The sequence below is a fragment of the Felis catus genome, chromosome A3, assembly GCF_018350175.1.
Source record: "Felis catus isolate Fca126 chromosome A3, F.catus_Fca126_mat1.0, whole genome shotgun sequence".
NCBI classification, from domain to species: Eukaryota; Metazoa; Chordata; class Mammalia; order Carnivora; family Felidae; genus Felis; species Felis catus.
This window is the reverse complement of record NC_058370.1, coordinates 87,071,961-87,287,223: the sequence shown is the minus strand read 5'-3', so window position 1 is coordinate 87,287,223 and position 215,263 is coordinate 87,071,961. Positions and strand designations below refer to the sequence as shown.

General features: G+C 41.1%; 5 protein-coding genes, 2 long non-coding RNA genes and 1 other non-coding gene across 31 annotated transcripts in view; 6 read left to right on the top strand and 2 right to left on the bottom strand.

Annotated features, from left to right (window-relative positions):
- Positions 1–24,459: 24,459 nt before the first annotated feature.
- LOC109498211 lies at positions 24,460–75,727 on the top strand. Of its 3 annotated transcripts, XR_006595657.1 has the most exons (5): positions 24,460–24,622; positions 28,820–28,893; positions 30,469–30,556; positions 74,822–74,974; positions 75,071–75,727. It is a non-coding gene; the product is annotated as an uncharacterized LOC109498211 (long non-coding RNA). The 3 variants fall into 3 exon arrangements; XR_002740838.2 differs by lacking the exons at positions 74,822–74,974; positions 75,071–75,727 and adding an exon at positions 45,251–46,511; XR_006595658.1 differs by lacking the exons at positions 74,822–74,974; positions 75,071–75,727 and adding an exon at positions 34,231–34,889.
- An 11,817-nt stretch (positions 75,728–87,544) lies between these two features.
- Positions 87,545–92,239, top strand: FAM136A (family with sequence similarity 136 member A). The gene is made up of 3 exons (XM_006930169.5): positions 87,545–87,683; positions 88,590–88,730; positions 90,739–92,239. The coding sequence occupies exons 1-3, from the start codon at positions 87,597–87,599 to the stop codon at positions 90,925–90,927; spliced, it is 417 nt and encodes a 138-aa protein (XP_006930231.1). The 5' UTR covers positions 87,545–87,596; the 3' UTR covers positions 90,928–92,239.
- A 1,381-nt stretch (positions 92,240–93,620) lies between these two features.
- SNRPG (small nuclear ribonucleoprotein polypeptide G) lies at positions 93,621–104,170 on the top strand. The gene is made up of 4 exons (XM_003984098.4): positions 93,621–93,766; positions 97,095–97,117; positions 98,392–98,516; positions 103,825–104,170. The coding sequence occupies exons 1-4, from the start codon at positions 93,735–93,737 to the stop codon at positions 103,873–103,875; spliced, it is 231 nt and encodes a 76-aa protein (XP_003984147.1). The 5' UTR covers positions 93,621–93,734; the 3' UTR covers positions 103,876–104,170.
- Positions 104,171–104,342: 172 nt separating this feature from the next.
- PCYOX1 (prenylcysteine oxidase 1) lies at positions 104,343–116,173 on the bottom strand. Its single transcript, XM_003984096.5, has 6 exons — positions 115,990–116,173; positions 114,690–114,896; positions 113,464–113,638; positions 108,330–108,541; positions 107,848–108,000; positions 104,343–107,431 (listed from the first exon to the last, which is right to left on the bottom strand). Exons 1-6 carry the CDS (start codon positions 116,099–116,101, stop codon positions 106,773–106,775), a joined length of 1,518 nt encoding a protein of 505 aa, XP_003984145.2. The 5' UTR covers positions 116,102–116,173; the 3' UTR covers positions 104,343–106,772.
- A 5,224-nt stretch (positions 116,174–121,397) lies between these two features.
- On the top strand, positions 121,398–121,468 carry TRNAG-CCC. Its single transcript has one exon. It is a non-coding gene; the product is annotated as a tRNA-Gly (tRNA).
- Positions 121,469–121,682: 214 nt separating this feature from the next.
- On the top strand, positions 121,683–154,699 carry TIA1 (TIA1 cytotoxic granule associated RNA binding protein). Of its 20 annotated transcripts, none has more exons than XM_011281109.4 (14): positions 121,742–122,017; positions 123,486–123,590; positions 130,701–130,803; positions 134,411–134,509; positions 135,348–135,402; positions 135,575–135,607; positions 136,835–136,922; positions 140,114–140,189; positions 148,128–148,236; positions 148,633–148,728; positions 148,845–148,929; positions 149,299–149,422; positions 150,584–150,729; positions 152,016–154,699. In XM_011281109.4, the coding sequence occupies exons 3-14, from the start codon at positions 130,786–130,788 to the stop codon at positions 152,140–152,142; spliced, it is 1,056 nt and encodes a 351-aa protein (XP_011279411.1). In that variant the 5' UTR covers positions 121,742–122,017; positions 123,486–123,590; positions 130,701–130,785; the 3' UTR covers positions 152,143–154,699. The 20 variants fall into 20 exon arrangements, 16 of the variants coding, with proteins under 16 accessions (XP_023107508.1, XP_023107507.1, XP_011279410.1 ...); XM_019827349.3 differs by having other exon boundaries at positions 121,744–122,017; positions 130,701–130,797; XM_011281108.4 differs by lacking the exon at positions 123,486–123,590 and having other exon boundaries at positions 121,739–122,017; positions 150,587–150,729.
- Positions 154,700–165,785: 11,086 nt separating this feature from the next.
- Positions 165,786–199,372, top strand: CA3H2orf42 (chromosome A3 C2orf42 homolog). 3 transcript variants are annotated; one of them, XM_045054338.1, is made up of 11 exons: positions 165,850–165,899; positions 172,204–172,269; positions 181,310–181,589; positions 181,967–182,801; positions 183,756–183,866; positions 185,413–185,517; positions 187,404–187,508; positions 192,303–192,410; positions 193,691–193,791; positions 195,169–195,331; positions 198,239–199,372. In XM_045054338.1, exons 4-11 carry the CDS (start codon positions 181,979–181,981, stop codon positions 198,445–198,447), a joined length of 1,725 nt encoding a protein of 574 aa, XP_044910273.1. In that variant the 5' UTR covers positions 165,850–165,899; positions 172,204–172,269; positions 181,310–181,589; positions 181,967–181,978; the 3' UTR covers positions 198,448–199,372. The 3 variants fall into 3 exon arrangements, with proteins under 3 accessions (XP_003984142.3, XP_044910273.1, XP_044910274.1); XM_003984093.5 differs by lacking the exon at positions 172,204–172,269 and having other exon boundaries at positions 165,786–165,899; XM_045054339.1 differs by lacking the exons at positions 165,850–165,899; positions 172,204–172,269 and adding an exon at positions 165,971–166,058.
- An 8,014-nt stretch (positions 199,373–207,386) lies between these two features.
- The window catches only part of LOC109498210, a 10,666-nt gene continuing 2,789 nt past the window's right edge, over positions 207,387–215,263 (bottom strand). The window contains exon 2 of the long non-coding RNA XR_002154900.3: positions 207,387–208,601. This is a non-coding gene — a long non-coding RNA (uncharacterized LOC109498210). The remainder of the gene's footprint in view (positions 208,602–215,263) is intronic.

The window sequence follows — 215,263 nt, the reverse complement described above, 5'->3', positions numbered from 1 at the left end:
AAAATTAGAGATTTTTCTGCAGTTCATTCCTAGGTATTTTATTGGTTTTGGTGAAATCGTAAATGGGATTGTTTTCTTAATTTCACTTTCCTAATTTCTGCATAGCAGGACTGTGATTTTCATTTTCTTCTTTGTGCGTCTCTACATTTTCTTTGGTGTGCTTTTTTATCTCATGTTCCTGTTTCGCACTTAGACCAGGATTCAGCTTCTGTCCTTCAGAAGCCCATGCTCCTGGTTCCATCTCCCTGCATCTCCACTCCCTGCTCTGCACTCCTAACCCCAAATGCCTCTAGCTCTAGGCTTTGCTTCCAGATGTGTGTCCCTATAATGCACACACTCAGGAAGCAAAGGGATGTATATTTTTTAAACATCTTTAGCCCAGGTTTTTATTTTTTATTTTTTAATATGAAATTTATTGTCAAATTGGTTTCCATACAACACCCAGTGCTCATCCCAACAGGTGCCCTCCTCGATGCCCATCACCCACCCTCCCCTCCCTCCCACCCCCCATCAACCCTCAGTTTGTTCTCAGTTTTTAAGAGTCTCTTATGGTTTGCCTCCTTCCCTCTCTGTAAATTCACCACCCCCCCCCTTCTCCTCCCTCCTGGTCTTCTGTTGAGTTTCTCAGGATCCACATAAGAGTGAAAACATATGGTATCTGTCTTTCTTTCTCTGTATGGCTTATTTCACTTAGCATAACACTCTCCAGTTCCATCCACGTCGCTACAAAAGGCCAGATTTCATTCTTTCTCATTGCCAAGTAGTATTCCATTGTATATATAAACCACAACTTCTTTATCCATTCGTCAGTTGATGGACATTTAGGCTCTTTCCATAATTTGGCTATTGTTGAGAGTGCTGCTATAAACACTGGGGTACAAGTGCCCCTGTGCATCAGTACTCCTGTATCCCTTGGGTAAATTGCTATCAGTGCTATTGCTGGGTCATAGGGTAGATCTATTTTTAATTTTTTGAGGAACCTCCACACTGGTTTCCAGAGCGGCTGCACCAGTTTGCATTCCCACCAACAGTGCAAGAGGGTTCCCGTTTCTCCACATCCTCTCCAGCATCTATAGTCTCCTGATTTGTTCATTTTAGCCACTCTGACCAGCATGAGGTGATATCTCAGTGTGGTTTTAATTTGTATTAAGGGGTATATTTTTAAAATATTTTTAACCAGGGGCACCTGGGTGGCTCAATCGGTTAAGCATCTGACTTCGACTCAGGTCATGATCTCACAATTTGTGAGTTCAAGCGCCGTATCAGGCTCTGTGCTAACAGCTCGGAACCTGGAGCCTGCTTCAGATTTTGTGTCTCCAGCTCTCTCTCTGCCCCTCCCCTACTCATGATATGTCTATCTCTCTCCTTCAAAAAATAAATAAACATTAAAAAATTTTTTCAGGACACATGGGTGGCTCAGTCAGTTAAGCAGTTAAGCGTTCGACTTCAGCCCAGGTTATGATCTCGTGGTTCATGGGTTCAAGCCCTGAGGTCAAAGTCAGTGCTGACAGCTCAGAGCCTGGAGTCTGCTTCAGATTCTGTGTCTCCCTTCCTCTCTGCCCCTCCCCTACTTAGGCTCGCTCACTCGCTCTCTCTCTCAAAAATAAATAAACATTAAAATATATATATACATACATATATTTTTAAAAATCATATTTCAGGCTTCTCTTGAGAAGTCAGAAGACCTATCATCCTGCTCCAAGATTCCCATTTGGCAACAACCACTTGGTGCCACCTATAGTCATCCCCTTTCCAGGTCACAACATTCCTAGTACAGCCTATTGTCCTCACAGCCTGAGGCTGTATTAGGTGGTTTATTTTTCAATAGAGAACTGTTTCTTTTTTTCTTTTTCCATTCCCATAAGAAAATGAACGGTCAACCAAGAGGTCCATCCGCATCAGGAAAAATTATAGAGAGCAACTTTCTTCATGAAATAAAGACTATCCTACATGTTTCATATGCAAACACAGGTTGGTTTCATTCATTTACATCACCTGCCTGACCTCTAACCTAACTAATGGCCAAGATGCCCTCCCAGCTTGGGTGCTCATGATTTCTGGATGTGCTGGACACTCTCTTGCCTAAGATGAAAATGAAAGGGAGGCTTCCTGACCCCTGTGCCAGCTCCTGATCTTCGTCTTCTCCCTCAGGACAGGCCACTTCAGTATTCAACAATACACGCTGGAGTCTACAGGCTTGACCTTGGGGAAATCAGAGAAACAAATGACACCTACTGTGACCCCATTACTACAAGCCAGGAAATAGCCATGCCACCTGCACTGGGCTACATCCCACCTGCAGAACACTTTGAGTTCCTAGTAACTGAAGATCCAACTAAAAGTAACCTAAATGAAGTCAGAAGCAGCCTCCCTGAGCATAAAGGTGAACAAATAACACCAGTGCAGCAAGAAAGAATGGGGAGTAACTGGTAGGTGGATGACTCATGGAATTTTCCACATTACCTACACACACTTCAAGACCCAGCTCAAGTTCATCTGCCTCTGGGACCCCACCCCGGAAAGTCCCCCAACTCCTTTGAACCAAGAGGGCGGATTGCCTGGATGTCTTCTTTGTAATTAATAACTCACAGCCTTGTGGCATTTATTGAATGTGTTTGGCACAGAGACAAGTCAATTCTCATGGAATATCGAATGAATGAATGAATGAATGAATGAATGAATGAATGAATGAATATATAATTAAATTGATGGGAAGGGGATGTGACTGAAGAAAACCAGGAGACCAATGCATTCATTCAGGAAAGGAAGAAGGATGTAGACTAAACCAGGGATAATAAAGATGGACGTGGGTCAGAGATCTTAGAGATTTGGTAAGATCTAGTCACGAGGGGAAAATGGGGGTGAGGAGTTGGAAGGAGTTGACAAAGCCTTGGCTTTCTACCTTGGGCTCTAATTCTTTTTTGTTTGTTTGTTTGTTTGTTTTTTATTTTTTGAGGGAGAGACACAGAGCAATGGGGAGGGGCAGAGAGAGAGAGAGACATAGAATCTGAAGCAGGCTCCAGGCTCTGAGCTATCAGCACAGACCCCGACATGGGGCTCAAACTCATGAACCGTGAGATCATGACCTGAGCGGAAGTCAGAGGCTCAACCGACTGAGCCACCCAAGTGCCCCTACCTTGGACTCTAATTCTGTTCATAGGAGAGGAAAGTCAAAGGCTCCTGGGGCCTTAACAGTACCTTTCTCTTACTGCATTGTTCACTCATGCTTTGGGTACAAGAGGATGCTTTCTGAGAAACAGGATAAAGAGCCCAGTTATGAGATCGGAGTCAAGACTGTTGCAATGAAGCAGGGAGAGGACACATAGAAGGAGGGTCGATATTCGGGTTATATGCCATCAGTGAATGCAGAACACTCACTGAATGCAGAACACTTACTTCCTCAGGTCCTGTGGAGAGAGGGGACCTCTCAGCTGCTGGGCTGGACTGCTGTCATATTAACTCTGGTGCCAGAGTCAACATCCAGGCAGAGGACATAGCTCCATAATGAGCCCTAAAAAGTACTGAGGCCACATGCTGCTGAAGAGGACTTCCTACCACTACAGTAGAAAGAGCCCCCGAGCTTTTAATTGAATGAAACCAGATTGACCTGACCACTGTGTTTTAAATTTTTCTAGCTTTAGGGGCGCCTGGGTGGCGCAGTCGGTTAAGCGTCCGGCTTCAGCCAGGTCACGATCTCGTGGTCCGTGAGTTCGAGCCCCGCGTCAGGCTCTGGGCTGATGGCTCAGAGCCTGCAGCCTGTTTCCGATTCTGTGTCTCCCTCTCTCTCTGCCCCTCCCCCGTTCATGCTCTGTCTCTCTCTGTCCCAAAAATAAATTTTTCTAGCTTTAAAAAAAAAAAAAAAGGAACACAGAGGTACCTGGAAGATCATGCTCCATGATTTGAGGTATAGGAGAACAACATCAAAGTTGTCTCCAATTGAGTTGAAATGTCTCGAAGAATAGAAATGTAGACTAGAACTGGTACTTATAATGAGAAAGAACTTCCTTAAACTGAATAAAGCCCACCTATGGCAATTCAAGTTGGTCTACGCTCTGGAAGAAAGTACTCATCAGCCACCCTTCTTGAAAGACTCACCACTCAGAAAGTTAAGGCTTTTCTCCTTTCCACTGCCCCTTTCAGGCTTCTGTTCTCTAGCGTAAACAAGCTTTATTCATTTTGCTTTTCCAGACTGTGTGTGTGTGTGTGTGTGTGTGTGTGTGTGTGTGTGTGTGTGTATGTACCACATCTTCTTTATCCATTCATCTACATATGGACGTGGGTTGCTTCCATACCTAGGGGTGCATGTATCTTTTCGAATTAGTATTTTTGTCTTCTTTAAGTAAATATCCAGTAGTATAATTACTGGATCATATAATATTTCTATTTTTAATTTTTTGAGGAACCTCCATACTGTTTGCCACAGTGACTATACCTATTTGCATTCCCACCAGCAATGAAGAAGAGTTCTTTCTTCTCCACAGCCTCGCCAGTGCTTATTTCTTATCTTTTTGATTCTAGCTATTTTGTTCTGACAGGTGTAAGATGATATCTCACCGTGGTTTTGATGTGCATTTCCCTAATGATGAGTTATGTTGAGCATCTTTTCATGTGTCCATTTGCCATCTGTATGTCTTCTTTGGCAAAACGTCTATTCAGGTCCTCTATATTTTTCCGTCAGATTATTTGAGGGGTTTTTTGGTGTTGAGTTGTTTCCTGTTTCTCTTCTGTGGCACCTCCAAATGTTTCTGCAAGGTGTCAGGAGCCCAAGCTATGCCCAGCAGAGTGAAGAAATTGCATACATTTTTTCTTCCATTCTGAATTCCTTTTCCCTAAAAAACAGGCAAAGGATATAAGTAGGCATGCTACAGAAAAAGAAATACAACTGGCCGATAACATATGCCTAACTTTACTCGTACAGACATGCAAATTAAAACAATCTAGCATTTTTCACCTATCAATAAGCAAAGGTAAAAATTATTCTTAACATTTGATGTGGATGAAAGATTCTTCAAATTCTATTGGCAGGAATATAATGTGGAACAAACTTTATGGGAGGAGGGAATAACCTGACAGCTGTATATCATCTGAAGACATGTAATCTCTGTCAACCATCTATTCCACTTTTGTGAACTTACCCTTCATAATTGTTAGCACAAAAGTGTAAATATGTATGAAAAGATCTGTAGTGTTGTTTATAGTAGGGGAAAAATGGAAACAATCTGAACATTCAGTAATAGAGACTAGTTAAATAAATAATGGTACAGACATACAATCGAATTCTATGCAGCCATTAAAAAGAATGATGTAGATCCTAACCTACAGACTTGGAATGACGTCTGGGATATTTTGTTAAATGAAAACAAACACATTTCAAAATTCTAAGTAAAGCATGGGTCCATTTTTAAAAATCTGTGTCTGTAAACATGCAGAGCTATAGTGAGATACAGAGGGAAAATAATAACACTATCAAACAGTGATTCTTAAAGCGAGGTCCCTGTACCAGCAGCATCAGCATCATTAGGAAGTTTACGAGGAACACACATTCTCAGGCCCTGCCCCAGACCAGCTGAGTCAGAACCTCTACAGCTAAGGCCCAGCAGTCTGCTTCACAAGCCTTCCAGGTGATGGTGCTCACTAAAATTTAAGAATCGCTGTTCTAGAAAGAGCATTTATCTGGAGGTAGAGAAAGAAAAGACGTAGGTACAGGGGAATTTCTACTTGTTTATTCATTTCTGTGCTGTCGAAATTTGAATTATGTTAAAAGGAATGCTTCTCAGAGTCACGTACACATCTTAGTAGACTGTGCTAACTTAGTGGAGTCGACTTCATGCTCTCTCTTTTTTTTTAATTTTAATTTTTATTCATTTACTTATTTAAACTTCATCCTCTCTTAAGGAAAATCCAATGTGTAAAAATTCAAATTTGTGAAGCGAACAACGTAGGGAAATACTTAAATTACTGAACAGTTTCTGACATCACTGAAGTCACGTAAAACACACACATCAGGAACTGAACTTGACTTTGCTATGTGAGCTGAAGAAAGGGAATTCAGGCTCTCGGAGCCTCGGTTGCCTCCTCTGTAACTGAGGATGACAACAGCCACCTTGTCCCCTCTCAGGTCACAGGGAAGAGATGACACATGGAAAGCACACTACTAATTGTCATATCATTAGCCCCGAGGTTTCTTAATACACTGAAGTGCCCTCAACAACTTTATCAACTCCATTTCTCAGAAGCATCGTCATTGCATAAAGCTGTCCCAGAATGACCCTCCTCGTAGCAAGGCTCTGCCAAAGAACCTTGACACAGGTGTGCCCAGGTCACTTTTACTAGTGAAACGTGTGAAACCCTGATGAGCCAGTGAATAGGTGCAAATGATTTCTTCCCACCCATTCCCAAGCCCTCCGCCCATGCGCCTCAAGCCTGTTTTGTGTGGTATGTCTCTTTTACGGCCTGTGAAAGGCCTCCCCGTCTCTCTCACCTCCCTGTCCTCAGACAACAAAGCAGGCTTTTCTCTTCGCACAGAGTGCTTGTTGCTTTCTTGATCCATGAGAAAACGTGGAGCAGAAGAACAATAATGTGCTACTTCTTTTTGCTCCAATAAAAAAGAGTTATGACACAGAAGCCTGGGGCCAAACCAGGCTCACTGTTGTGTGTTTTGACAAAGAAATCTTTTCTGTAAGCACAGTACAAGGGCAGATGGCAGTAAATGAGCCCTGGCAGCATAGATCATGTCACTGGGAGGCTCCTCCCCTGGCCATGGGACCTTGGTCTCCGAACCCAGCTAGGTGCTCAGAGTAGCAGGCAGGGCCCTGGCCTTCCATTCAGAAGGCCCCAAACCCAGCCCCATGGAAGAGGATTGCAGAGGGCAGCCTGCACCTACATGGAATTGGAGGCCCCTGGGCCTGGGCCCAGCACCTAGCCCTGCCCCCCAATAGCATTTCCAGGATCTCTATGTGGCTACAGAAACCTGGTGGGACAAACATAGGTAGATTCTGTTCTCCCCACTGAGACACTGACTTGACAGGTCTGGGGAGGAGTCCAGGAACCAGCTTTTTTTTTTTTTTCTTTTAACCTCTCTGGATGATTCTGATGGGCAGCCAAATTTAAGAGCTAAGAACATGTTTTAGAGCCATCTGAAACGTTTCCTCTTCTGTGAAAACCTGACCATCTCAGGCAAAAGTGGTCTCACCACCCACCTTGGTCTTCTCTCCATCCTTCTCGTCGGCCCTTTAAAGGAGACTGTACCAATGTGAAACTGATCACTCCCTTTACACACCTCTCTTACCCCCTAAAGATGAGTAGGGGTTAGGTCAACATGGTTCACCTCCAAGTGTGCCACTTGTGAGGATTATTTTTAAATCCCAAAATACATTCGTGTGCATTGCAGTTTGTCTCAGTATGCTAAAAATGAACAAATGAAAACCTGAGGAATGCCACTGTCTGCCTTCTGAGTGGCCGTAAACCCCCTTCTACCCTCAAGATGTCTCATGTGCCAGGCACAAAGGTGCTAGTTGCCATTAAATACAAGTGTTCTTAATTTCTTTCTTATTTTTTAGATTAGAAAATCAATATAAATAGTTCTAGTATGTTCTAGAATGTTCTTCCTGCTTCCCAATGGGTCATCCTTGGGTATCTCACACCTCACTTTGGAGAGTGTGAGTATAAATCGCATAAGGGGTGCCTCACATATAGTGGGTGCTTAGTTAATGCAAATCCTCTTCCCTGGGGAAACATGTTTGGAAGAGACATAGGGTGTCATCCAGTCCTCACCTCTCTGGTGAATCTTAGGAGTTTATCTCTACAGGCAAGGGACTCAGGAAAGAACAAAGAAGTGGCCCAGGTGAGAAGGGCACCTGAGGACTCTTGAGCCTGGCTTGTCTGAGGCTGACAGCAAGGGATGAGAGTCACTGAGTCACTCCACTGGGGTCCTCACCAAGGCCATAAGTGTGGGGACAGCCATCAGCAGAGACAGCTCACCCAGATGTTCTTAAAAACAGACTCTCCAAGGGGCGCCTGGGTGGCTCAGTCAGATGAGCGTCCAACTTCAGCTCAGGTCATGATCTCACAGTCCATGAGTTCGAGCCCGGCGTCGGGTTCTGTGTTGACAGCTCAGAGCCTGGAGCCTGCTTCAGATTCTGTGTCTCCCTCTCTCTCTGACCCTCTCCTGCTCATGCTCTGTCTCTGTCTCAAATATAAATAAAAACATTAAAAAAAAAAAAAAAAAAAAAAGAACCAGACTCTCCAGTAGAGGAGGGAAGACTGATAAGAGAACCCAGGTCCCCAACCAGGCAATCTGGCCCACTGAACGGCTGCCTTTATCTAGCTGACAAGAGTCGTGTGGGTCCCCGTGGACCAGAGCCTCCCTCAGATTTCCAGCAACATCCAATGACCCTGACTCAAAAATGCAACTCTCCTCTTTTCTAAGTGTTGTCTTAAATACAAAGTAGATGGAGACACTGCAGCCAAAGCCACCAGCTTCCACATCCTTAGGTGTGACCATGAATATCGCTTGTCTTGCCTGCTGCTGTTGGGACCTGGACAAATGCCACGGGCCCCTTTCTCTTCCTTCATCTTCCTCTCTACAGAGGGGATGGAAAGCAGCCCTGTGGCTCCTCTGAGGGGCAGCCTGACAAGGAGTCTCTGTGCCCACACAGGAACAGCTCTGTGTGTCTAGCTGCTGGCCTGTGGCCTTTGATAAAGCCACACAGGGAAAAGCTCTTTCAGGCAACAGGCCTGTAGCAGTCCTGCGATGGCAAGTCACAGCCCCTCCCTCCAGCCCACTTCAGAAGCACAACTTAAATAGCGGCTTTCATGTTAAGTTTGAAGTGAGCCAAGGTTTGGGAAGCTCTGGGCTTTTAACATGTGGCTTTCCTCCTGCTTTGAATGGTCTCCTTTGACCAACCCTAAACTAAGCTATCAATCAACAAAAATTTACTGAGCACTTACTATATTTCATGTCACTGCAACAAACTTTTTTTTAAACATGCTCACTTGTTCCCCGTTACAAGCGACTAAGACAAGGTCGAAAACAGAGGCACGGTCCTAGGGATGTCATGTACCACACGGTGACTATAGTTAACAATCTGTAGTGTGTATTTGAAAGTTGCTAAGAGAGTAGATCCTAAAAGCTCTCCTCACAAGAAAGAAAAATTTGCAACTATGTGTGGTGATAGACGTTAACTGAACTTATTATGATAATCATCTCACAAGATACATATGTCAACATATGTCAAATCATTATATTGCATACCTAAGACTACTCCAAGTATATATCAATTTGATCTCAATTTTTAAAATCGAAAATTTTAATTCAAACATTTTATTTATTTTTTTTACATTTTATTTATTTTTGATAGAGACAGAGCACAAGTGGGGGAGGGGCAAAGAGAGAGGGAGACACAGAATCCAAAGCAGGCTCCAGGCTCTGAGCTGTCAGCACAGAGCCCGACACGGGGCTCGAACTCACAAACCGTGAGATCATGACCTGAGCCGAAGTCGAACGCTTAACCGACTGAGCCACCCAGGTGCCACCTAATTAAAACATTTTAAAGAGAAAAAAAAGGCATGGGGCTCCAGAGCTAGGAGACGCTGTAGCTTAACTTCTGTTTTAAAGATGATGAAACAGAGGCCCAAAAGGTAGCTAAAATGCCCAAGGGCTTCCAGCGAGTCCCAGTTAATAAACAGCATTAGAAGTTGAACCATGGACTCTTAGAGTGGGGAAGGACACCACACTGATTCCTAGATCCTTCCCCAAGATACGCTGATGCAAGAGGTCTGGGAAAGGCCCAGAGATCTGCATTTCTTTTTTTTTTTTTTTAATGTTTATTTTTGAGAGAGAAAGAGAGCATGTACAGGGGAGGGGGAGAGAGAGAGGGAGACACAGAATCTAAAGCAGGCTCCAGGCTCTGAGCCGTCAGCACAGAGCCCGACATGGTGCTCAAACCCACAGACCGTGAGATCATGACCTGAGCCGAAGTCAGATGCTTAACTGACTGAGCCGCCCAGGTGCCCTGAGATCTGCAGTTCTAACAACCCCTCCCCAAATGCACCCTCACACTCACAGCTGATTCTGACGCAGATGGCACTTCTTGAGAAACATTGGTCTAGTCCAAATTTCCAGGAAATGCCAAATTTCCAGGAAGCTATGCCACCTGCGCGGAAGCAAGCTCAGTGATTAGACAATACGTGCGTCCTGAGAAGACAGCATACTCCACCTCTGGGTGGCTCTTAGCATTAGGAAGTGTTTCTTTATCTAATGGTGTTTCAAGGAGTGCCTTCAGGTCCCGGGAAGACATGCACTCAGGTGACCCTAGGTGATAAGGCAAAAAGAAGAAAGGAGGACTTCCAAGACAGGACTTGTGGCCAGGATTTAAGGGGTCCCTCATGGGGAACTGAAACAAGGGCCAATTGTCATCAGGTGCGATAAGCATTCCCAGGGACCCTGTGGGTTGTCTACCCTCAGAAGTGGGCACTCGTTCTTCCCAAGAGAGAAAATTTGGGTTGATTTGTCATCATCCATGATCACATGCACATAATTTATAAATAAGTATGCATGTACTAAAAAGATGCTGAAAATATTTTACTGATTCAGATGAACAACTTTGAAAATTTGGAGAGTAGAGCTTTAGAGCAATAATGAATGAAACTAATCTCTCTTTCACATGATACTGCATAATATTTAAAGGCAGTAGTCTGTCCTTCCTAAGTCAGCTTTTCTTCAAAAATGCACCTTCAGGTGCCTCAGTCAGATCAGGCTACGGGACCCCTCAGCAGCCCTGGCTGTGCTTGTTAGTTGCCATGAGATGGTATTTGGCTAAGATCCAGGGCCATTCGCCTCCTTTTTAGGTTTATTTATTTATTTTGAGAGAAAGAGGGAGCGCGAGTAGGGGAGGGACAAAGAGAAGAAGAGAGAGAACTCCAAGCAGGCTCCGCACTGTCTGCTCAGAGCCCAGTGTGGGGCTTGAACTTGAACCCATGAGATAATGACCTGAACTGAAATCAAGAGTTGGACGCTCAACTGACTGAGCCACCCAGGTGCCCCTCCATCACAAGTTCTCAAAGAAACTATGCAGAGAAACATGCCAGGAACAATCATTCCGTTTAATTCCAGTGTTCATTCAAAATATGTTTATTGAGTACCTTCTATGGGCAGTCACTGCCTAAGCACTGAAGATACAATGATAAAGAAGACAGAGGGGCACTTGGGTGGCTAGTCAGTCGAGCGTCTGACTCTTGATTTCAGCTCAGATCATGATCCCAGGGTCATGGGATCGAGCCCTGCATCAGGGATTTGTGCTTTCTCTCTCTCTCTCTCCAAAAAAAAAAAAAAAAGGAAGAAGAAGACAGAAAAAGTCCCTGCTCTCACAAGCTTACATTCCAGTAGAGAAAACAGACAATAAACAATAAATATATAATGTTGTATACAATGTAAGCGCTATGATTTAAAAAAATAAATAAAGCAGGATCAGAGGCTAAAAAGCCATGGGATTGGGTTGTCTATCTTAGAGAGGATGGTCAAAGAAGGTCTCACTTGTAAGTGAATTCTTAATATCTGAATGAAGCGAGAGAGAGACATGAGACTGTGTGAGGCAAGTATATTAAAAAACAGCCCATGCACTCAGGTCATGATCCCACAGCTCATGAGTTTGAACCCTGCACCGGGCTCTGTGCTAACAGCTCAGAGCCTGGAGCCTGCTTCGGATTCTGTGTCTCCCTCTCTCTCTGCCTCTCCCCCCGCTCACACTCTGTCTCTCAAAAATGAATAAATGTTAAGAAAAAAGAAAAAGAAAAACAGCCCATGCAAAGACCCTTAGAAGGAACTAGGTTGGTTTTGAAGAGAACAATTAGTTCAGTTGGTTAGAGGGCTGAGAGGGGAAGGAGATGAGGTCAGAAGGACTGGTTAAAGTCACCAAGAAGGCTTAATGGGAGCAGTAGTGGAGAGAAAAACAGTGAGCTATGCACTGAAATCCCAGTGAAGAAGGGGGAATGAGTGAAGGTGGGTGAGTGACTTCAAGAAAGAGGGATAGCCTGTGAGTAGAGTCTGATGCTTCATGGAGACAGGGGGTGGGGGGGCAGTTCTGAGGAAGAAAGAGGGAGAAACTGCCTGCACATGGCTATGAGGAACAAGGAGGACTCCTACCCAACCTGTGCACCCCAGTTGCCTTAAGAAAGATGCAGAAAGAACCTGGAGATAGCCAGGCTTTCCTTGAGCAAAGTCAAGTTCCATCCAATGCAAGCGTTGAAGTCACAAGCAGTTTTTCTGGTGGCAGGCCAAGAGTTCCAGAAGGCACAGTAAGAGGACTGGGGGCAGAGAGAGGTAGGAGATTGGTCAGATTAGGAATACACAGAGCTACCTTGCAGAGATAGGTTTTCTGGGTGGTGATGGCCTGAGAGTCTCAGATTTTTGGTGGGACTTGCCATAAACAGGAGTGCAGGCTGATAGAACTGGTCTCTGCCTGTGTGTGAGGGAAGTGAGTCTCCATCTTGGGACTGGTCTCTCACAGACTTTATAGTAGTGAAACAGACTTCTTAGGCCATGGGGATGACGGTCTTCCCACTTACCAAGATCACACCACTCTGTCGGCCTCCTTCAAATCACCTGATTCAATAACACTTTTGCCCCAAGCTCCAGTTGGTCTCCGGGTGAGCCGGACTGAAGTGTGTGCAGCTCTGAGCCTCCAGCTATGAGCCTAAGGCTGTGTTTTAAAACCAAATGGAGCTGCCTTCTGGGCCCTTTTTCCCAAGGCCCACATTTAAACTCAGTCCTTTCCAGAGAGAAAAAGAAGGCTCAGAGTAAAGGTCAGAGTAAAACTGACCCTCCTCAGGTTTTCCCAGCTTCCCAGGCCAGCAGAAGCTGCTGGAGCATCTTCTCACACAGACCCCACAAGAGGAGAACAAGCCTCATCCAAAAAGAGACCAAGCCCCAGCAAGAAGACCCTGTGAGTTCTGTGTCCTTGAGCCCCTCCCAGGGGGTTGACTGAGGCGGCAGAGGGCATCTGGAGCATGCCCTAGAGAATGAAAGAACTGCCTTTTGCTTGTGTACTTAAAACCCTGGAATGAAATGCAGTGTCCCAGTGCATAGGTCTGTGGGTTATGTCATAGCTGCACTGCCACGGTGAGTTCAGCCCAAGATTATGAGCTGTAGGTATCTTGTGGCCAAGCACAAGTGTGCAAGAAATCTCCCTTCTTTATTTTTTATAACTTGGTTCCTGATTCCATGCCCCCTTCCCAACAGGATGGCATAAAATTTAACTCGATTTTCTTTGATGTGTTCTTCTTCAGAGTTAGGTCAGAGTTCCAGGATTCTATGCAGTCAGTGCCAGAAAATCACTGGGGTAGGAGAGGAGGAAAGCCCTTGGTCATCAGCCATGTGTCCCCACAGGTTTCCCCTGAAAGGCTCATTGCCCCCCGTTCCCATGGCCCTCCGAATCCAAGGACTCCATGCTGACCATGCTGGTACTTTGCCACACAAGGGTAAAGGATCCTTTATTTTGAGGCCACCAAAAGGCCCATGTGCATGGAATCCAGGCCACTCTCTGGGGTCCAACTGCTCTCTACCCCCTGTCATCTGGAGAAATCTCTAGCTTGGGGGAAGATACCTGTCTTCCCTGGCTCTGCCCTGAATTACCCTTCTCCCTTCAAGCTCCTTAGATTGAGTTCTCCTAAAAGATTAGGCTTTCTGAAAACTATTTGCCTCATTATAGAGATGGGAAAGGGGAATACACAGGGTGAAAATAATTAATATCTGAATATTATCCAGCTACTATCCACTACATTATATAGCTCACATTGAATTTGATGTCATGAAAATCCTTCAGATTTTTTTCAAGTGTACTGTTGTTAAGAGTTATTCCCCACATCATACCAATTATTTAATTTTTTTTAACGTTTATTTATTTTTGAGACAGGGAGAGACAGAGCATGAACGGGGGAGGGTCAGAGAGAGGGAGACACAGAATCGGAAACAGGCTCCAGGCTCTGAGCTGTCAGCACAGAGCCCGATGCGGGGCTCGAACTCACGGACCGCGAGATCATGACCTGAGCCGAAGTTGGACGCTCAACCGACTCAGCCACCCAGGTGCCCCAATTATTTTTTTAAAAGTGTGTGGCTTAGGGGCGCCTGGGTGGCGCAGTCGGTTAAGCGTCCGACTTCAGCCAGGTCACGATCTCGCGGTCCGTGAGTTCGAGCCCCGCGTCGGGCTCTGGGCTGATGGCTCGGAGCCTGGAGCCTGTTTCCGATTCTGTGTCTCCCTCTCTCTCTGCCCCTCCCCCGTTCAGGCTCTGTCTCTCTCTGTCCCAAAAATAAAATAAACGTTGAAAAAAAAAATTTAAAAGTGTGTGGCTTAACATCTCACCCTATTAAATTACCTCCTTTTAGTGTCAGTCAATTAATCAGGATGGATTTTAAGACTGATTCTGTGACCCGACATAGCATATAAACCACTATTCTATTTTTCTGCCTCCATTCCAAGATACAGGATTTTTCACATTTTAGTGTTGTGGAAATCAAGATACTATCTTCCTATCAATGTCAAAAGAAACCTAACCAGCCACCAGGCAGAGAAATAAATTAAAATGCTGTTGTTATTTGCCATGCATATGGAGAATTGCCCATGCATAAAAGTATTTGTTCATCAGACTCTTACTTCAGTTGAATATTTGCATTTTTAGCACCATTCACTCTTTTAAGTCTATATCCCTAATTACCAATTAAAATACCTTTGAAAAACAACGACATCATGATGAAGCACTGACACAGAAAGCTGTGCAATGTAGAACTTTTCCTGCCACATATAAAGCAACTCAGTTAACTAGTCCCCTCAGAATAGACTAAAATTTCCAAAGCTAAGAGACATTGGGGCGATCAAGTCATGCCAGTTGTAAAGAATTATCCACGAGACGCTGAATATCCATCTCTCAAAAGCTCCCAGCTGACTTCCAAAAGACATTTTTTTAATTTCCAATAATATTAACTCAATAAAGCTGAGAGTTTAACCAGATTAGGCAATTTAATAAGCAGGTATTTTGTGCTTCCCCTCCTGCTTGTCTTCTTAGACTTCAAAACCCAAGATCTCCAATTATGAACAACCACCACCACCTCCATGGTAATTCTGTTTGGCCTTAAACAATTATGGTGGCCTCCATCCCCCAAGAGAGATTAGCTTCGGAGTGGCCTGGTGACCCCATTCTTGCAATGAAAAAGAAAAAGAAAAGCCATGAAGCTTCTCGGAAAATTCCTCCTTCCTATGAAAAAAACTGAGAGACAGCCCCTAACTATCTGGATGTTGCTGTGTCCGGATGCAATGCTGGGACTGCTCCAGCCACCTGCCAGCAGCCTGAAGGGGAAGCCAGCAGAGTCGGGGTGGCAGAGAAGAAAGACAGACACAAGCTGGGACCTTGATGACATTGTTGGTTGGCTGAATCAACCAGCCCCGGGTCAAGCGTGTTTGACCTCAGAACCTCCATGCATGTAAGATAATCAATTTCCTGATTGCTTAAGCCGGGGACTGGGGAGACTGGGGGAGCCTGCCGCTATGACTGCACCTTTATCCATGGATAAAAGTGACTTAGAAGGATCATTAAATTCTGAATGTAACATAATATTTTGTTTTCAAAAATCTGTTGTCAGATTAATGATGTGGCTCTTACTTGGTGGTGTCTTAGAATCAAGGAAATAGAGCATAGGAGAAGTACTGCTCAAAATTAGAAGATGTGTTTTGGAAGGACATCAATTCCTTCAAAATAATGTGTGAGTTTGTTTTAATACCAACTGAAAAGCACAAGGAATTTTCTTGCAACTTGACGTCGTGATTTGGAAGTTCTGCTAGAAAATAAGAGATAAAATAGCAAAGAAATATTTGAAAATGCAGTTCATTTAGTTCTCACCCTATCACATATTAAAATAGGCCACAAAACTAAAAGATTGAAAACAATGTGGTATGGTAGAGGAACAGACCAACAAATCGGCAAAACAGGATAGACAGTCCAGAAACATACCCAAGTACCTACAAATGTTAGATAGATATGTCATCATAAATCACCTCAAGCAAATGGTAGGAGGCACCTGAATAAAACTTTCGGGCAGAGGGAAGAACTGTATCCATACCTTATACCATATATCAGCATAAATCTTAGACAAAGATGTAAATGTATAAAATGAATTTATGAAATAAAAAGTAAACACACCTTATCTTGGTGAAAAGAAAAGCTTTATTAGCATGATGCCAAAGGCAAAAACCATAAAAGGAAGAAGACTGATCAAATATGACTAACATCTAAAGTATTTTTAAAATCTCTTCATAGGGAGAAAACAAACCTTAACCCAAGTTAAAAGATAACATAAAAACTGGGTAAAATATTTCCAACATATATGGCAGTCCATCTATAAAATGTTTATACCAGGGGCACCTGGGTGGCTCAGTCGGTTAAGCGTCCGACTTCAGCTCAGGTCACGATCTCGCGGTCCATGAGCTTGAGCCCCGTGTCGGGCTCTGGGCTGATGGCTCAGAGCCTGGAGCCTGCTTCCGGTTCTGTGTCTCCCTCTCTCTCTGCCCCTCCCTCGTTCATGCTCTGTCTCTCTCTGTCTCAAAAATAAATGAAACGTTAAAAAATAAAAAATAAATAAAATAAAATGTTTATACCAGTCATTAAAAAAAACAGAAAGGGAGCATAAACATGTAACTGACAAAAGAAAACCATGCCAATGGCCAATAAATGGCATTCAACTTCATAAATAATGAAAGAGATGTGCTTTAGAGCCGTGACCAGGACTGATATGCAACAGGTGTTGCTGGTAAAGCCATACTCTCTATCCACATGGCATAATCCCTCCGGACTGCTTAATAAAGAGCTGCTGTCCAGAGCCCTGTGTTCCCCCACCACACTGGCTGCCCTGGCACCCTGTGTCACACCCCCATGATCCAGCAACTAAAGAGTTAAATGTGTGACCAACAGGAGACTCCACGACACTGCACCCTGCCACGGCTGACCTGACGTCTGCTCCTGATATCCCACCTCTAATTCTGACATATTGCATAACTGAATTTGTAAATACACAATAGTGATGATAGCAATAATAATACCAGATGTTGGTTAGAGTTTGGGGAAGTGAGTATTCCCCTACTGTACTGAGGAAATGTAATTTGGCACCATAATAAAAGCCATAAAAATAGGTGTTTCCTTTGACTCAGAAATTTCACATCTAAGAATCGTCCTGAGGAAATAACGTAGGGCGTCTATGAAAATATAACTGCAAAATGAGGTGTGCCTGGGTGGCTCGGTTAAGCATCTGACTTCAGCTCCGATCATGACCTCACGGTTCATGGGTTCAAGTCCCGCATCAGGCTCTGTTGCTGACAGCTCAGGGCCTGGAGCCTGCTTTGGATTCTGTGTCTCCCTCTCTCTCTCTGCCCCTCCCCCACTTGCACTCGGTCTCTCTCTCTCAAAAACAAATAAACATTAAAAAAAAAATTTTAGGGGTGCCTGGGTGGCTGGCTCAGTCAGTTAAGCGTCCGACTTCAGCTCAGGTCACAATCTCACAGTCCATGAGTTCGAGCCCCATGTCGGGCTCTATGCTGACAGCTCAGAGCCTGGAGCCTGCTTCATATTCTGTGCCTCCCTCTCTCTCTGCCTCTCCCCTGCTCATGCTCTGTCTCAAAAATAAATAAAAACATTTAAAAAAAATTTTTTTAATTTTTTAAGAAAAAGAAAAGAAAATATAACTGCAAAATGAAAACCAACCCAGGTGAAGATCAATCTCCAAAAACTGAAGAAATGTATGTTAATATGACAGGGAGACACTGATTTTCCACTATCAAACTGTCAATTTTAGGCAGCAGGCCACCCATGGTGAGTGAGTGGGGAGCACAGAGCCTCTTACCTGAGCTGCTAGTAGAAATACGGATGGACACAAGTTGCCTAAAGAGCATAGGACATTGTTTTAAATGCATATTCGGCTATTCCTCTTCTAGACAATTACACTGAGGAAATCATGATGGATGTAGGAGAAATTTCACCTCGGAGGTTGTTCATCAAAGTGTTTCTAATAGATAAAAGCTAGAAACTACATCCAAAGGGAATTGGTTGAATAAATTATAATACATGAATATTATGGCTTTCTATGAAGTCACTGAAATTGTGAGAGAGAAGAATACTTAATGACACAGACAAAATGTCCCAGTTATTTTGTTAAATGAAAAAGCAACTTACAAAGTAATATGTACTATGCAAATTTACCTTCATAAAATATTTATTTACACATTCCTGTATACAGCTTTTTTTTTTTTTAATGTTTATTTATTTATTTTGAGAGAGAAAGAGAGTGGGGGAGGAGCAGAGAGAGAGGGAGATAGAGAGAATCCCAGGCAGGATCCTCATGATCAGTGCAGAGCTCAACTTGGGACTCGAACTCGAGAACCGTGAGATCATAACCTGAGCCAAAATCGAGAATCTGACTCTCAACCGACTGAGCCACCCAGGCACCCCATGTATTCAGATTTTTTAAATGAGATCATTACGTTAAAAAAAAATTCTTAAGGGGCACCTGGGTGGCTCAGTCAGTTAAGTGTCCAACTTTGGCTCAGGTCATGACCTCACAGTTCATGAGTTCGAGCCCCGCATTGGGCTCTGGCTGACAGCTCAGAGCCTGGAACCTTTTTGGGATTCTGTGTCTCCCTCTCTCTCTGCCCCTCCCCCACTCACACTCTGTCTCTCTCAAAAATAAGCATTAAAAAAAATTTTTTAGTAAAATAAAATGAGGTCATCATGTAAAGGAGTTAGAATAACAACTGGCATGTGGTAAGAATTCAATAAATTCAATAAATGGTAGCCATTATGTTTTAATCCTCACATCCACCCTATAAGAGAGATGCTATTACTACCCCCATTTTACAGATGTGGAAACAGAGGCCCAGGTTGATGAAGTCCTTGCTCAGCATCACACAACTTGTAAGGGTGGAGAAATAACACATGTGATGCACCGAGAAGAATGACCATAACATACGAAGTACCCCATTACTTTATAAATATTGCTGGAATCCTGTAAAAAAAAAAAAAATACACATGTAACTGGGTATTACATTTTTGTGAGAATTTATGAAAATATTTTTTAAAAAAGAGCATTCCTAGGGGCGCCTGGGTGGCTCGGTCGGTTAAGCGTCCGACTTTGGCTCGGGTCATGATCTCACGGTCCGTGGGTTCGAGCCCCGCGTCAGGCTCTGTGCTGACAGCTCAGAGCCTGGAGCCTGTTTCAGATTCTGTGTCTCCCTCTCTCTCTGCCCCTCCCCTGTTCATGCTCTGTCTCTCTCTGTCTCAAAAATAAATAAACTTTAAAAAAAAAATTTTAAATAAATAAAAAATAAATAAAAAATAAAAAAGAGCATTCCTACGCTTGACCACGGAGAAACCTACCTTTAATTCTTTGTTTATTCCTGAGCCCTATATTCCTTTCTCTAAACTCTCCCCAGGACTAAGGTGACCCTTATTTGTCACAGAACAGAACCTCGTAAGAGTTATCTTTGAGAGCCCAGAGCCAGGGACTGGCTGACTCCAGTGAATGGTTATCTTCTCCTCCACTACCTATTGCTTGGCTCAGAGCCCAGTGTTGCTTTCTAGGGACAGTTAACTTTTCCCATAGGGTCCAAGCTAAATGAAAACCTGCCCACTGGTGTTTCTTTACACTCACTGATGCCTCTTTAAGGAACATTTTATGGGAATAGGATCTTAGAAGTTTCTCAGCCATCAAAAGTCTCCTTCATATTTAAAAAGCAAATATAGATGGTTTAAATAGGAAGGCAGTTAGGAACATTCACATGAAATAAACCAAATTAGAATATTTAAGAGAGAAGGCTTATTCAACATGAACCAGTGTTTAAGTTTTACAAGTAGGTCTTAAAGGTTGAAGATTGGGGAGAGACACTTGGAAACTTTGGATTTCTCACATTAATGCTAAGTTCTTTCAGGCCAGACCTGAAAGACCAAAACCCTGCAATCTTCTAATGGGATGTGCAGGATGATAAGCCAGGTTGCACAAGACCCCTCGCCACCTTCTCTCTCCCTACAGCTAAAGCACAGGATGTTGCTAGCACGCTGTCGCCCAGGGCTTTCCCTGCACTCAGAAAGAAAAGACACAGAATTATGTATATCAGCTATATGCATTTATACAAGTCAACAAATACTATATACATATAATGTAACATAGTCCATGGATCTCAGGCCATCCTAGCTTGAGATCACAGTAATGGAGACAACCCACCCCTACCTAGACAATCACTTAACCCTCCTCAATTTCCTTTCTGGTTTGAGACGAGCCTTTCCTCGTACACTGCTCTCAGTGGTCACCTATCCCCCAGTGTCTCGCACTGTCCCTAAGGGGGCATCACTCCTGTTCTTTTGAGTTCCTTGGTATCAGCCATCTTGACTGAAAGGGATTGTTGTCCCATTTTGATGATACCCAAGTGTGTGAGGGCCTGCATTCCAACCTATCAGAGCATTCATAGTGCCAAAATCCAGCAAAACCCCCTCCTGTCCTCTGGGTCAGACTCTGGGTGACCTTGGACTCCAGTCTATGGCAGCTCTAACTTGATCTTCCTGTTTCAGGCCTTTATTCCCAGGGCTCTAGCCTTTGACTCTTCCATTAGGTGAGATTTATCAGGCCTTCACAGTGACCAGCTCTGCCAGTCTTCAAATTATACATACTTTCAAATTCAGCTTAGGCCCTAGTTTAGGGATACTTGCTATTCAACACATCCTAAACAATTCCCATTACTTCTGGGCCAGATATTGGCTTCCAGGACCTCCTAGACATGACTTACTCTTCCATTTAGCTGAACCCAAGCATCAATATTTCTTGAGACTAATTAGGTCTTCCACATCAAGTTGCTCTATTCAGCATTTTTACCTTTAGGAATTCACTCTCCATCTATTCTGTTCGGGTTTTTTTTTTCCTTTTTTTAACTTGAATTTTAGTTAATATATAGTGCAATACTGGTTTTATGAGTAGAATTCATCGATTCATCACTTACATACAACACCCAGTGCTCATCATAACAAGTGCCCTCCTTAGTACCCACAACTCCCACCCACCTCTTTCCATCAACCCATAGTTTGTTCTCTATCATTAAGAGTCTCTTGTGGTTTGTTTCCCTCTATTCTCTTTCCCACCCCCCCTTCCCAAATGTTCATCTGTTTTGTTTCTTAAATTCCACATATGAGTGAAATCATATGGTATTTGTCTTTCTCTGATTTACTTATTTCACTTAGCAAAATACATTCTAGCTCCATCTACATCATTGCAAATGGCAAGATGTCATTCTTTTTGATGACTAATATTCCATCATATATATATGTATATGCATATATACACACACATACATATATGTACATATATACATATTAATGTACATGTGTATATATATATATACATATACATATATTATATATATATATCACATCTTCTTTATCCATTCATCAGTGGATGGACATTTAGGCTCTCTCCATAGTTGGGTTATTGTTGATAACGCTACTATATACATTGGAGTGCATGTACCCCTGTGAATCTGTGTTTTTATATCCTTCAGGTAAATACCTAACAGTGCAATTGCTGGATCATAGGGTAGTTCTATTTTTAGTTTCTTGAGGAACCTCCATACTGTTCTCCAGAGTGGCTGCACCAGTTTGCATTCCCACCAACAGTGCAAGACAGTTCCCCTTTCTCCACATCCTCACCAACACCTGTTGTTTTTTTGTGTTGTTCATTTTAGCCATTCTGACAGGTGTGAGGTGGTATCTCAATGTGGTTTTGATTTATATTTCCCTGATAATGAGTGATGCTGAGCATCTTTTCATGTGTCTGTTAGCCATCTGGATGTCTTCTTTGAAAAAGTATTCATGTCTTCCGCCCATTTCTTACCTGGGTTATTTGTTTTTTGGGTGTTTAGTCTGATAGGTTCTTTATAGATTTTGGGTACTAACCTTTTTCAGATATGTCATTTGCAAATATTTTCTCCCATTCCATAGGCTGCCTTTTAGTTTTGTTGATTGTTTCCTTTGCTGTGCAGAAGCCTTTATCTTGATGGGGTCCCAGTAGTTCGTGTTTGCTTTTGTTTCCCTTACCTCTGGAGACATGTCAAGTAAGAAGTTGCTGTGGCCAAGGTCAAAGAGGTTTCTGCCTGTGTTTTCCTGTAGGGGTTTGATGGTTTCCTATCTCACATTTAGGTCTTTCATCCATTCTGAATTTATTTTTGTAAGGTGTAAGAAAGTGGTCCGGTTTCATTCTTCTACATGTCACCTTCCGGTTTTCCCAACACCATTTGTTGAAGAGACATTTTTTCCGTTGGATATCCTTTCCTGCTTCGTTGAAGATTAGTTGACCATATAGTTGTGGGTCTATTTCTGGGTTTTCTTTCCTGTTCCATTGATCTATGTGTCTGTTTTTGTGCCAGTACCATACTGTCTTGAGGATTACAGTGACCACAGCTTGAAATCTGGAATCGTGACGCCTCCAGTTCTGTGTTTCTTTTTCAGGATTGCTTTGGCTATTCAGGTTCTCTTGTGGTTCCGTACAAATTTTAGGATTGTTTGTTCTAGCTCTGCAAAAAAAAATGCTGGTGGTATTTTGATAGGGATTGCGTTAAATGTGTAAATTGCTTTGGGTAGCATAGACATTTTAACAATATTCTTCCAATGGATGAGCATGGGATGTTTTTTTTTTTATTTCTTTGTGTCCTCTTCGATTTCTTTCACAAGTGTTCTATAGTTTTCAGAGTATAGATCTTTTATCTCTGTAGTTAGGCTTGTTCCTAGGTATCTTACTGTTTTGGTACAATTGCAAATGGGATCATTTCCTTGATTTGTTTTTCTGCTTCATTATTGGTGTATACAAATGCAACAGATTTCTGCACATTGATTTTATATCCTGCAACTTTGCTGAATTCATGTATTAATTCTAGCAATTTTTTGGCGGAGTCTTTTGGGTTTTTTAATACAGTATCATGTCGTCTGCAAATAGTGAAAGTTTGACTTCCTCCTTGCTGATTTGCCTTTTCTTTTTGTTGTCTGATTGCAGAGGCTAAGACTTCCAGTACTATGTTAAATAGTATCTTATTTTCAATACTGTTACCTAGGTGACATGAAAAAGTTTCTTGTCACCAGTATGGTGATGTTAGTTTCACTGCAGCAATGCTTAAGTTATAGGAAATGATTTGGGTTCATTGTGTTTAAAGGGATGCTGATGAAAGGGACATTCCTTTTCCTCCTCATTCAAGACACAGAGATTTTTCTCTCTAGCATCATTGTTTTGAGTTGGGTGTAATCTGTTTGCATTTCTGCTCTCCGCTCCCCAGGGGAAGCAGAGTCAGGCTCTGCACCCGCCTCCTAAAAGTGCACTGGGACATCTCCCTGCCTCCTCCACCAGCCTCACCCCTCCCCCACACCAGCCCCACCCTCACCCCTCTGGCCCACCCCCACTCAGCTCTCTCTACCTGGCAGTTTCCTCTTCCTTTCATCTCTGTGTTTCCAGTAACTGATTGTTTGCTTACTGGGCTGAAATGAACTTCAAATGCTTGTTTAAAATGATCTGTCAATAAAACATGTAGCTTGAAGCGCTTCATAAACTCTAAAAATTCATGCACAGGCAGCATCAGCCTTTTGATTCGTTTTTTTGGCCTCTTAACAACCACTCAAATCTGTGGCAACAGCTGAAAGAAGATTCCAGTTACCAAGCACCAGGGCTTCCTCTGGATTTGACTTCAGCCTGAGCTCTCTTGAAACGCAGATCTGGGGGCGCCTGGGTGGCGCAGTCGGTTAAGCGTCCGACTTCAGCCAGGTCACGATCTCGCGGTCTGTGAGTTCGAGCCCAGCGTCGGGCTCTGGGCTGAAGGCTCGGAGCCTGGAGCCTGTTTCTGATTCTGTGTCTCCCTCTCTCTCTGCCCCTCCCCTGTTCATGCTCTGTCTCTCTCTGTCCCAAAAATAAATAAACGTTGAAAAAAAAAATTAAAAAAAAAAAAAAAACGCAGATCTGCATCCCTTTTTCTGAGACAGGAAGGAACCTGAAGGAACTCTCTCAGTAAATTATTAATAACTCATCCAAGCTCCACTGGGAACAAACCACTCTGAGAGCAGGCACTATCGTTATATGGGTGCACACCAGCAGAGGTGTCAGCCACAGGGCGTTCCTACCTCATATTTCTTTGCCTCCACATCCTGGAATCCCCACAGGCCCTGGAGAAATGCTGAATGTCCAGGATGGAGCATGAACCAGTTCATATCCCATCCCATATAGCCTTCTTACAATGTAATATAACGTTGACACTCCTCCATCAAGAAATGGAGTCTATGTTCCCTCCCCTTGAACTTAAGCAGAACTTTGTACTCCTTGAGCAATAGAATGGAGTGGATTGATGCTACACAACTTTTGAGACAAGGTCATAGAAGTTACCATGGTTTCCATCTTGCTCTCTTTCTCCAGACCTGCACTTTGGAGTCTGAGCTGACATGTAAGAAGTCCAACTACCCTGAAACTGCCCTACTGGAGAGACCAGATAGAGAGACACATGGAGAGAGAGGTTAGAGGAGCCCTCAGATCTTGAATCTTCCCAGCATCGACAAGCAAGCCTGTGAGTGGGTGAGCACGTGATGTTTCTTTCTTTTTTTTTAATGTTTATTTATTTTTGAGAGACGGAGAGTGAGCAGGGGAGGGGCAGAGAGAGAGGGAGACACAGAATCCGAAGCAGGCTTCAGGCTCCAAGCTGTCAGCTCAGAGCCTGACACAGGGCCTGAACTCATGAAGTATGAGATCATGACCTGAGCCAAAGTCGTACACTTAACCAACTGAGCCACCAAGGCACCCCGAGTGATATTTCAAATGATTCTAGCACCGGGCTTCAAGCTGCCCCACCAAGGTGAGTCTCCCCACTGTGCCCTGTCTGAATTCCTGACTCACAAAATCTGTGATCATTATAAATGGTAGTTTATATCACTAAATTTTGGAATAATTTGTTAAGCAGCCAAAGCAATTAGAATTCAGTTTGATCTCAAACTATAAAGTAGAACCTACTGTTACCAAGGTGACTGCAAATATCCAATTGATTCATTATGAGCTGATTTTATGAATCCTTTCAGAGTTACGGGATTCTCAAAAGATGCTGAATTCACCAACAAAGCCTTGGTTACCACCTTGGGTCAGTTCATGATCTATATGCTCTTCACCTGAAAGGGGCTTCAGGCCTCCTAATTATTGTTACATATCACTAAGACTTCAAGCAAAATAAATAGGAGATGGCTATCCTGCCAGACATTCTGGAAGAAGGCAACTCTTTTACTGAGGGACTTCCTTATAAAAAATTGTTTTGCTAGGTAATAATTGCATGCATGCATTTTAAATTGTTCCCTTAATCAATCAACTAGGAACCCATCATGTGCCCGGTATTGGGTGCTGTGAAGAACCTATCATTCCAGACCTCTGTATGAGGCTTAATGTTTTCAGTTATAAGAAATAGAAAACCCTATTACAAATGACTTTAAGCAAGAGGAAAATTTAACTTACACGACAAGAAGTCCAGAGTAGGGCAGCTCCAGAGTAGATTCATTCAGTGGCACAATGATGTCATCAAAGACCAATGTTACTTCCACCTTTCTGCTCTACTATCCTCGGTGGGTCCTGCTCAGACTAACTTGCCTCATGGTCCCAATATAGCTGCCACAGTTCCAGGCATCAACAGGCATACAAGACAATGACCAGAAGGAGAAAAGGGACTATTTCTTTGGTATCTATTTCTTGACTTAAACTACTTATGGTTTACCCTGTGGAGCTGGACATGGGACCCCTCTGAAGACATGGAAGGTGGACAGCAGGAAGTAGAACATAGGCCTCATCCAACAGTGTCTGCTCCAAACTCAATCTGGTTAGGGAAGATAGGACTAACAAATGAGACACCTAGACTCTAGTTACACTCTCTCACAGTACTTGAAGTTTCTCTCTGGCTGCTTCCTCCTTCCTGAGGATACCATAAGAGTGTCCATTCATAGTTCTTGCTACAATGTCCTCAGCTCCTTAGAGAAAATCCATGACTCAAAGAGCTCAAAATCTAAGTATCTTTCCTAACAATCACCTGCTGGAGTACATGAGCACCTTTTTGTTCAGGACAAAATGCCTGGGGAAATAAAGTAGGATTCCTATCTTGATTGACACTCCTTGTGGGAAGAGCTGGTTTGCAGACCATTGCCTGTGGAGAAATGGGAAAGGCCAGGAAGAGGAAGTTGGGAAGGCAGCTGCCATTTCTCAAGCTGTGGAGAGAGGCTGCCACTCGTCTCTTGGAGGAGGGAACTGGAAGGCCAAATCCAGGCCACCACACTCTTGCATATGATGCACAAACGAAGAATGGTTTTTACATTTTTTTATCGCTGGAAAAAACCAAAAGAAGACTATTTCATGACAAGTGAAAATTGTGTAGAATTCCAATTTCAGTGGCCATAAATGAAGTTTTTTGGAACACAGCTGTGCCTGTGTATTTACATATTTCATACGGCTATGTTCCCACTACAACAGCAAAATTAAGTAGCTATGACTCAGACCAAATGGCCCCTGGAACATTAACATATTTACTGTCCGGCCCTTTGCATTAAAAGTGTGCTGTCCCCTAGGGCACCTGGGTGGCTCAATCAGTTAAGCACCAACTTCAACTCAGGTGGTGATCTTGCAGTTCGTGGGTTCAAGCTCTGCATGGAGCTCTCTGTGGTCAGTGTGGAGCCCACTTTGGATCCTCGGTCTCCTTCTCTATCTGCCCCTCCCCTGCCTGCTCTCTCTCTCTCTCTCTCAAAAATAAATAAACATTTTTTAAAAAGTGTGCTGACCCCTGACTTGGAGTAAAAGTCCTGATGAGGCCCCCAGATATGGGGGGGTGGGGGCAGGGGAGAGGGGTATGCCTAGAGCCTCCAGAGCTACCAGCCCTCTGCCCCTTTGCAGGCAAGGCTCTTTCTTCCCATTTGAGCAAGAAAGGAACATTCCATCTAATCCATTTAGAACAAGGTTCTAAGACTGGCTGCACATTAGAATCACCGAGGAGCTTTTTTTTTTAATGTTTATTTATTTATTTTGTTTTTTTAAAAAAATTTTTAAATATTTGTTTATTTTTGAGAGAGAGAGAGAGAGTGAGAGCAGGAGAGGGGTGGAGAGAGGGAGACACAGAATCTGAAGCAGGCTCCAGGCTCTGAGTTGTCAGCACAGAGCCCGACATGGGGCTTGAACTCACGAGCTGTGAGATCATGACCTGAGACAAAGTCAGACGTTTAACCGACTGAGCCACCCAGGCACCCCTATTTATTTTGAAGGAGAGAGAGAGCACGGAGGAGGGGCAGAGAGAGAGGAGAGACAGAATCCCAAGCATGCTCTATGCTGTCAGTGCAGAGCCTGATGCAGGGCTCGGTCTCATGAACTGCGAGGTCATGACCTGAACTGAAATCAAGTCGGATGCTTAACCGAGTGAGCCACCCAGATGCTCCTCACCAAGAAGCCTTTTAAAAATACCAATCATGGTCCCCCCACCCTCCAAAACCAATTAAAGCAAAATCTCTGGGGATGGGCCCAGGCATCCATGTCTTTCAAAAAACTCCCACATGATTGCAGAGTGCAGTCAAGTTCGAGAACCACTGCTAGAGGCTTGTTTGCCAAAATCAGGCCTAGTCTCTGGAGCTTTGTCCAAGCGCACCCATCACCCACCCTTAGGCAGATGTTTTGGAAACAGCCCAGGCCGCCATGCAAGGCAATAAGACAAGGCAAAGCAAGCCGTGGTTAACCCCGTTTTTACAGGTGCACTGTCAAATGACCTCACCTGTGCACAGGTGAGTTCCACAGGTTTCCTGGGAGGAGGAGCCCTTGCCACCAGAGATCCCCACATATGACAGAAGACATACAGTGTGTTACCCTAACTGCCACTCACTGGTTTACTTTCCTTCACCTAAGAGGGGGCAAACAAGAGCCTGGTATCTGCCTCACCCAGGGACAGTGTGGATGCAGGTCTTTCTCCATGACACCAGAGACCTCCCTTCTCCTTGGCATGTAGCTGAAGATGAACCACATGCCTTCTTTCCTTCATTCCCTCACTCAACAGCTATTTACAGGCACCAACACTTACTACACCCTGAGGATTTTTCAAATACGGTGACGAATAAGCACCCCAAAAGAGCTCATAGACCAGGGGAAGAGAATCAGCCAAATTAACCCAAAGTAGGAAACGCTGGAAAAGAATCAGTTTGGGGAGGAGTCCTTAGTTCTGTTCTGGAAAGTGAACGTTTGAGATGGCTTATGGATATCCTGGTGAAGATGTCTCGTTTGTTTGTGTGTTTGAATCTGGAGTTCAACGAAAAAGTCAAAGCTGAAGATATTAATTAGGGAGTCATCAGCATATTGGTGGCACAACATCTCATATGCAGATGAGACCCAGGGGACAGGGAAGGGGCTGCCAGAAGGTTTAAAAGCAAACCAGAAGAGGGCATATCAGGGAAGCTAAAAGGGGTGGTTATTTCCAGCAGGAGGAGGGAGGTAACCCTGTTGGATGCTGATAAACAGTCCAGTAAGAGGGCAAACAGAAGAGTGACCACTGTGTTGGCAGCATGGACATTATTGCCAACCCAGACACAGCTGCTTCAGTGAAACAGTAGAGGCAGAATCCAGACAGAGGTGGGCTGAAGAGCAAATGTGAGGTGACCGAGCGAAGGCAGGGAGTGTGGACAACTCCCTAGAAGGTTTTCACCAAGAGGGAGCAAAGAACTGGATGGCAGGAGGACGCATGGTCAAAATGAATATATTTTGTTTTGTTTTAAGGTGAGCTATATTAGTGGACATTTATACTTTGGGAAACGGATCCAGGAGAAAGAAGACTGATGTGTTGAAAGAAGGTGAGTCAAGCACAGGAGTGAAGTTGCTGAGAAAGGGAGGAATCCAGGCAAAAATGGGCAGACTCCCCTCTGTGGTGAGGGGAGTGTGGTGAGAGGGAAGATGGATAATGTGAGTACGGGCCCGAAGAGGCTGGTAGATCGGATGGCAGAAAGATGTAGGAGTTTCTGTCCAAGTCCTTCAATTCTCTTTGAATTAAGAGGTAAGGTTCATCAGCAGAGGCAGGCAGGGGAAGACACAGAGGAGTTTTAAGAAAAGAGAAGAGACTATTCACCACCTTGGTGAATTTAAAAGCCACCATACTAGGGCAACTAGGGGTAGCTAGACTGCGGTGAATGCTCATTTAAGGTAGGGGGTCATGACATTGAAATGGGGGGGGGGGAAATAACCCCATTGTGTGATTCACCCCAGCTACATTCAGCTGCAACGAGGTGAATAGTTGGGTTCAACTACAGCGGTGACTGTGCAAGGAAAATGTAAGAGAAGAGAAGGAGTGGTTATGATCAACTGCTGATTCTAGAGTAGACAAGAAAGGAAGTGAGGCCAAAGGGAGAGAGGAATAATGACAGAACCATAGGGGCAATGGACGGGTGGTCCTGAGGGGATCAGGGAATTCTTCAGTGTGGGTGCCAGAGAGCCAGAGGAAGACTAGATCATTCTCAGAGAAGAGAATCCTTGAAACCAAATTTTAGACTAAGAGCAGTTGCTGGTGACGGTGTGATCTAGGTAACCAAGACAGTGGAAGGCCAAGCTGGGTTGCAGAAAGATTTTTGGAGGTGAGGTCAAGGAATGAAGAAGCCAGGGTGTTGGATGGATCATGCAAATAGATGCATTACCTTATTTTACCCCCACAACAACTCTCGAATTGTCCCAGTTGACAGATGAGGAAACAGCCCCAGAGATATGTAGCAATTTGCCCAATGTAACATGACTAATAACTTCCAGAGAACCTGGGCTCCCTTGACCTCTAGTTCAGGGCCCGCTCAGCTTCCTGTGTCACAGATCCAAAGCTCAGCAGAGCCAGCCCCCTAATTTTCACTTTGGATGAAAATCCAACTTTAAAGCTTTGGCAGGTATCGCTTTTCCTGACTCCTGGGCATTTGGCATTGGTTAGTGTATGTTTCCAGAGATACTTTTCTGCGTGGAGGCTAAAAATGGGGAATATATTTCTGTTTGACTAAGAAACATGTAATCCCAAGGCCTCTACGCATTTTTTTAAGCTTCCAAATAACAGCGATCTATGCAAGTGGGAGAGACAGGAAAGCACTGAGTTGTTTGAAAACATGATCCCAAGAGGAGGGAAAAAGGATTTTCCAAGGCTCTCCCACACTGAGCGGAGCTCTGTATTTCAGAGGGCCTGGGGGCCCTTATGTCTCACAAGTCAGAAGCTTTGCCCTGGAGTCCTGTGTGTGCACAGATAGGCACAGTGGAATCAGCCCTGGTGGCCTTGAAAGCCACATTCACCATCAGCAGGAGTCTTTGCTGTGGCAAAGCCTTCAACACATGACTCTGGAGGAAAAGATGTTCCATAGCCCTCATCACTATCAGAAATGACCTTGTTAATTGCTTACATGTAGGTACTTCTATGTATGTTCCATGGAGTCAAGGACATTGGTTACTGCTGGATCCCCAACTCTTACAACAGTGTCTGGCACACAGCAGGAGGTCAGTAAATATTCTTTGAGTGGATATAGTACAGTTTCCAAGTCGGACCATTTTTGTTAGCTACCAGCAAGACAAAGGGTACTGTCCTCTCGTTGGTCATGGGGTAAGGAAAGCCAGGTAGCCAGCTTTAGTCAGCTACCCAGTGGCCAAAGGTTATTGCCATGTGGTCATAGAGGAGGTCAAGGGCATCTGCCCTATTCATATCTCTCCCCAGGGTTTTTGACATTTATTTGTTTGTTGTTAGTAATGAGTACTATTAAGAACTTCTTTGACAAATGGCCCATTTCATTAAAGTCACCAAATATCTTTTCTATCCAAATCTTATATAAGCAATAATTATTAGTAACGGCTATTATTTACTGATTGACCACAATGTGCCACACATATATTATCTCATCAAGTTCTTAAAACAACTTTTAGATCTGTACTATTATCCCTGTTTTACTGGTGAAGAAACTGAGGCTTGGAGAAGGTAAGAAACTTGGCCTAGGGCATATAGCTCTTAAGCAACGGACACAAGATGTGAGTCAAGTGAGCCCAAAGCCCATGCTCTTAACCACCATGCTGTACTGTCTCTCACAAGGTAACAAAATCAGTAAATTTTTTTCCTTCTTATATCAACATTCCACAAGGAGGGACATCTAGCTCAAATCCTGTCATACCTGGATTACTCAGTTATTTGCTGGTAGGCAGCAAAACTGCCTTTCTGGGTTGACTGGGCCACAAAGGTCATCTCTTCCTGGTGTGCTAGTACGTCAGACCAGAACTAAAGTGGTGACCAGGCATGGGAACACTTACCTGCCCAAGAATAACGCAGATGGAAGCAGCAGGGTGAAAGGAAAGTGTGTTTTCTATCCATTTGTGGTCTTCCCTCTATGGGTCTGCCTCCCCTTCTCGCACTTGTCTTGGAAGGAGATGGGCATAGGTGAATTAATTCACAGGAACGTTCCAGTGCTCTAGGAAGGTACTTTTCCAAGGCCTCTAAAGCAATCATCTAAATCATCTTTTTTTTAAAAAAAAAAAAAAACGTTTTTATTTATTTTTGAGACAGAGAGAGACAGAGCATGAACGGGGGAGGGTCAGAGAGAGAGGGAGACACAGAATCTGAAACAGGCTCCAGGCTCTGAGCGGTCAGCACAGAGCCCAACGCAGGGCTCGAACTCACGGACCGTGAGATCATGACCTGAGCCGAAGTCGGACACTCAACCGACCAAGCCACCCAGGCGCCCCATCATCTAAATCATCTTAATGACACCCTCATTAGGTCATGTGTCCATTCCACCACCTAAGAAAGACCAAAGCCCACCCAAATTCTTCTTGATGATATTTTCAGTAACAAAGTTACCTGTTACCGATGGCTCCTGGCATTCTCTAAGGAAGTGATTCTCCTGTCAGGGTAAAGAAGAAAAATCTGTTCTCTCCTGTTAAATTGCTGGTTTCCTATGACAGCTTGGTAGCTGTTGCCACATCCGGCATCCCTCTCTTCCCTTGAGCCCTCAGACCTTACCAGGTAAACCAGCACATTAACTCCTACCAGTGCCATCCCTGTCCCACTGGAGGGCAATGAACTCTGGAACTCCCATCGGAAGGGGGTCAGAGTTCAGACTGATTTAGAAAGGATGAGGGTCTTTCCGCGTCCATTTTTTAGAAAAGGCTTTTGCAAATTCCACCCTCTCAGAAGACCCATCCCACACCGCTTTTTTAGTGGCCTTCCTCAGAGGAAGCCATAGAGTGGCCCTCCGCTTTCTGTCAGGGTTGACAGTCCAAAATCAATCTCTCATCTGCTCCACTGGCAGCGCACACAATTTTGGGTGCCAGCAAAGTGGTAGTTTAGCTGAAGGGGTTCGAGCGGAAAGGAAAAGATACATAACTGCAGCTGTGCTGAGTCATGACATCAGGGTCTGGAAAGTGAAAAAGGTATGGAATGGAGAAAGGGGAAGGGTGTTTATTTGGAAACCGTCTCACACAGTCCAAATTAAACAGGCTGCTTTTTCAAGTCCACTTTCCATCTCTGGCCCTTCTCTCTGCTAGTTCTTACCTCTCCTAAGATCCCTCTCTCTTAATTCAACATCTCACTTCCATGAGTCCAGGGGGTTCTTCGGATCCTCCGAGGCCTGAGATGTCCGCATAAACTCCTATCACTCGTCTCCTAAAATGCCAAGAACAGATCAAGGCTCACATTTGCTCTTTGAAGTCTTTCCTAAAATTGCCGGCATCTCTAATTTCTCCCCTTTCTCCCCAGTCCTGAAACTTACTGACTCAATTATCAATTTGAGCACTCGAGCCTCTATTCAGCCTAACAGAGACTATTGCTCTTTTCGTCTTCACCATTCTCAGATTGTTTCACGTATGTATCTTATCTTCCTGGGAAAACTGTAAGCTCTCTGGGGTCTAGGACTGCGTCACGTAGTCCTTTTGTATGTGACACTGTGTATCCTTGTGGTTCTGAATACATAGGAAGAACTTAAATTCATGAAGCTGCATCGAGCTAAACAGAATTAAAGAGGGGCACATTAGCAAAACAAGAAGCCACTGGACATTCATCAGGAAAATGGTTAGTGGCCTCCAATTTCAGGTGAATAAATCCTAGAATGAGCTCAAAGTGTGCGCCACAATGACACATGGGCCAGTACCTGTTATAACAGGTACAGTAGGTAAGCTGATAAAGAGTTCCAAGGCTGGATTCAGTGGCTGCACACGGAATGGGGGAGAGGAGGAAGATCCATGCTTCATTTGGACCAAGGCTCAACACCAAACCGTAGGCCGAGCCGTACTGCCACAATGGCAGAGCTTCCCTGGAGTAGGTGCTAGGTTCACAGGACTTGCTGCTCACAAATTGATTTTTGCACTATTTGAGATCTCCGTGATCATCCAGTTTTCAAGGAACATTTAACCTCAACCATTGCCTATGTTGAAGAAAAAGTAATTCATCAATTTGTCTAATTGGGAATTTAACTGACAGCTCTAAGATTTGGGGTCTCCCCCCAGGAATTGGAACTATGACTCCTGGTTCTCTCACTAGCATATATGAGCTCTGAAAGGACCTTCTTTCTCCTGGCCTCCCTTACAGATATTAGCAAGAAGGAATTTTCTAGCTACTTTATGATGGGGAGAAATCAGCAACCTGAGAAAAGGCAGAGCTCTCTAGAGTATCCAGTGAGGTTAATGGAAGACTTGGGAGTATCTTTCAGAGCTAGGGAGGGACTTTAGCAAGCACCAGCTCCACCACTGGTTTATAGGCCAGGAGTCTGAGGCCCTGGCACTTCTGTGACCTCCCCAAGGTCACAGCTTGACAACAATGTTCTTGGCTTCAGTCTTTTAACCTCCGGTCCCAGGTTTTCCCAGCACATCAGGAGGAAAAGCATGCAAAGAATAAAAAAGTGAGGTAAAACTCTGTGGCAAAATTTGATTGGCGAGATATGATTTCACTTAGACGTGGAGTCTAAAAAGACAAAACAAACAAACAAAAAACAACAACAACGATGGACATGTAAACAAAGAGCAAACAGATGGTTGCCAGAGGGGAAGGGTGGGCAGAGGAGGGGATGAGGGAAATAGATAAAGGGGATTAAGAGGTACAAACTTCCAGTTATGAAATAAATAAGTCATAGAGATGAAAAGAGCAGCATAGGGAATATAGTTAATAATATTGTAATAATGTTGTTTGGTGACAGATGGTGACTATACGTAGCATGGTGGCATTGAGTGATATACAGAATTGTCGAATCAATATGTTGTACATCTGAAACTAATATAACATTGTACATCAATTATACTTCTATAATTAAAGAAGATAAAAACCGATGGGCGAGAAGAGCAATGTCCTTTGAGAGCCCACGAAGAACTGCAAAAGGAAACTTCCACAGAGCACCTAGAATTGGCTGAGAAGCTCACAGTTGCCAGAAAAAGAAGGAGCACTGGACCCAGTAGGTTCGTTTTCTAGGGCTGTGCCATCAGCAATACCACAGGCTAGGTGTCTTAAACGGGAGAAATGTTACTTCCTCGCAGTTCTCAAGGCCAGAAGTCTGAGCCTGAGGTGTCAGCAAAGTTGGTTTCTTCTGAGGCCTCTCTCCTCAGCTTGTGGATGGCCACCTGCTCCCTGGGCCTTCACAAAGTCTTCCCCCTTGTGGGCAGCTGTGTCCTAATCTCCTCTTCATATAAGGACACCAGTCACATCGGATTAGGACTCACTAAATCTCCTCATTTAAACTAAACTACTTCTGGGGTGCCTGGGTGGCTCAGTCGGTTAAGCACCCAACTTCAGCTCAGGTCATGATCTCGCGGTTCATGGGTTCAAGCCCCGCGTTGGGCTCTGTGCTGACAGCTTGAAGCCTGGAGCCTGCTTTGGATTCTGTGTCTCCCTCTCTCTCTCTCTGCCCTTCTGCTTGTGCTCTATCTCTCTCTCTCTCTCAAAAACAAATTAAAAAAAAAAAAAAAACATTTAAAAAACTAAATAAACTGAACTACTTCTTTAAAGGTCCTGTCTCCAAATATAGTCACATTCTGAGGTACTAGGGGTTAGGACTTCAACAAAAGAATGGGGGGTGGGGAGGACACAATTCGGCCCATAACACCCAGTACGTTTTTTTCTGAATATACTAGTGGGGAGTTGTCTAAATTCTACAAAGGGAATTTGGGTTAGTCTGGTGGACATTGGCCTAGAAGCCATAGTGGGGCTGGAGTCCCTTGAGTCCAGCAACCAGAGCAGGACTCCCCGAAGAGTCACAGGTCACCCTGCTCTGAACCATGCCACACAATCTTGTCAGATTCTCTTCACCAATCTCCACGATCTCCACGATCTCCACGTGCAAGTACAGAAGAAACAGAAGACTTTCTGAGGTTCTCCCTCTAGTCCATCTACGTGGAACACAACTTCTGGGTTAAAGAGTAAGAGGCAGATACTAACAAGATGAAGGTTCTGCTGCAGCCCTGGCCTGGGCCCAAATGAGCAGTGTGCCCTCAGGCCTTGAGGCTGTCAGGCCGCTGCCAACCCAGCCAGCCTCTACCGAGCAGGCGAGGGGTGGGGGGGCCTCACTCCTCCTCCGGCTTCACACTTTCTTCATATTCTTCCCACATCTGCAGCAGCTTCCTGCAGACAACTCTGTCAGTGCCTGCCTGGGTTTGGAAAACCACAAAAGCAAAAAGCAAAACAGTATTCTAATTAGTAAGAAATACTGTTTTAAGCCTTGAAAACAGTCAATCTTGGGATGCCAGTCGGTTGAGCATCTGACCTCCGCTCAGGTCATGATCTCTTGGTTTGTGAGTTCGAGCCCCGTGTCCAGCTCTGTGCTGACCACTCGGAGCCTGGAGCCTGCTTCGGATTCTGTGTTTCCTTCTCTGCCCCTCCCCCACTTGTGCACGCGTTTTCTCTCTCTCTCTCTCTCTCTCTCTCAAAAATAAATAAATAAACATTAAAAAATGTTTACAAAAAAAGAAAACAGTGAATCTTAAATTCTATAAGAAACCAGTCATAAAGATAGCACAGAAATTGTATCACACAGGGAAAAGTGCATGTTGATTTAAAAAAAAAAAAAAAACATGCAGGCAGTAGGAACTATGTGATGAATTACGCCCCATATTTGGGGCACTGGGACAACAAAGTTCAAAGAAACACCAAAAATGCTTCTCTAACCTTGCCTGGACTCACCTGACCATTCACAAGTGAGCCTGTCCACCTACAAATGTGCAGGTCACTATTAGATGAAACTTTGGTTACTTGTTTACCTAAAATCACACAGCCCTCTGGCCCACACTTGTCAGAAGGAATACATAATATTGGACACAAAGCAAAATGCCAAAAGCCACCCAAAACTTTTGTATTCACACTCCCTTACAGTTACAGTGCTTTTCTTAACAAAGTCAGTGGGGCAGGCCAGTCACATGAGATATCTCCAAATTAGTTAAGGTGACTTCCCACTCACAGCTTCATGGCCCCTTTGCTTCCCGTTGATAATTCAGCATTAGCCAGTCCCAGGGGGTTTTTATGGGCCTGGCACAAAGCACTGCCTTCATGGAAAACATGACATGTCCAAGGAATAGCAAACGGTTCCTCGTGCCTAGCAGCACCTCAGATGTGTTTTGCTTTGTAGAAAGTGAATTTTTCCTCTCAATGTCCAACTACACATGAATCCTAAGGAAGACTGGTTAACCAGGTGTGTGCTATATAGGAATTTAAAAATGAGAAAATCCAAAGTCCAGGGCGCCCTGGGTGGCTCTGCCAGTCAAGCGTCTGACTCTTGATTTCGGCTCAGGTCATGATCTCACTGTCAGGATCAAGCTCCATGTCAGGCTCCATGCTGGCATGGAACCTGCTTAAGATTCTCTCTCTCCCCCTCTCTCTGCCCCTCCCTCATTTGCTCTCTCAAAAAATAGTAATAATAAAATATGTATGTGTGTATATACATATGTATATATGCATATGTATATGTATGTATATGTGTATATATATATATGTGTGTATATATATGTATATATAAAAGATATACTATACATATATATATATATGTATATATAAAAGATATATCATACTATATATATATATATGTAAGAAAATCCAAACTCCATGTGTGGAAAACAAATCATACCGATGGAAAATGTTGTCTTCTCATTTGTTAGTACTTAGCAGATGCACAAGAAAAAGTGAATGAATGAAGGATCCTGACCATTTGGTCCCACACTGGTTCCCATCCTCAATGAGAAAGAGAAATGTCCATGGGGCCTTCATTCCTTTGCAGCTGGGTTCCCAGAGGCCACTCCATAAGCTGCCCAGGAGAGTGTAGGAAGTGAACACCCTATTTCTTAAATGTGTATTTTTTCTGCTGGAACATCAATGATAATAATTAATATCCACATTGGTTTAATAAAAAGTGTTCATTTCCCCCCCATATAATCAAAATAAAAGTTGACACCAAAATAAAGAGCATCAAAAAGGGCTCCAGTATGTAAATGTAATTAGACATCCCCATGACATTCATGGCTTTCATAGCAACAGAATGTTAATTATTCTGCAAAAAGAGAACAAGGCAGGTAAGCATTCATTTGTGGTGATAATACAGTTTGGTTTTTTTATTCACTAGGGAAAGTCTGCCACTAGCCAAACTCTGACGTTATCCTAATCAGGGAAAAGGTCCAGCCCTGACATACTACAGCCTTAAGGAGAGCACAGGGCAGGATGAATCAACCCACCTATTAGGATAACAAATCGAAAAAGAGATCGGACATAGGATAGGTTTAAAGGTAGCCTCCAGAGCCTGGATGAGATGGGAAGTCCCAGCTCTGTACAGGAACTGGCTGTGGGCAGATGAGGAGAACATTCTACCAGGACCCCACCTCCTACTGTGCCTGGTGCCAGCCCAAACCCCCAGGGCATGCAGATGAGGTAGACAGCACAGCCCTGCCCTACCCTTGTGGAAGTGACAGTCCTTCTGGGAAGAGGAGACCAATGCCCATGGAATTATCAGGAAACAATCCAGTCCAGGTGCAAGGTGCTGGGTAGAGGCTCCAACCACGCAGAAAAGGGAGGGACGGATGGCCTGTGTTAGCCAGAGTAGGTTCTCAAAGGAGAAGGACTTAAACTGGGTGCCTAGGGAGACGAATGAGGGAAAGCATCTGGAATGGAGGGGGAAAAAAAAAAGGTAGAAAGAGATTTCTTAATAAAATGGAGTCACATCTAAAGAGTTGTTGGGAGTTTTCTACATAATGGGTTATTAATTATGGAAAACTCATGAGAGCCTGGTTCTCTCTTTCTCTCTCTCTCTCTGTTTCTCTCTGTGTGTCTCTCTCCCTGTCTCTGTGTCTATCTGTTAATGTGCATTTTCTCCAGTTATGAAACTAGAAGACAGCATTCTGTAATCTGTACTTTCAAGAAAGTAGAGGCAGACCTCTGAGGTGGCTCAGAGTCATTTAAAAATTATCATTAACTACTAAGGGTGACTCTCCACAATGCCCTGTAAGCGGGTAGATCAGGTAGGAGTGGGTCATGATTCATTCTTCCTCACACCAGAAACCAGGCACCCTGGTGGGGTAGGACGTGGCCCCTGACTTCTCTAGAGCCACTGACAGAGACTTTCTGGAGGGTTGGATGAGCTTGCTCAGCCCGCCTCTCCTGAAGGCTGCTGGGACTTACTGGAAAGGGTGCAGCTCAGGAAGGGAACACCACATCAAATCTGGGGAATTCAAGAATGAGGCATCAAAGCCTGAATCCACTGCACCCTTCACCCACAGAACTTCTTTCCCTAAGCATCTCATAGGTTCAAAACATAGGTCCCAGAAGTTTGGCCACAAGGATGGGCCTTATACATCATCTGCTTGCTTCACAAGCAAGGACATTAATCCTGAAGAGTTGAGAGATCTACCAGAAGTCACAGAGCTCATGCCTATCAGACTGGAGCCCAGGCTTCCTGGCTCTGAGTCAGGACTCCCTTGACAGTACTTGGTAATATTAACAACCAGAAACCAGCAAACTATTTCTATAAAGGACTAGAAAATACTTTAGGCTTTGCAGCTATCACAGCTACTCAACTCTGCCTTTATAACTTGAAAGAACTCATATAAAATGTGTGAACACATGGATGTGGCTGTGTTCCAATAAAACTTTATTTATAACAACAGGAGGCTGACTGGATTTGGCCCACTATCCGCAATTTGCTGACATCTGAACAAGAGTATTGATCATTTATTGATTCCTTACAATGTTCCAGAGCCTGTGCCAAACATTTTGCAGGCATTCTCTCAATTCTCAACAGTCCTGTGAAATTGTTATTCCTACAGTTCCACAGATGTGAAAAGCAAGGCTCAGAATGATAGATAACTGGCCCAAAGTCTGGAAACTGTAACTAACAGAGCCAAAAGTCTCCCTAGGCCAAAAGTCTCCCTAGGTCTTAAACTCCAGGGTCTTAATTAATCATCAATAGACCATAGTACCTCCCAGATGCATTAAAACCTTTGGCTTCAGATATTTAATGAAACTCCTTTGAAGATTGCTCCTATCTAGACATACTGAGAGAGTAAGCAACCCATTCCAGTTTGCCTGGGGCTAAGGGGCTTCCCAGGATGCAGGATTTTCCATGTAAAACTGGGATACTCTCAGGCAAACCAGCATGGTTGGCCACCTGACAGGCATTTTGAGGGTACATTTGTGGCCTGCTCAACAGAACAAAGTAGACATTTGTGGCTACCTGAGGCAGGATTTGAACTGAGGCCCATTGCCCTGGGTAGAGCAGAATGCCATAGAATAAAGTCACATGACAGACCAAGGGAAGAGGGTTTCTGGGAAGAGAAGGATGACAAGGATGAGTAATTTCTCTCAAGAAGCCATGAGGAAGTCATATTTATGCTTCCTGGTTGGACTGAACCATTCTTTCTATTTCTCCTTAGACTTACTCAGTCCTCCAGGACCCTTGAAGGACTCCTGCTAGAGGTCTACACACTCCTATTTGCACAATAATCAAATAGGGAAGGAGAAATCACTGGAGCACTGGTCCTAGTAGAGGGCCAGTTGGGGCTTTGTATGTATCTGAAACACACTTGGGTCCCCTACCTACTTTCCAAGATGTCACAATCCAATCTGCCTCCTTTGAGAATCCTTTCCCCCTTTTGCTCTCCCAGTTTCCTCTCTGCTGTGTTCCTATATCACTCTGTACATCCCTCCCATAAACTGTGTTGCTGTCATGAGTGTATAATTATCAGTTTGGCTTGTCTATCTCCCTGATTAGACCTTGAGCACAGTGCTGGCCACTCCTATTCAGCACCATGTACCAGGTGCCTAGAAAAGAATATGTCAGAAAGAAGTTCTCAATAAGTGTCCACTGAAAAAGAAATGTATTAGTCCAAGGGAAGAACATTCCCATTAGACTTTTAGGATACCATAAATGCTCCACATTTGTTTTGTTTTTGATAAATGGATACATGTATGGTCACCAACTAGGATGCTGAGCACACAGTGCGTATCCTTTCAAGCTTCTCTCCAGAGGTTGGTCCAGTAAATTTTAGTCTTTCCAATCTCTTAAGACACCATTTCTCAGAACAAAGGATAAGAAAAAGAAATTAAAAGTATCCGGATTGAAAGGAAGAAGTAAAACTATCTCTAGTCACAGATGATCTGATCTTGTATGTAAAAAATCCTAAGAAATCCACTAAAAATACTATTAGACCTGATAAACTAGATCAGCAAGATTGCAGGATACAAGATCCAAATACAAAAAATCAATTATATTTCTATGCATTTGCAATGAATAATCTGAAAATGAAATTAAGAAAACAAATCAAATAAGAAAGAAAAGAAAACAAATCCATTCACAATAGTATCAAAAAGTAAAATATTTAGGAATAAATTTAACAAAAGAAGTGCAAAATTTTATACTCTATTCTAAAGACTACAAAATGGTCTTGAAAGAAATTAAAGAATTTAAATGAATGGAAAACCATCCCATGTTCATGGATCAGTAGACTTAAAATTGGTAAGATGGCAAAACTCCCCAAACTTACCTACAGATTCAACCAAAATACCTATCAGAATTCAGCTAACTTCTGTATAGAAATTGATCAGATAATTGTAAAATTCATATGCAATTTCAAGGGACCAGAATAATCAAACAGTCCTGTAAAAGAACAAAGTAGGATTCACACATCCCAACTTTAAAATTTACTACAAACAACAGTAATCAAGACAGTGTGATACTTGCATAAGGATATACATATAAACCAATGGAATAAAAATAAGAGTCCAGAGGGGCGCCTGGATGGCTCAGGTGGTTAAGTGTCCGACTTCGGCTCAGGTCATGATCTCACAGTTCGTGGGTCCAAGCCCTCCGTCAGGCTCTGTGCTGACAGCTCAGAGCCTGGAGCCTGCTTCAGATTCTGTGTCTCCCTCTCTCTCTGCCCCTCTCCCATTCATGCTGTATCTCTCTCTCTCAAAAATAAAATAAAAACATTTAAAAAAATTAAAAATATTAATAAGAGTCCAGAAATAAACCCATACATATAGGGTCAATTGTTTTTCAACAAAGGGTGCCCAAACCATTAGATGGAGAACACTCTTTTCAACAAACGATGCTGGATAACCACATGCAAAAGAATAAAGTGGGAACCTTACCCCATACCATATTCAAAAATTAACTCAACGAGTCATTAAGGAAATGCAAATCAAAATTACAATGAGATACCACTTAATAACCACAAGGATGGCTACTACAATATTAAAAAAAAATAATAACAAGTTTTTATGAGGATGTGGAGAAGTTGGAACTCTTCTGCATTGCTGGTAAGGATGTAAAATGATACAGCTGCTGTGGAAAATTGTTCCTCAAAGAGATAAACATAGAATTACCATATGACCCAGCAATTCCACTCCTGGATATTTACTCGAGAACTGAAAACATATGCCCACATAGAAACTTTTACATGGTTGTTTATAGCAGCATTATTTATAATCACCAAAAGGTAGAAACAACCTAAATGTCCATAAACTGATGAATGTATAAACAAAAGCACCATATCCATACAACGGGATATTATTTAACCATAAAAAGGAATGAAATATTGATACGTGCTACAACATGGATGAACCTTGAAAACATTATGCTAAGTGAAAGAAGCCAATTACTAAGGACCACATATTATATGATTCCATCTATATGAAAGTCCAGAATAGGGAAATCTATAGAGGCAGAAAGTACATGGTTGTTTAGGCCTAGAGTGGGGTGGGAAGTTGGAGGTGGGAGGGTTGCTAAAAGGCACAGTGCTTCTTTTTCAAGTGATAAATGTTCTAAAATTAATTTTGGTGATGGTTGCACAATTCTGTGTGTATACTAAAGAGCAGGGAATTGTACACTTTAAATGGGTAAATTGTATGGTATGTGAATTATATCTCAATAAAGCTGTTCTTAAAAAAATGAAACTCTATTCCTCCCCCACACTTCCATACACCCACACAAAGCCATGCTGTCTCCAGATCTGTTCCTGGAACTTTTTAAAATTGGGTCAGCTCATTCCCTGACTTTAGGAAACTGATCCTTACTTGAGACTTCTGGGCCCTTTTGACAGTTTGAGATAATTGGCCATTTACGCACAAGGGCAAAGTAGTACCTGGATAATTACTAAAGCCACAGTCCTGAATCACAGGAGTTTGGAGTTTGGAAAAACACATCAACCAACTCAACAGCCAGGTTTCCATGAAAGGAGGCCTCAGCTTCTGATAACTCTCAAGTACATTCCTAACACACTCCACCCTTCTCTAGCTCCTCCTTTACCATTTTGGCAAATTTCCCTCTCCCTTCCCCCTTTCCCCACCCCAACAAACTCTTGACTGAGGAAAAGCAAGAACATTCCTGCCATCCCCTTTCCAACCGAACTCAACCGCCTCCAGCCCCCGGCTCACAGGCTCACACGTAAAGGCCAACTGAACTCTCTGATCTGAGTTAAAAGCTTTGTGTTGTGTGTGCTAACAAGCTGTGTGTGTGTTGATGGGGGGGGGGGGGGGCCTTTTTCCTCTAGCTTGGATTACCTAGTTTCCAAGTGGGCCAACTCTGGGAGAAACCCTCCCAATCAATGCCTTCAGTTGAGGTCTAAATGTCCATGCCTCTTACTCCAGAGGAATAAGAAACAGACCAGAGGAAAAACATGTTGCAACACAATTATTGCATTATTTCTTTATAACCAAGGTCTCCAGGTGGGGGGTGGGTGGGGGATGAAAGATTTTCATACTTAATGAATAAATGCCTTGTAGTTCTCTTGGCTTTTCTTTAAAGAACTCCAAACACATCGCAAATGTTCTCTCAGTCTTCTGTATACCACCCCCTCATCAAGGAGAGAGCTGGAGAAATAAAGCCCATTTCACAGATCTAGAAATGAAGGCAGCAAATAACCTGATAACTTTACTGATCGCCAAACAAGTTCTCAGGCTACAACTCTCATCCTCAAATTAATTTCCCACATTCCTTCGAATGTTCCTCCTAGAGTCCCACTAGGCCAAACTCCCTTCTTCCATGATGTCACCACCAAAACCCAGTCCATGCTGATCCTTGCTTTTCTAGAGCACACAGTCACTAGTTATACTGTATCATATTCGCTAGTCTTTTTCATGTGGATGGGGTATCCTAGCAGAGTGGTGCCCTGCAAGAGATTAAATTTGTGGGTTTTTTTGTTTGTTTCTTCATTTTCTTTTTTGTAAAAGGAGAATTCCCTGCTTCTTCGAGGCATTGGCCATGATAGGAGATAAACTGGCCTAGAAAATTTTTATCTGAAAGAAACAAATATATAAGATTTTTAAGACATGACAAAGGAAGAACATCTGTTGAACTAAAAAATAAACTGAACTGAAACCCAATTCAATGGAAATGGAAAGGAATAACCAATATAGAGTGTTGGGATGGTTGGTTGGTTATTTATAAACCAACCAATATAGAGTGTTGGGATGGTTGGTTATTTATAAAATAATTTAGGGGTGCCTGGGTGGCTCAGTTGGTTAAGCGTCCAACTTCAGCTCAGGTCATGATCTCACTGTCTGTGGGTTCTAGCCCTGCGTTGGGCTCTGTACCGTCATAACAGCTCAGAGCCTGGAGCCTATTTGGGATTCTGTGTCTCCCTCTCTCTCTGCCCCTCCCCAGCTCACGCTCTGTCTCTCTCAAAAATAAGCGTTAAAAAAATATTTTTAAAAATAAAATAAATTAATTTAGATTTTGACCTTACACTGTATATCAAAATCAATTCCAGGATAATTGAAAAGCTAAATGGAAAAAAAAAAAAACAGATCATAGCTGCTGTGATGGTTAGTTTTAGGTGTCAACTTGCCTGGGCCACAGGATGCCCAGATATTTGGTCAAATATCACTCTGGTTGTTTCCGTGAGAATGTTTTTAGATAGATTCTCATTTAAATTCATAGACTGAGTAAAACAGATTGCCCTTCATAATGTATCTGGGCCACACCTAATCAGTCAAAGACATGACTAGAAGAAAAGATTGACCCTTTCTTGAGCAAAAAGGAATTCTCCTGCCTGATGGATCTTTGAATTGGAACATTGTCTTTTCCGGGTTCTACAGTAGCCTGCACCCTTCAGACTCAAACTGGAACACCAGGTCTGAAGATTTAGGGCTTACCAGACTCCATAATCATGAGTCAATTCCTTATAATAAACCTCTTTATACACACACTCACGCACACAGACACACACACACACACACACACACACACACACACACACATACCCTGTTGGTTCTGTTTCTCTGGAGAACCCTGACTCATACACTGAGGGGGAAAAAAAAGTAGATTATAAACCTCGGATTTAGACAGGAATTTCTACTCTTAAAAATGATGATAGGAAGATTCTACTCCTGAAATCATTACCGCACTGTATGCTAACTAACTTGGATATAAATTTAAAACGTAAGTAATAATAAAAGTTTTTAAAATGATAGGAAGGACCATATGGCAGAAATCCTCAAACCTCACCTCAATCTGTGCCTCAGAATTATCAAGGGTCCTGAGCCACTCCCAGGAGTCTACTGGAATTCGTCTGGGACAACACTATGGCACTGGTATTTTGTTAATGCCTCTCAGTGATTCTAATACACAACCAGGCTGACAACCACTGCCTTAAGAAAAAAGACTAACATGTTTGACTGCATAAAATGTAATGCCTAGCAGGCTTCCAGATTTAAAGTCATGCACTAAAGGTATGCCTTCCTCCTTCTCGCAGAAATCATTTTAAAACAGTAAGAACGAGAACCAGAAATATAAACTCCACTTTTGATGAAATTAAGAGCCATCTATAACCCATATCATAATCATGCAAGTAGAAGAAGAGAAATGATGAGGCAGAGGAGAAACATGAGTACCTAAAGAAAGAGTACCAATGAGAAGCAAGATATTGCTAAGCAGAACTCCTAAGCCACTCAGAAACTGGAGGCACCCAGAAACACAGAAGAGAGAATAAGGTGTGGGGCTAAAACAGAAAGATTGGTTGAAAGCCAATGGAAACCTTTAAACCTACGGTGATCCCTTCCTCAGGCAAGCGAACAGGTGACAGCACTTTCCCCATCTCCAAGAAGTTTAGTCTCTGGAGAAAGTGAACCAGAGAGACTCCAAATCCCAGGCACCACCAGGAAGGAGTGGATGAAATGCAGACCCCAAACCAGGAGCTAAAACAAAGTCTGCACGTTGAACCATAGTGAGAACCTTGGCCCCTTTTGCTTGAATGGCTACCAGAATGCTTACTACCTGATTTATAACCCCAGGCAGGGGGGTGATGGCTTGACCAAGTGTCTAACTTGGGATATTAAAGGTAAGGGTGGGGAGCACGAGCTCTTCAATAGAAATGTCATTTGCGAGAAAGACAAGAGTCTGTACAACTTCCCCCATGAAGCTTCAGGTGCAGCAGGAGGAGCCGCTTTCCTTGCATGATGAGAAGTTACTAGAAGTGAGAGCCTCCACTGACTGGTGGCTTCAGAGCTATCTCAACTCCATTGAGCAAACTTCTAGAGGAGTGGGTTTATCCTCTGGGACAACTGTCAACACAGACAAAACTGGCCTTTACAGGAAAAAATGACTTCTTAAAAGTTCCTGTATCAATAAAGGAAAATGAGGCTCACTTTGATCATAGGATAAAGTACTGAAAGCCTCAAAGCCCCTCCATGGTTTGACCCTGCAGCCCACCTCATTCCAGGGACCCTCACAGACTCCAACACTAGCCAGGTGGAGATCCTCTTAGCAACCCCCACATGCCAAGCTCTCCCCTGCCTCCCAGCTTTCATCAGCTCTTCTCTGTCCCTGCAACCCTCTCTCTACCCCCAGCTCCTACTTGCTCCAAATGGTCCAGAAGCAAAGATGCACTGCTTCCTCCATGATAAGATGTAGAGAAAGTTTAGGCAATGGTTCTTAGAAAACAGAACTTTGCGCGTCTAACTTCTGCACATCTTTCAGGTCTCACCCACTGAGAAGCTTTCACTGTCCTCTCTCCCTTACCCCTCAGAGCTTCTTTTTTTTTTTAATATATTTTTTTAACGTTTATTTATTTTTGAGACAGAGAGAGACAGGGCATGAACAGGGGAGGGGCAGAGAGAGAGGGAGACACAGAATCTGAAACAGGCTCCAGGCGGTCAGCACAGAGCCCGACACTGGGCTCGAACTCACCAACCGTGAGATCACCAACCTGAGCCGAAGTCAGACGCTTAGCCAACCGAGCCACCCAGGTGCCCCTACCCCTCAGAGCTTCTTTGAGGTACCACCAAGCAACTTCTCCTTGTGTTAGAAAAGGAGCTCCTCCTACTGCCCCTGAAGCTTCATGGGGGAAGTTCCATAGGCTCTTGTCTTCCTCTCAGTTATGAATACCTATGCCCTCTAATGTACATGTAAGGAGATGTCCTGTAAGATGATGGGGAAAGGTTGGGGCAGATGGCACGAGCCACTTCACAGCCTTCTGGACACTGCAGAAACATTGGTGGATCACCTGGGTGGCTCAGTTAAGCATCTGACTTTGACTCAGGTCATGATGTCATAGTTGGTGAGTTAGAGCCCCACTTCGGGCTCTCAGTGCAGAACCCACTTTGGATCCTCTGTCTCCCTCTCTCTTTTCCCCTCCCCCACTTGTTCGCAAGCCCGCCCTGTCTCTCTCTCTCAAAAATAAATAAACATTTAAAAAGAAACATTGGTAAAGGACCTGAGAGACCAATTGTCCATCCCATTGGTTCCCATGGATGCAGAGAAATAGTTCCAAGGATGGAAGTGGCCCTGTAAAGGAAGGAGGAAGGACCTTTGGGTGTCCAATTGTCTATCAGCCCCACTATTAAGCCCTTGGGTTCAGTAAGACAAAAAACAACAGAAAGTAAGTGGCAAGCTCTGATCACTAAGGAACTCAAGACTCCATCACTAATATTGCCTCACTTCCTCTTTTTTTTACAATTCAGAGTTTTCTAAAATTTTCAACAAATATTAGTTTGGGGGAGGCTATTTATGTATTTTTATTGTGGTAAAATACATGTAATGTATAATTTACCATTTTACCCATTTCACATCATACATCTCAATGGCATTTCATACATTCCAAAACATTTTCATCACCCCAAAAGGAAACCTCATACTTACTACACAGTCACTTCTCATTCGCCCCTCCTACTAGCCCCTGGCAATCATTCATCTACTTTCTATCTCAGTGAATTTGCCTATTCTGCATTTAAACTTTGTAAAAATGGAATCACCCAATATTTGTCCTTCTGTATCTGGCTTCTTTCACTTGGCATGTTTTCTAGGTTCATGGTGCAGCATTTTTCAGTACTTCATTCCTTTTTATAGTTCAGTAATATTCCATTTTATGGATATACCTCATTTTATTTATCCATCCATCAGCTGAGTTTCCTCTAACAAGTATTACTTTTGCAATCAGGAAAAAAAATAATACAGTTTTGGATTGTTGTTTGTTTTGTTTTACTTGGGTTACCAAATCCCTTCTGTTCATGAGGCAGGAGGAGATTCATGTTCTAGTTTTTCTCCAGCCACTGAACAAAGGCAAATACCATATTTTTCTCAATTCTAAGGCTCATGGTGTGTGTTTTTGTTTCTTTTTGTTTGTTTGTTTGTTTTGAGAAAGACAGCGAGTGTAAGCAGAAGAGAAGCAGAAAGAGAGGGTGAGAGAGAATCCCAAGCACACTCAGCATGGAGCCTGATGCAGGGCTCAATCTCATGACCATGAGATCATGACCCAAGCCGAAATCAAGAGTCGGATGCTTAACCAACTGAGCCACCCAGGCGCCCCCTAAGACTCATGGTTTTTGTTTGTTTCTCGGTTTTGATTTTTTTTTAATGTTTCTGAAATGTGAGTGCATCTTGTAATCTATTTACTTTTACTGGGGTGTCTCTTTCTCCTTTCTGTAAGGGTACTATGTTTAGACAATTTTAAAACACCATCAATAGTAAGAAGCTCCATTTTTTTATGTACCAAAAAAGCAAAAACAATGGCAATCTATTACACAATGCTTTGCTACTCTTATAATGTATCTGAACTTATTAAAAGAGGAGTTCTTTTTATTGAACATAGATTTTTATCTTATTCCATCCTTGGGCTTACATTCAAAAGGAAAATTAACAATCAATTAAGATTTTCCTAGGGGTGCCTGGGTGGCTCAGTCAATTAAGCATGCAACTTCGACTCAGTTCCTGATCTTGCGGTTCACAAGTTCGAGCCCCGTATCAGGCTGTGTGCTGATGGCTCAGAGCCTGGAACCTGCTTTGGATTCTGTATCTCCCTCTATCTTTCCCCCTCCCCCACTCATGCCTCTCTGTCTCTCTCAAAAATAAATAAAAACATTAAAAAATTAATTTAAAAAAAGATTTTCCTAAACTTTCTACACATTCAGAGTCCAATCCTTCAGAATCACTTTTCAACTCAGAGTCCTCGATGTTCTCCTATTGGTTATGTACATACTCTCTTCTGTGGTCCCAAAGCTGTTGGTGACACAAACCTTCTAAAAGGAGAGTTTCATCATCTTCCAAGCCACTGCCACCCATTCTTCATGGATTAAAACTGACATTTCCAGAAGTTAATAGAAAGTTTTCAGATAATAACCAAAGAGTCTTATTCCTTCCTTAAATGATTTGCTGACTAAAAGGTCAAAGAGTGGAAACTGCCCATTCAAGCCAACAGGAATAACAATCAAATGAACATGTGTGCGTGCATGCACCATGAACACTACATCATGATTACCACCTGCTCTAAAGCCCTCCTAAGGCATCATCTTTTGCAAGAAAACCCCCAATTAAAGAGTTGTTTAATTTTAGGGGCACCTGGGTGGCTCAGCTGGTTAAGCGGCCAACTCTTGATCTCAGCTCAGGTCTTGATCTCAGGGTCATGAGTTCGAGCCCCACTCTGGGCTCTGCAATAGGTGTGAAACCTACTTAAAAAAAATTTTTTTAATTGTTTTAATTTTAGAATCCATGGAATGTGATGTTAAATCTATGAGGCTCTAGAATCAAATTCATTCCAGCCTGTATGATCTTGCTGAAAAGACTAAGAATAGAAATACACAAAGAAATAGCTATGCATCCCATGTGGACCTTTACCTTGAAGTAATTGGGGGAGCTGTGGACATCAGAGCTTCAGAAAAGACTTTCAGAAACCATCCAAGCTATCCTCTCGCTATAGATGAAAACCCTGAGGGCCCCAAGAGGCTCAACGGCTCGCTGCATCTGTCTCAGATGGAAGAAAGCCAGTCCTCCTGTCATACATGCCAACATGTAGGCGCACCACACACAGTCCTAACGGCTAAGTAAACTCATATTACATCTTGCCGGGAAAAATTGTAAGAGACTTTCAGAGGGCCAAAAAAGATTATGAGCGCCATTCATTGTCTGTGAATAAGGTGTAGAAACAGATAAAAATGGGAATTCCTTGTATCCTTAGAAATGCAAATGAATTATATCTAGTGGAATGTGTATCACCCTCCGGATAGTCCAGTTTAGCGTCTACTTGTAAATTCATTCCAGCATCCCCTATTGTCTGTATCTCTGTAGTTCTTTCAATTCCCCTTTGAACGATTGCAGCATTTTCTGGGTCCCTTATTCATTAATGATTTAAATAAAATCTCTGGTGTGCTCATTTTACATTTGTATGAGAGTCGTACTTTTACCTTTGACAAATTATCCAATAACCGTCTCTAAGACAGAATGTCAGTCAGCCACTAAAAATTATGTTTACAGAGTTTTTAGCTTGAATGACAACAAAACTGTGTAAGAAATAATGTCAGGTGAAGAAAACAAGCTATAATATTGAAAAATACAATGTGATTCAACTATGTCAAAAATATAAAGAAAATCAAATGGAAAGAAATAAGACAAACTATAAATAGGAATTGCCAATACTTAGTACTTAGGTACTAGGGGCATGAGTGGGGTTTTTGTTCCTACTTCATTTTTTTAAGTTTATTTATTTATTTTGAGACAGAGAGAAAGAGAGAGCGAAAGAGCAGGAGAGGGGCAGAAAGAGAGAAAGAGTCCTAAGCAGGCTCTGAGTTGCCAGTGTAGAGCCCAACAGGGGGCTCAATCTCACAAACCACAAGATTTTGACCTGAGCCAAAATCAAGAGTCAGATGCCTAACCGACTGAGCTATCCAGATGCCCCTGTTCCTGCTTCTTTTTTTTTTTTTTAATTTTTTAAGTTTATTTGTTTATTTTGAGAGAGAGAGAGAGTAAGAAAGCACAAGTGGGGTAGGGGCAGAGAGGAGAGAGAGAGAAAATTCCAAGCAGGCTCAGCACCATCAGCACAGAGTCCAATGTGGGGCTCAAACTCTCAAACCATACATCATGACCCAAGTGGAGATCAAGAGTTGGATACTTAACTGACTGAGCCACTCAGGCACCCCTGTTCCCACTTCTTTATATCATTCTGCACTTGGCACATTTTTGCAGTGAACATGAATTCATGAATTGCTTTTACAGTCTCTCTGTCTCTGTCTCTGTCTCTGTCTCTCTCTCTCTCACACACACACGCACATACACACACACACACACACACACACACACACACACACACATCTTTGAAGAGGAAAAAATAAAACATATTCTATACTCAAAGCAATACCTAAGACACTGAGAAACAGGTAGAGCAGGGATTAGGAAACAAACGGCACCTGCAAGACAACAAATGACCAAGTGCCTCCACAAGGGAGATGGAACTGGCCCTTTGCCAAGAACTGGAAGGGCCTCTTGCATTTCATGGATATTTTATTTTTCCTTTTAACAATGGAAATATGCATGGTTCAGTGTTTGCTCCTAAGAAAACAACTTCTAGACTAATCAGTGTAAAATAAATAAAGATTTAAATTTAAATTATATGTATAGCCTGGAAAAACACCTCCTCAGCCTTTAATCTCCACCAAGATGCTCATTAGGCAGTTTAGTGAATGCTTATTACCTGTCCCTGTCAGAGATAGTACCAGGGCCTTTTCTTTTCATCAGGAGACCTACCAGAACCACATTCTGGACCCTTCCAGAATTACATAAACCAGAAAAACACTCCAAAACTTTGTGCTTAACGGAGTTCAGTTACTGGTGCAAAAAGACACATGCCACATAAGGATGAAGTTTAATGCTCAAATACGGTAATGAGTTTGTTTATAACCATTTTTATATCTTCCTTTATAACAGCAGTGTATTTGTATGTTCGTCAGATGCCTTTCTTAGGCCAAAGCTCAGCTCCGTCCCACTCCCCCACTTTCCCTGGTCTGATTCTCTCACAGTTGCTACCACATTAAGAAAGGAGAAAAGGCATGGTGACCCTGTGTAGTTAACTGGTAGCTCAAGCCCTCCATTAACCCCCCAAGTTCTCCTCCCTCTGGAAAGGGAGAGGAGGGTTAGCCATGGAATCCATCATGATCCATTTGTGGACAATGAAAGTGACTCCTTCCTCACTCTTGCCTGAGTAAAAATAAATTCACAGAGAGATGGAGAGGACCCGAAGTGGGGTGTGCAGTAAGAAGGCTTAGAGAAGAAGAGATTTGCAAGAATCGGCACTTCTGAGCAAAGCCCCCAGCTGCTGAGAGAAAGGGCTCGTCCTGACCATTTCTCATCTGGGGCTACACTTGGGATATTCATGTTTATTATTTGCACCACCTGCTAGGGACTAAATTGTGTCCCCCAAAATTCATATGTCGAAGCCCTAACCCCCAATGTGACTGTGGAGATGGGGCCTTTAGGAGGTAATTAAGGTTGAATGAGGTCATAAGGATGGGGCCCTGATTCTACAGGATTAGTGTTCTTATAAGAAAAGACACTGGAGAAGTCACTTTCTTTCTCCTTGTAAATACTCAGAGGGAAGGCCTTGTGAGGACAAAACAGCCATCTACCACCGGTAAGAGAGGCCTCATCAGAAACCCACCATCCTAGACCTTGATCTTGAAATTCTCAACCCACAGAGCAGTGAGAAAATTAACTTCTGTCATATTTTGTGATGGTGGCCTGAGTAGACTAAGATATCACCCCTTATGTTCTTAAAGAACCTGTGACTTTTTCTTAAAAAATTGTACATCTATCCTTATTTCATTTAAAAACATTATGTGGGTTGGGGCAGCTGGGTGGCTGAGTTGGTTAAGTGTCTGACTCTTGGTTTCAGCTCAGGTCATGATCTCACGGTTTGTGAGTTCAAGCCCCACATCAGGCTCTGTGCTGACAGTGCGGAGCCTGCTTGGGATTCTCTCTCTCCCTCTCCCTCTCTGCCCCTCCCTGACTCACTCTCTCTGTCTCTCTCCCAAAAATGAATAAATTTTAAAACATTTTTTAAATAAAAATAAAAACTTTATATGGGTCCTTTCAAGAGCAACAGTTTTTAATTATTTGATTTTATAAAATCAAATAAACTAAGACATTTTTTAAGCACTTACTATGTGCCAGACACATTATGTGAAGCTCTGGAGGCATAAAGATAAATAAGACACAGCCTCTGGCTCAGAGAGCTTATCATCTGGTGCTGGGAGGACCAGTGTTCTCAAATAGGGGCTAATGCCTGAGCTAGGTCCTAGGCTGACCCAGCCAAAGTCTGGGGAGCTGAGGCTCGGCAAAATGAGCCTTGATTTAGAACAGTCTGGAAATTCAATTTCTGATAATTCTGCTCCTAGAAATGTCAGGGCTGCCCTGTGAGCTTCTATTGGCAGGCTTGGGAGATGTGGAGCCCAGGAAGAGAGGAGAGGACAGTCAGTGTCCATCAAAGATTTAGAAAACCTTTCTGCTTCTCACACATCCATTCACCCTGTGCCCCAGCAGGTGAGTAGGACCACCCACACCAAACCCACACCCTCTCGGCCACCCAGCGCCTTCCTCTGGCTCCCTCTGTTCTGCCCACCTCCAGAAACCATCTGTGCCCAGAAGCACGTTCCCCTGGATTTTTAAACCTAGTTTGCATTTCAAGAGGAAGTTAAGTTGCATTCCTCGATTGACTTTATATTTACCTCTTCCACTGGCTGGCGCCAAGCTGCTGGAGCCCTCTGGACAATAAGCCTCTTCTCTTTGAAACAGGAAGTGTCATTTGACCCAGCCTAAAAGAGTGGTCCTTCTTGGAGCCTCCTGGAGGAGTGCCACCCAGGATTGGCTCTGGTGCCTCCGTCTGCCTCCTCCACCCCCTCCTTGGGCTGAGGGGGCCGTAGGGTGGGATCAGGTAGTCTCTGAGGAAGCAGGGGATGGGGACCCAGGAGTAATCCTTACTTAAAACTTTCCTATAGCTAGAAATGGAAAAACTGGGTCATGTTTGCTAGAGAAAGACCAGTGTTTTGGTCTCTACCACTTTTAATCTAAAATAAAGTAAATGATAATGGGGCACCTCTGTGGCTCAGTTGGTGAAGTGTCCAACTTTTAAATTCGGTTCAGGTCATGATCTCACAGTTTGTAAGTTCAAGCCTCACATCCGGGCTCTGCGCTGATGGCATGGAGCCTGTTTGGGTCTCTCTCTCTCTCTCTCTCTCTCTCTCTCTCTCTCTCTCTCACTCTCTCCCTCCCCCTCTCTCCCTCTCTCTCTGCCCCTCCTCCACTCACACTCTCTCTTGCTCTCTCTCTTAAAATAAATAATAATTTTTTAACTTAAAAAAATAAAACAAATGATAAAATTATTGTAATGTAATTATAGATTGTCTGTTCCCCAAGCTGTGAGTTTTTCCAGGACAGCAACCAGGTCGTACTCATTTCGAATCTCCAAGGACAGAATTCTGAGTGGCCTGGAGAATGAACATATTAAGGCAGGAAGGAAAGATGGAAGGAAGGGAGGAAGGGAGGGAGGAAAGATTCAGTGGGGCAACTTCTCTCCATTTCTCTAAATAATTTTAAGTTATGATAGACTGAGAATTTAGATGTTCTTCTATCCAGTCCAGGTTACACAATGCCCTGGGACATACATGCAAAGTTTCTTGGCTAAAGTACAGAATATTTGTATTATTTCCCCAGGGGTGCCCAAGGCAAGGTTGCAGGACTGAGATAAGAAAATTCAGAAAGACACCTCAAAGCTGTCTGTTCTCACCACTGTTAGTTTGCTCTTGAAATCAGATTGACAGGAAAAGATCAGTGAAGTTGGCTTTGTTTCACTGAACAGGTTGCTCAGTACAAACAGACTATTTCACATAAAATGGTCTAATTACATTTCAATGAACCTTCTATGACATATTTAAGCAGCCCAATTTGCCTTCTCTCTTGGGAAGGTATTATATATGAAAACAGTTTTGTCAGATTGTAATGCTCTATAAAAATGTCAGCTAATTAATTTTTCTTTTTAGTGTATTTTTTTTTTACATTGTATACAAGGCTAGAGTCCATGTGCAATGTAGAACAGTAGGTAGTTTCAAGTATCTTTGAAGTCACACAGATCTTAGGTTCAAATCCAGACTCTACCTTAATCGTCATGTGACCCTAAGCTAGTTAATTTCTATGAGCTTTAATTTCTTCTTCTGTAAAATGACGTCACAAGAGGTAGTGGGCAGCAGACATAACACATGTAAGTTCCCAACAGAGCACCTGGCCCAAAGTAACTGCTCAAAAACATCAGCTAATTAACAATAAATAATAACAATTAATAATAAAAACATAATAAGTATTAGCTATTACTAATCAGTTTATTACATGTAGGGAAGTTAAACTCTTTTGAGGAAGATAAGATGTCTGATCCTTTCACCCAGACAAGCTGGGGCCTGGGATATTGAACAAAGTTGTAGCTTTGTGTCCACCACTCCCCCATCCATCCCCCAACCCAGAAAATCTACTGCCAGGCAGCCTCTCCAGGAGATTCAGCAACCCAAAGACATTGTACAGAGAGGAGGAGACTCTGAGTTTGAGAAGGCTGAAGGGATACCATCAGAACCAGATGAACTCAAAAGCTTCCAAGTAGAAAGTAGAAGAAGAAGAAGAAGAAGAAGAAGAAGAAGAAGAAGAAGAAGAAGAAGAAGATGATTAAGGAAATTTGAGACCCCAGAAGAAAGGTTGCAACTTCCTCTTACTTCCTTTTACTGCTAGAGTCTTCATTTACCTGTGGCTAGGAATTCATAAAAGCACCACCAGGGCCCAGATCTCTTCCCCATCTTTCTCCGACCCAGTGTTGTACTAGTAAGTGTTTAACAACCAGCTTGGGTGGGATGGCCTTTGGCATATAAATTTTACTGATATAAAGGGTGTCTAGTACATAATTTACAAATAATAGTAAAATATACAATACTCTTTATTGTGAATACCATAGAGCCAAAGGCTTTCACGGATTTTTAACAACCTCTTGTACGGATAGACAACCTAAGATCACAGTTGGCAAATGAGTATAGATCTGAATGATTGTGGGTTCATATTTCATTTATAGTAACAAGTGAGTTGTTCATTATAATACTAGAAGAATATTTCCTCATTTGTGTGCCATTCCCAATATAACAGCTACAGATATGATACACTTGTAAATTCAATCTTTATCATTAGTATTTTCTCCATCACCTCAAGTTCCAGAATCATTGTATTTGTATCTTCACTGAGAATATTCTTTCCTCAGATATCCACATGGCCAGCCCCCTCACTTCCTTTACACCTTTACTGAAAAGTAACTTTTTTAATATAGCCTTCACTGTCAACCTTACTAAGATTGCAATATCCCATATTCAAGCATACATAGATATGTTCAATCCTCCTTCTAGGCTTTATTGTTCTTCTTAGCATGTACCACTTCCTAACATTCTCTATATTTCACTTGCATATGTTAGTTATTCTGTCTCCCTTACTATACTATACTATAAGCTCCACAAGGATAAGGATTTTTGTCTGTTTTGTTCACTGTTGAGTCCCCAGTGCCTTGAACAGTGCCTGGTACATAATAGGTCTCAGTAAATATTTGCCGAGCAAATGAAAGAATGTAAGAACTCACACATCTAATCAATCTAATGAATCATCTGGCCTCACTGGTTCTACCTTCTAATAACATTCTTATTCATCCTCTGGTCTCTATCTCACTGCCTCCACACCACTGCAGCGGGCTAGACATGGAGATGCACCACGTAGACCCCTCTTCAAGAAAGGACTTGCCCTGCCAACAGCTCCATATCAGCGGAAGAGAGCCACCATCCTAAGGCAGCCCAAACCCAAAGACTGACCAAGACAGGGGTGTAAATTCCCGGCCTTTCCATGCTAATGAAGGACATCTGTCGAGCCAAATACACTCCAGAGCTTCCAGTGGGGTTGGCCATGGCTTTGTCATGCCTGTAGAGGGGAGGAAAACTTCTCCCTTCTTCCCTTCTAGAGTCTTTAGCTGATCTAATAATTAAATTGACATAAGACAGGTTAAGAAGAAAAAAATTTGGGGACACCTGGGTGGCTCAGTCGGTTGGGCATCCAACTTCAGCTCAGGTCATGGTCTGACAGTTTGTGGGTTCAAGCCCCACATCAGGCTCTGTGCTGACAGCTCAGAGCCTGGAGCCTGCTTCAGATTCTGTCTCCCTCTCTCTCTGCCCCTCCCCTGCTCGTGCTCTGTCTCTCTCTGTCCCAAAAATAAACATACATTAAAAAAAAAAACTTAAAAAAAAAAGAAGAAAAAAAATTTAATTTCATATGTACAGGAACCCCAAACATATGAGGCTAAAGACAGTCAGACACTTGAGACTCATATGCTATCCTGAGCTAAAGAGAAGGGGGTGGGATTTGTGACTTCAGGTGAGACAGATCAGAAGCATTCGGGGTGTTATGGCCATAGTCAGGGAGGGTCTGGGACTTCAAAGGGGAGGAAGGCAATTCACAGGAAAATGGGAAGGGCAAAAGTTTGGTAAACAAATGTTTGCCATACCATGCAGATAAGTCTTTTTGATATAAAAGTTATCTCTGGTATTAGCCCTTTTCCTGGTACAGGCTCTCTATTTAAATTCCTTTAGGTGGTTAAGGGAGAAGTGAAAAAAAAAATAACAAACTCTCCCTGAGTCAACTGGGCCTTGATAACCTTCAGCTTACAACATCCACGTGCCACCGTGGCATGTTTTGGGTCACATATTTTGCTCCCCCTCACCTGCATTGCAGTTTGTCTTCTCTCTCTGCCCACTCCTCCTTTCTCTCCTCTCCTCCTTGTGAAAGAATAAATGCCCTGCCCACCAAACTCATCCTAGAGTTTTCTTCTGGGAACCCAAAAGGCAGCAAACAACTCCTGTCTCTCACCAGCGTAGTCCATTAACTGCCTCTCTGGTCTCCCCAGTAAGTCTTCCCTTCCAACCAATCCCCCACCCCCACTGCAGCCAAAGAGATCTTTTCTAAACCCAACTCGACCCCATGCTTAAAACCTTCAGTAGTTTCCCGTTGCTCTTAGCACACAGAAGCAAAACATAACCCAGAAGGCCAGGCATGGTCGGGTTCCTGCCCACCTCACCTGCCTCAGGCCCTGCCACTGTCCTGGCACTTGGTGCCCCATCCAGATAAGCCACTTTCTGATGTATCATAACCCTTCCCACTTCTGGATTTTACTCATGTGATTTCCCCTGCCTAGGCCAAGGGTTCTCAACTCTGGCTTCACGTTAAATCCCCTGCATGCTAAATCTGCCTTTCTTTAAATCTCAGTGCTCAGGCCACATCTAAGACCAAGCAGATCAGAATCTCTGAAGAAGCACCCAGGCTTCAGTATTTTTCAAACCTCCCAGATGATTTCACAAAGCAGCCAAGATTAAGAACCACTGGCATAGAACCCTGCTACTCAAAATGAGGTTCCCAGGCCGATAGCTTTGTCATGTGGGAGCTTTTTAGAAATGCAGAAATGTAGGCCCCATTCCAAAACCAAGATGTCTAAAAGACTGGGTGCACAGTAAAGTCGAGTGCTGGCCTAGAGCACAACCTCCCACCCTCACCTCACTTCACCTACTGACTCACACTCACCCTCTCAGTCTTACTTTCCCAGTGAAGCCTTCTCTCGCTTCCCCATCCTGACACAGTCGAGTCCCTGGGTGCTTTCCTGGCGCCCTGTGCTGCTTCATGGCTTTTATCACCACTGAGCTGCAGTCATTATGTAATGATTCTATGGATGTCTGGGTCCCCTGGTAGAAGGTGAGTTCCATTAAAGCAGGAATCAGTTCCACTTTGTCCATTATTATGCCGCCAGCACCAAGAAAGGTGCCCAACACATAGTAAGTCTTCAGTAAACATTTGTTAAATCTTTAAGTAGCTTCCAAGTCAGCTAGAGATCTCCCAAGTATTGCCCACTGCTAGAGGAGGAGGTGAAGAAGTGGCAGGGGTGAAAGCTTATTTGCTATGAAGAGAGGTGTTCTGAGGCTATGTGAGAAACTGCTTGGCAGCCCCTGGAGGCTGCGATTCTCACTGATAAATAGGTTGGTGCCAGACCTGAAGGACACAGGAGCTGTGAGGGATATAACGTATCATCTGGATGAGACAGAATAGAAGTGAGTAAAGGAGGAAAGAGATGAAATCTAGAATGGTAGAGGATCAAGAGTGTTCAGTGACCAAGAGAAGATGAAGCACAGACAAGTACTAGTAGATGTTAGACACACTGGACACTCCATCTTAGTATATTCATTGATCTCAGAATTTTATTCTCTCTCTCTCTCTCTCTCTCTCTCTCTCTCTCTCTCTCTCTCTCACACACACACACACACACACACACACACACACACACACACACACACCCTTTTGCATTGATAGAGTTTAGCATCCTCATCGCTCTCAGAATAGAAAGCCTTGTTTTAGCAAAACCTGAGTCGAGCTGCAGAAATGTACCATCCTGAACCAGTGAAGACCCTGTGTTATAGTGGAGAAGTAGAACATGACGTGCCACTGGTCTCAGGCATAGATGGAAAACAGAGCTCCTGAGCATAGAGTTCCCAGCTACTTGGATGTCAGCAAAGTGGTGGGTACAGGGAATGAGCCAAAGGGGTCTCTCAAGCCTCTGGTAAGAGTAGGTTATCAGTGGTGGCCTCGAGATGGTGGTAATGGGCCTCCAAATGAGCTTCCCTTCTCTAATAAGGATTATTAGTTTGGAAAAACTGAAGGGTTGGAAGCAGTCAGCTATATCAAGCAGGGCTTCTGAAAACCATGTCCACTGATCAGTTCATCCCACGCAAACTTCTAGACAAGAGGCTGGAATCCCACAGCATAGTAGCCAATAACCTCATCTTTCCCCTCCCAATCACCCTCAGCTTAAAGATTCACTCATGATTTATTCACTTATTTAGCAAATATTTGCTCAGTGTCTGTTATGCACACTGTGCTAACTCTGGGGACACAGTAGTGAAATTAAAGATCCTCCCCACTGTCTCAGAACTCAGAGACAAGGGAGATGGTTTTCAGACATTACTGAGAAGAGCCATCAACGATATCATCATATATAGACATATAATTTTGGTTTGTTTTTATTTACATAGCTGTGATCATACCATATGTACGAATATATTATTATACTTACTATTATTATATCTTATAATATGCATGTCCTTTGTTATTTTGAATTTTTATGAACATCACTTTTACGACACATAATTTACCACACAGTGGACATTTTATTTGGTCATCCTCTGAGTACAAGACATTCTGTCAATTTCAACTTATAATATTATATGTAATATTTATAAAATATCTTTTGGGGCACCTGGGTGGCTCAGTCAGTTAAGCGACTGATTCCTGATTTCAGCTCAAGTCATTATCTCACCATGGTGAGATCGAGCCCCACGTGGGGCTCTGTGCTGGGTATGGAGCCTGCTCAAGATTCTCTCTGTCCCTCCACCCTTCTCCCCTGTTTGCACTCTCTCTCTCTCTCTGTCTCTCTCTCTCTGATAAATAAATAAATAAATAAACAAACAAACAAATAAATAAATATCTTTGTGCATAAAACTTCACTTAGATTTCCAGATTCGGGTTTGGGGTCAAAGGAGGAGAAAGAAAAAAAGTAACATTTGGGGGAAGCTCATAATAGTCTTTTTTTTAAACATTTTTTAAATTTAAATTCTAGTTAATTAACATACAGGGCAATATTGGTTTCAGAAGTAGAATTCAGTGATTCATCACAATTACATATAACACCCAGTGCTCATCATAACAAGTGCCCTCCTTAATACCTATCACCCATCTAGCCCATCCCCCACCTCCCTCCTATGAAAGTTCACGGTATTCTTAAATCTGCTGACATACTTTAGGACACAGCACAATTCCTCAAATTTTAGAAGACCACACCTTTGTAGGAGGCACATTTCATTCCCCAGCCTGCCCCTGGAGTTTCTGGAGGAATTGCCACACCCACAGACAGTGGAAGGGGCAGATCCGTCCTCTGCCTCAAGCAGACAAGTTGATTGGATCAGGTTTGAACACATGACTCAAAATCAGCCAGTCCATTGGCTGGCTAGAAACCAAACATATTTTTTTCCTCATAAATACTAAACTAGGAGACCCAAACATCATAGAAAATCAATGGTAGGTATTTATGGAAAAAAGACATTAAATTAAAGATGGCCAGTCTAGACCAGATACAAGATATATGAGCAGAAGCACTTGGTCGGAACGAAAAGGGAGAAAAGAGGGAGATGAGCCTAGAAAAGCAGAGAGGATGAAGGAGAGAGAGTGACCTTTGTTTCTGCCAGCATTCCAGTTCTTATCCCAGCCCGGCTCTATTTTCCACCTTATGTTCTGGGAGATACCCCCTGATCTCCCCCTCCACCCCCAAATAAATCCCACTTATCACTTGATCTAGCTTGAGTAGGTTTCTGTTCTTTTCAACCAAAAGATCATTGATTAAACAAACAACGTCAGAATTTCTTGCAGTCGGAGAGTATCAGAACTGGAAAGAGTCATACACAATAAACAAAGCCCTCCTCTACTCAGCAGTAGTCATGAGGACTGTGGGACTGACCCAGTCCCCAGATCCAAGAGCGGTCTGTAAGCCAGTCAGGCGAATCCCACTTATCTTCCCTGCAGTGGTAGATTCTCATATCTCCTAACAGTGATAGGCTCAGAAATGGGCATTTCACTTAAGATGGTCCAATCAGAGCAAATAGTCCTCCTCTATTTGCGTGGGCCTGCTTTAACAACAACAAGAAGAGGGAGGAAGAGTAAGAGAAGAAGAGAACACCCTTCAATATTATGAAAGTAGCACATGTTTCCTGAGGAAAAAATTAAGTTCAGGAAAGGATGAAGAAATAAATAAAAATAGCCTCACTGGTAATCGGGAAAAGGCCAAAGAAAACCAATGAGACATCACTTTTCATTCATCAGACCCGCAATTTTTTCCTTATGATCAAGTGTTAATAAAGTAGTGGAAAGCGGATACTTTAATACTGTAATGGGAATATCAATTATTACAGCCTGAATGGAGGGCAAGTTTCAAGTACCTAATGAAATTTAAGATCTTAGGACCCAGTGTTCTATATATCTGCCTAGAAGAGACTATTGTTCCTGTGCCCAAGGAGTTGTGTTTAAGGATGTTGACTAAAGCATTGTTTGCAATAGTGGAAAATTAGAAAAAAACCTACATATCCATGAAGAAGGGACTAGCTACATCAATATAATAAAGCCATACTATTGACTAGCATGCTGTAATTAAGAGTGAAGCAGATCAATGTGTTATAATAACCAAGACATGTTGAGTGAAAAATACAAGTTGAGGAAAGAAATGTGCAGTCCAATGTCATTCATGTTTTTACATAAGCCACCAAGACAAAACAACCTGATTCTCATCTGTGTGTTCCTATATGTGTATGAATGCACAAAAAAAAAAGCCCTAAAAGGAGCATTGGCCAAAGGGGACTTTGTTACTCTTACCATAAAGTAGTAATTTTGTTCAAGAATGCAATAACATGTTAACTGTGTGATTTTACATGAATAAAATTAAGGTTTTAAAAATCTGTGTGCATATACATATACACAAAAGAAAACCTGGAAAATACACAATGAACAAAGAAGCAAATAAAATAATCTCTAATCCCACTTTAACTGCTAACCATCTTTTGGAAAGCGTCAGGGATTTGCTCAGTCCACTCAAAGCATGCCCAGCAGGCCATCAGCTGCCCTTCTGCCCACAAGGGAGCCTGGCACCATTCAATCCAGACTTCCTAATCCAAATAGCACCCTAGACTCTGCAAAGGTCATGGTGCCCACCCACCATTTGTAATTCAAATACACAGCACAAAATAAAATTCTGAATTTTCTCATGACTACTTCAGTGCTTTTTTTTTTAAGCAGTGAATATCAAAATGTCTCCAAACCAATGCTCTCCCCTCCCTTTCTTTGTTTGGGTATGTGTTTTGTGTCCCTGCTTCTTGGTGCCCTGAACCCACTCACAGTGGGCCTGTTGACTAATCCCACACTGCTCCTCTCCCCACCCCCAAGAAGGCTGTGTTTGCAAAGACACACCCAGGTTGCCTACCCCCACCCCACCCCACATCTATCCCTCCTGTTTCAGTCTTGCCATTGTGTCCCAGGCAAGTTGCAGAACAATGAATTCTTAGCAGATGATGATGTTGCCCTGTCTCCACGTTCTGAGCCAACCCCAGTTATGCCTGGCATCTGGGAGTCAGCATTTTGTAGGCTTCTGTGACATTTGAGAGTTCACATCCCACTTCTTCCAGCATTTGGAGAAGAGAAGGAAGGACAGAGGGCTGCTCTTGTCACCACCAATGAGCTCATCCTTCTCGGAGAAGCAATTAGAAAGCTGAATTTCACCCTATGAATCAGGAAGCTTGAACTCAGGAAAAAGCACACATTCCCCAGCTGCCTGACCCACCCGGCTGACCTTTCTATAAAAAGGAGAACTAGACTGAGGCCTCCTCCCTAGAATGAGATAAGTGACTAAACAAGGAAAGACAGTTTTGACAGAAACAAACCCTTCATGCCATCCACCTGAATCCTTTGATTTCTGTGTTCCTTCCAACCTCATTCTTTGGGTTGTGGCTCAAGTCACATATCTCTAGGAATGTTCCAAACTTCAATGCTGGGGGCAATCTAACACGCAGGGTTTCAGTTTCTCAACCTGCAAACTCTGTGATCCTAGGGCAAAATGTCCCTAAGCATTACCATCTCAAAAGCATGGCTATACAACTACTGCTAGATAAATGGCCCAAGGGGTCTGACTTGACCCCTCATCCATATTCACTCCAGACTGAAGCCATTGAGTTGCCATCCATAGTCTTACAGGATAGTGGCCTGGTTGTCCTACCACAGGCTCCTCAGAACGGAGAAGTCTCCATGTTGTTAGCCATCTGGTCTTTCAAACTCAGCTAACCATGACAAGCCTTCAGGGCAACTATCCTCCCATCCTTTAACAGGGCGAGACTGCTCCTGTTCTCTTACTAAATTATTGCTTTACATTTACTCAAGCATATCTCTGACTTTGCTTTTACTTTCCTCGGTGGGAATTTTGAAGATTTTGGCACCAGGTTTACAGGTTCTTCTCTCCCGGTTGGCCAGCAGCCATGGCCCTCCCCCTCTCTGCAAGGTGTCTGATTCATCCTTTGAGGCCTCATGAGACAGTTGTGAAGATTTTGCACTGATTCAGGTTCTGAGTTTGATTCAGTCTTCGAGTTTGCACCCCTGAGTGCAATAGCCTCTTTGCAGCTTTATAATAAATGGTCTGTGTTATTGTAAAGCACGGCATTGGCACACATTAATTCTAAATGATCCTCTGGCTCTTCTGTGGACTGGTGGTTGTTGTTCCAGATCTCCTCTTTTATGGTACTAAAATCACTAATGTTTGATAATATTAGAATATTCAAAAACCACAAGGAAAGAAAAGAAAGTTCTTGGGTTCTTGCTCTGTAATTGACTCTATTGATTTAAAGCTTGTGGAATGAAAGGCAACACTATGAAGACAATAAAAAGGTCAGTGGTTGCCAGGGATGAAGGAGGGGGGAAGAGATGAATAAGCAACACACAGAGAATTTTAAGGGCATTGAAAATACTCTGGATGATAATATAATGATAGGTATATATCATTATACATGTGTCCAAACCCATAGAATGTACAACACCATGAGTGAACCTTAATTCACTTGGGTGATTATGATGTGTCAAGGTAGACTTACCCTTGGTAAAAAATGTACTACTCAGATTAGTGATGTTGATAACGGGCAAGACTATCCCTGAGTAAAGACAGGAACATATGGGAAATCTCTACATTCCTCTCAATCCTATTGTAAACTTAAAAACCACTCTAGAAATACTTGGGTGGCTCAGTCGGTTAAGCCACCAACTTCAGCTCCGATCATGATCTCACAGCTTGTGAGTTTGAGCCCCACATCGGTCTCTGTGCTGATAGCTCAGAGCCTGGAACCTGCTTCGGATTCTGTGTCTCCTTCTCTCTCTGCCGCTCCCCCATTCACACTCTGTCTCTCTCTCAAAAATAAATAAACATCAAAAAAAATTTTTTTAACTCTAAAAAAATTAAGGCTTAAAAAGAAAAAAGAAAAAAAAAAAACTCTGGAAGAGATGTCTGCTGTCCATCTTGGCCTAGCTAAAGAGCTTCCAGGAGGCTGCTCAGAGGTATAAATTCCAAACTTCTAGGAACCTGACCTCAGAGGCATTCTCCTTCATTCTCCATAAGGCCTTCATTTTGCTTCTTTTAATCTCCCTTTACTCTTCTTTGATTACCTCCACCCCTTTTTCTTCACTGGGACCCACTTTTCTCCTTTCTTTCTCTTTTCATTTTTCTGCCCTTATTTGTCATGAACATTTTTGTCCTCAAAGAGGCTTAAATTATGTCCCAGCCTATATACTAGATTAGGATGGACCCTAAATCCAATGACTAATGTCCTTATGAGAAGAGGAGAGAACACACAGAGACACAGAAGAGAAGGGCATGTGAAGATGGAGGCACACCCAATGAAGACTGGAGTGATGCAGCCATGAGCCAAGGATACCAAGGATGGTCAGCAGCTACCAGAAGTAGGAGAGAGATATAGAACAGATTTTTCCTCAGGGTTTCCAGAAGGAACCAACCCTGTCATCACCTTGATTTCTGACTTCTGGCTTCTCTAGAAAAGAATAAATTTCTGGGGCACCTGGGTGGTTCAGTTGGTTGAGTGCCCAACTCTTGATTTCAGCTCAAGTCATGATCGCACAGTGGTGAGATAAAGCCCTGTGTGGGGGTCAGGCACTGGGTGAGGAACCTGCTTAAGATTCTCCCTCTCTCTCTGCCGCTCCTCAACTCGTGTGCATGCACACATGCACGCTCACTCTCTCTCAAAAAAAAAAGAAAAAGAAAAAGAGAAGGAATAAATTTCCATTGTTTTAAGCCAAAAAAAAATCAAATAAAGTCAACAGTGATTGATTAGGGTAATGGTTGCTCAACTTCGTGAATATACTAAAAAACATTGAAATGTATACTTCAAATGGATGAGTTATATAGTATGTGAACTATATCTCAATAAAGCTGCTATTGTTTTAGCTACTATTTTTTTTAGTTTATTTATTTATTTTGAGAGAGACAGAAACAGTGCAAGTGGGGGAGGGGGGGAGAGAGAGAGAGAGACAAAGAATCCCAAGCAGACTCCTCATTATCAGCATGGAGCCTGACATGAGGCTCAAACTCACAAAATCATGAGATCATGACCTAAGCCTAAACCAAGAGATGCTTAATGGATTGAGACATCCTGGTGCCCCATAGCTATTTTTTTAATGTGTCCTGACCCACCAGTAGCCTCCTTTTCTCCCACTTTCAGGACCAGTTTCAGAGGCTTCTGTATACATTCCTCATAGAGGTGTTTGCTCCACTCATGCTACTTGGGCTTCTACATCAATCCCAGCCCTAGGGCCTTCCCGCCACATCCACTACCCCACCTTCCCCAGCCAGGCAGAAAGAGAGAGAGAGAGAAGCAGAGACAGAGGAGGAGGAAGAGGAGGAGGAGGAAGAGGAGGAGGAGGCAGTGGATGGAGAAGAAACAGTTCAAAGAGAAAATACAGAAAATAATATAGCACATACCTACTGAGGAACATTTAGGTTGTTCCCACTTTTCCCCTCTACAAAGAAACACAATGGCCACTCTTGTGCACTAATGTGAGAGTGTCTCTAGGGCATAGACTAGAGTGAAAATGTTGGGTTATAAGGTATACATTCAACTCCCCTAGACACTGATTAAGTTATTCTTCAAAACAGTTGAAATAACTTACATTCCTACCAGCAATATGTAAGAATTCCCATTTACCCATATCCTCACCAGCCCTTAGTAGATCAGACTTTTTTTTTCTCAGCATGACGATTATAAAATATTATTTTAGGGGGCCTGGCTGCCTCAGGTAGAGAATGTGACTCTTGAGCTCAGGTTTGTGAGTTCAAGCTCCATGTTGGGCATGGAGCCTACTTAAAAAAAAATTTTTTTTTAGGGGCAGCTCAGTAGGTTAAGCATCCAACTTTGGCCCAGGTCGTGATCTCATGGTCCATGGGTTCAAGACCCACATCAGGCTCTGTGCTGATAGCTCAGAGCCTGGAGCCTGCTTCAGATTCTGTATCTCCCTCTCTCTCAGCCTCTCCCCTGCTTCCCCACTTGTTCTCTCTCTCTTTCTCTCTCTCTCAAAAATAAATAAATGTTTAAAAAAATTTTCAAGGGTATAAAAATTTTTTTAATAAAATAAAATGTTATCTTATTCTAGTGGCTATTTCTATGATTACCGGTGGAGTTAAGCATCTGTCAAAAAGATTATGGATATTCAGGTTCTTTCTGAACCTGAATCACCCATTTATATCCACTGCCAATTTTCTGCTGCATTATCTGTCTTTTACTTACTCATTTACAAATCTCTATATATCCTGGGTACTTATTATGTGTCATTATATGCATTGCTGACATCTTCACTCAGTCTATAGCTTGTCTTTTAACTTTGGTTATGTTTCAGTATTTGCCAGGTTTTAATTTTAATATTATCAAATTGGTTCATGGGAATTTTGGCATTTATTTGAGAAATCTATCTCTATTCTACAAAAGTATTCTTCTGTGTTTCTTTTTAAAGTTTTACACATTTCGTTTACATTGGTCTTTATATGGGATTTACCTTATATGTGCTATGAGGAAGGGATTTAATTTTATTTTTCTCAATGGAGAACCATTATAGAGAGAATCTGAGCATATTTATTGAATAGTCCATTATTCCCTATAATTCATAATACTTCACCATTAAATTCAAGTTCCCATATATAGATGGAGACCTCAGAAACTCATCCTTCTCCAAAACTTGCAATTTTAATTTCTATAGATTTATGATAAGTCTTAGTAACTTAGAGCCAATATTCCCACCATATTTTTCTTCAGAATTCTTAGTTTGTCTTGATTCTTTAACTCTTTAATATTAATTTTGTTGAATTTCATGAAAATCCTACTCAAAGATCAACTTGAATTACATTAAATTTGTAATTTATTATTTGGAAGAAAATTCTTCTCATTCATGAATGTAGTGTATCTCTCTGTGTTGGTCTAGTTTCTCTCAAAAAACAGAAAAACAGGGTGTGTGTGTGTGTGTGTGTGTGTGTGTGTGTGTGTGTGTGTGTACAGAGATTACTTTTAAGGAATTAGCTCATACAATTGTAGGGTCTGGCAAGCCCAAAATCTGCAGGGCAGGCCAGCTGGAAATGCCAGCAGGAGTTGATGTCTTAAGTCCTAAGGCAGCCTGACGACAGAATTCCTTCCTCCACTGGGACCTCAATATGTCCTCTTTTTTTGTTTTTTTGTTTTTTTGTTTTTTATTTGAGAGAGAGAGAGAGAGAGCATGAGAGAACAGGGGAGAGGGGCAGAGGAGAGAGAGAGAGAGAAAGAATCTTAAGCAGGCTCCATGCTCAGCATGGAGCCCAACGCAGAGCTTGATCCCATGGCCCTGGGATCATAACCTGAGCCAAAATCAAGTCAGATGCTCAACTGACTGAGCCACCCAGGTGCCCCTCTTTTTTTTTTTTCCCAAGTAAGCTCTACTCCCAATATAGTGCTTGAACTCATGATCCTGAAATCAAGAGTCGCATGCTTTACCAACTGAACCAGCCAGGCACCCCCTCAGTCCCTTCTCTTAAGGTCTTCAACAGATTAGGTGAGGCCCACCCATATTATGGAAAGTAATGTGCTTTACTCAAAGTCTACTGACTTAAATGTTAATCTCATCTAAAAAACCCCTTCACAGTAACATCTAGACTGCTGTTTGACCAGTTAGGTACCATAGTCTAACTAAATTGACACAGAAAATTAACCTTTATACTTTCTGTATTTTTAGGTCTTCTTTTATGCTCTCCATAAAGGTTTTGCATATCTGTTTGTTAGATCTATTCCTGGACTTAAAGTTTCTGTTACTGTTGGAAATAGCATAAATATTTTTGAACATTGAATTGAAGCATAGCGTTCATATGATAAAGAGCACAAACCATAAATGTACAACTTGTTGAATTTTCACAAACTTAATACATATATAAAACTAGCAAACAGAAAACACAGAACTTTATCAGCATCCTAGAAGCCTACTCTCTCCCAGGAGCTATCCACCCCCTTCCCAAGAGGGACCACTGTTCTGACTTCTTTCTTTTTATTCAAGTATAATTAACATAGTATTCGTTTCAGATGTACTATATGATTCAACATTTCTACACATTAGTGAGTGCTCATCACAACAAATGTACTTTAATCCCCATCACCTATTTCACTCATCCCCCTACCCTCCTCCCCTCTGGCAACCACCAGTTTGTCTCTATATTTAAGAGCCTGTTTTCTTGTTTGTCCCTTTTTCATTTTCTTCTTCTTCTTCTTTTTAATGTAGTAAGCTCTATGCCCACCATGGGGCTTGAACTCATCACCCTGAGATCAAGAGTTGCATGCTCTACCAATTGAACAAGCCAGGTGCCCCTGTTTTTTTTTTTAATGTTTATTTATTTTTGAGAGAGAGAGAGAGAGAGAGAGTGCAAGCAGGAGAGGGGCAGAGAGAGAGGGAGACACAGAATCTGAAGCAGGCTCCAAGCTCTGAGCTGTCAGCACAGAACCCAACATGGTACTCAAACTCACAAACCATGAGATCATGAGCTGAGCTGAAGTCAGATGCTTAACCAACTGAGCCACCCAGAGGCTCCCCTGTTTTGTTTTTTAAATTCCACACATGAGTAAAATCATATGGTATTTGTCTTTCTTTGACTTATTTCACTTAACATTATACCTTCTAGATCTTTCCATGTTGTTGCAAATGGCAAAATTTATTTTCCGATGGCCGAGTTTTATATATATAAATATCACATCTTCTTTATCCATTCATCTATCAAGAGTCCACTGTCCTGACTTCTTTTTTTTATTATTTTTTTTTAATGTTCACTTATATATTTTGGGGAGACAGAGAGAGAGCACAAGTGGGGGGAGGGGCAGAGAGAGAGCGGGACACTGAATCTGAAGCAGACTCCAGGCTCTGAGCTGTCAGCACAGAACCCGACACAGGGCTCGAACCCATGAACTGTGAGATCATGACCTCAGCCGGAGTTGGACACTTAAACCAACCGAGCCACCCAGGCACCCCCCACTCTCCTGACTTCTAACACCATAATTAGTTTTACCTGGGTTGGGGCTTTGTCTGAATCATATAAAGTATGCTATTTTTAATAACTGATATCTTTATCTTAACATTATATCCTATTGTGATTCTTGTTATAAAGGGGTTTGGACCCTCAGAACAGACTGGAACACCTATTCATCACCTTTTGATTCCAGAACATATGCCTGGGCTTTTTGAGGAAGACCCTCCAATGACAGGATTTTAGGACTTTTGGGTGGGAGGAATACAGGGCAACGTGAGTAATAAGGGGGAGCGCTGCATAATTGCTTACAAAAACCTCATTCTCCCACTCTCATGTTTCTAGGGCCCCCAGGAAAGGTCAGGGAAGGAATTCTTGGAGAACTCAGCAACATCTGAGGGACCCTCTAGGACTCCTAAAGCTGAGCAAGACATTTATAAAACTAGGACTAAGGCACAAAGGACTCAAAGGAAGAGTCTGAACTTAAAAGTGGGGGCATACCCAGCAGTATAATTGAGGAGAGTGTAATAAAGAGATGAGTTCCAATGATGTGAACAGAGGTAGGAGTACTGACAACACTGACTCCATCTTTGAGCTTCCACTGTTCATGTCCGCATAATGACCTCCCTCAGGGCGCTGTGTTCTAGGTCCCCTGGAGGTTAAGTATGCCCTGCCCAGAACGTGAATGTCTTGTTTCGATCTTCCCTAAAGTGACGCACAGAAGGCTTCACTTTAGATAACCAGTAGAGATGGGGCGTCTGGGTTGCTCAGTCAGTTAAGCATCTGACACTTGGTTTTGGCTCAGGTCACAATCTCACAGTGAGTTCGAGCCCCACATTGGGCTCTGTGCTGACAGCACAGAGCATGCTTGGGATTCTCTCTCTCTCTCTCTCTCTCTCTCTCTACCTCTCTCTCTATCTCTCTCTCTCTCTCTGCCCCTCCCCTGCTCACTCTCTCTCAAAAATAAATAGACATTAAGAAAAATACTTTGCATAGCCAGTAGAGATGACTGGTACACAGAAGGTCCCATTTTAGATAACTACCCTGTGACCTCACTACCATGCCCCTTGCTCTATAAAAGCTGAGGATTAAGATCTGGACTTGGTGGAGAATAGCCGTGTACCATCTGGATTGCCCATCCAATTCCCCTGTCAATAAGCTACCCTGAATAAAATTCTGTAAATCGTATAGGGGGGCTTGCTTGTTTTGCTTTTCAGTCTTAAAGTGCCTTCTCAGTCTGGATGATACTTGATACGGACCTTCCTGCACCTTCGGACAAGATTAAAGGAAAGCAACAATCTTGTGCTTCACCCTGTAACTAGCAATTATGGGGAGCTGTTGTTGTCTCTAGACCTAGAGGAGAACAGGAGGGATGGTTGCTAGAATCAGAGAGATCCACAGCTATGGGAGAGAACTATCCAATGGGATCCCCAGCCTTCAGTAGAGAGAAGCAGCCATTGCCAACCCATGGCCCAGCCAGTCCCATTAAGCATTTAGCACCCTGCTCCTTTTTTTTTTCTTTTTTTTTTTTATTTGGGGCACAGCACAAGTGGGGGAGGGGCATAAAGAGGGGGTCATAGGATCTGAAGCACACTCCGTGCTATCTCACAAACCTCGAGATCATGACCTGGCCAAAGTCAGACACTCAACTGACTGAGCCACCCAGGTGCCCCTAACACCCTGCTTCTTAAAGCAGAGGCCCATTGATTGCAATAAACAAAGTTTTTAAAAATCGCTAAGGGCCCTCTACGTCTTTTTTTTTTAAGTTTATTTATTTATTTTTGAGAGAGACAGATTGACCATGAGCAGGGAAGGGGCAGAGAGAAAGGGAGAGAGAGAGAATCCCAAGCAGGCTCTGCACTATTAGCATGGAGCCCAACTCAGGGCTCAAACCCATGAAACTGTGGGATCGTGACCTGAGCTAAAACCAAGAGTCAGATGCTTAACTCACTGAGCTACCCAGGTGCCCCAAGGGCCCTCTACTTCTTGACCCCATCCCTTGGTCCTAAGATTGGTTGAGTTCTTCTTACAGCCAAGGCAATCTGCAGGCTTATGTTCATTGGCCCACAGAGCTGTTTCAGTCATTTGTCCTGAGCAAGGCAAGGAAGAGCTAGGTTGGGTCTGACCTTGGTGTTCCCGGATCAGCTGAAAGAGGCCATCAAAATCTCCCCACCTGTCCTAACTCAAGCAGTTCTTGACTGATGAGCAATGCAAGTAAGGTGAGCACAGAGGGGTACATACGGTGATCAGGGTAAACGCAGGAGCAACAAGGAAACACAGAACCAAACCATCTGGACGGCCATCCAGCCTCTAGGCAGTGCAGGTGACACACTGGTGGGAAGTGTTAAGGAAGCCCTCCCTTTGGATATGACATACTGTGGGCTGCCTCGCCTGGGTCTCCTCCTGGGCCTGCCTTTCAGCTGGGCGCTAAGACCCCTCCTGGACACTGGCAGTCCCCTTTTCACCCAGAAGCAAGCCCTCTCCTTACAGCTGCAGCCACATTGGCCTCTGGTTCTCCTCCCAGCTCTCCCGAATTGAAGTGATGGAGTAAGACACCATCTCCCTGACTCCCTTTTTGTATCACTCCCCAGAGATGAAATGCCCAGGAATCTTGATTTTAAGAATTTAACTACTAATCATTATAGGATAAGAGGGAATACAAAAAATGAATAAAATGGGTATATGTTAAAAATATTCCAGAGTTAAACCACGTTCTTAAAGTCCTGGGGTTGAGACAGGAATTCTGACGATCTCTGAGATGGAAATAATAATAACAATATAGCAGATATGGGTGTTTAGGATCAGCAGGTACTTTGCATTCCATAAGTGCACAGAGTCAGTAGAATTAATCCTTTTTGGCAGATGAGAAAACAGAGGTTCAGTGTTATGTTCCTTGTTTAAGAGTACAAAGCTAGTTGGGGCACCTGGCTGGCTCAGACAGAGGAACATGCAACTCTTGATCTCGGGGTTGTAAGTTTGAGCCCCACATGGGATATAGAGATTACTTGAATAGATAAAACTTTAAAGGAAAGGGCGTACAAAGCTAGTAAGAACCGAGCACAAGGGCCACACTGTTTGCACTGCACTGCCCTGCCTTGGTGGACTTCATCTTCCACATTTACACATTTACTCCTGAAAAGGCAGATTTCACTATTTGCTCCTCTTCCCTTTAACTAGACCCAGAGCAAATGTCATCAGAACCCTTTCCTTCACACTGGTTCCTCTTCCTGGACTCAAAACAGAAACATGGTTGCTCTGTCTTGTCTCAAATAGGCAATTTGCCTTGCCAAGGGTCCCTGAGCTAAGTGATACCCCTTCTGTGAGCTCCTGGATGGACCCGGAATAAGCACATCCCTCTTTTCCTCACAGCCATAGTCCTTCCATGTATAGGTGAAGCAAGGAGCTCACCAAAGAAGAGGATAAAGCCTGCAAAAGGAATGATTTCTATTTCACATATTATTGGAAGGATAGAGTAATTTCTGTGAAAACTCTTAACGCAGAATAGGTCCTAATTATGTGTGAGTTGAAACCAAACAGGCTTTTTGCTCATCTCTGGCTGAAAACTCCCCCAAGCCACCATCTACCCCTTCCTCACTGCTCACTCTGGAAACAGAGGCTGTTTGAACCAGCTCAGCTAACCACCCCTTATCCCTCAACCTTGACCTCTTTCCTGTTTTATCAGTTTCTCCTTGTCTCTCTTGCTCTTTCTCTCAGAAGCAAGGGCCACCTTACTCTTCCAAGGCTAACCCTCCATCTGGACCTTGACCCCATCCCGTCTGGGCCAGATGTATCAATTACTCCTTTTTAGGCTGATTTCTCCTCACCTGTTTCCTTTCCCCACCTATGTACAAACTTAGTCTTGCCCAAGATTAGAAAGAAAGGAAGAAAGGAAGAAAGGAAGAAAGGAAGAAAGAAAGAAAGAAAAAGAGAGGAGAGAAGGACAGAAAGGGAGGAAGGAAGGAAGGAAGGAAGGAAGGAAGGAAGGAAGGAAGGAAGGAAGGAAGGAAGGAAGGAAGAACATCTTGACTCTGTCTCCCTCTCAAGTTTCTCCCCTTTACTCCTCCCTCCCATTACCACTGAATTCCTTATAATATTCCTGCTCACTCCATTTCCTGCCAAGGTCATCAGAAAAGTCACCGACAATTGCCATGTTGCCAAATCTGATGGCCTTTTGATTTTGCTGCCACACTAGACCCATAGTGCCACTCCTTCTTCCTGGCAAGTCTGTTCCAGCCCCTGTCACCATTCATTCCATTCTCCTCCTGCCCCTCTGACCGTCTCTCATCTCCTGAGTCTCCTTTGCTGCTTCCTCTTCTCTTTAAATGCTAAATTTGCTTAGTTTCCTCTCCTTGGGCCCTTTCTCTTCTCACTTTATACGCTGTCCTGGGACAAGCTTACAATATTCTTCATTATTCCTCCAAATCATCATGTCTAGTCCCTGAGTACTAGAGGCATGGAGCCAGCCATGCTTTATTGAGAATAGTGGGTTCCATGAGGGTTCTAGGGGTGGCACTATCATACCCATAGCTTGGGCTTATGCCTCGTGACGTGCAAGCACTTTATACTTAGCCGGCAAAGCAGACCATGCGCAAGGCCTTCTACTAGGCACTGGGGTAAATGCGCACAGACCTGAAACCTTGCACGCAGGTCACCAGCTCTCCTCCTCCTTCTTTGCTGGGTTCCTTTACCCTGGGGTATCCACAAGGCCATACACACCCATCCTGGCCATCACATGTTCTATGCAACAGAAAGAATGATCAGTTCAAAAAGGATAAGCTGCTCCACTTTTGCCAACAACTCAAATTCCTTTTTCTCTTTTCCCAACATCCCACCCATCCTCCAAAGTGAAACAGATCGAACGTCACATGACAACAGTGCCCTCTAGAGGAATGCTTTTCAAATTGCAGTGGTGCCCTCTTTGTGGTATTGGCAGCACCAGTACCTTCCATCACACTGGCTCTTCTTCCAACGTGACTTCGTCACTGCACCCATCAACAGGTGGAGTTCATGTTCTTTCATCAGCAGTTGGGGTGGGCTTGTGATTATGGAGGAAGTGACGTTATGTGACTAAGCTATCTTCTCCCTGGCTCTCAGCCTTGGAGCCCTGAGCTACCTGTAATGTAATCAGTTCAACTGCCCTGAAGCTGCCACGCTGGGAAGAAGCCCACACTAGACCATGGGGAGACTACATGAGAAAGAGTCCAGCCCTACCCTCTCCCCGTCCAGTCACTAACGGACTACAACCACTTAGAGACCTAAGTCAGAACAGCCCTGCCAAGCCCTTCTCAAACTCCTGTACCACAGAAAACATGAGAGGTAATAAAACCATTGGTGCTGTTTTAAAACACTAACTTTTGGGGTAACTTGTTATGCAGCAATAGATCTAGAATAGTGGGTCATGAATTCAATTTGGTGTGTCATGACTGGTATGTCTAAAAACTAAGTAGAAGAGAACAGAACAGAACAGAAAATATAATAATAAAGGTCTAAGTATTGAGAAATTTTTTTCAATAACTGTGTGTGTTTGTATATGTTATACTGGATCAAGAAATAAAATGTATTTGTTCCCATGAGTCATATAAAATGCTTCAAGTCTTGAAAATCCAGACTATTAGTGCAATCCCAGAGGTTACAAAGACCAAAGCCCACTGAAGCTGATGTGATTGCAAGTGAGTCAAGAGCATGAGAGGGGCGCCTGGGTGGCGCAGTCGGTTAAGCGTCCGACTTCAGCTCAGGTCACGATCTCGCGGTCTGTGAGTTCGAGCCCCGCATCGGGCTCTGGGCTGATGGCTCAGAGCCTGGAGCCTGTTTCCGATTCTGTGTCTCCCTCTCTCTGCCCCTCCCCCGTTCATGCTCTGTCTCTCTCTGTCTCAAAAATAAATAAAAAAAAAAAAAACGTTAAAAAAAAAAAAGAGCATGAGAGTTCTACGATCTTATGAGCACGTTACAGGTGGGCCCATTTAGCTTTACCACCCAGACTGGAAAGAGGTGATTCCCAAGAAAAGGGTGTTTTAGGTGGTTCTCACATGTTTTTTCTAGAATACTTAGTACCTTGATTCTCTCAGTGAATATTCTATTACATCAATAGGATATCTGAAACAGTATGATGACAGTTTCTCCACGAAACTCCTGTATCAGATTCACTTGAGGGCTTGTAAAAATTCAGGTCCCTAGGCCTCTGTTGCAACAGACAGGATCAGAGGCTTGAGGCCCAAGACTGCACCTCAACCCAGCTCCGCAGAGAATCATCTGCATACTAAAGTTTGAGATGTACTAAGTCACAGGGAGGATTGTCAGCCATGTATTTGAAATTCAAACTCCCTAGCAAATGAATTCCCGTATCACGCAAAGTCCTTTAAGCTAGTCAGAGTACTGAGAGGTCTCACCGTACCATGGAAGTAACTGGAAATGGCCCTGATTGTCAAGAAACCTCATCTAAAATTCCTTTCAAGGGAGGACCAAGCCTGGAACATCTTCATCTTTTAAAGAAGAGATTGTATGGGGAAGGGAGGGCGGGAGGAAGTGGAATAAAATACTATTTTTACTGCCCCTAAAAATTCTAAAAAGAGTGTCTCTGTGTGTCTGTCTAGGTGTGTTCTGTAACATATATTACAATATATATACAACATATATTACAACATAATATACAAAACATATTACAATATATATTACATATATTGCTATTACATATGTTGTGTATATTACAAAACACACTCAAACACACCCAGATATATTATAATAAATACTCTTTTCTGTACATTATGATGTTTTGACATCTTTAAAAAATCTTCCCTGCTGAGGAGAGACTGCCTTTCCCTGTGGCCCAGCCAGGAGCATACACTTGATATGGAAACTGAGCAATCAGAGCCAGGCCTTACCTCCTCGGTCTGGCTGGAAGCAATCATTCCTTAATCATTCCAGAACCAGGTACAAAAAAATTGTCCTCCCACCCCAAGTAAGAGCAGATTTGGATTGATAAACGTTGCAAGGGTCTCTGTGCTTCAGCTTGAGAAGAGTAGGTCTTACAAGTTTTATCAGACTGTCCAGCGTGCACCAGCATCTAGGGACCACCCTCTATAGCTTAGAGCGACTGAAACTATTCAAAGTAGCCAAAACTGTTCACCCTGCTCTGCCTTACCTTTCCCAAGGAAACCCCAATAAAGGCCCTGGGCTAAGTGCTTCCCTTGCTCCGGTCTCCTGACCACATCAATGTCTTTCCCATGAGACCCGGTAGGGTGTACCGTGCTTCCTGTCTCTAGGACCTGTGAGTATAATCAGCTGTTTTCCCGAGACTTTCCTGTGTCCTCTTATGGCTGCACCTGATGGACTGTAGTCTCATAAAAGAATACAGTTCTGAGGCACCTGGGTGGCTCAGTCGATTAAGCATCCGACTTCAGCTCAGATCATTATCTCACTGCTTGTGAGTTCGAGCTGAGCCCTACGTCAGGCTCTGTGATGACAGCTGGGAGCCTGAAGCCTACTTCAGATTCTGTCTCCGTCTCTCTTCCCCTCCCCTGTTCTCTAGCTCTCTCTCTCTCTCAAATATAAAAAGTCAAAAAACAAAAACCAAAAAAAAAATTTAAAAAAGGAATACAAAACAGTGTTTGCATGTGTCTCTGTGCCTATGCCTGAGTGTGTCCACACACACACATGCTTTACTTCAACTGATCTCAAGGTTCCCACTGGAGGGGAACCTATACCTTTTTTTCTTCTTTCATTCCCAGAGTTCCATCCCTACTAATATAGATTCACTGGCCTGAAAGAAAATTTAGAGATCCTCCAACCCCGTGCTTCCTTAAGAACTTTAACAATAAAATGTTTTTTTTTTTTTTAAATCATCATCCATTGACAGGGGCTCCTGAGTGGCTCAGTTGGCTGAGCGCCTGACTTCAGCTCAGGTCATGATCTCACAGTTCATGGGTTCGAGCCCCGCATCGGGTTCTGTGCCGACAGCTCAGAGCCTGGAGCCTTCAGGCTTCGTATTCCGTATCTCCCTCTCTCTCTGCCCCTTCCCTGCTCACACTCTATCTCTCTCTCTTAAAAAAATAAATAAACATTAAAAAAATTTTTTTAAAGAACATGATGAAAGCTCGTTTTTAAAAAATTAAAAATAAATAAATAAATAAATCCTCATCCATTGACAGAATGTGAGCAGGGTCACTTGACTTCAACTAAGCAGCCAAAATGGTCTCACAGGGAAGTTAAATGCTATACAAAACGATTCAAAGTGTATATGCTGTTTTATCTTACAATAGAGTGAAAATAGTAAATCATTTTTATTGCATGAAGAACAAAAAGCACAAACTCTGACCAAATTGTGTAATAATTACAAGAGGCCTGACAGGGCAGCGATCATTCGGGAGATGGCAGACCTCCACCCCCACCAGTGGTGGTCATCACTGCCTGTCCCTGCAGCATACCCCCCACCTCTGGGTCCCAGGCCTGGGTCACCACCCTTCAAAGATAGCTTATTACAGAATCATACCCACCATGTGTGTGTGTGTTTCTATCCTATTGCATGTTTTTAAATACATTTTTTAATGTTTGTTTATTTATTTGTTTATTTTAATTTTTTTTAACGTTTATTCATTTTTGAGAGACAGAGCATAAGCAGGGGAGGGGCAGAGAGAGAAGGAGACACAGAATCCAAAGCAGGCTCCAGGCTGCTTCAGTCAGCACAGAGCCTGATGCTGGGCTCGAACTCACCAACTGTGAAATCATGACCTGAGCTGAAGTCGGACGCTTAACCGACTGAGCCACCCAGGCGCCCCTGTTTTTAAATACATTTTTCAGGGGCGCCTGGGTGGCGCAGTCCGTTAAGCGTCCGACTTCAGCCAGGTCATGATCTCGCGGTCTGTGAGTTCGAGCCCCGCGTCAGGCTCTGGGCTGATGGCTCGGAGCCTGGAGCCTGTTTCCGATTCTGTGTCTCCCTCTCTCTCTGCCCCTCCCCCGTTCATGCTCTGTCTCTCTCTGTCCCAAAAATAAATTTAAAAAAAAAAAAAAAAAAAAAAAAAACGTTGAAGAAAAATACCTGCATTGTTTTGACAGTTTGGTTTTCATTGATTTTAGGAATTGGGGAATCACCTCACAGAAGAGAAATTTATTAACACTGATTTAACCCTATTTTTGGTTGGGAAAACTGAGTCCAAGAAGAGGAAATGATCTGCTCAAGGTGGTAGATTATTCTTGGTTTCAGACTCTTAAGAGGAAAAAAGATTTAGAGAAGATTCGCAGGCATGCTAAGGACATCTCCTGATCTCCATCCTGAGGGGAGTCTGGGGCCCCCGAAGGACTGGTGGGCTGCTGGCAGTCAGGGGGAGAATCAGAACTGGAGCTATTGCTGGAATTTTCTTTTTTTTTTTAATTTTTTTTTTTGACATTTACTTATTTTTGAGATAGAAAGAGACAGAGCATGAACGGGGGAGGGCAGAGAGAGAGAGAGAAGGAGACACAGAATCCGAAACAGGCTCCAGGCTCTGAGCTGTCAGCACAGAGCCCGACGCGGGGCTCGAACTCACGGGCTGTGACATCATGACCTGAGCCGAAGTCGGCCGCTTACCCGACTGAGCCACCCAGGCGCCCTATTGCTGGAATTTTCAAGATGTTGAGTAGTTAAAACAGAGATTTGGTCCTTGGGCCTTATTTGGATATTTTATTATTTTCTTAGTATGTATAACCATCTAGAGAGTTTATAAATAAGTCTAAAATGGACGAGTCTAATTTGCCTGTGTGTCCTTAGTCCCAGCAAGACTCTACTCCCACACTCTGTTGACAATGCTGGCAGAAGCCACGATGACATTAGATCCACTCAGCTCCGCTGTGACAGTGGCATCGTTATACAGACCTCACAGGATAAACAACTGGCTCTAAGCTGCCCTGATTTCCCTTGAGTTCACAGGAGAAAACTGACGGGAAAAAAAAAAAAATCTGCCACCTGGTTACAACTTTTCGTGTAGTGACACCTGCTGCCAGGACCTGGAGACGCAACGTGAAAACCTTGGTGCCTATTTTGGGAGAGGCTCTGGACCTTCTGTTCTTGCTCCCAAAGGTCTTGCCCAAGCCCTCACTCACCCACAGGAAAGCCCATGGATTGGAAGCAGGTGTTTATGCAGATTCCAGTTGTGGATGAGGAGGTGACACTACAGAAGAGCCTATGAAGCAAGGGATGGCTGGAGAGGCTTCAAAGTGGGCACAAGCACTCAAAGGAACCTCCTGGCACAGGAAGTGGTCCCAGAGCAATCTCGAACAGTTATGTTGAAACTTGAAGAATGTGTAGCCTTCTTTTGAGGAGGAAACTTCCAGGCATGAGATTGTTTTTGCAGACTTGTCCACTGACCTACCCAAGGTTATAGTTAGAGGAAATACTTCAATATTTAAGTTAAAAAAAAAAACATTTTGGAGTACAATTTAGTGCCAATGTGATGGTAAACAGATACAAATATCGGTCCTGAAATCATATGGGAGAATATATACAAGATTTGGTCATCCAGATAGTCTAAGACATGCTTGTACTTTTTTTAAAGATTATCAGCAAAATATAAATCAATATTAAAATTTTGCACAGAATGAACAAACTCTAAGAATACTCTGAGGCCCCCAGTGGTTCATGGAGAAATATTGGGTAGACCGAGTTTGGACTTGGATGGATGGTTGTGATCAAGAGAATCAAGGTGGGCGTGCAAGGCTCAGAGGGCAGTTGGACTCTGGTTAAAAAAATTGTCCCTCCACCCCAAGTAAGAGCAGATTTGGACTGATCAACAATGCAGGCGTCCCTGGGCCTCACCTTTGGATGACTGAACCTTGAAAGTTTTACCAGACCGCCCAACCTGCTCCATCAGTCATAAGGGGGTCGCCTAGAGTCAAGAGGAAGTTTCTGGAAAATGCTGAGGGGGTCAAGAGGCAGAAGAACAGCTGCCCATCTTTAAGTGGACTCAAGACGACTGGGGTCAAGGCTGAGCTTGTTCTAAATAAGGGACAAATGGGATGGGTCCCTGGGGTCAGAGACACAAGCTGAAGCAAGACTCCAAAAAGTCACCATCCAAGTCACAGCACAGAGGCAGAAGGTTGGAGACCTAGTGATAATTGGACTAGCCTTTCCATTGACACAGCAACCACTGATTGACCAAACACTAGTTAGCGCAAATAATCAGAGACTTCCTCCTCCAAACTCATTTAAATGTAGGCTATAGAAAAGGGAAAGATTCCAAAATCTTACATAATGTGGAATCCAACATCAAGAAAAGTACAAGGCAAAAAAAAACTACAGACCATTCTTTCTTTTTTTTCTTTTTTAAAATTTAGATATCATTGACATAATTATATTAGTTTCATTTGTACAACATAATGATTCGATATTTGAGGTTTTTTAATGTTTGCATATTTTACAAAATGATCACCCCACAATAAGTCAAGTTAACATCCATCACCATACATTGTCACAAAATTGTTTTTCTCGTGACCATAACTTTTAAGATCTACCCAGCAACTTTCAAATATGCAATACAGTACTATCAGCTATAGTCATCATGCCATATATTACATCTCCATGAGGCCACTCTCATTTACAAACAATAGTTTTTAATCCTAAATAAAACATCAGCAAATTGAAGCCAGCAGTATTAAAAAGAATTACATACCACAACCAAGAGTGATTTAGCTGAAGAAGGTAAGGACAATTCTACATTATAAATATTAGTAACACAATTTATTACATTAATAGGTTGAGGGGAAAAAAGCCATGTGATCATCTTAATAAATGCAGAAAAATAATTTTGTAAAATTCAGTACCCATTCTTGGGAATGGATCTTGCTTATCCTGTCAAACTAGGCAGAAAGACAAGACAAATTGGCCTGGGTATGGGTGTGGGGCCATGAGCTAGCAGAGGACAGGGAAAGGTTGGTAGTCTGCAACCTCTCAGGCTGTGACCTGCTTGAGGAAATGGTCTGCACAAGGGGTGGAAGCTCCACATCTGACATCTCCAGACCTCAGCCCTCAGCCCAGGGAGTTTTCCAGTCAGGGCTCTCTTTTTTCTTACCACATTAAAATTTTTTTTAATGTTTATTTATTTTTGAGAGAGAGACAGAGCGAGAGCAGGGGAGGATTAGAGAGAGACAGAGACACAGAATCTGAAGCAGGCACTGGGTTCCAAGCTGTCAGCACAGAGCCCGACACAGGGCTGGAACTCACAAACCGTGAGATCGTGACCTGAGCCAAAGTCAAATGCTTAACCGACTGAGCCACCCAGGCGCCCCTTTCTTATCACATTTACAAAAGCAGTACACGATCCTTAAAGAAAATTTGACAAAATACTGAAAAGTAGAAAGATGAACACAATTATAACTATTTCCACCTTCAAAACAACTTTGCAAATGTGTCAATGTATCTTAAACTGTTACAAAATTTGCAAGTTTGTGGAAGTGTCTTTATTAACATAGTTACAGTGATCGGATCAAATATGCTTGGTGGTCCCAAAGTCATACAATGAAGACAGGCACTGTTGCATTTAGAATAAATTCAAAGCTCCTTTACACATCCTGCAGGCTGACGTGGGATGGCCCTGCCTGCCTCTCCCACTCCTTCCTCATCCCCTGACCCTGCTAATAAGATGCAGTCTCTTTCCTGCTTCTCTGCTTCAGCTGCAAGGTAAACAGTCCTCTCTGCTCCCACTCAGCCTGACCCCAAAACAGCCACCTGAACCTGGCCCCAGAAGTGCCTGAAGAGTTCATCCTGCCCCTAGAAGCAGGCGTATCCAGTGACATCAAGCTTAAACTATAAGCCTCTACAGGCACCTCTGGGCTGGGGGAGCAGGCAGCAACCTAATACCGGTGCCTGGACAACAGGGTACGGAGGAGAGAGAGCTCCGCTCTGAGCCTTGTCAACCAAATGCTGGAGGCCAAGGTAGGGCCTGCCCCCAGGGCCCAAGCTGCAGCCTCTTGGAACATTGATGCCTTGCTTGAGATGTTCTCTAGCTGCCTAGCTGAGCACTCAAACCTTCTTAGGCACTTCTGAATCTTCATAAGCAGAAGTCCACTATCATGGGTAAGGCAAAGTATAATCTATTCTCATTATTCACATAGTTGTATAAATTTGCCATGAGCACTGAATTAGCGAATACTGAACTGCTCCAAGGGAAAGTACAGGGAAAACAGGGAGATACAGGGTTCCTGCAAACCTATGGTCACATTTTTATCAACTGATTAACACACAACCTTTTGTGCATAAATGAACTATTTACCACCCAATAGGTGCCAGGGCCAATCACGTGGTTATTTCATTTACTCCTCAGAACAACCCAGAAAGGGCACCGTTTTTGGAGAAATGAAACAAGTAATCCAAGGTCTTTGAACATGCTCTTTGGGACCAAAGTGGTTATTAGGCAAATACCAAGTATTCAGTAAATGTCACTTCTCTCTTCAGAAAGTCAATGGTCACTAAGGAACAAAAAAAAACAATGCAGGACCCACGCTCATTGAGAGGCTTAGGCTCCAGTCACAGATCTCTCCTTAAGAGGAAAAGCAACTTCAGAGGTGCCTGGGTGGCTCAGTTGGTTAAGTGTCCGACTTCAGCTCAGGTCATGATCTCGTGGTTCATGGGTTTGAGCCATGCATCAAGCTCTGCACTGGTGGTGCGGAACCTGCTTGGGATTCTCTCTCTCTCTCTCTCTCTCTCTCTCTCTCTCTCTCGCTCCCTCTTCCCCACTTGTGCTTTCTCTCTCTCTCAAAATAAATAAACTTAAAAAAAGAGGAAAAGTGACTCCAATGTCCATCCTTAAACTTTTCTTTTTTTTTAATGTTTATTGGCTTTTGAGAGAGAGAGACAGAGCTCAAGAGGGGAATGGCCAGACAGAGAGGGAGACACAGAATTCGAAGCAGGCTCCAGGCTCTGAGATGTCAGCACAGAGCCCAACGCGGGGCTCAAACTCATGAACCGTGAGATCATGACCTGAGCCGAAATCGGATGCTTAACCAACTGAGCCACCCAGGTGCCCCAATCCTTAAACTTCTTTTCCACTTCATTGTTGTGCTCAAAAGAATCAAGTGAAAAGTGAATCGAAAGTATCCCTGGTAACAAAGTAACAATTATAGAACACTATACACTCTAGACAGTGCATGTGTGTGTATATTTGCATGTGAGTTTATGTGCATGTGTGCACACATATATATGGAGAGATTAACAGCAGATCCTCATGATTAACTACTATAAACATGTTACCAGGATACTTCTATCAGAAATACTTTGTGTACTCTGGCAATCCCATTAAACCTGCCACGCACCAGTTTACCTGCTTTCCTAAACTTACAGACAGAAAGATAATTGTTAAGCCTTAGAGAGCTTTACATGGGCAGGAGAGCAGAAGTGAGTTAGGAGAGTGTTTTCTTCAAGTTGAAGTTGCTGAGAAGAAAACAAAAAAAGTCCCATGGTCGCAATCAGATTGTTGGTACCAAAGATGAGTGACCCAGGGCGGGTCCCCAGCAAGCAGGTACTAAACTAGGATGGGCCACGCCCTCGAGAATCAGAATAGCATTCTATGATCAGAGGAGGCAGGAATGCATCTGCTCAGGAAGTGGGGCAAGGCAAGGCTGTTATTAAGGCAATCTGGGCACAGCGGTGATTATAGGCGGGCCAACCTGTCAGAATGAGAAGAGAAATGCATAGCACCAGCTCCTGCCATGTAGCGAGCTTTTGCATGCTGACTTGTGTCCAAATAGTATTATCTGGGCAGTTACGTGGCCTTAAGCCTTTGTGGGGAAAGCACCTAATAGTAAAAATAATATTTTTTAAATGTTTATTCATTTTTTGAGAGACAGAGAAAGACACAGCATGAGTGGGGGAGGGGCAGAGAGCGAGGAAGACAGAATCCCAAACAGGCTCCAGGCTCTGAGTTGTCAGCACAGAGCCTGATGCAGGGCTCAAACTCACAAACCCGGACATCATAACCTGAGCCAAAGTCAGACGCTTAACCGACTGACCCAGCCAGGTGCCCCTAAAGTACTTACCATTTGAAAACAAGATATCATAGTACTGGATATATATTGTATTACTCCAGTGTTTAAGAAAAATATATCCACATAGGGAAAAAGACTGGAAAGTAATCAGTCAAGACCATGTGGGTGAGGGTGTGGCCCTTGGAGATGATGGAGCAACTAGAACTGAACCGAAGTCATGGGGCTGCCATATGAGCCCTAGCCTGCTTACCTTCAGCTGATCTATGTTTATCAGGTTTAATCCAAAAACTTTAAGAAAAATGCCAACAATGGCATTTAAAATAGTGAGGTATGGGGCGCCTGGGTGGTGCAGTCGGTTAAGCGTCCGACTTCAGCCAGGTCATGATCTCGCGGTCCATGAGTTCGAGCCCCGCGTCGGGCTCTGGGCTGATGGCTCAGAGCCTGGAGCCTGTTTCCGATTCTGTGTCTCCCTCTCTCTCTGCCCCTCGCCCGTTCATGCTCTGTCTCTCTCTGTCCCAAAAATAAATAAACGTTGAAAAAAAAATAAAAAATAAAATAAAATAGTGAGGTAGTATTTATGGACTTAAAGGTTTTAGTTTATTATTGCTTTTGTCTGGTTTCCAAATATTTTTCATTAATTACTTACATAATGAAATAAATGTATTCATTCATTCATTAGACAAACCTTTACAAAGGGGTTAGTATGCACCAGATACTAAGCAAAGAACTGAGGAAGAACATTGATAAAGATAAACCTGGTCCCTGTCCTCCTAGAGGTCTTAATCTAGCAAAAGAAATGAACACAGGGGGGCGCCTGGGTGGCTCAGTTGGTTAAGCGGCCGACTTCGGCTCAGGTCATGATCTCTTGGCCCGTGAGCTGAAGCCCCGCGTCAGGCTCTGTGCTGACAGCTCAGAGCTTGGAGCCTGTTTCGGATTCTGTGTCTCTCTCTCTCTGACCCTCCCCTGTTCATGCTTTGTCTCTCTCTGTCTCAAAAATAAATAAATGTTTAAAAAAAATTTTAAGAAATGAACACAGGACAAGTGAGCAGTAGTCACAGACAAGTACAGGATGCTAAGAGAATACATGACAGAGGAGCATATGGTGTGGGGAAGGATGCAGTTAGACAAGTCTTTCTGATGCCATAAAGCAAGTTTCAACAAATTTCAAAAGATGGAAAATATACAGAGCATGTTTGCTAACCACAATACAGTCACCTCTCCAAATGATAGGAAAAGTTACCTTAAAAATACCTGGGTGGCTCCATTAGAGGAGCATGTAATTTGATCTCCAGATCATGACTTCAGGCCCCATGTGGGGTGTAGAGATTACTTAAATAAATAAAATTTAAAAATAAATTTTTACCAAAAAATCCATATGCTTGGAAATTAAGAGATACATTTCTAAATAATCCCCAAATCAAAGAAGAATTCAAAGTAGAAATTAGAAAATGTTTGAGCAAAAAAAGTAGGGGTCAGGGGGTGCCTGGGTGGGTCAGTCAGTTGAGCAGCCAGGTCTTGATTTCAGCTCAGGTCATGATCCCAGGATGGTGGGATCCAGTCCTGCTTCAATCTGTGCTGAGCATGGAGCTTGCTTGGGATTCTCACTCTCTCTCTCTCTCTCTCTCTCTCTCTCTCTCTCTCTCTTTCTCTCTCTCCTCTCTCTCTCTCTTTTTCTCTCTCTCTGCCCCTCTTCCCTGTTCACATGCTCTCTCTCTCAAAAAAAAAAAGGGGGGGGGGAGGGTAGGAATATTTTTTAAAATGCTTGAACAAAAATACCATATATCAAACTTGGAGTAGCTAAAGCAGTATAAGAGGTACACATGTACAGCTGACACCTGAACAACATGGGTTTGAACTGCATCAGTCCACTTATAGAGGGATTTTTTCAGTAAATACAGTACTATAAATGTATTTTCACTTCCTTATGATTTTCCTAACAACACTGTCTTTTCTCTAGCTTGCTTTACTATAATATAGCATAGAATGCATTTAATATTCAAAATATGTGTTAATTGACTGTTTATGTTATCAGTAAGGCTTCTGGTCAACAGTAGGCTATTAGTTTTAAAGTCAAAAGTTATATGGGCATGGGGGGAAGGGGGCGGGTGGTCAGGATCCCTAATGCCACATTAATCCCACATTGTCCAAAGGTCAACTGTGTGTGTGTGTGTGTGTGTGTGTGTGTGTGTATGAAATTCCAGAAAGATAAAATTCATCTGTACTAACAGAAACCAGATCAGTGTCTGCCTGGGGTCAGGGTGGTGGTTAGGAGGAGAAAGGGTGGAGACTGACTAGACCGTGCAAGGTTTGTTAAAATTCCTCAAACTGTTCATCTAAAATTTGCGCTTTGATCTGGATGTTAATTATATTAAATATTTTTTAAGACTCCGAAGGAAGACAGGGAAAGAGGGAGGAGCGGGAGGGGAGGGAGACAGGGAGCCCCAGCGTTCCCACGAACCCGCTAGGGATCAGGCTCAGCACCGCACAAGAGGCGCGGGGTCGCAAGCCGCGGTCGGTCGAGGTTGCACTGGGATTGCAGGCGGGTGGCGTGCAGTTCCTCTTCTCCGACGCCAGGCGGCGGCGTGGGCCGGGAAGAGCGACAGTGACCCTGGAAGAGGCGGCGAGGAGGCGGGTCTGAGCGCCGGAGTCCATGTGGGTGTAGCGCGGGGTCGCCATGGCGGAGCTGCAGCAGCTGCGGGTGCAGGAGGCAGTGGACTCCATGGTGAAGAGTCTGGAGAGAGAGAACATCCGGAAGATGCAGGTAGCGGGCGGGGGCCATGGCGGAGAGTCCCAGCGGTTCGCAGTTCCCTTCCCGCAGCCGCGACGCGCTGCTGCCCGCCTTCCCGCAGACCCGAGTCGGGGTGTCCCTGGGGTCGCCGCGGCGTCCTCAGAAGCACCTCTTAGTCTCAGAACTCCTGGAGCTTCCGCCGAGAGGTTGAAATCTGTGATCCCTCACCACGCGCAAGGCCGTCCCCCCCCCCCCCCCGCCCGCCCCAGGCCAGCTCGAGGGAGCTGGTGTTAGACCCTGGACCAGGGTTAGAAAGCTCCCAGGGTGAAGCGTTCTGCCTACCCCGCTTGTCTGTCTTGAACGGCCCCTTCCTCAGGTGACGAGGCCGAGGCCCAGAAAGGGCACGGCCAAGGTGAAACACCGGAAAGGCAGAAGCGCTTGGCCTCCTCCGTGGCCAGGTGATACCTGCTTCTGTGTCGCTCCACACAGCTCTGGTTTATATGCATTTCTGCTTTGATCCCCTAAATGTATGTGGCTGTTAGTCCTGCCTCCCTTACTGAATTGTGGGTTTCTCTTGTAGTGCTCTGGAGTCATTGATTAATGGATCAGTGGCCCCCTGGTGGAATGTAGATTTCTAGGTTACTGACCTCTGAACCCTGTGATATAGGTACCGGGTTTTCAGAACTTGGCTTCCAACTTGACCAACCGCCACCTTCTTCGTCCACCTAGCCATCTGTGCAACAAGTGCCAATGAGCTCACAGCAAGAAGACCACGAAACACTCTGCTAGGCTTTGAGGATAATTTTCCCATTTGTGGGTTTAGGTTGTTGATGTCTGTTAGAAGGAGAGGTGCAAATGTAGGCACTCCTCTGTTGCACTCCATGGTTATCTCTGCTCCAGAGGCTTCCTACCTAACTTCACTCTGCCCACCTTCCCCAGGGCCTCATGTTCCGGTGCAGTGCCAACTGTTGTGAAGACAGCCAGGCGTCCATGCAGCAGGTGCACCAGTGCATTGAACGCTGCCATGCACCTCTGGCCCAAGCCCAGGCCCTGGTGACCACTGAGCTGGAGAAGTTCCAGGTGAGGAAAGCCCAAACAGAGGACTCCGGTCCTTGATATTGCTCTTTTGCAGGAGATGACAAGTGTTTGGCTTTAATGTCTTGGTTCTTTTAATATTTGAACAGTCCTGTGGCCAGCCAGTCTTTACAGGGTTTGAAATTTGTGAAAAACTCCTGGAGGTTGAGTGCTATAAGTATTTCCCATAGAAACAGTGTTGTAAAACGGAGTTCATGATCAAAAGCCTTTTTCCCCCATAGATACAAAATATAATACGTATAGTGTATAGTATAAAGCTTTCTAAAACATGTATTAATTCATTCTTAAAATAGTACAATCCCCAGGAAAGTGAAGTAGGCTAGTCTTAAAGAGGTGCAGATTAGAGCAATATTCTGCCATCATTTTGTGGATTTGCCCACCCAGAACCCCCCCTGTTTGCTATACCCAAAGGGCAGCTCCTGTGTCACTAAAGAGCGGTCATTTATGTGAAGCATTAGTATTGCTGACTCATTGATGCCTTCCTCACAAGCCCTTCTGAGGTCGCTAAGAGCAAAAGGTATCCACTGTATCTGTCTCTGGAGAAAAGGGTAGCCACAACTTCATTTTATTCCCTTCCTATGACTATACTTTCCTGCAGGTTGGAAAAGCAGAGCCCCCTTCTGAACCAGTTTTTCATAGCCTGAGATTCTGTCTGCATGGGAAAAATTGTATCTAGTATACAATTTTTACATTCTGCTATACAGAATTCTTCAAAATGACTGACACTGTGAGGAATAACTTAATCCAAGGTCCCGAACTACAGCTAATTTTGTAGATAGGCTCTTTGAAATTTTGATTCTTGAATTGCTGTGTAACTTTCTCCTTCTGTTAGTCCTCTACAATTAGATTTACTCTTAGATTTACTAATTAGATTAGATTTACTCTTCTGCTCTGCCAGAACTGCTCTGGCCACTCCCCTCTATGGAGCTAAATCCAGTAGTCGTTTCTGATCCCTCATCTTACTCAACCTGTCTGCATCACTGACACAGTGATCACTCCCCTCCTCCTTGAAATATTTTGTTCAGTTGGGCACCAAGACACCTCTCTCTGGTTTTCCACCTGTCTCCCTGCCCATCCTTTCTTGGCCTCCTTTCCTGCCTTTCCCTGCTCCAGCATGTGAGCATGAGAGTGCCTAGGGCTGTCCTTGGACCTTTTCTCTTTTGGATCTAGTTCTCTAGTCTCATAGCTATAAATATCTGCTATAAATATCATATATAGCCTGACAACTCCTACATTCATTCATATCTCTAGACCAACTTCACTTCTGATCTCCAGATTCATATATCCACCCTCCACTTATTTTGTCTATCTTCCCTCACTGGAATATAAGTTCAATGAGGGCAAGAACTTTATCTGTTTACTCATTGCTATAGTCACCAGCATTAGAAGAGTACCTGGCACATAGTAAATACTCAATAAATACTTGTTGAGTGTTTTTTCTGTTACAAGGACAGATATTAAAGAATCAAAATATTTCTAAGTCTTTTCTTTTAATTTTTTATTAATGTCTGTTTATTTTGAGAGAGTTGCACCAAAGCAGGGGAGGGGAGGGGAGAGAGGGAGAGAGAGAATCCCAAGCAGGCTCCAAGCTGTCAGCACAGAACCCACTAGAGGCTCCATCTCACCAACCATGAGATTATGACCTGAGCCAAAATCAAGTCAGGCACTTAACCAACTGAGCCACCCAGGCACCCCAAAATGTTTGTAAGTCTTAACTATAGCTGACTAACCGTAGCTACTGGGTACTTCTCATTTCCTGGGAGGGGCTTCTGTACAATTTATTCTGTCTTGTAATGCTTTGTCTGGACCCTCCCATGCTACCCTCCATTTCAGTCAGGATAACCTTGGTTAATTGCACTATAGTGTCCCTTTAATTGATCAAGATTATATTTGTCAAGCCAAAATATGTAGCAGAGGGCCTAGCACATGGTATGCACTTGGTAAATGAAGGCCAGCCTTTCAACCTTCTCTACCATCTTCCTTCTTGCCACAGGACCGCCTGGCCCGGTGCACCATGCATTGCAATGACAAAGCCAAAGATTCAATAGATGCGGGAAGTAAAGAGCTTCAGGTGAAGCGGCAGCTGGAGAGTTGTGTGACCAAGTGTGTGGATGACCACATGCACCTCATCCCGACCATGACCAAGAAGATGAAGGAGTCTCTCTTGTCCATTGGGAAATAGAAGTCTTTGCAACTGGCCATCTGGGCTGACAGCGGGAATCTATTTAAAAAGAGAAATGGGAGTTTTGGTCTTTAAAATGAAGTTTATGAAGAAATTAAGGATGGCAGCAAGTTTGAGGCATGTGTCACGTGCCTCTGGACACTGGTTCCTTTATGTTTCAACCCTGGAAAGTGAAATGAAAAAAAAGTGGTGCTAAAATTTGGGTCGGAGATAGCACAGGAGAGTTTCTGATAACCTAAATTTCACATGCTTGTCCTGGCACTAGGGATCTCCCTTGTACTAAGCCAGAGCCCTCCAAGGTACCAGATTCTCTTTAGCATACAGGTACCAACAGGCTGGCAGGTTCCTGTAACCTTTCTGTGATCTGGTGGTATGAGCAGAGGTGTTTCTGTTTGTTGCCAACCTCCTGTTCACCAGAAGGGTCACTAAATCGTTTTCCGTAAGCTGTAAAACAAAGTCCGTGAGGTCACTAATTTAGAAGGGAAAAAAAGGTTTCTGAGTCTTTGTTTTGCTTGGTTTTATTTTATATACAAGGGCATGAAATTGACTTAAGATGTGGCATTGGGAGAGGTAGTTTGGATAAGAACTTTGAACAGTTCTTATGGATATCTCTTTCTGCCAATGAAGATGTGGATATGCATTTCTCAAAAGATGCATTACGTCTTTCAGCTGGAAGACCCTGCAAAAACATGAGAGGCGATGTTACGCTGGGTATGGAGAGACCTTCCGTCTCACTGGCTGCCATGGTGGGCCCTGAGACTGCAGCAGAGTGACAGGACAATCTTCCAGTGATACTCTCCCTTGAAGGGAAGTGGGGGGGTTGATTGCACTATATACCGGTATCCAGGAATGAACATTGAAGGAGGAACTGTTGCCTTCTTAATTAAGAGAAATATTAAGTACTGGATATGGAAAAACATGGTTTTTACAGAACAGAATGGAATGAAATCCTAAACTCAGCATTGCTTGTCTCTCCCCCTGAAATAACAGAGCCATATCGAGACAATCTCTTGGCAACAAGAAGGTCAAAGGAGAAAAAGTAATCAACTCAGGGGTGAGCTGTGATTCCTTTAAAGCAAGAGGGGCAAACCCCGCCCCTATTACCAAATACCACTTTTGCCTGGGGCCTTTACAGCAAGCAGTGTTCCTGCCCCAGCTCTAGCACCTTTTCACTTTGATAAGGACCTTATTGTCTTTTTACCATCTTATTACTTAAAATGATAATATAGCCTGTGTTTGGTGTTTCAAGGCTGTGATATATTTTCCTAGTGGTTCAGTTTTAAAAAATAAATAAGGTTTAGTTTTTCCTCCACTACTGTGTTTCTTGACATATATCTGGGCAATGAATATATAACTTTCTTAGGATGCTTCTCCTTGTAATGTGAAACAAGTTTCTTCAAATGTCATGAAGAGTGAAGATTTGTTATGAGTTATGGTTCAAATGCAGGACTGGTTCATTGTAAATGGGAGAAACTTTGAGGACAGGCACTATGACTTAAAGTCCGTTAATGTAAAAAGAAACTGTCTATAAGGCTAAAAAAAAGAAATTCGATATGCATTTCAGATCTCTAGCTTCAACATAACAGTAACAGCAAGAGGTAGAGGGGTAGTTAAGGAACCCTCTTGAGAAAATGCAATGTCTAGGATTTTGAGTACCAAGAATACAAAATATGTGATGAGTTTAACTAAGTCTTTACTATCATTAGTATTAAAATAGATCCATTCCTGAAAATTAAGAATGAATTGAATTTTGGACAATCATCCCCTCCCCTACTTAGAATCACCAAGGCCTTACTATTTTGGCCTAAGTCTTATGTAATCCCAATTTTATTTATCCATAAATGTGTATTCCTCTGTTTTGGATAACCTAACTGGGAGCAAGTCAGAGATCACTTTTTACATTTGAATTGATTTTTAAGTCAAGAGTGTCTCAGAGATTACTCATGTTTTTTTATATAGGAGCAAGGTACATTAAGTGGGGTTCTGGAGACATTGTTACAAGAATTGCAGGACTGTCAGGGAATACACTTCCACGCTATAGATTAAAGTTCTTTGGGGCGCCTGGGTGGCGCAGTCGGTTAAGCGTCCGACTTCAGCCAGGTCAGGATCTCGCGGTCCATGAGTTCGAGCCCCGCGTCGGGCTCTGGGCTGATGGCTCAGAGCCTGGAGCCTGTTTCCGATTCTGTGTCTCCCTCTCTCTCTGCCCCTTCCCCGTTCATGCTCTGTCTCTCTCTGTCCCAAAAATAAATAAACGTTGAAAAAAAAAAATTTAAAAAAAAAAAAAAAGTTCTTAGAAATTGAGGCCAATCACCCAACTTCTCTGGTGTCCGGAGGTCTTTAATTGATGTTACTGAACCCTAGGCTTACCATGACAATATGTAGGAATATACGCCAAAGAAATTAAGGGCCTGCTCCTCCAGAACCTAGATTCACTTAGTATATTGAAGAAGATAACCGAAACAATGCACAAAGAAGGGGATTAAGTGGTTTCGCCTAAAAGCTAGAGACTGAACCATTAAGCCAATCTTACACACGAGGAAACGGAATTGAGACGCGAACTTGAGGCCCCACCCCTCACCCCTTCTTGGCCAATCGCTGGCGACGCAACCGAAAGCTCGAGCGTGATAGGCGAGTTAAGGCCTCCCCCTAAGCCGTAAGTATCGCGAGGTAAAATGTGAAATCCGCCAACAATGGATTGGCTGATGGGATTGGTGACGTCAGACGCAAAACGCCGGGCCTAACGCGGGAGCGTGAAGGACTCCACGAATTCCGTTTGGAGGCATCTTTGAGCTCGCCGAGTAAGCATCATGAGCAAAGCTCACCCTCCCGAGTTGAAAAAGTAAGTATGTGAGAGGCCTGCGTCTAAGTAGTAGCTTCCTTCCGTGCTGCGAGTTACTTAGGTCCTTCTCCATTTCCTCCAGTGTGCCTGGCGTGCGTATTCGGGCCGAGGCCGCGGAGAGCCTGGGAGCGTCTCGCGCCTGTGCCTGAAGCCCGCGCAGACATCTCGTTTAGGCTTGGTCTGCGTGGCTTGGTTATCACTGACAGACAAGGAGCCTCTGTACTGTCTTCTCGCCTCTCTAGCTGGATCTCCCGAGCCCACGTCTCCCAACGCACTCTCACGCTCTTTCTCCTTTGCTTGGAGATCTGGGGTGCCATTCTTTGTTGAACATCTTGAATAGTGTTCTAGATAAGGTGGCTGGAGAGTAATTTATATACAAAGAACTAAGATGGGCAGAATGGACGTGCTTAATAGTGTATGAGGAGTCAAAAGCACTTTTTTTAAGTTTATTTTGAGAGAGTGAGCACGGGGGTGGGGGGGCAGAAAGAGAGGGAGAGAATCCCTCCTAGCAGGCTCTGCACTTTCATAGAGTCAGAGGCGGGCCTCCAGCTCACCAACCCTAGTATCATGACCTGAGCTGAAACCAAGAGTGGGATGCTTAGCTTACTGAGCCACCCAGGCATGCCCTATAAAGCCACTGTAGTTTTTTAGCTTATAGCTGTCTCTGAGGTTTTGTTTTGTTTGAGAGAGTTGTAAGCAGGAGAGGGGCAGAGGGGGAAAGGTTCTCAAGCAGACTCCAGCACCGAGGAGCCTGCTGGGCTTCATCTTAGGAGATTGAGATCATGACCTGAGTAGAAATCAAGAGTCCCACGCATAACCGACTGGGCCACTCAGATGCCTCAACTTTGAGCTTTAATTTGGAAATCCTATTCCTTTCTTTTGCTTTCTTGTGCTTAAGTTAAATGTGAATGTCATTTGATACCTGGCTCCGTTACCAGCTGTGTGAGAACCTTCCTTGTTTGTTTGGGGTTTTTTTCCTGTCAGAGAAGACTAGGGTTTTGGGTTTTTTTCCTGCACCCAGTAAAATCAACTCCAAACAGGATATTCCTATTTAAGATAGATGCAGTTTGAAGTTTTAACCTCTTCAAACACGCCTGACTGAACTTAACATGTTCCATGCCTCCTAAGTATGTCTCTATCCTGTTTAGACCATGTAATGCCAGAATTCTGCAGGTAGTAGTTGGATAACAACAGATACAAAATTGTTTCAGGGATCAATTTGGGAGAAAGCCATCTGGCCTCTGTATAGTTCCAGCTCCATAAAGAAGTCAGGCTTAATTGAAAGGTCATATTTACATTTAAATGCACATTTGTATCAAAGCCATTTTGTGCAAAATTTATAAGCCTAACTTTAAGAAAAATCAAAATTATTGTGAAAACGCTAATCTGAAACTTACTCTTTTATTGATGAGCTGATAAAATCTTACAGGTATCCTGGATTTATCAAGAACTGGTAAAATGGTGATTATTTTTTAACAAAAGAGTCGTTCTCTACGTGTAATGTTAGATTTCCTATTTGAGAATTTCAGAGGATGAAACTAGCTTTAATATTTTTCTCGTCTCTACATTTCATGTGTTGTGAAGTCCTTTGAGACCTACCTGGACAATGACCTTCAATTTTTTTTTTTCCTTTACTGTCTCATAAATATCATCTTTTATTCTTTTATGCCCTCCTCCTGGTTTAGCCTAACTCAGTAGTTCTTAACTAGGGGCTAGGAATTCGGGTTCTGTCAGCAGGCATCTAGTGAGTAGAGGCCAGGGATGTTGTTCAACATTGTACAATGCACTGGACATCCTTCAACAAAGAATTATCTGGCCCCAGATGTTAATGTGGAGGTCAAGATACCGAGGCCTAACCAAATTCTCCCTCCCACCTCTTAAAAATTGCTGCCACAGTAGTCTTGCCAAAGACTGGACTCTGTTTTACTAATTTATCACCGTCTGCATGGTAAAGTCCAGAGTTCTTGACCCGGCATTCAAGCTCCTCCATCTGAAATCCAAGCACCAAATATTACACACACTAATATTTGCCCTATTCTCCAGCCAAAAATGAACCATTTGTATTTGCTTAAACCTTCTCACCTGCTCTGACCTTGGGCAATTTACTTAACCTTTCTGAGACCTAGTTCCTCATCTATACAGTGGTGGTAATAACAATATATAACTTTATATAGTCATCATAAAGATTAAGTAATGTGTGTTATGTTGCATTGTATGTATCATATTAAAATTACCATACTAAATATTTTTATTTGTGTGTCTTCTCACCCCTTTTGTCAGGCCTGTCTTATTTATATTTAAATTCTCCCATGATATGTTCTGCATTAAAATTGCATGAAATTTCATATTTTGTAGCCTGTAACTGGAAGAGGGAAAAACTGGTTTGACTACATAGCTTAGTATTCTCATAATATCCTGCTGAGATGGGATTTCCCTGTTTAATCCAGATTTTTTTTAAAGCTTCAAGATATGTATTTATTTTGCTAAAAAATACTTAAGTGTTGAGGAATATTTTGAACACTTAAGATTGATGCTTAATATTAAAGAACGCTCCTTATTGTCTCAAATATAAAATAGCTATTGACTTGGATATAGTTTTATTACCTTCTAGTTTTCTCACAGCTTTGGTTTTGCTAATAACCAAAATCTAAACACATCTTTGTTTTTGTTATGGCTGTAAAATCCAGTCATCAAGGAGCGCCAGACTGGCTCAGTTGGTAGAGCATGCAACACCTGATCTTGGAGTTGTGAGTTAGAGCCCCATGTTGGGCTCTAAAACTTAAATTTTTTTTTAATGTTTATTTATTTTTGAGTGGGGAGGGGAACAGAGGATCCAAAGCTTAGGCTTCATGCTGACAGCCATGAGCCTGATACAGGGCTTGAACTCACAAACCATGAGATCATGACCTGACCCAAAGTCAGACACGCTCATCCCACTGAGCCACCCAGGCGCCCCAAATATAATTTTGAAATCTTTAAATATCGTAAAGTCCAGTCATCAAAAATTAGGTCAGTATTGAACAACAAGAATGTTTTTGTAATTCGTATCAGGATAAAGACTCATTTGATGTACATTAATATATTCTAAATCCATTCCATTTTTATTATCTTGCCCCTTCCTAAATTCTATTTCTCTGTATAAGTGCTAAATGAGGTACCCCTTTATTCCTGCCTCCTTTATAGCAGTACAAGGTTTTTGCTATTTTAAGTTTCATTATTTTTATTGTCCAATTTTAACAAATTATATTGACTGTACCTACTTTTGTGCTTATTTATGCTTAAATTTTTTTAATCATTTGTATAATTTTACTCCTTTTTGCTTTTTCAGATTTATGGACAAGAAATTATCATGTAAGTTTTTTGGGGGTCTTTTGTTTCGTTTTTAGTTAGTTGCTTTCTGCATGTGTCTTGGCAATATAATGTTTGGAGCAACTTTTATAAAGATTTACAGCACACAGGACCTCTAATTCACATCCATTAATTAAGCAGGTTTATTGAAATCTTACACAAGCAATTCTGTTATCTAGTCTTTTTTAATGTTTGTCTTTTTATTTTGAGAGAGAGAGTGCATAGGGGAGTGGCAAAGAGAAGAAGAGAGAAAATCCCAAGCAGGTTCCGCACTGTCAGTGCAGAGCCCATTGTGGGGCTCAGTCCCATGAACCGTGAGATCATGACCTGAGCCAAAATCGAGTCAGACACTTAACTGTCTGAGCCACCCAAGCACCCCCCTAATTTCTGATAATTAACAGATTGCACAGTACTATTTCCTAGAAGCCCTCCCTCACTTAGACAAAATTAATGGGATTTTCCTATTTTGTGATATTTGAAAATTTATCAACCTTTTTTCCTTTAAAGCAAAGGACTTGGACTATGACTAAAAATCTGACCTGTACAGTACTTGAAGTATATAGGAGTTAAGACCAGGGCTTCAAAGGCAAGCAGCCTTCCCTTTGAATTCCAGTTCTAGCCCACAGTACTTGTAAAACCTTGAACCAGTTTCTTAAGAAGCTCTATACTTCATTTCCCTCATAAAAAGTTATGATAATTCTACTGGATAGGATTTTCATAAGTTTTTTTTTCTTTAAAATTTTATTTTAATTCCAAAATAGTTAACATACAGTGTTATATTGGTTTCAGGTGTACAGTATAGTGATTCAGCACTTCCATGCATTATCCTGTGTTCATCATGGCAAGTGCACTCCTTAATCCCCATCATCTATTTCACCCATTCCCGTACCTGGATTTTTGGGGGGGTTTGTTGTTGTTATTTTTGAGAGAGACCAAGTGTGATTGGTCAGACACAGAATCTGAAGCAAGCTCCAGGCTCTGAGCCGTAAGCACAGAGCCTGACACGGGGCTTAAACTCACGAACTATGAGATCATGATCTGAGCCAAAGTCGGACACAACCGACTGGGCCATCCAGGCGCCCCCCCCCCCCTTTTTTTTTTTTTTTTGGTAAGTTTAAACATGGAATTAAATGTGAAATGTGTAGCACACTGCTTGGTAGATAATAAGGACAATGGATTATATATCTCAGGTACCTGAGTTTTATTCCACTTAATTTTTAATGAACGGTTGATATTTAATGGTCAGTTTTATTAAACTTCTTTTTCCCATTTTATAGTGAAATTAAATGGTGGCAGACATGTCCAAGGAATATTGCGGGGGTTCGATCCCTTTATGAATCTTGTGATAGATGAATGTGTGGAGATGGCAACTAGTGGGCAACAGAACAATATTGGAATGGTGGTAAGTAAAGATAGAAGGTTTCTCTTGGAGATTTTGTTATTTATCTTGGAATAAGGATTAATTTCCCTTCTATTAAAGTCTTGGGGTAAAATGGAATTAGGAAAATAACAGGCAAGATTAAACTTTCCATCTCCCATTTAGTTGGACATATGGCAGTCATTCAGCTGTGATGTAATCTCCGTTCCTGTAGGTTAGATCTGAATCTTACGCAGAACACTCTGAAGTTCTTGGATTTGAAACAATAGTAGGAAGTCATTTTTGACTTTGCTTTAGTAAAGTCTTTATAATAGAGGCCAAAGTCAGTCCTTCGTTATAGTCAATTTTAACATGCTTATGAATTCCCAGAAAATCTTCTTATAAAATGCATGTTCTGTTAGGGTGCCTGGCTGACTCAGCCAGAAGAGCATGTGACTATTGATCTCGGGGTTGTGAGTTTGCGCCCCACGTTGGGTGTAGAGGTTACATAGAATCTACATTTTTGATTTTTAAGATTTTATCTAACAAGTGCCCATGTGATCCAAATCTGCCAGGCCAAATCATACTTTTTGATTTTAATTGTGTGTATAATTAAACCCAGATTTTCTGACTTGTCACACCCAAATTTAAAGGTGGCCTTCAGGGTAGGGGCACCTGGTTGGCTCAGTTGGCTAAGCATCCGAGGTCATGATCTCCTGGTCTGTGAGTTCAGGCCCCATATTGGACTCTGCTGACAGCTCAGAGCCTGAAGCCTGCTTTGGATTCTGTGTCTCCCTCTGGCCCTCCCTCCCTCACACTCATGCCTCTCAAAAATGAATAAATGTTTAAAAAAAAGTTTGTTTTTTTTTTTTTAAAGTGGCCAAGGTAAAAGTTGCAAGGGATGATCACAGTGACAGCCATTCACATGAAAGAAAATAGGAAAAAACCCAGAAACAATTATAGGAGTAAACATTTCTATATTCATTAGGGTATGATGGTATGGGTACTGAGAAAGTTTTTGATGTTTGTCAACAAAACCCAGACTTTGAACTCTACTCTTTGTCTAGCACAGGACAATATACCCAGTAAGTGGTAAGCCCCAGGTTTCTTGGGAAAAGTAAATTAAAAAGGACAACTTCTGCTTTAGCAAATTACTGAACATAAAGATCTCTAAAAGGTGGTAAAAGTTCATAATTGTTAGCCTTGCCTTTTTTTTTTTTTTTAAGTTTATTTATTTATTTATTTTGAGAGAGAGCACATATGGGCACACCAGAGCAGGGAAGAGGCAGAGAGAGAGGGAGAGGGAGGGAGAAGAAAGGGGAGGGAGGGGGAGGGAGAGAGAGAGAAAAGAGAAACCCAAGCAGGCTCTGCACTGCATAAATCAGGGTCAGACACTTACCCAACTGAACCACTCAAGTGCCCATGCCTCACAATTTTTAATCACTCTTTCCAAAGTGTATGTTAGTGCTTCTTGCAAATGCTTTTCCATTTGAAAAACATTGATGGTCAGGGCTGGAAAAACAGCTTAGAGTCAGTCTCTAGATAGGGACAGGGGAGACTCCCCTCCCCCTCCAAGTTTTATGCAAATTGACCTTCCTTTTAAGGTATATTTTCCTTGAACTTCTATTGAAAATGAATAAAACTGTGGACAAGTCATTAGCACCTAGTTTCTTCTAAAAACAGTTCTTAAATAGTCTCAAGATTTTTCTCTAGCCCTTCCTCTTACAAATTCAGAAATATTGATTCTAAGAGGGTAGTTCTGATTTTTAGTTCATATCTCAACAGATTTGTTAAAAAAGATTCAATAATGACTTTGATGTCTAAAAGTCAGTTCTGGGGCACATGGCTGACTCAGTCGATTAACTCTTGATTTCAGCTCAGGTCATGATCTCACGATTCGTTAGTCCAGGCCTCAAGTCAGTCTGCTCTGTCTTCTTGGGACTTTCTCTCCCTCTGTCTCTGCCCCTCTGCCCCCCCCCCCCATCTCTGTCTCAAATAAATAAGTAAATAAAACTTTTTAAAAGTCTGCTCTAATTTGGGAAGACAAGGTTTCAGAGATTTGTGTGACACTTCTTGGAATTTTATCAGAGAAGGAATCGAACCTAGATCATACATCTGTCTCAAAATTTTCCCCCTGAATTTTTAAATTTTTTTTAACGTTTATTTGTTATTGAGAGACGGAACATGAGCATGGGAGGGGCAGAGAGAGGAGGAGACACAGAATCCAAAGCAGGCTCCAGGCTAGCACAGAGCCCGGACGCGGGGCTTGAACTCCTAAACTACAAGATCATGACCTGAGCCAAAGTCGTACACTTAACCGACTGAGCCACCCAGGCACCCCTTCCCCCTAAATTTTCATGGCCTTAATTGTTACACAGAAATTGGTTAAAAGCAGTGCCATCTCGAAGTCATTCAGATAATGAGTACCTACTTACTGTGTTAGGCAATCAGCTCTTCCACCTCTGATGCTTGTTGTGTGACCAAAAAAATGTTTGTGTTAGTAGGCAATACTTGCAGCTGATTAGCACTTAGAAAGTGAAATAATGATAACCTATCAGTTGTCCTTAATAAAAAGACATTCTAAAGAAAATGCAAGGATGGCTTTTCTGAGGTTGAAAGAAGGGAAACAATAGGTTAGATTTGTTTTTACAAGTTGTTTGGCAAAGCCAAACATTGCCTTTGTTATTCCCTTGTTCAAGTCATTGACCCACTGAGGCCATTGAAATGACTTTATACTATTATATTTAGAGTAGTGTGTGTTCAGGGCACTTGGGTGGCTCAGTCAATTAAGTGTCCGACTCTTGATTTCGGCTCAAGTCATGATCTCACAGTTCGTGGGTTTGAGCCCTGCATTGGGCTCTGTGCTGACAAAGCTGAGCCTGCTTGGGATTCTGTCTTTCCTTCTCTCTGCCCCTCCCATACTTGTGCTCTTTCTCTCCCTCTCTCAAAATAAATACATAAACTTAAAAGAAATGTGTGTGTTCTGAAGGGGAGGTAATCTGTATCTGTTAACTGGATAATTACCTAATGATGTCTCAACTAGCCTCTTCTGAGATATCCCCAGAGTTGTCAGTGGCCTCACTTCTGTCTTCAAGATTCTACTCCATCCCTAGAGTTCCCCTAAGAATGTAGTAAAAATTCTATATTAAGATGCTGCATAGTTCAAGAGTTCCTACTAGCTTTGTGGTTCTATAGCTCCATTTTAGGTTTGTATTCTTTATTAGATAGCTCTGCCCTTTCAAGAGACAAAAAGCCTTTGCAACACTTTGCAAAAACTAGCCTTGAAGCACACAAGGAGCACTATGGAATTCTAGACCTGATGGTTCCAGTTTGATTTGGAGAATGAGGCCTAAACACAATGAGAAAAGAGGAGAATTACTATATAACAAAGGTGTCCACTCACTAGCCTTATTTCGTGTATTACGTGAGAGGACAAAGAAGTGTGCAATACCTACCATTTTAGAAAATGTTGATGAGAGTGACACAGTGTTATTTTGTTTTTTAATAATGCCCCCAAAAGCCTCTGATCTGAACGTTTGAGTTATATGAAATAACTTCTCTGCTATCCTCCCCTTCTAGGGAAAGGGGTCAGCAGAAATGGACACATTTAGCAGAGAGCAAAGAAAGCTAGTAGTTTTTCATGCTTTGATCAGTGAGATCTGATATTCACCATCTGTTGCAAATAACCCAGGAATTAAAACTCTGAGAACTAAATAAGCATGTTGTTTAGAGTTTTATCCCTAACTTAGAGTAAAAGTGTATAGGCTCCTTCAGTCCCTATTTTCAGGACATTGTTCTTTTTTCATGCTGCTTTTTACTTCTTTGCCACCTTCTCATCATGCTCATTGCTGTTTGTATCTGCCAGGCTCCAAGACACTCCCACCTCCAAGACATTGTTCCTTTCCGATCTGTCAGCTGCAGTAATCACACGCAAGTTTGTTTATTTAACAGGGACTTACTGAGCCCTCTCTGTGCCTGCTACCGCTTTAGGCACTGGGGATACTGCAGCTGCCCTCATAGAAATGACATTTTCACAGCCCCTGGGTGGCTCAAAGTGTCCGACTTTGGCTCAGGTCATGATCACGCAGTTTGTGGGTTCGAGCTCTGCATCGGGCTCTGTGCTGACAGCTCAGAGCCTGGAGCCTGCTTCAGAGTCTGTCTCCCTCGCTCTCTGCCCCTCCCCCACTCACGCTCGCTCTCTTTTTCTTTCAAAAGTAAACATTAAAAATTTTTTTAAAATAAATGACATTTTCCTGAGGAAGACCATAACAATGTATATGATAAATAAAGCAAATAGAATGAGGGGAGAAAAGAACAAGTTACAGCTATTTTTACTTAAGCTGCCTATAGGCATAGCTCCACTTTTAATCCTAATCAGAATGCTTCCATTTCTAGTATTTCCTCTCATCCCCCTCCTGTCTTTTCACCTCGCCAGCTCTAGTGGACCTGATCTGTGATTGCAGTGTGATCTACAGTCTACCAGGGGCTCCTTATTTTCGAAGTCCCCTTGCCTTCTAGTTTGACGTATTTTTCTGCCCCTTGTATTCTAACTCTCTTGAACTGTTACTGGCCATTTCACCTATGCTCATATCCTTCCTTATCTTCGTTTGCAGAATGATTACTGATTAAGCACTGTGCTCTTTATAACTTCTCTTCCTGCCTCTAAGCTCCAATTCTTTTATTGCCAGAACAGTGGTTATTCCCTCAACTGTGAAACTTCACTGTCTTATATGGTTTTATGATGTCCTCCAAGTATCTTAACATTGGTGTTTGAAGTCTTCTAAGATTTGAGTGCAGACTGTCTTTGTTTCCCATTTCCTGTCATAACCTTTTACTGCATTCAAATTAGAGTCTTTCCTTATCCCCCTATGCTTTTTCATCTTGGTTTTGTCTAGAGTTTCTGGTCTTCCTGTCAAAAATCTACCCCATTTTCAAGACCCAACTAAATGCCATCTTCATAAAGCATATTTTTCACAACTTCCATCCTGGTTTCTTCCCTAAATAATCTTGTACCCCTAAACTGACATATTCTGTACATTTATCCTATTGACTTAACAGATTCCTTGGGACCGAGAGGAACATGTTGAGTACTGCAGTTTAGAAGATGAAATGAGTCATGGGGACTTGACATCTCAAGAGTACTTGTTAGTCTTACTAAATCTAGAAAATGTACATCTTTTTTACAAAGGGCTTAGTGGCTTCTTGTCATAATTAAGATTTATGTAATAATAACCCTGTGTCTTGAAAAAAGGCCTCACGACTGATTTTTAATACTGAAAAACCATTAATTTTGTGAAAATTCTTTCATCAGTATGTCAAATAAACTGTGTTTTTTTGTTGTTTTTTTTTTAAGGTAATTCGAGGAAATAGTATCATCATGTTAGAAGCCTTGGAACGAGTATAAACAATGGGTGTGTTCACCAGAAGAAACCAACTGCTTCCACGTGTCCCCTTCATAGCACCTGTTTTACTACAATATAAAAATCAGGTCATGCATTTTCATATTGAACTTTTTTGTTAAATAAACTTTTTTAATAGTCAAAAAATGCTTTCTCAGACATTCCGAACATGGAAAATTGAATGTTAGCTTTTACTCTAGTTTTTTCTAACACAAACTGTTCCTGGTTGAGACTGATTTATTCCAAAGCTTTTATGCATTAATATTGAAGAATCTGATTAAATGTGAAGCATGGCTAGGATGGCTTTTTTCATCTTTTAATGGAAAGATAAAGAACCTGCAAACCTGAGCAGATTTCTTCTGAAACATTAACTGTAATTTTCTAAACTCTTGTAGTAGTTTTGATGTACTCTTGACTTTTCCAAGTACATCTATATTCCAAGTATACTGCAATTGAAGTAAAACACAGGAAGTAATGATATAGTTGTTTATTTTGAACATAAACAGGGAAGATTTTTTGAATACAAGAATAGAAATAGAACTCTAGAGAAAAACATTCCAGTGTTTTGTGGTTCTTTGTAGAGTATAAAGAATAGAAATAATGCTGCCCATAATATATTCATCTAGGTCATAAATTTTATGGCGCACAAACTCAGATGAAAAGATACATTACAGATGGTAATATCATAAACCTAACTTCAAGAAACCTACCAAGCAGATGCTGTACTTTTTGTGATCTGGTAAAAAAGCCTGCAAATCTTAAATCACTTTAACACGTATAAAATGTATATTCGGGTGAGTATGTAAGATATTTGCAAACCACAACATAATGGATGGCTTATATGTATCTCTAAACATGTTTCTTCTGGTTTATAAAAAAATGTTTACAACAAAATAGCTAGAGCGATCAAACCAACTTAATCCCAATAAGGGGAATTGATGTCAAGTCTAGTACATTTTTACTCTTCTCTGGCAGCTCTTTAAATTTTCACTGATATGGACAGATTTTTTGCAACCACATAGAGCTAAATTATAGAACTGGTTGTACTAAGCATGCTTCCTAGACCAAGAGCATCACGTAGGAACTTAACAGAGATGCATGTTTTCATCTTATGCTTGATATGTTGATAATATGTTTTGCTTTTGGAGGAAGCAATTTCCAGTGCCCTTTTGGAAAACAATCAGATACAACAGCAACGTTTTAAATTGGGGTTCTGGTAAGTAAATACAGATATCACAAAACAAGTCTGTGAGTAATAGAAATTAACTGTTACCAGTTTTTATTCACCAATCTTTAGCATATATATAACACAATATTACATTCTCTACAATATTGTCTTCATTAAAACCACAGGGAAAAAAAATGTGACTGCGTCTTAACAAGTAAAATTTTTAAAAAGCTGACCTTTTGACAGAGCATAGATTTAATCACCGCCTTTACATCAAATATATTTTGGCAGTTTTATCAGCATATTAATATTCACAATTATAGTAGAGACAAAATCATTTTAAGTAAGAATCAATATCATTTTGCTGAATATCTACTGCCATAATCTGGTGATGGACTTTTTTGTCTCAACGATACTTATTAGTTCTGTTATAGTTACTTTTAGGATTCACAAGCTTTTACTTGTTTTGTCCTACTAGTGACTAGAGAGACAGCCATTGGTGATCTTTGTATGATAGATGTAGAACTGGTTCTTAAGTTTGGTTGCATATTAGAATCATTTGAGAAGCTTTAAACTCTTACAGATTATTCCAGTGTGCAGCCAAAGTTGAGAACTGCCTTAAAAACAAGATTTCAGCAACTGGTTTCTCACCCCAAATGCTACAGTAGTTTTAGAAGCATTTAAGTTTGAACATATGCTGGATTTGATTGTGGTGTCATTCTGGATCTCCTAGTGTCAACTGCTCTGGAGAAATCTAAGTTGCCTCTTGTCTGTCAGTGCTTACTATCAAGATTACTACTAGAGTTCTTATTGAGAGAAATGATTCTTCACAAAAATGAACCTGCTTTGATAATGCATTCAGTTTCTTGGGACTTTTAAGGCACTAAAAACCCTTTGGAGACATCTTAAACCCCCACATTAGTGATTCTCAACCCAGGTTGCACCTTAGAAACTTTTTAGCTACAATGCTGAGATCCTATCCTCAATTCATTAGATCAGAATCTCTGGTTGCATGGGGGTCTTTCAATATTTCTTAAAGTTCCATAGGTGAGGATTTGATAATAGACTGCCAATTTCTTAAATCAATAGCCTATATTTGCTTTCATTTTACTTGAGATTTTTGTATGACAAAGTTCTCCTAAGGCTTCTGAATTTCACCCCTAATAAAATCAGGGGGGAAGGAATCCAAAGAATATTCAGAAAGTCAAGGCTTCTAGCATGGGCACATCTACTTTGAAAAAGTATAAATTAAAGCCAAGCATAGGATACCAGCTCAAATAGTTAAGTTTTAACTATCTGACTGAAGGTCACTTCCAGCTGTGAAGCACAAATGAACTAGTCCCCAACTAAAAGTTAACATCTTTAAATTCTTTCTCAAGTGCTCAGCTTGAAATAAATCCAGGGCCCCCACCCACCAGACCTAGTGAATCAGAATCTCCAGAGGAGCTAGAGAAACCACATGCTTAACAAACTTCAGGTGATTCTACACTGTTGGCAGATATTAAAAGAAGAGTTAAGAAATTTTGGAGATGGTATAAAGATAGTAGTTAACCCCTTCATGCTTAATTAGAAACCTGTTATTTTCTCATGACTCACTGGGATTACTTTTGTTAAACAGTACTAATATATGGCAAAATATCAGATTCAAAATCATCTCTGCTCAGATTGTGTTCTTTTTTGCCAGTGATATTCCATTTGGAACCAGGAGGGGGAAAGAAAGTGATCAGTATCATTTCATAGTTCAGTTTTAAGTTTCTCATATAAGTCCTCTTGGTCAATCATGTCTGCGTGCCCATTCCAGCGATGATAAGCAAGGAGAGCGGCATTGTGGGCTGCAATGGCACTCATCTCCATGGCACTTGCTGCACACTCTATGCCATTGAGGTAGTAAAGTCTATCGTGGAGTATGATGGAGGGGCATTTCTCTGGAGGCTTATAGCGAGGATATGCAAGCCATGGCTGCTTCACAGCATAATCATAAGACAAAAAGAGCTTTAATATTTGTTCTTTAGTAAGGATTTCTTGAGAAAAGATCTTCCAAACATGCGCCCTTTCTGTTGATGGTTGAGGATTATCATTTTCTGTTACAGAGGACACAATCCCAATGCTATTAATGAACAAATCTGAATTATCAGTGGTTAAGATTGTACTGAGATCAAATTTGTCTAAGGCTCTAGAGCTAAAAAGAGTTGAATTCAGTTGCCCCTTAATTAAAGTTGTCACTATATGTTGGTAGTACTGATGGAATTCCTCAATTGGAGGATCAAAGTTGAGAAAAGTTATGTTGGACATTTTTCGATTCAATGGAGTGGCCACCAAGACGATATCATAGAAGTCTGAACGTGTCTCAGATCCAATTTGGTAGACCACTTCATACATCTTTGTGGGATTTCCTAGAGGAAAGAAGCATTCATGTTAGTCTTTCTAGCACACTATACTTTATACCTTCCAAAAATAATTATGTTAATAAAGTAGAAAATAGTTAAGGTATAATTCTAAGGAATTAAAAAGACGTTTAGGGGCACAGGGGTGGCTCAGTCAGTTAAGCGTCTGACTCTTGAATACCTTGTCAGTAAGTAAAAAATACAGAATTTTTACTTTTAAGAATGAGATTATTCTTTAATTCCAAGGAGACATGCCACTGTACTTGAGCTCATTTGGGAATATTTCTATGTGGCACAACATACACACAATTTATAATTCCATCATTTGGAAATGAGTGCAAGATGACAGAAGAGTGGTTTTTCTCCCTGAGCAGTTATTTTCTAGAGGGGAAATCAGGAACAATAAAATAGAATTTCAGGCTCACCTGTCCGCTTGGTCCTTGTTTTCTCCTCTATGTACATTACTGAGCCAGTTATAAGGTTGCTTTTGGACGCACGAAGGAGCCCTGAGCAAACAAGTTTATTTCCACCTTCTACTGCCCAAAGGCCAGAATCCGCACAGGACATTGATACTGCCCCTGTCAGTGGTAGGGAAAAAAAAATGTATTTTAATTCTGACTCTGTAAAAGTCCCTCTACCTACTTTCTCTTCCCAATTCAGGTGAGTTCTACTCCAAATGTCTCCAGACATTGCCAAATAGCCCCTGAGGGCAAAATCTCTATGAAAGCTAAGGACTCTCTCCCCCTAAAAATGCACAGATCTACATATACACAATTTTGCCAACAATGTCTGAGGTTTCAGAAAAAGGTAAGTCTTCTCTAATTCATAGCCTAAAGTAAGGAGTCACCATACATCAGGTAAGCCCTTTTGTGAGCTAATATCCATAATATTCCAAGCCTGGGCTTACCCACAAAGCCGTTGATGTTCATGCTTTGGCCATAATTGACCCTCATGACAGGAGCAACAATTTCATTGAGGAATTTCTCAGAGAAGCCTGCTTTCTGCAAGGTTTCAAGAAGTGTTCGGTTAAGCATTCCAAGGAATTCGTCCCCTCCAAGAGAATGTAGTAACTTTTCTACGCTACTGAAGGCATAGTCATGAGACTGGTAGCGGTAGATCCTTTTGAAAAGAAGAGGAATAGCCATTAAACACCAAACAAGATGGGAAGGGAAATTGCATCATAAGATTCAAACTTTTCATATCTCCTTCTACTGAACTTCTACCTATCATGTAAGATGCACCTCAGTCACCATCTTCCCTGGGTATCCCAGAAGTTCTTATCCCCATCCCTACTCCCACCTCCTCTGGAACTACACTGTCCTTGTATACTCTTCTGCATTAATAAGGTCACTGCGAGCACTTTTAAAGAAGTGGGTATGTCATATGTCTCCTTCAACTTTTTATCTTCCAGCAGCAGTTAAACATTTCTAAAATTAAACTTTATCTTTCCACCAGGCTTGATCCTCTCCACCCACCCCCTATCCCAGCCAAAATGTAGGCTGGGATGTTTGTTCACTGCTAACATCCCACAAGTCATCCTCAGTTCATCTAATTCCAAATTTAAATATTTTCACTTCTGCTTCTCCCATCAAAAAAGAAAACCTTACCAGTCTTCATAACATCTCTCTTCATTCTCATTTCCCTGATCTTAACTCAGGATTTATATTCAGACTACCAAGCTGAATAACTGATCTACCTACCTGTTTCCAGTTTTGTTTCTTTGAAACATTTATGAATCTCTCAGAAACCTAAAACACATCTTTTGTCATCAGCTTATGCAAAAAACAACTTGTGGGGTGCCTGGGTGGCTCAGTTGGTTAAGCATTCGTCTTTAGCTCAGGTCACAAACTCACGGTTTGTGGGTCCAAGCCCCACGTCAGCACAGAGCCTGGAGCCTGCTTCAGATTCTGTGTCTCCCTCTCTGGTCCTCCCCTGCTTGTACTCTCTCTCTCATAAATAAAGATTTAAAAAAAAAATTTTAACTTCTTACTGCTGCTTAGTAAATAAACTCCTGACCAAAAAAAAGGAATGTATTTTAGAGCCAAATTCATCAAGTCTAACTGCCTTTGCTCTAACTGCAGACAGAGAAACAAGTAAAAGAACTCTGAAAGTCTCATGACAAGTAGAAGGCTCAAGCACAAGCTGCCCCCTGTGCCCTCAACCACACACTTACCCTCCACTGAACAAACCTGACCCATTCACTGATACCTGAAAATGCTCTGCATGTTGCTCCAACACTACATTAGCTCTTCTCTCCAACCAGAACACACTTCTTTCAGCTTGAACCCCACCTGCTCTGCAAAGTTTTGCCCAACTTCCCAGTTCACAGTACCCATGCCACTCATTCAGCACTGTTACTTAATTTTTAGAAAATCCCACCTGATATTTTCTTGAACTTCACGGACTTAAAAGAATATCCACATAAATTAGTTGATGCTGACTTCAAAATGTTATTTTTCAAGTGAAAAAATGAGAAAAGTTATTTTTCAAGTGATACAAAAATGAGAAAGGATTCCTCTCCCTCAAGGAGCTTACAGTTAGGTATAGGTAATAAGGCATATGCACAGATAAGTAATGAAACAAAGGAAGAAATAGGTGCCAAAGAAAGATCTCTCTCAGTGATCCCAGGAGGAGAATTTTTACAATTTTCTTCTCTCAAAGTTGTAAAGTTTTTGAGCAGGGACAATGTCACATCCATTTCAGTATTACCTCCTATCTACCAGTGAGTATAGTATATAAAACATTGAATACATTTTTGTGGGAAAAATTAATACCAGTGCCCAAACTGAGAAACAAATCACTCCTTCCAACCATATCAATCCCTAGGAACTTAAAAAAAGTAGAGGGTGAAAACACTTGAGTTCTCACTTGAGAAAACAGACTGAGAGAAAAAGGGATTCTCAATAAGATTTAACAGCTGCTTACTCATCAGAAACCATGAAGGCCAGAAAGTAGTGGGTCAAGGTGTTGGTAAGGCTGGTTCCTTCTGGAATTTCTGATGGAAGATTCCATTTCTTGCCTTTTTCAGTTTCTATAAACCACCTGCATTCCTTGGCTTGTGACATCTTCCTAGCATCATTCCAACCTCTTGTTCCCATCATCACATTTCCTACTACTCTGATCCCCCTGCTTCCCTCTTACAAGGACTCTTGTGATTACACTAGGCCCACTTAAATAAGTGAGAATGACCTCCCCATTTCAAGATCCCCAATGAAATCATTTCTGCAAAGTCCCTTTTATCATGAAAGGTAACACATTCACAGATTCCAGGGATTAGGGTATAGACATCTTGCAGGGGCAGGGAGGCATTATTCAGCCTACCACAGGGGGCTACTCCATCGATACAAACAAGAGTTAATAGTGCCTTGCATCAAAGTGTAGCAGTGATGTTAGTGAGAAGTGATGGAATTCTACATACATTTTAAAAACTGATAGGATTGGGGGACCTGGGTGGCTCAGTCAGTTGAATGTCTGACTTCAGCTCAGGTCATGATCTTGGAGTTCACGGGTTCGAGCCCCACACTGGGCTCGCTGCTGTCAGCAGAGCCCACTTTGGATCCTCTGTCCCCCTCTCTTATGCCCCTACCCCACCTGCTCACTCTCTATCAAAAAATAAACATTAAAAAAAATTAATAAAATTTAAAAACTGATAGGATTATAGACAGACTGGATTTGGGAAAGGAGAGAGAGAAAAGAGTAAAACATTCAAAATATTTGTTAGAAGTGAAAGGATCAGTCTCAGATCAAGAAATGTTAAGGGGCACCTGGGTAGCTCAGTCAGTTATGCATCTGACTCTTGATTTCCCCTCAGGTCACGATCTCCCAGTGTCTGAGATTGAGCCCCACGTTGGGCTCTGTGCTCTCCCTCTCTCAAAAAGTAAACATTATGTTCTTGATTTATTGGAAGAAACAAATGTAGGATGCATGGCCCTTTGAACAACATAAGGATCAGTGCTATATATTTGATGTGTAAGCAAATACTAAAGACCAGAGAGAGGCAGTAATTCAAGGAAGTTTGGTAATTGTTTTCTAAATTTGAAAATAGTAGGGGCGCCTGGCTGGCTCAGTCCATAGATGATGTGACTTGATCTCTGGGGTCAGGAGTTAGGGCCCCACGCTGGGTGTAGAGTTTACTTAAACAACAACAAAAAAGTATAATCTATGTATCCCATCACTGGGTCTTTTTCACAGTACTATAATATCCAGAATTCACTTTAAAAGTGATTTCTTAATTTCTCCCAGGGCAATTCTCTACATGCCAAGCAAGCCACTGGTAAGAAAACTAACAGATATAGGCAGGTCTGCATCTGGTGCCATCTGAACTTGATTTTCCTGTAGAGCATGCAGCAACACGCCACCTACCTTCTCTACTTGGCTATTTCCACCCAAGTCCTATATGTTTCCTTAGTTACTGGTTTATTGCTTGTCTACTAGAACGTATATTCTTTGAGGACAGGGATGTGTTCTAGGTTCTACATCCACAGGATCCAGAATAGTGCCTGGCACATAATTAGGCAGTCAATATTTGGTGAATGAATGAAAGATTACTACTTTAAAATAATCTGCACTGTAGCTGACCTTAATGTGCCCACTGGAAAGGTGTTCAAGGAATCATCCCAACAGTGATGTTTAGAAAGAGAAATCCCCAGGGTGCCTGGGTGGCTCAGTCGGTTGAGCTTCCGACTTCGGCTCAGGTCATGATCTCGCAGTCTGTGAGTTCGAGCCCTGCGTCGGGCTCTGTGCTGACAGCTCAGAGCCTGGAGCTGCTTCAGATTCCATATCTCCCTCTCTCTCTGCCCCTCCCCCATTCATGTTCTGTCTCTCTCTGTCTCAAAAAATAAACACTAAAGAAAGAGAAATCCCCAACTACCCTAAGTTAAAAAGCTAGAGTGTATTTATCCTACTCAACCCTTAAATCTGTCCTTGTCAGTACTTAATCATATGACATGTAATTTTACCTTTTTTAACAATTTTACTACATTGAAACATTCATAGTAATGAAATATCATTAGCACTTACAAGCTGAATTTCTCCAGCATCTAAAATTGTGAACAAGCATAAAAATTAGCACCGGCCAATGGCCTTGGGAAAAAGGCTGCGTCTTTCAAAGTTAGACCAGTTATTTTATTTTTCCTAATTACCAAAACAATATACACAGAAAAGTTTGAAAATACAGAAACACTTAAAGAAGAAAAAGTGGAGGGGCACCTGCGTGGCTCAGTGGGTTAAGCGTCCGACTTCGGCTCAGGCCATGATCTCATGGTTCAGGAGTTCGAGCCCCGCGTCGGGTTCTGTGCTGATAGCTCAGAGCCTGGAGCCTGCTTCAGATTCTGTGTCTCCCTCTCTCTCTGCCCCTCCCCTATTTGTGCCGTCTCTCTCTCAAATATAAATAAAAATATTTTTAAAAGAGGGGGGTGGGGAGTGGCACCTGTATTCTCACTACCTGAAACAGTGCTGGAATTTAGTATCAATTTAAATTCTTGGGGCACACAGCTGATACTCTGCCTCAGGCTACTGGCTCACTGAAACATCATGTCACAATTAAAGTTCATTTAAGTTCTGTGGTCCTTTCTACCAGCTCTTACACACATTACCTCATTCATCCATACAATGTCAGCACAGTGCAGAGATTAAGTGTGAGAACTCTGGAGCCAGAATGCCTGGGTAGGAACTCCAGTTCCACCACTCACTAGGTGAGTGTACTTGCACACTTGAAACCTCTGTGCCTCCACCTTCCATATCTGTAAGAAGCTAATAACTATACCTGAGAGAGGTATCATAAGAATTCAAAGCATTAACATTTGTAGAGGATTTAAGAGTGTGTGGCAGAACTAAATAAGTATTTGCAGAATACAGTCGGAAGCAAAAATTACTCTTAATTTTCAAGTGGATAAACGGTCTGCATACTTTATATAAACCATTTGTCTAACAATCTTACAAACAGACCTTAAAATTAGGTAGAGAACTGTTTCAAGAAATTAGAATTTCTAAAGACCATCTAACTAAAAGGTCTTAGGTTAAATGGAAGGGGAAAAAATTACCTCATAAACTTGTCCAATATATCCTCTACCCACATGTGCATTCGGAGGGACTGAAATCCATAGTGCCAAATTAGTTTAATCATGTTAATTATGAACCAGCTGCTCTCCTCAAACACCAGAGTCTCTCCATTATACACCCCCATTAGGCCACCAAAGCCCTGAACAGTAGACAGACCTGCAAAAACAGAAAGGGTTGGCTAAGTCAGTGGTTTCTGTGTTGACCAAATGAAAGAAGGTAATCTGAAGCTATCAGGGATACTCTGAAGTGAGTGAATTCCAGGTTTCCCCCAGTTCTCAGAAAACATATTAAAGGAGCTCTATCTTTAGAACAGCATGTAATACACTGCTCATTCATTATACTGTCCAAAAGCAGATATCTAAACGATGGGTCAGATGCTCATGCAGATATGTCAAAATTAGACTGGCTATTTTTAGTTGCAAAAGACTAAAAAGTAAAAGGAAAATGCCAGAATACCAACTGAATTCAACTTCCAAACAAATGTTAGACAGGAGTATGACCAGCATAAGTTGCTCCTGGCATACATTTGTCCTCAGGAAGGAAAGAGAGACCACAGGAGATGTGGAAGGCAGCAAAGAGAAAGGAGGCATCCCCATTCCTGTGCAAATCCTATTTTGCATAATTGGGTATTTCAAATAACTAAAAGGAAGTATAAATTACACAATATTCCCTGAGCAAAGGGCCTGCAGAGACCTGCTAGCCTTTCCTCACAACCTGTCTAGCTCCTCTGGTGGCAGGGAAGTAGTCATATGTTCCAGGTTCTAGGCACACGTCTGCACCCATGCCTGTGTGAGTGACTTTAAGCCAGACATTTCAAACTTTGGGCCTCATTTCCCCAGCTGTAAAATGAGTACACAAGGTTTCTACGGACTCAAACCATTCTTTGATTCTTCAGCTTGAACCCAGAGGTTTAAGAACTAAGAACAGCAACCATCCCCACCCCACCCCCAACCCCCGCCCCCGCCCAATGGCTGTAATTCCAGATAACTGAAGATACAGATAACTAGTGTCCCATTACGGGGAAAGTGGCTCCTAACGAAGCTTGTACTTGTACTAATTGCTAGCAGCAAAGTGAGGAAAACAGTTTTGCCAACTTCTCTGTAAAAAAAAATTAGCAAAGCAGAAAAACTTCAGATCCCTATCTGATAAAAACATCCATGGATGGTCACACAGAAATCCACTTAGCTCTTAAGACCAAATGACATACCCAGGTCCTTGACAAAACGCTTCATGTGCAGATTTAAAGGATGGATGACAGAACCTCCTGCCTCGTATTCTTGCCCTCGAACAGTCATGGTGGCCAGGCGGCCTCCCACCTCTCCTCTTTCAAACAGGTCAATCTTCACATCTTTCCCAAATTTCTGCCGCAGATAATAGGCTGCTGAAGTGCCACCAATTCCAGCTCCAATAATTGCTATGGGTGGGGGAAAAAAAAAAAGGAACAGTTTCTTTCCCTCTCAGCTATGTGGGTTTTGTTTTTGAATAACAGATGTTACTTAAGGCTATAATCACCAATTTAGGGAAGCTGGGCACGGGAGGCAAGTCACAGTTGCTGTGAAGCTAAAACTCTGTGAATCTAGGCAGACGCTGCCCACCCCACCCCCCCCCCCCCGACAAAAGTGGTATTACATTCACGTGCAAATAGACATTAGAATTTTTTTTTTTTTTTTTTTTTTTTTTTTTGCCAGATCCCCAAGGGTTCTCACAGTTCTTTGTCAAGGCACCACTGGATCTGCACACCCTTCTTTGTGCCCAGCGCATGGGAACAGAGGAGGTGGGCCTTTCCAGCACGTATTTCCAATAAAGTGGCCGCCATTTTTACTAAGATTTGTTCTGTCTCATTAATACGGATAGGTTAATGTTCCCACAAAACAAAGCTTTACCGGGAATAAAAAAAGCAAAACAAACGCAGCAAAAACCATGAATGAAACTTGAGAGTGGATTATTGCCGCTGTGTAGTAGTCCTAGACAGGGAAATTGTGCAAGCTAGGGCCTCTAGGAGCAGGCCCACCTCAGCAAAGCAGGTGATGGAAATGGGGTTCCAGTTCAGCCTATCAAGGGAAGCAAACAGGGTCAGCTTGTTGGCACTGCTCAGTGTGCTACGGCCGCGTGCGCCTGTCATCTGCACAGCGAGGCGGCTCGTAGTTCCAGAACAAACCAGAAGACTGGCCTCCCAAAGGTGAAGCAAGGGAATGAGGAGAGGGGCCTCCCCCTCCCCAGCCCCCAGGCCTCCAGAACAAGGGGCTGCAGGGACGCCTGGCTGCCCTCCGCCCACCCCAAGGCCCCCTCCATGGCCCGTTCCCCAAGTGGGCACATCGACACGCCCGGAAGACGCGGTCCCTGGGGCATCGACAGTGGCGAGCCAAGAAGACTATGACCTCCGAGAAGGATTCGGAGCGCGTGGCCTGGCGGGCTTCGCAGCCTACGGGCCTGGTGCACTGCGCAGCGGCCGCCTGGAGCCGGGCGCGCTCCAGCAACCCTCCCGCGCCGCACCATCCCTCACCTACCGATCTTATCCGGCGGGGCCCGCAGCTCGGCGCTCCCAGGGCACCCCCAGCTGCACATCAGCAGCCACAGCCCCAGAAGCGACGAGCCGAGCTGCCCAGCCGTGCGCCCCATGGCCACCGGAGCGCAGCAGTCAGCTCCGAGCGCCCCACCGTCGGCCAGTTGCTGCGAGTCTGCGCGCTCTGCACGCCCCGCCCCCGGCCGGCCTTGCCCCTCCGAGCCCCGCCCAGGTCCGCTTCCTGCCGACGCGGGCTCCAGCATCCCAGTTCTGCGCGTCGCTCCAGGAGCTCCCAAGCGTGGTCAGCCCGGTGCCCAGGCAGGCCTCGCCCCTCCGAAATGCACCCTGCTTCAGGGACATAACAAAGGCACCAGGGGCGGAGGCTCACCCAAGCTCGCCGCCTTACTCCCCATCTATTCAGGTGAAGCACCTTACTTCTTCACTACTGCCCTCTTCTGTCCCTTCAACCTCTCCCTGTCAAAGAATGCACAAAGCAAATCGCTGTCAAGAACAGAACTGTGGAGCAACAAATGCTTACTGAGTGGTCACTGTGTTTCGGGACTGTTGGGCATAAGCGTAAAATGAATGGTTAAATAGTGGTAGGTGAAAGGGAAAATGAGGGAGACCAGAGATGGGGTCGTCCAAGGTGAAAAGTAGTGACAGACATGTGTGCCCATATCACACGATGGAACATTATGCAAGTATTAAAAAGAATGTAGGATCCGGGCGCCTGGGTGGCTCAGTCTGTTAAGAGCTGGACTTTGGCTCAGCTTATGATCTCCGGGTTCAGTTTGTGGGTTGGAGCCGGTCTGTGCTGACAGCAAGGAGCCTGAAGCCTGCTTCAGATTCTGTGTCTCCCTCTCTCTCTGCACCTCCCCTGCTCACACTGTGTGTGTGTCTCTCTCTCTCTCAAAAATAAATAAACATTTAAAAAAATTTAAATAGGTGAGAAAAACTAGTGACTGAGTGAGTGATGGGTTTATAAGATCCCTTTCTGTAATTAAAATTACACCATCTCCACTCTTCACCTCCCCTCCAAAAAAGAAAACAAAATAAAAACCCAGTATATGAATATGTAGAATAGTATGGATGGAAGGAAAATAAGTTGAATAGAAAGAAAGATTGAACTTGGAAAAAGGGAGTGTAAAATCCAATGCAAAGAGCATTCATTCATTGGACAAATTTTTTTGAGTTCCGAGTGGCAAGCGATGTTCTAGGTGCTTGAGAAAAGTCAGTAAACAAAACAGATTTTTTTTAAAGTTTTATTTTAATGAAGCTGGCATTCTACTGGAGGGAGATATGATCATTAGAATAAATAAGTAAATTATACATTATATAGAGTGGGGTAAGAGGAATGAGGAATGGGTTGCAATTTTAGATAGGATGGTCCTGGTAGGCCTCATTGAGCAGGATAGCATTTGAGCAAAATGTTGCAGGAAGTGATGGAGTAGATCAGGCAAGTATCTGGGGAAAGAGCTTTCTAGGTAAGAAAAACACCTGGTCGGGGCGCCTGGGTGGCGCAGTCGGTTAAGCGTCCGACTTCAGCCAGGTCACGATCTCGCGGTCCGTGAGTTCGAGCCCCGCGTCGGGCTCTGGGCTGATGGCTCAGAGCCTGGAGCCTGTTTCTGATTCTGTGTCTCCCTCTCTCTCTGCCCCTCCCCCGTTCATGCTCTGTCTCTCTCTGTCCCAAAAATAAATAAACGTTGAAAAAAAAAATTAAAAAAAAAAAAAACACCTGGCATGTTTGAGGAACAGCAAGGAGGCGAGTAAAGCAGAAGAAGAAGAGGACAGCAAAGGTGTTAATAGAACAAGATGCAAATCATACAAGAAACAAACACTTCTAGTTAAGAACATAAAAATATGAAGATTAAGCCTCATTTTTCACTACATCTAGAAGTTACAAAGAAAGCACTACACTCTGTGTGTCTTTTAATTTCCTTTTTCCAAACTACATTATCCCCACAACACCTTAGTGTGTTAAGCCTACTAGGCCTTCAATGAATATGTGTTCATTAGAATTGACCATGTTAGTGACCTTGATATGGGTGTCATATTTGGAAACTTTCACTGCTGCTGATGAAACCTTGGGAAACAGTTTACTGAAAGAACTCTCAGTGAAGAGACAGTGTAAAGGACTTGCAAAGTGGAAGGTGGGTCAAAGGCTTTCTCATTCTGCACTCTTACTCTTTCAAAATAACACTGCCACTGAAACCCCAAAAGATTTTTAAAAAGGCCATGGAGGAAAACTGTTACCACATATACGAAGAGTAATAATAAGGTGATATAACAAACATTCATTCAAAGGAGTGCTGTTCAAGAAAGCAGTCTCCCTAGTAGGCTAAACACTGACTAAGGTTTTCTCCTTGACCAAACTCCAGCCAAGCTCCTCTGAGCAATCTTCTCAACTAGACAGGCCTCAACCTTGGCTTATTAAGACTCGAACAAAACACTAACATTTTCTAACAGCTCAAAGCTATGTCCTTAGGACGACCCTAGCTACCTTTAAACTGTCTGCCTGAGAAAACTCAAGGCTGACAAAAGACTTTACTGCTTGTTCCAGCCAACACATGAAGATAGAGCCCCTGTCTCATAGCCTCTCGGGAGGGTAGGGGCCTAACTGAGAAAGTTACCACCCTTTCTCTCAACTTTTGTAATTTTTCGCTTCCTGGACTCTACTGTGCCCCTGCTCATCCCCATCCCTATTCTCCCTTCAAAATGCCAGGTTACATCTGTACAAATCAAAGTTGAGTCCAGTTTACTATGGACTCTTCCCTATTGCAATAGTATATTGCATATATACTGATTAAAAGTAAAACTTTAGTGCTGGCTTTGCTTATTTTTTGACAACACTTAAATCTATAATTCTGCCACTGCTCCATGTTTTTTTAACTTTTTTGAAACTACCTTGAAAAAATTCATTTTCATACCTTCTTCCTTCCTCACATCTAACTTTTTTCTTATTCTACATAACCTAAATAATATTTACTATCTGTTAGGGAAGACAGGAAATTCAGAAGCAATATAAGAAAAGATCAACATATTTGTCAGATGGCAAAAGATAGAATTTGAAACGTTAAAAAAAATAATACATGAGAAAAATAGCTGTCACTAATATGACAGTCAAGATTGTGGTATATATTGCAAACAAAAAGAGCTCTACAAATTGGTAAGAGGTAAACAACTCAATATAAATACAGCCTATATAAATAGGCATTTCACAAAAGACAAAGCAAGTGCCAATGATTAAAAAACAAAACAAAACACGTGTATGCAAATGTGGAGGTGTGGAGTAAGTGGGAAATCTCTATCTTCCTCTCATTTTTTTTTTTTAAATGTCCATTTATATTTGAGAGAGAGAGAGAGACCAGAGCATGAGCAGAGGAGGGGCAGAGAGAGGGAGAGACACAGAATCCGAAGCAGGCTCCAGGCTCTGAGCTGTCAGCACAGAGCTCCACACAGGGTTCAAACCCACAAACCGTGAGATCATAACCGGAGCCACCCAGGCACCCCCCAAAGTTTTTTTTAATAAAGTTCTTCAAAAAATGAAATACATGGAAAGAGATACTCAACTTCAGTAGTAGTTTAAAAATGCAAATTAAAACCAACATGTACAATTTTTCATCTATCATATTAGCAAAAATTAATAAGACTAATACCTCAATGAAAGAGAAAACAGAGTGGAATGGATGAGATCTCCGGAACTGACTTTTAAACATTGTTGATGGGGGTGTCAATAACTAAAACCTGTTAAAAACAGTTATCTGTTTTATAAATATATATATGTTATATGTATAATATATTATATTATACGTATATATATTATATGTATATATATGTATAATACATATATATGTATATATATGTATATATGTATATATATGTATATATATGTATATATATGTATATATATGTATATATATGTATATGTATATATATACATATATATGTATATATGTATATATGTATATATATGTATATATATGTATATATATGTATAATGTATTATATGTATAATATACGTATATATAAATATACCATCTAATTCAAAAATCCCACATTTGGGAAACTATTCTAAAGAAATAAAAGAATCAGTTATAAGGATATAGGTACTAGGATGCTTACTGCAACATTGTAGTAGAAAAATAAGACAAAAGCAGGAGTAACCTATTATATGTATTTTATATATAAATTTATATTTATATAATATATGTTAACAAATAATATATATTTATATGACATATACAAATATATACTCATATAATACATAATATATAATAATTTAAAACTTACAAAACAACATAATAAATTTTTCATAAAGGTTTTAAAGTTTAAAAGATACTTGTGCTATATCCATACAATGGCATATTCTTTGGCCAAAAAACAAATGAAGTATTGATACACGCTACAACTTGTATGAACCGTAAAAAGCATTGTGAAAGAAGCCAGTCACGAAGAACCACATGTTGTATGATTCCATTTATATGATATTCCCAGGATAGGCAAATCTGTAGCAATAGATTAGTGAGTAGGAAGTTGGATGGGGTGGGGGATAGAGAGTGATAGCTAATTTATAAGAATTTTGTTTTTGGAGTAATGAAAGTGTTCTAAAATTGATCATAGTAATGGTTGCACATCTTTGTGAATAAACTAAAACCACTGAACCGTATACTTCAAATGGGTGAATTATATCACAAAAAGCTATTTTAAAAATACTACCCACTATTAACTCTCGTCTTATTCATCTTCAAAAGACTAATATTTAATATCTTTGAGTAAAATGAAGAATGTGCCACAGATTCGAAAGACAATTCCAAAAATGTAAATCTTAGGGTGTAGCCTAAAGAAACTATTCTAAAGAGGATACCACGTTTTTGGATGTGTACATTCTCCTATGTTTAAAAATATTTCACAAAAATAAATATAAAAATATTTCACATAATTTATAAAATGCAACACGAAATGTTTAATGACTACATTGAACCACATCTCAGAGTCCTAATTTTTCCGCCTCCTTCGAGGAGGACTAAAATTTGTATATCTTCAGATTCATTTGGTTTTAGGATTATTTGACCGATTTGCATTAAGTAAATCTTTCTTAAGTATTTTCCAAAGTGCATTGAGTATACCAAGGAAATGAAAATATCTGAAAATATTTTCCTGGTTCTCAAAAATTTGGTTAACATCAAGACAAATTATTTCTAATGCACATTTAATGAACAATAATTTAATGGAAATAGGAATCCCACTCAACTGTATTGGGATGAGAGAAGACAATATCCTTTTTTATAACGATGAAAAATAGCAGACTGTAGACCATTATTATTATTTTTGAATGAACAAACATCCTCATGTAGGAACAAATGCTTGCTTGTAGAAAGTTCTAAAATACTTCAGCAAGGTAGCTGGCCACCAGCGCCGCTGGTGTAGTGGTATCATGCAAGATTCCCATTCTTGCGACCCGGGTTCGATTCCCGGGCGGCGCAAGCAGCTTTTGCTATGAGATGATTTGAATACTGTCACTCTTTTCTTCCTCGGGAAACACTTAGAATTTTTAATTTCCAAGAAGATTTCTCTTTCATTATAACTCACTGTTGAAACATTCGAATTTGGAACCGTATGACAAAAAACTACACAAGTAACGAACTAGTTAATCCTTACGCCTGCGCAGTCTGAGACATCCCTAGTGTCGGCTAGAAGAGCGGCTGCGCAACAAGTGAACCTATGGATTGAGGGAGGTTGAAAGTGCAAGATTATTCTGCGCCTGCGCGGCCCGGGTCACTTCGCTGGCTGCTCCTAAACTCCCGGCTCGCCGCCATCTTGTATCGGGGCTTCATTGTTCGCGTTGCGCCAGGGGGTTTAGTGTAATTGCCGCGGAAGGAGTAGACGGAGTAACCTCCGGTCAGCCGAGAAACCCCGCTATTCCGCAGCCATAGCCGCTCAAAAGATTTGGGAGGTAGTAAAGGGTAGGGAGCTGGACCCGGAGGCGCCGCCGCGACAGCAGCAGCCATGGAGGACGAGATGCCCAAGACTCTGTGAGTCTGGGGCAGCGATGAGGGGGGCGGGATGGTGGTCGTCCCGGAGGGAGGCCTCGGCTCGGCGCGCTCCCCAGCCTATTGTTCTCTGTGAACTCCCAGATATCACGGCTCTTCTCCGTAGCGCACACCTGGATGCTTAGAGACCCAGCCCCGGGCTGTGAAAGGACAAGGTGGAGGGAGAGGGGCTCAGCCCTCTGAATTAATCGCATCGCCTGAGCTACACCATAGCGTGGCCTTTGGCCCCGCCACGGGCCGTCTGTGGTCGTAGGCCTGGAGAAAAGACTTTTTCATTCAAACCTTTTTTCAGAACTCCGTGAACCTTTCTCTTTGTCCCATGCTTTCCTTCTCTGTTTTTCCCGCTCCCCCCACCTTCTTCATTAACCTCTTTTGATCTCTATAGCCGTCTCTCATTTCACTTTGATTTCCTCCAGAAACTCTCCTCTTCCTTTCATTTGCTTCTTGTTGATAGCTTTTCTCTTGAGGCTACCTGTGCTCAATTTTTAGTGAGATAAACTTTATTGTTGCAGTTGCCAGTTGGAAAAAAGCCAAATAGTTTTCTTTAACCTCTCTTTGGCTTTCCTTTTGTAGTGCCCCCTCCCCCGACCATAAAGCCGAAAACCCAACACCGTAAGGATTTGGAAACTGCTTTTTTTGAAATGGAAATCTCACCCGGAGGTGTATATAGCTCTCGACTGAGGGGAAATGGATTTAATGCATTTTTATCATCGCTTGCTACTTTGTGATTGACATGTTGGCTGAACAAGCGGGCAGATTTTTTGAAGCAACAGTTGATAAATACCTTAACAGATTTAGTCACCTCTGAGATTTGTTAGTGTTAAATGATCTCAGCTGGGGATATTTTCTTTGTCACGTTGCTTCCCCCACAGCGTTCTCCTTTGTTTTTCCAAGTATTCTCTGAAGAGGTGATTTTGCCTTTGTTGCTTTTCCCGAAAAGAAGAAAAGGCCCGATGAATTTTTGACCTGGCTTTTTGCTTTTATTTTTAGAATACTGGCGATTTGAGAACTCCATGCGTTAAAAATACAATTTCAGGTTTCTTTCTGAAACTTTGTAGATGTTACAGTTGTGACGAAAGTTGATCGATTATTTTTTCACCGCCAAAAGTGTTTCCGTTTTTAATCTGTGAGAACTATAGTTACACTTGTTTTCTTAAGAGATCAGTACACTTTTTGCTAGTTTATCTGGTAATCTGTTACTTTGAATATCTTCTTAATATGATGCAAGAATTATTGCAAAAAGCAAGGGTGTCCCTTGTTTTTTGAAAGATTGTAGATTAATATTCCTTAAAAAACTATTAGCCTCATAGGCTTTATGGAAACCGTTTTTTCCTCCTGCCTCTTTGCTAGAAGTATGATAGCCAGCAGCATATTGGATTAAGCACTGCTCATCTTTTATAATGTCTTTAAATTTAAGATTCTTACATTATTTTGAAATTTTTAATTTCAGAAACTGCCAGAAATATCTGGGAACTTAACCTTTTTATTACGTTGATTTGGGAATATCAAATAATGAAGACAACTTCAGCTTTCTCAGGCCAGTCTACAAAAGCAGGTAGTTAAATTGTACTAGTATGGGGACAGGGGACCAACCATTGCAGGAGAAATAATGAAGGAAATTTTATTCAAATACTTACTGAATGCATATGATTGCTAGGTTCTTTGTTAAATGCTTTATATGCTTGTTTAATCTTCATCAGAACTCTGCAGTAAAAAGTCCATTTTTGCAGCTGAGGAAGAGCTAAGCTTGAAATTTAAGTAACTCACCCAGGGTCATATACCTTTTTGTTCATCATCCTGCAACTCTACTGTCCTCAACTCTTAACTCTTACTGCTAAATGTGCTTTGTATTATTTACTAGAACACTCCATCCAAGAATCTTTTCCCTAAAGTAGTCCATGCTTTAACATTGCCTGTTATCTCCCTGGTTTCTACCTCCTCAACCAAAACTCCCCATTCTTCCAGTAAGACCAGTCTTGATTAAACATGAGTAAGTTACTTAAACGCACAAGTTTTCCCAGCAGTGTTTTTACTTTTTATATAAAATGTTTGTTTTAATGATCCTGCAAGTCAGGGTCTTTTTAATATGTTCTTAGCACAGTATCTAGTCTGTGGTAAGTGATCACTACGTTTGTTTTAAAAGCTGGTATAATTCCAAGCAATGAATCAAGATTTTCATTCTTGAGGAAAAGGCAGTCTAAATCTCAGTGTCATCTGTGTACCTAAGTGGCTCAGAGGAAATACCTTCATTTGCCACAGATGAGCGTTCATCATTGTTAACTTAGAGATTGCCAGTGTTCAATTTCTTGTCAGCAGTACCTAGGAGACATTGTGAGAAGTGGTTTGATTTGGGTATATTTTGAAAGTAGAGCAACAGGAATTACCAAGAGACTGGAAGTGGGGTGTGAGAATGAAGTCAAAAATTAGTAGGTTTGTTTACAAATGTGTAATATCAGTCATCTAAAAAGTTTGGGGGCAGCTGGGTGGTTCAGTTAAGTGTTGTCTTGATTTTGGCCCAGGTCATGATCTCAACAGTTCGTGGGATTGAGCCCCATGTGGGCTCTGCACTGAGAGTGTGGAACCTGCTTGGGATTCTCTCCCTCTCTCTCCCAAAACAAATGAACTTTTAAAAAGTTAATTAAAAATGTTTGTGACACACCTGGTTGGCTCAGTTGGTAGAGCATGTGGACTCTTGATCTCTGGGTTGTAAATTCCAGCCCCACTGGGGTGTAGGGATTACTTTAAAATCTTTAAAAATGTTAGTTTGTTGCAAAATATAAAAATGAGAACAGTCTTGAGAGCATGGAGTCTTAGGATGTCTTGAGGCACAGCTTTAGATACATTTATTCAGGCTGGTTTAGGGATATGGTCAGAACTCCCAAGTGAAGGAAGTGCCAGCTACTAAGAGGTTCAGGTATCAGAAAAGTGACAATTGTTAAGTAATAGGTTATGAAGCTGATGTATATGTACAAGCGTTTGCTGTTCTACATGATTTCATAATTAGTAAAAGACACATTTCCTTCTGAATCAGCAAAATGGGATAATTATCTAGCAAATTGGAAATGTTCGATAGTAATTCTGAGAGCCTACAGTTATCTCTTTGACAGGTATTTACAGAGTACTTAAAATGTTCCAGGTAGGGCTTTCAACACTAGATATATACTATGAATAAAAATGAGAATCTCTACTCTTAAGGAATTTGCCATTAGATAAAAACTTATTCATGTTTTTAACTCATTTACAGAAGCGTCCTAGCAAATTCTGCACTTCGATACAATGTTTGCATGTCAAACCCAATACAGCATTCTGCTTTGTAAATTTTTACTGTAGGTTAAATTTTCTAGAGCTATACTAATAAAAATGAGTATTTTAAACATTTTGGATTCCAGTTTTATAACTATTTGAACTTTATTATCAGCTTCGAAAATGTATATTAAATTGGTGTGAAATCCTATCCCTGGCAGAACTGTTGAGTGTTAATTGGTAGCATTGATGACTTTTTCCATTGATTCTTCTCGAGTAGTTTTTCATTTTGAAAAACTTAAAACCCACAGAAAAGTAAAAAAAAAATACTACGTTGAGGACGTAGGTACCTTTTTTGTGGATTTACCAGTTGCTAATAGCCAAATTTGCCTTATCCAAGTATATTTTTTGAATGAACCATTTGAGAAGACCTGACATTTCAGGCCTAAATGCTTTGCCATGTATTTCCTAAGAACAAGGGCATTGTCTTACATAGCCACAATACAATTTTCATATTAAAGAAACTATTTTGGTACACTATTGTTAGCTAATATATACAGTTCCTATTCATATCTGTCCAGTTGCCCCAGGAAGATATTTTTTAGTCCATGGAAGTCTGTTTGCCATAACAGTTCTACACAGGATTGGCACATAATCTCAATGTTGGTATAATAAATATCAACATAGGATACTTCAGTCTATGCTGTTAACAAGAAATCCATGGAACAGCTAAAAAGGGATAGTTTAATGTTTAAAAAAAAGCATTTGAAAAATAAAAACTTATATAAATGTAAGAAAATTACATTTTTGTTTAGTGGTCTAATAGACTTGACAGAGAACCTTGGCTTACTGCTGCTCCGGTATCAATTTTTGTATCAGTTGGGATTTTTTTTTTTTAATTTTTTTTTTTCTTCAACGTTTTTATTTATTTTTGGGACAGAGAGAGACAGAGCATGAATGGGGGAGGAGCAGAGAGAGAGGGAGACACAGAATCGGAAACAGGCTCGGGATTTTTTTTTAATGCAAGGAGCAAAAAATTTAAGCAGTAAAAGAATTTATAAAAACAAGCTATTGGATACTCCCACATTTGCAGGAAGGTTATGGAACCTGACCTAGAAAATGTTCAGGAAAGAGAGACTGCTGTCAGGCCACAAACTCTCAGGATGCTACTATCACATCCACTGAGAACCAGATACCACAGCCTCCACTTTCACTGGACATGGGACTCCACTGCTGTTTGCCACCAAAATGGATTTTCTTCAGTCTCTGCGTCTTTGTCTTCTGTTTGTCTATCTTTGTCTTCTGTTCTCAGGACTAGTTACTCTAATCAACCTCGCCTAGATCACATGCAGGGGAGACTACAAAACCATATCAAGACTTTCCGGCTTCTATAGAGAAGTGAGCCTCTGCCATAGAATGAGGATTTCTCTAAAACTAGGAAGCAAGATGCTTGGCAGCGCTCCCCAAAAAATAAGTAACCAACTACACATGTAACTTAAATCTGTGCTGTTAATTGGAAATCCTCTTGGCTTCAGTAACAGAGTAGTATGTGACAAAGTATGGAACAGCTAAAGAAACTAAATGAGAATGAATTTTGTAAAGTATGGCGTGTTCTACAAACTATAAGAAACTTGTTTATTTTTCCATTGAAAGTATGAGTATAAAAAGGGTCTGCAGATTTTAAATTTGGGCTTTCTGTTTCAGATTAATATTTATTTAGCAAATAGATTTGGAAACATTAAGCTGCTAAAAATTTGAAGTAGGTAGGTATTATTTTAACTTATTGTTAAGAAGCAAAACTAATATGGGTTATTTTTATTTGCATGAGGAAGAAAAATATTTTGCTGTTTGATTTGTTTGATATGAAAATGTTATATATGTTACTTGCAGTTTATTTTAATGGTGTTGAAGGTTGAGAGCAAGTTGTTTGTGTAACTTCTCCTAAAAAGCATTTCTCTAAACAGGTGTATGTAAAATTTATATGTAAGAGGCTCCTGGAGCTTACAGTAAGCAGCAGTCCGCATTAAATAAACAATTGTAAAGCAATACAAATCCCAGTGCTTTTTAAAGTAGCTTTTTAAAAAAATTACATATCTTCAAAGTAGGTAATATCACTCAGAAAATTGGACAATTTTGGGAAGAGTAGATGATAGCATTTTGGTTCCCTAAATACTGCCTGCTTGTCACTAGATTATCTAGCTTTAGGAGAGTAGATGGTAGAATTAAATTTTCGGAAGAGCCATTTTTTTTTTCATTTAGACATATGCAATCCTAAGATTTTCTTATAGCTATGAGTCAGGTGAAAATAGGCATAGAAGAGTTGAAAAGATGGTACAGAGTTCTCACATAACCTTCACCCAGCCTCCTTTAATGTAGAAATCTTACAAAACCATGGTATAGTTATCAAAACTAAGAAATTGGCATTGGTACAATACTGTTATTAACTACAAGGTTTATTCCAGTTTCCTCAGTTTTTCTACTAATGTCCTTTTTCTATTCCAGGATCCAATCCAGGATACTACATTGCATATAGTCGTCTCATCTCTTCACTCTCCTTTAATATGTGAGGAGGAGATGTCTTTCATGACTGTGGCATTCTTGAGAGGGTTTCTCCCACTATACAGTGACTACTTTTTTTTTTTTTTAAACACTGTTCGTTAGAATTGAGTCACTAAGACTAGCCTACACTCAAGAAGAGTGAAATTAAGCTTCATTTCATAGAGGGAGATGTGGATATACATTAAGAGAACCGATTCATTGGTTAGAACCAATCATTAAATATTTCAGAGGAGATACTTTGAGGCTCTACACATATTCTATTTCTACTTAAAATTTTCATCAAGTAAAAGATCCATGGGTGGATCTTGCCAATAGCAGTTATTACTGTAGTGGTTTAGTGGCGATTTCCCTCATTCCTTCCACATTTATTGATTAGAATTCTGCAAGAAAAAGCTAACCCTCCTCCCCAAATCTAGGTTACAGTTAAGGATTAGTCATTGTATTTGGTTGTCCATGTCTTTCAAAAAAAAATTTTGTTTTCATTTTATTTATTTGAGAGAGAGAGAGCCAGCATATTCATCAGGGAGAGGGGCAGAGGAAGGAGAGAGAGAATCTTAAGTAGGCTCCATGCTCAGTGTGGAGCCTGACACGGGTTTGATTCCATGACCCTGAGATTATGACCTGAACTGAAATCAAGAGTCCCGACACTCAACTGACTGAGCCATCCAGGTGCCCCTCAAGTTTCTTTTAATCAAGAACAGCCCACTCTTTTTAATTTTTTTAGGACTATTTATTTATATATTTTTTAAGAGTCAGACACTTAACTGAGCCACCCATGCACCCCTAGGACAATTTTTAAATTATTATCATTGTTTATTTTTTGAGAGAGGACACACGTGTGCACGAGTTGGGGAGGGAAAGAGAGACGGGATCTGAAGCAGGCTGTGTGGCGTTAGGGCACAAGCCATGAGATCTTGACCTGAACCAAAGGTCAGATGCTTAACCAACTGAGCCAAGTGGGCACCCCAGGACAACGTTTTTTTTTAAAAGAGATCAAACGGGCACCGGGGGACTCAGTGAGTTTAAGTGTCCGACTCTTGATTTCCACTCAGGTCTCATGTCTGCACAGGTCATGATCCTGGAGTCATGGGATCGAGAGCCCTGCATTGGGCTCAGCACTGAGCATGGATCCTGCTTAAGATTTCTCTCTCTCTCTCCCTTTGCCTCTCCCCCATGCTCATATGCGTGTGGTCTCTCTCTTTCCCTCTCTCTCTCAAATAATAAATAGATCAAACAAGCTGTCTTATATAATACTTCATATCTGAATTTGTATAATTGTTTTATATGTCCAATATTCTATAAACTTAGGTCTGAATTTAACCTTGACTAGATTCAAGTTAGTTTATTTCAATACTTCATAGGTGATACTGTGTAATTTATATTGTACAACACAACACAATTTCTCGTCCATCCATAAAATGATTTAAAGTTTTGATCACTGGCCCTCAGTGGTGAAACAGCCAAAGCTCTCTCTTAGGGTAGAGTTTTCCCTTTACAATGTTAAGTAATCTGTGTTATAACTTTGGGACCCTGCAAATATCCATTTTCACACCATCCTTTCATGTAATGGTTTTGCATCCATTAATGATTCTTGCCTGACTTAATCATTTCAGTAGGGCTTACGCATTGTTTACTAATTTAATTCTCTCTACACTTATTGACCAGCATTTTTCTGTAAATGAGAGTTTCACCCTCATCAACTAGAGCTATTAGATTATACCACACTGGAGTTTCTACTCAGGGCAAGATGAATGCTTAATTCCTTCCCTTTAATTACCAATGTTCAGGAAAAGGACCTGATGTAATAACCTCTGATACTGGAAAAATTGTTGTTGGGTATAGATGTTGCTGTTGATGTTTGAGTATCATTACCTGATCTTTAAATGTTGTTCATTGTTTCTGAGGACTCAGTCCTTCTCCCTTGGCCATTTTAACCTATTCCAGTGCTTTTGTGGTAAGCACTAAATACATGTCTATTGAACGAGTAAATGGAAGGAAGGAATTGAATCTATACTTTCTGGCATGTGTGGATGTTTATTTTTCTGGGGAGAAAAATGAGCAATTACAGTTGTTGGGAGACGCTTTCTGATTTCAGAAGTGATAGACCTCCAACTCTTAACATATCTAGAAGTAATCTCATTTCAAAATCCCATTTTTAAAATTTCTTTAAACCCTTTAAAGATTATCCCAGTCATGTGGTCCTGTAATACACCATTTACATTAATTACATTTGTTAGTCACCAAGGCATATTATCTGTTAAAAGTCTGGAATCCTCCTCCCTCTATACTTCACTGATTAGTAATATTCATTGGAAGATTTCCCATCCCTTCGTGACCATGTGCAACAGGTGCTGATTTACCCATGATTTTTCAAAAATATATTGTGTAAACCAAAGTATTGGTTCGATAGTATAAGGGGAATTGTGTGAATTAAAAATTGAGGAAATTTTAATGTTCTCAGTAATACTGTAGAAGTAGAACTAACTGCAAAGCTTCCCAAAATCAATTTTATAAAATATTCTACACATCTAATAATTCATTTGAGATTTTTTAAAGTGTATCTTCCTAAGGTAAGCCTACAAACTTAGAAACAAAGAACAGGTTTAATTTGCAAAACCTTGACTAAACACACATACATAAGATTCTCCTCTACTAGTGGTGTCAACGTATTTACAAGTAACATGTCATACATCTGCTTTGAAAGAAAATTTGAAGTTCTCACAAACTTAGAATCTCTTCCTAATAGTGTAGTTTAAAGCAGAGATCTACCTATTCCCCAAATTTCTTTTTCAGTAAGCAACTTTAGAAACCGATGCAAAAGAAGCAAATGTAAAATGGTAAGTTGTTTTTCTTTGTGTTTCAGATATGTCGGCAACCTTTCCAGAGATGTGACAGAAGCTCTAATTCTCCAGCTCTTTAGCCAGATTGGACCTTGTAAAAACTGCAAAATGATTATGGATGTAAGGGTATTTTACTTAGTTAACTCTCTTCTTTTTTATTTTTTTATTTTTATTTTATTTTTTTAATGTATGTTTATTTTTGAGAGACAGAGTATGAGCGAGGGCAGAGAGAGAGGGAGACACATAATCTGAAGCAGGCTCCAGGCTCCGAGCTATCAGAACAGAGCCTAACGTGGGGCTCGAACTCAAGAACAGTGAGATCATGATCTGAGCCAAAGTCGGACGCTCAACCAACTGAGCAACCCAGGCACCCCAGCTTTCTTCTTTTTTAATACATAATTTAAACCCATGACTTCCAGGAATTTTTTTTAAAGAATAGTTTTATTTTTATATTTTTAAATATGCTCTATATCCAACATGGGACTCTTGAACTCACAACCCCAAGGTCAAGAGTCACATATTCACCCAACTAAGCCAGCCAGGTGCCCCTCCTCCATGAACTTAGTTTATACAAAGGTGCCTGGTTGGCTGAGAAGAACATGCAACTCTTGATCTCAGGGTTGTGAGTTTGAGCCTCACATTGGGTATAGAGATTACTTAAAAAAAAATAAACTTAAAAAATAAAACCTGCAAGGTCATTAAAAAAAAAAATGGGGCACCTGGCTGGCTCAGAAGAGCACAAAACTCTTGGTCTTGGGGTTGTGAGTTCAAGCCCCACATGTGGTGTCGAGATTACTTAAATAAATGAAACTTGAGGAAAAAAATTAGGTCATATAGTCTAAATTCCTAGTAACTTTAATATTTTTGAATCAGTCTTAGCTAATGAGTTTAATTTGTTTTACTAATAAATAAAGGAAGAAGAGAATGGAACTAATCATTTCCTGAGCAGATGACAACTATAGTAGGTTCTTGTTTTAATGTGCACTGATGCATCAGCATTGTTTTATATGTGGTGTCATTGGCTAATCTGGAAAATCAGTTATTACAATTACATTGAGAAATTAGGTCAAAAATAATAGGTTGTGAAAGTGGGTTTTTTTGTTTTTTTATGAAAGTGTTTTTAACTTTTAAAATGTCACGATTCAAGCTTTTCTTGTGTGGTGGCAGTTCCCATCGATCAGACCATAATGTATAGAAAAAAACATTGAATTCATTCATCTGTGATTGCTGTTAACCCTGAAGCATAGTATACATAAAAAGGCAAGTCTGGGGCACATGGTTGGCTCCATCACTTAAGCATAAAACTTGATTTCGGCTCAGGTCATGATCCCAGGGTCATGGGATTAAGTCCCACTTTGGGCTCCACGCTCAGTATGGAGCCTGCTTATGATTCTCTCTCTCCTGCCCCTCTCCGCTACTCTCGAGTTCTCTCTCTAAAATTAAAAGAAAAGACTGAATTCCAGTCTATTCACACTGTTGGACAGGTGTTCATACTTATGAATGTTATAGTCTTTGGAATATGAAGGCTGATAGTGTGAATGCTTAGGTTCTTTTTATGTAAGAAATACAGTTTTTTCTGGGTACAGATTAAGTAAAATGAAGATACTTTTTCATTTGATTACACTTAAATGTAAGCTGTTTTTTCTGATCACATTCTGATGCCTGACAACACTGACCTTTCTAATAGAATTACCATTAAGTGTAGCATTAGTTTGAATTACGCAATTGTTAAAACATTTTTATATTCTCTGATTTTTTTTTTTAAGTTTTATTTATTTTGAGAGTGAGAGAAATGCGGCGTGGAGGGGCAGAGAGAGGGAGAGAGAGACGGAGAGAGAGAATCCCAAGCAGGCTCAGCCTTGTCAGCACAGAGCCCCACGCAGGGCTCAAACCCACGAACTGTGAGATCATGACCTGAGCCAAAACCAAGAGTCAGACGCTTAACCGGCTGAGCCACCCTGATGTTTTTAAAATAAAATAATGATTGTCTTGTGGTTGCCTCCTTACTCTAACGTTTTTACAAATCCTTGCCAATCACTTGTTTAAAAAATTAATTGTGCTTGAAACAAAATAGTATATTTCTTTAGTGTCATTCTGGTCTTTTGAATTAGTTTCCTATTTTAACAATTATACTTAGATTATGGAAATAATTAAAAAATGGACTCTAAAGTCATTTTATATTTTCCAGATAGGTATAAAATAGGGGTGTTTTTCTGCCGCTTTAATTTACAGTAAAGCATCCAAGCTTCACCTGTTATCAGACCTCAGATACTTGAAACATCAGAAAAGAAGAGAATTTTTAAAAGACTTCTAAGCAGGCAAAAAATTGTCAAAAAGCCCACATTCTTTTTGTTTGTTTGTTTGTTTTTTAAGTTTATTTATTTTGAGAGAGAGTGAGAAAGAGCAGGGGAGAGGCAGAGAGAAGGGGATAGAGTATCCAAAGCAGGTTCCATGCTGGCAGCAGAGAGCTCAATGCAGGGCTCGAACTCCTGAATGGTGAGATCATGACTTGAGCCAAAGTTGGACACTTAACCAACTAAGCCACCCAGACGCCCCCCACCCTTTTTTTTTTTTTTCACGGAGGGAGAGCATGCAAGCTGGGGAGAGGGGCAGAGGGAGAGAGAGAGAATCTCAAATAGGCTCCACACTCAGCACAGAGCCCAACTCAAGGCTTGATCCTGCAACCCTGGGATCATGACCTAAGCCAAAAGCAAGTCAGATACTCAACCGACTGAGCCACCCAGGTGCCCCAGAAAGTCCATCCACATTCTAAGATCTAAAAACTTCCTTTACCAGAAAACCTCTTTAGTTTTCAGAGCCAGAAACAGGTTTAAAAAGGTTGGGTGGGATTTTCTACTTAGCAAATTAGAAGCAGTAAGGATATATGTGTGTTTATAGCAATAAAAGGTAACACATAACAGGGAAGGGAGAGAAAAAATCATTAAAAGCCAGCACTGAGAAACCATGAGTCTGGTCAAACTTAACTAATGTCTGTAGCATAAAAAAATAATTATATGATAAGAAATGTGTGTTTAGCTTATATATCCATCCATCCGTAAGTAGGACACTTAATCATTAATACAAAATTCAGTTATATGTAGTAGTATAGTATAACCTGTTGAAGAAGATAATTTGTTTTGTTTTGTTTTAATGTTTATTTTTGAGGGGGTGCCTGGGTGGCTCAGTTGGTTAAGCATCCGATTGACTCAGGTCATGATCTTGCGGTTCATGAATTCAAGCCCCATATTGGGCTCGTGCTGACGGCTCAGAGCCTGGAGCCTGCTTCCGATTATGTGTCTCCCTCTCTCTCTGCTCATCCGCTGCTTGCGTGCTCCCTCTGTCTTTTTCAAAAATAACACTAAAAAGAGAAGGTTTATTGGGGGAGGTGTGGGCTCACATTGAGGAGGGACAGAGAAAGAGGCAGAGGATCTGAAGTAGGCTCTGCGCTCAGTGCATAGCTGGATGTGGGGCTCGAACTCACAAACTGAGATCATGATGTGAGCCAAAGTCAGAGGCTTAACCAACTGAGCCACCCAGGTGCCCCAAAGAAGATAATGTTCTATAAAATTACTATATTTCATTTTTTAAGTGTTTACTTCCTTATCTGAAGGTTTACTTATAGAATGGACCCTTCATTCTCCTTGGCCTAATTATTGAGATATACAAAACTTGACGTAATTCCAAGGTAATAAGAGTGTACAACTTAAATTTGACTTTTGTGTTTCTTCAACAGACAGCTGGAAATGATCCATATTGTTTTGTGGAGTTTTATGAGCATCGTCATGCAGCTGCAGCGCTAGCTGCTATGAATGGGCGGAAGATAATGGGTAAGGTAAGCTATCATAATTAAAGAAGGTGACTTGAGGGATGTCTTGGTGGCTCAGTTGAGCGTCTGACTCCTGATTTTGGCTCAGGTCATGATCCTAGGGTTGTGGGGTTGAGCCCTGTGTCCGGCTCCTTACTGAGCATAGAGCCTGCTTGGGATTCTCTCTCTCTGTCTCTCTCTGTCTCTCTCTGTCTCTCTCTCTCTCTCTCTCTCTGTCTCTCTCTCTCTCTCTCTCTCTCTCTCTCTCTCTCTCTCTCTGTCTCTCTCTGTCTCTCTCTCTCTCTCTCTCTCTCTTTCTCTTTCTCTGCCCTCTCCCCCACTTGTTTTCCCTCTCTCTCTCAAAGTGAATGAATGAATGTGACTTGAAAATTTTTGTTGCATGCACTTTTGTTTATCTTTTGGAAGTGCTATATTCACATTATGGCAAAAGGTCACATTTAATATTTGAAAGATGGGATTAAGCTTTTAGAGGACATGTTTATGTTGGTATTCTTCATGGTGCCTCACACATGGTAAATACTAAAATATTTGTTGAATTACTCAAGCTTGGATGAAACGTCTAGAACTTTGGATAGTAATAGGGAAGAATAAAAGGAAAGTATTTATTGTTACTTTAGATAAGAAAGGTTAGTTGAATGTTAACAGAAGTACGTAAGATTAGGATTTGCCAACATTTGTGCAAGTGTAGGTTAAAAGATAAGTATTAAAACTGACCAGAACTGGTATCCCCTTGAATGTTTCATCTACAACATATACTTTTCTATGTGTTTATAGATATAAATCTTGTTAATAATTGATTTTGAGCTTTATTTTTATGGAGTATAAATGTTGAAAATTTTTTTAGGAAGTCAAAGTGAATTGGGCAACAACCCCCAGCAGTCAAAAGAAAGATACAAGCAGTAAGTATATTTTATACTCTTTGAACGTTTGTTTTTATTGTACACAGTAGTTTTATTATAAAGCATATAAACATCATACATGTTTGCAGTAATGTTTTGATCGTTATCCTAAGATATGATTGAATGTGTTTGTGTTAATAAATTTAAGAACAAATCTAATCTTTGTCATCAGGTAGTACCGTTGTCAGCACACAGCGTTCACAAGGTAATTGTATCTTCTTAAACATAAAATGAAATCTCTTGAAAGGGTATTCACTAACCACTTGAAGTTTTTTTGTTTGATACCGGGGGGAGGTGGGAGGGAGGAGGTCATATTTCTGTTTGTCTCTCAGGCAATATTTTTCCCCCTTCTTCCCAGTGTTGACCAAGTGTGGCTTGTCCACTACTTTGGTGCTATTTCAAGCTCTCTGACCCCCTTGGTAGCAGCTGATGCCTTAGAAATACTTTCACCAACTAAAGGGCAAGATACCCTGCTTCCTTGAGGTCATGGTCTGTGCTTCATACCCAGATCTTCTGATTGCTTGAGTTGCTCCTGAAACTGTGTTTCCCAAATGGCAATCCAATATGTTGCTTAAGGCCTGCCAAATGGGGGTAACTTTTCTTTCCAAATATACTTTGTCAAAGTTGATGTATGTGTTCCTTTAAAGTGTTGATCCAACTATTTTGTATTTTTAAAATGTTTCCTTTTTTGTGAACATTGTCTTTTTAAAAAAAAAAAAAAACTTCACATATGGGATCGTTATTTCTCTCCAATGCTTTTTTAATGGTTCTGATATAAAGTGAAGGGATTACTGTTTTCATTCTGTTGCCTTCAGTCTTAGTTCACTTGCACATGGATTCACATAAACTGAATGGTGTAATGTCTGGGCAACCAAAACTGTTGGCTTTTGAGAAAACTGTCAAATACTTTAACATCAAACTGTTGCAATGCAAGGTATTTCTTTGATTGTTCTTCACAAAATATGGTTAAACCAAGTATATCATGTAGTTAGCTTCAGCAGATTGTCTTAACTGAGGCAAATCTAGTCTACGTATCTCACAGTACCACTATTTTATTTTAATTTTAAAACTTTAATGTAGTGGTAAACTGGATAAATGTAAATAATTACTATTAGAATGGTAATTAAGTCATTAAATTTTTTTGCGAAACTTATACTAGTTTATTGTCTTAGACCAGTGTAGTCATTGGCTGTAAGTAGAAATAGAATTGTCAGTTTCCAGTTAGATATGTCACAGTCTTTAAGAGAATCTTTCCTATATTATGATCTTGATTCATTATGTGTAAAATTGATAGAATTTGTATAGACATAGGATAGTGTTAAACTTTTCTATAATCCATAAATTAAGATTACTTTATTGAATAAATTTTAATATATTTTAAATTCTAAAATTTTATTTTTCTTTTCACTTCCCCTTCCTTCCCTTTTATAAGATCATTTCCATGTCTTTGTTGGTGATCTCAGTCCTGAAATTACAACTGAAGATATAAAAGCTGCTTTTGCACCATTTGGAAGAATATCGTAAGTAACAGAAGATAAACTTAAACTGATTTTAATTAGAAACAGTCTTATGTAGAAGTAATTTGAAAATCTGTTATGAATTTTGGACATTAATTTTTTAACATTTGAATATAATACATTTCGTTTAGAGACTATTTAAGCAGTTTATAGCCCAAGACTGTTTTCCCATTGATAAATAAATCTTCGGTCTTCAATTATTTTAAAATCCTTTTTCAGTTAGCATGAGCTCTTAAGAGACAAATTTGCTATTGTCCACATTGTTTCTTTTATATAAGTGTCTTGCTAACTTGGTCATAATCTTTAGTAACCTTGTGCTGTGACTAAGGTATTTGGACCGTTGGGGCACTTCTATGATACCATGCATTTTGTGTCGATATATTTTAACAAAAAGAAACCTTAACAGTTGACCCTAAAAAGCAGTTGTTAAATGTTAATCCCCAGGTATCTACTCTTTTGTGGTTGTTGTTACTGTTAATAATAATAATGCCTTTATGTATTTTGTGTAGCACTGTCTTGCTTGCATTTGTTATTAATCATACAGTTTAGGCCCTTTGTAAATAGCTCACTGAAGGTAGTGTTCATCATAAGAGAACTTCAGTATTTTGAAAAGCATGCCATAATACAGTAAGAATAAGTTGATTACAGTATTTACTTATAGGTACTTGTTGAATTTAGAAAACAGATTTTTGGGATTTCTCGTTGCTTTATTATTTTTCTAGCTAGAAAGAGTAGTAAAAAGGGCATGTTAGCTTTGGTTTAGTTTGAGAAACAGACTAACAGCAGAGATGAAAAGATGAGGAGACTGGAAAATAAATGCCAATAGTATTGGTGGTAGATTTGGAGAGTTTTCATTTGAAGAGTTGTAGTTCATTGGTAGGATGAAAATGAACAGTGAACATGGAATGGCCGGAAGATTAGGGTTTATAAATGGACTCTTCTGTTAGGCAACATTTTTCTTTGTGAGAACTGATTAGGAAAATAAGTAAAGTTCTAATTTACTGATTGTTCCTTTTAATCTGTCTTAGGGTTTTCATGATGGTTAGCTTGCTTTCAAATATCTAGACTGGAAGGTCTTAACCTGTGGCCTCTCAAAAGCTCTATAAATCTCTGTATACAAAATTTTGTGTTTGTTTTCATTTTGGTATGGAGTATCTTTGTAAGTTTTATCCTATTTTCAGAGTAGTCACAGGACCATAAAAGGATTAAAGAAGGATTAAAGAACCCTGATCTAGATCTTTGCTGCTTCTTCCTTAGAGAATCCTTTCAGAAATAAGTAAGACTTAAATATATTTCAAGGCTAACATATCCTGAAACTTAACTTTAAGAAGAAAAAAATTTTCTAACATTTTAACAGATTCAAACAGCTATTTTATTAAATGCTTTGATTTTGGTTGAAGTAGCTTCTGTGAAAACATGGGGATTTTAGTTTGGGATTAGATAAAGATTGTTTAACAATCAGTGATTTTCAGTTAAATGACATTCAAATTTTAATAATTTCATGACTTTAATCATGTATCAGTAATTTCTTTTTGTTAAATATGTTGGTATAATAATTATAGTCTAGATTTTCTTATGATTAACCATAATTATTGATGTGTGTGTGTTTGTGTGTGTGTGTGTATATATATTTTTTTTTTCTTTTTTTTTTCTTTTTGGTAAGTCCTTTCTTTATAACTTATAGATGATAATTTTAATTTGAGGTAACATATAATGTTTAAGTTTTAGGCTACCCAAGGAGTTAGCGTTCCTAAATTTAAAAGAACCATTCTCAGTTGGTAGCATCATTTCCTTTTTCTGTTAAAGGAGATAAATATATATTGAAAGGTTCTTGTCGTGATAGTCAGGTATTCTCTGTGGAAATCCTGCAACAGTGCTCAGTTTATAGATGGTGTGCAGTAAGTGGTGGCCTATTAGAATATGTAGTATAAAAGATATAGTACTTTTGTGCCCTAATTTATACAGTTTATGTTCCTTGAGTTTAGAGTAGTTTAACAAATTTTGCTATAGAAGTGAATCAGCTACCAAGTTAAATGCATGTGTACCATACCGATAATTTAATGTAAGTATTTTTTCATATTGAGAAGTGACTTGCATTAGTTTTCCCTTTCACCACCACCTCTTTGTCATTTTGACTCTAAACACTTAATAAATCACTTCTAAATTGATCGAAATGTGCTTATGTATACTTTAATATAAAATTATATTGCATGGCTTTCTGACTTGGGTTTTTGTTGTGAAAGTGCCTGTTTTGTTCATGTGTCCTGAGAGAACAAGCATTGTGACATACCTGGCTAACTTAAAAGCAGATTGCCTGTGAAGCACAATTTGAGTCCAATTTTTTGAGGTATGGAGTTTTAGCTATCATGGCTGGGTTTTTTTACTCAATCTCAAATAATAGGGCTCTGGTTATTTTGCAGAGTATCTCTGAAGAATGGACAGAATTGCCCTGGCTAACTACAAGCTACGGTTCACAGTGGATAAATGTTGGCGTGCTTTTTTACTTTCTGACTTTTTAAAATTTTGCTTTTATATCTTGTAGTTTCCAATCAATCTTATATGATTGCTATTTTAAAATTCAGTATAAAATCTTTTCTTATATAGTTTAAAACTAAAGTGTGTGTCTACTGTTTTTCTTCAATGATTTAGCATTTCTGAAAACATCAAGTTCTCAAAATTTACCCATAGTCCAAAAGGGGGGAGTCAATTGATCTGAGAAAATGAAGTAATTTAATTAATTTAGGAAATATACAGCTTTTCATTCTTTCAGTTTCCAGTTTTATATTTCAATTTTTTAATGATTAGGTAGTATGTGGTATCAAATAGAAAATTATAAATTGCATGGTTAAAGAAAGCCATTCATCTAATGTGCCTGTGAACCCTATAAATGGTTAAGCAATTTCATACGAATAGCTGCTTTTACCATGCTTAAGATTTGAAAGTTTAAAAACTTTTTGAAGTGGGAGGCAGTTTTTGTACAGTATATACATATATGTTTAAGTAGTTATTGATTTGCATGTTTATAAAGCCTCATTTGCTAATACATGATAAATGTTATAGAATAAAAAGGTGAATATGCATTAAAGGTTCATTTTAATGAAGATGAAACATAAAAATGAGTTGTGTATGACATTCTCACTTGATACACAGAGGAGAGTGTGTAAACCTAAACTTCTGATTATTTCTGATTTCAGAGATGCCAGAGTGGTAAAAGACATGGCAACAGGGAAGTCTAAAGGATATGGCTTTGTCTCCTTTTTCAACAAATGGGTGAGCTCAATTAAAAAGTGCATGTGCAGTCCTTTAAGAGTAAAGAATAAAAGTACTCATTTTGTTTTAATGATTTTATTTCATCTGCCATTTGCTCATTTCACTGATAATTAATGCCTTCACAAGAGGGTATCTTTTTTTTCCTGTTTGGTCATTTATTCAGCATTTATTTAGCACCTGATGTATGCCAAGTACTGATAAAATGTTTTCAGAATGTAGAAAGTAGAGATGTTTAAATTATCAAAGGTAGATACTGAAAATCTCATTTACTTAGTTAATTCATTATCTCCCTGTTTTGTATTCTCATGATAATTTAAAAGTAACTAATAACGTTTTCTGTGTTTGCTTCGTATATATGAATATGTATACATTTTGATTATTATAAATTGATTTTTATATATGTTATTTTACTGATTTCTCTTAGTTGTAGTAATTTTCCATTGGTTCTTGTGGGGTTTTTTTGTTTTTTTATGAATTTCTAAAATATAAAATTCTATTATCTGCAAATACATACAATTTTATCTAAAAAAAGTAACTCATTAGGGCACCTGGCTGGCTCAGTCAGAAAAGCATATGACTTTTGATCTCAGGGTCGTGAGTTCGAGCCCCACATTGAGTACAGAAATTACTAAAAAAATAAATAAATAAATAAAATGCTCCAGTTGGTGGGAACTTTTAAAAAATTATATATTAATGTACTTGAAAATGTCTTCTTGGGGCGCCTGGGTGGCGCAGTCGGTTAAGCGTCCAACTTCAGCCAGGTCACGATCTCGCGGTCTGTGAGTTCGAGCCCCGCGTCAGGCTCTGGGCTGATGGCTCAGAGCCTGGAGCCTGTTTCCGATTCTGTGTCTCCCTCTCTCTCTGCCCCTCCCCCGTTCATGCTGTGTCTCTCTCTGTCCCAAAAATAAATAAACGTTGAAAAAAAAAATTAAAAAAAAAAAAAAAAAAAGAAAATGTCTTCTCATTTCTTTCATTTAACAATCATTTACTGAGCACCAATTTGCATGCACTTGAAATTTTCAGGTTTTGTGGAAAAGGAAGGATAGTGCAGTTTGTCAAATGAGAGACAAGGGTAGGGTAAAGGGAAACCCTTTAGTGTGACAGCTGGAAGAAATCTACATACAATGTAATCATGTGCTGTTGTTTTTAAAAATAATACACACACACACACACACACACACCATGGAAATCTTTCCGTAACCAGTAATTATAGAACAATATAAAGAAGCTCTATAATTACTAATTATGGAAAGATTTCCCTGGTAAATTAGATGAAAAGTCTCATTTGTGTTAAAAAAACAAAACAAAACATGCATTTGTTGGGTATCTGTTCTAGCAGGGATAAACAAAAAACTTGCTGCAGAGTTTCCTATTTGGAGGTAGGAAGTAAGAGGCAAGTGGAGGGCAGAGTGGGAAGCTTCTCACATTATACTGTTTGAATATTGAACCTTGTAAATAGATTATAAATTCAAATAAATGATTTATCTATTTTAGTGTAATAAGATTCAAAATAGTTAAATGCCAGAGATATCACACTTCAGAAATACAGGGGTGAATCGTGGGAGAATATATATGCACTGGAATATATGCTAAGATTTCATTAATTTTAGATCTTAGTGTGTTGCTTTTATGTTACAACTGTCATTCCAAAGATAAATAACAGAAACACTACTTTCTGTATAAGAACGCCTTAGGGAGTTAAAAAAAAAAAAAGAATGTCTTAGAAAATGAGCAAGCAGGGGCTCCTGGCTGGCTCAGTCTGGAGCATGTGACTCTTAATCTCATGCAAGATTAAGTGAGTTCGAGCCCAATGTTGGGCATAGAGTTTACTTAGAAAAAGTTTGAAGAAAATGAACCATTAAGAGTTTTTGATAGGGGCGCGTGAGTGGCTCAGTCTGTTAAACGTTCAACTTCAGCTCAGGTCTTGATCTCACGGTTCGTGGGTTCGAGCCCCGCGTTGGGCTCTGTGTTGACAGCTCAGAGCCTGGAGCCTGCTTCGGATTCTGTCTTCCTCTCTCAGTGCCCCTCCCCTGCTTGCACTGTGTCTCTTTCTCTCTCAAAAATAAATAAACATTAAAAAAATAAAAGTTTTTGATAGTATGCAATGTATTTTAGAAATATTTTTCTTTAATAAATGAGTTATATGAAATAGATACTATATCATTTCTTAATGGCTTCCAGTCAGGTTTATGACCATGTTACTGTACCAGTTTCTTCTGGGTTTTAAAAAATACATCTGTTTGCAGTTATGCCAAATATTGTCAAACTTTCTAGTCACTCTGTCTGCTTACAGTGGAACTAATGTCTTGTTATTCCTCACAATGAATTCTTACTATCCAGATATTTTTTATAACAGCTGGCAACCATTTTGCCCAGAATTTATTTTCTAAATCAGAAATCTGCCTTAACAATGTTTACATGGCTTGCAAGTTTGGGTAAGAGAATGTAGAATGTACTGCAATTGTATCTCAGCTATTCATAGTAACATCATATTTTGGGATATGTTCAGATGTGTTATGCAGTGTAGCTGTCATCTTCCTTTCATGAAGTGAAAATGTCTTCTAAGAAAGTAGGTAAACCTGTGAAGAAAGTGAGTGAGCCTGAGAGGTCAGGGAAAACCCATGTATTAGAAGATAACTTGAAAATGGTAAAGCAGGGGCGCCTGGGTGGCTCAGTCGGTTAGGCGTCTAACTTCAGCTCAGGTCACGATCTCAAGGTCCGTGAGTTCGAGCCCCACGTCGGGCTCTGGGCTGATGGCTCAGAGCCTGGAGCCTGCTTCCGATTCTGTGTCTCCCTCTCTCTCTGCCCCTCCCCCATTCATGTTCTCTCTCTGTCTCAAAAATAAATAAACGTTAAAAAAATTAAAAAAAAAAAAGAAAGAAAATGGTAAAGCATATTGAGAGGTAAAAAGATAAAAGTTCTGCCATATGCATGTTACCTACCAAATTTAAGAAGTTTTTTATGTAAGATGAGAAAATAACAACCAAGAGTGTTGTTGGTTTCGAAAGCTTTACTGTTTTTGTTGTTGTTGAATTTTTTTTGTTAACGTTTATTTATTTTTGAGAGACAGGAACAGAGCTTGAGCAGGGGAGGAGCAGAGAGAGGGAGACACAGAATCCGAAGCAGGCTCCAGGCTCTGAGCTGTCTGTACAGAGCCCAACGTGGGGCTCGAACTCATGAACTGCGAGATCATGACCTGGGCTGAAGTCGGATGCTTAACCAACTGAGCCACCCAGGTGCCCCCCTCAAAAGCTTTACTGTTAATCATAGCATCATATTTAGGAAAGGTAGAAAAATACTTGATACCATGGGTTGATAGCCACAATTAGTATGAGTTCCTTGGAGGATTGATATATAGGATTTTAATATTTTGTGCTGTTTTGGGGAAATAGGTTGAGGGCTTTGGTGGACTAGGAACTAATTTTTTCCATTTGAGATTATGGCATATAAACCCCTACTATGTAAAAATCACTAATCATTTAAAATAAAAGAGAGTCAGACTATCTATATATGGCCTCTGGAGTCAGCCAGAGATGGGTTTGTATCCTAATAGCCATTCCTATGGTATGTTAATTTTGAGGAAATAATTTAATTTCCTAAGTTAGTATTTCAGCTTCTGTAAAATTTGTGTTATGTGATTGGCAGTGCTCTGGTGTTGTGAAGTGCCACAGCCCTAATTGCAGTTACCCCCAACTCCTTTGCCTCTCTTATGTTGGACGTTTTAGGGACAATTGCCAATACCGATGGAATGTAGCTTTTCTGCCTACTCCGAAGTAACTAAATACTGCTAAAGAAAAATTGAGTCCACTGGTTTTACTTCTAATTTAACACTTAACACATTTTAAGTGAGTGCGTGGTACTGTCTTTGTAAACCTGTTCTTTAGTTTGACTTCCCATTGTTTGCTGTCTCTTCCTGTCTCCTTAAATATTCCTTCCCCTTCTCCATCATCACCCAAGCTGATGACTTTATGTTTCACTGAAAAAATAGAAACTATCATACAGGAATTCCCTCAGGTTTCAACCACCAAACCTACATAGAATTCATCCACCTTCCTTTTCCTCTATTACAGTAGAAGACATGTCCTTCCTGTAAAAGGCCAAATCCCTCACAGTTGGGATCCTGCCTCTCTTGCCTTTTCAGGGACCTTGTTCCTATGCTTATTCTTTTGTTTTCCTATAGCTTTATTGAGGTATAAGTCACATACCATAAAATCTACTTGTTTAATGTGTATAATTCAGTGGTTTTTAGAATATTCACAAAATTGTGCAACTATCACAATTTTAGAATATTTTCAATACCCCAAAAAGAAACCGTCACTGTCCTTTTCCCTCTATGCTCTCAGTTCCTCAGCCCTGAACAACATTTTTTTTTTTTAAGTTTGTTTATTTTGAGAGCGCTAGCAGGGGAGGGGCAGAGAGAGAGGGAGAGATCCCAAGCAGGCTCTTCACTGCCAGCAGAGTCCAACACAACACTCCCAACTCATGGACCATGAGATCATGACCAAGCCAAAATCCAGAGTCAGATGCTTAACTGACTGAGCTACCCAGGTGCCCCAGCCCTGAGCAACTATTAATCTACTTTCTATGTATATAGATTTCTCTGTTTCGAACGTTTTCTGTAAACAGAATTGTATAATATGTTCTTTGCTATACTCTTGTCCTTTGTCATCAGTCTTTCCCTTTGTTAGATCATTCCCATCGACCAGAAAACATGTTCTAGTATATATTAATCAAAACCACACTTGGGGCACCTGGCTGGTTCAGTTGGTAGAACGTGGGTGTCTTGATCTCGGGGTCATGAGTTCGAGCTCCATGTTGGGTGTGGAGCCTACTTGAAAAAAAAAAACAAAAAAAAACACTTGATTCCATATCCCTTTCCTGCTGTGTCTCCATTTCTCTGCCGTAATTTAGAATCAAACTTCTCAAAAGATTTGTTTCCATACTGCTTTCACTTCATCTCCCATTCACAACTGTCAACACAAACACATGCACATGCCATAAAAAGTTTCTTCCTTCTCTTATGAGTAGTTTTGTTTGTTTTCTAGGGCTGCTGTATCAAAGTACCATAAGCTGAATGACTTAAAGCAACCAAAATTTACTTTCTCAAAAGTTGTGGAGGTAGAAGTCCAAAACCAATGCTGTTGTCATGGCTATGCTCCCTTTTAAGACTCTGTGGAAGAACATTCTCTTCTTAGTTTCTGACAGTTGCCAGCAATCCTTAGTATCCTTGGCTTGTAAATACATAAGTCCAGCCTCTGCCTTTGTCTTCACATGGCCCTTTTAAGTTTATTTTGAGAGAGAGCATCCAAGCGAGAGGCAGAGAGAGAGTGAGAGAATCCCCAAGCGGGACTCAATCCCATGAGATCATGACCTGAGCCAAAATCCAGAGTCAGATGCTTACTGACTGAGCCACCCAGGCACACTAAGCATTTTTTTTTTTTAAGTTTATTTATTTATTTTGAGAAAGAGAATCACAAGCAGGCTCCTGTTATCAGCATGGAGCCTGATGTGGGGCTCAAACTACAAACCATGAGATATTGACCTGAGCCGAAACCAAGAGTCAGATGCTTAACCAACCGATCCACCCAGATGCCCCTGTCTTCTCCTCTTCTGTTTTTAAATTTTTAATGTTTGTTTATTTCAGAGAGAGGGGGAAAAAACAGGAGTGGGGAGGGGCAGAGAGAGAGAGAGGGAGACACGGAATCCAAAGGAGGCCCCAGGCTCTGAACTGTCAGTACAGAGTCCAATGTGGGGCTTGAGCTCACGAGCCATTAGATCATAACCTGAGCTGAAATTGGATGCTTAACCGACTGAGCCACTCAGGCACTCTTCTCTTCTTATAAGGACATCAGTCATACTGTATTTAGGACCCACCCTGATCCAGGATGATCTCACTTAACTAATTCGTCTGCAAAGACCCTATTTCCAATTTTGATCACCTTCACAGTTGGGGGAGCAGATGGTAGTTAGGACTTTATATCAATTAAAGGGACACAGTTCAACCCACAACAGTAAGCATTTCATGAATTGCAAACTGGTAAGTGTGGTAAACAATGTGTGTTTCTTTTTAAGAATATGCGTTTCCTTTTCATGTATCTCAAGAATAGCCTTTAGCCTTGAATCTGTTTCTTCTTTCATGGTAGATTAAGCCTACTTTTGACATAACAGATAAGAATTGCACCCCATTTACTTTTCAGTCCACTGTAAGCTGGCTTTTGTTCTCATTCTGTACCAACAGTACTCTTTTCAGGTTTACTGCTAGATTTCTATGTCTTTGGCTCTGTGACAGTACACTTTTGTGAGTTTCTTCCTTTCATCACTGGGAACTTCTTAGTCACCTTAGCTGGTAATTTTTCCTTTACCTAGTTTTCAGATTTTGTTGTTTCTCAGGGCTCTGTCCCAGGATGCCTTCTTTTTTCTTTCTGGTCTTTCTTCATGACTCTGAATTTCATATCTCCAGTTCAGCAGTTTACTTTTTTGTGCACCATGCTTACTAACAAATAGTTTTAATTTAGATGTCCTACATCTCAAACATAATGTGTCCTTTTTTTTTTTTTTTCTTTTTTTTTTAAGTTTATTTTGAGAGAAACCGTCAGGGGAAGGGCAAAGACAGGAGACAGAGGATCAGAAGCTGGCTCCCTCCACCCTCACAGCAGGGAGCCTGATGCAGGCTCATCATTCACAAACCTGTGAGATCATGACCTGAGCCTGCCTAAGTTGGATGCTTAACTGAGCTACCCTGGTGCCCCATCAAACTTAATGTGTCTTAAATGGAGATCTTTGTTTCTTCCTCAAACTAGGTTTCTTATTTCAGTAAATGCTAGCTAACACTGTCCTCCCTACTGCCCATGCAGGAACATAGGTTATCTTTGATTCCTCCCCTTTTACTTACTGTGCATCACCACAATTCTGTTGAGTCTTCCTGTAGATATATGCACTGCTACTGCACTAATCCTAGTCACCAGCTTTTTTTTTTGCTGTAGGTATTGAGTTAATTTCAGAGTGTCTTTTTTCCTATTACTACCCATATCTGTAAACCATTCTCTTCCTAGTGCTAAGAATGGCCTTGTTAAAACATGAATCAGATCATGACAGTCTCCTACTTAAAATCTTTTAATATTTTCCTCTGGTACCTGTTTTTCCTCACTAGATTCCACTAAAACTAGTTGCCTTTAACATACCTTTTTATTCCAAACATACCAAAATGTTTCCTGCTATAACATACTTTGCAGTGCTTTTCCCTCCACCAGGGCTTTCTTCCCTGACGTTTTGACTTGGCTAGCTCCTGTTCCTCTCAATTTCAGTGTAAATGTTATATTTCAGAGAGACCTTCCCTAATCATGCTGTCTAAAGTAGATCCCAAAGCCCATATTCTCTATCCCATCCTTTTGCCTCTGTCATGGCATTTACCACAATTTGTGATAATTTAATTTGTGGCCCCAAAAGAATGTCTGCTCTGAGGCAGCAAAGACCATGTCTGTCTCATTAACCAGCGAATCCCTAGCACTTAATCTGATGCCTACCTAGAACATGGTAGATGTTCAGTGTTTACTTGTTAGATGAATGAGAAATGAAATACTGTCATTAACAAGCTTGTTGGATTGTGTAAAGTGAGATTTTCATCCACAGTCTGAGTTATTAAATGAACTTTATAAGGGGCTTTGAACTTTTTTAGGGAATTAACATTCCCAGAGTCTGATATCCAAATAAAAGAAAGATAATTTAAAAGCACCATTACATTTTAAGAAACCTATCATATATTGTGTATTTTTAAAATTTACTTATTTAAATGCAAGTTAGTTAACTATTGTGTATTTTATAAATAAAGCATTTTCATTCAGAAAACCATTGTGAAAACAGCTGAATTTTCTCTACTGCTTGTAGTCACTCAACATCAATTAATAGTGGCTTCTTTGTCATTTCTAATGTGCGGAACAGGATGCCGAAAATGCCATTCAGCAGATGGGTGGCCAGTGGCTTGGTGGAAGACAAATCAGAACTAACTGGGCAACCCGAAAGCCTCCAGCTCCAAAGAGTACATATGAGTGTAGGTGTATTGGAGAAGAAAAGGAAATGTGGAATTTTGGAGGAAAATACGCTAGATTTTAAATGTTAGAGCTGTTCCTGGAGACTTATTGCAGAAATAGATGAGAAGCAAATCAAGACTACTGTCCAAAATGTACTTAGTTTTCATTTTTGTGATTTTAAATAATAAATGATATTATTTCTAATGTCAAGTCTCCTATTAAAGAGAGAATATTGAGTAATTTTTTTTTAGATAATCTTGGGCGGGGGGATTAATCCTCAAGCAAATGTAGTATGTATTCTATAAGCATTTTGGTCAGGGTAAAATTTACCACTACAGTAGTGTAGTCAATGTTACTTTTCTCTTTCTGAACATTTCATTTCATGAGTTTAAAATACTAAACTTTTCCCTCCCCAGCAAACACCAAACAGCTGTCGTATGATGAAGTTGTAAATCAGTCTAGTCCAAGCAACTGTACTGTATACTGTGGAGGTGTCACTTCTGGACTGACAGGTATGGGAGGTTTACTTGTGTGGCATCTTGAGGTTAATGTTTTTACTGAAAAGCTTAGTATCTGTATAGGATTTTATATAACTTAGTGTGGTTTGTTTTTGTTTTTTGTCTAATAGAACAACTAATGCGTCAGACTTTTTCACCATTTGGACAAATAATGGAAATTCGAGTCTTTCCAGATAAAGGATATTCATTTGTTCGGTATGGGTGGTTTATTCGAAAAAAAAATTTTCTCCCAAAAAATGTTTGAATATTTAACTTAGTAGTTTTCTTAAAAATTTACCTTGGTTAGAGAAATAGAAATTTCTCTAGCATTTAGCAAGTATTTGCCACTGTTTTTTAATTGGTTCCCTCCCTGTTACCACAAGGCCGATAAAACATTATCTATTAAGAAGTTTCTCCAAAACTATAAGACTTTTGAAAAAAAATATAGCAAAGAAAATAAACAATCGTATTGATTCTTTTGTATGAACTACCTGTTTTATGTCAAGCTCAGTTTGATTTTTAAAAATAGACTTTATTCATAAGTAAACAGTTAATATTGGTGATTCTTAGTATTATTTCCAATAGGTTCAATTCGCATGAAAGTGCAGCACATGCAATCGTTTCTGTTAATGGAACTACCATTGAAGGCCATGTTGTGAAATGCTATTGGGGCAAAGAAACTCTTGACATGATAAATCCTGTGCAACAGGTGAGAGGGTTCTTGACTTTTCACAGTAATTGCTGGGCTAACAATAGGTTATTTTAAAATGAAATTGTTGGAGGGATGCCTGGGGCCGAGTCGGTTAAGCGGCTTACTCTTGATTTTGGCTCAGGTCATGATCTCACAGTTCGTGAGATCAAGCCCGAAGATGGGCTCTGTGCTGCATTCCAGAGCCTCCTTGGGATTTTCTCTCTCCCTCTCTCTGCCCCTCCCCAGCTCATGTACGTGCTCTCACATGCTCGCTCACTCTCTCAAAAAAATTTTTAAAAAATGAAATTGTTGATAGTCCTTGTTTCTAGCTAAAGTGATTACCTGTAAGGGCTCTTGTTACATGTATTATAGTTCTAGAGTGGTAGTTTACCTGGCAGGGTATTCAATTTTTTCTTAACACTTGGTAGATCTATTCACATACTATTTGGAGAACTCACAAGCATGTTTGACTTAGTTGAAACAAAACCTATAAACATATTTAGAGCTTTGGCATTTTCTTCTAGATTTTTGCTGCTTTTGTTTTTCCAGGCAGCTTTAGTGGTTTCAAATGTAATCCCATAAAAATTTCTGTGAGGAAACTGTAAATGGAGCACCAAGACAAGAGTAGGAAAATCCTAAACTATGTACATTTCTTAGGTAAACAATATAGGAATAAGTAATTTTTAAATCTTCCCTATCTAGTTTACAAAACATTTAAACATTATACTGGGTGTTTAATATTTATTACTAGGGCCTTCCCTGCTACCTTACAGAATGTGCCATTCAGAGCATCATGTAGAGTTACAGCACTATAACTTCACTTCTTTTTTCTTTTTTAGCATTCATTTTATAAGCTTTTGTTTATCCTTTATTTTTTTTCTTTTTAAATGTTTTTGAGAGAGCGGGCACGTGCGTTCGAGTTGGGGGAGGGACAGAGAGCGGGAGACAAGATCTTAAGCGGGCTAACCCCTTAGAGCCCAATGTGGGGCTCGAATTCACAAGATCATGATCTGAACCAATGTTGGAAGGTTAACCGATTGAGTCACCCAGGTGCCCATCCTTTCATTTTAATTGTAATGATGGCCCTATGTATAATGGCTATATATTTGTGGTATATTAGGACTGTATGTGTACATACAACTTCAAATAATACTAAATTACCTGTTAAAATTTTAATAGCAGAATCAGATTGGATATCCACAAGCTTATGGCCAGTGGGGCCAGTGGTATGGAAATGCACAACAAATTGGCCAGTATATGCCTAATGGTTGGCAAGTACCTGCATATGGAATGTATGGCCAGGCATGGAATCAACAGGGATTTAAGTAAGCATACCTGCTCTTTTCCTTTATTATTAGCCTTTGAAAAAGTCAAGAACTTAGGAAAAGATTTTAAGTAATGAGTAAGTAATGTGGTCCTCAGTCTAAAGCAAGGACTTAGTTTAGAGTGGTTTTTAATTTATAGTTTTAAGTGTATTTCTTTAAAAATTTGTCTGGAAATGTGCTGCCTTGAGGTATAACCAGTGTTACAAGATTTTTGGTAATGCTTGATAATGAATCAACTAATATTTAAGAAAATGAGAGCTTAATATTTACTAAGCTTTTTATGTGACTAAAGATCATTTAGCCATTCTTGGATACAGTTATTTTGATGCTAGTTGTTTTATTCATTATGCCTTTATTTTTCTGTGCAAAAGGATTTATGCACACATTGTTATATGGATGCCTCTTTATACACCCTGAATTATTAAATTTTATTTAAATTTTTGAAACACTGAAAATTAAAATAGTTCTTAGTTTCTATGGGGTGCCTGGCTGGCTCAGCCATTAGAACATGTGACTCGATCTCAGGGTTGTAAATTCACACCCATGTTGTGTGTAGAGATTACTTAAAAACAAAATCTTCTAAAAAGGAAAAATAAAAAAAGAGTCTTGTGTTTGTAATGTTGAAAAAAATTGAGTTTACATATGCTAATAATTGTTTTAATTTCTTCTTTGAATAATAAAAATGCTAGTCCTTATTGTACCAAATGATTGTTTCTTTCAAGTAGTTGTTTGTTCAGTGTATGTCCAACCCAGGTGGACAGTTTTCCTTTTTGAGATTAGAAATGAATTTTTTCTGAATTCAAAGGGGATAAATGTTTACAGGTAAAGGGTATTTTTTTTTTTGTAGCTGTATTAAACTAACAAAATTAAACTGCATAAATTAAACCTGTGACGATGCTTGGTTTTTTTTGGCTTTTTTCTTTATTTCATTTTGAGGGCGATTGGGAGTGAGCAGGGGAGGGGCAGAGAGACCGGGAAAGACAGAGGATCCAAAGTGGGCTCCGCGCTGATAGCAGAGAGCCCATTTCGGGGCTGGAACTCACAAACTGTGAAATCATAACCTGAGCTAAAGTCAGACACTTAGCTGACTGAGCCACCCAGCACCCCAGGATGCTTGTTTTTAGGAAAAATAGCTTTTGCCTTTGCTTTCTCTGGCATAACCATTACTCTTATATTTGGGCTTAAGGGAAAGTGTATTTTCTTTGTATATGTTACTTCTTCTTGGCATTACATTTTATTTTAATCAGTGGATTTCCCCTCTTTGCTCCTTTCGTGTTTTCTACCAGTCAGACACAGTCTTCGGCACCATGGATGGGACCCAATTACGGAGTGCAGCCACCTCCAGGACAGAATGGCAGCATGTTGCCTAATCAGCCTGCAGGGTATCGAGTGGCAGGGTATGAAACCCAGTAAAAAAGGACTCCATAATCTAAAGCCAGTGGCTTGAGGCTACAGGGAGTGTAGTAAAGCCGTTGTTTACTTAAAAGATTTATCAAATCAGTCAGTGCAAATGTCAGATACAATGTATTTATTTAAAAGATTCATTTTTTTAATCATGAAATTACTTATCATCCACATTGTTTTAAAAAGAAACAAGATGCTGGATGTCTGCCAATTTTTGCCTTCATTACCTTTTTTGATAAAGTTTCTCAGATCCTTGTTTCAAATACAAATGCAGGGATTGCTGCCACTTTTTTAAAATTAAGAGGCAGAAAATTGCACAATGTTGAACTTTTTTCCACTAAAGTAGTGTGCAGTTCTAGTTTGCATTCCTGATATGATTTAAAACATGTAATATAAAGATGTTAAAAAAAAATGAAGAACCAAAACTGTGCAGAGTCTAGAAGTTCTTTGTAATCTTCAGCTTGTGCACAATTCTGTTTTAGGGGTTTTTGTTTTGTTTTTTGTTTTTAAGGCATTGTTTGAACTCTCCCATCTCCACTGTTTTCCCTTGGGGTTTTTTAAATATAAATTATTAGTTTACATCATTTTTGTAACTACATTTTTCACAAATTTGTCTTGCCTTATTAAATTTCTGTAAAATATACTTCAATGGAAAAAATGATCACTTAGTTTGAAAACTTTTCTCAGATGGATTGATAATTGCATTCATTTTGTGTTTTATATGAGAAGGTGCCTCAAGAATTCCCTCTTGGATTTGTTTAAAAGGATTTTTATCTTCTGTGATATACTTTGCTGTGTACCAGGAAATATAAAAACAAAAACTTGCTACTAAAGAAAATCTCTGAAATGTGATAAGTTCTTATGAGCCCGTGTTAATTCCATGTGTCAACTTCTACATTTACATGTACTGTTTCATTCTGTAAAATGTTTTAGCAGTTTAATATTTTGCACAATTAGCAAGCTTTGTAGGTCATTTCCTTCTTAAAGGCATCCTGCAGAGTTGACAGGAGACTTATAAGGTTCTAAGTTGTTTGCATGTGAATATCAAATACACACTTTGGTAGTCTTTGAATACAAAGTCATCTGCTCTTGTTTTTCAAGAATTTTGAGACACAAAGTTGTATGTAAAGGAAGATATTAATTTGCCATTTTCTAGTTATATTTACTCAAAAAGAGTGAATCAACTTAATTTGTACAAATGATAGCTGTGAAACTGTAGAATATCAGGCTTGGGGTTCGTTTTGAACTTCAAAATTAGCCTGAAGGACCAGCCGGGCAAAGTGTTTTTTAAATGTTCAGAGGCCAAAAGATAAACAAACAAACAAAAAAAAACCTTAAAATCCTACCTCCTTAAACAGCCTTCAAAGAGGAGAATCCTCAGTGCAATCATTATTTTGATTCTTTTGGTACCTGTTTTCCTGGAGTTCCCAATTTTATTATTTTGGGGTGGCTCCGAGCATTAAGAGGTTTAATCTTTGATGGCATTATTCTAGTTTTGAAATTTCTAGTACATTTCAGAGTGTCGTCAAAGAGTTGTGGGAGATTTTGTTTTGTTTTCAGTGAAAGTCACAAACTTCATTCTTCCTTGACTCACAAAGGGGAAGAGTCCCCAGTATACATATTTGGATGGTTCCGTTGTTTTTAAGACCTTCAGAGAGCTCCTAGTATTTAGCAACAGATAAAAGCCTGTGAAATCTTGGTTTCCTGAACTGTCTTTTCCAGGTAGGAGCAAATTAAAGGTGGTCTCTAAAGCCAATACTCATGTAAACCAGAGCCCAGGAAAGACAACTCATAAGTGTATAATTCTCTGGAGCTCAATTCTATGCAGTTGTACTGATGTTTCATTAAGTCACTGTGTATTTTTAAGTGTTGATACATTAAAAGTTGCTTTATGGAAGATGAGTAAATTTTTTAAATACTTGGGAATTTTATTTCCTTGTTAAATTTTACAGATCAGGGCATGCAACCAGAAGCAGCTTAAATGAAATACTCAAAAAAATAAAATAAATTATCAGGAAACTATTTTTAGATTCTTCTGGCTTATGTTTCTATTTTAGGACCCTCGTTATTTTTCTTACTCAAAAATACTTTATTTCCTGTACACCTGTGGACTGCAGGGTAAATTATTTGGGCATAAGTAATTTAAACAAAAGTATAATTTTTCTTTCATTTTGACTATCTTAATACTTTTTACTAGTCAGTATATTTTCTTATTGCACAAGTCTTAAAGTGTACATTGACTACTTTTTGAGAAGAAAGTATTTCTCAAAAAGTTACTACTGAACAAATTGACATTTCAAGAACATTGCTAACTTTGGTTTAAATCTTACTCCTAGTGTTAAATCATTTAAAGATTTTTTAGCCTAAAAATCATACTGGTATTAGTATCAGGTAAGGAAATTAACGTTTTAAAAATGGCGTCATTGTCTGCAATATTCATTCAGATTACTATAAAATACATCTGGTACTGTAAAGAACCTGAAGTGATACACATTTAATGGGTCATTAATCCAGTATTCTTTGCCCTGACTGTTTGGATATTAAAGTTCCTTTATGTTTTCTATAACCTGTGGGATCTTCTTGCAGTGATTATTGTGTGTGAAAGATTTTTTTGGTCTAGTGGTATTGTTATATTCACTCAGGTTTTTTTTTTTTTTTAATCTTATTCCAGAAACCATGATTTTCATTGGGTTACTATTTAATACCACAAAGAATTGGCATTACATAGATTTAACTCATTATGAAACCAGGATCTCATTTTCCTTGTTGATGTTATCTCCCTGTTGAAAATGAGTTCTACATTCCAGTTTTATTCTCCTGTTCTGTCCCTGTGCTTGGCTTGTCTTCCTTTTGTATGTGTTAGAGTTCAGTTGACATTTGAGAAGGCAGTTGGCAGGGACTAGATCACATATACAAAGAAAGTTACGTTCGCTATGTGCTGTGGAGTGCTCTTTAGGTTACAGTTACATTGGAAGAGTAAAGGGAGTTTGTAGGAATTAAAAAGCAACCCCTCGCTGGCTCAGTTGGTAGAACATGTGACACTTGATCTCAGGGTCATGAGTTCAAGCCCCATGTTGGGTATGGAAATTACTTAAAAAAAAAAAAAAACAACTCTTTTGAATGGAAGAGCAATGATTTCTAAAAATAAAATCACTTTTTTGTAAGGGTTATTCCATTTTTTCCAATCACTGCATTTTTACTTTTGGGTTTAGAACTGGAAGAACTGATCTCCAAAACAACACATTTTAATTTAATAGCCTTAATAAAATGTATATAAATGTGTCTCAGTTGAATAGGATTTTATATTATGGTCTCCAACGTTGGAAGAAGGAAAAAGTTTTAGACATCTGACTCAGGATTACTAGGCTAGGAATAGGGATTAAATACTATTTTACTAATACTGGGTAAATGAGATTCAAAGCTGCTTATCCTTTTTCAGTTCTAAAGTACCAACAGCCATGGTTATATATACCATGCAGGATTTGGAGGATCTTTATATGGAAAAAATAACTCTTGAAAGAAAAGACAGATGCTAACATTTGAAGGTCCCTACCAAAAAGCCAACTGGCTACCAATCCCTTTACAGTGGAGAATGCCAATCAGTAAGCCCTGCCTATGTACACAAGTCTTCCAAACAGATGTTTAGTGCTTCACTTTTTTTTTTTTTAAGTTTATTAAGCAATCTGTACACCCAACGTGGGGCTTGAACTCATGACCCCAAGATCAAGAGTCACATGCTCTTAGGGGCGACTGGGTGGCGCAGTCGGTTAAGCGTCCGACTTCAGCCAGGTCACGATCTCGCGGTCCGTGAGTTCGAGCCCCGCGTCGGGCTCTGGGCTGATGGCTCAGAGCCTGGAGCCTGTTTCCGATTCTGTGTCTCCCTCTCTCTCTGCCCGTCCCCCGTTCATGCTCTGTCTCTCTCTGTCCCAAAAATAAACGTTGAAAAAAAAAATTTTTTTTTTTAAAAAGTCACATGCTCTTCTAACTGAGCCAGCGCTCATACTTTTTTTTTAATACATTTATTTTGAGGGAGAAGAAGTGAGAGAATCTCAAGAGAATCTCCATGTTCCCAGCGTAGAGCCTGACAAAGGGCCCGAGCCCATGACTGGGAGATCATGACCTGAACTGAAACTGAGAATTGGACACTAAACAAACTAAGCCACCCAGGTGCCCCCCACAATGCTTCACTTTTAAATAAAGACTGCTAAAGATCACCAGAAATTGAGGAAAAACTTTTTGAAAGATCTAAACAAAAAGCAATTGTTAGGAATGTGAAAAACTTCAAAGTGTAATAACCTCAGATAAAAGAGGATACTCTAAGAAATTGGAAGAGATACTTAGTAAAATGTCAGAAATTAAAATAATACATTTAGTGAGAATATTAAAAAACTAGGAAATGTTCTAGAACAGCAATCAAAAGTGGAGGGGGAAAAATAAATAGGGATAAATTCAGGAAGTTTAAATACAACCAATAGGTGTTCTAAGGAAGAGAACTGAGAAAATAAGGCAGTGGTTGAAATTTACTAGAAAATAAAATTTCCTTGATAAAGTGATGAGTCTCAGGATTGAAAAAAGGCTATTATTAAATTAGCACAATAAATATTAAAGACCCGTTAGAAAGCATACCACCATGAAATTTTAGGACATGAGACATAAAGAGAATAAAGTTTACCATAGATCAAAAGAATCGAGAATAGTAACAGCAACATTGGAAACTAGGGATCCGTGGGGTAGTGTCTTCAAAAGTTCTGTATCCAGTGATATTTTATACACACGTGCTGTCATGGGTGACCATAGAATAGACATTTTTGACCTGCAACTTCTCAAAAGATTTTCTTCCTGAATTCACTGGTTCTCAGTTACTAGATAAATTCCATTAAAATGAGAGCAAATAAAAAAATACATGTCTAGGAATGGGATCCAGTATGGGAATCCTGGATAGCAGCTGTGAAGCAACTTGGCAGCCAGTCCAGATTAATGGTGAGAGGGCTCAACTTGATTATCTGATAGATCGGGCAACGTAGATAATCCAGAGTGAGCCATTGGTGGAGGATGTGAGAAGACTTTAATGTTGGAAGAAAATCCTACCAGAAAGGAAATATTCCCTTTCTGGGCCAAATACATGTACCAAGATGTTTTGAAAGTTTTCCTAACTTACATTCATAAATAATTGTACTACTCCACTGCTTAGGATATTGTATATTGGATCTCCTCTGCTTGTCATCTGTTTACATCATTTGTTCTTAATTGTTTTTATCTTTTTGTTTGCTTTTCTCATTTCTAATCTCTGTTCCTTGAACATGCTTCCTGTGCTATCCAGACTCACTTGTGCTCCTTTTAATTTAGTCTTCGTTTCTGAAATGGTTTTGTCATGTTTTGTGTCCTAGGTTAATACCAATTTCTGTTTTACCTCAGGGATGTAACTTCCCTGAATAATTATTCTTTTTTTTTTAATTCCAGTATAGTTAGCATACAGTGATAGTAGTTTCAGATGTACAGTAGTGATTCAACAGTTCTATGCATTACTAGTGCTCATCAAGATAGGTGTACTCTTCTATTTTTTTTTTAATATTGTATTTGAGAGAGAGAGTACGCGAGCAGGGGATCCGAAGCAGGCTCTGTGCTGACTGCAGTGGGCCCATTGTGGAGCTGGAACTCACAAACCAAACTGAAATCGTGACCTGAACTGAAGTCAGACGCTCACCCAAGTGCTCCAAGATGAAGTGTACTCTTAATCCCCTTCACCTATTTAACCCATCATCTCCTCCCACCCCATCCGACTCCCCTCCAGTAGCTCTCAATTTGTTCTCCATAGTTAAGAGTCTGACTTTTTTTGGTTTCACTTTTTCTTTGTTTATTTTTTTCTCAAATTCCACATGTAAGTCAAGTCATTTGTCTTTCATTTCACTTAGCATTATACTCTCTAGATCTGTCCATGTTGTTGCAAGTGGCAATACATTTTTTTTTTATGGCTGAGTTATGTACACACACTACATCTTTATCCATTTGGCTGTCGGTGGGCACTTGGGCTGCTGCCATAATTTGGCTATTAGTGCTGCGATAAACATAGTGTACATATTTCTTTGAATTAATGTTTTTGTATTCTTTGGGTAAATTCCGAATAGTAGAATTACTGGATCATATGGTATTCTATTTTCAGTTTTTTAGGAATTTCCATTCTGTTTTCTACAGTGGCTGTACCAGTTTGCATTCCCACCAACAGTGCACAAGGATTCCTTTTTCTCCACATCCTCACCAACACATTCTGTTTCTTGTGTTTTTTTATCTTAGCCATCCTGAAAGGTGTCAAGTATTCTAGTATTTCTTAGCTGCATTTGCTTTGTTTTTTAAATTCACATTAGAATGTTGTATTGGCAGCTGCTTTGTGGGAACATTTTTCTTGTGTGTTTACTCCAGGGAAACTCTAAGCTTGGCTACTCTTATTTTTAGAGTGTCTGCACAAGGGCTGTGTTTATTCCTTTCTATTTATTTGTATTTGAAACCTTTGGATTTTCATAGACAAAGTACCAGCAGGAGAATAAAAGAGAGGGACCCCATTTAGGTTTCTCACTTCCTCCTTAGGCTACAATAAATTGTCTCTCTTGGGATGTGACCTTGCTCAGGACTTCTGTGCAGGCTCTCAGCTCCCTGAGTTCCTTCATCTGCTACATTAAGGAACCTAATTCCTGCCTTTCAAAGAGCTCCCGTAACTTGCTTTCTAAAAGACCTCTGGAACCCCGGGTACTTCACGTATCTCTCAGCACTCCCACATTTGTCCAGTCCTCACAGCAGACTCCATGCAGGGTGTGGCTCTTCTCAGAGTGAATATTTGCTGGCAATTTCTGAGATGTGCCACCAGCCCACTTCTCACCCCATTCTTCCCGACTGTTCTCTGTTGACCTCCCATCCGGTACCACTCAATGTGGAATTTGTAAGTTTCTCTGCCTCCTTAGTTTCACTTAAGATATTGTTTGTGGGTCTGTGGTCATATGTTTTCCTTGTTGGTCTATGTTCTACAAGGAGTGGAAAGATCTAGATCCAGGCTGCTAACATGTTTCTACAGAATCAGAAGCCCAAAAGAATCTTTTAAACAAGTAAATCTGATTGTGACACACACGTCATTCCCCTTGGAAATTTGCTTCAAAATCTTTAATATGGTTTGCATTGCCATTTGTGTGATTTGTGCTTTCCATCTTGACAGCAGGCTATTCACTGTCCCGTAAGCCCTTCTGTTCCACACTCATCTTTAACACTTTATGTCAGGAGACAGAAACCAACACTAAAAATTTGAAAAGGAAATTGAATAGTAATAGCAAGAGTGGTTAACTACTAAATGGGGTAAAACAAGGACTTTGTTAAAGGGATCCAGGAGTCACAGGTGAAAAAAGCTACTACTGATAAACAGAGTGGACAATGAAAGAACTAGGGTTTTAGGAGAGCCCTGACATTCTGACCTCTTCAGAGAAGACTTGGTTCCCACAGGAATGTGCAGCCTGGTGAAGAAACCTGCCAGAGGCCATGGGCCATAGCTGGTCTATAGAAATCATCTGTTGCCGGAGAGCATGAACCAGCTAGAGCTGGTCTGTAGCAATAGTCCACCAGGTGGGAAAACAGTCAAGGTTGCCAGATGTAGCAAAAAAACCACAATCCCAAATAATGCATGTAGCATACTAAAAACATTTTTGTTTAACTGAAATTCAAATTTAACTGGGCATTCTGTATGTTATCTGTCACTCCTAGAAACATCTGTAAGCTGGTACAGCCAAAACTCCCGTGGAAGGCAGCTGCAGGCAGGGGAGAGAGTGGTCTGAGGGTGGGATCTCAGATCCCAAAGACCACTGAGGAGCATCACTGGGTCTTCCATACACTGACCCACTGGCTCCCACACTGAAAAAGAGAAGAGAATCGGCACCCATAAGGGAAGTGCTTTCCCAACACCATTGCCTCACATTATTCCCCCAGTGCCCTCTACTGACTAACCCTAACATTGAGCCAACTGGCTCAATGATGGAGAGGAGACATGTTGGACAAAACAAAGAAGTGGATTGGGGACTGAGAGACTCCTATTATAGGGTCTTGCCACCTAAATGCCTTTTGCCTGCTGTATCCTCAGGTCTCCACTTAAATGTCACTTCATTTAGGGGCGACTGGGTGGCTCAGTCAGTTAAGGTTCCAACTTTGGCTCAGGTCATGATCTCCTGTTTCGGTTCATGGGTTCAAGCCCTGAGTCAGGCTCTGAGCTCTAAGCTCGGAGCCTGGAGCCTGCTTCAGATTCTGTGTCTCCCTCTCTCTGCCCCTCCCCTGCTCACGATCTCTCTCTCTTTCTCTCCCTGTCAAAAAAAAAAAAAAAAAAAATTTAATGTCACTTCCTTTAAAAGGCATTCCTTTACCCACAATCTAAGTCATAAGTCAATAGCTTCTCATACCATCTTATAAAGCTTTTCCTTTATAGCATTGTCACAATTTTTAGTTGACCCTTGAACAATGCAAAGGTTAGGAACACCCTGCTCAGTCGACAATCTGTGTATAACCTTTGACTTCCCCCAAACCTACTGTTGACTGGAAGACTTGTCAATAATATAGTCAATCAACACATAATTTGTAAGTTATAAGTATATACTGTTTTCTTACAGTAAAGTAAGCTAGAGAAAAGTTATTAAGAAAATAGACAAACTAAGGGTTGCTGGAGGGGAGGTGGGTAGGGAATGAGATAAATGGGTGATGGGTACTAAGGAAGGCCCTTGTTGGGATGAGCACTGGGTGTTAGATGTAAGAGATGAAACACTAAATTCTCCTGAAACCACTATTAATGCTATATGTCTAACTTGGGTTTAAATAAAATTTTTTTTAAATCAAAATATATTTATAGTACTGTACTGTATTGGAAAAAGTCTATAAGAGGACCCACACAGTTTAAACCCATGATCGAGGGCCAACTGGTATATTTATTTGTATGATTATATCTTTAAAACTTACGTTCTTAAAAAAACAAAACAAAACACGTTTTTCACTAAACCCAAAGCTGGTGACTATTTTCTATAATACCATATATGGCCAGTACCTGGCAAATAATACATTTTCAATACATGTTTACTGAACTTAATAAATCAATCAAATTGTTATCTTGTACAATCTGCTTTTGACCAGATGGCTTTTCTGCCATGTGCTGATAGTACTGCCAGCTAGAGTACTAAGTGTGAGGTGATAAGAGCTAAAACTAAAAGACCAAATCAAGGCCAATTCTTTATGCTATGCCAAGTGAGATGGACTTTTTATTGTAAAGGTCCCAGGGAGCCATTGATCTAGTTTGTGTTTAGCTAAGATGTCTCCCAGGCTCCTGGCTTGAGCAATCAGATGGATGGTGGGGCTAGTTACTGGGGTTGTAAAAGGAAAAGGAGAAGTTTGTGAGGGCAGGTAAGGATAGAAGCTACTTAGAGGGCAGGAGAGGAAGGCTAATGAGTTCCAGCCTTCAACATGGGCAGCTTGAATGTGTGTGACAAATCACCAGTAGGTAATGGTACAGAATTTAGAAGGGAGATCCAGACTGAATACTCCAGAGATGGGAGTCCTCAGCATTTAGGTGATAGTTTGATCTATGGGATGGAAATCACCCAGACAGATGCTAGAGTTAGCAAATGATGGAGGATAAGCTCAGGTGCTTCAACGTTGTTTTGTTAACGTTATTTTGAGAGCACAAGAGCAAAGGAGGGGCAGAGAGAGAGAGGGAGAGAGAGAAATCCCAAGCAGATTCCTTTTGCTATCAGCACAGAGCCTGACGTGGGGCTCAATCCCATGAACCAAGAGATCATGAGCTGAGCCAAAATCAATAGTTGGATGCTCAACGGACTGAGCCACCCAGGCAGCCCTTGAATTTAAAAGAAACTGATAAAGCCTCTAGAAATTAAAAATACAATAACTGAGGGACAGCTGGGTGGCTCAGTCCATTCAGTGACCAACTCGATTTCAGTTCAGGTCATGATCTCAAAGTTCTGGAATTGAGCTCCACCTCTGGCTCTGTGCTGAGCGCACTTAAGATTCTCTCCCTCTCTCTCTGCCCCTCCCCAGCTCATGCTCTCTCTGTCTCTCTCAAAATAAATAAAATAAACTTAAAAATACAACAGGCAAAATTAAAAATTCAGTGGACTGACTGAATAAAATGAGAAATCTAAAATACATATTTTAAAGGTTTTTTTTCCCTTTTTGGGGGTGACAGAGTGAGCAGTGCACACAAGCAGAGGAGAGAGAGAGAGAGAGAGAGAGAGAGAATCTTAAGCAGACTCCACACCCAGTGTGGAGCCCAATGCAAGGCCCCATGCAGGGCTCCATCTCATGACCGTGAGGTCATGACCTGAGCTGAAATCAAAAGTTGGACACTTAAGTGACACCCAGGCGCCCCTAAAGGTTTTGTTTTTAAGTAATCTCTACCCCAATGTGAGGCTCAAACCCACAACCTCAAGATCAAGAGTCAAATGTTCTACAGACTGAGCCAGGCAGGCACCCCTACCATACATTTAAACTAGACTTCCATAAAATAAAACAACATGAGATACATAATATTTGAAGAGATAATGATTGAGAATTTTCCACAATTGTAGAAAGCTAGGAATTCTCAGATTCAAGAATCACAATGGAGGTGCCTGGGTGGCTCAAGTTGGTTTAAGGGTCCAATTCTTGGTATCAGCTCAGGTCATGATCAGGTTCATGGAATTGAGCCCCACATTGGGTTTTGTGCTAAAAGTGTGGAGCCTGCTTCGGATTCTCTCTCTTCCTCTCTCTCTGCCTGTCTCTTTCCCTCCTTCTCCCTCCCTCCCTCTCTCTCAAAATAAATAAAATAAACTTTAAGAAAAAATATACCTCGAGGCTGAAAAAAATGATGTTCAGAGAATAGAGAAGGAAGGCCTCATTGTGTCCTCATTTTGTCTCATTGTGTCAAACCATAATGAGAATATTATGCAATCTGAGAATCCTATTTATAAGAAGGCTCAGAAGGGACTTCCAGGATGGTAATGCTTCTTCAAAGGCCCTTCTTTGGTTCTTCTTCTTAGAAGAACCCTGAGTATATGGCTTGGAAGGAAGAAACCTCTTCTAGAATAGGGTTGCTTAGGGGTTCCCTGCTGGCTCAGTTGGTATCTCATGCAATTCTTGATCATGGGGTCATGAGATCAAGCACCACTTTGGGTGTGGAGCCTACTTAAAAAACTACTTAAAAATAGAATGGGGTTGCTTGATAGCTTCCTTCCTGACTGGAACATACAACATATCTAAACTGAAAACCCACAAATCTCTTAGGACACATTTGGGCAATTCCATTGAAAACATTGTAACCACTCTCTCTAAAACAGAGTGTAGGAGGTCTGATGCTACTGACTCCATCTTTGGCCCCACCACCTATCCATGTACCTGTGATGACCTCCCCTGGGGCCGTTTCAGGCCCCTTAGAGGTTGATGTATGCCATGACCAGAATGTGGGGAGGTTTGCTCTTGCTTTCCCTAAATTTGTTTAGATAACTAGTAGAGATAACAGTTTCCCTCCACCTACCTCCTTGATGCACAGATGGCACCATGAGGTCTGTTAAAGGTTAGCTATCAATGAATTGTATGCAGACCCTTTGACCTCACCTCAGTGCCCTCCTGACCATCCCTCCTTTCTATAAAATCTGCAAATTTAGATCTGGACTTTGCAAAGACTAGCTGCACAGCTGCCTGGATCATCACCCTCTGGATCCTCCCTGTCAGTAAGTTACCCTGAATAAAATTCTGTAAACTGTATGGAGTTGCCTGCCTGCTTCATTTTTTGGTTTCAAAGTGCCTTCTCAGTTTGGAGGATACCTTACAGTCCCTTCTCCCTACTTTCTAACACAGGGTCTCTCAACCTTGGCACTAGTGGCTTTTTTTTTTTTTTAACTCTTTTTTTAAAGTCTATTTATTTAGGGCACCTGGGTGGCTCAGTCGGTTAAGCATCTGACTCTGGCTCAGGTCATGATCTCATGGTCTGTGAGTTTGAGCCCCTCGTCAGGCTCTGTGCTGACAGCTCGGAGCCCAGAGCCTGCTTCCCTTTCTGTGTTTCCCTCTCTCTCTGCCCGTCCCCCACTCATGCTCTGTCTCTCCCGGTCTCAAAAACAAACATTTAAAAAAATTTTTTTAATGAAGTCTATTTATTTTGAGAGAGAGAGCAGGGAAGGGGGAAAGGGGGACAGTGGATCCAAAGCAGGCTGTGCACTGACAGCAGAGAGCCCGACGTGGGGCTCAAAGTCATGAACTGTGAGATCATGACATGAACCGAAGTCAGATCCTTAACCGACTGAGCAACCCAGGTGCCCCAGCACTATTGATATCTGGGTCCAGATAATTCTTTGTTGTGAGGGCTCGGCTGTTTTGTGTACCATAAGATTTTTAAAAAGATGTTATTTTCTTTATTATTTCTTTAAATGTTTATTTATTTTGGGGGAGGGGGAGGAGCAGAGAGGGAGAGGATGAGAGAATCCCAAGCAGGCTCCATGCTCATCACAGAGCTTGATTTGGGGCTTGATCCCATGAGCTTGGGATCATGACCTGAGCCAAAATCAAGAGACTTATGTTTAAGTGACTAAGTCACCCAGATGCCCTACAATTTTATTTTTAAGTAATCTCTCTACACCCAACATGGGGCTCAAACCCACAACCCCCAAGATCAAAAGTCATAGGCTCTACTGAGTGAGCTAGTCTGATGCCCCATGGGATCTTAAATAACATCCATGGCATCTATTCACTAGATGCTTGTAGCAATGCTCCCAGAAGAAGAACAACTGCTCTAGAGAATCACTTTGCACGGATACAATCATAAACACAAACTGGGACTGAAACTCTACAGCATTATTAGGTGATCATCCAGATGACCCAGGATATACTGATCATCATTTTAAAAGCTTATAATCAAAACAGAGTCACAAAATTGGAAAAATACTCTGGAAAAGTGTGCCCTAATCCACTTTCCTCCAGTTTGAGAAACAATATAGCAAATTAGAGTCCTGGAAAGAACCATTTATCTTATTAACAGATGAGAAGACTAAGGTTCTTACACAACCTGCCCACCGTGCCACCCCTAGAAGTAACAGAATCAAGGCCCAAAACTTCAGGAAATCTCACACCAGAGTTCTCCAACACACAGGCCTCAGCCTTAACACACTGCACTCAGAAGCTTTCTTCAACAATGAACAAAGATTTACTCTGTGTGATTCCAAGGAACAGAACTAAAACACATAGGAAGCCGATTTCAATTCATTACAAGGGAAAACGTTCTAGTATGTCAGCATGTGAGGAAGGTAGAAAAAGATAACGATATAAACACACAAGTATTAGAAACAGTGAATACTTTGGAACATGACCTCCCTTGACAAAACGATAAATCATAGTAATAATACAGATCATCTTAGGCGATTTTTTAAATCAATTACCAATGAATTCTACCAGAAACAGGGTTCTCTCAGGGTTGAAGCAGTCATGATCAGCCCTAGAACCCTATCGGTGCCTTCTGTCCCAGCAGGGTCGGCCAGAAGCACTCCGGCCCCACTGAGCGCTACAGCCTCCAGGTTAGCTCAGACTCCACCAAGGCAATCCGCCGCAGTTCTTACCCGCCTACAGGAGTCAACTACAACTCCCATCAGACAACGCGAACGGAGTGGGCGGGTATTTACCGCGCGTGGGCGGCCCTGACCAATAACGACTGTCGTTACAGAGAACAGTTTGGACGCGTTTGTAAAAGGCCGCGGCAGGCGAAGAGAGAGGAGGTGAGGGCGGTCATCAGCTTCGGGCCCTGGGGCCGGGGCGGGGGGCGCAGAGCAGGAAAGGGGGCTGTGTTGACAGAAGGCGGGGGCGGCGGTGGGACGAGGGTGTAAAGCCAGGAATACCGGCGGAGAGCGTGTCCAAGGAGCAGGGTGCTTGGCCAGGTGATGCTTATACTTAGGCCCACTTAGGGCCGGAAGTGAGCAGTCGCGCGGGAAGGATGCCGGGAAGCAGGTCCCCGAGTGGTACTTCTTGGGGTGGGCCGGTTCCCGGAAGCGGGGTTCCCAGACTCGTGCCCGCAGGGCTGCTTTGGCCTTCCTCTGCTACTCCGAAGCCGCGCGGGTCTGATGGAAGCTGTCTGGCGCAGGAGTCGGGAGTCCTGGCTACTAGGCATGTCCCTTCCCCTTGTGGTTTGACAAGGAATCCTATCAGTTACAAACTCTCGTTAGATTGTCTGGTTGCTGGCAGTGAGCATTCATCAAATCACTGTCTTTGAGCCAATTTCTTCAACTGTAAGATGGTAAATAGTACCCACTTTACTGGATCGTGGTGAGCAATACCTGAGTAAATGCATGGGAGGGGCTTACGTGTACTCAGTAAAAGTTAGCAAGTTTTTTTATTCATGATAATCATTCGTTCTTTTGAGTTACTGTTGCTTCACAAGCATTAAACAGCATCCCCTAAACTGTACGGCTTTGCAGCTGAACAGTACCTGGATGAAAATGCACCACTTCCAGGAATCGTGGGTGGGTTAGCTCTGCCAGCACCAGTCCCTTTACACCATCTTGCTGAGGAGGCTGTTTTGTGAACTTGACGAAAAGAGACCTCTTTTTTTAGGCAGGATTCAAATACAGGTTCTTTTCTTACCTTTTTTTTTTTTTTTTTTTTTTTATCTTGGGCGGGGGGCGGGGCAGAGGGAGAGGGATAATCCCAAGCAGGCTCTGTAGTTGTCAGTACAGACCCAGGTGCAGGGCTTAAACCCACAAACCATGAGATCATGACCTAAGCCAAAATCAAGAGTCTGTCACTCAACCCACCGGAGCCACCCAGGTGCTTTGTTTGTTTGTTTTTTTGTTTGTTTGTTTTAATTGAGGTAAAATTCATGTGTAACATATGAGTTTCAGATGTACAACATGATTCAAAATTTGTATACACTGTGATGGCCACAATAAGTCTGGTTATCAGTCACCATACAAAGCTACAAAAAAAAATTGTTTTTCCTTGTGATGAGAACTTTTAAGATTTATTCTCTTGGCAGCTTTCAAATATTCAATATAATATTATCTCCTGTAGTCACCATGCAGTACATTCCCATGACTTGCTTATTTTATATCTGGAAGTTTGTACCTTTGACCGCTTTCACCCATTTCTCCTACCCTCTCACCCCCTTCCCCTCTGGCAATCACCAGTCTTTTTTTATATGTATGAGTTTTGTTTTATAGATTCCACATATAAGTGAAGTTACATGGTATTTGTCTTTCTCTGTCTTATTTCAGCATAATACTGTTGAGGTCCACACACATTGTTGCAGATGGCAAGATTTCCCTCTTTTTTATGTCTGAGTAGTATTCCATTTTATACACACACACACACATGCTCACACAAGTCTTTATCCATTCATCCATTGATGGACACTTAGGTTGTTTCCATATCTTGGCTATTATAAATAATACTGCAGTGAACATAGAGCTGCATATATCTTTTCAAATTAGCGTTTTCATTTTCTTTGGCAAATACAGTTTCTTTACAAGTTGTGTTACCTGTTTGTATATGCTTGCAGTATAGAATCTATAATAAGTAATACTAGTTCGTGTTTAAAATTCAAATAGTATAGAACAGTGAAATGTAAGTCTCCCTCCTACTATTTCCCAAGATCTAAGTCACTTCTGGACCATGGACATATTGTGTGTGTGTGTGTGTGTGTGTGTGTGTGTGTGTGTGTGTGTGCATGCACCCTATCTTTTTTTCTCTTTTAAACCAGGAGTATCATATATGAAGTGCCTTTTTTCACTCCACAGTATATCTTGATATTTGTTCCTTACCAGTACATATAGATCTATCTCATTCTTTTTAATCCCTTTATAGTAGCATGTTGTATGCCTGCACAATAATTTTTTAGTCAGCCCTTAAGACTGTTTCCATTCTTGTGCGGTTCTGGATAACTTTGCATGGAGTACCCCTGTACATGCTTTGTGTACATGTGAGAGTAGAATTCATGAAATCTTAAAAGTGGAATTGCTATGTCCAAATATATGTTTTACATTTATTTTATTTACATCCCTTTAAAGAGGATGTTGCAGGGGCGCCTGGGTGGCTCAGTTGGTTAAGCATCCGACTTCGGCTCAGGTCATGATCTCATGGTCCGTGAGTTCGAGCCCCACGTCGGGCTCTGTGCTGACAGCTTAGAGCCTAGAGCCTATTCTGTGTCTCCCTCTCTCTCTGACCCTCCCTCGTTCATGCTCTGTCTCCCCTGTCTCAAAAATAAATAAACGTTATAAAAAAAAAAAAAGACTAGTCTTTAAAAAAATAAAAAATAAAAAAAATAAAGAGGATGTTGCAGTTTATGTCCCTACCAACAATGTGCAATACCTGCTTCTCCACATCCTCATGAACACAGTAATAACAGTTATCCTTTTTGTCATTTTGCCAAAGTATTGTCTTGTTTTAATTTGCCTCTTGCTCATTGTAAGACATAATTTTGGATGTTTAAAATCACTTTTCTTTTTTGGGGGCGCCTGAGTGGCTTAGTCAGCTAGGCATCCAATTCGATTTGGGCTCAGGTCATGATCTCACAGTTCGGGGGTGTGTCTGGCTTTTTTTACTTAGTATATTTCAAGGTTCATAAAACATGTATCAGAATTTCATTCTCTTTTAGGGCCAAATAATATCCCATTGTGTGGATATGCCACATTTTGTTTATCCATTCGTCAGTTGTTGGATATTTGGATTGATTCCACTTTCTAGCTATTATGAATACTCCTACTGTGAACATACATGTACAAATTTTTGTGTGTTTTCAATTGTCTTGGATATATATTCTCTTGGAAGTCATATGGTAACACTGTTTAACATTTTGAGGAACCACCGACAATCAGTTTTCCAAAATGACTGCCATTTTACAATACCATCAACAATGTGTGAGGGCTCCAGTTATTCAATATCCATGACAATACTTGTTATTGTCTGCCTTTTTTAGTCATTAATGGCTGTATAGTGGCGTCACATTGTGGTTTTGATTTGCAGTTTCCTGATTACATGATGTTGAACATCTTTTCATTTGTTTCTTGGCTATTTATTTTCTTTGGAGAAATATCCATTCAGATCCTTTGTGTGTGTGTGTGTGTGTGTGTGTGTGTGTGTGTGTGTGTGTGTATGTATTTTAAGTTTATTTATTTTGAGAGAGAAAGCAGAAACGGGGGAGGGGCAGAGAGAGGGAGAGAGAGAGAATCCCAAGCAGGATCTGCACTGTCAGCCTGGAGCCCCATGTGGGGCCAGAACTCATGAACCCATGAGATCATGACCTGAGCCAAAGTGAGATGTTTAACTGACTGAGCCACCCAGGCACCCCTATAGATTTTTTTAAAGTTTTATTTATTTATTTTGAGAGAGGGAGAGAGAGAGAATCCCAAGGAGGCTCCCTTTGTTAGCAAAGAGCCTGACACAGGACTCAACCCCACAAACTGTGAGATCATGACCTGAACTGAAATCAAGAGTCGGACATTTAACCAACTAAACCACCCACCCAGGCACCCCTCTTTGCCTGGTTTTATCTTATTATTATAATTTTTATTTTTTTATAGTTTATTTTGAGAGAGCGAGCATGAGTGGTGGAGAGGCAGAGAGAGAGGGATAAAGAGAGAATCTCAAGCAGGCTCCACGCTGTCAGCATGGAGCCAGATGTGGGGCTTGAACTCACGAACCATGAGATCATGAGCTGAAGTCAGACACTAAACTGACTGAACCACCCAAGTGCCCTTTCCTGGTTTTAAATTAGATTATCTGTCTTTTTATTGTTGACTTGTAACAAAAGTCTTGTAATCTATTCTGGACACAAGTCCCTCATCATACATATGACTTGCAAATATTTTCTCTCAGGCTGTGGTTGTCTTTTCACTTTCTTGATGGTGCTGGTTGAAGCACAGATGTTTTTAATTTTGATGAAGTTCAATTTTTCTCTTTTTTTCTTTTGTCATCTATGCTTTTGGTGGCATATCTAAGAAACCATTGCTTTATCCAAGGTCACAAAGATTTACCCTTAAGTTTTCTTCTAAGAGTTTTATAGTTTTAGCTCTTAACATTTATGTCTGTGATCCATTTTGAGTTAAATTTTGTATACAGTGTGAGGTATGGGTCCAACTTAATTTTTTTTTTTTTCCAACTTGATTCTTTTAGAGATGGATATCCACTTGTCCTAGCACCTTTTGTTCATCAGACTATTCTTTCCCCATTAAATGATCTTGGCATCCTTGTCAAAAATCAGTGGAGCATAAATGTGAGAGATTATTTCTGACCTCTTAATTATATGCTTGATTAATTAATTATATGCTGTTGCTCTGTATATCTACCCTCGTGCCAGTGCCTTCTTGTCTTTTTGGCCCTCAGCTTTTTTGAGATATAATTGACATAACATGTAAGTTTAAGTTGTTCAGTATGATTTGATACACTTACACAGTGCAAAATGATTACCACCAAGGCATTAGCTAACACCTCCATCGTGTCATATAATTACCATTTTTGTGTATGATGAGAACGTTTAACATCTCTCTTAGCAGCTTTCAGCTATTAGCTGAAGTATATTAGCAATATAATATACTATTATTAACGATAATCACCATGCTGTACGTTAGATCCCGAGAATTTATTCATCTTATAACTGGAAGTTTGCACCGTTTGACTGATATCTCCCCATTTCTCTCACCCCTCAATCCTTGGCAGTCCATTCCATCCTCTGTTTTATGAGTTTGGCTTTTTAAGATTATACATATAAGTAAAATCATACAGTATTTGTCTTCTCTGTCCACATTGCCTTAATTTGCTTTATAGTAAGTTTTGAAATCAGGAAGTGTGAGGGGCGCCTGGGTGGCTCAGTCGGTTAAGCATCTGACTTCGGCTCAGGTCATGGTCTCACAGTTCATGAGTTCGAGCCCCGCATCAGGTTCTGTGCTGGTGGCTCGGAGACTGGAGCCTGCTTCCGATTCTGTGTCTCCCTCTCTCTCTGCCCCTCCCCTGCTCACTCTCTCTCATTCTCTCTCACAGAAACAAATAAACATTAAAAAAAAAAAAAGAAGAAGAAGAAGTGTGAGTCCTTGTACTGTGTTCTTCTTTCTCAAGATTGTTTTGGCTCTACCAGGTGCCTTGCATTTCTATATAAAATTTAGGACCACCTTGTCAGTTTGCAAAAAAACATCTGAGATTTTGATAGGGATTACGTTGTATCTGTAGATCAGTTGGGGGAGTAGTGCCTTCCTAACAATATTAGTTTTCCAGTCTGCAAGCATGAGATGCTTTTCCGTTTTGCTAGGTCTTTAATTTCTTTCGATGACGTTTGAAGTTTTCAGTGTACAAGCCTTGCACTTCTTTTATTCTTCAAGTTTTTTTTCACCTTTGTACTTAGCTTATGATATATTTTTCCATGCAGAAAATTTTCATTTTTATGTAGTCAAATATAATCAGTATGTATGTATGTATGTATGTATGTATGTATTTATTTTAAGTAAGTTCTACAACCCAATGTGGGGCTTGAACTCATGATGCTGAGATCAAGAGTCGCATTCTCTACTGATTTAGCCAGCCAAACCCCCTCAGTCTAATTTTAGAATGGGTGAGGGGTGCTTGGGTGGCTCAGTCAGGGGAGGGTCTGACTCTTGATCTCAGGGTTGTGAGTTCAAGCCTGGTGTTGGGCGTGGAGCCTACTTTAAAAATTAATAATAAAGTAAAGCGAGCAAAATCTTTGATAGTATTTCCCCAAAGAGATCGATGTGGCTAAAGAAGCATGTAATATGTTGCTCAACATCATTATTCATCAGAGAAATGCAAGTTAAAAGCACAGGGAGGTACCACTTTACACCTACTATAACCAAATGGCCATAATAAGACAAGGGGCTCCAGGGTGGCTCAGTGGGTTAAGCATCAGACTCTTGATTTCAGCTCAGTTCATGACCTCGTGGTTCATGTGAGTAAGCCCCATGTAGGGGTCTGTGCTAAAAGCAAGGAGCCTGCTTAGGATTTTCTCTCTTCCTCTCTTTCTGTCCCTCCCTTGCTCTCTCGCTCTCTCTCAAAATAAATCAATAAACATTTTTTTTTTTAAAGAAGAAGATAATAATACATGTTGGCCAGGAAGAGAAGAGGAGAAGCAGGAACCCTCTTATGTTGCTGGTATGAATATAACAATGCTTTTCAGTTTGGAAAGCAGTTTGGTCATTTCTTAAAAAGTTTAAGTTAAACTATGACCCTGTAATTCTACTTCTAGGTATCTAGATACCCAAGAGAAATGAAGATCCTTGTCTACATGGGGACTTGCATGTTAATGTTCTCAGCAGCATGTTGATAATAGCCACAAATTGGAAACAGAACAGTTATCTGTCTGCTGGTGAATGGATAAGCAAAATGATATATCCATACAATGGAATGCTTTTCAGCAATATAAGCAAATGAATTACTAATACATGCTACAATATGGTTCAACCTTGAAAACAGCATGTTGAATGAAAGAATACAAACACATTAAAATACAAAATCTCACATATTGTATGATTCCATCTATATGAAATGTCCAAAAAATCTAAATCTATAGAGACAATAAGACAGATTAGTGATTGCCTAGGGGTAGGAATGGTAATTGACTGCAAATGTCCAGAGGGGTCTTTTTAGGGTGATAGAAGTGTTCTCAAACTGAACTGTAGTGATGGATGCCTACCTCTGTAAGTATAATGACTGTCATTGAATTGTATACTTAAAATGGATAAATTTTGTGGTCTATAAAATATACCTCAATAAAGAGGTTTCTTAAAAAAACACACAAACACACTAATACAGTCAGGCTTCTGGGGTTTGTGTCATTTAGGCCATGATCATTCTGATATCCTTAAAAAATGTTAAATCCCCTCCCTTTGTCCTACTATGTTAACAGTTCCAACTTTTATACTTGAACATTTTAATCTGCCTTGAATTTATTTGAGTATATAAAGTGAGATAGGATATGTTTAATGATAATTTTTGCCCCTAAATTTTGCTTTTATATTGTATAATTGTAGGAGACTTTTTTTAAGTTAAAAAAAAAGAAATTTTAGGAAATTATTTTATTGTATATGTATATTGTGTATATATGTTTCCTTCCTTCTCCTGATATGTTGACAGCATATCATACTTGGCTGTTCTATACCTTGCTTTTCTTTTTTTTTTTTTTTATTAAAAAAATTTTTTTTAATGTTTATTTATTTTTGAGACGGAGAGAGACAGAGCATGAACAGGGGAGGGGCAGAGAGAGGGGGAGACACAGAATCTGAAACAGGCTCCAGGCTCTGAGCTGTCAGCACAGAGCCCAACGTGGGGCTCGAACTCACGGACTGTGAGATCATGACCTAAGCCGAAGTCGGACGCTTAACTGACCAAGCCACCCAGGCACCCCTATACCTTGCCTTTCTACATGTCTTAAAGATCTGAAAAATCAACACATAAGAAACTTCCTCAGTCTTTATTTATTTATTTATTTATTTATTTATTTATTTATTAAAAAAAATTTTTTTTTAATTAATGTTTTTTATTTATTTTTGAGACAGAGAGAGACAGAGTGTGGGCGGGGGGTGGGGGCGGGAGGCCGAGAGAGAGGGAGACACAGAATCCGAAGCAGGCTCCAGGCTCCAAGCTGACAGCCCAGAGCCCGATGCGGGGCTCGACCCATGAACCATGAGATCATGACCTGAGCCGAAGTCGATGCTTAACCGACTGAGCCACCCAGGCGCCCCCCTCAGTCTTTATTTAAATAAATGTAGAATATTTTATATTTTGGAAAGTATTCCAATTATATGGATATACCATAATTCAACCACTTCCTTCTTTTTTTTCTTAAAATTTTTTAATTTTTATTTTTTGAGAGAGAGAGAGAGACAGAGCATGAGTCGGGGAGGGGCAGAGAGAGGGAGACATAGAATATGAAGCAGGCTCCAGGCTCTGAGCTGTCAGCACAGAGCCTGACGCAGGGCTCGAACTCACAAACTGTGAGATCATGACCTGAGCCAAAATCTGACGCTTAACCAACTGAGCCACCCAGGCGCCCCCAACTAGTTCCTTCTTGGTGGGCGTTAGGTTGTTTCTGTTTTGCTGTTACAAAAGTGCTTTAGTGAATAACCTTATATATCCCACATGTCATATGTGGGAGAATATCTGTAAGATAAATTCTAATTAGTGCAATTACTGTGTCAAAAGAAATATGCAGAGGGGCGCCTGGGTGGCTCAGTCAGTTAAACCTCCAACTCTTTTTTTTTTTTAATTTTATTTTATTTTTGAGAGAGAGACAGACAGAGTATGAGTGGTGGAGGGGCAGAGAGAGAGGGAGACACAGAATGCAAAGCAGGCCTCAGGCTCCAAGCCATCAGCACAGAGCCCCACGCCGGGCTCGATCTCACCAACTGTGAGATCATGACCTGAGCTGAAGTTGGACCCTCAACCAACTGAGCCACCCAGGTGCCCCAAGCCTCAAACTCTTGATTTCACTTCAGGTCATGATTTCATAGGTTTGTGAATTGAAGTCCCATGGCAGGCTTTGCACTAATAGTATGGAGCCTGCTTGGGATTCTCTCTCTCACCTCTCTCTGCCCCTCCCCTGCTTGTTCACACACATACTCTCTCTCTCTCTCTCAATAAATAAATAAATTTTTTTAATTAAAAAAAAAAAGTAAGGGCACCTGAATGGCTCAGTTGGTTAAACATCCAACTTTGGCTCAGGTTATGATCTCACAGTTTGTGAGTTCAAGCCCCGTGTTGGGCTCTCTGCTGTCAGCACAGAGCCCATTTCAGATCCCCCATCCTTCTCTCTCTCTGCCCCTCCCCTGCTTGCATATTCTCTTTCTCAAAAATAAACATTAAAAAAAAGTAATAATAAAATAAGATAATTTTTAAATATGCAGAGAAAACATCAGATTACTCCAAATTAAGGGACACTCTATAAAATACCTGACTCTTCAGAATTACCGAGATTATGAACAACCAGGAAAGACAAAACTACAGCTCCAAGAAGACTAAGAAGACATGACAAATGCAGTGTGGTATTTTGGATTGGAACAGAAAAAAGGAGAAAGTCTAGTTTAGTTAATAGTAATGTACTAATGTTGGCTTCTTAGTTTTGACAAATGCCCTGTGGTAATAATATATAATGTTAACATTGGGGGAAACTGAGTGAAAGGTATCTGGGAACTCTCTATTTTATCTTTGCAACTTCTCTGAAAGTGTGAAATTATTCTAAAATAAAAAGTTTATTGTTGGGGTGCCTGGCTGGCTCAGTCAGTAGACCATGCGACTCTTGATCTCAGAGTTCTAAGTTTGAGCCCCATGTTGGGTGTAGAGATCACTTTAAATTAAATTAAAAAAGAATATTTAAAAAAATCTTAAAAAAAAATTATTCTTAAATAAGTGCCATTAGGAGGTTCCTGCATGGCTCAGTCAGTTGAGCATCCAACTCTTGTTTTCAGCTCAGGTCATGACCTCACAGTTTCTGAGTTTGAGCCCTACATGGGGCTGTGCATTGACAGTGCAGAGCCTGCTTGGGACTCTCTCTCTCTCTCCCTCTCTCTCTCTTCCTCTCCTCCTTGTGCTCTCTCTCTCAAATAAACTTAAAAAAAAAAAAGTGCCATTAGTGGAAAAACTGGTGAATCCTAATAAAGTCTGTATGTAGTAGAGTTGATAGTATTGTACCAATGTTAAAACCTTAGTGTTGACAAATCTCTCATGATTCGATAAGATGTTAACACTTGGGGAGGCTGGGTGGGTATACAGGAATCTCTCCGATCTTTTTTATCTTTTCTTTACATCTAAAGTTATTCCCAAATTAAAAGTTATTTTTAAAGAAGTGTGCATTTTTTTATTTTGAAAGATACTAACAAATTGCCCTCTTCAGAGAATAACCCAAAAGTAAAATAAAAAATAAAAGGAGAGTGGAATTCCTATGATGATGCTAAAACTACAGCACCTTAAGGCTTCACCATGTATAATTGGCAAACCAGTTCCTCCCTTAATGAACAAAGTTATTTTTTTCCCATTTAAATGATATGTTAAGTCATCATCATCAATGTAATTGGGAAATTGATTAATTCCGGGGGTGACTGGGTGGCTCATTGGTTGGATGTCCAACTCTTGACTTTGGCTCAGATCATGATCTCACAGTTTGTGAGTTCAAGCCCTGAGTGAGGCCCCAAGCTGACAGCATGAAGCCTACTTGGGATTCTCCCTCTCTCTCTGTCTCTCTCTCTGTCTCTCTCTCTCTCTCTCTCTCCCCCCCCTCCCCTGCTCATGTATGTGCACAGGAATGCCTGCTTCTCTTTCCAAAATAAATAAATTTTAAAAAGTAAAAAGAATTCTTTAAAAATAGAAATAAATTTTTATTAAGCTCTTTCATATATATTTTTATTTATACATATATTTATATATAATATATATTTATTGTTTATATTTATATAAATGTATATAAATATATAGTCGTATATTATATTTTATATATTCTATATTTTAATGTATTTATATATTAATATATGTTAATATGTAAATAATTATATTGATATTAATATATTGTATATATGTTTGTATATATTTATATTTTATATATTATATATTATATTATATATTTATATATTTTTATATGTTTATATTTTATTTATATATACATATATATTTTTTATTTTGCAAATGAAAGCCAACCTGAAACTCAGAAGTTAAACTTGGTCAAAGAAATAACCGGTGGTAAAGAGCAAACTAAATATTCTATCTTTTGACTTTGGAGCAACATTCTCTCTTAAGAACCCACGTGTGGCTGAATGAAAATACCTGCTAAAGAAGTTTATTGGCCTAGAAAGGAAATGCTGTGTAAACAAACTAATGTCTCTGGATTAGGGTTTTGTTTTTTTAAAGCTTAGTTATTTATTTATTTAAACTTTTTTTTTTAAATTTATTGTCAAGTTAGCTAACATACAGTGTAGTATTGGCTTCAGGAGCAGATTCCTGTGATTCATCACTTACATACAACACCCAGTGCTCACCCTAACAAAGTGCCCTCCTCAATGCCCATCACCCATTATCCCCACTCTCCCAGTCGTCCGCCCCCAATTAACCCTCAGTTTGTTCTCTGTATTTAAGAGTCTGTTATGGTTTGCCTCCCTCTCTGTTTGTATCTTATTTTTCCTTCCCTTCCCCTATGGTCATTTGTTAAGTTTCTCAAATTCCACATATGAGTGAAATCATATGGTATCTGTCTTTCTCTGACTGACTTCATTTTGCTTAGTATAACACCCTCCAGTTCCATCCTTGTAGTTGCAAATGGCAAGATTTCATTCTTTTTCATCACCGAGTAGTGTTCCATTGTATATGTATATGTATGTGTGTGTACACACACACACACACACACACACACACACACACACACCACACCACATCTTCTTTATCCATTCATCAGTTGATGGACATTTGGGCTCTTTCCATATGTTAGCTATTGTTGATAGCACTGCTATTAACATTGGGGTGCATATGTTTCTTCATATCAACACTCCTGTATCCTTTGGATAAATTCCTAGTAGTGCTATTGCTGGGTATAGGGTAATTCTGTTTTTACTTTTTTGAGGAACCTCCATGCTGTTGTCCAGAGTGGCTGCACCAGTTTGCATTCCCACCAACAGTGCAAGAGGGTTCCCCTTTTTAAAGTTTATTTATTTATCTTGAGAGAGGCGGGGGGAGAGGCAGAGAGAGGGAGACGGACAGAATCCCAAGCAGGTTCCATACTGGCAGCACAGAGCCCAGTGCAGGCTCACCATGAGATCATGGCCTCAACCAAAACCAAGAGTCAGATGCTTAACTGACTGAGCCACCCAGGTGCCCCACTTATTTATTTTGAGAGAGAAAGAGAGAGCATGTGTGGGGGGAGGGGAACAGACAGAGGGAAAGAGAGAATTCCAAGCAGGCTCATGCTGTCAGCATGGAGCCTGATGCAGGGCTTGATCCCACGAACTGTGAGACCATGACCTGAGCCGATATCGAGAGTCAGACACTTAACAGACTGAGCCACCCTGGCTCTCCTAGATTAGGGGTGTTTAATGGGTGACTTAGCCTCCCAGAGGACATTCAGCAATATCTGGAAACTGTTTGTTTGTTTGTTTGTTTGTTTGTTTGTTTAACACATAGGGAGGAAGAGTTGACTGCTATTGGCATCTAGTGGGTAGAGACCCTGGATACTACCAAACATTCTACAATGTATAGAACTCTTCCCTACAACAAAGAATTTCAGCCCTAAATGTCAGTAGTGCCAAGGTGGAAAACTGCAATAGATTATATTTCACAAAGCTTTATTCACTTAGTGGATACATCACAACACATATTACAGTTGGGCCATTAATTTATAGCACTAATGAAAACGTGGGCATTCTTAGACTTTCCTTATTTGTACTTTACAATTTGTTGATTAGCAAATAGACTATAGAAAATGTGGAAGGAAAATACTTCATCAACATCATCCTTTGGGGTCAGGGGGCAAGAGCAATAGTAACAGCCAGTTTCAACATCACAAGCAGATTGCCTTAAAAATATATATTGAAATTTGGGGCACCGGGCTAGATCAGTCTGTAGAGCACATGACTCTTGATCTCAGGGTTGTGAGTTCAAGCCCCACGTTAGGTGTAGAGATTACTTAAAGGGGTACCTGGGTGGCTGAGTCAGTTAAGTGTCCAACTCTTGATTTCTGCTCAGGTCATGATCTCACCATTCGTGAGTTCGAGCCCTGTATCAGCCTACAAGCTGAATGTGGGGCTTGCTTGGGATTCTCTCTCTCTGCCCCTCCCCTCCCCCTGGGCAAACTTTAAAAAAGATTTTTTAAAATATTTTTCTTAAGTTTATTTTTGAGAGAGAGAGTGTTGAGGGACAGAGAGAAAGAGAATCCCAAGCAGGCTCTGCACTGTCAGCATAGAGTCTGAGGCAGGGCTCAAACCCACAAACCATGAGATCATGACCAGAGCTGAGATCAAGAGTCAGACACTCAACCAACTGAGCCACAGGCACCCCCCAAAAAAACTTTTTTTTTAAAATGTTTATTTATTTTTGAGAGAGAGAGGGAGAGGGAGCACGTGCACAAGTGGGGAAGAGGCAGGGAGAGAGGGAGACAGAATCTGAACTCTAGGCTCTGAGCTGGCAGCACAGAGCCCAATGCGTGGCTCAAACCCACAGACCGTGAGATCATAACCTGAGCCAAAGTCAGACGCTTAACCAACTGAGCCACCCAGGCGCCTGCCACCCCCCCCATCTTAATAAAATATTTTATTATTTTTTTAACGTTTATTTTTGAGAGACAGAATGCGAGCGAGGGACGGGTAGAGAGAGAAAAGAGGAAGACACAATCCAAAGCTAGCTCCAGGCTCTGAGCTGGACCACAGAGCCTGATGAGGGGCTGGAACCCATAAACCGTGAGGTCATGACCCAAGCCAAAGTCGGACGCTTAACCGACTGAGCCACTCAGGCTCCCCATAAAGTTCAACATTAAGAAAAAAAAAAGATTTTATTGGTTCATGAGTTTGAGACCGTTTTGGACTCTGTGCTGACAGCTCAGAGCCTGGAGCCTGCTTCTGATTCTGTGTCTCCCTCTCTCTCTGCCCCTCCCCCGCTCATGCTCTGTCTCTCAAAAATGAATAAACCTTAAAAAAATTTTTTTAATGTTGAACTTTAATAATATGCATGCTGAATTGATGTCTGCAAACTACTTCGAAATACAGTAAAATATAAGAGGGATTGATGGATGGAGAAAGGAATAAATAGATATGTGATAAAGCAAATATAGTAAAATGTTAATTGTAGAATCTAGTGGGTGGGCATATGGAGGTGCACTGTATAATTCTGTTTTTTTTTATATTTGAAAATTTTCATAATATTAGAGGGGAAATTAAAAGCAGAGATTCACACTCTTCCTAACAGACACTGGAAACCACATTGCTGATTTTGCTGGGTGACCTCAGGCAAGTTACTTTTTATATAAATTTAAAAATTTTTTAAGAAGCGCCTGGGTGGCTCGGTTGGTTAGGCATCTGACTCTTGGTTTCGGCTCAGGTCATGATCTTGTGATTCGTGGGTTCAGGCCCAGCATCGGGCTCTGGGCTGATGGTGCAGAGCCTGCTTGGGATTCTGTCTTCCTCTCTCTCTGCCCTTTCCCTACTTGCTCTCTATCTATCTCTCTGTCAAAAATAAATATATAAACATTAAAAAAATTTTTTTAAGTTTTTTTTAGCATTTTGTTTGTTTGTTTGTTTTTTAAGCTTATTTGAGAGAGAGAGAGAGAGAGTAGGGGAGAGGGGCAGAGGGAGAGAGAGAGAACCCTAAGCAGGCTCTGCGCTGTCAGCTTAGAGCCCAGTGTGGGGCTCAATCCCATGAACTGTGAGATCATGACCTGAGCCAAAACCAAGAGTCAGAGGATCAACCAGCTGAGCCATGTTTTGTTTTGTTTTGTTTTGTTTTTTGTTTTGTTTTGTTTTGTTTTGTTTTGCTTAATCTCTATGCCCAGTGTGGGGCACAAACTCATGACCCCAAGATCAACAATCACATTCTCTATTGACTGAGCCAGCCAGGTGCCTCAAGTTACTTAACTTTTTAATTTTTATGTGAAGAGTGGTGGTTGTTTGGCTCAAATGAGATCCTAGTATTGTGAGGTTCTAATGAAATAATGTGAAAGCGCTTTGACTAGCATAAAGCACTCTAAGATGCAATACATTATTATTAAGAAGGATGAGTATTTGGCCGATTATGTATCATGGCTCTGGGTGTTCTTGACAACTCTCTGTGTAATGAATGACATTAAAACTGTTTTACCGGGGCGCCTGGGTGGCGCAGTCGGTTAAGCGTCCGACTTCAGCCAGGTCACGATCTCGCGGTCCGTGAGTTCGAGCCCCGCGTCGGGCTCTGGGCTGATGGCTCAGAGCCTGGAGCCTGTTTCTGATTCTGTGTCTCCCTCTCTCTCTGCCCCTCCCCCGTTCGTGCTCTGTCTCTCTCTGTCCCAAAAATAAATAAACGTTGAAAAAAAAAAAAAAAACTGTTTTACCTGCTTTAAATTAGAAGTACAAGCCAAGCATTTCCATAAGAATTTCTGTCAAATATTTTTCAAATATCTATGGAAGACTTAGATTCCTATTCTAAGAGAAGAGACTTTTGTATAACTTTAACATTTTTTCTTGTTTTGTAGACTGCCAAGATCTCCACTTAGGGCAGTTGGGAATCTTCGACTCTGGAACACTGGGCAGGAGCTTTGCCATTAGCTGGCCAAGAAAGGGAAGGCAGAATGTCTGCATTGTTACACCATAGAGTTCAAACTTCAAAAGACTTTGGGTTAAACAGTATCATTTACTCTGCAAATGATTGTGTCTTTGCCTGTCTTCTATGATCATCCTAAACTAATGAAACACCTTTCAGGTCTTATGGATTCAGGTTACACTGTATTCTGGATGCTGTGGCAGCTGATACAGGTAGGATAGGCTTGTGTTTTGTGGGAAATGTTGGGAAGGAAAGAACTCATCTCTCCAACTCTCCGGTTCTTATTCAAATTAAACATCTGTGCATGTAAAAATTAGGTTAACTAATCTAGGTTGTTGTAGAAAACAGTGCTGAACCTAGAGAAATGCTTTAGTTGTTAGGTTTTTAAAAATATATAATAATGTGAAAGGCAAAGTTTCCTTTTGCTTGATGGCTTAAGTGAATGTTCTGTTATGAGGGTACAATTTGAAAATGGTAGATTATTTCTTTACATTTTATTTTCTGTACTAAATCTTATAAATGATTTTAACTTGGTGTGTGTGTATGTATGAGTGTGTATTCATGTTGATGGGTTTATTGCTCTTTCTAGGGCCTTTGAAAAATGGAGCCAAACTCTCTGAGGACTAAAGTCCCAGCTTTCTTGTCTGATTTGGGGAAGGCCACATTGAGGGGAATCAGAAAGTGTCCCCGATGCGGCACATACAATGGAACCCGGGGACTGAGTTGTAAGAACAAGACATGTGGAACCATATTCCGCTACGGTGCACGGAAGCAGCCTAGTGTTGAAGCTGTCAAAATCATAACAGGCTCTGATCTGCAGGTTTACTCGGTGCGGCAAAGAGACCGGGGCCCCGATCACCGGTGCTTTGTGGAGCTAGGTGTGTCAGAGACAACAATCCAGACGGTGGATGGGACAATCATCACTCAGCTGAGCTCTGGACGATGTTATGTCCCCTCATGCCTGAAAGCTGCCACCCAGAGCGTTGTGGAGAATCAGTGCCAGCACATCAAGCTGGCAGTGAACTGCCAGGCAGAAGCCACCCCTCTGACTCTGAAAAGCTCAGTCCTGAATGCAATGCAGGCCTCCCCAGAAACCAAGCAGACCATCTGGCAGCTGGCCACAGAGCCCACAGGTCCCCTTGTACAGAGGATTACTAAAAACATTTTGGTGGTGAAATGCAAGGCAAGCCAGAAGCATAGTTTGGGGTATTTGCATACATCCTTTGTGCAGAAAATCAGTGCCAAAAGCTTGCCCGAGCGCCGGTTCTTCTGCTCCTGCCAGGCTCTGAAATCGCATAAGTCGAATGCCTCCAAGGATGAGGTGGCCCAGAGGTGCATTCATTTCTTTGCTTGCATCTGTGCCTTTGCCAGTGACGAGACATTGGCTCAGGAATTCTCAGACTTCCTAAATTTTGATTCCAGCGGTAGGTGGTGTGTTGACACAGTTACTCTGTTTTTCTAAAATGGCAATGAAAGAGTTCCCTGATGGCATTTGGAGATTGTCCTAGCAACCTTCAGAAGCAGTTGCTAGATAATTCAAACAAAAAGCATTCCTTCTTTTAATCCCAGTAAGCACACTTGCATAAAGTTGGTTGGTTGGTTGGTTGGTTCGTCGATTGAAATTAATGATCAAGAGACTTGGGCATTTTCACTGAGACAATGAATCTAGCAAAAGTTAACTTTGCTTTGCTTTTTTGTTGTTTTTTTTTAACTCTTTCATAGATGCCCTATATTAATAAAAACAAAGAGCAAACAAACAAACACTTTTGTTTTGGCTTGCTTGCTTGTTTCTCATCTTTGAAGATGAGGAAAACTAACACCTTGCTCAAAAGACATTTAAAGACTACATCATCTTTTGTTGTGGTTTTTAACATAGTTTTATCTTATAGATGCTTTTTATTTTCATTTCTTAATGATCTTTAGTTGGCAGTAACTCCCAACTTTTTAGTATTATTTCTCTGTAGAGTCTTTTATCATGTTAATGGTCCATGAACAAAAACCTATGTGTTGGGGAGTTCTTTAAAGGGAATTATGTTAGGGGTGGGGTGGCTCAGTCAATTGTGCATCCAACGACTCTTGATTTCAGCTCAGGCTGTGATCTCATGGTCATGAGATTGAGATCCAAGTTGGGCTCAATGCTGAGCATGGAGCCTGCTTAAGATTCTCTCCCTCTCCCTATGGCCCTCCCCTGCTCATGCGTGTGCTCTCTAAATAAATAAATAAATAAATAAATAAATAAATAAATAAATAAATAGGAATTTATTTTAAAGCAGGCAATCACTCCATAATTTGTGTTTTATAAATTAATTTTTCTCTAGGTAGGGTCCCATACTTACTCTTGGATGGTATTAATAACTAAGAAATGTGTTATATTTTAGGTCTTAAAGAGGTTATTGTGCCCCAGTTAGGTTGCCATTCAGAATCGACAGTATCAGCTTGTGAGTCTACTGCCTCTAAGCCAAAGAAGAGGAAAAAAGAGGAAGTACCTGGTGAGCAGCTGTTTCATTTGTTTGGTGGTGTTGTCTTTAGAGATTGTTTTACTGTATTTTATGTATTTCACTCAATCTTAGCAAATGCAGAAATAATGTTTGTTATGTTTTTTTCCTGAAAAAAGTTTTATCCCTCATTGATAATTCTTTGTGAAATTGAGCTAAGAGTTGGTTCTTTTGGCTGAGTATAAGATCCAAACAGATTCTCCTTTTATTATTGTATATTTTATTTATCCCTTAAATATTTGGGCCAGTTTTACACCTTAATTTGCCATAGGATAGTGTTATGAAGTTTTCATCCATACAGCATTTTTAAAAATTTGTGACAATGGTTAATTATATCTTCTGCACTAATTTAAGAGTATAGTTTCTTATCTGTATTTTCAACATGTGGCATCATATATATATTTTTCTTTTTTAATGTAAATGTACCAGTGGCAATTAAGGAGTCATATAAATCAATATGAAAATAGTGAAGTGCTTTTGTAAATAAGTGTTGCAAGTCCTAGACTCTAAGCAAAAGAAAAATACTACCAGTCTACACATGTAAGTAGGAACATTTTTGTGGTGAGAGGGAGTATTTTTGGAAGTGGGTCAAATGGTCATGCACAGGAGTTTTGATGCTGGGATGTTGGAGAAAGATGGAGAAAAAAGTGACATGGGCATTTCTGTTTTTGAGAAGTAATTCTGGCAGCAATATAGAGCAGAGACTGTTGTTAAATGTTTATTTATTGGTCTTTCCCAAGAAAACCTGAAAGCAAAAAAAAAAAAAAAGTTCTTATCCTTTGACTCAGTAGTCCTGATTCTGAGGAAATAATCCTTGATACAGGAAAAACATTTTGTCCACAGATGTTAACTTTACAATTATTTATAATATTGAAAAATTAAAAACAAATAAGGGCCAACCGCTAGGGGTAGTTAAATAAACCATAATAAATTAACTTGATAGAATATTAGGCAGCCATTAAAAATTATTATAAAGAAGTATAAAGAAATGTTTAGATAACTCAGGTAAAATACAGAATGCTCAGTAAAATTTGATTTTCATACAAACAATAATTTTTAGTATAAGTATGTCCCATGCAATATTTGGAACATACCTATATTAAAAAGCCATTTATTTGAAATTTAAATTTTTTTTTTTTTTTTTTTTTTTTTTTTGCTAAATTTGGTGATCCTGGGATAATCACAGTTACTTAAAATCACTAAACCAGCAAAATCAGCTACACACACACACACACACAATTTTTCTGGTAGTTCACCAGAAAATTGATAGTGATTGAGAAGTGGGAACAGTGGGTGAATTTTTTTTCTTCTTTTCACTTCTAGGTCCCACACCCACATCCCAATTTCCAGTAAAGAGCATATAAAACTTAAAATGTTATGTATTAATGCTAATGTTAATTCCTTCTAGAAGCTGAAGCTAACTTAGACCTTAGCAAAGACATTTTATGTTTTAGACTCTTGAGAAATTAATATTGAATTGATTTATATTCTGCAGACATATTATTAAATTATTAAATCACTATAATGATGTGTGGTTTAGGTGCACAGACGAACAGTTCACTGCTGCCTCAGGATGCAGTGAGCAGTAATCTAAGGAAAAGTGGCCTGAAAAAACCTGTGGTTGCTTCTTCATTAAAAAGGCAGGGTAAGTTTCCCTTAGCCAGGGTAGGCTAAAGAGGTGGGAAATCATCCTAAAGAAGCCCAAAGCAATATAATCAAAAGAAATGTTGCATGTTATCCCCCAAAGAGTGGTAAGATAAACACTAGCAGGCACTGAGGCTGAGATCTATTCTGTTCCACTGGTTTCAAATCATACCCAGACCCAAATCGTGTCTTTTTAATGACAAACGCAGCAAAGATTCCTTCATGTTTTGGCAGCACATGTTCTATAAGATATTTTCCTTTTGTTGCCTGTCACCCACATGCAGTTGGTGTGGAGCCTCAAACTTGAAGAAATATATTTTATAATTCTGCAGGGATAAATATTCGCTGAGAAAGGCAAATATAATCTGTTTTCCCAAGTTGAAGTTTGGGGCACCTGGCTGGCTCAGCCAGTAGATCATGTGACTCTTGATCTCAGGGTCGTGAGTTCAAGCCTCATGTTGGGCATAGAGATTACTTAATCAATCAATCAATCAATTAAAAGTCAACATGCGTTAAAAAAAAAAAAATGGGGGCGCCTGGGTGGCGCAGTCGGTTAATCGTCCGACTTCAGCCAGGTCACGATCTCGCGGTCCGTGAGTTTGAGCCCCGCGTCAGGCTCTGGGCTGATGGCTCGGAGCCTGGAGCCTGTTTCTGATTCTGTGTCTCCCTCTCTCTCTGCCCCTCCCCCGTTCATGCTCTGTCTCTCTCTGTCCCAAAAATAAATAAAAAACGTTGAAAAAAAAAATTAAAAAAAAAAAATGAAGTTTGAAAACATACCTAAAAGCAGTAGCATGGTTATCTTTCTGAACTAATGAGACAAAATAATTTGAATATAGCCTATATATTTACTTTTCTATTCAGCATAATTAGGCCCATACATTTGGGGATCAACATTTTCTTAACTCTCATATATTATGGCTGAGTGATTAAAAACTAGATATCATCCCTACACTCATACTGTGGTTTTAAAGACAAGATCAGTACATAAATAGCATATAATACAAAACCAAATCTTAATTAACCAATTAACTAAGAACTGACATATTCCAGGAATAAATGTTTTTGGAAGATCAAGAAGTAAACAAATCAAAAATATCAGGTAGAAGATTTTTAATAGATTTTCATCACTTCCTTTGGTACAAAGGAAAAATAAAATAAAATAGATTTTCATCCAAATTATCACTAAATACATTTACCTAATGAGAATTTTAGTTTCAAATGAATAGTAGTTGTGGCATCCTTATCTCCTGATTTATAGATCTCTAAAGCAACCATTATACAAGGCCATTCTTAAGTTTGCAGTTTCTTTTTTTCAAAGATTTTATTTTTAAGTAATCTCTGCACCCAATGTAAAGATAGAACTCATGACCCCAAGGTCAAGAGTCACATGTTCCACTGACTGAGCCAGCGAGGCTCTCCTCCAAATTGCAGTTTAATGTTGAAAGGCTGCAAACCTTCTGTGGTTAATAATCACAACTTTTCAATTTTTTTCTAGATGGATTCTTTTTTTTTTTTTTAAGTTTATTTATCTATTTTGAGAGAGAAAGTGAGCAGGGGGGGGGCAGAGAGAGAATCCAAGCAGGCACTGTACAGTCAGCACAGAGCTCGGTGCTAGGCTTGAACTCACAAACCATGAAATCATGACCTGAGCCCAAACCAAGAGTCAGACGCTCAACCAGCTGAGCAACCCAGCACCCCTCTAGATGGATTCTTAAAAAAAAAAATCCTAGAATTTTCCATTTCATTTAATGTATCTAATTTCTTTAAATTTCAGCTTGTTGCTCTTTTCTGTACAAAATCCGCAGCTTTTTCAGACTTCAGTTAACTGTTGTTTTTGCAAAAAAACCCATAAAAATTACTGAAAAGTTTTTTGTTTGTTTTTCCTAGCCTGTGGTCAGCTGTTAGATGAGGCTCAAGTGACCCTGTCCTTCCAAGACTGGCTGGCCAGTGTCACGGAACGCATCCATCAAACCATGCACTATCAGTTTGATGGTAAGTATTGGTCGCCCAACTTAGCTATCGCTGAAAGTAGAAGAATTAAAGTAATTGTGTTGTAGTTCTATTCTGGTTTTTTTGACTTAAGTTTTTGTTTTAATTCCAATATAGTTAGCATTCAGTGTTATATTAGTTTCAGGTATACGATATAGTGATTCCATAATCCCACACATCATCTGGTGTTCATCACTACAAGTGCATTCCTTAATCCCCATCACATATTTCACCAATCCCCCGACTCTCCTCCCCTCTGGTAACCATCAGTTTGTTCTCTGTAGTTAAGAGTCTGTTTCTTGATTTCTCTCTCTCTCTCTCTCTGTCTCTTCTTTTCCTTTGTTTTGTTTCTTAAATTCCACATTAGAGTGAAATCATATGATATTTGTCTTTCTCTGACTGACTTATTTCACCTATCATTATACTCTCTGGCTCTATCCATGTTGTTGCAAATGGTAGTTCTGTTCTGTTTTGATAGGAAAAGTAATTAGGCTTCAGTCCAGCGTGCATTAGGCCACAAGAAAGTAGAGATTTAAATGAAATAAAGGAATAATCACATCATTAAAACACAGGACTAGCAGAATGAATTTAGAGATGGAGGAGCGCAAATAGTAAATAATAAGTAAAGGTAGATGGCCTTGGTCTTAGGGTATGCCTGTCTGTGCACACATGTATATGGACGTGTGTTAGGTGAGAGAGATGCCAAAGCCTTAGAAGATCATTCTAACTCTCAAACTTAAAATCAGAGCAAGGGAGGAAAACGTTTAGAGAAAAATCTAAATATGTGAGACTAAGATAGTTATATAAAATTACATAGACATATTAAGGAAGATTGGAGAATACAGGCTGAATTTGGGTTGATTGTGATAACTTCATGGGACCTCAACAATTTCAGAGGTGGACCAGCCAACCAGTCCTGGCCCATAGCTAAAAACATCCTTGATGGCTAGTTTTCCAGGCTTTGTCCAGTAGTGAGGAGCTCACCACTTTTTCAGGCAGCTCATAACATTGCTGGACAGTGAGAGCTGTGAGGAAAGTGTTCCTCACACTAAGTAGAAATATTTGCTTCTAGTACTTCCTGTTGGTTCTGGTTCACTCTAGCCACATGGAGTAGGCCTGTTCTAAGTGACAGTCCCTACCACTGCACACATAGCTATCATGCTGCCTGACAGGTCTTCTTTTCTCCAAGTGATACATCTTAGGTCTTCAAACACTCCTCATAGCATATCTGCAGACCTCATATAATTGTAATGTTCTTGGCTGAATATGTTGCAGTTTATGATTATCATTTTAATTTTTTTTTTAAGTTTACTTATTTATTTTGAGAGAGAGAGAAAGAACGTGAGCAGGGAAGGGGCAGAGAGAATGGGAGAGAGAGAATCCCAAGCAGGCTCCACACTGTCAGCACAGAGCCTCACTTGGGGCTCCATCTCACGAACCATGAGATCATGACCTGAGCTGAGATCAAGAATCAGACACTTAACCGACTGAGCCACCCTGGCAGGTGTCCAATGACTGTCATTTGAAAAATGAAACAGGTGCCTGGCTGGCTCAGTCAGTAGAACATGTGATTTTTGATCTCAGGGTTGCAAGTTTGAGCCCCACATTGGGTGTAGAGATTATTTAAAAATAAAATCTTTAGGGGGGCGCCTGGGTGGCTCAGTCGGTTAAGCGTCCAACTCCTGGTTTCTGCTCAGGTCATGATCTCGCAGTTCGTGAGTTCAGGCCCCATATCGGCTCCATGCTGACTGTGGAGCCTACTTGGGATTCTCTCTCCCTCTTCCTCTGGCCCTCCTCCACTTGTACTCTCTCTCTGTCTCTAAAAATAAATAAATAAAATGAAATAAAATCTTTAGGGGCACCTGCGTGGCTCAGTTCATTAAGTGACTGACTTCAGTTCAGGTCATGATCTCGCAGTTCATGAGTTAGAGCTGTACATTGGGCTCTGTGCTTACAGCTCAGAGCCTAGAGCCTGCTTCAGATTCTGTGTCTCCCTCTCTCTCTTCCCCTTCCCCACTCTGTCTCTCTCTGTCTCAAAAATTGACATTAAAAAAAAGTTATAAAAAAATAAAATAAAATCTTTTATAAATAAATAAATACATACATACATACATACATACGTACGTACGTACATACGAGGCACCTGGGTGGCACAGTCGGTTGATCATCCAACTATCGGTTTTGGCTCAGGTCATGAGCTCACGGTCTGTGGGTTCAAGCCCCATGTCAGGCTCTGTGCTGACAGTACGGAACCTGCTTAGGATTCTCTCTCCCTTGCTTTCTGCCCTTCCCCTTCTCCCTCTCTTTGTCTCTCTCTCAAAATAAATAAATAAACTTGACAAAATTATTTATAAATAAATAAATAAATAAATAAGACACTCCAAAGTGAATAGTAGCTCAAAAGGAGACAATCAACAGGAGATGAGTTTTGAAAGATTATAATAGTTACGGCTTCATGGTAAGGGAAGAGACAAGAATGGAGATCTTACAATACATGTTTAATTTTGTTTATATTAATTCAGAATAAATAAAACTTCAGAAGTTACTTTTTAGAAATATGAAATAAATTAAGAGTTTCAAAGAGTCTATGTTTGGGTCTGCCTGGGTGGTTCACTCAGTTTAGTGTCTGACTCTTGATCACACCTCAGGTCCTGATCTCACAGTTCATGAGACTGAGCCCCGCATTGGACTCAGCACTGACAGCATGTGGACTGCTTGGGATTTTCTCTCTCTGCCCCTCCCCTGCTCTCTTTCTCTTAAAAAAATAATAAATAAATAAAATAGTCTGGTTTTTTCCTGTTAAAATTGTATTTATTTACTGTTTGAAGTAATGTAATAAGTACCTATAAACCGACCTCCCCAAATCAAAGATAGAATGCCAACAATAATGTAAGATGCACACGGTGGTCCCTCTCTGTCCCATTCTCCATTACCACTCCTCCTCACCATCTCCATTACCACTACCTTTGTCAAAGTCATCATCATCTCTCCTGGACTGTGAGTCTGTATGTTTTATGTGGGCTTTTCAAGAGTAATTTGTACGTCTAAGCCCTGGCATCACATCACCTGAGTTCTAGTTAGTTAGCACTTCTTTTAGACCAGTCATAATCTCTGCATGTAGCCCACAATCTAAGTTCAAGATGAAAAAGATTCCTTTGTATGGTGACTTTTCCAAACTGTCCATATATCACTGTTTTAGTGACTCAGAAGCGGTGACAGTTTTGTCATTGACATTCTGCATTCAATAAAGTATATAAAAACATTTGAAAGAACGTAAAGTCTTTCTGTGGACTTCTAGAAAACCTTTTATTTTTATTTTTCTTGGTTTGACCTTTGTTTCAAAAAGGCATCTGAGGAGTGCCTGGCTGGCTAAGTTGGTAGAGCATGAGACTCTTGATCTCAGGGTTGTAAGTTCAAGCATCACACTGGGTATGGAGCCTACCTAAAAAACAAAAAACAAAACAACAAAAAAAACTTCTTTAAATAAAAAGGCATCTGAACTGTCTTTAAGAGTCTTCTTTAAGAACCATTCTTGGGATGTCTGGGTGGCTCGGTAGGTTAAGCGTCTGACCCTTAAATTTGGCTCAGGTCATGATCCCAGGGTCGTGGGATCGAGCCCTATGTTGGGCTCTACACTGAATGTGGAACCTGCTTAAGATTCTCTCTCTCTCTCTCTCTCTCTCTCTCTCTCTCTCTCTCAGGGGCACCTGGTGGCTCAGTCAGTTAAGTGTCCAACTCTTGATTCAGCTCAGATCATGATCTTACAGTTCATGAGTTCGAGCCCCACATCAGGCTCTGTGCCAACAGTGCAGAGCCTGCTTGGAATTCTCTGTCTCCCTCTTTCTCTGCCTCTTCCTGCTCATGCTCTCTCTCTCAAAAATAAATAAATATTTTTTTTAAAAAGATACCCACTCTCTCTCTCTCTGCTCCTCCCCCACACCCCACTCCTGTGTCTGCACGCACTCAAATTAAAAAAAAAAAAAAAAGAACCATTCTTAAGTTGTATCTAGCCAGATAGTAGTTTTGGAACAGGTTTTTTTGTTTGTGTTTTGTTTTGTTTGTAAGCTCTATACCTGATGTGGAGCTTGAACTCACAACCCTGAGATCAAGAGTCACTTGCTCTACCACTGAGCCAGCCAGGCACCCTCCTCATGGACAGTTTTTAAAGAAAACTCTGACCTCTTCCAACCCCTCCGCTAACATTGTTTCTGCTGCCTTTTTGTTGACCTTAGTGTCTTGCAAGTTTCTATAAGAGGTTTTTTACGTATTTTCAAAACATTTTGCCTTCTTAGAGATCATATTCAGAGAGAAAGACCGATGCTTGTTGGATAAACAGTGTCCTGACTTTGTGACACTCTTGGCCCAGACCATCTGAGTGACACCTTGCAGTTACTTTGCTTGGACATAAATGCACATAGCAAATGCTTGGAGACAGTGAGCAGGATTGAATCAAATTTACCTTCTCAACTCAGCCTCATTGTACTCACCTCATTTCAGATACTCTTTAAAGGGAAAAGTCTGGGCTATGCTGGTGTTTATGAAACTGAGGAATTGAAAAGTTATCTTTGGCAGATGACAAGGGTCTGTTGTATTTGTCATAATAGAGATCAAGAGTAGGGCTGGTGACAGTGCTTGACTCATAAAGGTCAATCAAAGCCTTCTTTTTGCCTCTGTATAAAGCAGTCTCAGTGGCATTTTTAGTTGTTAGTGCCATCCAATTCCATTTCTTCCACTTCTCCCTACGTGTCAGAAAGCCCACTGAGCTTCTTTAAACGAGTTTCTTCTTATTTGATATAGGCAAACCAGAGCCACTGGTGTTCCACATTCCTCAGTCCTTTTTTGATGCTCTGCAACAAAGAATATCTATAGGAAGTGCAAAGAAACGGCTTCCCAACTCCACCACAGGTATGGGATTTTTTTCCTCAGGAACAACAATAGATATCTTGACCTTAGAGAATTATGCTTAGAGAAACCGTGTGGTATTTTCAGGATTAGGACTTCTAGTCACATGCTCAAAACATGAAGCCTTAGCCAGTCAGCTCTTGGAATAATGATCACTCCCCTCAAAGGTACCATACTTATTCCAGTAAGAGTTAATGGAAAAATTCAGAAAGCACAAACTTGGTAAAAGGACAGTGAAGTGTAATGAGGGTGCCCACTAAGAAGTTTGACATTTTCTAGATATGAACCAATTTCAGTAAAAGCATTGTAAGTTCCAGTTGTTATTTGCACTGGCTTCTTGGAAGCATATTACAATCTGTACCAAAAACAAAAACTTGTTTTTCATGGTTCCCAATTTTGATGAAGGAAGATTTTATTTTTAGAGTAATTCTTAGGCTTGGAACCCTTTATAATTACATTATTCTGGTGCTTATTTCTTGGTTTTCTATTACATCTTCTACTAGAAATTTCATGATACTTATTAGGTAGTGTAAGGAAACGAGGGAGAGAGGAGGAAGAATAGATGGCTCAGTGATAAATAGCCCGAGAGTAACTATAGCTGGACATCAATGCGATTTATTTAGTTAGTAGTTATTTGATGATTATAATAGGGACTGAGGTTTAATTCTATCTTTGAGGTTGAATTCTATCTGTGAATCACTGTTTAGGGCTATAAAAATCTTTGTCTTCACAGCTTATCTATCTGAGGCAGTGTTGATTCTTTCTTTCACCTTAAACTTTAGGCCTCCTAATACATTACTTTTAACCCATCCTTTAGCTATTTTTGCAGGCGTTTTGGTGAAACCCCTTTATAATCCTTCAGGCAAGGCAACAGGTTGGCAACCATGTTAACTGGCCTAAACTCCATGTAATTCTTTTAAGAACTATAATTTGACCTCTGGTATATCTAAAGTTGTGAGAGGTTGTAAGGTGCTGTTTTATAATGGAGTCCTGTGTGTGTAGCTATACCAAACAAAGAAATCAGTTGCTAAGGTAGCAAAAATAAGTAGCATCTCAAAGAAGCATCAGAGACATCTGTTAGCAAAAATCCATATCATTTGATTTACCACATTTCTGCCAAACCTATTAAAGATTTGCCTCTAGAATTTCTTTTTTAAAAGTGCTGAGATTCTAGAAGGAAAGGATAGCACTGCACTGAACTTTCTAAAAACTGGATAACAAATACAATGAAAGAGAATGTTATTTTTTTGGTAGTCTAATCTTGTTCCCTTCTTACATTGAAGCTTTTGTTCGGAAAGACGCCTTGCCACTGGGAACCTTTTCCAAGTATACCTGGCATATCACTAATATCCTGCAAGTTAAACAAATCTTAGATACCCCAGAGGTAAGAGTGTATTTCTACAATAGTAGGAGGGCAAAGAGGGGAAGAAAGAGAAGCAAGTGCAGGAAGTATGTTTGCACCAATTCCTTGAGTTATAGACACTGAAGAGAATTCCTTTTTTTCATACTAAAAGATTATTCAGAAATATTCATGGCTGTATAGTTCTGACTGTGATTTTAATGGGTATTCCCTGTGGTTTGAAAAAGTATCTTAAATTGGAATATCCTTTTTCTTTGCCTTTAGGATCAGAAAACAGAGATCATTTTTCTTATGAATTAGATAATGAACCCCTACTAGCTATGGTGAGCCCTACATTAACCGGCAGGGAGCTAGAAATTATATAAATAATTTGAGATAATATACTATTTGTGAGCTCAATGAACTCAGCACAATTAAATGCTTCTCCACAAACTGCAATTTAGTTCTCATTAGAAAAATGACCCTTATTTATTTGGCATTCTTTTTTGCAAGAGGAATATTAGATATTTTTAAACATTTTCTTTTTCAAGCAGATCCTGAAAATTTGAGGCTTTTCCCTTCCTACAGTAATGGAATATTGTAGAAAATTCAGCATAGTGTGGTTTGATACATTAAGATTAGCTTAATTGCAAGGCATTGTTACTTTCAGAAAAAGAATAAGTTGTTTGGTAGTTATAAAACTTACATGTGAACCCTAGAAAAGCCCTGTGTTAGCACTAAAGGCACTTGAGGAACCTCTTTAATTGTTGGATGTTACAGAGATAGCTTCTCGCCTGGAGCAAGTGTTCAGGGAGGCACTGTCACTGTCAAGTGAAGGAAGAGAACTAATTGATCATCTTGGAGTGTCGGTCTGTTTGGGCATTACTTACCTGCATCGCCTCATTCAAACTCACAACCATGTGTTGGTATTAACTGAATTTTGCCGATGAGAAAGGCTATATGCCCTGCTGTTTAGTGGCAAAGACCAATTCAAGTTCTGTCTGGCTTAGTCCCAAGGATGGTGTGAAGCATACAAGGTGTTAGGCCAGCTGTAGATGCTGTCAGTAGAGCTTTTAGGAGAAGAATCATGCTAGCAGAGCAGGAGGGAAGGGAACAAAACTGATTTGAGAGCAAGTCTATGCCAGCAGCCATTGCATAGCCATGAAGATGTTAGAGGTTCAGTTCATAGATAGTTTGGCTGGGGTTCAAATTAAAGTTATAGAGAAAAAAGGAAAGTCATGAATGATGTAAAGGAGAAAAGGCAGATTTCTTGATAGCATTTACTTGAAAATACAAGAGGAGGTTTCCATTAATTTGAGTGTAACAAAAAAGAATAAGTGAAAGATCTGTTGTCATCCAAATGTTTGTCTACTTTGAAAGTTTTTCCTTTCTCACCTTTCTTGGTATTGACTTCGTGTCCAGATGCCCTTGGAAATCACTCGGAGTTTTATCCAGAACCGGGATGGGACTTATGAGCTGTTTAAATGCCCTAAAGTGGAAGTAGAGAGCATAGCAGAAACCTATGGTCGTATAGAAAAGCAACCTGTGCTGCGACCTTTGGAACTAAAAACTTTTCTCAAAGTTGGTAAGTGAAATTGTGCTTTCAATAGCTCATTTTCCTTTGAAGGTTAGCTGTGTGCATTGAACTGTCCTAGACATTGGATCTTGACCTTAAGCAAAGAAGACACATGCATTCATCTTGTAAAGGCCATCATGGAATAAAGTGTTTTGTTTCTTTTGAAACAATGCTTTTAAAATAAAATTATAAGGGGCACCTGGCTGACTCAGTCAGTGGAGCACATGACTCTTGATCTTGGGGTTGTAAATTTGAGCTCCATGTTGGGTATAGAGATTACTTAAAATCTCTAAAAATAAATAGAACAGAATAGAAGTAATACATATTCATTATAGAGAAGTCATAGATTTCATTATAGACCATAAAGGAGAAAAGTGAACCACCTATAAGCTCATGCACCATAGAAGACATCACCATTAAGATTTTAGGGGTGCCTGGTGGCTCAGTCAGTTAAGCTTCTGACTTCAGCTCAGGTCATGATCTCGCAGTTTGTGAGTTTGAGCCCTGCAACAGGCTCTGTGCTGACAGCTCAGAGCCTGGAGCCTACTTCAGATTTTGTGTCTCCCTCTCTGTCTGCCCCTCCCCCTGCTCGCACTGTGTGTGTGTGTGTGTGTGTGTGTGTGTGTGTGTGTGTCTCAAAAATAAACATTAAAAAAAAAAGAATTTGGCATATCTCCTTTTAGACTCTGTTCTACACATGAAAAGAGTTTGCAAAACATGGGCTCATACCTCGGATACTTTTTTAACTTAAAAATATTATCATGACAGCTTTCCATATCTACCTTAAACATTATTTTTTTTTAATTTTTTTAAAGTTTATTCATTTTTGAGAGAGAGAGAAAGAGAAAGAGCATGAGTGGGGGAGGGGCAGAGAAAGAGGGAGACACAGAATCTGAAGCAGGGTCCAGCACAGAGCCCAACGTGGGGCTCGTACTCACGAACTGTGAGATCATGACCTGAGCCAAAGTTGGACGCTTAACCGACTGAACCACGCAGGTGCCTCTTAAACAATATTTTTTTAACTTTTAAAAAATTTTATAAAACATATATAATATAAAAATTATCATTTTAGGGGTGCCTGGGTGACTCAGTTGGCTAAGTGTCCGACTCTTCCGCTCAGGTCGTGATCTCATAGTTCATGGGTTCGAGTCCCACATCAGGCTCTGCATTGACAGTGCCAAGTCTTCTTGGGATCCTCTCTCTTTTCTCTCTCTCTACCCCTCCCCTGCTTGCTCTCTGTCTCTCAAAATAAATAAATAAACTTAAAAAATTTTTTAAATAAAATAGTTTACCATTGTAACCATTTTTAAGTGTATAGTTCTCAGGCATGAAGCACATTTACATTGTTGTGCAACTATTACCATCATCCATCTCCAGAACTTTTTTGTCTTCCTCCACTGAAACTGTACCATTAATTAGTAACTCCCCACTCTCACCTCACCCCTGGTCCCTGGCAACAACCATTCTATTTTCTGTCTCTATTAATTTGACTACTTTAGGTAGCTTATGTAAGTAGAATCATACAGTATTTTTCCTTTCTCTGACTTATTTTACTTACTATAATGTCTACAAGGTTCATCCATGTTGTAGCAAGTGTCAAAATTTCTTTGCCCTTTTTTTTTTTTTGTTTGTTTGTTTTTTAAGCAAGCAGTGTGCCCAACATGGGATCTCAGGACCCCAAGATCAAGATTCACATGCTTTGGGGCTCCTGGATGGCTCAGTTAAGCGTCTGACTTCAGCTCAGGTCATGATCTCACAGTTTGTGGGTTTGAGCTCTGTTGTCGGCCTCTGTGCTGACAGCTTGGAGCGTGGAGCCTGCTTCAGATTCTCCATGTCTCTCTTTCTCTCTGTCCCTCCCCCACTCACGCTCTGTCTCTCTCTCTCCCCTCCAAAAATAAACATTAAAAAAAAATAATAATAAATAAATAAATATATAAATAAATAAATAAAAAGATTCACATGTTCTATCAACTGAACTAGCCAGATGCCCCATAGTTCTGAAAGGTATACTGTATTATTTTAAATTCTGCTAGTTTTTTTTTTTTTAGTAAAATGTTTATTTATTTTGAGAGAGAAAAGAGTGCATGAATGCAAGTGGGGGAAAGGTCAGAGACAGAGATCTCATGAACCGTGAGCCATGAGATCATGATCTGAGCCAAAATCAAGAGTTGGACCCTGCTAGTGTTTTATATTTTTTTGAAAGCATTCTGTAACCTGAGTTTTTCATGTTTAAATCTTTGATCCTCTGGAATTTATTTTGATGTAAGGTATGAGGTATGATTCTGCCACCTTTATTTTCTTCCAAATAGTTATCTAATTGATGCACACTATTATAAGAAACACTTGTATTTTACTAACTGAAATTACTAATCACTAATTTTACTAATTGAAAATGCAACCTTTATATTATGCTAAATTCCTGTTCTATTTGAGTCCACTTTGGATCTTTCTGTTTTGTTCATTTAATCTGTCTAGACATATGCCAGTACCACACTCCTTTGGTTATTATGGGTTTGTAGTATGTTTTAGAACCATGTAATTTTAATTGTTTCTGGTTTCCTTGAAACTTGACCTTTTCTTGCTAGCCTCCCTTTTAATCTCATCCAGCTATCTTTTCTCCTTAATCTGGGCTCTCCTTAGTATTCTTTTGGCTCTATTTCCATGGAGGCTGGGTCTTATTTCATTTGAGGGTGCCAGACAGTTCCCTGAAATTTTTATTTGGATAGATACACCAGTAATCACTTTTCCCTTCCCTTGATTCTTCTCCACTGTTTCTCTCTCCTATTTTGTTGTTGTTGTTTTAATTTTTTTCTTTTTTTTTTTTTTATTACTGAACAGAGTTACATCTGTCCAGCCTCAAATTTTGGAATGGTACTAATCAATGTTCTTTTTTTTTTTTTTTTTTTTGGTCTTCAGGCAACACTTCCCCAGATCAAAAGGAGCCAACACCGTTCATCATTGAGTGGATTCCAGATATCCTTCCTCAGTCCAAGATTGGTGAGCTTCGGATCAAGTTTGAGTACGGTCACCACCGGAACGGGCATGTGGCGGAATACCAAGACCAGCGGCCACCGCTGGACCAGCCCTTGGAACTGGCGCCTCTGACCACCATCACTTTCCCTTGACAAGGGAAAAAACAAGAGTCTTTTGCTGCTAAATTTGCACATTCCCAACCCTTGACAATTTAAATACTAGTTAGGCACTTAGATGGCCCTGTCGCCTAGTGAACTGCTCTTAGCCAAGATGCAATTTCTTATCGCATTCAAGTGGATACTGTTGAAGAAAAACTCTTCTTGTAAATGGCCTTTTTGGTGCTGCTGTGTATGGTCTTCGTTATAAATTGGATGATATTTCTGGCTAGAATTTTTAAAGGAACAAAAAGGAAACCAGCTCTCTTTCCTTCTTAAAGAACTCACCTTTAGAGTTTGTTTCAAACTTTTTCTAATTCTCTAAGATGTTCGCAGCACTTCTTACACCAACAGTGTTGGAAAGTTAATAATACCCTGTTTAGGGCAGAATATTAAGGACCATCCTGACAGAGTTCCAGTCATGCCCATTTATTTTGTTCTCAAATAAAAGCACAATGTCACTAGTTTTTCCAAAGTATATCTCATGTTGGCCTGATTATAAAATTATAAGCCTTTGGGGAGATTTAAGTAACAGTGAAATAGGAAAAAGAAGTCCAGGTATCAAGGGATTATTGACATTTCAAACTAATGCTTCTAATTACTTGTTCCCTAGATATTTATTTCCTTCTTTATTCTCCAACAAGTTTAAGAGCTGGTAGGTTTAATTCCTGTTTTTGAGCTCATTGATCACAGAATGGTGATACTGAAGGACACAGAAGTGGAAGCCTGTCTTCAGGGAGAAAAGAAGGGAGTGACCATTTCCTATATGCCTCCTGTGTGCCAGACACTTTCATTTATATTCCCATTTTTCTCATTTAGTCCTTACTGTTTGAGTTTAGATATCACCTCTTCTTTTAAGTTAAAGAGACAGCCTGTTTTTCTTGCTGGAAACGGCATTAAAAATGTTTCATTTTAGTGCAAAGGGCATGTTCTTTCTACTTTATTATGTTACTTTGATATAAATTCCTTGTAAACCATTGTCCTTGGGAACATAAGAAAAATCCCACGTAAAGGAGACTCCTGGTTTTCTTTTGACTGCAGGTAACAAAAACCCAACTCTAACCAGCTCAGGCAAAAATGGGAATGAATGGTTCATGGACTTTAACATAGGGCTGGACAGCCATCCTGGGTGGCACTAGGGTGTAACTAGGCCTCAGGAACCCTGGAGCCAAGGTCCATCTGACCCATCACTGTCTCTCCTGGGGCTTCACTCACTCTTAGCACAGAGCAGCACCCTCTAGCCAGAATTCCGACTTTTCAGGCACCTGAAAGTAAGACTTACACTTTTACACTGAAGCGGGATTGGCTGCTCTACTCTCTCTCTCCTCCGAAGGGCAAAGACCCACAAGAAAGACTCTGGCATTTTTGGTAAAAGGGGAGCTGTGTCCCTCCAAGGGGGAAAGGGTAGGCAAATTAAGTGTTGTCTATCCTGTGTGATTGAGGGAATAGCTTGTGTGGAGAGCTCACAAATGCTTTCGACAGTAGGGGAATTCCTTGGGGAGACTCCAGAAAGTTTCACAGAGAACTTAGAACTTGTACTGGGCTTTAAAGGAGAAAGGGTTTGTATAGATATGGAGAAGAGAAAGTAGGTAAAGCAGAGCCTGCTGAAAAGGAAGACCACCCAAGGAAACACAGTGGTTGGTCCATTCAGGAAATCCTGCAACCTGAGTACTTTAAGGACATTGGTTACAGCTTTTTGACCAAGACAGACCTGTGAGTAACAGGCAAATGCCTGGATCTAGTAGTACTTGACTATAGCCACGGATGAGAATACCCACAAAGGCCATAAAACACATGGCTGGGACAAATGATCCACCCAAAGAGGAACAGTACTGAAGTGTTAAGGTCTTTACCCTGGACCACCCCAACCCACCTTCACAGTCCATCAAAATCTGGAATGGGGTTCAGAGTTACATTGACCAATAATTCTAATTTGGCACTCTCTCTAACAGGTCAAGCATGGGCCTACAAGTACCAGTAAGAGTACTGTACCCACTCTCAACATCCAGACCTCTGGGACACCACTAGCATTGACCTCATTTCAGACTCAGCCCACACTACCACCCCAGGGTGATCCCAGATACTCCCAGCAGAAAAAGGCTCTTCAAACTCTGCACACATCTGCCTCCCCACCTCTCCATGCTCCCACCTGCTATCCATTGCATACCTCCATTAGTCCTAGGAATCCCCCATCTCTGGGAGAAAAGCTAATGCCTTTCAACATTGCAGCCACCATTTGTATTCCGGAGTGAACAGCTCAAAAACCTCCATGTCCACGTAGTCACCTGTTTAGTGCATGGACTGACGATCCTTAGACAATATTAATAGGTATGAGAGGGATGCCACCTTAACTCCTCCAGACAAAATGGCTGGGCCCCTAATGTTGTGGGCATAATGAGAACAACTTGCTGCCACTCCACCCAGATCACTTTGGTTCTAACCTATCATGTCCCTGCTTCTACCAGAACCACTGTCATCTCAACAGCTCGCTGGCTTAGAAGAACGATAAGCCACTCAGAGACCTCCTGAAAATCTGACTCTAAGAACCACCCACATAAGTGAGGGTCTGTAGGCCCGCCACCTAGTTCTTTCATGGTACCAGATGTCATCGGTCCCAGTCACATAAGTTCACCCTTTCACTGATTCCTATTATGTCCTTTCTGCCAGTAACCCACCCTTCCTTCCAACCCATGTGTACATGCATATATATGCACACACACCATAACACTCTGGCCTCCTACTCATCTAGCTCTGGCCACCTACAGAATGCAGCCTGTGTACATCATCTAAGAGGCACTATTCTGTCAGTATCTGGTTCTCCCAGGTCAGAGCCCAAAGCCTGCTCTCTATTAGAATAACCAAGGAAAATCCCACTGTATCTGCTAAAGGTGAGAGAATGGGCAGGGGCTGCCCTCCTCCAGCCCTTTGAATGACCTGAACCCTCTCAAGTACTCACATCACATACAACCCAGAAAAGTTAGCCACAGAGAAAAATTCCTGATCTTTTTTTTTTTTTTGGTGAATTTTCCCAAGATGAACCTTCTCAACCCCTTGGCTTATTTCTCTTTTCGTCTCCCAGATTCTGGCTTCCTAGTTTTCTTCCTATTTTGTGATATTTTCTGATACTCCTTATTGAATGCTTTTTTAAAGTTTTTTTTTTTTTTTAAAGTAATCTCTATACCCAGCTTGGTGTTCGAACTTACAACCCTGAGATCAAGAGTCATCTGTTCCACTGACTAAGCAAGCCAGACACCCCTGGATGCTTTTTTAAAAACTGCCTTACAGACCTTGCTCCTTGTCTGCATGCCTTCCCACCATCCAGCTCTGCAAGCTCCCTTCACATCTTTGTACCATCACACCTGCCTCGCCAAGGGAATAGGATACCGTGTTTTACCATAGCGCTCTATGCATAGGCATCACCCAGGGATCTAGTTACAATCTAGCATATTCTGATTCAGAGGTTCTAGGGTGGGGTCCAAGATTCTGCATTTATGTCCTCAAACTGGATGCAGCATGTACTGGACTGCACAAATGCAGCTGGACTCCAGACTGCCCTCTCCATAGCAAGACCTAATGCCTGACTTGGTACTGTGACTCCCACCTCTCACTGCCACTAATGGGAGGGCAGGGCTGGAGGTCGGTGACACAAAGCAATCAGCAGCAGCTGCTAGAGCAATAGCTAGCATGCACCTAAGCGTTTCAAGGCAGTGTGTTAGGTTGAGATGCTTTATGGTATGCTCCCACGAAGTTGCTCCAACCCTTGGAGGCACTGGCCTTCCTCCTACCAACTGGTTCCAACTCCACAATTTCAGAAGTAAAAAGTGTTATCTGTAACCACCACGACATTCCCTGCGGTTTTCCTCCCTTCTCTCCAGCACTTTTTCAACTGTCCTCTTCACACCACCTTAAGGTTCAGATTTTAAACTCTGGGTTCAAACCCTGACTCTGCCACCAGCTTATTAACTGTGCAACCTTGGGCAAGTTATTCAACCCTATGGTCCGGTGACCTCACCTGGATGATGTGTGTACTAAATAAGGTACTGTGTGTGAAATCCTCATTAAATACCATCTATTACCCTTTTGCCTATTGTTTGCTCTCCCTTCCTTTTTAGTCGTGTTTTTCTAACTTGGCCTTGAGACTGGAATGTTTTGTTTAATGTTAACAGAAAAGCTACAAATCAACATGAAAGGGTGTGTGTAGTGCTGGCATTCATTTTCTTCGTTATCTTTTTCCCTTTTTTTTTTTTTTTTCAAAATTTCTCCGATGAGCAATATTACTTCGGTAAGTTCCAAAAAGGAAAAGTCCTACCCTTAAAACAAAGGACATAAAGGTTACTCCACAGAAAGGTGGAAAAGAAAGAGAAAGACGCCTTGGCGCCGCGGGCAGGGGCCGGTCACGTGGCGGCCACCCCCTTTCCCCCTCCTCAGCGAGGTGACGTAAGTCACGTACCCCTCCCGCCCGCGCCGCTCCTTCCGGCCGGTTGGGCAGCTCTTTCTTCCACCAGGCGGCGCCGCAGGACGTTCTGTTGCCGACGCCTTCTGCGCAGCCTCACTGGAGCCCGGGACACGTCACCACTTTCGCGTCTTTTCTGGAGAGCGCGGGAAGGCGAGTGCAGGAGGGTGGTGACGACATTGGGGTTCCCCGCGTGGCTCGCGGGGGCGGGGCCGGGGACGTGGCGCGCCAGGAGAGGGGAGGGCGGGTGGCGCCGCGCGCAGGCTGACTGGGCCACGCCCACCTCGTGACCCACTGTGTGGCCGAACTGCTGGAAAGGTGCTGACGAGGCGGGTTGGATGGGGAGGGGCACTCGTCCCTGCGCGAGGCCCTTTCGAGGTCGTTATTTCGCCCAGGTCGCCCTCAGACGTGCCCCGGGCGCCTCCGGGTCCAACTTTAAGCCGAGCACCGACTTCCTGGCACCCTCCTGGGGGCGGGTCCGAGCCCGCGCAGCGGCCGGCGCGCCCTCAGGGCAGCGGAGTGGACTCGGGGCACGTGGGCCCGGGCCGCACACCAGCCGCAGACCGCGCGGCTCTTCGGGGAAGGAGTCGCCGCGCCCAGGCCCCTCCCCGCCGTGGCTCAGGCTTTCTTCCTCCCCGGCCTCCCAGTATTGGCCCGCCCCCACTCTTGCCGTTCCTGCCTGCGCCGGGAGAGAGGAGGAATGTGGGCTCTGGAAGGAGACTAGGCTTTGAATCCCGACCCGCCGCTTAGTCTTGGCCTTGGGCGAGTCATTCAGTTCTCGGAGTGTCGGTTTCTTCCTTTGTAAAATACGGATTGTACCATCCACTTAAGAGATGTATTAGTCTGTCCCTAACACAGGGTAGGTGGTCAGTCAAAATATGAAACTTAAAATCCACCTTTTGCCATTGGGTCCTTAGAACCAGTTTGCAGGGCCATTAATCCCTCGGTAGCCCTTAGAAGGCTTCGTGTAGTTCTGTGTACTGGTTTTTAAGAGAAGCGCTTCCCTTTTCTTAATGTGAACTCCACAGCCTGCCCAGTGGCTTTGAAAGAAAAGGGGCAAGGGGCTCATCCACGACCTGATGAGTTGAACATGGGGCCTAATGAAAGTTTAGGGACGGGTGGTTACTGGAGTTTTTGTCTGGGCCCCAGCCCTTGTGAAACTACTTAACAGGCACCACAGGATTTCCTGCTGGGAACCCTGTCTAGGGCACACACTGCCAGGTACCCTTCAGTTGTCTCTCTCCTGTTGCTGTGCCTTGTCAGAATCTTTCGTCTCGTATTACGTTGCTGTGGCCAAGTCATTTTTCCTGGGATGGCCTGATCCCTGGGGACAAGCTAGCTTCCAGTAGCTTATGTAGGAGGCTGGTCTGAGTAAACAGTGCAAGACTATCTTGAAGGAGGAAAACTAATGTATCCTGAAGTGCTATTTAGCATGTGTCACAAACTGTATTAGGTTTTTCTTTTTCTTTTTTAAAATTTACATCCAAATTAGTTAGCATATAGTGCAACAATGATTTCAGGAGTAGATTCCTTAGTGGCCCTTACCCATTTAGCCCACCCCTCCTCCCACAACCCATCCAGTAACCCTCAGTTTGTTCTCCGTATTTATGAGTCTCTTCTGTTTTGCCCCCTCCCTGTTTTTCTATTTTTGTTTCCCTTCCCTTATGTTCCTCTGTTTTCTCTCAAAGTCCTCATATGAGTGAAGTCATATGATTTTTGTCTTTCTCTAATTTCACTTAGCATAATACCCTCCAGTTCCATCCACATAGCTGCAAATGGCAAGATTTCCTTCTTTTTGATTGCCGAGTAATACTCCATTGTAAATACATATCACATCTTCTTTATCCATTCATCCATCGATGGACATTTGGGCTCTTTCCATACTTTGGCTATTGTTGATAGTGCTGCTATAAACATGGGGGTGCATCTGTCTCTTCGAAACAGCACACCTGTATCCCGTGGATAAATACCTAGTAGTGCAATTGCTGGGTCGTAGGGTAGTTCTATTTTTAGTTTTTTGAGGAACCTCCATACTGTTTTTCAGAATGGCTGCATCTGCTTGCATTCCCATGTATTAGGTTTTTCACACAAGTTACCATCTCATTTGATTTCCACAACCAGTCCTATGAGCTAGGTGGAATTATCATCCCTTTACATAGAAGAGGAAACTGTGGTTCACCAGCTTAAATGACATAACTCACAGCAAGGATATGGTAAAGTCATGTGTTTGGGAGTCCATACTAAAGTTTGGTTCTGTGGCAGTGGCAAGAAACAGTACCTGGGCAGCCTTTCTCTAGGATGTGTGATGCCCAGGACCATCCTAGAGGGTATGAGTGAAGGCATGTTACAGTGTGGGCTTCGCCTCCATACCCCCACTCTCTTGGCCACTCCTGCCATTTGTATCAAAGCAAAACCAGGTTAAATGACAAAGGGCAGCATTTGTGACTCCAAAAGACAGAGAAGGGGTAACTTCCCCCCATTTTGCCTCAGTCATGGATGTGTTAATGGAAGGACTCCTGTGTATCAGAGTTGAGCCTTTTTTTAGCACCTGGCAGGAGCCACCTCTCCTTGCACCTGCTGCTTCTACAAACCACTGCTCATTTGCCAGTCAGCAAGGCAAAAGGCAGAAATGTGGTGTCTGAGTAAGTTGGATCCAATGTACCTCGGGGACGGCTGTGTTCTCTATATTATGTTGTGAGAGTGGCGGCTCATACTCACTGCTGAGTTGTACGTGGAACTGCAAGAGACAAGAGAAAGGCAACAAAGGCAGAAGTCCCCTCTCCATTTTCATTCTTTTAATTCTTGAACTTGGCTAGCACAATAGTTAAAAAAATTCCCAAGATGAGGCAAGCTAATAAGAACTCAGGTATTTTGGAGTAATTCCTTAAAACCCAGAACTTTGTAAGTAAATACTCCATGGTTTTGAGCAAGGCAGGTAGTTTCCAATCAAGAGAACAGATGAGCCTACTTGATTCAGGGTCACTTTGAATAGGCATTTGTTTTTGTTTTCGTTTTTTTCTTTCTCTTTGCTGGCAAAGCAATCCTTGCTGTCCTGACTCATGGCATATTTATTAAAACCTACAAGGTATGGACCCTTAGGTGCTTATAGTCTAATTGGAGAAATGTCTTTTGTTTTGTCTAATACAGCCTGCACACCTAAGTGACAGGAAATGAGTTTCCCTTCAGACCAGTAAAATTACATGTGATGGGTGATTAACTATCCAGGAAAGTAAACCATGAAATTTCAAGTGTATTGCCTGAAAGTTTGAGGACACCCAGAACATTGATCAGATGACTGAGAGCAATCTCAGGAAGGAAGGGCTGGAAAATGGTCATAATTTTGGTTAAGTCTGATCAATTGTGTTATAAAGTGTTTTGGGGACCTGAACACGAGGGATTTGGCCATCCTTGGAAGCACCAGCACTGCCTAAAGAAGGGTAGGTCTTGACTAAGGGGACTTGAGCTCCATGATTTCCTTGGTCAGACTGCTCTTACAGCAGGGAAGAAGGGCCCTGCCCTAAAGGAGAAATGTGACTTCAGGTTACTTTTTTTTTTTTTAAGTTAATTTTTCCCCCATTTATTTTTGAGAGAGCGCAGAAGCAGGGGAGGGGCAGAGAGAGAGAGGGAGAGAGAGAGAGTATCCCCAGCAGTATTTGCACCGTCAGCACAGAGCCCAGTGTGGGGCTTGAACTCACAAACCGTGAGATGATAACCTGAGTCAAAACCAGGAGTTGGACGCTCAACCGACTGAGCCCCAGTTACTTTTATTCTAAGTTCCATATTTACCAAGCAGTCTTCAGACCATGAGGAAAAGATCAGCCAGTCAAGTCAATTCAACCATTCCAGAGCCTCAGAATGTCTGTTATTCTTCATTTGAACCCATACATTGATTGGCATTTGGTTTATATGTCCCTTGGCCTCTGTGTGAACTTAGTTAATAAGTTTTTGAGAGATGGGTCCCCTTGCAGTTGGCCAGCCTGAAAGTGTAAGGCCCAGATCTGGGTTCTTCTTTTAATTCAGCAATTAAGTACTGCCTAGGGGGACCTGTGGAAAAGGGGTAGGAGACGAGAGAGCAGGGGCGGGAAGCTAGCTTCGCCAAGGAAAGACTACCCTTGTCTTATTGTTGACTTCCCTGTTGCATCAGGAAAATTGCATCCAGGAAAATTATATTCTCAGCACAAGGCAGAAAGTGTTAAACTGTAGTTGAGCGATGCAGGCTTGGAGTGCTCTAGATCACCATGGTAAGATTATTGTGGGAGGTTAAAGGATGGTGCCACGAGAAGGTTGGTAGGACTTGCCAGGTGAATGTGGTTTCAGCAGATGGAGATGTCAGAGGTGGAGAAGTACACTCCCCTCCAGAGCTGATGTAACATATATAGTCATATGATCCCTTAGCTGTTAAGCCAAGGTAAAAACGTTGTGGCAGGAGAGGGAGTGGTAGGACCCAGAGAAAAGTAAGGATAAGCAACTATTCATTCAACAGTTTGTTTATTCAACATTTATTGAGTACCCTGTGCCAGGCATTGAGCTGGGTCCTATGGATACAGAAATGAACAAAACAAACAAAAGCCCTACCTTCAAAAAGTTTATAGGCCAATGAGGAGAGAGAGAAAAAGAGTATGAAAGAAAGGAAGGAAAGAAGAAAGGGAAGGAGGGAGGGAGGGAGGAAGGATGGTATAGTATGTCAGATGAGCTGTGGAGAAAATTAAAACAAGTGGTGGGGAGGTAGGAGGATATGATGAGGCGTTTTTCTCCAAAGTTTAAATGAATTATGTGCAAGTTAATATAAAGATACAAAGACACACAGTCTTTGATCATATTCTGTGAGTTGGGAGCCAACCAGGTTGTGGCCCAGGAGATAAGGTTTGTCTGTGAATATGACTCACTGCTTGGGAAGAAGTAAGTCAAGATCTCTGAGTGGAGCATTTTCTTCTGAAAGCCAGAAAATCCAGGTGAGATGATAGAGGGAAATGGAATTGCTCCCCAGACCCCTAAATAGAAACACTTTGGTTCTAAGAAAAGTGTTGGCCTAGTGAACTATAATAGAGCTAAGCAGGGAAGAGGAAAGAGCTGGAGAAGCACCTTCTCAGCTACTTCTGCCCAGAGGGTGGGGCGTGGGGAGGAAAGGAAGTCAGGCCTTGAGAGATGTGTCTGGGTGACTGTGGAATATGATGAGACCATATGTGTTTCCTCAGGAGGTTCCCTGTTCACAGGTGCAGGCATGAGTGACAGTGAAACCCACCCACCTTGTGCTCCACAGCACTATTTTCTGAACCTAGAATTTCAGAACTATAAAGTTCATCCTACTCCTTGGTGCCCAAGATGAAACTGGGACACAAAAATATTGGCATTCTGAAGACAGTAGTAGAAGGAAGTAGAAGTTGGTGGTTGAGGAAGGAAAGATCAAATGTGGGACAGTATGAGTTCTAGTGTTAGCAAATAGTACCCATTGGAACAAGGGTGAGAGATGTACGACAGGTTCTCAAAAGTCTGCACCAACCTGCAAGACTTCGGAGTCTGTGGTCACCTATATTCCCTTTGAAGCTGGGGAAATGGGGGTCGGGATAAGGCTGGTAGTAAATTTGGTCCAAGGCTCTTTAAGACAAGACCCTGTCTGCTCAGAATCTGTGCATGAGGCCTTCCCCAGGCCAGATTCCTTGAATCAGTTCATGTCTCCATATTCCCATGCTCCTCTTGCCTGGAAACAAAAACAAAAACAAACTACCTCTCAGTAATTGGAATGAGTGATCTTCATACCTGTTTTTGAGCTCTCCTTTTTTTTTTTTTTTTTTTTTTTTTGCTTTTTGTTTATTTTTGAGAGAGAGAATAAGCAGGGGAGGGGCAGAAAGAGAGGGAGACACAAAATCTGAAGCAGTCTCCAGGCTCTGAGCTGTCAGGACAGAGCCTGGTGCAGGGCTCGAATTCATGAGCTGTGAGATCATGACCTGAGCCGAAGTCAGTCACCCAACTGACTGAGCCACTCAGGCACCCCTGAGCTCTCCTTTTAAGCTGACAGATTTCTGAGAGCCTCAAGGACACAATCTTGCAGTTTCACATCTGCTGGTTATCTTATGTTTTTCAGTGACAAAACTGTGTTTTGAGCCAGGATGTCCTGACAGGAAACCTGGTAATATAATGCTCCTTCTTCCTGCTGATGTGTTCTGTGTGGATATGTGGAAGCCACATAGCTTCTTGATGCTTTTTACAGTGTGTGGTGCTAATTATCCTCAACCTGGTTGGGGTTTTCCTCTGAGAATAACCCAATACAGAATGAATCTCGTGGTATCACTCTTGGTGATGCTGTACATGTGTAATAAGGAGTGGGTATGCAGTCTCCATGGGGCCTTCTGCTCTGAGTTCCTAGTGAATTTAGCAATGCTGGATGGTAGTGTTCTGGCCCAGCACGCTCAGGGGATGTATGTGGTATGGTTCTAGACACCTGAATCCCTGCCAAGCTCAGCATCGCTGGGAATGTCTTGCTTTTAGACTCACATCTGATTTAAGCAGAACCTTTCATTGAACACATCTGGCATACATACATCTCAAATTTCCTGCACATTAGCGAAAGAATTCCAGCTAATGAAAGCTGGAAACTGAAAGCTATGACACTGTTATGACTAAATTAACACCCTGAAAAGGTTAGTGAGTCTTATATGGATTACATTACCTAGAGTTCAACCTCTGGCTGTGATCTTTGCAATAGAAAAGGTATTTCCCCAATACCCTAAAAAAAGAGAAAACTGTTCATATAAATCATATTTCTGACCACAGCTAACCACGAAAATGTCCATAACTCAGTGATATAGTTGATACCTTGCAAATGGCTTTAAAGAACAAAACTAGTGAGTCCCGATACATCTAGGAGCTGATGGTGTCCTAATAGGGTTATTAGAGATCGGTGGCAAGAACTGAGTCTCATGTTTGTTTCTATCCCCAGCACAGGGCCTCAGACAGCCATGGATACACATTAGGTGTCGATTAACAGTCACTGAATTACTAAATGGAAATTTACTGGGGCTCTCTGCACTGTTAGACTTCACACACAAATAGACCTGCCCTGTGGGATCCTTAGCAAGAGCAGATATTTTATGAGACCTGTCACTCGACTTGATTGGTTAGACAAAGTGAAACCAAGCGACTGTGTTTTAAAACCAAATATATTTACTCTGCTAAATTTTACAACTGGAATGTTCTACTCTGGGTGGAGAGTTGTACAAAATGACCTCTAATTTGAGGTTCGTAGGTTTAGGAAAATGCAGATTTTTTTTTTTTTTTTTTTTTTTTTAAGGCACTGAGATGAACCCAGCAGGGCGAGCTGGCAGGAAGTCAGACTGCGGTCCTTGCCTGCAAGGATGACACAGGCCAAAGGAGAGAAGGAAAACAACAAGGCAGCCAGCACTACTAAAGCATTTTGCAAAGTTCTGCAGAGCTTTCCAGGTTTTTCTGGAAAAAGGAAGAAAAGAGAGTAAAGGGCAAGAAGAGGACTGGTTAACAGCTGGCTTCAGAAATGCTGACTAGTGTATTTGCCTACTGGTTTTATTTTTCTAAGTCAGGGATAAGGAAAGAGTGTGGTTGGTCTGGCACTGCTTGCTAGCAAGGCAGTCTCTCCTGGTCTGTGTGCTGATGCTGTTGTCAGCACCACTAGAGGAGTCTCATTGAAAAGGGGATGCACACTGCCCTCCAAGGATGTCTGAGGTGTGTGGAAGAGTAGAAAAGAGTAGAAAAACAAAAGAGCTATGTTTGATTATATTTTGCTTTTAAAAGGTTTATATGTTTACTTTTGAATAGGTAATTTGACTCCATGACTCAAAACTAAAAATATATATATATAAAGGTATAGAGTGAAGAGTATCTGTCATGTTCCTATGCCTCATCTGCCCATTTCCCCCACCCCAAATAGATAACCCTGTATTTAGGTTTTTGTTTATCCTTCTAATGTTGTTTTCATGTATATACAAGCTGAAACAAAAATATACTCTTTATTGCATTTTAACTTTAATGGTACCATGTTATACACACCTTCTGCACTTTGTTGGTTTTTTTCTGCCCACTTAACACTGTATTTTCGAAACATGTCCTTATCAATATGGAGAGAGCATTGTCATTTTTATTTTTATGGTTATAGAGTTTTACGGTGTATGGATATGCTGTAATTTAATTGGTTCCCACTGAGGGACATTTAGGTTATTTCAAAATTACAAATTAGGGCATGGACCTTAAAGACAGATGTGCTTTCTGGGGCTCCTGGGTGGCTCAGTTGGTTAAGTGTCCACCTCTTGATATCGGCTCAGGTCATGATCTCATTGTTGGTGGGATCGAGCCCTACATGGGGCTCCATGCTTGCAGTGAGGAGTCTGCTTGGGATCCCTCTCTCTCTCTCTCTCTCTCTCTCTCTCTCTCTCTCTCTCTCTCTCTCAAATAAACATTTAAAAAATTAAAAAAAAAAAAAAAAAGACCAATGTGCTTTCAAATCCTAGTCCTGATGTTAATAGATGATTGACTTTGGGCTTCATTGCCTCATCTGTAAAATGGGAATTATTTTATATTTTTATTACCTGTCCCATAACATCGCTGTGAAAGATTGAATAATATACAATGAACTTAAGAGATAGTAGGTGCTCGGTGAAAACAATGTACCTTGCAACTAGGCATGCTAAAACATGTTCTTGAAAAAGAAGACATGTTGATTGCTCCTATTGAAACAGAGAGCAATCATATACATTTAAGTACATCTTTTTTAGAATCAGTGCATGTTTGTTTTAAAAAGACCAGGTAATTAAAAAGAAAAATATAAATTACCTATGTATGGTTTTACCACTCAAAACTGCTAACTTTTGATCTCTTTGCATTGCTCCGGTTTCCATAGTCACATTATCCCCTCTTCTGAGTGTCAGATCCTCTGCCTCTCTGTTATAAGTGTGCCTTTGATGGCATTTAGGCTCACTCAGATAATCCAGGATAGTTCCTTCATTTAAAAATCCTTAATTTAATCACTTCTGCAAGGACCTTTTTTCCAAATAAGGTAACATTTACACATCCCAGAGATGGAGACATGGATATCTTTTGGGGGGACCATTTTTCAGTTTACCACAGGGAAAAATTGACATCTTTACCATTGTGACTTACTTATGTATATTTTTTATACTTAATGTTTATTTATTTATTTTGAGAGAGTGTGTGCACAAGCAGGGGAGGGGTAGAGAGAGAGGGAGAGAGAGAATCCCAAGCAGGCTCCTCACTATCAGCACGGAGCCTCACGTGGGGTTTGTTCCCACCAACCATGAGATCATGACCTGAGCTGTAATCAAGAGCCAGACACTTAATCAACTAAGACACCCAGGCGCCCTTGCAATTGTGATTTATAATAAGAAGTATATATTTGGTCTTTATCCCATTTCTTTTTCCTTTCTTTATTTGGGGGGGGGGGTCTTTATCCCATTTCTAAAACCCTTTAACTTTCTTAAGTGATAAGAGTGGGAAAGTTGTCTTGGCTAAAGACACTGAGGTGGCTGCTGTTGGAGAGGACACTAAATGAGCCAGCCTGGTGCTTTCCTGCCCCACTCCAGCCCTCCTCTTTCAGCTCATGTAGTTACCAGCGTTTGGGTGCTGAGCCCTTCCCTCTGAGTCAGGAAAGAACCATTTCTCATCCTTTGTCTGACTAAAGTGCGGGACCTGTGTTGGTTTCTTTTAATGCTGGATTTCCAGTGAGTGGGGGAGGAAGGGGAAACCCATGTGTAGAATCTGGCTTTACGTGGAATGCGGCAGGTTGGCCCCTAAACTTTAACTGAAGGCATTCTTAGCACTGGCTTCATATGTAAGTATCCTTTTCCAAATGTTCAGAAGGCTGTAGGCTTACCCTCTAAGGCAGAGGCCTGGAAGTACCCCTGAAGAGAGGCGATTTGTGATGTAGTAAAAGAGTTTAAAGGAAGGGAGGGAAAAAGGGTGAGACCCCACCTCTAGCCTATAACTAACCACATCCTCTCTCCCATTCAAGCCCCTGAACAGTTCGAGGAACTTTCTAGAAGTACATGCAGGGAGACAGAATGGGGTCACTGTGGTAAGACTGGCTGGCCACCCACAAAGATCCCCCTGGTGTCAACTCACCTCAGAGCTTAGTCTGGCCCTCAGCCTTGCCTGGCTCAAGACCTGATTTATTAACACACAAAGAGTGGATCAGTTCTCCCGGGGGGCTGACTCATTAACCCAGCTCTCAGACACTGATGTACGTGCAGCGTTAGTATTTTGATCTCCTAACCAATGTGTTTTTTTCTCTCAGTTTCCTCTTACCCTCTAACCCCTCCCTCCCTTTGAGATGGCCTGTACTGTGAGGCATCTTTTGTCTCAAGGCACCACTGTACAGCACAATGCAGGAAACAGAAGACGAAGGACTTAGACGAGTCTGATTAGTCCCCACCCCCCACGCCCACTGGGTCAGGTTTTCCCAGAATGGGATATGGATGCTGTCTCAGGGCAGGGCAGTGGCACCCGGCACCTCAGAGGGTCTGCACTTGTCCTTCAAGTGTCCCCATACCTAACAGCACAACAATAAATAGCAAATAAAAAACACCATGAGAGACTGAGAGAGCAACTGCAGAACGTAAACAGCCTTTTCCCTTTTATGAAAAAAGAGGCCCCACACTTTGATTTCACACTGGGCCCCACAAATTACGTAGCTGACCCTGCTGGCAGATAAGGCATTCCCAAAGGAGTTAGCCAGAAGTCTAAGAATATTCTGGGGGTATTATGGCTTAAGTAAGAATGTAAGTTAGCCCTGCCCAAATTTGGAACAATGTTGGGACTATTTCAAGCCTTGAAAAATGTCAACACTAGTTTTGAAGGACTATTAGCAAAGCAAATGTGAAGTGACTGCGCATGTGATAAGGCAGAAAACTCAAACTTGCTAGGTATGCGTTGGCTGTCCAGCTTCATTTGGAATAGGAAAAAGGTGGGCAGAATAGGCTGTCTGGGTAGTACCCCACCCCCCACCCTTTGAAGCAAGAACTCAGCTTGTTTATCCTGATAATCTGCAATCAGATCTGACTATCAAAACTTCAGAAAATCTTGATTTGAAAAGAAATTTGATCTCTTCACACTTTCTTCAATATTAGGTGCTGCAAAATTATGGTCGTTGGCAATTTATTACTCAACAATGGTCTCATGTGTTTATTTTTATTCAGTTCCTAGGAGAATTGAACTTACATCAAATGGGTCTTTGTTAAAAAAAATCACTTTATTTTTAAAAAAAAATTTTTAACATTTATTAATTTTTGAGAGACAGAGAGAGACACAATGGGTGGGGGAGGAGCAGAGAGAGAGGGAGACCCAGAATCCGAAGCAGGCCCAACATGTCAGCACAGAGCCCAACATGGGGCTCGAACTCACTGACTGTGAGATCATAACCTGAGCTGGAGTCGGTCGCCCAACTGAGCCACCGGGGCGCCCCCCCAAAAAAATCACTTTAGATGTTTGTCTCCTTTTTTGAATTTCCCATTCATATTCCCCATTTTCTTATTTATTTGCAAGCACTTCCTACATATTAAAAACAATGTTTGTTATATGTGTTGCAAATAGGTTTTCCCAATTTGTCCATTGTCTTTTAACTTTGTCCCCCTGGAATGTCTCCAAGCCATAACATCTAATGGAAGTGAATGAGGTCATACTAACAGTAATACTGAAATCTCATTATTTCAAATTAATAATCACCTTATTTACCACTAATAATTATCAACACTTAGTGAGCATGTACTAAATGCTTCACATACCATTAGTTCTCACAATTAGCCTACAGCGGGGGGCTTTGTCAGTTCCACTTTGTAAGTGAAGAAACAGATAAGAGAGGGTAAGTAATTTGTCCAATCACACAGCCTAGTAAGGAATGGAATATGGATCTTGATCCCAAACCTGTCTGATACCTATGTCCCAGGTTCCAACCCTGCACTGTCCAATATAGTAGCCATAAATGGCTGTTGAGCACTTGAAATGTGGCCAACCTGATCTGAAAGACCAAGTATGAAGGGCATCTGGGTGGCTCAGTCAGTTAAGCATCCAACTTCCACTCAGGTCATGATCTCATGGTTTGTGAGTTTGAGCCCCACATTGGGCTCTGCTGACAGCACAAAGTCTGGAGCCTGCTTTGGATTCTGTGTCTTCCTCTCTCTCTGCCCCTCCCCTGCTCTCTCTCTCTCAAAAATAATAAATAAACATTAAAAAAAAAAAAAAAGACCAAGTATGAAAAAAAGAATGGGAGATATCTTATTAAAGTTGATTATATGTTGAAACAATAATATATTGGATACATTGTGCTAAGTTAAGAATTTTAGTGTTTCTTTTTATTTTTAATTAACTAATTTATTTTTTATT

Bases quoted from the DNA above. Each gene is read 5' to 3' on its own strand.
- FAM136A (XM_006930169.5), top strand. From the start codon at position 87,597: ATGGCGGAGCTGCAGCAGCTGCGGGTGCAGGAGGCAGTGGACTCCATG. The intron at 87,684-88,589 runs GTAGCGGGCGGG...CACCTTCCCCAG, and splicing joins AGAACATCCGGAAGATGCAG to GGCCTCATGTTCCGGTGCAG. The intron at 88,731-90,738 runs GTGAGGAAAGCC...TTCTTGCCACAG, and splicing joins CTGAGCTGGAGAAGTTCCAG to GACCGCCTGGCCCGGTGCAC.
- TIA1 (XM_011281107.4), top strand. From the start codon at position 121,992: ATGGAGGACGAGATGCCCAAGACTCT. The intron at 130,804-134,410 runs GTATTTTACTTA...TTTCTTCAACAG, and splicing joins AAATGATTATGGATGTAAGG to ACAGCTGGAAATGATCCATA. The intron at 135,403-135,574 runs GTAAGTATATTT...CTTTGTCATCAG, and splicing joins TCAAAAGAAAGATACAAGCA to GTAGTACCGTTGTCAGCACA.
- SNRPG (XM_003984098.4), top strand. From the start codon at position 93,735: ATGAGCAAAGCTCACCCTCCCGAGTTGAAAAA. The intron at 97,118-98,391 runs GTAAGTTTTTTG...CCCATTTTATAG, and splicing joins TATGGACAAGAAATTATCAT to TGAAATTAAATGGTGGCAGA. The intron at 98,517-103,824 runs GTAAGTAAAGAT...TTTTTTTTTAAG, and splicing joins AGAACAATATTGGAATGGTG to GTAATTCGAGGAAATAGTAT.
- CA3H2orf42 (XM_003984093.5), top strand. From the start codon at position 181,979: ATGGAGCCAAACTCTCTGAGGACTAAAGTCCCAGCTTTCTTGTCTGAT. The intron at 192,411-193,690 runs GTATGGGATTTT...CTTACATTGAAG, and splicing joins GCTTCCCAACTCCACCACAG to CTTTTGTTCGGAAAGACGCC. The intron at 195,332-198,238 runs GTAAGTGAAATT...TTTGGTCTTCAG, and splicing joins AAAAACTTTTCTCAAAGTTG to GCAACACTTCCCCAGATCAA.
- PCYOX1 (XM_003984096.5), bottom strand. From the start codon at position 116,101: ATGGGGCGCACGGCTGGGCAGCTCGGCTCGTCGCTTCTGGGGCTGTGG. The intron at 114,897-115,989 runs GTAGGTGAGGGA...CCCCACCCATAG, and splicing joins GGCCCCGCCGGATAAGATCG to CAATTATTGGAGCTGGAATT. The intron at 113,639-114,689 runs GTATGTCATTTG...CTGTTTTTGCAG, and splicing joins GCGTTTTGTCAAGGACCTGG to GTCTGTCTACTGTTCAGGGC.